This window comes from Drosophila virilis, chromosome 4 (assembly GCF_030788295.1).
Source record: "Drosophila virilis strain 15010-1051.87 chromosome 4, Dvir_AGI_RSII-ME, whole genome shotgun sequence".
NCBI lineage: Eukaryota > Metazoa > Arthropoda > Insecta > Diptera > Drosophilidae > Drosophila > Drosophila virilis.
The window spans coordinates 4,198,588-4,486,945 of NC_091546.1; the positions used below are offsets into that span (position 1 = coordinate 4,198,588).

General features: G+C 40.6%; 16 protein-coding genes across 30 annotated transcripts in view; 9 read left to right on the top strand and 7 right to left on the bottom strand.

Annotated features, from left to right (window-relative positions):
- Positions 1-1,236, bottom strand: part of Hsp60B (Heat shock protein 60B) — a 2,188-nt gene extending 952 nt beyond the window's left edge. Inside the window, exon 1 of the mRNA XM_002052786.4 lies at positions 1-1,236. This exon is cut by the window's left edge and continues 952 nt beyond it. Within this exon, the coding sequence (XP_002052822.1) occupies positions 1-1,079 (1,079 nt within the window). The 5' untranslated portion in view covers positions 1,080-1,236.
- Positions 1,237-14,238: 13,002 nt separating this feature from the next.
- LOC6627590 (uncharacterized) lies at positions 14,239-16,566 on the top strand. 3 transcript variants are annotated; one of them, XM_070209116.1, is made up of 4 exons: positions 14,247-15,009; positions 15,392-15,546; positions 15,619-15,769; positions 15,834-16,025. In XM_070209116.1, the coding sequence occupies exons 1-4, from the start codon at positions 14,354-14,356 to the stop codon at positions 15,880-15,882; spliced, it is 1,011 nt and encodes a 336-aa protein (XP_070065217.1). In that variant the 5' UTR covers positions 14,247-14,353; the 3' UTR covers positions 15,883-16,025. The 3 variants fall into 3 exon arrangements, 2 of the variants coding, with proteins under 2 accessions (XP_070065217.1, XP_002052821.1); XM_002052785.4 differs by adding an exon at positions 16,137-16,566 and having other exon boundaries at positions 14,249-15,009; positions 15,619-16,034; XR_011416665.1 differs by lacking the exons at positions 15,619-15,769; positions 15,834-16,025 and adding an exon at positions 15,082-15,306 and having other exon boundaries at positions 14,239-15,009; positions 15,392-15,513.
- A 376-nt stretch (positions 16,567-16,942) lies between these two features.
- LOC6627588 (coiled-coil domain-containing protein 170) lies at positions 16,943-22,420 on the top strand. 2 transcript variants are annotated; one of them, XM_032438461.2, is made up of 5 exons: positions 16,943-17,284; positions 19,471-19,596; positions 19,660-20,481; positions 20,546-21,436; positions 21,535-22,420. In XM_032438461.2, the coding sequence occupies exons 1-5, from the start codon at positions 17,108-17,110 to the stop codon at positions 22,054-22,056; spliced, it is 2,538 nt and encodes an 845-aa protein (XP_032294352.1). In that variant the 5' UTR covers positions 16,943-17,107; the 3' UTR covers positions 22,057-22,420. The 2 variants fall into 2 exon arrangements, with proteins under 2 accessions (XP_032294352.1, XP_070065218.1); XM_070209117.1 differs by lacking the exon at positions 16,943-17,284 and adding an exon at positions 18,928-19,062.
- A 7,687-nt stretch (positions 22,421-30,107) lies between these two features.
- MESR3 (misexpression suppressor of ras 3) lies at positions 30,108-84,777 on the bottom strand. The gene is made up of 4 exons (XM_002052782.4): positions 84,111-84,777; positions 65,566-65,614; positions 47,241-47,281; positions 30,108-31,337 (listed from the first exon to the last, which is right to left on the bottom strand). Exons 3-4 carry the CDS (start codon positions 47,241-47,243, stop codon positions 30,501-30,503), a joined length of 840 nt encoding a protein of 279 aa, XP_002052818.3. The 5' UTR covers positions 47,244-47,281; positions 65,566-65,614; positions 84,111-84,777; the 3' UTR covers positions 30,108-30,500.
- On the top strand, positions 42,667-45,124 carry Cyp310a1 (Cytochrome P450 310a1). Its single transcript, XM_032438053.2, has 6 exons — positions 42,667-43,303; positions 43,365-43,487; positions 43,545-43,732; positions 43,793-44,029; positions 44,429-44,686; positions 44,768-45,124. Exons 1-6 carry the CDS (start codon positions 42,819-42,821, stop codon positions 44,971-44,973), a joined length of 1,497 nt encoding a protein of 498 aa, XP_032293944.1. The 5' UTR covers positions 42,667-42,818; the 3' UTR covers positions 44,974-45,124.
- Positions 84,778-85,654: 877 nt separating the features above from the next.
- Positions 85,655-87,511, top strand: IFT46 (intraflagellar transport 46). Of its 2 annotated transcripts, none has more exons than XM_015173097.3 (2): positions 85,655-86,237; positions 86,301-87,511. In XM_015173097.3, the coding sequence occupies exons 1-2, from the start codon at positions 86,100-86,102 to the stop codon at positions 87,324-87,326; spliced, it is 1,164 nt and encodes a 387-aa protein (XP_015028583.1). In that variant the 5' UTR covers positions 85,655-86,099; the 3' UTR covers positions 87,327-87,511. The 2 variants fall into 2 exon arrangements, with proteins under 2 accessions (XP_015028583.1, XP_002052815.1); XM_002052779.4 differs by having other exon boundaries at positions 85,660-86,237; positions 86,298-87,511.
- A 2,458-nt stretch (positions 87,512-89,969) lies between these two features.
- On the top strand, positions 89,970-93,349 carry Atac2 (Ada2a-containing complex component 2). Its single transcript, XM_002052778.4, has 5 exons — positions 89,970-90,454; positions 90,519-90,670; positions 90,730-90,913; positions 90,972-92,209; positions 92,272-93,349. Exons 1-5 carry the CDS (start codon positions 90,054-90,056, stop codon positions 92,625-92,627), a joined length of 2,331 nt encoding a protein of 776 aa, XP_002052814.1. The 5' UTR covers positions 89,970-90,053; the 3' UTR covers positions 92,628-93,349.
- Positions 93,350-93,357: 8 nt separating this feature from the next.
- LOC6629036 (probable ATP-dependent RNA helicase DDX23) lies at positions 93,358-96,137 on the bottom strand. Of its 2 annotated transcripts, none has more exons than XM_070208742.1 (2): positions 95,740-96,137; positions 93,358-95,683 (listed from the first exon to the last, which is right to left on the bottom strand). In XM_070208742.1, the coding sequence occupies exons 1-2, from the start codon at positions 95,959-95,961 to the stop codon at positions 93,398-93,400; spliced, it is 2,508 nt and encodes an 835-aa protein (XP_070064843.1). In that variant the 5' UTR covers positions 95,962-96,137; the 3' UTR covers positions 93,358-93,397. The 2 variants fall into 2 exon arrangements, with proteins under 2 accessions (XP_070064843.1, XP_002052813.2); XM_002052777.4 differs by having other exon boundaries at positions 93,358-95,687; positions 95,744-96,135.
- A 266-nt stretch (positions 96,138-96,403) lies between these two features.
- LOC6629035 (solute carrier family 12 member 9) lies at positions 96,404-101,364 on the top strand. The gene is made up of 8 exons (XM_002052776.4): positions 96,404-96,941; positions 97,038-97,172; positions 97,232-97,578; positions 98,080-98,964; positions 99,029-99,411; positions 99,608-99,799; positions 99,864-100,043; positions 100,113-101,364. Exons 1-8 carry the CDS (start codon positions 96,671-96,673, stop codon positions 100,552-100,554), a joined length of 2,835 nt encoding a protein of 944 aa, XP_002052812.1. The 5' UTR covers positions 96,404-96,670; the 3' UTR covers positions 100,555-101,364.
- Positions 101,365-109,391: 8,027 nt separating this feature from the next.
- amos (absent MD neurons and olfactory sensilla) lies at positions 109,392-110,289 on the top strand. Its single transcript, XM_002052775.4, has one exon. The coding sequence runs from the start codon at positions 109,494-109,496 to the stop codon at positions 110,097-110,099; it is 606 nt and encodes a 201-aa protein (XP_002052811.1). The 5' UTR covers positions 109,392-109,493; the 3' UTR covers positions 110,100-110,289.
- Positions 110,290-113,868: 3,579 nt separating this feature from the next.
- On the bottom strand, positions 113,869-118,572 carry LOC6629033 (uncharacterized). 2 transcript variants are annotated; one of them, XM_002052774.4, is made up of 8 exons: positions 117,993-118,572; positions 117,799-117,925; positions 116,695-117,151; positions 116,465-116,629; positions 115,067-115,915; positions 114,744-114,906; positions 114,572-114,679; positions 113,869-114,494 (listed from the first exon to the last, which is right to left on the bottom strand). In XM_002052774.4, exons 1-8 carry the CDS (start codon positions 118,219-118,221, stop codon positions 113,947-113,949), a joined length of 2,646 nt encoding a protein of 881 aa, XP_002052810.2. In that variant the 5' UTR covers positions 118,222-118,572; the 3' UTR covers positions 113,869-113,946. The 2 variants fall into 2 exon arrangements, with proteins under 2 accessions (XP_002052810.2, XP_015028545.1); XM_015173059.3 differs by having other exon boundaries at positions 115,067-115,972.
- Positions 118,573-119,181: 609 nt separating this feature from the next.
- On the top strand, positions 119,182-210,630 carry Pde11 (Phosphodiesterase 11). 6 transcript variants are annotated; one of them, XM_070209407.1, is made up of 18 exons: positions 119,182-119,302; positions 120,262-120,521; positions 166,582-166,670; positions 196,296-196,791; positions 198,502-198,648; positions 198,718-199,144; positions 199,927-200,066; positions 201,129-201,279; positions 203,345-203,500; positions 204,138-204,659; positions 206,009-206,185; positions 207,588-207,674; positions 207,736-207,909; positions 207,974-208,083; positions 208,154-208,342; positions 208,397-208,613; positions 208,790-208,873; positions 208,945-210,630. In XM_070209407.1, exons 3-18 carry the CDS (start codon positions 166,610-166,612, stop codon positions 210,076-210,078), a joined length of 4,272 nt encoding a protein of 1,423 aa, XP_070065508.1. In that variant the 5' UTR covers positions 119,182-119,302; positions 120,262-120,521; positions 166,582-166,609; the 3' UTR covers positions 210,079-210,630. The 6 variants fall into 6 exon arrangements, with proteins under 6 accessions (XP_070065508.1, XP_032294538.1, XP_015028585.1 ...); XM_032438647.2 differs by lacking the exons at positions 119,182-119,302; positions 120,262-120,521 and adding an exon at positions 156,197-157,307; XM_015173099.3 differs by lacking the exons at positions 119,182-119,302; positions 120,262-120,521 and adding an exon at positions 156,197-157,307 and having other exon boundaries at positions 207,736-207,903.
- Positions 210,631-212,760: 2,130 nt separating this feature from the next.
- LOC6629031 (heme peroxidase 2) lies at positions 212,761-229,927 on the bottom strand. Of its 2 annotated transcripts, none has more exons than XM_002052772.4 (9): positions 229,199-229,927; positions 217,147-217,724; positions 216,341-217,079; positions 216,011-216,286; positions 215,741-215,958; positions 214,137-215,678; positions 213,665-214,073; positions 213,453-213,606; positions 212,761-213,377 (listed from the first exon to the last, which is right to left on the bottom strand). In XM_002052772.4, exons 1-9 carry the CDS (start codon positions 229,234-229,236, stop codon positions 213,138-213,140), a joined length of 4,194 nt encoding a protein of 1,397 aa, XP_002052808.1. In that variant the 5' UTR covers positions 229,237-229,927; the 3' UTR covers positions 212,761-213,137. The 2 variants fall into 2 exon arrangements, with proteins under 2 accessions (XP_002052808.1, XP_015028544.1); XM_015173058.3 differs by lacking the exon at positions 229,199-229,927 and adding an exon at positions 217,804-217,872.
- Positions 229,928-237,274: 7,347 nt separating this feature from the next.
- On the bottom strand, positions 237,275-280,804 carry Ugt301D1 (UDP-glycosyltransferase family 301 member D1). 2 transcript variants are annotated; one of them, XM_015173057.3, is made up of 4 exons: positions 280,613-280,804; positions 253,638-253,890; positions 238,291-238,737; positions 237,275-238,232 (listed from the first exon to the last, which is right to left on the bottom strand). In XM_015173057.3, exons 1-4 carry the CDS (start codon positions 280,799-280,801, stop codon positions 237,343-237,345), a joined length of 1,779 nt encoding a protein of 592 aa, XP_015028543.1. In that variant the 5' UTR covers positions 280,802-280,804; the 3' UTR covers positions 237,275-237,342. The 2 variants fall into 2 exon arrangements, with proteins under 2 accessions (XP_015028543.1, XP_002052807.1); XM_002052771.4 differs by lacking the exon at positions 280,613-280,804 and adding an exon at positions 256,903-257,042.
- On the top strand, positions 264,798-285,501 carry kon (chondroitin sulfate proteoglycan 4-like protein). Its single transcript, XM_002052770.4, has 12 exons — positions 264,798-264,975; positions 268,648-269,297; positions 275,646-275,842; positions 275,920-276,150; positions 276,232-276,413; positions 277,084-277,672; positions 277,732-278,760; positions 279,004-280,412; positions 281,416-281,569; positions 281,632-282,295; positions 282,349-283,252; positions 283,453-285,501. The coding sequence occupies exons 2-12, from the start codon at positions 269,204-269,206 to the stop codon at positions 285,179-285,181; spliced, it is 7,182 nt and encodes a 2,393-aa protein (XP_002052806.1). The 5' UTR covers positions 264,798-264,975; positions 268,648-269,203; the 3' UTR covers positions 285,182-285,501.
- Positions 285,502-285,742: 241 nt separating this feature from the next.
- Positions 285,743-288,358, bottom strand: part of grnd (grindelwald) — a 3,064-nt gene continuing 448 nt past the window's right edge. Inside the window, exons 1-3 of one of the 2 annotated variants that reach the window (XM_002052769.4) lie at positions 287,976-288,358; positions 286,140-286,433; positions 285,743-286,063 (exon numbers count right to left, since the gene is read on the bottom strand). The exon at positions 287,976-288,358 is cut by the window's right edge and continues 448 nt beyond it. In XM_002052769.4, coding sequence (XP_002052805.1) covers positions 285,885-286,063; positions 286,140-286,433; positions 287,976-288,231 — 729 coding nt within the window. In that variant the 5' untranslated portion in view covers positions 288,232-288,358 and the 3' untranslated portion in view covers positions 285,743-285,884. Of the gene's footprint in view, positions 286,067-286,139; positions 286,434-287,975 lie in introns of both variants that reach the window. The other variant, XM_015173055.3, reaches the window with a different exon arrangement.

The following is a 288,358-nucleotide window of genomic DNA, read 5'->3' on the forward strand; positions in this document are numbered from 1 at the left end:
AGCTCCGGCTTGCCCTGACTCTGCAGCAGCATGGTCGAGTCCTTGCTGACCACAAGCTCGCCCACTTGGCCAAAGTCCTCGATCTTGGCTTCCTCAATCTTGGCATAGTTGATATCATCCCCAAACACCGTTGCGCCCGTCGCGGCGGCAATGTCCCCCAGCATCTCCTTGCGGTACTCGCCATAGGCGGGCGCCTTCACGGCGCACACCTGCAGGCCTACCTTGAGCCGGTTGAGCACCAGAGCGTTGAGCGCCTCGCCATCAATGTCCTCGGCAATGATGAGCAGCGGGCGACGCTGGCGCAGCGATTGCTCCAATCCGCGCACAATTTGCTTAAGGGATTTAATCTTCTTGAGGGTGATCAGGACGTAGGCATTGGCATACTCTACCTTGGCGCCTTTGGGCGTGTTCACAAAGAACGGCGAGATGTAGCCCTTGTCGAACTGTAGGCCTTGGAGCACCTCCATCTCATCCTTGAGCCGTTTGCCCTCCTTGACGGTGATGGTGCCCGTCCGGCCCACCCGATCTGTTGCGTCCGCGATCAGGCGTCCGATCTCGGCATCGCCATTCGCCGATATTGTGGCGACCTGTTCGATCTCCTCGCGTGTCTCCACAGCACGCGACATTGCCTTCAGCTTCCGTTTGACATGGTCGACGGCCAGCATGATGCCGCGTCGTATCTCGACGGGATTGGCGCCCCGCGTAATATGCTGAAAGCCCTCCTTGGCAATGCAGCGCGCCAGCACCGTGGCCGTTGTGGTGCCATCTCCGGCCGCCTGATTCGTATTGTCCGCCACATCCTGCACCAGGCGAGCGCCCAGCTGCATGTGCTGATCCTTTAGCGAAATGGCGCGCGCCACCGAGACGCCATCCTTCGTAATCTTTGGCGACGTCCAGGGTCGCTCCAGTATCACGCTGCGTCCCTTGGGGCCCATCGTTACGGCCACCGCATCCGTCAGCATATCAACGCCCCGCAACATTCTCGCCCGAGCCTCTGCACCGAACGCCACATCCTTCGAGTAGGCACGGGCGAATGCCCGGCTGGAGCGCACCGCCTCACGCACGTACGAACGGAACATATTTCAGTTGGTTTCTATGTGTTTTTGTTTTTTGTTTTTGTTTTTGTGAATTGTTTCAATATATTTGTGAACGAGCAAAATAGATATATATATATGTGTGTATATATATTTATTTTTGAACTTATGCTAGCACCGACTCTCTCTCCTTGAACACGATAACTGAGAATGCGTGCGTGCCCGTCTCCATATGGAACATCGGGTACGTGCCAGGCTAAGCCTACTTGCAACTTGGAAAACTCGAAATATTTGAGAAATTCGAAAAGAGAAAAGAAACTTACGCACTTTTCCAATTAATTTCATTTCCGTTTCGTAGCTGGTGCCCAGGAACACATGTTCCAATCTTCAAAAGGTAGCGAAAACATAGAATCAATAATTAAGAAATGTCAAACATAAAACGAGAGGCCCGCCCCGCCATACGATAAGGCCGGGCAGCTGTGGGTTGGCCGGGGGAGGGCCAAGGTTGTGCGGGTGTTGTGTTATTTCCTATCGCTAACCTTTTTCTAGTTTTTTTTCTATTTTTTTTTTTGTTTTTGTGGAGCTCGCGTGACAAATCATAATTGATTGTTCGCTTAATTGAATTGGAGGCTGATAAGTGCCACTCTCCCGCTTCCCTCCCTCCCACTGAAAAGAGATGGGGAGAGAGCGGGAGCCAGACATGACTCACGTGATCCCATAACTAACTACAAATGGCTGACACAAGTTCGAACACGCTAATAAATTGTTAATGGTTTTATCACAGCTTTGGAGTTTACGATATCACCTAATTCCTACAGTCAACAACGATCGTCATAAACCGACCAAAAGAACCGAAAAGAACCACACACAAACAAAAAAAAAAAACGTATACCATCTACCGAAACATATGCTAGGAACCCAGAGATAAGCGGCGTTTGCCCCCGGCAGACGCTCAGTGCATTAGTCACACATAATGTGCTGACTGGGGAATGGGGCTGGCACTGGGTTTTTCAGCGGTTAGCCAAAAACATCTGCAAGTACAGTGATCGCTGCAAAATTAATGCCAGTATATCGTTCACAAAAATTTTAATTTTTGTTTGATTTTTTTACAAATTTAGTTGATTAATTCTATACTATCTACATTATAGTGTGCTCAGATTCTGATTATGTTCTGATCGTGGTAATTGTATCTGTTAAATTAAGCATATGTATTAATTTTCAAGAAGCAGGCTTCATTGGAGGCTTAGTTTGCATAGGAAGGATATATTAGTATATGTATACGGAAGGGGCTCGTCGTCCTGCCTAAGAATATATAGACTTTATGGTATCAGTGACATTTCTATCTGTCACGGCTCGTGATAAACTGACAGATTCAAGAAATTTAAGAATACATTTAAGATGATTGTAGATCGATTTGTATATAATTTTTTGTAATATTTAATGTTTGAATTTATTATAACAATTTTTCAAAAATGATAGAAAAGTCCAAATATTCAGTGGTTGCACTTTGCGAGCGCGCACTGTAACTGTTTGGGCTCCTGCATAAGGATCGGCTGTCAGCGACAGAATCAACTCATCAACGTTGACAGCGACTGCGGCAGCGGCCTTAATGGGGACTGGGCACTTGTGGCTGGCTACCTTAATAGTTAGCTGGCGATGGCCAGTGCAATTGACGCGTGATTGGCATGCAGGCCTGTCATCCATCCGTCGAACCGTTTCCACATGCAGCATCCATGCCAAAAATAGGCATTTTCCGCAACTGAACGAAACGAAACGAGTTGCCAACTCGCGTTTTCTGTCGAAGAAGAGTTCTCAGTTTTGTTAAGGTGTCAGCTACTTGGTATGGATCGTATGCCATGGCAGGGTATACTGTATGCCATGGCATGGCATGATATGGTCCGGCAGCGTACGGCACTCAATTTAGCAAATGCATATTTTAAATTAATACTATTAACAGTTTGACGCAAAGACTTGCCAACTGCAATTCCTAATTGGCTGCCAGTTGATTTAGTTGATTGCATTGGTTTTCCATTTCCACCGTCGGCTTTTCCAAGTCGCATCTCTCTCAGAGTGAGAGCCCAATCGTATCTTGGCATCTCATCTAATATCGAATTTCGTATTTGTTTAGAAGCAAATTGCAGTGGCAACACCTGCCGCTCTCTCACCTGCAGCCCTATCAACTTGCGCTCGCTTCCTCTCTCTCTCTCTCTCGCTCGGTCTCTCGCTCTGAAGCGCCGCCCACTTTGCGCCGCGCTGTTAGCCAATCAGCGCGACGCTTGCTCAGCGCAGCGAAGAGAGTCGTGTGAGTGTGTGTGTGAGAGTGTGTGTGTGTTTGAGCTGTGGTGTTGGTTTGGTGTTGTGTCGTCGACAGGTAATTTACATGAAATCAAAATGAAACGTAAATTTAATGAAGGCAGAAGGCTTACGGCATATGCGACTTACAAATGCACTATATGAGGTAAAATTTGAGGGGAGATAGAAAAAGAGAGACACAGAGAGAGAGAGGGAGAGGGAGAAATAGAGCGAGAGCAAGAGTGGAATTATAGTATTACGAGTACCTTGTATTCATCAGAACATTCCCAACACAATTTAGTTTTTTTTGTATTCACAAAAATTTATTTCACCATACAAATTAACATGTAATATTAAAAAGAATTTGGAAACCAAATAATTTTGCGATTCCGCGTTTGTTATAATTATATTATTCATAAATTGTTACTATAGTTTCGTTTGTCTTACAAAACAATTTAAGTGATTCCTTAAATCATAAAGTAATGATTTAACATTTCTCTCTTTACGTAATATTTTATTACATCTTTGAGATCATTGAGTTCGCATCAAATTATTAGCTCAGTCGTTTTCAAATACGATACTCGTGAATTATTATATAATTATAAACAAACAATATATTATATATATCTTATAATAAGCATACCGTATAGAGCGACAATTTATATATAGTTCAAGGGTTAGTAAAATCTCTCATTTTACACCACTAAACTTCCTTATTAGAATCGTATTTAACTAATTTATCTTATAGTTGACTTATTATTCGAATAACCCATCTTTTTTCACCTGCTCTCGGTTTTCATAAACTCTAAACAAACTCAAACTGTAGATCGATATGCTCAGGGTCTGGTTAGTGTAGTTTAGGGCATGGTTGGGTAGTGCTGTGCAGTGCCTGGCAGGGCAGGCGCGGGCTAAACCTTCGAGCGCGCCACTCAAGTTTTGTTTACTTAAACTTTTACCATTTGGGGCTAGTGTAAAGTGCCCAAAGCCGTTGTGTGTGTGTGTGTGTGTGTGTGTGGGTGCAGACCAACTGAAACGTAACTGCAAATGCACAGAAGTGCGGAGCTGTCTTTCTGGTAGAGGTCTCGGTCTCTGGTATTTTATGTTGCCATTGATGGTCGGTCGAAAGATTTTTTTTGTTTTTTTGATTGTTTTTTAAATTGTTTTTGCACGCGATTCGTGTTTGGCGGCTTTATTGCTGTAATTGCCATTACCAGTTGTTGTTGTTCTTGTTGCAGCTACATAATTTAATTTGAATGCATATGCAAGCCAAAGTGGGTAATTGAATAAGTTTTGTTTTTCTCCAGTTTGCATTTTCTTGCTGCTGCTGTTCTTCTTCTTGCCACTGTTTTGTATTTTATTTATTGCATTATTTTCTATAAATTTGATTAGTGAGCGCGCGAAATATTTTGCCACGTTGCATTGCATGTTGAAGCGTGGGCGTTTCAGTGGGCGGGGGCCAAGGCAACACCTTCGGCTGCCGTGTGTTGTTGTTACTTGTTTTGTTGTTGTTGGTGTGCACTTTTAATATATGTGCCAACAAGCGAACTATTATTTCTGCTGTTTGTCTAAGGCTTTTAAGAAAACATGAGTGAAGACAGCTCCACTTCGCAGAGCTTTACCCGGTTAGACATTTTATATCTCACTTACTCTCTATATTTGTTTGGGATTCCAGCTTTAAAGCATTTACTCTAATTTAATCTAATTCATTTCCAAATGTATACCTCTTTGAAAATGGTTAAAAAGGGTTTAATGTTTTTTTTGCAAAGGAGAGGAAGAATCTCCGACCCCATAAAGTGTATATATAGAACATATCAATACAAATAGCTGAGTCGATCTAGCCATGTCTGTCTCTATGTTTTTAATGGCTAGAATCACCAAATTTGACATGAAGCTTCTAGAATAATATATATAGATGAAATACATTTCATTTTATAGCTAATGAGCTGTATTTGGTGTTGGTTCTGGGTATCCCCTAGTCTGGCACTACCGACAAAAGGCTTCTTACTTGTTTCAACTTAGTCTTTAGCATTTATATACATTTTGAATTATTTATTATATAATTTTTGCGGATGAAGTCTTACATCCAAAGACTTTTGCTATAAAATTAAGCGTTGCCTTAAGCTTTTATGTATAAACCTTAAACTGAACTGATTTCCATGAGAAATTATTTGCTGATCAGCAATTTTTGCAGATTGATTTGGCATCTGATTTGCTTGAGCAGGCGCTGGCTTTACTAATGGAAGGATAGTAGTACGTAGCTAATCCTGGCGTTGGTTCGACAAATTGCTTTGCAGTTTTGCAAATTGATGCTTTAAATCAACGCCGGCGACGCCCTTGCGCCGCGCCGCGCCACTTGAGCAGCTTTCCAGATTTGATTGTAATTTTTGCGGTTGGGCTGAAAATTCGTTTCTTCAATTTCGCGCAACGAAATGTCTCTCGAAAAACGATCGAAAGCAATTTGGCCGGATATCAGAACCGATCACGTATGCAGGCCCAGAAAATTGCGCCTAATATGATTAAAAAATCATTCATTTTGCGCATTAACCAAAGTGGTTCGTTTCGATTTTTGAGGGTCAGACATTTGATTAGAGGTTTTCCTGCTGGGCGATTGTCGCTGTCATTGAACCGCGAAATCGCGCAAAACGGAAATCAAATCGCAAATTGTCTATAGACAACAAATTTGTTGTACTTTCAAAAGAGCTCTCGAGGCGTAATTAACCCATGACCTGTCAATTCGCAAACGAACGAACCTTCAGGCGGGCGTCTATTAATCATTTATGATCTGCCAGCTGCGGCTACTAATTAATTAATTTGATAAGCGTTCATTTTTAAATCTTGCGAATTATGAGTTAATTTATGGCTTGAATCAGTTTTTTCTCTTATGCTTGATTTTTGAGCACTTTGGCTATATAGTTGTGCGTCAGACAAGTTCGTTGCCTGAGTCTTTCGTTTTGGCTGCCTGCTTCTTGGCCATAATCATAAGCTATGACCATTTAGATGTGATCTCCCACCCCACATACACACACACACGCATATATACATATATATATAGCTAATCTGCATAATTTTAATTTCGGCCACGCCCACTCTAAGCAGCAGCCCCTGCCTTGCTCATTATGTTCCTCGCTTCGCAGCGCTTAACTGTCGGCTGCGTGGGTCGCCGCTTGTCTAGTTGGATCCCATTCAATGGCAAACATCAGGAAGGTATCATGAATATGCATTTTTGATATATATTAATTGGCTGTTTGGCAGATCGTTAGCTTCTTAAATATGGCATCATCTGGCGGTGGAGATGCGCGCGTCTTGTTGTTGCCATAAAATTTCATTAATATCATAACACTGTGCAACACATTTCAATTACCATTTAGACGGCGCTTTAAATGGATATTCATTAGCTCTTGTCTTGTATAGAATCTATTTATATTATGCAAATAAGTTAGGTGAGGGGGAGAGATGAAGAGAGGGCGAGTTTTTACAACAAACATTTCACAAACTTGAAAAGGCGCTTAACTTTGAAAGTAAGGCACACATTATATACATTTATATTAATATATGCAAAATAATTTAAATGTAAATAATAAATAATATACAAATATAATAATAATAATAATAATAAGCCCTGACTAGCAACTGAATTCATTTAATTTTTCCGCAATAGAAAATTTCTGTTCTCGACATAAAATTCACCTTCAGAGAACTATGTAGAATAATAATTAATTTATAGCTTTTCGGAGGATATTAAATCAAAGAGTATCTAGTGGAATTTGGCCTAGGTAAGGCTGTGTAATAATATAACATAATTCAATTCATGTTAGAGTTAAGCTGGTTGGTTAGTGCCATTTGGAACGCTGTTGGATGCGTTGTAAATGCGGCAAAGTTTGTATTAATAACAATCTATAAACATGAAGCAGCTCCTCCAAACACACACACACACACAGAGCATGTAGAGCGCCTGATCAGTGGGTATCCAGTGGGGGCATCGAGTGCTCCGTCATGCTGGCTCATTTATATGCATGTCCCATGCCACTCTCACGGGCTGTCTGATCCGGGCATCAGGTCGGAGACTGTCGGAGTCAAACAAATGTTTGCACAACACACAATAATGATGACAGCGCAAATTAGCTACTAATTTTCACATAAACTCTAAGCTCGTATACCATATATATAGAAAACATGATGAGAATGAGGGTCAGCGGAGCCGAGCCAGGACCTCACACAGCTGGCGCTGCTGCGCCGGAAGTGAAGTGCCACGTCTCGAGTCGACTGCAAATTGCCATAAATCAGCATTTGATTATCCTGGCTCGCTCTTCCTCTCCACCTCCGTCTCTCTCTCTCTCTCTGTCTGCGGCTAATTTGCTCGGCTCAGCCTCGGCTCATGTGCGTGTTACTTTGTTTTTTAATTTATTAATTATTAGGCGGTGTCCGCCGTGCCCCGCAACGCTTCCGCTATTAGCGAAAACTGGCATCCCGAGCGGAGCCCATCTCTTGAGTTATTTTTTTTCGGTGACTGGCATTTGGCTACCTCGCAAATGCCAAGCGGCTCGGGTGGCCACCGAACGTCACTCAAATTGAAGTCTCGCAAATGAGAATTGCTGAGCCACTGGCTCCGCTCTGCTCCAGGCGCACAGTTGTTGGATTTTTAATTAAGCCTGGCCTGGCCGGGTCGGGCCGGGCCTCAGCTGGGCCTGGGGCCGCATCTCAACTGCAGTTGGTAACTGGTCTTGTTAGTAATTTTTAATTTGAGCTCTTCTGACAGCTTGCTGTCATATAAATTTAATTGAATTTACATTTTTATTAATTGCCCAGCGACTCCAGAACTGAAGAGACTCTCTCGGCGTCTCGCCGGGCCAAGTGCTAGCCGCTTCGCACGGAGCGCATGAATGAAGCAGAGCCGAGCTGAGCCGAGCTGGGCAAAACCTGGCCCATCACTCGTCGAGCTGTGAGCTCTCTTCAATGAATTTAATTTGAGATGATTTGTTGATGGTTTCGTTACGCTGATTTCTTGCTGACTAATTTAATGTGATTTTTAAATTGCCACAGCGCGCTGTTTGTGTGGCCAAGACGGGCGACGGGGCGAAGGACGGGGCAGGGTAGCGCTGAGTGGAAGATGCTGAGCGAGGAGATTCATGTGTAGATTGATTTGGGGCCGCATTAGTCGGAGATGAACAACATGTATACAAGGTTCATTTAATACCCTAAAAGTGCTGCAAGCAAAGGGGTATAATAGATATACGATTAGGTATGCAACAGCCTGCGTCTGAGCGTCGGATTAACAAGCGAGAAGTCGCCGGCTCAAATTCAGCAGTAATTTCGCAAGACGAATCACAATTCGCAAAGTTCTTGACTAAGTTTGCGAGGAGGATAAAATTTACCAAGCGTTTTAGTCAGAGCTTAAATAGTTTCTTATTAATTGCTGATTGCAGGATATCTCACAGTCGAGCACGCAGCAACTTTTGTAGTTCTCAGTTATCTTCAGTGTTCTGTGCTTGTTGGAATTGATGAGCGACACGCCCACTTTAGCTTGTGACGCGAACGTATATGATTTTCGCCCTTACCAAATATTTACCCTCCTCCCCGCCATCGGATGGGTACTGTGTCTGTACCTCATTATAAACTAATCTAATTTGTGAAGTGATTTAGTCTATTTGACAATTGAGAGCTACGCCTGGCCGAGAAGCCACTTCGCCTTGCAACATGCCACATCCTCAGCGCGGCCCGTCTTGCTGTTGCAGCACTAACGAGCCGCATTTTGCTGCCTTTATTTTTTTTTGCACGCTGTTTAATTCGCAAATCAAACAACCGGAGGGCAGACGCGCAAATTCGCGCATACATAAGTAAATTAAAAATAAATTTATGTTTCAGGCCAGAGGCGTAAGATGGCCAAGCAAAGGGCTGAGAGGGCCAAGAGCTAGGTGTGTATGTGGAAACGGGTATCGAGCAGCGAACTGCGAATGCAAATCCAATTAAAATTGCCTAACTCTGGATGGATGCGTCCAGTGAGAAGCAACAACAAGAGAGAGGGAGAGGGAGAGAGATATGCGGATGCTGGCGCTAAGCCGTAAAGCGGCACTGCGCGCTGATTTAAAACACGGCGGGGCGTGCTTATTGATTAAATACAAATTGCATTCATTCATCATCGCGGGCAACGTTGTGGCTGCTGCTTTGGCAATTAAATTACACTTTGTTGTTGAGCCCTCGCTCAATTTTTATGCCATAAACTGCAATTAAGCGCAGCATGCACAGCAGCTGTGCACAACAGCGCATAATTTAAGCTGCGCGCCAACGTTTTCGAAACAAACTGGCAATGCCTTTCAAGAGTTTCGACAAGTGTGGCAGCACTGTTTCCCTTTCATTAAATGGCAACGCTGTAGCAGCAGCTTTTATTTATGCGCAAAGAAATGATTGTATTTTTGAAATGAAATATTTTTATTAAAATATGCTTAATTGCAATTATAAGTTTTGTTCCGTGTCCTTGTCCTGTGTGACTGCAAGTGAAAAATACCAAAAAAAATACCCAAAAATACCAAGAACTAGTACAATATTTATTACTGCTACAAAACGACAATTGACTTTATTGAAACAATGTCCCAAGCATTCATAATTAATATGGTTACATTATATTAATTATATTAATATTAGATTTCAATCTAAAAAACAAATTTTCGTTAATAATAAAAAGCTCAATTTTAAAACTCGCGGCAAACGAAACAGCGAAAAGCTCGCAGTAAAAGCCGAAGGCGTGCGAGCGGGACAGCTAGAGCGATATAGAGCGAGACGCGCATGAACGCAACTTCCAACGGCAACAAAAAACTGTACCTACGGAACGCTTGCAAAGCCACGCTGCGCGCCTGTTACTATTCCGGTCTAAATCTAAATGATGCTGCTCATTGCTCTAGTTTATTTACTGTTTTCTGTTTATTTTTTTCTTACTTGGAAGCGCAAGCAAATTGCGCGCAAATTGAATTGACGGGAACGTGGAGTCGACCCATAGACATGCCCAAGCCCAGCTCCAGCTCCAGCTCCAGAGCCAGACTGCGGCGCACTCAACTCTGAGTCGCACATGGATTTTAAGCGCCATTAGCGGCTGCACACACTCACGCAAGTAATTGAACTCTTGAACCGCCGCACCACCCAAATACATAACAACCGCCCATTCCCAAGCCACCATCTTTTTGTTTTGCTTATTTTTTTCGACATGCGGCCGCCGTCATCGTTGCACACAATTTCAATTCATGGACTCTAATGAACAGGCGTTCAGCGTGCGTGGCAAGCAGCTTTGAGAGATTTCTCGCCGTGACATTCACTCGACGGCCGTTCGCCGTTTCATTTCGTTGCGTTTAAATGAGTGTGAATTGCCCAAGTGTGTGTGTGTGTGCGTGTGTGTGTGTGAGTGTATAGCGTGTGTGCGCCTGTGTGGTAAGGCAAAAAGTTTGTTTACCGAAAGCTTCGCAGTTGGGAAATGGCGCCAAATGGTGGAGAGTGTCAGTTACACTCGCCAGCAATTTGAGAAGTCAAAGCCACTTGGCTTTAAAATGAGCTTTTCAATATACCCTAACGGAGGGTATTATAAATTTGTAAAGCAATCTGTTCGGCATAGAAGTAAGGACAGTTATTGTATAAAAGCGCTCTTAAGCCACATCCATTAAATAATAAATATTATCTACATACATACATATTTATTACTCAATGAGCCACTTGTCAATAAAGGGTATTTAGTGCTCGGCGTGCCGAAAATAGCTGTGACTTTTCGCTGAGTGATATGAAATTGGAGCTTTTGTTTGAGCAAGCTATAAATGACTTTGACTTTTCTGATTTGATATTGAGCTTTGTTTTAGAGCTAGATGAATTACAAGTGTCTGTGCATGTGTGTGTGTGTGTGTGTGTTTGGCTATGTATGTGTGTGCATGTTACTCGTTAAGCGCATTTTTTGTTACTCCTGCCGAGTTGGGGCCACAGGCTAGCAGCAAATGTAGCGCACATGCCCGAAATTGGCCAAAAATAAAAGATTTCCAACTCATAAAACCCGGCCAACCCCAAAAACCGAGAGGCACTCAAATACTCATGTGTTCGGCTCATGACTCTTCAAGTCAGCTGCCAAACTGAAGCCATTAACTCATGCACACACACACACACGCACGCACACAGCCACACGGACAGACCGACATGCCTGGAAGCACGAAAAAATCCTTGAACATATTGATAAACCAGGAGTGCAGTAGCCGGAGCTGGCGTTGCAGTCAATGCCTTCAAAATAACTGGAATGACTGCTATGCTATATAACCAAGGCGACATGAATCCTCCGCTCTACCTCTGCCCTTATACCATTACCCCTCCCCTTTGAGCGCTACATTTGATCTGTTCAGTGTTGAGCAGCGTGCAGGTTCACGGGCCATTAGAAGTGCACTCAAGGCCAAGGGAGTGGTGGCTATGCTTGCATAACCTCAAAGTTGACTGACATTTGTGAGTGACAGTGGGTTGATAAATATTTGGATTACTTTTATTAATGCACAATCAATCAAATGCCAAGACAAGTGCTTTGCTACGAGTCAGTTACATATATTTTAATTATTTTCAAGAGTGTTTAAAGTTTAATTTAATTAGTTTTTCAAAAGTGCTCGGACCACTGTGCCCAAAATTGCAACAGGAGGTCGTTCCCTCAGAAAGTTATGTGAAATTTAAAAAGGAACACGAACCAGTTGAAGTATGAAGAGTATGTAGGATAGAAATTATTAAGCATTTTAGCACATGATATGTTGATTTTTAGAACTTTTTATATGACATATTCGGTAGACTCGAGCCAATATTATGCCTCTCCTTAAAGTTCGGTTGCCCAACTATAAATCTAGGTTTGGATTTGAACCTTGATCAGCTGCATACATACATGCATATTTTTCTAATTTGAAAAGCTGCAATTATTATACATATGTATGTATGTATGTTTTTCTTCATTTAAATAAGTTTAAAACAAACGAATAATTTTAATATAGTTCCATAAAATCCGTTTTTAAAGATGTTCGTTTATGTAGGCTGGTTTAATGGTAATTCAAAACTAGGGATTCCAGAATGGAACCAGTTTAGTTCCAAGTCAGTTCGCATTTATGTTAGGAACATTATTTGTTTATTCAATTAGAAATTGTCAAGAGTTCTAAATGGAAATGTGTTATTAAAACATAATGAATGTATGTATGCAATTTAAATTTAAATTTACATACATACATATGCATCTGCGCTTGCATCCCTGTCGAAAAAAAAATGCGGCTCAAAGTAAAAAATGTCAAAACGAAATAACGAAACAATATACGCGCGTGTGTGTGTGTGTGTGTGTGCTTGTGTGTATGTGTGAAGAAGGAGACGAGCCGATTAGCGACCAGCGACCCTGGGACCACATTGAATGCAATAAAAAAAAAGTGCTGCTGTGTGCGTGTATCTGTGTTGTGTTCATGTGTGTGTGTGTGTGTGTGTGTTGTGTGCTGCTCTTGTCTGTCCCAATCGCCCGTATGTCGCTTTGTTGTTGAATTTCGCTTCCTCTTCTTCGCTTTGTGTGGGAAAATTCAGGCCGTGGGAATTACATGTGAAATTTCGATGGTGCGCTCGAACAGGCGACCAGCAGCAGCAACAGCAGCGGCGGCAGCAGCACAAATCACAAACAGAACCAGCAACAGAAAAGAACAGAACAGAATACGACACACGTACGTATGTATGTGAGGGACAGCAACATAGCCAGCCGCAGCATTAACATATATACATACATATATATGATTGCTTGCATGTTTGGGTGTGTGTGTGTGTGTGTGTGTATATCCCTCGCCCTAGCAGCTGGCAGCTGGCAGCTGGCATAGCAAAGTGTCGGGTTATGTTGAATCGTGGACGAGGGAGCAGGGACGAGAGGGTTGGTGCATGTTGGCCTGCACCAGGCAGAGTTTGTCTTTCGATACTCGTGCTTTCAAAGGGCTCGCGGGAGAGCGAGATAGCCATATGAAAACATACACAATGGTGCTTGATGCTGTTGCTGCTGCCGCCGCTGTTGCCGCTGCTGCTGCTGTGCAACATTTTGCGGCACTGTCAAAGCAGCGCACAGATTTTAACAGAACAAATTCGAACGGGCGAACAGCATTGTTAGTAGGCAAGAAATAAGCATGTTGCAAGCTGTGTGTTGCATGTGGCACGCTCACACACACACCACGTAAATAATCATAATTGCGAGCCCTGCACACACACACACATGCATATGTACATAAATGGATCATGATACGTTTTTAGCTAACAAAGGGCCGTCCCCAACTTAGCGGCCCGGCCGTAGGCAACATTTGGGTAAAAGGTTTCGATTCGATTAGAAACTGCAACAGGCCAGCAGCAATGTGCAGCAGGCAACCATCGCCAGACACTGCGGCAGCCCAGGCCCAGGCAACCAGCCCCCCAACCCCGCACAAACAAGCGAAAACCGGGTCGCCAGCCCTTTGCTCTCTCTATCTGCTGCGCTGAGGGACTTTTATTTATAGCCCTGGCATTGGGGCAACATGAGCGCTGGCCAGACGTTCTTTTCACCGGAAGTGTACAAAAACTATTCTTGGGTTATACGAAAAGAAACTCATTTTCTGGCAGCATTGCCCAACAGCGTTGCCAGACTATTTAGTTCTCTCAATTCTAGCTCAGTTCGTAGTCTTTGAAATTATCGTTTTTCACCTTTAAACATCTTTTTAGTTTTTAGTTTTCATTAGCTTATTCTCTCGATTTCGTATTGCTATTGATACTAGCTCAAAATCGAAACAAATCTATTTCGGAAGTTTATATAAGGAAGTCAAGGTCGAAGTCTTTCACAGCTGATATCCGACTTGATGAGGAAACATCTATGCATTAAATTACTCGCTTTACTTTGATTTTCATTTCCATACTCAGTAATCTAATTAGCTTTAAGACAAACATCAGACTTTATAACAGCACAGAGAGTTGTTTCTTAAACATAAAATGTACTAATTTTCAAACAAATTAACACAAACACTGAAAACACATATATCCAAATAAACAAAATGGATGTTGATGATTTAAGCAGTGATTCGGAGGAATTCGGTAAAAATCTAGCCGGCCATCCTATTCCGTTTCCCTTGCCACCGCATAAGGATCCGGCCATCTGTCGCGATCAATTTCTTAAGACACTACTGAAACCCTTTGAAAGTATTGAACACAGGGAATATGCGTCTCTCAGGAAGTCATCCGTTCAATATCATCACACGTCAGTAACGGCGGAGGGAATGGCCATAATGAGGATGCTGCAAGGACATCGAACTACCACTCTAATTGAGAATGTAACTGAATTCCGACCATTGCTTACATGGGAAGACTTACAGGTGCTGTACAAGGCGTGTCTCTATCAGTTTCAAAAGGCAGCCATCGAATTTCTCTCGGTTCGGCTGAGAAAACAAATTGACACGATCCTAAGTATATGGCCAGGTGAAGTCGACGAAATACCGCACAAGCTCTTCCACTGGTCTTTCGAGCATTTCTTGCCCCGCATCAAAATCAACCAACTATATCTGGAAGTGCTAGCCATGGAGAGGACAAAACATGATTTGGATTGTGCAAAATTTTGTATTGACATTAAGGAAATTATACGCCTTCTCGAAGCTATCAGGTTGGACTTTTGTACGGATAAAGATATTTGCACAAGCTCTCTAGAGCTATTGAAGTAAGTGGCCTGGGTTGATGGTTGGTTGTTGCTTGTAAATGACTGCAAATTCATCAAGAGTATTTCGAATAGATCTAGATATGCCGTATAGGTAGTTCGTTCATCTGTGCGCACGGGTAATCCCAGAGACTTAAGAAGTTTGAACGTAGGTCCGTTTATCAGAAATCGATATCGAATTCCTGGTTTTGGGCAAAGCGTCAATATTCTTTGAGGTAGAAACTCAAATGTTAAGTATTTTTGGGGTATCTTCGAGTCGGGCAATCATGATTAGATTACTCTTAGCATCCCGAATATTTGGTTAGTAGCAAACCTAGGTTTGAGTATTCCGTCTTACATTATCTAACTGATACATATATGTATTTCCAATTCCCTATGAATTTAGCCAATCGAACTATGAGGTGAACTCAAGCTGGGTAGCGGAACTGGAACAACTGCGCGCTACTCGTAGGAATTTGACTGCAATTTCTCATGGAAGCTCATTTCGCTTGGAGTCGCAGTTCGGTTCCCGAATGGTGGCCGAAAATGACAAAGCTGATGGTGAGTTGTGGACTATTTTATATTTGATATTAAAAATTACTGAAAATTACTAATATATCATTATTATTTCAGCTATAATGCTTATAGAGATGCGATATCGGGTGAATTGGCTGCGCAGCTGTGGGGATCAGCATCAGATGTGGTTGCAGTCCAAGGAGAACGTCTATCTGGATGAGATAAATGACCTGCTGAATGAAATAAAACATAATCAAGAGACATTTGGGTACGTCGATTTCGTATACCAATATCAGATAGACAGCTATAGGGCGGCAATTGCCACATGGCAGGAGAAGCTCGACACGGATTTGGAGGCGGCCGAGCTGGAGTGCAATATAACGCGTAATCTATGGATTAAGGCCAAGGATGATCTCAAGTTTTATAAGGAACAAGTGGAAATGTTCAAAGCCCGAGTCTTGGAGGTACTTGCGCTGGTTAGCGAAGAGGAAGGACTACAAGCTCGTTCCAAGACGCGCCGCTCCACAAGATCGGTAAGGGTTGCAACTGTTTATTCATTTAGCATACTATTTTATTAGTATACTCTTTGCATACTATTTTATAAGTAATTTATATTTGTCCCATTAATTAATTAGCTGGGCTCCCGAAAGAGTAAATTATCGACCGGAAGAGGTGTTTCGCCCGGCAAGAACAAGAAAAAGAAAAAGAAGTAATATTCATTCAAATTTCAAGTCTCTTAGCAATGACAAGAACAATAAGCTACAAAAAAAAACCCTGTGTTGGCAACCAAAACAAACCCATAACAGGAATAAAGTTCAAATTCTCAGGCCGCGGAACCCCCAAAAATAGAACTTCAACACAAATTGGCCAAAAAAAGGGATTCATCGTCGTTTACTCCCACATCAAAATCAAAGTCAAGCCAAAGAACTTTGTGCAAACATTTACCAAATGCATTTGTCAAAACAGCGAAATTGTTGTGCGTGCTTATACCCTGTACTCATTCGATTTGCAGAGGCAGGGGTATTATCAGGGGTATACAATAAAATCAACGATCGTTGGAAAGTATTAGATCGATTGTGAAAAGTGCTATATTGAATTATTTTATTCAGTTTGTCTCATTTTCAGAGACAGAGAGAGAGAGTGAAAGAGGGAGAGTGAGAGAAACGGAGAGAGAGAGAATTTAGTATGTAGGTGAACTTTAGCATTAAAGTTATTTAGGAAGGGCAACCACCCTTGACCGAATTGGTGTAGGATGTTGCAAAAAGAAGTCTAAAATGTTTAGAGGGTATCTGCCAGTCGGCCACTCTTGTCTAGAGCGCGCCTGTTATATTAGCTAGATTGCGCTTAGAAGCGCATAGACTCCACTTGATTCGGGCTGTGCATTGCCCTAGTAACGCCCACGTGTTTAGAGGCCCCGCCCATTTTTGGGGTCTTATGTATCGTTATTTATGCGCCTGGCAACTGGTAGGCGCATAGCCTTTCGAGCATTAGACTGTTGCCAGGCAAATAGAGAGAATAGTAGAAATTCTACACGGTCGAAAAGCAGCTAGAAACTCGGGCGTCGTTTTGAACATAAAATATTTCTTTAGCTTTTTTTGTAGTCGTAATGCCGGCGAATCTGCGGCCCGACACGGATGGCAATACACCCGAGGATTGGCATGTCTTTGAGCTTCTTTGTGAAAAGTCATCGTCTGAGTCTGGCTCATTGCCAATGTCGCCACCAGCTCCAGCTCCAGCTCCAGCTCCAACTCCATTGACAACCGTTGTACACTCCTGCGCTCTGGTAAGTTGTGGCGATATCTTTGCCTGACTTTAATGTGACGCTATTTGGCCATGTTATTTGCCTAAAATCATGTGACAAATTGCCATTATTCCACGAAAAACATAACTGAGTAATAAAACCATCTGATATATAAATGCATATGGCTATGCGTTTAATGTAATTTCCTTGCCAAATGCGAGCGAGGTATGCACATATTCGTAGTGCCGCCTTATCAACGAGCAAAACTTTTTGCTACCACTTTCTATACTCTCTACACAAAATTAAGAAGAGTATATTGATTTTGTTAAATATTTGTCTTGTGACTTGAAAGCTTAAAAACACGCTTTCGAGAAAACTGTAAGAAAATGGTTTAATTGGAAAAAATATCCATAGCTTTAAAATTGCTTAAAAATATGTTCTTCGATTTTAGGGTAATTTTTTCAAAGCAGATAAATTGTTTAAATTGTATTATTACAATTTCAAAAGATTTACATCTATTAGAAATTTTAAAGATTCTGAAAATATTAGGTTCACAAAGTACAATAAACGTCAGCTCCTTAAGTCACAGTTTTAAGGTCACTGAGAGTTACAGTTTTAAAGTCCCAAAATCAAATAATCAAGTAGCTTATTTTCTACTAATTACATATGTTTTAATGCTGTGAACAGAGTATAAAGCAGTCGGTTGCAACCAATTAGGAGCTTAATACCAGGCTTTTTTTTGGTTTTCTGTTCGTTTGTTGTTTTGGTGTGAAATTTATGCGGTTGTTAGGGCTGAAAAAGTTTTTTATTGTTGTTGTTGTGTTTTGGGCCTGGGCAACTATCGATGATTCAAAGCGATTTGCATAAAATATAGCTGCACAGTGGTTGGAAATCAAAACAATTTTTAGCTGTGGCTTACGAAATAGGTCGCTAATTAAATAAATCTTAAGTCTTAAATCTTAATTAACAAGAGCTGAGATTGGCAAATGTAGAATTCTCTCATTCTCAAAACGCTCTCTTTTTTATTTTAACAGCTTTCTCTCTAAACTTAAGCAAAATAAAAACCATTCGCAGCTAGAACTTAAATTTTATTTTATTCTCAAATCATTTTCTTTCTTAATATTTTTCTTCACCTACTGTTCTATCCAAAACGCAGACAAGTTTACAAAGTGCAAGCCAAGCCAAAACCTGCACACCTCAGTTTCCGTTTCCGCTTGGAAAAAAGTACCACAAAAAACTTTACAGAGCTAGAACCATTTTACACTGTGTTCCGAGCTCCCCCTCTCTCTCTTTCTCTCTATATATATAAGTATATAGGAAGGAGCTCTTCCCTATCTCAGCTTGCGTGCGTGCGTTGATTTGCTTGAATTGCATTTGCCATGTGAATGACCCAAATAATGGAAAATAAACTGAAAAAAGTTTGGAATGTGCAAAGGCTTTGGTTTGGTGGCCGTTCTACGAACTCCCTGGATTTGCCCCTCGCAATGCCATTGAGCTCGTTTTCACTTATGTCGCCACCCTGCTGAACCGTTCGACCTGGCTCGAGCATAAATCACAAGCCTTATAGTTATATATCTGGTGTGATGTTATGTTGAGGTAAATTCCCAGTTGTTAGGCTGTTGTCAATGCCGCATCGCTTGCACCAGGAAATCCTGTCAGCGGGTTTAGTTGCTGTCGAGCGCTTTCATTGAACGGTTCGCTTGGATTATAGCAAAAGGCATATCAATTTAGAAGTCGTGCAAAATATGCCCAGTGATAATCATCTGCATCACCATCATCTGGGTCTCAGTGGTGGACTGTCTCCGCATCATCATCATTTGGTACGATATCAGAGCAGAGCATATAAGGAAGTTTGAGCTATTCAGTTGAGAGTGAACTTTCATTTCCCAATTGTCTCTGGACAAAACTTAAAGTCTGCTAGTTAGCGAGATTAGCTTCGCTTCGTTTCTAGATAGGAATATTTGGAATTCGACGGATGAAATCAGAACAATGATTATTTCATTATTTCAACACAGTTTATATTAGCTGAAAACATTCCCATTAGTTGTCTTAGGAACAAGTCTTTAATAAATCTATGTGAAACCCTTTTATTACTTAACACTTAACAAATAAAAGAACCGGACACAAGTATGAAGCCAACCATTTGGGAAGAAAACGCGAGCCATCATTTGTCGGATGGGTAGCTGCTTCTTCCGAGTAAGACTCAAGCTGTGCTCTCTGTCTTTCAGCTGGACAGTTCGTGCGGCAATGCGGGGATCACAGTTACCGAGCATCATCATGGGATCGATTTGACGACGACGTTGCGCAGTGAATTGGCCGCCTTGTCATACAAAAAGGAGCGTCTCACTGGCGAGGTAAGCATTAAGATTTAGCAGAGGTTAGCCTACAGCCGGCTTTAATCTCATCAAATTCTTTAGCTGGCAGAGACACGCAGCGCCTTGTGTAGTCGCGAATCGGATGTGGAGAATCTGCGTGCGCAGGCGGCACGCCAGACGGCATTGATAGCCTCCCTACAGAGCCGCCTGCAGTCAGCCGAGCAGCGGGAGCAGTCGGTTCAGGCGCGCTGCGATGCCACCATACAGACTGTACAGCGTGAGAAGCGCAGCTCGGATGAGCGCAACAAGGAGCTGTTGTGCAAGCTGCAGCAGCTGGAGCAGCACGCCGCCAGCGAGCAGTCGCACAAGGAGCAGGCCAAGGCGCAGCTGCACGAGCTTCTGCGCCGCCTGAGCGCCTGCCTGGGCCTGGATGTGTGCGAGAGCCAGGACGGACATGCCACGCCTGAGTGTGTGGTGTCCCGAGTGGAGGAGCTGATGCTCGAGCTGCAGCGCGCTAAGGCCAAGGTGCAGTCCACCTGCGACACGCTCAGCTCCTGCGAGAACGAACTGCTCAACCTGAAGTCGCTGGCGAACATCGAGAAGCAGCGTCTGAGTGCCCAACTGGACGGCGCCGGCAATCACAATCACGAGCTGGAGGGGCGTTGCCGCCAGTACGAACGGGACTTGCAATTGCAGCGGGATCGTCTTACCGAGTCGGAGATCAGCGGCGAGAAGCTCAAGGAGGAGCTGCGCGGCTTCGAGTCGCGCTGTCATCGGTTGCAGAACAATTTGGATCGCATCCAGAGCGATCGGCTCCAGTTTCTGCGCGGTCTCAGCCATCTGGTGAATGTGTCCGAGCCCTGCGAGACGTTGATCAAGGACAAGCTGCGCGAGCTGCTCGACGAGAATCAGGGCCTGCAGGCGGTAAGTAACTATTCGAATTCCGCTTGGCTTACTCTCTAACTTTCTCGCTTCCTTTCCTCTGCAGCAACTGCACTCGCTGCGCGCTCAGCTGAGCAGCGAGCATGAGAAATTGAAGGAGGCACACGAGTCCAGCGAGTGCCGTCTCCGCTCTGGTGAAGCCCAAAAATGCGAGCTGGCCGAGCGCCTGGAGAAATGCCATGCAGAAATTCACACGCTGCGCAAGGATCACATGGGCCTGGCCGACTACCTGCAACGGCTGGCCAATGCGCTCAACTGGAGCGAGTGCACCGCGCCGCCCGCCCTGGGCACCGATACCAATCTCATGGCGGAGAGTCTGCTGGAGCGTGCCGAGCGTCTGGCCGCGCACTGTGAGCACGAGCTGGCTGTGGTTAGCCAGGAGAAGGGCTGCTGCGACCATCATCATCATCCGCATCATCATCATCATCACCATCAGCATGGGCAGGGCAAGCTGCGACGCGAGCGCTCCTGCCATGATCTGCCGCTCAAGGAGAGCAGCAGCGTGTACACTTTGCAGCGTCGAGTACGTGTTTTACGCGAGCAGGTGCAGCGCCGAGATCTGCATCTGGAGCTGCTGCGCCGCAAGCTGGCCATCATCGAGGATGGGGCTCGGGGTAAGTGCATGCTGCAGGGTGAGCGCGACGAGGCCGTTTGCCGTGCTAAAAAGGCAGCCAAGCAGGTCGACAAGCTGAGTGTTCAGCTCGCGGATGCACGCACCCAAATCGCCGAGGTCAAGGCCCAGCTCGCTGAGGCCGTGGAATATAAGATCACGGCGCTGGAGCGTGCCCGCAAGATCGATGAGTTGAGCACACAAATCTGCGATCTGGAAGATGAGAAGACCAGGCTGTTGTCCCAGCTGAATGCGATGAAGGAGCGCATGAAATCCGCCTGCGAGTCCAATCAAAATCGACGCTGTCGCGACGAGGCGCTAATCAATGTGAGTTGGTAATTGTGATACCCAATAATATCCAAGTGACTCACTTATATACCCATTTCTATAATTCATTTCTTAATCCTTCTTTGTGCCCCTGCTAGTCGCTGCGTGATGACGTCAGCCGCCTTAGCGCCCAGCTCTCCGACACTAATCAACGCCTCTCGCATTTGCAGTCCTTCCGCACTTCGGTTGCGCGCACCTTGCATTTGCGGGATCTGCCCGAAACGGATCTGCTGCATCGCCTGCAGGCTCTGTGCTCGGCCCATCAGGAGTTCACGCTGCTGTCCAAGCGCTATGAGACTGCCTCGCCCGTCGGCGATCATCCTTGCCCGCGTTACGATGATCCTGTGCCGCCCACCAGTCACTGCCGCCCGCCCCGTGAACTCAGCCCCACCACGGACAGCCATCTTCACAGCCATGCTCACGGGCACGCCTACTCGCACCAGCACCTCCATGGGCGACATCAGAGGCAGCGCAGCAAAAGTCGCGACAAACGCTTGCATGACGAGTGCTTTGACTCGGATGTGCATCGCTTGCATCACGGCTGCAAGGATCAGCTGCTGGCCAATAATTCCGGAGGCAGCTGCGACGAGGACTACGACTTTAAGAGCAAGTACTGTTAGTACTGGATGTGCTCGGTATTCCATATTCGGATATGTTCCAATCAACTTTTTGGTTTTCAATCAATCTTGGAGATATAAGTCGAATATACCATATTAATAATCCGGGTTTTCCCCTCATACATTAGATTCACGCACCCAAAAACAGTCAAAAGATGGCGATACAGCTAATGGCCTGTGTCTATGCTAAGTGCGCAAGGACCAAGTGACTCATGCAGCAGCTGCCAGCTATGAAACGCAGTCGTTGAATGCTGCATTTTACCTAAGCTACTCACCACCGCAGACGCTGGAATGCTGGAATGCGAATATCCTATCATATCTTATGTTCACACACCCAAAAACAGTTAATAGATGGCGCTACAGGTAATGAGTTGTGTCTGTGGTAAATGCGCGTGCAACAAGTGACTCATGCAACAGCTTCCAGCTATGGCACTCAGCCGTTAAATTCAAAAATGAATTTGTGCTGCATTTTAGCCAAGTTTCCCACCCACGCAGCTGCTGCGCTTATGCAAAGAGGAAACGCATTTTCATTGTCAATTTTCACAGCTGTCAAATGGGAAAATAAATCAACGGCGACACGCAACCAGTTTTTGGGTTCATCGAGACGGACAATTGCGATGGCGCTACCAAATCTGCAATTAATCAAAAGCGCAACAAAAGTGCAGGATTTTCATATTTTTTTCATATTTTTTTGAAATGAGCCGCCAATCAAGATGCATAATTTTGCATGTTAAACGTCGGAGTTGAACGTTTTGTACAGACAAACGACACGTGAGCGCGGAGTGCCGCACAGACATTGCCACCAGACGGCGGTGCAATGAACCTGACGCCCCGCAACGCGTTGTGGCAAGAGATCGACCCGCTTGACTGGCTGCTGGCAGACAGCCAAAGGGCAAGGGGGAACGCCAGATTCAATGCACTCGGTCAGAACCCAGTCGCAGTCGCGGTCGCGGTCGCCATGCTAGCAAAAAGCATGCCAGCCCCAGCCTGCCACAAGTCTGGCGGACACATATGTGGGCTCGTTTGCCGATCTTGCCACATACTCGTTGCAGCTCCCAAGCACAACACCCCTTCATAACAGGTTTTGCTCTTTGATCTGCGTCTCCTTTTCGCAAATGCGACTTATGATCTCTCGTGTGTGTGTGTGTGTGTTGTGTGTGCAACATGCGGAGATTCGCCCATTAGAGCTAAAGGCACTCAGGTGCGGCAAAATTCTTTGGGATAGCTGGCAAACGAGCTCTTGGCTTTGGCTCTTGGCTCTTGACTCTTGCCTGATCTGCTGTGAAATTAGTTTTCCAATTTAAAATCAACATATACAAAAGTATTTTTGTACATTTTGCTTGATTCCTAAAGACTTCTTAAATAATCTTTCGATATTCTCCATTTTAATTTTTTTATTGATCAATGTATATGTTTATATATACTTTAAAACAAAAATAATTTTGCCAGATTTAGATACCGCGTGAAAACGGATGAGTTTTGACCGATAAATATACATATATATATACATATACATATATATATATATGTACATATATATATATATATATATATATATATATATATGTGCTGCTTCCGTTGCCATACATATATAGATAGCCGAGAAAATATCTATAGGACGCTTGCCTTACGGCTGGGTGTTTGGGTGCGTGTGTGTTTGTATGTGTATGTATGTGTGTGTATGTGTGGGTGTATGTCACATATATATGCATATATATATATATATGCATTCATATTTGTTTTCTAATACCCAGACGCAGACCAAGTTTACTTGTCGCTGTGCTGTAAATTTAAATAAAACGAAATTCTACCAAGTGCTCTTCTCCTCGATTCTCAAGAATTTAAGTAGGCCCTGCAGTTTTTCATGCTTAGCTGGTAGTGTAGTGTTTTTTTTTTGGTGTTTTTTTTTGGTGATTTTTTTTTTGGTGTTTTTTTTTTGGTGTTTTTTTTTTGGTGTTTTTTTTTTGGTGTTTTTTTTTGGTGTTTTTTTTGGTGTTTTTTTTTTTGGTGTTTTTTTTTGGATTTTGTGTGTACGTATGTACGTGTGTCTGTATGTATGTATGTATGTATGTATGTATGTATGTATGTATGTATGTATGTATGTATGTATGTATGTATGTATGTATGTATGTATGTATGTATGTATGTATGTATGTATGTATGTATGTATGTATGTATGTATGTATGTATGTATGTATGTATGTATGTATGTATGTATGTATGTATGTATGTATGTATGTATGTATGTATGTATGTATGTATGTATGTATGTATGTATGTATGTATGTATGTATGTATGTATGTATGTATGTATGTATGTATGTATGTATGTATGTATGTATGTATGTATGTATGTATGTATGTATGTATGTATGTATGTATGTATGTATGTATGTATGTATGTATGTATGTATGTATGTATGTATGTATGTATGTATGTATGTATGTATGTATGTATGTATGTATGTATGTATGTATGTATGTATGTATGTATGTATGTATGTATGTATGTATGTATGTATGTATGTATGTATGTATGTATGTATGTATGTATGTATGTATGGCTTTACGCTTGGATTCTGTGAAAAGTGTTAAACATGCCTTAAATAATTTTTCGTACAGATCTTTGGAAATAAATTCAACCAAGTGATGCAATTTCCCGGATTCAATTTTCCGAAAACCCGTCTTTACTTGGACCATCATCATATAAGGTAAGTGAAAATTTAGGCTTCAAAGCTGTTAGTAGTTTTATATATAGAGAAGATGTAGAAGTATGATTTTATCTGTTTATGTAGATATGTAAGTAAGATATGAAACATATAAACAATAATTGTTCAACCGTAGTAGGAAGTGGATGAGATTTTGCTGATGGTGAAACTCATAAAAGCAAGATATATTGAAAAAAAAGGCACCTAATGTTTACCGACCTTTACTATGATAGCCTTAAGATATAGGAATCCGATCCGATCTAGAATTCGGTTCCTCCTCCTCCACATCCTCCTTCTCCTCCTCCTGCTACCTCTTCTTGCGGCTAACCAAACTGAAGTACAATAATTTTGGCAAATCAGTTAATATAATTAATTGAAAGGCCACTTTCAAAAATTGTGGATACTTTGATGGAGCTGCCGTTTGCCCGGAACGGGAATACGGATAATTGGCATTGCATGTCCGAATGCTTGTACAACAAGCACACGGATATAACATTTATTTAACATATATCAACATGTATGTATATACAAATAGAAATATGGACACGTTCTGTTCCAATCCGCCTAATTCCAGTTTAAATGTTGACAGTTTGCATATTTCAACATCTGCTCAAACTCATATGCAATTTCCAGTTCTCTGTGCTAGGTGCTCTGTTCTCTGACCCTTGGCTCCTGTCCCTGGCCAACCAGCTGTTGTGTCATGTTCAGGCTTTGGACGCCATTGAATCACTTTCGAACGTGTCAAAACTGACTGTTCAGAATGGGGCGTGGCATCTGGGATGTAGGCCAACCAACGTCAGTGTCAAATGGATTTGCCATAGAAATTTATATATGCGCATGTATGTGTATGCACAGATGCACATGTGTATGCATGTATGTACATGCATGCACACACCTCTTCCTACATGCACACACAAGTCCACATACATACATATATACATAAATACATACATAAGGTGTAATATTGGTGTTGAAAAGTTTTTCTCAGGCTTGGTTTTTTTACACCTTCCTCTAGCGCTTATACCCTGTAAATTGTGTGTAGAACATTTAATTGCTTAATTATGGCGCAAGTTTTGAAATGTATTCTCAAAACAGTTTAGCTTTGACTATGAATATTGTCTGATGTAAGGTTACTCTCCAGCTCTGTTGTTACCCATAAAAATATATATTAATATATATTGCGATATTATAGAATATAATACCTTTATATCGCTTCGGCCTCCTGCCTTGACGACAATTTAGCGATAGCACAACACTTTCTGTAGAAAAATAGCCTTGGTTTTTTAAAACAAAGAGTGCTCAATAAATCAATGTCGTTGATTTATCTTCATAGGTGATAACATTAATTTTTAGCATGCACATAAGGTCAGCTGAAGAAATTATCGTCTCGTGTTGCTTTTAATATATAAAACCAAATATGCTCCACTATCGCAAAGCTATCGCCCAGGCGACACAATTTTTTTTTTTTTTTTATTATTTGACTTTTGCTAACGATTCCCACACTTCACAATGTTTTCATTGGTATCTCGACCTTAGCTCCTCTTATCAACGTTTGCTTGTCGAGGACTTGGCAAATATGTGTGTGCACACATATGTGTGTTTGTATGTGTGTGTGTGTGTTTGTGTGCGTGCTGTTGCCTTTGGTGTCACATCAAATTGTTTACATGCTAAAAAAAACTAAAGCACACTCGCAGGCGCCTCACCTTGAAAGTGGGATATGTTTTCCTTTAGCTTTACTTTCGCTTTGCTTTTGCAGATTTAATGGTTTTTCAAAGAGCCTTCCCCCACTCAGAGAGCCACAGCATTACCAGCAGCAGTGCGTGTGGTGCGCCTGACTTGCATTTTGATTTCGCAAGATGTTGTTGATGCTGATGAGGCATGCGGCATGTGGCATGCGGCATGTGGCATGAGTCTATTTGGGTATGGACAGCAGCTTTGACATTTTGCTCGCAGATATTCGGTTACACGACTCGGCACAAATTCACTTACGACTACACACACGCACACACACACATACACACTCAACACACACGCACAACACACACCGCAAGCTTCCGCTTATTGTTTGGAGCAACAATTAAGCCGCAGTTTTACAGCAAGTCAACTAAAATCATGAAAAATGTTTGCGGCTTTGTTGGCAGCACACCCACACATACACTCACACACACTGCCACACACATACACATGGCAAATGCATGCATGCCACATTATGTGGCATCAACTGTAAACCAGATGCCAAACAGTAAGTTGAGTGCTGCAAATGGAAATAAATTTGATGCATTTGCAGCTCATCGGCAAATTCAAAGCGAACATGCAGGCAACGTATTCGGGCTTAACTGCTTGCCTGCTCCCCTCCCCTCCTGCCCCCTTATATTTTGGCGCATTCTCTGGCAAGCACTAAACTGATTTCGACTGGTGCAGCACCTGACGAATTATGTTTTTTGTCATTTTCGGTTAACTTTGTTGTCAGAATTTCGATTAAAAGTTGAATCTTGGAATTTTAAGTTGTGGAATGAGAAATGTTTTAGAGAGAGGTACATGGGGGAAGAGAGAGAGAGAGAGAGAGGCAGAGAGAGAGAGAGAGAGAGAGAGAGAGAGAGATAGAGAGCTAGAGACAGATATAGATAGGGAGATAGATTAAAAAGGAGATAGAGAGTGAAGAGCATTTTTTTTATATATATATATATAATTTCATACTTAACTGATGATGCCAGGCTTAGCCCGGACCAAGTTACCTGCATGTGAGAAGGCACAGACATGTATGTATATTTATGTTTTTAAGAAGGGATTTTATTTACTCGAATTCTTGCGATTTATGTTAAGGTATATTAATTATGATTTGGAAATGATATCGCCTTTATAAACCCGTGTGATTCAGGACTATCTCGAGTAAATCAAGTCCGAATTTGGAAAGGTCTACAATTTTGTAGCTCGTCCAAGCTCCTACTATCGATTGGAATTTAGAAAATCGAATTCGATATTTAGAAAAATTTGAATTAAAATGTCAAATAACCTTACAATATTTGTTAAGACGGGCTTGGTACTGTAATGAAATATTTTTGATTCTCAATTTTTTGATTAACGAGTCTAAGTAGCAATATTTTGGAAAATCGAAAATCGAAGCTTTGAAATATCATTCTAATTGGAGTATCTTTAATGTCTTAAGTCTGATTTTCGAATCATTAACCTTTTTCGATACGTGGGGATCGATGGCATTGTTTGGCTTGCGCAAATCTAGTAAGAGGTTTTTAAATATTTTTAATGTCATGCTGTTCTACACAGTTTTATCTTTCCAAAAACCGCAATTCATTAACCCCAGTTACACCGAGTTGTAGCTCGTCAGCCCTTTGATAGAAGCTTAAAATCAATTTACACTTTTTTTATTATTAACATTTTTTAATGTCTAGCCGCAAGCGCGAACAATTTTTAATTGCGTTGACATGAAATGTAAAAAATGTTGAAAACATTTAAATTGTTGAAATTGTCGCAACACGAAATATTCGTAATAAATGTGCAGAATAATGGCATTAATAATGGCAATCTACACGAAACCAGCAACAACAATAAAACGGCCATAAAATGCAAGCACATTCATAATGTGGAATACAGCCACAGACACTGTGGCTGACCGGCGCCCCCCCGTTCGCCTCACCTCGCCTCGCCTCTCGTGTCCCTCAGGTCGGTCCGGAGTGCCACTCGATGTGTCTTAATTAGCATAAATGCTCATTGCGGCCTGCCCTGGCACTTACATAACCTCCGTCTATTACCCTCACCCAGCATGCAATCACAGCTGCAGCCAACAACTCCCCAACAGCAACAGCAACAGCAGCAACATTTGGCTGTGCTGGTGTCACATGATTTAAATACATTTATTGCACTTGCGGCAATCAATCAGTAGCAGAAGTAACAGCAGCAGCAACAACAATTGTGGCTAAAGAAGCAGCAAGCGCAGAAGCAACACCAATAGTTACAGTAGCAGTTACAGCAACAATATGATATAACAACAACAGCAGCAGTAGCAGCAACAATAACAGGATCAACAATGACAACACCAACAGGAGTAGCAACAACTACAGCTGCAGGTAGCAGCAACAACAGTAAAAGTCACAACATCAGCAACAGGATCAACATATCAACCACAGCAACAACACCAGCATTAGCAGCAGCAGCAACAACCATAAAATGTGGCGCCAACCACAGCAACAATATTCGCAACAGCAACAGTAACATCAACAATACGAAGTAACAAGCACAGCAGCAAGAGCAACAACAACAGCATCTGCAACAGCAACAACAACAGTAGCAACAACAATAAAATGTCAACAGCCACGTCAGCAACATATTAGCAACAGCGGCAATAGCAGCAGGAAAAACATTTAAAAGTAAGAACAACAGCAGCTACGGTAGCAACAACAACAGAAATATCAGCAACAACAGCAGTAGCAACAATAAAAGTAACAACAAGAGCTCCAACAATTTTCATGTCCCTTGATTAATTATGCGGGCACTCTTCAATTTGCTCTCACCCTTTCTGCTATCACAACTGTAATTGTAATTGTTGCTATAATTGCTGACACAATTAAAGGGAAATGATTGGGAGCATGTGGGCAACGGGTGAATATTTAAAGTTGAGTTCTTCCAAAAAAGTGAAACCAAACTAAATTTCTGGCAGTGGCTAACAGAGATAAATATATTGTGAAGTCAATATATAATCGCAGAATTATGATTCATTCTTGCTTTACTCTACGAGGGAAGTTTCTTTTATGTTGATAATATAATGGAAATTGCGTTTAATTAATGACAGTCTAGTAAAATTTAACTTCGAAGGAAGTCGATTTAAACCAAATTTAGTTGAAAATTATGTAAGTTTTATAAAGCAGTTTACCATACAAAAGAAAAAAGACAATATTTTTGTATTCTTTTTTTGATCAGCTTTATTTGATTTTGACATTTGCGTATGCAATTTGACGATTAAGAAATACAAAGTTTTTGATTTTTGAATGTGTAATGCTTAGAGCTATGTACATACGATCAGTAATAGTCATAGATATATATATGTGTACCAAATGTGTTATATATATATATGTATTATATGTATGCATATGTAAAACAGTTAGTAAAATTTTGTTAAGAAAACAAGCTTAGTGACCATGTGGACTTATATGAATTTCTATGCAGCAAATGCAAAATACAAACATACACGCTATAGCTACAAACCATTTATCGTATATATATGTATATATATGTATGCATATATATTGTTTTATAGATAGATGCATGTTGACGCTATTAGAAAACTTTATAAAACTCGCCTATCGTTCGAATTGTCTTAAACTAATCGATTTCTCCTTTAGTTTAGTTTATTTATATATGTTGTTAATATTGTATGTTTTTTTTTGTGTTTTTATTTTTCTGTTTGATTTTGCCAATATTCCGAATGCTAATGTCTAGGAATATAGACGCCTAAATGGTATCACAGATAAATGCGCGATCCACACAGCTGTGCAGCACGCACATTGGCATATAACTTAGGCCTAACGGGCTATAACAAATATATATATTAGATACAAATAGAACTAGAAACTATACCATTATATATATATGGGGTGATTTTTTTGTTTGTTTATTTTTTTTTTTGGGGTACTGGAGCTTTGTTTTAATTTGTATAAATTGTTGTGTGGGGCTTTAATTCTGCCACCAGAGGGCGCTCGTGTTCCAGATCCACGCGCCCGACCCTGATCAACGATGCTGCTGCGGATTGACCGGCCCGAATGCCTGCATGCTGTAGTATCGCTCGCTATCCTCTTTGAGGACACTGGTCACATGATGGAACTGGCACGGATGCGATATCTGTGACTTGGGCGGCAGCGGAGCCGGCTTGACGCGCTTCTGTTTCTTCTGTTTGCGTCCGGGCGCCGACAGGGCAATGTTCTCGGGATCGCTGATCAAGCGCTCGACATGCTGCCAGAGTTCGCGTGCCGCATCCGTCGAATCGAAACTGAAGCCAATCATTTGCTGATGATTGCTCGACAGGCACATGGTGTGAAACGAGGGGCCCGCTATGCGATAATTGGACAGATTATCGACACGATCCGACCATAAAGCAAAGCATGACCCACGCTCGGCCAGCACCAGTGTGAGCCTGGGCATGGCTCTCGCCCGTGCATTGCCCTTGTCGTGGAGTATGACGGGTATGCCGGTGAATACCAGACGCCAGTCGCCATCGTTGCCAGTGCCCTCGTACAGATTGGCCAGAGCGCCGCTGACAAAGATCTCGGTGCCCAGACCGGCAAAGAAGCTCTCCACCTGGCCGCGCTCATACTCCGACAGATTCGTATTGCTGCTCGTGTCCGTGCTGATGGTGTCCGCATCGATATCGGATGCATTATACAGCGATGTGGTGCCATGGGCGCTGCTGCGCTGTGCTGATGATTGCGAGTGTGCCGACCAATCCGGATGCAGTATCAGCTCGTCCCGCTGCTCCGAGGAGGCGGTGCCCTCACTGGACTCCGACGGTGGCGCCGAGTCGCTAACCGAGCCCAAACGGCGACGTGTCTGCTGCAGCTGATGTGACATCTGCAAAGGCAACAAAACAAAACGGAAAATCCCTAATTAGATTTCGGGGCAAAGTGTAAAAGCTTTTCAATTGTATATGAGAGATATTAGGGATGCGGCTAGGGGCGTGGAGGGAGGGGGGGCTTAGAGTAGGTCTGGGGTTCACTTGGTCACTTGGCACATTACATGACGCTAATGCAATGGGGTATAAAATACCCTGTTGCCATTGACAATGTGTTTAAAGTGTGTATTCGCATTGTGCGGATGTATTTAACAGGAGAAAAAATTTGTATGTCAAACTCTTTAGGAGCTAGATACTGAAAATGTTTTAAATACATTTTCACGCAGAATGCGCTTATCTTTTTTTAACGATGCCTCTTCTCACTTTCTTAGAATCGATTTAAATCGATTTTGAAACAATATTTCGTAGTCAAGTTCTGTTGGTAATAAAATCTGGAGACTCTAGAATGGCTGAGCAGAATATGGCTTTGTTCTGTTGTATTAAAATAAGCTGAAGTCGATATCCAACCCCTCCTTCCACAATCGCTGATCTATATCGCTTAGATCGGGGATTTTAATAGCAAGAGGGAATATAAATTCATACATTTGTAGTTATGTAGTTTGTGTAATATTTCTACCTATTTCCTTGATTCCCGATAACTATCGATTCAATCGGGAATTATATTAGCTAGAGATAAAAAGTTGTTCATCTTCATTTTCTTAATTGTCGAATTACTAGGATATTTTATAAGGTAATGACATATAATTTAGCACAGTCGTTGTAGTTTGTGATCGACATTCCTTCACCTTTCCTTAACTCTCGATAAATATCGATTAGCTCGAGGATTAAATTAGGTGGAGACACAATTGTAGCATTTATGTGCTATAATCGTTACGCTGAGCTCGTTAATTGTTGATAAATATCGATTTTGGAATAAGGTTTAATAATCTTAAGCTCGGCGCTGAGTACAGGATATCTGCTAGTCGCGCACAAGCATATTGCTTGTGTTTGCAGTTGCGCTGCGCTCAAAGTTGGCTTACATAAATTCCCCGGCACGTGTTTTGGCTTTTTGGCTGCGTTTTCTGCACTTTAGTCTCAGCTTTTGCAGTTTGTTTACTTCTGTTTGGGACTTGTGGTCGCTCATCTGGTTAGCTCAACTGGAAATTATACACAATCAATTTCCGCTTGGAAAACCGTAAACAAGCTTTCTGTTAAATGTGCTCAGCAAACAGTTGGCAAAATTATTGAAGCCAATTGAAAATTGATTTATTAATACGTTTGGCAATCAGTGAGAATTTATTTAGGAGCATAAATCGAATTTCTTTGAGCATGAATGTTGTGTAAATTGGTTACATAAGATAATTTGGAATGCAAGGCATTTACTTTGGCTGCACAACGCTGCGTATGCGCAATATTTAAGCACAGCCAAGCCAAAGGCCATAAAAATGCAGCTATCAAGACTTTTGCTATTCAATAGAAACAATTTAAATTCTTGTTACACAGAAAAAGCACTCAAGTGTTTTATTAAAAGTACCTGATCAATAAAAACAAGTTAATTTTACAGCAAAATGCAACTGGGAAAAGTCACTTCAAGCTGAAACGAACAATTGTTGTACTAAAAATACGTGAATAAATTGATTTCGGTTAATCAAGAGTGCAATTTAAATTGCAAATTTTGTTGTAAAGTTTTCCCCTTTATTAGACCGTTGTATAATACTTATTATTGATCAAATGCATTCACAGCAGAGTTTAAATGGAATACAAAATTTAAAAAAAAAATAATATTAATAAAAACTATATAAAGACTTTTATTATACCCTTTAAAACATATCATATATCTGCAAAAGGCAAATGTCAACAAACGCGTTCTGAGGAATTCCTAACTTTCTGGTTAAGGCTGACAAAATAATTATGTCAATAGAACAATTTTTAATTATTATTATTAGCACCCAACATTTTTTTTATTTTCTATGTTTTTTTTTTTAATAATTTATTAAGAATTTTTGGTCTGGGGTTAACAAACTTATAAAGCAAACATTAATATTTAAAATTGCTGCTGAGTTTGAACCGGCGACCTAACGCCTGCTCGCATTACCTATTCTTGCTATTTGTTATTGCTCACAATTTTCCTTTAAGCTTGCGTTCTCAAGCCAGTGTTATTTTAAGCCCTGCCGCTCTATTTCATTTCAATAACATTATTTTACACACACATCAGATCAATTTTCAGCTGCAATGCAAACAAGATCGAATGAAATTGAATACCTGATGGCCGCATCAAATTGCCTACACTCAAAAGCCGAATTGCTAATGAATGAAAATTTAAAAATTTGCTGCAAATATGCAGCGAACCGCAAACCCGCAAGCCCCCGAGTCTGAGTGTGGCACGTGGACAGGGGCACGTTTTAATTAACGCCACAAATTGCTGGTCACGATGTAATTAAATTATTTAAATTGCTAATTTCGCACAGAAAGTGGCAAAATAAAACAAAAATTCATGCGCTAAAAAGGAAAGTGCGAAATAAAGTTGAAAACTTCAAGTTAAAGCCACGCTGAAGGCATAAATAATAATAATACCACAAATAAATAAACCAAAGAGAAGAAAGAAATACGCAACATTTCGACACATTTACAAAGAGAACTGGATAAAAGGGCGCCCGAGCAGGGACACGCCGGAAGTTGTGTATCTGGCATCCGGCGTGACGGCGAAGAGAGGCGCTCGGAGAGAGAGAAAAAGAGAGGGGGAGGGAGGGAGGACAATCGTAGCTGTGGCACACTTTTAGGCCAAGTTTTCGGCAAAGTTTGGCGTAAAGTTTACACGAGGAGCTGCAACATTAACGCGCTTATCTATAATTTACACGCACAACCAGTAGGAAGCGGGAAGGGAGCGGGGGGTGGCTGATTCTTGGATGCACATTGATGTTGCCATTACTTGTGTGTGGCAAGTTGAGTGCTGCCCAGCGTCCTCCCCCCCCCCCCCCCCCAAAAAAAAAAACAGACGACAAAAAAGAAGAGCGCAAAAAAAAATCCTTCGCCATCTAAGATTAATTGCCTCGCTTTGCCGGGCCTCGTTCCAGGCAAATATATTTAGTGGCGAGATTTATGTTGCTTCATTACATGCTGCCCCCGCCCCCGCTCACGTTCCCTTGTGGCAGTGACAGCGCCCTGGAGCCTGTCTAGCTGTGTCTTTGGCCAGTTGTACGAACATTTGGCCTAACAATTAAACAAGTTTGGACGCCCGGGAGCGTGGCTGACGTTTTTATTGTTGTGGCAGCCAGCGACCAAAATGAATATTTAATGCGCCGCAACAGTGTCTGAACCCCCAAATGGCCTTCGATGGCATCGATATAACAGCAAGTTCAATGTCAGGCCATCTAATGCCCCGCACTGCGCCACGCGGCGTATGCGCAACATTTTTGCTTTCTCTGATGTCGCCTTTATTTATAGCGCTCGTGCGTAGCCAATAATCGAAATTCAAGAACGATTGTTATTTATGCTCATTAGAACTGAATAGCTGCATATATAGTTCATATATTTCTTGATTAGCTACTCGTATAGCTGATTAATCAGCAGAGAGTTTCGCTGTAAGTAATGGGTTCTAATTGGAATTTATTAAGATTAAGTTTTGGCTATTGCTCAAACAACAAAGACAGGCCATTTTACAGGGTATATAGAAGTTTTTCTCATATTAAAATCAGATTAATCTGCCGAAAGTTTCAGGGCATATACAAGTTTGATTCATATTGAATCTGATTAATCATAAGAGAGTTTTGGTATAAGTATTGCATTCCAATTTGAGCCTGTTAAATTACAGGGTATATGGAAGTTTTATTCATATTGAAAACTTCACTCGAGGCTTAGTTAATTGTTCTCCCAAATGTGGTCTAAGCTTTTGCTCGCATTCGTAAAGGTTTTACGGGCTGTGCTACTTCGCAAGGTTCAAATTATAGTTTAATAAATAAACCTTTGTATTATCTAACATACTTAATTAAACAAATTTGTTTTATAATAGCATTTAAAGATATGTCACAAAGATTTCAAACAAATTCCGATAACAAAACCAGCAGCATTTCCATTATTTAGGTCTAACTGTCCAATCGTTGCTTTATCAGCATTTTGAGGAACCGTCAAGATTTCATATTTCATTTGACAAAACGCTTGAAATTGACAGCTCAAGAAGCAGCTACAATGCCAACAATTTAACAACAACAAGAAATTCAACAAATTGTGCTGTGAAAAGCAAAAGAGAAATTCTTTTATTTTGATTGTTGTGTGTTTGAGGCAGGTCAGTGAAATGTTGGGCATGTCAGAGCCAGAAAGACAAACAGAAAACAAAAATCAAACAAATTGAGTGGGCAGCGCACACACACACACACACACACATACACATACGCACGCACACAGCAAACACAATTTCCCAATTAGAAACCGTTGCAAAGGGCGTGTCATGGAAAACGTCATGGAACGTGGGTCAGCTGGACAGTTGGCCTTTATGTTAATTTTTGCCAGCTTTTCATAGCTGCACATTATGAAAAATTGTTCAAGTGCAACAGCAGCAACAACAACAACAACAACAACAACAACAACAAAAGTGGCAGCAAACAGCGTGGCAAAAAATACTTGAAACGTGCCGTGATTTAAATTTTTTGTGACGTTGGCAACGGCCAACTGCCAAAAAGGGGAAAATTCAATTAAAATGCACAAAGCCAACGTCTCGCCGAGTGCACACGGCCCCGGCCCCCTCTCCAACCCGCACAACATCACAAATGATTGTGTGCTCACGTATGTGTATCAAAAAATGCTTAAACTTAAATTGAATTTGTTATTAAACCAATTTCATTTGGCCATAAAGCAATTTGCATGCAAAGTTGCAGACGCTTGCTGCACTTGAAGCTGTGATAGCCATCTCCCCCGCCAGTCCAGCTCCTCATACTGTTTGTCTAGCTAACCTAGGTTGACATATCCATATCCATCTCACTCTCGCCCTCTCTTCAAAATATGCGCTGAGTTGGCAATCACAAATCGCGCAAATTCCTCTGACAGCGGCGACCGCGACTTGATGCTCAAGTTGCCAGTCGAAAAATTTGCCGCGTTGCGCATACGACGCGTTGTACGCGCCCCTCTCCAAACCCCTCGCCACATCACTCTACTTCTCATCCAATTTTCCCTCTCCACATGTCGCGCTGAACTCTCCGTCAACCGAAAATTTTTCATAACAGTCAAACGCAATGTTATTTCGCATAAACATGCAAATTTCGCACCATTGTCCCAACAGTTACCCCCCACCCTCTCTCGACCACCTGACTTGCGACCGCCCTCCTCTCTCTCTGCCACAACGCACTGAACTGCACTTGCCCCAATGAGTAATTTGCATGTAAATACTTTTTACCATTTCTGAATGCTCTTTCTCTGCGTTCGTGAATCGCTTTTGGACTGAGCGTTCCCAATGGTAACTTTGTTAAATATCGATGCATATATTTGAAAATAATGTACAAAAAATATACTTATGTATATTGGAGAATTTATTGTGATATATTTTAAGTATTGCAGGTCTAAGCTAAGATACTCTATTAGTAGTATATAAGGACTAGGACTTGAGAGAATAATGCAGTATCTATTCAGAACTCAACGGAACATAATTGTTCATCTTTCAATAAGGTTAAGTTATAGTATCTTGGTACATGCGAATGAAATGAAGGGATCAGAATCATGGTTTATTTCTGCAGAACCAATTTAAAGATCTATCAATTTCAAGGTCAAGATACTTCTTTTATTGGTAAAGAGATCTTTAAAGTGGATTACCTTTTAATGCGAAATGGGAAATTTATTAAACTAAGTATATAGTATTAAGAGTGTATAATAAGAAAGCTTGCACTGGCTTATATATCTATATTATCTACAGCATTTAAAAGAAAAAGCATTTAAATAACATCTTTTTACTATGTTATATTAAATATTTAGGGTATCTGCGCTCTGTCCTTTCTATATCTATCATATATTATAGTATTTTATTATTTTTGTTTTCCAGTTGCTGCTGTATTTTTTCATGCTCAGTTTTTGTTCATGAACTTCACAAACAAAAATTGTACACAAAGCGTTGGCATTGTTGAAGATGTTGACGCTGATGACGAGGCTGAAAAAAAGGGGGCTGGCTGTGGGGTATCCGGGGGTATCTGTTGGCTGACAGATGAAGGGGCAGAGGGGATGGTTAGAAACGTGGCTGTCAAGTAGCTGAGTAATATTTTTGTTAACTTGCAAATTGCTGGCAACCGAGTGGAACTCTCTGTACCCGCACAGCAGTCATTCATTCAGCTCGCTCGACGCTCAAATTGCATTCGAGCCTGTGCCACGTTCTGGTTTATGACAACATTTCTAAAAGCGAAATTTTAACGACATTTTCAAGTTTACGTAAGGCAATTCTTCAGAAACAGAACTTGCAAAAAATTGAAAACAAAATGACAAACACAAGCAAGACTATTCGCTTGCCCGACTAGGCGATACCCTGTGCGACAAGGTATAACTTTAATAAGAATTTGTATTGCTAACATCGATATTCATCGAATGTTTCTGAATGGAAGGTATAAGTGAATGTATATAGGATATAATAGCTCTAGCTTATTTAATCCTCTATGCTCAAAAATTCAAATGTCAAGATTATTTGTAAATAGGGGTTATTGGAGAAATGAATATATCATATGTATAGCTCTAGCTATAAGAATCCTGAAACTAATGGAAGAAAACAAGTATCAAAATCGATACTTATCGATAATTTGTGAATGGAAATCAAAGGAAAATGAATACGTATATTTTAAGACAGACATACTCTTGTGCAAAACCATCATGTCCTATTTGAACAATATTCAATGGGATTAGTGTATACAAAGCACATGTCGTGGTCTCTGGGAAATTTCCCATTGTAATTATTAACTTTGCATTTAGAATTTAGCATTTGTGAGAAATCGAACAGAACGCGCTGAAATTGAATTTGAATGGATATACATTAAATGGGACGTGCCTTCAGTATTGAATGCAAAACACACACAATAATCAGTTGTGGGTGTCTATGAATCACTTCGAGTGTTTCATTAATTACATTTCTCATGATACTATCATAAGCTGTCAGCTGTTACGAGCTCTGGATGAACAACATTCAGTTTGTGCTGCCGAATTGCGCAGAGTATAAGGCAAACTATTTATCGCAATTATTTAAAGTAATATTAAGTAATATGCGCAATTTGAATACTGATAAAAGATATTTGTTTTTAATTAATTTGACTGTAAGGCAATATGCGCAGTCCACAAAACGCAAATCGCACAGCTGCTGTTTATTAAGCGTGTCTAACAAAAAACCGAATTACATTTAAAGAACACAAATAATATCTGATGTTTAAGAATTGAAAATTTATCAAATTGATTTTTTATTTCTTTTAAATATTATATACTTTGTTCCTCTCATTTATGTAAAAGTCGATGAGTTAAAAATGTTGTAAGCTCAGCCCTTTTTGATGATTTTTTGGAATATCTCGGCCAAAGAAGGCAGCAAATCTGGCTGCGATCTGCAATTTCAATATTTATCTATTTAATTTGTTATTATTGTGACAAAGAAAATAGAAATTTCCTTTAGCTGAGAATAATTAAAGAGTCAACCCAGCAATTAACTAATTAATAAGGAAATGAATAACAAAAATCTTTATAATTTGTGTGCAAAGCATAAAAAAAGACTAGAAGATTTTTGAAGAGTTTATCTTGAAAGTGTTTCTTAAGGGCTGCGCAATTTTGAGTAATTGTTGGCACACACTGCCAAGTCATGGCGATTACATGACTGAATGGATAATGGCAAGTGGAGGCTGCCAGCGGAGAAGGGAGTAGGGAGAGTCAGGGCAGCATAAGGAGGCGATGAGTGGGCAAATGGCTGAGTGGATGAGCCACAGCAGCAGCTGTGTCTCTTGGCCATAAATTGAGACGCAGGCCAAGAAGAGTGCTGCCAAATGGCTTGCATAAAGCTGGTCAACTAAATTCAATTGCTGAATGGCCGTTTTGTGGCATGGCCAAATCGATTTGGCCATCCAGACACTGTGCCAAGTTCTTGTCACCCTTCAACCCAAGGCAGCTGCAACTGTTGCAGCTGTTGCACCTGCTTGGTTTTATTGTGGGAAATTCAGTGGCACATAACTTTTGATATTGGCCATGTAACCTGCTCTACTTAGCTTGTATTTAAATCAAATTCCCACTGGCTGCCACAATTATGTGGCAGCTCAACAAGTGGCAAAAGGGTGCTCCGCCGCCGCCGCCGCCTGCTGCCGGCTGAGCTAAATAATTCAGTGCTGTGGAAAATTGCCTCCGGTTGTTGCTGGCGTGTTGCAATGCATTTTTAGCATGTTTTTTTGTTTAGCTTTTTTTCTCTCTGGCTTTTAGCTTGTTTTCGCACACACAATTTGCATTTTTGTAGCTGCACATGCAATGGCCGTGATTAACTACTTCCCTTCGGGGAACAGGAATTGCCTTGTGCCACAGTTGGTTAGCTTCAAATTCAAATTGCAGTTGACACTTGAGCTGATTGCAATTGTTGTTGTTCTTTAATCGTTGTGTAATATGATACTCGTAATAACTCAACTTGTGCACGGTTAGTTATTAAATACGTTTGTAGTGATTAGCAAGAGACGAACTCCTTTTTCATTAAGAAAGAAACCCAGAAGCGACTGTGACTTTTCTCTCCCATGGGTTCTTGATTAACTGCGGTGTTTCTGGCCCGAACGATATGGAATTTTTAGGCAATAAATATGACAGCCAAATATATTTGTCAATATCAAAGCCGAAGGCTATAGCTTCACAATTGAGCATTTCACTAATTTTTGGAGGAATGAAAAAGGTATTCAAATATTTTTAATGTGTATTAACTGTTAGGGATACCTCTTATCTCTTAATACCTCTTCCAATAAAGTAAAAAATAAGTATTTATAATTAAAATTGTTTTTAGCAATTAACACCCTAAAGATTATTTTTACTTTAGCTCTGAAAATCAAGCAGAGCTCAAAAAAATAACAAGCTGAGTCACAGTTCAACCAATTCGTGAAGAATAACTTTGTGAATTGTCTCGCTCTTTATGATTTATTTGCATTCACGAATCATATAGATAAATATTAAGTGACTCGTCTATTGACTTGCACTTAACTCGCAAATCTGAATACCAGAGGCAATAATAAACACATTAGTTTGCAGCCAAAGCTGCTCTTCAGCTGCTCTTCACTTGAGCCTTCATCAACGACTCGGCGCATAAACATTTAATTAACGCTCTAAAAGCAACAATTTTGGCATCAATTCGAGTGCATTACCAATTTGAAGTGGACGTAATTGCTAACTGAATTGTGATTAAATGTTTTGCGCCTTTGGCTGCCAATTAAGAGCTAAACAACAATACAGAACATTAAATAGTCAGATGTGCGGGAATAGATACTGAGAAAGAGATCCTTAAAATAAAAGTTGATTCTCACATGAAAATATATTTCTTTATATAAGAATATTTGAATTAACGAATTAGCGAAAAGTTCGGGCTTACAAAAACTCAAACTATAAACCAAATCAGTTTTTGTTCTGGTTATAACAAAATTGTTACATGGTTTATATTTGTTTATTTAAGTAAATGAAATGTAAATATATGCAACAATAAATGTTTATTTAAGTTGAACTTTGGGCTAATAACTCAATACCCTATAAGCCTTAAAGGCTTTGAAGGGTATGACAAAACTGAAATTACGCTTATTCTTGAATATGTTCCTATTGAAAATCGACATGAATATATACAATATTTACTCTCTGCAATACAGGGCATTTGTTAGTCGAGCATATTGTATTGAAAACTGACTTGCTTGCCTCTTCTCAAATAAAATGATATTTAGTTCTAATCTAAAGAGTCTGCTGTATGGTAAGTTTTTCCGCTCGCAAATGTGGAAAATCATATATTGTCTACCTAGAAGTGCAAAAAATGTACCTGCAGTAAAATTGCATTGTAAATTTCATCAGTACCTAAATGAGCTTAGGCTCTACTTGGGTATTTAGGGGGAAATTTTGCTGATAAAGTAACAGACATGGAAATTGGCTGGAAATTATGAAAATTTTGTAACGTTCAAATACTGCAAGCAGGTAAAACCAAAAGAGCCTACTTTTACAATCGCTGATAATTTTTGAGTATGTTAATACTAGATTATGCCAAAGTACTTCTTAAGTTTTAGTCTAAGGCACTTTAGTTTGTTTCTATCGGACTTAAACGGCACTTAAGATATGGCTATAGATAAAGCTTATACTGTTTTAGAGCTTGCCTTGGCATGATCGTTGGAAGGTCTTTGAAGTTCTTCTTGAAAAAAACATTAAATTTATCAAAATATCCTGACTTAACCTAGTAATTACTAGTTTTATTCAGATACTCATATATACACACGTAGTTGTATTAATATTGAGAAAAGGAGCTTAGTCTCAAAATATATACTTAGCAATTGTGAGCTTCACAATCATATCTGCCAGCCCAGTTTTGAGCAGATAGAGGTTTGTTCTTATTTTCAGTTTCAGTAACCGATAAGCTAAGTATTTTCTTTTGTATAAAATATATTGTAATATGCCGCGATTTGGCCGCAAGGGCATTTAATCCTCGGTGTGCTGTACAGCTGTTTTATTGTAGTTATTTATCAGCAGTGCAATCAATTATATGTAGCTTCGTTTAGAGTGCCCCCATCCAGACATTGTCTCAGACAGTTGACATTAAACACTGCTCGGGATCACAGACAATTTTCGCAACAAGGTCAGTTTCCAGTTAGCCCTGATCGAAAAATGTAAAAAAAGTATTTATAAAAAAAGCCCTGCCAATTTAGACATAACTCAGGCACAACACGCCAGATCCAGTTTTTTTTTTTTTTTGAGGCATGTACAACTAATACCAAGTATTATATAGATAGATTGAGTATATACAAAGTGTATATGAGTGATGAAATAATTATATACTGCTTATCACCATGGAAGCTGCTGCAGTGTGTCGGAGCGAGAGGGAGATATGTAAACAAAAAACTGTTCTAACTGATACTGGCTACTGATAATGGCAAGAAGCAGAGGCGCCTGGTACAGCTGCTGCCGTATAAATTACTATCAGGACGCGGACAGAGACAGCGCTCATTATCAGCCAGGCAACAAGAGAGCGGGAGCGTGAGAGAGAGCGGGAGATGCAGAGAGAGATAGAGCGGGATTGAGGGAGAGAAAGGGAGAGAGAGAGGGAGAACTGGAAGGGCGATAGCAGCGCCGGGTTTTGGTTTCTTTTCAGATTTTTTTTTTTGTCTGCTCTCACATATTTTTGATATTTTTGGTCAGACAGAGCTGTCTGGTTGCCCCGAGGAGCAGAGCGAGCAACTGAGCCGAGCGACTGAGACGTGACTTTCGGATTGTGCCACAGGCAACCTGTCATAATTATCTGGGATACGCACTCAGCCAGTCAGTCCATCAACGTCTGTTTGTGCCTCAACATGTGGCTGCTGCTGCCGATACTCGTCTACTCGCTGATCTATCTATATGTTCGGCACATCTATAGCTACTGGCGGCGCAAGGGCTTCCCAAGCGAGGCGACCGCATTCTCCTTGCGCTACCTCAAGCGGTTCTATCACCGCGAGTTCCGGCACGTGCAGGCCATATGTGAGGCCTACCATGAGGGACGCGATCGTCTGCACGGCATCTACTGCTTCTTTCGGCCCGTGTTGCTGGTGCGCGATCCCGATCTGGCCGGCCACATTTTGCAGCAATCGTATGGACATTTCGGTGAAGGCAAATGGGAATATGTGAAAAGCTATCGGCGCTTCAATTTGCTGGAGAAGCTATCGCCCATGTTCAGCAAGAGGCGTTTGTCGCCGATGTTCAACAATGCCCAGCGCGTGGCGCAGCACATGATGCAACATTTGCTGGACAGGGAGCAGCAGGGCAGAGTGGAGCTGGATCTGCAGCAGCTGCTGCGAACGTGAGTAGCATGGCAGAAATCAAGTCCAACTCTGATTAAACTCCATAAAACCCCTAACCAGTTATGCTGTAAATATGATGGGCAATCTGGTGTACGGCCTGGATGTGAACAACTTTGAGCAAACGGATCACATACTCAACAGCTATGTTCAGCATCCCTCGCAATACGGCGTACTGCAGTCCTTGTAGGTATCCGTAATTCCGTCTCACTAATTCCGTATTAAATAAATTTCCATGCCTAGCACATTGAGGGGCACGCCACAGAACTCAGCGCTGAGCACTCGCCTTTTGGATCTCGTCAAGCAGAATGTGGAGCTGCGCGAACAGAGCGGCATCATGCGCAAGGACATGCTCCAGCTGATGGTCAAATTTCGTAATGGCAACGATCTCAGCGATGGCAACGACCAATGGCACATCGAGCATCCATTTCGTAAGTTACCCTCTCCCTCCATCTCTCGCTGCCATATACCATAGCTTTAGTCTTTTTCAGGCACAGAAGACTACAAGCTGATGTCCATCAAACACCTGGCCAAGGTAGCTGAGGATCTGCTGCACACCGGCTTGAACAGCATAGCATCGACCATAACGCTCACGCTCTATGAGATCGCGCAGCAGCCGCTAATTGTCGAGAAGCTGCAGACTGAGATTAAGGAGCTCAACTTTGTGGATGGTCAGCTGACGTTTGAGCAATTGGAGCAGCTCAAATATATGGAAATGTGTCTGAAAGGTAAATTTACAATATACTTTTGCTTCATCACATCCCTTACATTGCTTACATACGCTTCATCGCGACTCTCGAACATGTTGCAAGCATCGAGCAGTTCGAACTTCTTTCTTATAAACTTGTACGGGTTTGATGAGTCGTCTATTTGAACTCGAGAGTTCGAGTCCGAGTTTATTGCAAATTATTTACACGACGCTTGGGTCCAACTTAGACAATCGTACCGCATTTTGGAAAAGCGTGCTTAGCCCTCCTCCCAACACTTTAGTTGAACTTCACGCCTTTAACCCTTTAGCCCTTTATACAGCGTCCCTTAGCTTCACCACCGGCTTTATTGCGGCTGCCATCTCAATTTGAGTAACCTACATCAATCCCAACTAAATATCCCATTGTTCTGCTTTACAGAAACCCTTCGCAAGTATCCGCCAGTGCCCATTATAGAACGCATTTGTCGCAAGTCCTACACATTGCCCGGCACCAAATTCAGCATTGGGGAGGGCAAAACGTTGATGGTGCCGCTGCTGGCCATACAGCGGGATAGCAAATACTTTGTCGAGCCACTGAAATATAAGCCACTGCGTTTTCTACATGACAAGAGCCAGGATATCAGACAACGTCGCTCGGCCTTCGTGGGTTTCGGCATCGGCGGTGCACAATGTGCGGGTAAGTGGCGAGCAGAAAGGCATTTTTAAAGGTGAACAAAATTAAGCTGTGTTTTCCGCTTTTTCATTTTCCTTTCCGCAGCACAAAACTTTGCCAAAATGGTCATTAAACTGGCGCTTGTTAAGCTGCTGCAAAACTATCATCTGGAATTGGATGCGAGTGCTGCACTCGAGGTGTCACATCTGCCGGCGCCGTTCATAAGCTCCAAGGGTGGACTCAAAGTTCAATTAAAAGCGCGTGAAATTTTAACACAAAGCAATTATCTCAAAAGTTCAAAACATATTTAATTTATGCAACACGTGACGTATTTTCTTCTCTCTCTCTCTCTTTATATATTTTTTGTATGCTTTACCAACACTTTATTTGGGTATTCTGTTTTGCTAGCTATGAGCACCTAAAAATATGCCATAAATAAAATCAGTAAATAATGGCCTGAAATTGCGTTGTTCTCGATGGTATACCCTGTTACCAATGAGAATATGTAGAAAAGGACATTTAGTTTTGGCCGAATGTATGTAAAAGGTGGGAGAAAACGTCTCCGACTTTATAAAATATATATGTATAGTTATCTAAGCGATCAGGACGATAAACTAAGTCTGCCTGGAAGAACTCGTCGAATGCGAAAAATTATGTATATATCGATATTTATCGATTTAGAGATTAGTTATGTATAACTTGTGTATCGTAAGACATCAATTCGTCTAACTTCCTATGTAAGGACAAATGTTTATTTGAGCAATGTTTATTTGTAGAACAAATTTGTATGTCTAGGACTAGTTGAAGAAGGGGAAAGTCAGCTTGTCGCTGGCTGCAGGGTATCAATTAGTCGGGCACTCTAGAACTACAGCATTTGGACTTGTTGTCTTGTTGTCTGTTCATTTCGCCTCGTTAGCAACGTGCAAAATGCCAAAGGTCCTTGGTTCTTTTGACGCGCACACGAGGCGTATACGCAACGGCGTTAAATTAGACATTACATGTGTTTGTTGTTCGTATTGTTGTTGTTGTTATTGTTGTGATTGTTGTTATTGTTGTTGCTGTTTTGGCTGCGGAAAAACTCATCAGGCGTAAAAGACATGATCAAGCACATGAGCTTATCATTAAATTTGATTTGCTTTATTGTCAATTCACAGGACATGCGGTATTGTCTTATTGGCACTCATTGGAAATGGAAATCTGGAAAAGTCACAGCAGCCCCCCCAAACCCTAAGACCCACCAAGGCAAAGTTTCGAGCATCTCACTTAGTTGGCCATTAACGAGGCCACAATTAGGCCGCATTATGAACTCATTTATCAAGCTGCCAAGAGCAAGAGATACCATTATGTGGCACTAGGAAAAGCCATTGCAATCAGTGTAAAACATTTAGCAAAATTAAGAACCAGGCTAAGCAATCGCCGTCAACCCATTCCAAGTCTTATTACCGAGACATCACATTAATTGAGCTCTGTGGGTGACCAGAATCAAAGGCCAGACTTTGAAATTCGAGCATAGAAGCAGCGGGTAGCGAGCTGCTTGTAATGAGCCGGAAATTATGTGCCTTGCTTCTAATGGCAACCGAATTATTAATTGCGTATACGCCTTCATGGACACAGGCTGACTCGACTTATTGAATCGCTTTAAGCCAAAAGCAGACGCAGATGAACAGGTGGCTGGAAAAATTAAACAACTACGCAAAATTCTTTACACAGGAAAATTGGTAAGTTAAAGCAGACGAAAAGAGTCCCAAGGATTATGGAACTATGTCTGTTATATAATCTACATACACATTTAATATAGTATAATGCAACTTATTTGTTTTCTGTCTGCCTTTAGGGTTGCTTAACTCTAGATCTTTAATAGTTTAAGCTTAACAACTCAAAATATTTATCGATTTCGATTAAGTGATTTGAAATTTGAGACAGGCAATACGAATATCCCCTTCTTTTACTTTGTGAACAGCGTATAACAATTTAAAGAGTCCAACGAATACGTGAGTTTTCAGTTGCAACAACAACAACAACAAGAAGAAGCAGAAGAACAGAGCTCTTGACATGCACTGACCCAGTTGCCACATGTCGAGGCACCGAATATAAATTGCTTGGCAGATTCGCAGCAAGATTTCCTCGTAGATTTGCCCAGGCCCCCAGAGCCGAGGGGCTACAAAATAAAGCGCCGCCCTGGCATTGTCCCGATTACATTTAAATATAACACATTGCATATTAAGTGGTCAAAATGGCAGGACCTGCAGCCGTCCTCTCCCCCACCCATAAAACTCCCTGTCAACCCACTTGTTAAGCTTAAAGTGTGTGCTACAAAGCAGCCGACGCGGCATGAAATATGCGAGCGCATAAAAATTTCATTTAAATGAGAGAGAGACAGAACGAGTGAATGAGAAAGAGAGTGGCATAAATTAGGAAATATTTCTCTCTTGGCGACATTTGACATGGAGAAATTACTTAAGTGTTTGCTAATTTTTCATGTAAATTTTATTTTTTCTCTCCTTCTTTTTTTTGGCGCATAATTGCCATGTGAAAAAGGCGCTGAAAGAGAACCCCAATTAGCAGCGTATTTACTTACCATAATTTAAGATTTAAGCTTTGCTCGGCAACAAATTTCAACTGCAAAGAGGGAAGAGAAAGAAAATGTTGAAAGTTTTTACGATTTGTATTTCTAATGAGTTTGCTTTATTAAATATCAAGTGTTATTTTAAGATACTTGTTGTTTTTTTTTTTTTTTTTTTTTTGGCTGTAGACAAGTTCGTTACAAATAGTTTGTTATTGAATAACAATTTGTAAAAGTTCATTGCAGCAGTTTGTTATTGAACTTTTGGCATAACTTAAACAAAAAAAAAAAAAAGCTCAATGAAAACTTGAACTGCATTTGGTAAAAACAACAAGCGACAAAAGAGAAAGATACAAAAACAATCAAGTTAGTGTGCTTTAGAGCAGTATGTGCTCGACTGGGCAATACCCTGCACCATATTTTGGAGCTATAATATATATGTGTTATGTTCCAGAGTAGTCTATTTATTAAATTAGGACTATTTACCTATTAAGTTGAAACAAGGCGAGTTTTTAAAGGATCAATAATGTAAGCCCGAACTGTTCGCGCCTAAGAATAGCTTTAAGATTCAATAATTATAAAGTCTCTATTATTTCATGCCTCTATCGATAATTATAGATTTTGTGAACATCGACTCGTTGATACGAACAGCCAGACATTATCTCGGCTGTTTATCAGAGAGAGTCGTAGATTTTTAATTTTAACCGTAACATACGTGCGAACAAAACCATCATACCCATTCTCAATAGCTACAGGGTACACAAAAAATGTGACAACAAAAACTACACGATCCGACATAAAAGGTTATCAGCGACGTCTCTTTTAATTAACCAATTGACATATGACTTTTGTCTGGCAGATTGTTGTTGTTCTGCTTCTTCATTTTTATACAAAAAAAATGATGTCGTTGAACAAAAGTTATGCAAACTTTGAAAAGTTTTTCAAGCCAACAATAAGTAGACAAAGCGAATTCAATATTATATAATAAAAGAGATTAATAAGGGGCGGTTATTTTATAAAAATTTCTCTGCTTCAAATTTTAAGCAGTTCCCTAACTTTAATCTTAAGAAATATAATGTCATTTTTTAAAGAGGCGGCACCTAGCTAAAATACCTTCTTAAGCTTTACAAATGCGTTCTATTCACTTTTCCAAGTATTTGATGCGAACTTAATGAGCCAAGAACTCAGCTTTTGTTTATGTTCGGCTGAAAAGTCATTTTAGCTGGAGAACTGGGCGCTTGTGCATTCAACTTAAGAGTTTAAGGTGTGCGAAAAATTTGTGTGGTAACTGTATGCGTTTTCTATGGTAATTGACTTGGAGAGAAACAAACTGAATTTCTTATTATAACACGACAAAATATATCTTTGACTTTGCTATAAATTATTTTAAAAGCTTTTCTTCAAACGAATGCTATTAACTTTTTATTGAAATCTCAAAAAATTATATTAAAGTTATAGAAATAATATTCACAAGGCCCGGAACTATCTTGAATCAGTCTAAGCTTATATTACCCCCCTTTTCGTGTTTATTTGCTTAACATGGACACGCACGAGAAACAATTATCAAACACGAACACGATAATCGCTCCACACTAGCTGCATAAGTATATATTCTTTTTGGTTCCCACTCAACTTGAAGTCGTCTTAACCGGGAACTCTGAGCATATTTTCTGCATATTCATTTTACCACTTCTGTTAATTCGGCACTTAACTGTGCTCGGACTTCAAGAGCGCCCAAGCAACGACCCACGCGACCTCAGGGCGACACAGTAATAAAAATAAATAAGCGTCAACCATTATATACACACATACAACCCATATTATATTTTTTTTTCATTTTTTATTTGTTTAACAATTAAATTCTGTGTGTATTTTTATCATGATGATCTTGGTGAGTAAATGCTAAGCAGACAAACAGAATGACAAATTGTGAGGGACAATTGTTGTTGTCATTGTTGTTATTGCACTCCTACTTAAATAGAACTTACATGCAACATCATATACACTCGAAGAAATCTAAAAGCATTTGGGGGTTAAATCAAACATCAAGAGGCAAAAACTACTACCACTACTAATTTCAGTGCTGCTTTTAACTCTCTTCTTTTGATTTCTTTGAGAAAAAATATTTATAATTGAAATAGTCAACGAAAAATTATAGGAATTTTAATCTCAACATACTGAAATACTGGTATGTTTATAACATTTAAAAAATATATATATATAATATAGGAATTTTTCTCGAAGTGTATTTATGTGGTGAGCCCCATCATGGTCATGCATTTGTAAAACAATAACTTTTCTCCAAGTGTATTTACTTCATGCACTGGCTCTGTTTATTGCGTTGGATTTCTTGATTCTCGGTTAAGTTCGCTGGTTAAGTTAGCTCGTTGCTGGCTGTGGGGTTGACTTTTTCAATTTGTGTGCGGCGTTGCATACACACATATGTGTAATTGTCGCTGCAACGTGCAACGTGCAACATGCGGCATATGATGACGCGGCTGCTTCTTTTGATGCTGCTGCTGCTGCTTTTGCTGCTGCTGCTGCTGCTGATGTTGTGCGGCGTTGTGCGTGCAGCTGTTTTGCTGTTTGCTTTGTTTATATTATTTGTTTTGTTTGTTGGCCTGGTTCTTGATGTTGTTGCTGCGCTTGTCACAATTGTTGCTGCTGCTGTTGCCGGTGTCTGCGCACAGTTGCTTTAATTATTGTCGCAACACTCGCCTGCATGTGTGTTTGTCTGTTTGTCGCTGCGTTTACTTATTTATATTTATGTGTATATTTATATCTGTTTCCGACTTTTAATTAATTTATGTATATGTGTGCTTCTGCCTTGCATTCTCCGAGGCGCTTAAACAGTGCGTTGAATTCAGCCAACAGTCCGCAAAAGAACACTTCAATTACATTTATGTACAATGCACATCCAAACAAAAAAAAAAAAAGCGAATTAAGCAGTTAAAACCAAGTACAACCAGAAATTACTGCATCAAAGTAATTAGTAGGCAAAGTAAAATACATTAATATTGATTTTACGTGTGTGTTCTGGATTAAAGTGCTGAAAAACTAAGTTTTTGTATATGCATTTTGCTTTATGGATGTGTGAAAGCATATTGCTTACTTTAATTAATAATTGACAACAAAAAACGTTAAATATTTTGTGTAAATAAATATATTTTAGGTCTGAATATTATTGTCAAAGGGAAAGTAAGAGGGATGAATCTGCCAGGTGATACATATTCTCATTCATTGCAGCTGATACCTAAATATTGAAAATATTATTATTAGTATTAGCCTAAATGTATCTTCCATGCGATAGCGTAACGCCTTTATGTATCCCTAAAACGATCTTTCGCTTTGGAAGACAATAAGGCGAAACGTTTGCGATAGTTGTTATGAGCTGCTGTTCGAATTTGCATTCTTTTGGGCTGCTCAAATACAAACCAAAACATTCCCAACCGCAATTTAATATATGTGACCCATTTGGCAGGACTCCAGACACACTTCAATTGAGGTTATGTGAGCGGGGCGCAGCTGTACTTTTTATATAACATATATATGCCAAATCAGCGCAATTATGAAGCGTAATGCAATAAATTGTTACAAATTGTGATTTATTCGTGTCATAAATGCAGAAACTGTTGCCAAATGTGCGAAACTTTCATTTAAATTGTGCATTGGCCGTCCCACTGGCAGGAGCGTAGCGGCTGTGGGTGGGCGTGGCAAAGTTTAAATGCGATTATAATGATAATTAATTATGCATTTAAATTAATGAAATTAGCACGCACAGCGAATCGTGGACTTTGCATAATGCCAGCTAATGCTGCTGCAAATTCAATTGTATTTCCAGATGGCCAATAAAGCAGTCAGTGTCAATGTTGTTGTTGGTTGTTTGTTGTTGTTGTTGCTTGTTGGTTCTTGTAGCGCGTAAATTAATAAACATAATTTACACCTGTGTATGTTTGCCCATAGCATGCCACATAAATGTGCAAATGGTGTATTTCAATTTTGAACAGATTTACAAATTCACGCCCCTAACGAAAATTCGTGAATTCCTTTTTTTTTGCTGTTGCCAAAAATATATAACTCCCAAAATGGCATGCAGCATGTTGCTATTATTATTGTTGTTGTTGTTGTTGTTGTTTTTGTGGTTATGGTTTTAATTCTTATATGGTCTTTCATGTGACAAACTTGGGCAATTTCCGTTGCACGGAAATGTGCACAATTTAATTCCTTTTCCCCATTTATTTTTGTTGTACCCTAGCAACGGGGTATTATAATTATGACAGCAAATATGTAACATCTTGATGGAGACATTGTCGTCTTCAATAACTGAGTACGCTCTAGTTGCCTTAACTTCGAAACTATTTTAACGAAATGTGTAAATATAAATGGTTCCTTAATAAATTGGCATCCTTTTCCATGGCTAAATTGTTAAGGAATTGTAAGGAATATCTTTTTCGATGTTCCTAACATCGTTTGGTATGGATGATATTTTTTTTTAATTTTATGCATCACTCGAAAATTATATAAGCTAAGCACAGATAGATACAAATTGGTATGCAGATTTACTTATAGTATACACAGATTAAGAAGATATCACATTCCACCAAAATAGAAAATTCTCAAGCTAGAGCTTTGATAGATAGTTAGGTGCCATATTCATTCCCTGAAAAGCTTACAACAATCGTATAACACACATTGAAGTTAAGCCAGAGCCTATGTGCCAAACTTAATGCATGCAGAGTATAAAGCTAAAATTCGTGTAAAGGCAGCTAATCTCTGATTTTAGGGCATCTTCTAGTCGTTTACTTGACATGCTCTGACTTGCTATTCCTGCAAAAATTAAGTCATTTGCAGCAACATCTTTTGGTCCGCGGCCAAGCAGAAGCTGTTTAGATGTTATATTCGAGCACTTAGATCTCCCCACAGAGTTGATAATTTTCCGCTTGAGTTGGACTCTCGGTTGGCTCGGTTGTCTCGGTGCTAACAACTTCACTTGCTGTTGCTTTTAATTAGAATCAGAAAACTTGCCACAACATGAGAATCTCACTGAGAGTTTGTATGTTTCGTACGCGCTTTAAGATAATTTTTGCCGTGAAAACATAAATTCAACTTGTTTTTATGTACAAGCGGGGAGAGAGAAAGAGAGAGGCAAACGCACACACGCTTTTGGGCAGACCTTCCATTTTGGGTGCCACAGCCATGCCTACCTCGCTCCCGATACAGCCCCCAAACTCCTGGCACATTGAGATTTTCTTGGAAAATTAACAGCACTCGTGGCTTTGATTTATCGCGATAAGCGGATGTGTGTATGTTGTACATTGTTCTTGTTGTTGTCTCTGCTGTTATTGTTGCTTCTGTGTCTCACAGCGGGTATTTTAGCCAGGAGGGGGGTAAAACTGGGGACTTTGGGGCTTTGGGGCAAACCGATTTTGGCAGCACGTTGTCTGCCTCTCATAAACATGTGTATGCAGATTGACTTTGGCTTGAATTTGGTTATTTTTGCTTTCATCACAAAAGAGCTGACATAAAACGGAAATCCTGTCTGCAGATTTCCATCAACTTTCATAGCCTCGACGAAAGACAACTGATAACACAATTTTAGGCATTAAAATGGGTATTCATAGAAATATTAAGATCTATCTTGAATAATTCTGAGAGTGCTTATTTATTTAGCAATTTATTTAATGACAATAAATGTTGCTTTTAATAATCGGAAATCCCTAATAGGGAATCCGTTTTCAGATATTCAAGAAATTCTTATATATATAACCAATTGCAAAAAGTGCTAGCTTCTACAGGACTTTTTAGAGACTATTATGATTTCGCCATGAAGACATAGATATATGATATATAGCTGGCATAGGAAAGATCCATCGAAAAGTAATATTTTGTTGCCCTAGATATTATAGTAGCAAAAATAGTTTTAAATCTTCAAGAAGCCGATGATATTCTTACTTTCAAAAACTTTTCTCTTTTAATCAACAAATTGAATATCATAGAAACGTTCACTTTATCAATATTCCTTCTTAATTACTTTGTTTTCCTTTTAAGTAAAAACTAGGCGAAACTTTAAGGACAGTTGGCTTTGTTTTCAGGTAACTCACGAGCAATTCTAAACTTTACGATATTTGGAGCTTGCGCAACTTTTGTGCAACATTGTGGATATATGCAGCAGTTGCGTAATAAACTCAAGTTTTCACCTCTGACCGGGCAACTAAGAAACAACAACAACAAAAACAACAACAATAAGACGAAGACGAGCAGCAATTGTGCGATTTCTTTGCTCCTCTCCACTCACACACATCGCTGCACTTGAGATGCAGTCAAACTTCCAGTTTTGCCACACACAACCGGGCTTCTGTTTCTTCCCCTTGTTGCTGTTTTTATTGTTTTTGTTGCTGGTACAGTTAACATTGTCGTATATTAACCAAACTAACGATACGAGCTGCTGGCTGCGTTTGCAGTGCGTTTTGCGGTTATGCAAGTAATCCCCGAGCCAAGTTAACTTCAATATCTAATCGTCAAGCGGCCCGCCCTCCCATAAAGTGCACCCCACCAACCTAATGCCCCGTTGCCCGGTTAAACTTTTCCCCATTTTGCACAGGCCAGAAGGTAACTGGCAAGCGGCATTCATGCGCCTCTCCCTCCTCCTTCTCCTTCTCCTGCAACCTAATCAAATGTTACATGTTGCCAGCAATTTTTATTGTTGTTGCCGCTGGGCAAGAGCTACAAATATATTTATACTCTTGAAGCACATGTACATACTACATACTAACTAGAGGGAGGCGACGACATATGCTAAGATATACACTGAAAAAAGAGGGGATAAGCATTTCTGCCTGTCTTTTGGAATATGCTGCAACTTGATTGAAAAGGTGTATACAAATATTTTGTGGATAATTTTAGGGCTGCTATTAAGAATTAATGACTAAAAAATTCAAGTGCACGACAACATCGGATCGGATCGGATCGGAGTTCCACCTGCAAGCGTGGAAAATTGGCGGAATATAATTTATTTTGCAGCAAAATTTCTATATTATATATATTTTTCCATTTCTCGTCTAGTTCTCATTTCTTTTCACACTTCATTTCCCAGTTGTACTTGGAGTTTAATTTTAAGATAAGCCAAACTTTAGCAGTCCTCCATAGTCACATTTTGAGTTTTTTTCTTAGACTCATTCTTATGCATTTCAATATTAGCCAAACTCTTATCACATTTCCTCAACCTTCAACAGCTAACAGCTGTCTTCCATGGTCACATTACCCCATATATATAAGAAAGTACATGATGTTGTCTTAAATTAAAGTCTCTTCTTAACTGTTCAAGCTGATTAAGTATTCGTCATGCCTAGTCAGATATTTGTGAATGTTCTCCATAGTCACAAGGTCTAGCTGGCCTAACAGGCAAATAACTTTAGTTGGGCTTAAAAATAAAAAAAGTTCTCTCTGTGTGTATGGCGGGCACATGTGCTGTCGTTGTTGATGTTGTCATTTGGTCGCTTTTGTTGAGCCCCGCCCCCTGCAGCCCTTTGTAGGTGAGTTTGCCCCATTGATTTGATGTCGGCGCCGGAAGGCAATCGAGCTGCGGCAGGGGCTTTGGCGCTATTTGTGCACGGCTACATGGTATCAACTTTAACTTTATTTACGTGCTTGATTAAAAGCTGGCGGCAGGCAACAGCCGCAGGGCCTCGCGTTGTCTATGGGGCTATCAATCCAGCTGAAGAGCCGCCCCACATTTGACACCTCTAGCCTGAGGGGGGACTGGTGGTGTCTATTGTTATGACGAGGTAGCTGGCGATCCCAGGCGCTTATCATTGTGCAAGCGCAACTTAATTGAACGACATTTGACACAATTTAAGAGCTGACTTTGTCGCCAGTTTCTCAGTTTCTTTGCCTCGTCTCGAATTAGTTTCACTTGTCTTTCAGTCACAAATCCCACGCGAAATTGCGCATCATCTGTGAGAAAGGGGCAAATTGAGTTGGAGACAGTTACGAGTTGTGTGGAGCTTGTGACATGGAAACCCAAAAAAACGGAAACTAGAAAGAAACTAGATATGGAGCCCTCCAGATTAGTTGCATATGCTGGAAGAGGCGCGTGGTAGGCAAATGTCATGCCACAAGCCACCAGCTGCCGTCTTTGGGTGCTTTCCACTGATTGCAAAACCCCATGCCGACAGTGGCAAGTAGAGCTTTTCATTTGGCACTCGAGCAGCAGCTGCAACTGGAGTTGCCGTGTTGCAGCTGCAACTCGAATTCAGCAGCTCTTAAGCTTGCCATTTGCAACATGCAGCAGACGGCAGACGGCAAGCAGAAATGTTGTCAATGCAAGTTCACAGCTCAAAGGGTTTTAGAGTGGCGTCCAAAACTCTTCCTGCAGCTGGTCGGCGGATTGAGTTATGAGCACCGGCAGCAGCAGCAGCAGCAGGAGGGGCATGCTACATAAATGGGATGAAACTCAGGTGGCAACTGGGACAGCAACAGGAGTTGTATGTGCAAAAGCTATGCATTCTGCCTGGCATCAAATGCAATACTATATCATTGTTTCGACTGGATTTAGAAGCTTAGCAGCTTTCCCTTTAGTGCAAACGAAATACGTCTGAAAGATGAGAATAATTCAGAGAAATAACTAGTTTATAGGAAATATGGCAGAACTACTAAGGGTATCAGAATATTCTAATTCTGTGAGTACAAATGCCTATGCATTAGTTTTTTTTTTATATTATTGTATTTTATTGTTTGACAACGGTATAAAAAGCTAGGAGAGTTTTCACTGTATTCAAGTTTACCTAAAAAAACTTTTTTATCTTGTCAAAAGTTATCATCGCCAAATTACCAGCTGTGCCTTTTAGATGACTATTCCAATATCAATTTTATATTTTCTTTATATTTAAATCTATTATAACTTTAATATATGTTTACAGGCTGCGTTAGTAGAAAAACTTATTGCGCTTGTCGAAACTTGGCTTTGCCAACTTCTCTGCTTTATAACTCTATTCCAAAATCAATTTCTCAATCGATCCCACACATAACCCGCATCTTTCCACCAAAAATCCCCCACTCTCTCTGTCTTTTTCGCTCTCTCATTCCGCCCTCTTTCTCCTACCGCCTGTTTTAGTCATTTCTCATCACAGGCGGTTTAACTTTTCCACGTGAATAATGTCATCATAGGGAAAAGTTATTGTCTTACGCGCTGAACTGCGCTTCAGCTGGGCCCAGCCCCTGTCCCTGCCCCTGCCCCTGCCCCTGTTGACTACAACCCTTCCCTTGCAATAGAGTGCGCTGCATGTGCTGCTGTTGGCTGCTATTTTGAGCGCATCATCAGCGACAGCGTCGTCGAGTTTATTATGCAACGCCAAAAATTTAGTGCCATTTGTTGTCAACACGATGAATGCAACAAAAACAACAACAACAGCCGCAACAACAACAATAACAAAATAAGCAGCAAAGTTTTACGACAACAATGGATGAGTTGGGGTCTGTTTGGGGGGGCGTTGGGGGATTGTCAAGCGAATTGCGCTGCATTTGCGCAGTCATTGTAATGAGTTTCAAAGCAGCAGCAGCAGCAGCGGCAGCAGCAGAAGCAAAGGCAGCAACATCGTCTGCCGCATCGAATGTTGCAATATGTAAAATTAACGGCGCAGCTGCCACTGAAGAAGCTGCAGAATTTTCAGTTTCCCCCCAAAATAAAAGGAAACCCCAGAAAACAGTTGCCTTTGTTGGGAACTTGTAGAAAATTTGTTAGCAGCGAAAATGTTATACCCTTTGAAAATCAGGCAGAATGGGTATTATGAAGTTGAGAGAACAGGCAGCAGGAAAAGTATGTATAGCATATTCTCTATTAGAAAGATAAGCTTAGTCGATCTGGTCACATCTGTCTTTATGTCTGACTTATTAGTAATATCAGAAGCCTGGCAAGTAAAAAATTCAATCAAGTTTATTGCACAATATGTTTATCGTATATGTTAGGTATAGATTTTTTTTCTATATCGCTAGATATTTCTAATTTTATATATTCGTATATTTGCACTTATTTATTTATGGTAGATAATATTTTTATATAATTGATATATCTTTGGTTCGGCTATGTGTCACATCAATAAGCAGCTGTGCACAGGGCATATTCTAGTCGAGTACTCTCAAATGAAGCACGCTTAGTTGCTCATTTTGGTCAATTTGTATTTGTTGTAATTGACGTCCATTGAATTATGGCCCCTGTGCATGATAGATGCCATTGCACCTACCCACCTCTCCTTTACACAATAACTCCTGACATCGGACCGGTTGCAAATTTAGCCGTTAATTGCAGTTCGCACGAGCGTCAAAAAACTCATAAAAATAAACAGAAGTGCTCTAGTCGAAAGTGAACGACTAGGAGATGCCCTGTTAATGGGGAGAGATATCCAAAATGTGGGATATTCGGGATCTGTGAGCACTTTTAAAAGATTCTTCCAAATTTGACGATTCTTGCTTCCATAAGCTTCGGACTAAGGTCAACGAACAGTTTGTTCATATCGTATCGCATAAGAAGGACCTAAAACTCGCCCATAGATTACGAATATGAATATGTATTCTTTTTGGGGGTCAAAGAAGCCTCCTGCCGCCTGTTACATAAACACACACTTAATCGATATGCCCCATCAAACAAATTTCAATTGCTGTAGGGTATACAAGTTGACGTGAAACGCATGCGAATTTGTGTGACAATGCCAGCAAAATGATTGATTGATTGATTGATGAACTGACCAAATTGCCGTACAGACATTATTGTCGTCCAATTAATGCCATGATAACAATCAAATTTATGCTAATCGACGCCATCAACTGACATTCAAACTTTTACAAACATTCAAATCAAGCATAAAATTCGATACGAAAAAAAAAAACACGAAAATCAAAAACAAGAAAAAACTGAAATTCCATGTACGTTGGGGCACATGTATTGCGGTTTTTGCCTTTTTGGCTTCTGAGCGCCACCGCAGCATCCATCAAGCGCCGGAGCTGGACACGCCAAATGCTCTACGAGATCAATGCACGTGAAAATTAAAAATAAATAAATAAAAAATGAAAAATAAAAACTAAAAAAGAGTGAAAGTCTATTATGTGTGTGCTTGTTATGGGCAGGCGAGAGCCATAAGAAATGCCAGCGACATCTGCAACACATCGCAAAACTTTGGACATCAGCTCAAAAATCTCTGCTATGCATGTCAAATTATTTACCAGACTCAGTGTGTGGCAGCGGGCAATCGATTGACCACGCCCTTTCAATAAACTGACTCAGACTCATGTATGTCTATTTATAGTGCAGAAGACAATTGAATTGACTCCAGTGATTGATAATCAACTGACTGCTGAGATGCCCTACAAATGGGTTTGAGAGGCGCTGTAGTAAAGTTTTAAAATCGTGTCGCATTAGGTGAGTATTTTTATTGCATTGATTGATCGATTGACTGACTGATGAGACGTCCTGCAGAATGGTTTCAGAACAGGTGTAAATAAAACATTCATAGCAGTTGTTGTATAAGACACGTTAACAAAATAGTAATATTATTGATGTGATTGATTGATTGACTGATGGATAAAACACACTGAATAATAGTTTAAGAACAGCCTGCAGAATACAACAAGGTGAAGTGTAGCTACAACATTTAGTACAGCCAGTATATTAGTAAAACCGTGCCGAACAAATTAAGCGATTCGAGTGATTGACTGACTGACTGTACAGCCAGTGAACTAGTTAAGCTGATCAGAAATCTCTGTTACAGGCAGCCAATAATATACCCTATAAAGTAATTGTCTAGAGGGTACTTGAACTTTCTTTTGACGCCCCAACCTTAATAAGCGCATATTGTGTGGCCTTTTCTGTCACAGCAAAGGCCAGCAAAAGAAAAAATTTGTGTTAAATAAAAAGAAAAAATAATTAAAAACATACAAAAACACAATACGAATACCATAAGAAGGCAGTTATATGCTTCTTCTTGGTTGTTTTTCTTTTATTTTATTTGTATTTTTTTTTCGGACAAGACCTTCAAAAGCTGAAAGCGAAAACTTTGCAATTGCTGAAGATTTGGACTTCTTTTGGAAGACAATGGACAAACAGACGCAGTCATCGGTTGTGGGTGTGAATTATAAATGTAACGGCAACAATTGTAAGCCTCTTGAGCTGTCCATCAATCCAGCCATAAATCAATCAGTCAATCAATCAATCGCCCAAACACTAATTAGCATGCAATTCACTAAGCAATTGTAAAGTGCGACTTTGATGTCGGCGTATTATATATAACTGCTTGTTTTTGATACTTATATATGTATATATACTATAGATATGTATATATATATAGTATATATGCCTCGTAATGCCCACATTCAAGGGCTTTGCAAACGTGACGCGCTTTACAAATTGCAAACAATTTCTTGATGACTTGCAAAGGTCGCGCATTCACGTTGTCGGAATTAACGCGCTTTTGTTATAAATAATATATTTGTGCACAACAACTTTGATTTTTTGCTTTGCATTTAGCGAATCTGCGTTAATTTTCACACACACAAACACCGAGCCAGTGAAAGAGGGCGTCAGGTAAGAAGCGAAGGAACAAGTTCTGATGATCAGAGAAAAAATTACGCTTAACTGCCGGTAAAAGTCTCCCAAAATAAAACCGGCTTCAAATACGCATGTTTCCTGTTCATATGCAACCCGTTTTTGGTTATACATTTTTTCTCTCTTTGGAGCCTATCGCATAACTCAAAGGCATTTTACAGCGCCCAACTCTCTGCAGTCGCCCAAAAAACAAAAAAAACTAATTAAAAACTCTTGTTTCAATACACTATCGGGTGAAAAACCGAACCGACTACATTCCAATTTGATGTGCGCTTTGTGATAAGCAACAATTTGTGATACCCATTATAAATGGGTAGAAGGGGTATGGGATGTTTGATTAAGAGTATGTAACAGGCAGGTGGGATCCTATACAAATTTATATATATATACAAATTGGAAAAATATTCTTACAGGTGGAGCCTTGCCCTTGGTATGCACACACTTTTTTATGGCATGTTGAAGCACTGCACAATTTCTTAGATGCATATTTCTGTGTATATTTTCAATATTTATAATGGGTATCTTCTAGTCGTACACTGCCAACTAACAAAATGTTAGTTGCAAGTTTCCATTTTATTAATGTACTTCACAGATATTGTTGACAAATGTAGAGAACACACAAAACGAATATGCACGAACCAATAAAACACATGCCACACACACACATATTATACGCAAGTGTGTGTGTATATGCATATAGATATAGTCCAATTCACTTTGTGCCAACTGCAGATGAGACAAAAAGAATGGGCCAAAAAATTGAGTTGACTTTCAGCGTCACGTGACATATTGAATGCGAACAGCACAAAACACATGCAAAACAAATTTATTTTTGGCACATAAAAAATGCCAATCTATGCAAATAAGTGGCACACATCCATATTCCAGCCAGACCCCCCAGCCAATACTTCAATATTCTATGAGCTACGCACTCTCAACAGACCCATCACGATTTATGCGTGTTTTTCATATTGACAGCATTTAAACAATAAACAGCTTTATATATGGCATATATATTTGCGTTTGCCATGGCAACTGCTGTTTATTAAATGTGTCAGAAATTGTTATTAAATTTGAGATAGTGTGTTATTTGATTTGCTGCAAGCATATTGAGTTCCCGAAAGGAAATGCATTGCCTAAATATCAAAAATAAATTGAATAAAAAGAAATTGATGTGTTTGTGGTTCGAGACCTTGCTAAAAACATTGTATCAATATTTTTTGTTTCCCTCTTTTTTCTTTCCCTTAAGCCTTATTTATATTTACATTTATATGAACTCTTTTATAGCTCTATTTCCATTGTACGCATTTTAATCGTAATGAAAATCTGTGTCTTTTGATTGTTGCAACGGAGCCCGGCCTAATGATAGACCCGCTCAGCAAAACTGGCTCGAATGCGCCTTTTAGCTGGAAATCGAAATCGTGCCGGCGCGCCAGAGCTTTAATTAAAGTTGGTCTTAAAGTAACATGGCCTGCATTAGATCGCAGCGACTGGGACAACGCCTAAACCCAACTACAACAACTGTAATAAACATAATAAAAAAAAATCACCCAAATTAAGCCAACGACTTTCGCCTGGTCAACCGCAAAAATTGTTCAAGCAATTTGTATAGACTGAAATATAAAAAATTTAAGTTAAAAAAAAAGAAGTGAATATTGGCAATAAATCTGTGAAGAAAAGGAAAACTGGTTGGGGTAGAAAGCACGCACCGCGACTCGGAAGCTGTGCAGAAGCAATGCTGGGAAGCCTTGTGTTTGACCAGAAATAAAGAAAGAAAGAAGACGAAAAAAAACCCCTCAAACAGGTTAATCTTAATGTGCAGTAAAGCCCATAAACAAACATAGATCTGGTTGGTATGCGAGATACCACAACGCGTCATGTTAGCTTTTTCTTTCTGGGAGAAGGGGGCTGAACAACTATTGCGTGAATCGACGGCTTCCGACAGTTTGACATGCAAATCAGTTTTGGCCACAGACCATAAATAATCCTTAACAACATGGGCATAAGTGTTGCTGTTTCATAAACACCTGTTAATCGAGTCAAAAAATAAATAAATAGTAATGCTCGAAATAAAAACAACCAAAACTTTCTCAACGCAAAAATTGTTGGGTCTAGACAAATTGAACTCTCACTTACTCCCACGCTCACACCTCACCTGACACAGCTGTCCACTGAGAACCCAAAAACTGAGGCGTCAACACAACCTGACCATTAGATATACGTATATATATATACAAGATAATGAATGTGTAAAGCAAAGTAAACAAATTTGTTGTAATGAGCAGCGGCCAGTTTGTGTATGTCTGGCAATTGCAGCAAGACAGAAATTTTGTTTAAATACCCTGTAACCAGTTGAAGTTGGGCATATAAAAACATATATTCTCCATATCTCTGCTTCAATCGAAATGCTATTTTCTTCGATAACTTTTCTCAACATCTGCGTTCTATAGATATAAATCTATGCATATGTGTGGAATATAGACAAACAATATTGTACTTTCTTTTATGACATACACAGCTTAAGAATACATAATTTTTTCACACCTTTGCGCATACCTTTCTCTATTTATACCTTTTACTATTCATTCCCCAGATCTGTTTTGTTCTGTTTTTTTTTTAAGCTACAGGGTATATGTTTGTCTATCACTTATGACTAGACCTCACTTGTACAGTTTTCCAGTGGCTCAGTTTTCACTTTCACAGGCAGGCGAAAATCTTTGGCCCACATGGCAGCTGCGACAGACTTGTATTCTGATTTTAAGGCCTGCTTTCATTTTCATTGAACAAAAACTGAGACACCAAATGCGGCAATGTTGGCGTTGTGGCCAATTGCAACAGCAGCGGCTGCTCGTGGCCTGGCCAGTTGCTTAACCCAATTTTGATATCATTTGGCTCGTGGGCTACGCAACTGTTGGCAAAAAGCTGTCGATGCGGCTTGAGACGCATTTTTTTTCTCTGCTTAAGCCAGAGCTAAAATACATATATCATGAGCTGCACCTGTCCGTGGGCAGCGGCAGCAGCTGAAATATGAAAGGAATGCGTAGCTGGGCCAGCCTCAAGTTGGGAGCGCACAGTTCAATTGAACTGGTACAATATTTGCAGTTATTCGTGTATTTGCTAGGCAAATGGAATAAATATTTGGCCAGCTATTGGATTTGATTTTAATAATTATTAATTTCAGTTTATTTAAATTACAGCAAAATAAACAAATAATTCAATGCCCCACGCATAGAGCACACGCACACTAAAGCTTTGTACGCCAAAAGCTCTGTTTAAACAAGAATAAGCAGAACTTGTTTAAATCTCACTAATACACGCACATTAACCCAAGCACACAAATAATTGAATTGCTTGAACAAAAGCTATTTGTGTTATTTTGGCTACTGATTCGAATTAAATTGCTTGAACAAAACGTATTTGTGTTATTTTGGCTACTGATTGGAATGGTTAAATCTCTTAATTTCCTTGCCAGCACCTGAAAACCCAAATCTAAATGCTTGTGGCTCAAAACAGATGCCATCAAATGCAATTTCGTTGAACCACAATAAAAAATAAATGAAAATAAACAACATGCATTTCAAAGGCTTAAGCAAATAAATGTGTGTGCACTGAACGTAAACAATGTTTTGTGTTTGCTTAAAAATTAATGACTTTCAATTAAAATATGCATATTGAACAAATTGTGCGTATTTAAATTAAATCTCTCTAGCTTTAAAAATTGCAAAGAACAGAAATCCGTTCATTCATTCGCCAAACACTGCGGGGCCTTTGGGAACCAACCAAAATTGTAGCTCAATAAATCACAAATGAAATCTTTAATTAATCTTTGCAGCAAATATGAGAAAAAAAATCGTACAAAAAATTAAATAAATGGCATAGAGCTTAAATAAAACGCGCAAAACAGAGAGCGGAAAAACATAATAAATGATTTTTAATGTGGCTAATAAAAAAAGGGCATTGCATTTTGCTTTGATGAAGTCGATAAAAAGTGTGTATGCGAACATAGCTAAAAATATAATGTAACATCAGGAACAATAAAACATTTTGCTATAAAGCTCTATTCATAAAAACTGCAGGTACAGCATTATTATAGGCATTATGCATAATTATCTATAAGATTCTTTATATTTGTGTGGATTTATTTATATATATATTTTTTTTTGGTTCCCACCAGACGACGGCAGAGCTGCTCAGTTCAGGGTCACATGTGTGCGATCGCAAGTCGAGTTAGTCGCCAAGTTCCTAAGAATAACTCAGACCCGGTCGCAGTCTCAGACCCAGCTCTGCCCCTGCCCCTACCCCTGCTCTATACCCATTCCACATAATTCAATTTTCAATTCAACGTGACGCTAAAAGCTTCATTTACAGTTATTATTGTCTGTCTATAGAGTATTCATGTTATGCATATGCATTCATATGCATACACTCGCGAATACTCATTTAGTATTTGTATTTTTTTATAGAGATGTTCTCGCTTGTTGTGCAATGGCGGTGGGCAACAGTACTTATCTTTAATCTCTTACGTCAGACATAACCCTTAGAATATGACACGTCAATATGACTGTGAATGTGTTTTTTATTCACTTTATTCGCAATACGCAATATTACGAGAATTGCATGTGCAATGGGCCGCTTGAAATGGGCAGGCAACAATTTCATGTTCACGTTGCTTTGAGACGTGTTTTAGTACATGTTTTTATTATAAACTGACTTTAATGTCAGTGAACTGTAAATAATATATGTTTAAGAATTTTTTTCGCCCCATTTACCTTTAAGGTTGTCGTTTTGCGTAACGTATTTTGAATATATTTAAACTTATTCAGTTCTTTTTATTTCTTTGAAGAGAGTATTAGAATTTAGTTATGAATAAAATCTATATACATACATATCTGATAAAGTATGTACATAATACTTAAAGGTTGTTGAGCCCAGAATAATCATTATTAGATTCATTTCTTAACTTTACACACTTTATATGGAAACACAGAAATGTCAAAACTTAACAAACACGCCGAAGCTTTCAAATTAGCGAGTCACTACTGTATCAGCAAAAGGTATGCCTGATAAATTCTTATCAAATTCGACGAGATCTCAAGTTAAAAGAACTTTTTTGTTAATGGCGGGACACATAAATAACTTTCAAATAATTTCATTACCTCAAAAGAGCTGGCAAGCTTTTCAAATAATAAATCAATAGACTGAGCTGCTTCCACTTCTCTCATTTTTTGCGAATTCGCTATTCAGAATGCAATTTAAAGATTCTCAGAATTTTGAGTAAGCGAGAGGGCAACTTGCCAAGGTAGATAAAAAAAAAAAAAAACAACTCCTAAACAAAACCTTAACAAACTTCAAAGTTCGAAAAGCATCATAAATAATGTCTGAAAGTTAAACTACAATTAGAAGCCACACAAAGTGAGGAGCTGGGGGGGCTTCAGCAGGGTAGAGGGAGGGGTTTCCACGTGGGATTTACCCAACAAGTGCACATATTTCAAGATTTTAACGAGGTTTTCAACGTCGTGAAGACTAATTATTAGTGGAGCCCCGTGAAATGGAAGTTCACAAACTTGCAGATCATACTTTTATGCGATACGTGAGTAAATTAATGCAATAGTCAAGCGGAGTTGTCACATAAAATTACGAAATTTAGTGCGTCACGTAAAATGCGCCAACCCAATTAAATCGTTCCAAATGGATTTGGGTTAAATGAGAACAGTTAAATAAAGATTTGATGATGTGGGGGGAACTTACATTTCCGAAAGCGCACAAATTGCCAGACAAAGTCGAGAAGTCGTCAAATCTGGAAATAAGAGTAGAAAAAAAAACAAACACTTAGCATAAATTAAATACATATTACAATCTAAAACAATTTGCTAAAAATAAGAAGCGAAAAAAGACGAAGATTTATCTAAGAAAAACTGCGCATTGCGCGCGCAACGAACGGAAACGACTGCACACAGACAAAGTACATACATGCATACACATGTACATATATGTACTATATATACATCTTATAATATGTATAAATATATAAACAAATTAGTCGCGGCTTTTGTTATCTTTATTTTTTTTGTGTAGCCGCCATTTGAGGCGGAACACAAGTTCAAGGTGAGCTGGGGGAAATACTCAGAGTTCATTAAAATTCATTTAAAGCTGCGCTGAGAACTACGTATTATGAGTGCAAGTCAGACTAACTGGCTGATCAATCAGTCAGTCGATCAGAGCAAACTACGTAAGAGGAATGCTTGTTAGTCAATCAGTCTGTCAGCTGATCTGCTAATCATTCAGATTGTCCATCAATCAGTCAGTCAGAGAGAACTACGTTATATGACTGCTAGTCAGATAGTCAATCAGTGAGTTAATCAGTCTATCAATCAAAAGGAACTACGTCAGTCAGTCAATCAGTGAGAACTATTGCTAGTCAGTCACTCAGTCAATCAGTGTTGTTGAGTTTGTCTCTAGGCTTTTCTCATTAATCTTTCAATTATATGCAAATTTTTTAATTATTTAAGAACACACTGCAAATTGAATTGTGTGCGCCATGAAGCGAGACCTACCGCAGTTGTAGTCAGATACGAGTGAACTCTTTTATACCCCCCTCCCTCCCTCATACCCCACTCAGCAATCTGCTGGCTGTCTGTCCTGGTTGGTATTAAATTTCCAACTCATTAAAATTTTGCGCACTGTGTGCGAAAAACTGGCGTCCAAAACCAGCAGCAGCAAAAGTAGCATGAGAAATAATTATATGGTCGCAAAGTACCCTGTGGTGGGGATATCCCTCTCCCCCTCTCTCCCTGTCTCTATAGCGAGCGAACTTACAGAGTGTTTGCATTTGTGCTTTTGCCCTGGCAAATGGAAAAATGACGCGGCTTGTCACTCATAAATGAAGCGCATACAAGAAAAAATTGAGTAAGATTTAAGTTTGTGTAGTCAAAGCTTAAATTCCCTTCACAATTATTGAGCTTACAGTAAAGCTGACAATAATAGCTAATCCCTTCCCTCTTCCAATGTGTTACATGTCTCGTAAGAAACTGAGAATGCCTTATGCAAAGAGTATGAGCACTTGTGCGCAGTGCATGCCGCTGCTTGATAACTTAATGGAGTGCAATGTTCTTTGCGGCAGCTACACTCAATTATACGGCTCAATTATTCATGTAAGTTCAATAAAACCTTTGACTTGAACTTAATAAATGATTCACTTGAAATTCTGGCATATTATTGATAACAATTGTTTGCGAACGACCGGAAGTGCCCGCGCGACCGGAAGATAAAAATGTGTACGAAGCTCTAGAGCAATCTAATCGTAGCACACAAGCTGACGTCAGTTGGCTATCATATACATATAATACTCTATAATACACTATACTATATGTGTACATATATTTGCAGCAATAAAATTGGAAAGTAATATGTACACAAAATTGGAAGATTGCGTCAGTCAATCGACAACCCACACAAAAGACAGCTAAAAAACAATAAACGAAAACACAAAACAAATAATAAAAAATTGCGCCAAATTAAGCGTCAGGTTTCTTGTTCTCAGTCCGTCTCTTTCTATGCGCATATCGCGCTCTCGCTCAGCTGCAGCTTGTTGCTGGTCGAGAGTCACAATTAGAGAAGTGCTTACAAAAGGTCAGCCGCACACAATTTGCCCAAACACTCGAGACAAAAGCGAAGCAAAAACATAAAATAAAATAAAATAAAACTAATAACAAAACGTAGCAATAATACAAAATAGAAGCTTGTGTCTAAATTAAACGTTTCTTATGCCCTGTATTACATGACTGCCAAAAGGGGCATGCCCGACGCATCAGCCTAAGAATCCTAAATAGATTCCGTCGTATATGGTATTTGAGTTATAACTAAAAATTACAATGAAGCAGATTATCTTAGAGAAATTGAATAATTAAGCAATATTTAATAATACCCATATGATATTAATTGGTATATACAGGGTATGCTCAGGTTGATTAGCTATGAACTTAACACTGCCGTCTTGGCTGATTTCTTGTTATGCTTTTGGCAACTTGGACGACGACAAGCCCTTATTTGTGCCCCGTTGTCTGATGGAAAACAAATGCTGGCCAAAGAGTCGAAGACGTTGTCGACGCAACGTTTAGCTCCGCTCTAAAAGCTGGATTAGTGCCATGTTTGGGGCGTGTACCGCCAACATCGTAGTCGTCCTGGGGTAAAAGGCGGGCAATTAATTTTTTAATGGCTTAGACGAAACTGACTGCCTTTGGGTGTTATTAGAAAAGTTCGTTTTTATGGCGCAGAAAAACTGCTTGAAAATTGTCAATTAGCAAAGTGCTGAGGCAGGGCAAAGCGAGAAAAGAGGAAAAGAAACGGAAAGAATGTTGCAATTGATAACAAAAGCAACGACTGCGCAATGCTCTATATAATGGGTAATGAGAACTTGAGACTTGTCTTGATTATTTTGGTGAGCTGGGTATTGATTTTTGAAATTCGTGGACGCGTGGCAATAATATATTTGTCGCCAATTTTAGGGAAGGTCATTCGAAGTCTACCCAGCACTTAATCGATCTATATATCGATTTTTTCGTCCAACTTTGTTCATGCGAAATTCATAAGTCTCATGCATCAGAACTTGCCACGTAACCAATACACACTTTCTCACTTCGCGCACAGCGTATAAATACAACCGCAACAGCCGCTAAATGTAGCCAATTTGGCTATAGAAAAGCAGAGTTTTTGGCTGGAGAACAAACAGGCAACAGTTGCTTTCTTGACCATCCAATTGAGTACGACTCGCATTTTTATGATGTTTAATCTAAATTTTTACGAGCTAAATACATTTTACGGCACAGGCTCGGTCCGGCGACTGCCATTTGCCTGACGAGCGGACAGCTCGAAACTCGTTACAAATAAAAAAAAAATGTATATATAAATATTGCCCGGCGGTTGGGCATTTATTTATTTATTTAAAGCCTGCGTTGCCTGGCCAGCAATTTGTTTTGATTCAGTGAAATATCAAAAACGTGACCCAAGTGCACTTCCCTAAAAACAAAAAAAAAAGCCCAAAACAAGTTAGGGTGTTATTTCAGTCGGTAGTGCACGACTTGAAGATACGCTGCATAAAGTGTGCTGCTTCTTCTTCTCGCAGTCCTATACTAGGCAAACTATGCTTTTAATAACTTGGGAGTTTATCGACTTATCTTTCTGAAACTTGCAGGGCTTCAATATGGCAAACAAATCTGCGTGTAAGCCAAAGTTGAAAGCTCTACCTTTGAAAATTCTCGAGAAAATGAATACTTATTAGATAATTAAAGAGGTCCCCATCTATGCATACTGTACGTACCGAATTTTATTATATTTAGGTCTTACAATTCTCAAATTATGCTCAAGAAACCATGTCTCAAAATCAGCTAAAAGTCATTATACCCGTTTGCAACAAGTTCATGGCATAAAAACCGTAAAAAAACAAATGAATCCAGGCAATATTTTAGCATCTTCGTGTGCGGCTGGGCGTGAGGTAGGGTAGCATTGAGGTCTCTGCGCTGTGGGCACTTTGGACAATCAGCACTTAAATGTATGCAAATTGCATTTAGCCAAATTGAGCGTTAACTTTAACCCAAGCACGTGCGAATGATTGAGCCAGAGCAAGCCGAGTGGCAGCGCATCTGATACAGATACAAATACATAGATAGAGATAGCTTCTTATCTGCGAAACGCAACTGATTGATGGGGCATTCGCTGATAACTAATCATGATTAGAAGCGTCTGCAGCTGACTCAATTGATTAGCAACCAAATGCGGAAGAGTCAGCATATGCATTCGATGCCAGTCGCTTCACGAGTCCCTGAGAGAGCGAGAGAGGTCGAGTGGAAGCCAGCTACTTGACGCCCGCTTTAATCGTGTTCAAGTTGCCAGTTAATCCTGGCACTTCCGCTGTGGAAGGAAAAGCATCTGAATACTTCATCATATGCATTGCACTTCCGTGTGAATGTCCTTCAAGAGCTGCCTTAGACGAGGGCTATTCAAAAAGTACTAGAGAAGGTCTGACATTGCATTAAAACACTGTTCAACACTGCATATTAATATGCATATTTACACTACTCAACACTTTATAAATATGTGGATTTATATATTGGCTAACGAAAGAGTTTTATGATCGTGTGACAGTACCCGTTTTTAAAAACAATTTTTACTTTAATTAATTCAACCTTCCCTCTTTGATCCATCTGATCTTTTGATCAGCCATAATTTCACCAAGCCAGTCTAAAGATCTCTATCAAAGCAAAACTGTTAACTTCTCTCACCTTTCTGTTGATTTAATGACCTAATGAGCCCAATTAAGCTTTTCTAATGTCATTATCTAATCGACTCAAGATTTCTGTTATAATTTATGAACTGTCTAGCACACATATCTGCCGTTAACTACAATAAATAATGTGATCGCAGATTATGGCATATCGGCTATTTGATATGCTAAGCTCATCCGGCTACGAGCGCAATTCTTTACAACTTCCACGGCCGCCCGCACATGGCAGTCGATCTTGCCCCATTACATGCAACTCGGAATGGCTTTGCCAACACGCTCCATGGCGTCCCCCGGCAAAACTGTCTCCACTTTTATGCGCTAACCATAAAACACAATTTCAACTCAGGCAAAAGCAAAAAAAATCTACACCACAATTGGCAGATGGGTTGGTTTTTTTATTAGGATTTGGGCTTGGAGTCTGGGTAGAGGCCACTTGGTCGCGACCACAGAAGTGACTTAACTGGCTTTAAGCCTGACTTCGATGTGCTCCGGCGGCGTCGCATCTCTATTTCCACTACACATGCTATGTCTAGATGACACTTGACTGAATATTTATGGCCACAAATGGAGCGAAAATAAAATCGCCAAGTCACGGGCGGACGCGAATGCGAATGCGAACGCGAACGCGACCAGCAACAACAACTGCGGGCGGACACACATGGCGTTGTCTGCGATGGCGATGGCGATGGCCATGTCGATGGATGCCTTTGTCTGGACTTGGGGCCACATGGAAGACATGCCCTTTTCGGGCGTGCTCTAACTGCCCCAGCTGCGGCTCAGCGGCCGCATTTGTAGCTTTGTGGCACACACAAAGACAGAACCTCACACAATACCGTTAGCCTGACCGGGCCCAAAAAAAAAAAAAAAAATAAGAAAGAAAATGAATAAACGGAAGAAAAAAACCTGATGACTGCCCCATTGGGGCTTTGGGTTTTAGCTTGTAGTTTTAATATACCCTGTACGAATGTGGGCAACAGACTGAAGAATTCAGATCCAGATCTGGATGACAAATTGAGCCGATATAACCCTGTCTGTGTAAAGATTCGACCTACAAAGCTATAAGAGCTCTCCAGTTAGACTCAGTGTTTTCTAATATCAATTCTGAAGGAAGGTTTTAAGAGCATAACTCGACAATGACAAGCGCTACAGACATCAAATATAGTATGTAGGCTCTTTAATAGAATATTCATAGATAACTCACTTATTTTCCCAAGCAAACACTTAAAATCTAAGCAGTTTATAGAGTATCTGCCCGTAGAGCAATTTCGTTTTATTTCAATTTTTTCTGGCTGTTTCGTGATCTTTATCCATATCTGTGCACTTAGCTTTATGTGGGCACATGGAAATATTAACAAATATTTACGCTTATTTATGTGGCCTTTGTTTTATCAGTTTGTTTATACAATGATTATGCTGGGCAAGTCGGGCAAAGCAGGCCCCAAGCCAAACATATTCGGTCGCTTTCCAGCTTTAAGTCTGGGCACTCGGTACTTGACGCTGATTTGGCACCAACCCGGTACCAGCCAAGCCAAGCAAACCAAACCGAACCAAACCAGGCAAATATGTAATGAAGCATAAGCAATTATGATAATGTCGTTTGTGTTTACGTTCCGTTCCGTATTTTTTGTTGTTGTTATTTTTGCTGTTGAAGCTTATCAGCGACAAACGACTCGAGTGAGCAGAGAACAGCCTCCGAATTGTTGACTAAAGTGAAAAATATGAAAGCCAGTTGCCCACGAAGTTTTATGCTCTTTCCTGACAACTTTCTGTGTACTTGCCATAATAATAGAAAAATACTCTCTGAAGCATATTCTGTAAATAAACTGTGCTTCAGTTCAACTTTGCCAGACTTTAAAGCTAGACAAAACCAAAAACAACTGAAACTTGTTTTAACTTTTGTTTTTGCTTTTGGCAAGCTCAGCTTAATCAGCTAGCTGACAAAAACAAATGCTCACAAGAAAAAAAATATATATATTTATAGTTGATTATAATAACCTCTGAACCGCAGCTCAATCAGTTCGATTGCAAAAGTATTTTCACACAGAAATTGTACATTTTTCAATTTATTTTTTTTTATTTTCGGTCTCAACTTTTGCTGAATGTCACGTAAAACACGCGCCGCATGGCACAAAACTGTAACAAATTCTATTTTGTTACTTTATTTGTTACTGTGGCAAAATCCTATCGGGCCACGCCTCTAACAGGTAGCTGCAATTTCAGAGTTTTTCAACAAGTTTTGTGTTGGCTGCCAAAATACCGACGCCCATTGGCAATTTATGCAAATCAAAACTGAGAAACTCCAGCTCTATCGGTTTGAGTGGGGTCTCCTCTACTTTGGCATTTGACTTGGGCACCACTTGAATTAAGCCATTGGCCTGCAGGCGCAAGCGGCTCGAAGTAAATTAAAATTGACAAAAAGTAACACGTAGCTCTCTTTCTCCATGAAATTTCGCCTAGGGTGGTTCCTCCTCTCTCTGCCCAACTATCTCTCTGGCAATGGACCCCATCGAGACTTGAAAACTCGTCGGTGTCGACGAGTCAACCGTTTATCTAAAGTTCAACAACTTATGCAAATGTGTGTGTGTGTGTGTCGATGAGTGTGTGCTTCAATCAATGCTGTGCTTATAAAACACACTCACACTTGCATATCAACACTCAGATGTGCAGGAATGTTTTGTCGGGTTCATAAACTATGCACATGTCTTTCATATGTCTATACCCTTTCTAAAAGAGTTGTCGTTTTGTAAAAGCTCTAACCTATAGAGTACATATTTGTATAGCAATTGTACGTATTATTATTAAGGGAGTTCGATCGCTACCTCTTCGTGCTTAAATAAAGCGACTAAAACTGGGAGACATATATCTACTCATCTACTTTTTCCTATATTATTAAAATTTGCAGTTTACTAAAACTTGGATTAACATTTTATCATATCACAAAACTAATATTTATAATATAAAGAGTATTTAATCTTCGGCAATCCGTAAGATAGCTGTTTCTGCTTTTCCTTGGCACACACTACAATTGTATATCATTTTTTTTTTATAAGTTATCTTGAATCTTGTTATGAGTACACATACATAATCTTTATGCTGTGCTTGTTGTTCTCTTCATGATTAATGTAGTTATGTGTGTGAGCTGTGTGTGAGCTGTGTGTGTCCAGTGCATTTGGAAGCGATTAGTCATGAGTGTTTGTTGTTGTTGTTGGCGACGCTCTTGAAATTGTCGGAGGTTTCAATGTTGGCTGCCCGAATAAGCGGCTTAGGCACTGGCAAAAGCGCAAAGGTTAAGTCAATTGAAGTGGAAAAGCCAACAAAAGGGTTATAAAAAATGAGAAAGAAAAAAATGAACACATGAAAAACATTGACAATTGTTATCAATTGTCACCATGGAATTGGATTGATTGAGTGCAAGCAGAAAAGTTGACACAATGCAGTAGCAGTTGAGAGTTTTTAGGATTTTTGCTCGGAATGAGTATTTATTCAAACTCAAGAGTGGCTATAGAGAACAGAACCATGGACTAGACAATCTTGAGTAACTTTGATGTTTATAGAGCGATCTTTTTGAAAATTTCAGGGCCTTAATATAACACCCAAAGATGTGTGCATACCAAAGCGCCAGGCTGTCGCTTTAATCATTATTTATTTTTTTAATTTTGGCGAATGGCAGGTCTACAAAAAGTGAAATCTTCTCACTCTGTGAATACTATAGTGCTAAGTGGTGTATATGGCTGTTATAATCCTCGAGTTATGCTAATTAAAAAAAATGTCGTGATGTCTTTATAGCAGCTCTTACTAGACTAATCCGCAAGGTACACCTAGGTACTTATACCTATACGAAAAGGTGTCGAAATTGCACTATAAAACGGTTTCGTATCAACTGACAACTGATAAAAACAACTTGAATAACGAATGGCATATAAAATGCGCATTAACCTATAAAAATCGATCACAATTGCCAGTCGAATGAGCTTATTAAAAAACCACTTGTTCAAATACGTTAAATATAAAAACTATCTGTGAATAAATAAATGAACAGACACCATAAACAAGTAGCGACGAGTCTTGCTACGATTTGAATTACTTCAGCTGAAAATTGAATATAAACTAAGAGTATTTGACAAATAAAAGCGTTTGCTTGAATACCCTGTACAGATATGTTTGAGTAGGCATGGTTTATGTGAGTTATAGGCAGAGATATATTTAAAAGGCACAGCATCAATATCAATATATAGGGGGTATCATTAAGTCGAGCATACTTTACTTACAAAGCCTATATATACATTGAATAATTTCTATTCAAGTATTTCAGAAATATAGAATATCCATTTGGTTTAACATTCCCCCCTCTCTCTCTCTCTCTTCGGTTTCCCTCTCTTCCTTTTATTTGAATATGAGCTTAATTCGAAACTTTATGCAAGTGTTTCAAGTGCTGCTTAAAAACAATTATAAAGAGCTTAACTCGACAGAACGAGTACCAACTCTGGTGCTGAGTGCTGATCCGAGCTATTTGCGTTTGAACTTGACCTTTTTTTTTGCTTTTTTTGTTGTAGGCATGGTCGGAATGCACTTAACCACTGCGCACTGTGGCTTGGCAGTTGGCTGAAAGCCTCTGGCCTCTGCAGTAGCTGTTAATAGCATAAGCATCGTCGTCGTCGTCATTCGTCATTATATGCATTGGCCTGGCCCGCCCCAATGTCTGACGCTAAGTAGTTGAGTCTAAGCCGCTTACGAGAGACAAACGGACGGACGGACGGATAGATGGACGAACCGACGGATGGATGAATGTACGGACAGACGGACGAACGGAGGACAGTTGAGGAGCATTTGCAGTGACCAGAGAACCAAATGATTCGCATTGGCATCGCGGGTCTCGTGCATTGTTTGACCCAATTTGTTGGCTGCACGTTTTTCGCTGAATACCACTCAAACGAATACCCACACGAATACCCATACGTGTACCCAAACGAGTACCCATGCGAGTGTATTTGTTGTGCAATGCACAAGTGAGCACCTTGGCCCGCTGTGCCTGGCCTGGAGTGTGCCATGTTCTTTGCTGCTAATTGGATTAATAATGACAGAAACAATGGGGCAGCCGAGGCAGAGAGCTGCCAGAGAAATATCGGTTTATTATGTAAGCCAATCGACTGACATCTAAAAATGTGTCAGAGTCTAGTCTCTGCCAGCCAGTCCATGTAGATCGCACACAGCCGAGCTGTCAAAATATAAGGCAGTAATAAAGTTGAGTTGGGCAACAATCGTCTAAAAATGGAAATTGGAGCATTTTTAGAGTCCAGCTAAAGTTTGCTATTATTTTATATGCTTATAGGAAGTTATTGTGTAATTGATGCAACAACAAATGAACTAGTTCATTCGGTGAACTGCAAAGCACGCTAAAGGTATCGAATATATGTCAAGAGATAATTATTATTATAGATATAGCAAAGGTATAGAGAGATCTGATTCGCGAAGAGAGAATTAGTTCATATGAACTTTGGTGAACTTAGACATGTTGAAGCCATATTGAAAACCCAAAACTGGAACTAGTTAACGCAATGTAAATGATGAAAACATAAAACATGTTTATGTACATGTGATATTTGGTATTAATTTTTTTTATAACAAAAAATAGTATTTTAGAACCAGTTCAAGCATGTTCATATCAAATTTGATTTCCAATTAGTTACCACATATTTGCTCAAAGGTCTAGACTACTCGACACAAACTGCCGCTAAGTCTGGCCCCTAAGCAGTTGGCTCTAACAGTGACCCATTTTCTGCACTATTTTTCAATTACCAAATTACTGACCTCATAAACGAACAAACGTCTTATATCATATACTACTACATAATAAGTCGTAACAACGACGAATCGGTTAACTGCTTTATCAGCAGAAGAGAACAGTTAAAGAGCCAGCGAAAATGAAATACTCTATCGCGTGTGTGTTTGGGTCTCTGTTTGTCTTAGATACGCTATCAAAAGACACAGTACCCAATATTGTTATGAGCAATAGCAATTCACCCAAAAACCACTCGTCGTTAGATAAGCGTACTGAACGTGAAGTTTTTGGGCTTTACGGTACAATTCTAGAGCCGGAATTCGATTATTGCCGGACAAATGATGAGCTCACAATAATCAGGTGGTTAGCTATTTAAATATTTACCTGGATTATGCACGTTTTATTTATAAACTATGCATAAACAAAATTTTATTTATTATTTATCTATTGAGCAAGAAAAAATTCTTGACAATTTGTTGAGGCGCGGGTTCGAGTTCAGCTTTTTCTTTTTTGTTTATGTCTGTGCCACATGAGTCAGTTGTTTGTTTTGGCAGCTTCTTTTCTTTTGTAGCGTGTCTTTGCGTGGCATTGTTTGGCCCTCTGCCCGAGTTTTATCATGTTTTTTAGCAGAAAGCGGTAAAAAGAGTACGGTTCTTGGCCTTAAACATTTATTGTCTGTTGTTGTCGTTGTTGTTGTTGTTCTGATTTTGCAGCTAAAAGTTCTGAACGGCAGCTGTCCTCATAAATTTAATTAAAAATCGTTTAAAATCCTTTTGCAAGAATGGTCTAAGCACAACTTTTGCAGAGGTGACTGAGTGTCAACACGTGCCCAATTGTTGTTGTTGCTTGTTCAAAAGTTTTTTTATTTTGGGGCAACAACAATAAAAACTGCTGCTCCAACTTTTTGCTGCAAAGCGGCGGCAAGTGCAGCCCAAGTATCTGCAAGATAAAAAATCCTCTAGATACATAGATACAAGTGGAAGTTTTATGCAGATGTTTTTTATCATGCTGTTGTTCCACGCTGTTGTTGTGGTTCTTTGCGTGACAAACAAATAGAGACATATTCATAATTGGCCACGCACCAACCCCAAAGCAACCTGCAGGCAACCGGGGATTGGGCGTTGCGTTGTTGTTTCCAGGCTGCGTCACCATGGCGTATGATGAATATAACGCACGTGCATGTCACACGTTTCGGTTGTTGCTGCTGTTGTTGTTGTTGTTGTTATTGTTGTTGCTGTTGCTGTTCGTGTTATTTTCATGTAGCTGCTGTTTTTAAACTTCCTTTAGGTCTTATCCTTCAGCTGAGTTCTTTGACTTAGTCACGTTGTTTGCTCTTCTGCATACTTTATATATATAATTATCTATTAAGCTAACAACATTTATTTTTTCATTTAGCGCCTTATTGTCATTTTTTTGATATAAATGATAGTTTAATCTATTTAGGAGCTTGAAATAATTTTAATTGTACTCCTTTTTCTAGTCTCTTTGCTTTTCAATATTATTTAAATGCTCGTTAGTGTATTTGAAGGTTTTACGCCTCAGTAGTTTGCCATAATTTCAACTTGTTGTTGACATTTTGTTGCCGTATTTCAATCAATTTTATAAGCCATGTTTTCAGCATTGTCAACGCACACACAAATGCCAAATTCTCATACGCAACGTTGACCCACATATTTTTTTTTCTACACCCAACCCAAAAACACCCTTGAAACAGACAATCCCACATGCGGAGCACACCGAAGAAGAGGGAAAAAAAACCAGTCCAAATAATGGCAGAAACAAATAATAGAAAGAGATAGATAGCTAAAGTGCGAGGGTTTGTGGTTGAGTGGGGAGCGGGGGCAAAACGAAGACAGTAACAAGGAGGGTTGCAATTTATATATTCGGGGCGCGGTTTTTTTGGGGGGGGGGGGGGGGGGTGGGGGTCCTTGCCATTGTTATGCATCTGGAAAATTGGGTCAGAAACGGCACGTGCCTGCATCTAGCTCTATGCACTTGCCGCATATTCATATTCCATATTTATGCCATTATGCAAGGCCATTTGCAAGCAGTTAGTTTCATATTTTAATTTAAGCTGCGCCTCGGGCCATCGCAGGGCTCATTAAGTGAGATAAAATAAAATCGTGCCACATCCTGCGGCCCCTTTTCAGCTAATTATGCGACTGCAGCGCCTCCAGCTCAGGCGTTTGCCAACTGATGCAGCTTCTCAAAAACAGAAAGTGGCCGCACGCCTCGAGCTATTGTCCAAGTTTCGCACTCAGCTCTCTGTTGACCAAAGTGGCAAAGTGCTTTGTTTTGGCTTCCCTCTTAAATGTATTAAGCGTGGATTTCGTGACTATCTCCAGATAAAGTACTTAAAAGTTTATAAAACGCTGTACCAGCCATGTAGCTCAACAGCTACTTGTATGTTTATAGCGCAGCTTAAGTCCGACAATAATTTATCTACTCTAGAGGGTATCATCATTTGTTCTTGATATATTCCCTCCGTCTGTGTGTTACTAGACAAAAGCCGAAGAAAACTTAACTTGGCTTAAGCAAATGCTTAACCTGTTCAGGCCAAGTCAACACTCGGATTTACTCTATTATGACGGCAAAGCTCAGACTTTTCCCAGACTCACCGACACGCCCAACAACAACAAATGCTCAACAACAAAAGCAAAGAAGAAGAAAAAGACTCATCAGCGATCAGCCGCAGCGAAGAGAAAAATGTCTATATGTCATATCATTTATCAAAATTACCATGGCCCAGTATTGGGGAAAGGCAGAAAGGCAGGAAAAGTGAGAAATTTCAAATGAAATGTTATGCATATGACAAGAGCTGCCAATGAAGCTATCAAAGACAAGGGAGACCCAACAGCAACAACAACAACAACAACAACAATATTTTTCTTGGGGTTCGTTGTCAATGAGATTGATTGTTCCGTAAGCGTTAAAGGAAACAAATACTTTATCGTGGCCAAGTGGCGCCCCGTCTCAGGTGTTGGCCAAACAAATGTACATTAATGATGATGTTTTGCCCGAAGACTATGCGACAGTCAAGTTGTTGGATATATTGTGCTGATATCTTATAAGAAGACGTTGATGCCCTGAGCTTGGTCAGAGTGTGAAAAATTGAGCTGTGCTTACCTTATTTATTACGTTCGCACCTAATGGAACGTAAATTATTAAGCCCAGCGCTTAAAATCGTAGATACTGTAAGTATTAAGCTGACCACATTTAACTGGGGGCATAAACAATAACAAATAAGCAGGCTGACAGTAAGAATATCAGAGTTCTTATACCCTGATCCCATTAAAAATGAATATAAGGGTAGGAGGAAGAAGGAAGCATCTCCGACCCCATAAGGTATATATATTCTTGATCAGCATTAAAAGTCGATCTAGCCATGTCCGTCCGCCCGTCCGTCCGTCCGTCCGTCTGTCCGTATGTATGAACGCAAGGATCTCAGAGCCTATAAGAGCTATATACTTGAAAGGTGTAGGTGCCCCTAGTGCCTGCGCAGATCGAGTTTGTTTCCGATAATCGATAACTTACTCCGTTTACAAGCAATCGATAAAAATAGGAATCGAATTGAAATTCGGCACTAAAAAGTAAACTTTTCTGTTCTCACTTTTCCCTCTCATTTTCACGTAGAGTACTCTACTCCCCTTGTGACTGGCGACACTTGCGCAAATATGAAACTTATTTTGCCCTATTTTCTCATATTTTTATTTATATTTAAGGCGCAACACTTGCTAAAAACAATTATTTGCATTTTGCTTAGCAACAGCTCGCGCAGTAAATAGCAATAAGTAAATTATATTCAAATATTTTTGTAAACAGTTGGATTTTTGCTAGGCCAAGTGCTTGTAGGAACTGGTAACTCGTTTCGCTTGAAAATATTTAAAATAAAAAAAAAATAATAATAATAACAAATTCGAAAAAGCAAAAAGCCTTCAGAAACAATATTTTCATTTCCGAACAAGCGATTATTTGCAATTTGTCATCGATCGGGGCTCGGCGCTGAAATCTGAGTCTCAAAGTCGGCAACTGAAGCTGATTTTGCTTTTTTTCCTTGGCATATCAAATAACCGGCAAATTTCAAGGAACTTCATCTGAAGTAGCAGCTGAGGCAGCATAAATATATATTTAATTAAGAATAAATCTAATAAGAATTAAAACTGAAATCTATATCTAGTCTAGGCTAATTTTTACTGCATAAGCTATATGATTTTTCCGCAATATCTAAATGGAAATTTAATGGGCCAATATGAAGTCACAGTTCATTATAAAATACTTTATGTACCCTTTTATCTAAAACTTTTTTGCACATCTCAACAAAAAACTGAAAATCAATTTGTTTTGCTTATTTTCTTATACATTTTTTCCTAAACTTGTATTTACACTTCAGCGAGCACACAGGCAGCTTGTGTGGGCTGGGGGTGAGGGGGGCCGGGTAGCTGTATATTCTATGCCTACAACATGTATTCGAAACTAATTTAAATAAAAACCAATCTGGCTGAAAATGTCAAACATAATTCGAGCCTACTGCTCGGCATCTTATCGCTTTATGTGTTGTGACGGGTCTGGAAAACTTTGTCGTTGGCTTTGTTGTGCGTGTGTGAGTGTGTAAGAGTGTGTGCTACGTAGCGTGACTGTGACTGCAACTCAAATCAAATTGCCAAACGAACTTTCCACAAACAATTTTTATTTTTATGGCTCTGCCAGCAAGCCCCTCCACACCAGCCCCCCCCCCCCTGCCCATAACCTATGCAAAAGTCCCCCCAAACACTAAAACGAAAACCAAATACCCGACACGTTTCACTTTCGCTGAACTTGAAACGACGACGAACTTGAGAACATGGCCGCGCATGCTGATGATTATCCCGGACTCCTCCTCCAAGCACCAAGCAGAGCGCATCCTTAAGCCTACACACAGGCTTACCCAGAATCAAGTCGAGTATGCATGCCTGGGAGATGCCCTGTAATCAGCCCAGAGCTCAGAGGTCGCAAGCTGCGCTTTTTCAATCCCTTTATATAAAATCGAACTCATGTGTTTATGTTGCGGTTAGTATAACATTTTCAGATCTTCCAGTTGAGTGAGTAATATGTGCAGGTACTTAAAATCAAGGTTGAACTTCATTAAGTTCTCGACCAGTTTCAGGCAAAGTGTTTGGAAGGTATTTCGTGGCAATATCTCTCATAATATCCGAGTTATGCTGAGTTATGAGCTGCAGTGTATGTAAACCCTCCCTTCTTGATGCTGATCAAGCACATCTTTACTTTATAAAGTTGCTGAACCATTATACCCTATCTTAAGCATTCACCCTACGCACAGGGTACAAGCAAAAAAGAGGAGACAAAGCAAAACAGACATAAAAATGCTTAGGCGAGGGCAAACGACTGCGATAAGCGAACAGACAATGAAAAAGAAAGTGGACAGCAAGTACTGCTCACTTTTAGGCGCTATAAGCCCGCACCCTACCAGGATGGAAATTTCGTAAATAGGTCGGGCAAAGTTATGAGCATTGAGGCAAAAAACATTAGGCTGCACCATAAAAGATTACAATGAAACAGACCGCAAATACAAATAAAAACGTCCGCAAGCAATGGCATTTATATTGGCCAATATTAAAGAGACCAAGCCCCTGCCCAGCCGCCTTCTCTTCGCTCTCTATAAACATAGAGAGTATTTGGCAATGGAAATTAATTAGCTGCTCATCAAATGTGGCAGACCGACAAATCAAGCAGGAAGACGGCATGACCTCAACCATAAGGTCAGGAAATTCGATTTATTTTGTAATGAAACGCAGCTATCAATATCGCAGGTAAATAGATTGGTCAGAATCTGTTCGCAATTGATTGTGGCCAAGGTTGTAAATAAATAATCAAAATATATGTCTACAGAATGTTGAAGTTCACATTGACTGCAGGCAGCTAGATAACTTAATTAACTTTGAGGAATATTATTGAAAAATACGTTTAATTAAATTCAACATTTTAAAACGCAGGTGTACTCATAGTTCTTTATATAAATAAGACTGCTGAGTTGAGCATTTGATTTATTACTATTTAAAAATAAACTAGAAAGCGACATAAGACTTTTGGGATTCCCCTTTTCTTTCGACTTGTGAAAAAATAGTAAAAAAAACAAAGTACTAATGCATAAAAATTCAGGATGCTTAGAAACATTTACCCACGATAAATGCGATTGGGTAACATTTTATTTTGAATAAAAACAAGAAAGTAAGCATATTTAATACCCTTGTGAGAATAGTGAAGCTCGCAAAAGCTGAGTTAATGAAAATATCTGGGAGAACAGAATTTTTTGCCAGACATGAACCTACTTTTGAAGTCCTTATGGAACCTATATGATATAGCGGCTCGATGTTGATAACATTTTGCATATTATTAATAAATTAATTTATTAATATTCAGTTATTGCTATTCCTATAAATTTCGATAAATTAAGAAAACAAGCGTGAAGATAAAATTATGTTAATTCAATGCTTGCAAATCCCTCAGAAAAAATGAGAGCTAAGAACTAAGAAATAGAATAGAATATATTAAAAAACTCTTTCGCGTTAATAATTTAAGCGCAGAAATTTTTCGAACACTTTCGCTCCAAAAAAAAAAAAAACCTAAGGTAATAAATTAAAAACGTATAAGAAATTAGGAAAATATAAAAATATAAAATAAAAAAGAAATATAAATAAATTAGCTTGATAAGCTATCTCTATGTATGAGCAAGCAGAAAATGTTTATACTTTGTTCAAACATCTTCAATATCTTAAAATGTAAAAAACACTGTACTACCCAAGTTCGTATATTGTATTTGTTTAAGTGCACTGAACCCAGCGTCTGTTGATTTGCATTTACATAAGTGCATGGCCAAGCCCAGGCCATAAAAGCTGTTATCAAAACTCCAACTGACTAAACCGAAACTTTATATGTGACCATATAAATATACTATATGCATATATATATATATATGTATATGTGCAGCCCGTTGATAAGCTCTGCTCCAGACAATAAACTTTCTATAGCGCACCCAATTTTTCCAAACTGTTTTCCAATTCGCAGTGCATAAAAAGGGGCAACCACTTGGACCTTTTTATGTGCTGATAAAAAAAAAAAAGGAAAAGAGTTTTTCAGCAATCAAAAGACCGCAACATGTTAACTGTTAATGCCCCAGACACCTATTCGAGTCCTGAAACTCGCTCCATATGTGGCAGAGCCCAAGCGGAACCCAACCAACAATGAACACTGTCCGTTGGCCATAAATGCGCCAAATATAAATTATATTAAAAACAAGTAATTTGTAGGCGAGTCTGAACGACTGGGAGATACCCTGCATGGTTGAATTCAACTGCAAGCAACATAAATTAAACATTTGAAATCTGATGTTCTATCCCAAAGTTACTCAGACCTTATAAAAGTTTATCTTAAATAACTTCTGTATTCATGGACCAATTTTTATCATATTTTGGGGTTTTAATTTTAACAAATATGGGTAAATACGAAAAGTCAAGGGTATTACTCAATTAATTTAAATGTAAAATTTTGGGTAAGGTTTTGAAAAAACATGTATATACTGAATCTGTGTATATTACATATCAACCTATACCCTACATGTTTAAGTAGGTGTTTTCAGCCTTTATAATATGAGATATATGATAATATATGATATAGAGTTCGAGGCAGAAGGGAACATGAGCTGCGACCAAATTTCTAGATTAGACCAATTCTCAATGCGGATCAAGAATATATATACACTTTATAAAGTCAGAGATGCATACCTTAACTCAACTCAAATATACCCTATATTTAAATATTTTTCGGGGCAAAACGGAGGGCTCCCAAATTCTGGATCTCAATAATTCAAAACAATTTCATTTTATTACACAAGTTTTGGGGCAGGTTTCGGTTAATGACACAAAGCACAGTTTAAGCTAACAATACGGCCAACACTATGTTGACCCGGGCTCTAGAGTGGGTGATGCTGAGGGGGATGGGGGGGATAGGGTACTGAGGTGGCCCTTTTTAAATGTGCGCACATATAAAACATTTTGTTGAGGCAATCGCCAGCGGGTGCTGTGTCCAAGTGGGGAAATGGAAGAGGGGCGACGGTTGCATAAGGTAGGCGTGAAAGACAACACATAAAGCAGCGAAGCTGTCTGGGTTGCAAGGGGTGAGGAGGGGAAGGAGGCTGTGCAGAAGTGGGCTGGAGTGTTGGTTAAAGGGGCATCAACTTACCGTTTGCGGATGCTGGCAAATATTTGGCTGGGCTGCTGCTGCTGCTGCTGCTGCTCCTGCTCCTGATGAAGATGAACGGGCTCGTAATCCTTTTAGCGTCTGATAATGAAAATTCTGCCAGTCACAAGGCACAACACACACCTACACACACACGCACACACACAAGCACCAGATTCGCGGCTATTAATGAAGTCTAGTCGAACGAGCGTGGAGGGCAGGGGCGGGCAGGTGAAAGGCGCGCTATTAATTAACTTGGTTTTATAAAAAATATCTTTCGAGTTGCGCAAGATTTAATGCAAAATTAACCGCGTTATTAAAGCAATTGACCGGCTTAATTAGCGTTAATTACGTGTGTTGTTGTTTATGGATTTAACTACCTTTATTTTTAGAATCGCACCCGCTAAATCGCGCTCTCTCTCTCTCTCTCTCCCTCTCTCACTCACTTATTCACTCGAACTTCTTTTGCACTTTTATTTTTGGGTTTTTTGTATGACTTGTTGTTGCGCTTTGCACAACAATCAAGCACTCGTTTGTTATTTGATTGTCGTAAAAACACCGGAAAATGTTAGCGTATTTTTTGTTTATTTGAAATTGATTTAAAAGCCACGCAACAGCCGCAACGTAACGAACACCGCGAGAATCCAAAACCGAATGAAAGCAGCAAATATTTTATGTTGTGTTTTCATATTTGTTCGTTGCGGCTTGCACAGCGCATCAAACCGCTTCGAACCGCAACACGCTCGAGCGCCAGTTGCGTTCACGGGCGTCGCTGCTGTGGGGGGATACGCACTTGTATGAACGCACAGGTTGTCGTAACTGTAGGAAAGGAAGTGACAATATGAATATATGGAATATTAATATATAAATAATAAAGTAAATAAAAATAAATAAGTAATACAAAATATAGTAGTTTGTCATTGCTAATGTTGCCTCAAGATAGAATTCATCCATACAAAAAATAATTATTCAATCGTTTCTGCCTCTATTTTGTAGTAGTCCGATACTCGTATTTACGAGCTCAATCTTATACCGATCATTCCTAAGACATAATTATTCGAACCAGAATATAATAACATATATACAGAAAAGCCTATATACATTTTAAGATAAGATAGATAGATGATGGATTGAAAACTTAAACAGACAGAAGGGTATAAAATGTTTAATCTATTTATCTGGACTTGTGGTATTAAAAGTGCGGATTCTCTTGACTACAAAATCTCATATATTAGTAAATACGGATAAAATGATTATTTTGTCGGCAAAAAGTTCAGCATATCATTATTTTATTAAAAATAATATTAAGCAGATCAAATAATTGTGTGAACTACATAATTATGCCCTACATTCTAGATACATTCTAGACAAACCCCTATTAAGATCTCTTAACAGGCGCCGGCTGCCATAAACCCCTTTTAAAAACTCTGAAAATAGTATTCATTAATAAAAACACGACAAACTAAGCCTACAAAATTGGCCCGCAGACATACACCGGCTCATTCATTTGAATGAGCCACTAACTCAATTTCGAGTACACACAATATTCACAGGCAACAGCAAAAGGGCACAGACAATGTCCGGACTGAGCTGGCAGGGTATTTGCAAAATTCAGATTTTCATTTCATGTAATTAAAACCAAACAGCACCTCGGACAAACCGTAGAGTTTCGGTAGAAAAACATATCAGTAGGCCGGGCCAGCAGAGAGAAAACAACAAGAACTGGCGGGCAGGTTGGTTGCCTTGACAACGCCCGGGCCCAAGCAATCGACAGTTGTTGCAGGTAAAGCAGCTCAGTAGGAAAAAGGAAAAGAAAAGCGACGCACCTGCAAGGATAACAGCTAAATTCCCAGCAAGTGTATCTCGAATTCGGCGGAAAGCTGTGCGGAAGTGCGCAAAAAGAAGGTGCTGAAAAATCATTAAAAACCGACAACAACAGCAACAAGAAGCGGAGTGTAAGAGGCTGCGGTGCCACGCCCCAACGCCAGGACCATGAACTATTACGACGAGGAGATCACAATCAGCGGGCCATCGGATGGCAAACATCTCAGCAGCATGCAAATGGAGCGACAGTCTAGCAGGGGCGGAGCAGCGGCTGGACAGCGGGCCGGGGCCAGGCAACGTCATGTGGTAAGTAGCCAGCCGGAGCTAGAGATGGAAGCGTGAGTCGTGAGTTCGTTTAATCCACAGCAGATGCAGGGCAGCTCCGCGGACGATGATGGCCTGCTGCAGGATATCATAGATCACGACGACGAAGCCGATGACAGCGAAGACGACGACGACGACAGCGAGCTGCAGCTGGGCGGCATTGCTGGACCAGTGCCACGCCCACAAACACGACCGGGTAGCACACGAAATGCCAAAGGGGCGCAGCCATTGATCGCCGATGATCACCTGAGCTTTGGCAGCTCCGACGAAGCAGCCGGCGAGCACGCGGCCACGGGCGCCAAGCTGGCGCATCAAAAGCTGCCGCTGCCCACGCAACAGAAGCGCAACGCCGGGCAGGAGGTGTCCACATTCAATTTAACGCCGGACAAATGGGAGCAGCTGCCGCTGCAGCCGGAGCTCAAGGAGCTCTTTCCCTACATACTCAAGTATACGCCGCAGGCAATTGAGACGCCCTATCATCTGCAGCCCTTCATACCGGAGTATGTGCCCGCCGTGGGCGATGTGGATGCCATGCTGAAGGTGCAGGCACCGGCGCTGCTGCAGCCGCAACGCCAACGCGAGCTGGACGAGCAGCTGCAGCGCCTGGGCCTGATGCTGCTGGACGAGCCGTCGGGCGCACAGAGCGAACCCAGCCTGATGAACATGAAGATGCGCTCGGTGCTGAGCGGCAGTCGAGGCGGCAATGGCCGACATGGCGCTTGCTCCGCCACGCTGGTGCCCACGGCCAAGTCCGGCAAGGATATCGAAAAGTGGATTGGCGAGGTGGAGCAGGTGCACATGACGCAGGCCATGTACGATGCGCAGCCACGCAAGGATATCGATGCACTGCTGCTGGACTGGCCGCGCTCCTTTGGGGAACCGGCCACCAAGGATGCCCTGGACGAGGCCTATCGCGCCTGTCTGCAGCAGCAAATTTCGCTGACCGACTATGTGCGTGTGCTCTGCGAACGCTTCGGTGTGGAGGGACCACTGGAGACCCAATCGGATTACATACACAATATCCAGACGCTGTTTGCCCTCTACCTGGCCGCCAGTCAGGCCTGGGAGTAGGAGTGGGGCTAGGAGTAGGTGAAGGAGTGGAAGCAGAGTGTGAGTGGGGGGGGAGGAGCAGGAGCTGGTCACGATCCTGGCACTAATAACGCTAATGGCTTCGATTAAATGACAGCCAGACGCCGTTTGTTTGCCTTTGTGCGGGATGTGCCCGCTGTTTGGCCATTAAATCGGCTGGAAAGCTCGTTACTCTCGTTTGATTTGAGGATGGGCTGGGATGGGCAGTGGGACAGTGGACTGCGTCTGGTGCACTCTGTAGTGCGAATTCCTTTTCGTGGCAACTTGCGAAATTGTCGGCTTTATGTGCCGCATCGGCAGCTTCAAGCGACAAAAATGAAATTTGGTTTGCAATTTTTTATACGCGGCGTTTTTAAGCAAGCAAATAGGGTATATTGAAATGGGTTTCGATTGGTAACAGTCAATGATTAAGGACCCCAGCTCGTACTCCGGAACCCAGGCTACGGATATGGTATTTGATTCCATGGAGACGGTTATATAATATAATACGGTAATACAGTCTATAGCTAATAACAATGCTAACGACAATGATTAAACATACCAAACAATATATCTTATAGATCCTGATTAAGAATAAGTGCATTTTATGGGGTTGCCGATGCCTGATTCTTCACAAAATTATAATACCCTTTGTAAGCGTTTAAAAACGGAAAAAAAAATACCTAACTGTATTCTAGCTGACAAAAGAAATGAATATAAGAGCACAATTACCTGCTAATACACATTCCTCTCTTGCTCTCTCTCCAACTCTCATTGGCGCTCTCTTCAAGTCGAAAGCGCGCCAAAATGCATCACCAAATGGCGCGTAATTTACCGTCTGTCAAACATAATTTCAAGTGCGTAGAATAGCTGTAAGATACGTAAAAATGGCACTTCACAAATACACACAGCACGAACTAATCGCATTTAATATAATTAATCTATTAACTTGTTTATTAAACTTTTAAACGATTTTTTGCACGCGCGCAGTGAATACGGCCGATCAATTTGACAGACGCGCACAGACTGAATTGCGTCATTAGGCTGACGTCTACGCTAAGCCGGCATTTGCACACACACATTAACAACTAAGAGCACACAACTATGAAAGCTCCTGCGCTCACAGCATGTGCAATCCTCGCTGCGGCTGGATACTCAACTAAGATAACGGGATCAAAAGCATTACGACCAATGGCGTGAAGGCAGTAAGCATATCAATTACCTCTCTTCCCATTCATACCATCCACAATGCACGCTCTCTGGTGTAGCTGTGCAGTGCAAGCATATAACGGGGTCAAAAGCATAAAGCTGAATAATTGTTTTTATTTTTGTGCAAAACGAGGATCGCTTAGGCGCAAAAGATATCAATTACTCAATAGAAAACGACTTCATGAAGATTAAATAGTGTTCAAAAGGTGATCAAACTGTCAATGCGCGATATTTACTGTTATGCTCGCAATGGTGAGTATTGCTGCCAAAAATAATTGGATTATTTTGTATAGCACCTTTACTACAGGGTATATAGCCGTCAAGCAGCGTCGTCAAGCGCCTTATTCTCCTCTTTTGTTTTGTTGCTGTTCTTGTGTCTCGTTCAAGTGCCAAAAGGCATAACAAGGCACAATGGACACAGAGGCGTGCTGGGCTGTTGCATTGCGAATGAAATGAAAAACTGCTGAAAAGTTGTGCGGAAAAGTGCAACAAAACGAACAAACGGAAAAACAACAACAACAACAACAAGCAATAGAAATAGCAGCAGTTGCAAAATAAAAGTGACTGAAATAAATAGTGAAATGTGAAAATGAAAAGCGCAATGCAATTTTCACAGCATGCTTATTGGGGCAGCAGCATGAACCCCAACCCACCCCACTCCACTCCGCTGCTGCTGCATCAGTTAAACCAATCATCCACTTGACCAAATCGTCAACAACTGCAAATGGGTAATTAGAGCCGCTTAAGACAACATTAAGCACGCCCAAAGCCAACGATGACGTCGCTGCCGCCGCCGACAACACCGTTGACGACCTTAATTATGCGTAAAACTCCGCAGAAGACCCCATTAATGACATTTTGCGTTGAGCAACGGCTGCAGTAGACACGTCTGTTCCTGATGAGCATTGAGTACTCTATATGCACCCACACTATGTCCTGGTATGGTGGCGGGGGGGTAGCGGGGTTGCCGCTGGCTGTCAATCAAAGCCGCCGTCATATGCAAAATGCATATACAGTTAATTTTCGCCGCCTTTTGTGCTTGGCTGTTGCCTATGATTGACGTTGCAAGCGGCGTTCGGCTCATTTACAACGGGCGAGAAAACAAATAATGATCAAAATGCACTCCTTGCAACAATTCAAGAGATATACTATTATTGATCCATTAAAATATCATACTATAGCAACATTATATTTAAAATTTGCATGGGTTGGATAACAAAAAAAAATTTGAATTTTACAGTTAGCAACTTCTTATAACTTATAATACCACATACTAAATACTTAAAATACCAAGCAAACAAATTATTTAATGTTGTGGCTAGTACGCTGCGAACGCAAAATACCAAAACAGATACAAGTATTTACAGCATATTGTCAAGGACTGCGTACCTAGCACAACTTGTTGCCCACCAGCAGCATTTTTGGTATTTCGCACAGTGTGGCAACGCCGCGAGCGTTTCAAGAAAGCGGCGCAAGAAATTGTTATTATCAAAACAGTTACACATGTTTTAAGCGTGCACAATGCCCCGTTCCAATGCGGACGATGAAACTGAAACCGAAACGCGATGCGACTACTGCCAGGCTGCCATAGAAGATGACAACTATCTGGATTGCCAGAAGTGTGAGCAGAGCGTGCACATCAAATGCTTGCCACATGCGAGCACGCCGGGCGATCTGCTGGGCGATGTTTTCTTCGATTTCACGTGCATCAAATGCGTGCGACTGGAACCAACAGCGGACGAAGACGTGCCCAAGGAGCGTTTCGTACGCCAGCGCATACCCTGGCTGCTGGTGCTGACGCTGACGCTCTACAATTTGTCCATAAAGTCGAAGGGCCTGAGCCATCATGGCTATTTCCACTGGCGGACGCACATTATCAGCTTTGTGGACAAGAACTGGAACTACATATTCGAGCCACGTGTGTGAGTACGAGCAGCTGGAGCGAGTTAATCGACCGAGGCTAACAGATATTCTATTTACCAACAGACGCCGCCGCAAGCAATGGGCTGGTTCCGTTTCGGGCGCTCTGTCGCACAACAGCCCGGAATACTTTCAGTCTGGCGTGAACGTGTGCCTGGAGCATGGCTGGTGGCGACTAGCCAAGCCCAATTTAACGCCTCGTAGCGTGCGCGCAGAGTGTGAGTGTGCATTATGCTTGAAATCGGGGAAAGAGTTTATATAAAAATGCCTTTTGCAGATGAGCAGCGCCTGCTGGAGCGTCAGCAGCTGCGCACGGATCGTCGTGCGACAGCGCTGGACGAGAACAGCTGCGGCAGCGATTTGTCTGTCACAGATCATCTGAGCGATGCACAGGCATCCGTGACAACAGAGGAAACGGCAGAAGGCCTGTCGCCGCCCAGCGAGGGCTGTGCGCGTGCCATGTGAGCGCTCAGATCTTCAAATTATTTAACAAATTTTACTCAAGCATGTTTCTCACAGTCCCTACATGGGTCGCCTGCCCAAGCTGCAGCCGGAGTCGCAGCTGCAGCCTGAGGAACAGCTGCAGCAGTCGGAGGAAACATTGGAGGAGGCGGCACAGCAGCAGCCGCTGAGCAGCGTGCAGGCCAGTCTAATGGACTTTCTGGCCGAGAGCCTGGGTGGCGATGATCTGAGCATGTTTATGCCGCCGCCGCTAATTGGCGCCGGCGACAAAGGAGACTTCTTCATGTCCGACGCGCTGCTCGAGGCGCCCGGCAACAGCGCCAGCCTGTTTGAGCTGGAAAATAACTTTGGTTTGCCGCCAGTTGAGGAGACCGAGCCTGTGCCAAGGCTGGAGCAGCCAAAGCTGTCCTCGAGCAGCAGCTCCGAATGCGAGGAGGAGCCCATGGAAACAGAGCAGCCAGCAGACGAGGAGAGCAACAGCTACCAGCCGCGCATAGTGCAGGTGACAAATTTTCAGGCACAGGAGCAGCAACAGCGGCCGCCACAAGTCAAGGAGGAGCCGCCGGAGGTTAAAGAGGAGACGGAGGACGCGGAACTGGAGCCACCAGCAACGAGCAGCAATAAAGAGATTAGCCTGGAGCCCTGCAAGCCAAGTGGTTTTGTTCGACAGCCGCGTCGCAACTGGCCCTGGCTGCAGGAGACCGAGCAGGAGGAGCCTGAGACGCAACAGGATGAGGCGACGCAGCAACGGCAACTGCGTCTCATGAATGTCCAGGAGGAGGAACAACTGCAGCAGCAGCTGCACAAGATCTTCGCGCTGGAGCCGCACAAGCAGGGCAATGTGCCCGCCTACGTGCGGCGTCTCTTTCGCAAGCTGTGCGTGCGCCAATGGAAACGGGAGCACAATCGACCCATCTTCAATCTGGACGAGCATGTCGATCCCACGGCGCGTGCACGCCGGCAGCTGGCCAAGCAACAACAGGCACACATACTCGATCGATATCAGCTGCTGGAACAGGGTAATCCCAGTAATCGCAGTTCGTTCTATGCACGCATCGTGGGCCACACCGAATACGAGCTGTTCGAGTCGCCCTATACGCAGCGCGTGCTGCATCCCTTCATCTATCGCAACCAGAGCATGGGTCCGCCCTGGCTGCGGCTGATGTGTGAGCTCCAGTATCGCGTCAATAGGTGCTATCCCAACCGCTCCACCATCGACTTTTGCTATGTGCGCCCGCAGCACATACCGGCGGTCAATGCGCTGCTCCAGAGCGTCTTCTGGCCGGGCATTGATGGTGAGTAGGGCGTCCACACTAACTGCAACTACATAGCCTAATCCGTATGCCCTCTATTCCAGTGAGCGACTGCCTCAGCTATCCGGACTACAGCGTCGTGGCGCTCTACAAGAAACTGGTCATCGGCTGTGGCTTCCTCGTGCCGGACGTGGGCTACAATGAGGCGTACATCTCTTTTATGGCCGTGCGCCACAATTGGCAGCGCGCCGGCATCGCCAGCTTCATGCTCTATCATCTCATTCAGACCTGCATGTCCAAGGATATTACGCTCCACGTCTCGGCCAGCAATTCGGCGGTCATGTTGTATCAAAAGTTCGGCTTCAAGATCGAGGAGGTCATCCTCGATTTCTATGACAAGTATTTGCCGCCAGACTCGAAACAAAGTCGAAACGCGTTCTTCTTGCGGCTGATGAGATAGGGAATACCTCTAATGTGCGTGCCGACCAACAGCCTAAATGAGTTGCTAACTAAACTGTAGATTATTTTAGTTAAAATACGGCAGGGCTACGAAATAATAGTATCATATATGTTATAGGATAGACTTAAGATATAGGATAGAATTAAGATATAGGATCGAATATACATATAGGATAGAATATAGATATAGGAAAGGATAAAGTAATCGCATTATGTACAATATTTTGCCTAGCAGCAGAATGAAGACGAATTTCGTTAAATTATGTTTAAAATATCTGGAATTTTTACCCAATGTACCTTTTGATAAAGATATAGATAAAGATATGAGTAGGTATATGGATATGGATATTGATATTGATATTGATATTGATATTGATATTGATATTGATATTGATATTGATATTGATATTGATATTGATATTGATATTGATATTGATATTGATATTGATATTGATATTGATATTGATATCGATATTAAGATTGATATTGATATTGATGAATGTAGCTAAGATTTGTCTAACATAATAAAGTTTGTAATTTGTAAGTTTGAGCAAGACCTCTTGAAAAACAAATGTAATACCCTTTAACAATATTTATAATATCCCATTTAATACCCTACTTTAAGTTCCCAACAATTCTCGCTTCCTATAAATATCAACTTTAATGCTCCTGCCCACAAATCCTGCATAGAAATGGGTACTTTTTGTCGAAACTTGTTTTAAATTTTAATATTTTTTTTATTAATGCCGAACGATTAGGTTTTTAATGAACTTAAGCAAATATTTTCTCCTCCCGTCGCTTTTTGGTGACCACGGTGCCGGGCTTGTGCTGCGCCTCCGGATGATTGGTGAGCTCGGGCGGGCATACGGATACCGGGCTGGCTGTGACGCACTGCTTCAGATCGTAGAAGAGACTGCTGTCGTCCTTGGTGACAAAGGAGATGGCCACGCCCGTTTTGCCGGCACGACCCGTGCGTCCAATACGATGCGTATAGTCCTCAATGGACTTGGCCATGTCATAGTTGATGACCAGCGAGACGTCCTTGATGTCAATACCACGACCGGCCACATCGGTGGCCACCAGTATATCCTTGGCGCCGGATTTGAGCGCCGCCAAAGCATACTCACGCTGCTCCTGGCCCTTGCCGCCGTGCAGCGTGCAGGAATTGTAGCCGAGCTTCTCCAAGCCCTTGGCCAGAACATCGGCGCCCTTCTTCTGGTTGACGAATATGATGACCGGCGGCTCAATGCCAGCGGACAGGATCTGCATAAGCTTCTTGCGTTTGTCATTCTCGCCCATCATGTACACGATCTGGTTGGTGCGCTCTGTCGGCTTGCCCACGGAACCGATATAAACCGTGGCCGGACGTCGCAGATACGAGCGCGCCAAGCGCTCCACAGCCGGCGGCATCGTCGCCGTAAACATGACCGTTTGCCTGTACTTCTTCTTGGTGTAAAAGTTCTCCATCAGCTTCTTTTCGTCCTCGGCCTCCTCCGAGTCGGGCTTGAGATTTGTGACCGGCATATACTCGAGAATCTTCTGAACGTCCGGCTCGAAACCCATGTCAATCATGCGATCCGCCTCGTCGAGCACAATGTACGTGCACTGATTGAGCACCAGATAGCGATTCTCGAGCACATCGATCAGACGACCCGGCGTGGCGATGACTATCTCACAGCCCAGACGCAAACGGAAGCCCTGCTCCTCCCTGGACAGGCCGCCGACAACGACGACGGTACGTATGCCCAGAGGTTGGCCAAATTTGATGGTCTCCTCCTCGATTTGCTGGGCCAATTCGCGGGTGGGCGCCATTATGATGGCATACGGGCCCTGATCCACATCCTCCAGGCGCTCGATTTTGGGCAACGACTGAATCCACGAGAGCAGCGGTATAAGGAAGGCCAGCGTCTTGCCGGAGCCCGTCTCGGCGACACCAATAATATCGCGATTCTGCAGCCCAATGGGAATGGCCTGTCTCTGGATGGGCGTGGGCTCCTTGTAGCCGACCGTGTCGATAATCTCGATGATCTCGGGCGGAAAGCCGGACTCGTTCCAGCTGCGTATGGGATTGGGTATTTTGCCGCCCTTGATGGTAATGTTGTAGTCCTCGCGGAAGATGCGCCAGTCGCGTTCGGTCATCTCATCATTGTCCTTTTCGGACCAGTGTCGATCGTCCCACTTTTGTTTGTCCTCCTTGCGCTTCATCTTCTTCAGGCGCACCTTCTCCTGCTCCTTCTCGGCTTCGGTGCGCCGCTTCTCGAGCAAATCTCCATAGAATTTGCTCTGTGTGCGCTTCTGCTCCTTGATGTCAATGCCGGCGACGTTGCCCCGTCCAAAGAACTGCACATGATGCCGCTCCTTGTACAGATTATTGTAATCAATGGAGGTGTCCTCGCCAGCATCCCAGTCGAACACGAATTTGCGATCGTTAAGCCGTCGTACACGTCGCTTCTTCTTCACAATGCCCAGATAGCGTTCGCGTATGGCCTCCAGTTCCTTTTCCTTGTCCTTGTGCGTCAGATCCTCAACACGTTTGTTGTCCCTGTCGCGATCCCGTTCACCGCCGCCGCCGCCACCACCGCGATCTCCGCCACGTTCGCGTCGCTCGGACTTCATGGGCGCCGGCGGCGGCGCCATGGCAACGGGCAGCGATGCCGACGCTGTGGCTATGCCGCTGTTGCTCTTGCTGCTGCTGGCCGATTGCATTTGATCCCGGGCGGAATCGCGGGCGGCGCGCAAGCGCTCCACCTCCTCCTGGCGGCGTTTGATCGCCTCGGCGGCACGTTGCTCTTTGGTCAGAAAAACGGGCTTGCTGCGCGCCTCCTCCTCGCGCTTCTTCTTGTCCAGCAGCTCCTCTAGTGACAGCGGCTCCTTCTTTTGCTTGACATCGCTTTTCTGTTCGAGTTGCTCGTCTTCCGGCTTAACAGAAGTTCCGGAAGCCGAACTGTCCAATTTGGGCCTCTTTTCGGGCTCGCCGTTGCGTGCTCCACGTTCCCGCGAGCGTTCGCGCACCTGACGCTGACGCTCCGGCGAACGTCCGCCCCGCCTGGCGCGCTCCTCCCTGCGCAATGTTTTATATTATTAATTTGAATGTAATTAATTTAATTGTTTACTTGCCTGGAACGTGAACGTCGCTGCCGGCGCTCCTTCTCCCTGTCCGTTTGCCTGTCGCGCGGATCCCGCTCTCTGTGTCTCGTCGCATCTCTGTCCCGTTGTCGCTCCCGTTCCCGTTCGCGTTCTCGTTCGCGCTCCCGATCTCTGTCGGCTGTGGCTGCGCCACGTTCGTCCCTGTAACGTTCCCGGGAACGTGAACGCCGCTTTTTATCATTCACCATTTCGCAATTAACAGCGCAAGAGAAACAATTCTCCGCAGTTAAACGTTTAGCTGAAAACAAAACAGATGTGCGTGAATTAGAGATGAGCGCTGCCGGCGTAGCTGTAAATGAACGCAAGTCACAGTCACGGTCAAAATATGCAATTACTGCACTAATTATATAACACTAAATTGACAATTTATTAATTAAAACATAAGGCTAGGGCTTGGAATTGGATTGGATTGCATCAGATAGGCATTTATTTCGAAATTGGTCTATATCAATAATTTATACATTTTGCCACAGTCGCAGTTACTCAAATAGTGAAATGAGACCGTTCATTGGCGGCATAAAAATACTGATTTTGAATATTGTGCAAAATACCAAAAAAGGAAAAAGAGAAAAAAACCACCTAAACATAAATGGCGTCGGCCAGCTGTGTTGTAGTTTTTGGAGCCTCTGCCCTTGCGGGGCATTGGGGGGCTCAGTTTTGCGTGTTTTCTCTGTGCCAACGGACAAACGACGACTCAGCAAGTGACGCGTTGAACCAGAAACCCAGTGAAAAACAAAAAAAAAAAAGAGCAAACAAAAGAATCAAAAGCTGCGAAGTGCTCCAAATAGCATACATCAAGTAATTCCCTTGATTTGCGGCAATTGTGGGCGTATTATGCTTGCCAGTGCCTGTGTGCGTGTCAGTTAATTTCCAGCAGCTAGCAGCTGCACAGCTGCCATGAGCAACAGCAGGGATCAGGAGACGGCGCCGATTGCAGCGCCGCGCAATGGCAGCGCCTCGAATATGTTTCGCAGCTTTGGCTCGCTCTTTGGTGCCGGCGGCGGAGGTGCGGACACTGCACGTCCCGTAACGCCACAGTCGAGCGATGGCTACGTGGAGTTTGGCATGCAGGATCCGGAGCGCAGCGGACGCACACTGGGCACATTCGCAGGCGTTTTCAGTCCCGTAGCGCTCTCCATGTTCAGCGCCTTGGTCTTCATACGTGTGGGTGAGTGTGTGTGTGTGACGTCACAATATCGCACTTGTTTTAACGATGCCACCTTCCTTCCCTTCCCTTCCCACCCACCCTCTCTTTACCCCACAGGCTACATTGTCGGCAATGCGGGCTTATATGTAACATTTCTGCAGTTCCTCATCGCCTACGCGATTTTACTATTCACAGTCGCCTCCGTTTGCGCTATATCCACCAACGGTGCCGTGGAGGGCGGCGGCGTCTACTGTGAGTACCCACATAGTATGGAAAAACTGTGCGTACTCTTAATTTTGATTGTTTTTCAGTTATGATTAGCCGCACGTTGGGCCTCGAGTTTGGCGGCTCCATTGGCACGCTCTTCTTCTTTGCGAATGTTGTGGGCTGCGCCATGGCCATATCCGGCTGTACGGAGGGCGTTATGGATAACTTTGGTCCCGGCGGTCATTTCATACACGAGGCCAGCTCCCATCTGCCCGATGGGAAATGGTGGCGCTTTCTGGTCAGCAGCCTAATCAATACCTGCATGTTGCTGGTGTGCCTAGTGGGCGCCGCCCTCTTTGCCAAGACGTCAGTGCTTATTTTGGGAACGGTGACCGTTTGTCTTTTCGCAACGTATATTAGCTTTCTGGCGAAAGGCGCCACAAATGATACGGTAAGCGTCCGCCCGCATGCCTCAGTTGTAATCAATCATGCAGCTAAATCCCCGCCAGCCTTATCAATCTCAATGCTAGCGTGGTCTCAGCCCCAAGAGGGGAAAGTCCTTGTGTAATACTTTTAGAATGTGTCGAAAACTTACTTATGAAATTGTTATTTAATTTCATTAACTTATGATAATGTCGTATGGCATATAGATAAGATTCTGTTGCATTATTCTGCGCCTCGGTCAGTTTAATTTCCGCCGCTTTAATAATTCCATTGTGCTTAAGTACAGTGAACATTTCCTATGACTAACATTAGCCAGTTTTTACTGTAACAGCGCTTAGCATAGCCAACATTTGTAGTATAGAAATGACGCGGAATGTGAATCACCGGGCAGCTGCTGATAAAAAACTAACATGTCCGCAAATTCAATTAAATGTGTATCAACTAAGTGCAATAATCTTCCGCTATCTGTGATCTATACTATATTCATGTAATTGCATAATTCGTTTAGATTCCTGTGCCCGTGGAGAATACGAAAATGAATTGGACGAAATTTCTGAATTATACGGGACTCAGCAGCGACACGTTGAGGGAGAATCTGGATTCGCATTATGGCACGGATTATACGTCGAATGACAAGAATGTGGACTTCTCGACGACATTCGGTGTGCTTTTCGCGGGCGTTACGGGCATTATGGCCGGTGCGAATATGTCCGGTGAGCTGAAGAGTCCCTCGAAGAGCATACCCTGGGGCACACTCTCCGCGGTCTGCTTTACATTCGTCTCGTATATTATTCTCTCGTTCCTGATGAGCTGCACCACACCGTACCAGACAATGCAGAACAATTATCTGTTCCTGATGCCCGTCAACTTGTGGCCGCCATTTACCGCCATTGGCATTTTGACGGCCACCTTCTCGACGGGTCTGAGCAATCTGATTGGCTCCAGTCGCATTCTGGAAGCTCTCAGCAAGGACCAGGTGTTCGGTTCGCTGTTGAATTTTGTGCTCCACGGCACCTGGAAGGGCAATCCCATATGCGCCGTGTTTGTCAGCTGGGTACTGGTCGAGTGCATCCTGTTGATTGGCTCGTTTAATATCATCGCTCAGATTAATTCGGTGCTGTTTATGCTTTCCTATTTGGCTACGAATCTCGCTTGTTTGGGCATTGAGCTGACCGGTGCTCCAAATTTTCGGCCACTCTTCAAATACTTCACATGGCACACGTGCCTTGTTGGCCTGCTTGGCACGCTGATCATGATGTTTGTCATCAATCCGATTTATGCCTCCTCCTGCATCATTTTGTGCCTGATCTTGGTCATAGCACTGCATCTGTTCTCACCAGCCACACAGGCGGCGCAGTGGGGCTCCATTTCCCAGGCGCTGATGTTCCATCAGGTGAGTTTGTGAATTCAATTTGCTTGTATTTATAATTTAACACTCCCTCTCACACGCTTCGCAGGTGCGCAAGTATCTGCTGATGCTGGATCCACGCAAAGATCACGTCAAATTCTGGCGTCCACAAATTCTACTCTTGGTCTCCTCACCGCGCTCCTGCTGCCCGCTGGTCGATTTTGTCAACGATCTGAAGAAGAGCGGCCTCTACATCATTGGCCATGTCAAGCTGGGCGACTGCAATGCTGTTGAGGATGCCGTCGAGAACCAGCTGTGGTGGTCCTTCCTCGATCACATGCGTGTCAAGGCCTTCACCGAAGTGACCATCAGCCGCAGCATCCGTGAGGGCGTTCAGCATTTGATACGCTTGTCCGGCATTGGCGCCATGAAGCCAAATACCATTATTTTGGGATTCTATGACAATGAGGCGCCCAAGGATTTCTTTCAAAAGTGAGTAGTTGACAGTAGGTAATAAAATTTAAGAATTTTTTTTAAGTAAAGGGACTTTTTATCAAATTCCCTATTTAAAAATACATATTTCTACATACCTTCCCATATATGTTTAAATATTTCCCCATCTATAATCGAATAAAAGTCTTTTATATTTATATCGTTAATTCTGTAAAATAATTGCCTATAATTTCAGTGGCACCTCGCCCTATAAAACGGATGGCTTCAACGAGGGCGACATACAAAACTTTCCCATACGGCGCGACGGAGAATCCAAACACTTTGAGGTTCAGGAATATGTGCAAATCCTCTGCGATACGCTGCGCATGAAGAAGAATCTGTGTTTGTGCCGCAACTTTCAGCGCTTGGACAAGAACTTTATAACCATGTGCGTTGATAATGAACTTGTGCTAAACGTTTCATAAACAAATATCTAATTTCTCAACATACAGAAGCAAGCATGTTAAGTATATCGATGTGTGGCCCATTAACGTGTTCAATCCCACATCGGGTGATCCCTTTGACATGGTTTCGCTGTTCATGATGCAATTGGCGGTCATAATGTTGGCCAAGTGGAAACATTTGCGCGTACGCATCTTTCTGTGCGAAACAAATGAGGAGCGCACCGTGGGGTAAATATTAATTATAAATATTCCTTAAATTAAATTTTGAGTAACTATTAAACGCCTGCCTGCCCGCAGCACATTTGAGACGCAGGCACCACAAATGGATATATTCTCCAAGCTGAAGCTGGAGCAATCGCTGAAGGAGCTGCGCATCAATGCGGATATTATAGAGATTCAAGAATGGAGCCGAGACACGGAGTTCACACGCCATGCGCGCATACTTCGACAATTTACGGCTCAAGCGGATGAAGCTTTGCTGGATGATGGCGATGAGATAGCTGAGGATAAATTCAATCGCTCGCTGTTGTATATGCAGCGTGTGAATCAAGTAATACGAGATCGTTCCGATCAAACAGCTTTATCGTTTATATACTTGGCGGCGCCACCAAAGCCCACACTGCCGGACTTTAATGATCGCAGCGCCAGCTATGTGGAGCTACTGACCGAACTAACAGCCGAGCTGCCGCCCACAATACTGGTGCATGGCGTCAGCACGGTGACCTCGACAACGCTCTAAGCTAAATAAATCCCAGTCCCAGCCGCTTTCTCTGTTTCTCTGTTGTTGGAGATTGTAGGCGCACAGTGATATCAAATGCATTGCATATGCGGCACATAATCAAGTTTTAAAAAGCAAATTTATGCACGTTCGGTCTTTCCTTTCAATTGTAAGCCCATCTCTATCAATTAACATATATGTATGTATTTGTTTTTGTGTTGTGTGTAGGCTGTAAGCTGTAGCAAATTATAGCGTATAATAATATATTCATGTTCAGTTATAACTCGATTTTAAATTGTTTAGCACACACAACGACAGCAACAACAACAACAACCACTCTCTAATATCATCGAAACCCTTTGTACTAATTATCATATCAGCAATTCACAAATTAACAACTATATTTTATATGTATATTAAACAATATTTAACACATATGTGCGGACCATTTAAAGGAAACAACAACAAAAAAAAACATAACTATATCAATTTGTGCTCTGTTCGATATTAAAACGTTTTGTGATTTGAGAACCTGCTCTCTATGTAGCAAAAAGTATTATTAAAAACGGTTTGTTTCGCAAAAATAGATTTCATTTGTTTAGCATTTAGTTTTCAACATATTTACGGGCAATTCACAGTCAAGCGATTAACTGCTGCAACAATTTTTAAGCTAAACATATAAATTATAAATGATACATATATTTTTCTGATTAGGCTGAGTTAATTGTGCTTTGTGCCTGTGAATAGTCCAATTATATGATTATTTATATTTTTACTAGCAATGTATTCGGTTCTTTCCAATAACAAAATAAAGATAGCTATATTTCTTAATTTAAGACTACCTGTTTAATAATGTAAGTGAGTTTATGTATATGCTATAATTTTACTCCGTATATGAAACTTAATTGTCCTTACTGACTGACTGACTTAATGACGGCCTGACTTATTGACTGACTAATTGGTGATCAAACCTAAACTGTAAGAGCTACGAAGCTAAAATTTTCAATTCCACTCGTACGTGTGGAAAAATCGTGAAAAAATCGTGTATGTTACTTTTTTGATTACCATCCAATCGGCCTCAAACTCATATATATGTATATACATATATATATGTAAATATGCACATACATACACACATACATACATACACAAATGCATACATATGTACTTCCACGCATACATACATACTTACATATATATCTACATACATAGAAATGTACATACATACAAATAAGCTTGGTCTTCATTTGGCATTATGCATAAATGCATATATACATAAATGCATAAATACATGCATGCATATACTAACACACACACTCCCACACACAGACACACATACATACTCATACAAACACTCAGCCATAACTCGGTCAAAACTCAACCGATTTTCAAAAAGTTTGGCTTTTTGTTCATGGTTTGACTTGTAGATCAATTTGGCATCTTAATCTGGCAACATAATTCTGGGTCAAAATTCATGTGAAAATTGTACACCCAAATATCCTATTTAGATATAGGCCAAAATTTCCACCCCCATAACTCGGTCAAAACTCAACCGATTTTCAAAAAGTTTGTATTTTTTTTAATGGTTTGGCCTCTAGAATAATTTGGCATCTAAATTTGGCAACCCGATTCCTGGTCGAAATTCATGTGAAAACTGTTCCCTCAAATATCGTACATACACATAGGCCAAAATTGCCCACCCCCATAACTCGGTCAAAACTCAACCGCTTTTCAAAAAGTTTGTATTTTTTTTAATGGTTTGGCCTCTAGAATAATTTGGCATCTAAATTTGGCAACCCGATTCCTGGTCGAAATTCATGTGAAAATTGTACCCTCAAATATCCTATATAGACATAGATCAAAATTGCTTACCCCCATAACTCTTGCAAATTTCAACCGATTTTCAAAAAGTTTGGCTTTTTGTTCATGGTTTGACTTGTAGATCAATTTGGCATCTTAATCTGGCAACATAATTCTGGGTCAAAATTCATGTGAAAATTGTACACCCAAATATCCTATTTAGATATAGGCCAAAATTGCCCACCCCCATAACTCGGTCAAAACTCAACCGATTTTCAAAACGTTTGTATTTTTTTTAATGGTTTGGCCTCTAGAATAATTTGGCATCTAAATTTGGCAACCCGATTTCTGGTCGAAATTCATGTGAAAACTGTTCCCTCAAATATCGTATATACACATAGGCCAAAATTGCCCACCCCCATAACTCGGTCAAAACTCAACCGCTTTTCAAAAAGTTTGTATTTTTTTTAATGGTTTGGCCTCTAGAATAATTTGGCATCTAAATTTGGCAACCCGATTCCTGGTCGAAATTCATGTGAAAATTGTACCCTCAAATATCCTATATAGACATAGATCAAAATTGCTTACCCCCATAACTCTTGCAAATTTCAACCGATTTTCAAAAAGTTTGGCTTTTTGTTCGTGGTTTGACTTGTAGATCAATTTGGCATCTTAATCTGGCAACATAATTCTGGGTCAAAATTCATGTGAAAATTGTACACCCAAATATCCTATTTAGATATAGGCCAAAATTTCCACCCCCATAACTCGGTCAAAACTCAACCGATTTTCAAAAAGTTTGTCTTTTTTTTTAATGGTTTGGGCTCTAGAATAATTTGGCATCTAAATTTGGCAACCCGATTCCTGGTCGAAATTCATGTGAAAATAGTACCCTCAAATATCGTATATACACATAGGCCAAAATTGCCCACCCCCATAACTCGGTCAAAACTCAACCGATTTTCAAAAAGTTTGTATTTTTTTTAATGGTTTGGCCTCTAGAATAATTTGGCATCTAAATTTGGCAACCCGATTTCTGGTCGAAATTCATGTGAAAATTGTACCCTCAAATATCGTATATAGACATAGGCCAAAATTGCCCACCCCCATAACTCGGTCAAAACTCAACCGATTTTCAAAAAGTTTGTATTTTTTTTAATGGTTTGGCCTCTAGAATAATTTGGCATCTAAATTTGGCAACCCGATTTCTGGTCGAAATTCATGTGAAAATTGTACCCTCAAATATCGTATATAGACATAGGCCAAAATTGCCCACCCCCATAACTCGGTCAAAACTCAACCGATTATCAAAAAGTTTGTATTTTTTTTAATGGTTTGGCCTCTAGAATAATTTGGCATCTAAATTTGGCAACCCGATTTCTGGTCGAAATTCATGTGAAAATTGTACCCTCAAATATCGTATATAGACATAGGCCAAAATTGCCCACCCCCATAACTCGGTCAAAACTCAACCGATTTTCAAAAAGTTTGTATTTTTTTTAATGGTTTGGCCTCTAGAATAATTTGGCATCTAAATTTGGCAACCCGATTTCTGGTCGAAATTCATGTGAAAATTGTACCCTCAAATATCGTATATAGACATAGGCCAAAATTGCCCACCCCCATAACTCGGTCAAAACTCAACCGATTTTCAAAAAGTTTGTATTTTTTTTAATGGTTTGGCCTCTAGAATAATTTGGCATCTAAATTTGGCAACCCGATTCCTGGTCGAAATTCATGTGAAAATTGTACCCTCAAATATCGTATATAGACATAGATCAAAATTGCTTACCCCCATAACTCTTGCAAATTTCAACCGATTTTCAAAAAGTTTGGCTTTTTGTTCGTGGTTTGACTTGTAGATCAATTTGGCATCTTAATCTGGCAACATAATTCTGGGTCAAAATTCATGTGAAAATTGTACACCCAAATATCCTATTTAGATATAGGCCAAAATTTCCACCCCCATAACTCGGTTAAAACTCAACCGATTTTCAAAAAGTTTGTCTTTTTTTTAATGGTTTGGCCTCTAGAATAATTTGGCATCTAAATTTGGCAACCCGATTCCTGGTCGAAATTCATGTGAAAATTGTACCCTCAAATATCGTATATAGACATAGATCAAAATTGCTTACCCCCATAACTCTTGCAAATTTCAACCGATTTTCAAAAAGTTTGGCTTTTTGTTCGTGGTTTGACTTGTAGATCAATTTGGCATCTTAATCTGGCAACATAATTCTGGGTCAAAATTCATGTGAAAATTGTACACCCAAATATCCTATTTAGATATAGGCCAAAATTGCCCACCCCCATAACTCGGTCCAAACTCAACCGATTTTCAAAAAGTTTGTATTTTTTTTAATGGTTTGGCCTCTAGAATAATTTGACATCTAAATTTGGCAACCCGATTCCTGGTCGAAATTCATGTGAAAATTGTACCCTCAAATATCGTATATAGACATAGGCCAAAATTGCCCACCCCCATAGCTCGGTCAAAACTTAGCCGATTTTCAAAAAGTTTGGCTTTTTGTTCATGGTTTGACTTGTAGATCAATTTGGCATCTAAATATGGCAACACTGTTTTTAGTCAAATTCGTGTCCTATGTAGACATAGGCCAGGCCGGGACAGCGGACAACGCTTTATCGACTCGGCTGCTGATGGGGATCGGCTTCTATTAGTAAATAAATAGAAATTTAGTGGTATACACTATTTCTTGATAAACTTGGAATACCCTCTAAAAATCGAGTACATTTAAATGAAATGCCAGCTAATCCCTTGAGCGACACGCAGTCTGGATTTTGGGCACAGCTGGTTCGGAGAAACCAAAACTAATTTTCGCAGAAACAAACAAAAATATTAGATATATGTATATAATATTACGCTCATAATGCTGGAATATTACATGGTAATTTGGCTGAGATCTGCAGACTCAAACAATGCTCAGATTGGAACAAAAGAAAGGAGCAGCAGATCGGGCATTGTCTGGCTGCGGTTGGGTCAAGTGCGACTTTCCCAGGGACAAAAGAGATGCCAGCGATTGACATGGACAACAATCTCACGCAATACACGAAACAATACTTGACTTAACTAATCGCATTTTCGCAATTTAGCGCCAACCCATAATCCGCACAACCAAAACGATTAATCTAAATGCTGAGGACGAGGTAGAGGGAGAGGACGAGGGATTATCATCAGTTGGTGCTATTGTTATTGGAGAGGCTCGACTTTCAAGCGGAACCGCCCTCTGGCCTATTGTTCGCTATTTTGACAAGGACATGCAACTGGCCAAATGCCGGGCAGGTAAGCGACATGCTAATTGGAAACCTTCGCGTTGCGGGCGTGGTCGATCTTTAGCTGATCTCCGAGCCTGAGACGTCCTTTCGCTGGAAATTGTGGCCCTGATGATGTCGACCTCTTACTGCGGTCGCGTGGCACATCGATCAGCGGTTCATCAGGATCTTGATCGTGGGAGTGGGGGGGCTAGACAAGCAGAAGCCAGCGTCAAGATCAAACGTCATGTTACTGCCGCTGCTGCCTTTTGTCGGCAGGCTCAGCATCTGATCTTTGTTCTTGTCAATTTGTGTGAAATTTTCTTTGGACAACTCTTGACTCTTGCAACTTGACCGGACCGATCATTTGTACATTTTAGCCATGCCCGGCGCTCGACGCCTGCTTGTTTTGGAATTGTTTTGGCCGTCTTCTATAGAAATGCAGCCAAGTGTTTGAATTGATTTTTCTGCCCTACATTGAGTTAATTAACCTTTCGTTGCGGCTTCTCGAAAGTGGGCGGAAGCCACAGCCGGGCTCTGATGGCGGATCACTCAAATGTTGTGTGCATAATGGATGAGTCGAGTGGATCATGCCATACGGAAATTGCACCCAGAGCATGATATGCACTTCCAAGCTGACCTCAATCGCAGCTATATCTCGATCCAGATCTGATTGTCATTGTATACCTATTCTCCTAACTGAGACAACTTTTTCATTCATGACTGAAATGAAGAAGGTATTTACGGCATTCAGAAGATCTGATACCCTTTCAGATATGTTAACTGGAATGTTTTCAGGAAAATCCAAAGCTAAGCGACTTATTATTACTTTAGAAGCTTATATATAGTATACCGATCTGATGTGCTTGTTCGAGTAATTCGATTCTATCTAGAACATATATATGATTGCTATATTGACTCGATATTTCTTTCCCTGTCTTCCCTGTGACACGCCGTTCAGGCTGGATATTTTAGAAAATTCCACCCGCAAGTGTGGAAAAAAGGCGAAAAACGCGTGCATACAACTTTTTGGTTTTCCAGCCGTTCGGCAGCAAACTCATTTTCAAAGACCTTTTGCTCAAATTTATTTGAGGGGTTTTTCACATTTTTTGGAAAATTCTTTTCTCGTATATAATAAGCGTTGTTAGAACCTTTCTATAGCATATCATTTTATTATATTATATTATTATATGTGCAATATTGATAAGAATTTGTTTATATGTACGAATTTACATACACTGTAAAACTCGTGAATGACAAATTTAATTCATGATATCCTGAAAAATAAGAATGTTTTTCTACAAGGATTTTCGATTTTCTCTATGACAGCTATATGATATATTACTTCGATTTGAGACTTTTGGAGTTTTGATAAAAAGCATTATTTCATACATTTAATTATTATTTAATATATTTTTAAATGCCCCCCCCCCCCCCCTTATTTCATCAAATTAGAACTCTTTTTTAATATATATTCCATTCCCCTTTTCATATATAATTTAAATCAAGATTTCTAGAGCGTGCTCAAAGCGAGCGTCTGTTTCTAGGAAACGGCAGCAGCTTCTGCCATAACTTAAGACACACGTCAAGTCCTGCAGCTCTTTGGTAGCCCCCAACCCGGCCAGCATATCCGTTAGGGCCGAGGGTCTGCTGATAGCCGAAATGTGTCGCTCAATTGCAACGTTTTATGTGAATTTATTGACACTTAACCGTGATTTGGAAAACAAACAGAATAACGAGCTAAATACCCACTATTTGGCTGCTGGCAAGGACCTTTGACCCAGAGCAGCAGGTAGCCGGAGCCGCAGCCAGAGCCTGATCCTCAGCCGGAGCTCGAGCGGCGGCAGGCTCTCTTGATGGGTATCATAAATAGTCATCGCATAAATAGCGCGTCCTGTGACATTTATGACTCTATTGCGACTGCCGTTGGGTAATCTGAGTCCTTCTTTTACTGTACACAAAAACTTATCTTAATAAGCATTTAATGGTAGCGGTAAAAAGGCGCACAAACACAGTTCCAAGTGTTGCCGTGCCGAGACATGTTCCAATTCCCCGAGTCCGAGTCCGAGTCCGAGCGAGAAGTGTTAAGTGGGCGACCGATAAGTTCTACAAGCGGCAACAGCTAACCACGGGGGTGCCAAAGATAAAATACCTCCGCCATTTAGTTAGCTGTTATTCAGGCCAATTCATTCATCCAAATTCGAGCAATTGTTGCAATCGATTGACTCAAGCATTCGCTTCAGTTGGGCAAATAAAAAACAAGCAAGATAGGGGATGCCCTGAACCCTCTACTCCCAACATCAAATGCATATATATGGTGACTCCAGCTCTTATTATTAACCAATCAATATAATCATCGAAAAAGTTTGGAATTTCGCACCGACCTCTATTTTGAAAAATAGCGTGATGTTACCCCTTGCCATTTTGTCGATTTGGTTTAAGATTTTTATTTCCTTTTTTTTATGCTTCAATAACAAAATTCTCAGAAAAAGTATTGTTGCTAGATGTAAAAAATAAAATATAAAATTAAAAATATAATAAATAAGTAACAAAGTTTTGATCGTGTGACTTGCTTTCTTAACTGAACCGCAACTCTTTTTGGGCTAACCCAAAGAAAGCGCTCGTATAATTAGTTTGTGTTTGTGACCCAATAAAGCACAATGGCTAAAATCGAAAGTACAACAAAGTAAAACCGCACTTGGGCGAAATTCTTTTGTACGGAACCAAAAATGTGGTGCAGAGCACTTACCGAAGGACCGCTAGACCACAGACATGCAAACCAAATTGGCAACTGGCCAACAATGATGGCCCACACTGTGGTTATCATGAGAGCCAAACGAAAAGAAAAAACAACAATAAAGAATATAACAATTGCGATCGAATAAAATGCAAACATATTGGCGCAAGTATCAACAACAAAAGGTGTCTTTTCTTGCTGTTGTTTTTTTTTGATCCCTGATTGACCTTGGCAACAATAGTTTGACATATTGCATTAAATGTGAGAAGAGTCGGCTATGCTCGACTAGGAGATACCCAGCATCAAGCTGCTGCATCTAAAAGGCAGAGGACTCTGCTTCTGCTTCTTTTCGTAAGCCCATACTAGAATACTTGGGAAATGTTGCCTTGTGTAACTTCGTTTTTTATTGACAGATCTTTATGAAATTTTCAGAGTTTACATATTAAACTCAAAAGTGTGTAAATACCAAAGCGCGCGGCGCTGCCTTTATAATTATGTTTTCTTTTACATTTCAGGAAAATGGAAGGCAATATAAAAAAAGTGAAATGTGTTTAATCTATATATACTATACAAGTATCGACATACCAAGTGTGCTGTATCTAGCTCTTATAGTCTTCGAGTTATGCTTAAATAACACGTCTCAAAATTGAATATTATTTTAAGAATATAATTCTTATTCATAGGCTATGCAATATATATATATATTAAAAACTTCAAGTCTTTGGACAAGTCTTAGTCAGACAAATATTGCCATATATATACAATATGCCTCCTTCGGGCTGTTACATGCACTTGCGCAAAACGATTATATTTTTTAGGGCACAAAAGGAGCTTAAAGGGCCTTAAAGAAAAACTCACATATGTATTTATGACTAGGGAATGGCAGCAAATGGCAGGTCAGACAAAGCAAACGGATTTCTCAAGTGGCAATTAAACGTTTTGACCGCAAGCCAGCCAATTTAGGGCACGGGCTAGGGCCAGGTGAGCGTCAGGTAGACGAGCGTGTTAAAAACAGGATCAGTCCAGCGAATCAGGTAAGAGCAGGCCGCGCAGCCAATCAACATTGAGCGACGCCTGCTGTTGCCGGCTATTTAAGGGCCGGCTTGGGACTGCGTCTGCGTCAGTTATCCTTGGGCTAGCACACACAGCGAACATGTTGACGAACAGCGAGGAGCACTTTATCGAGCACTTCTACTACAGCGCCGAGAGTCTGGAGGCGGCAGCGGACTCGCTGGCCGTTGGCAATTTGCAGGATCAGCTGGAGCAGCTGATGAACCAGCAGCAGGATAGGGATTTTAGTGGCAGCGCGGACAGTCTGTCCGATGGCACCAATAGCTGCTCCCTGGAGCTGTACTATGACACGCCCGCGGTGCTGGAGCTGGAGCAAATGCTCAGCGCGCAGACCCAGCAGCAACAGCAAATGGGCGCCTCCAAGTTCCAGACAAAGGCCGCCAAATACTGGCACAAGACGGCGCGCAACAGACCCTACGATGCCAGCAGCAGCAGCGCCTATCCCAGCGCAGCTAGCGAGGATCAGGAGGAGCGCGACGATTGCGCGCCCGATGTCCTGCGCAAACGTCGGCTGGCGGCCAATGCACGCGAACGCCGCCGGATGAACAGCCTCAATGATGCCTTCGACAAGCTGCGGGATGTGGTGCCATCGCTGGGCCATGATCGACGGCTCTCCAAGTACGAGACATTGCAAATGGCGCAGGCGTACATTGGGGATTTGCTCACGCTGCTCTCCAGGGACTATTGAGTGGATGATGGTGGCTGGTGAGGGGTAGCTGCGGGAGGCAATGCAACCGGGACGTGTTGGAGCAACACTCGAACCTAGTGTCAACTTTAAAAGGCTGTTAGTTCTTAGGCTTAGCTGCTAAACTATTTAATTAAGATTTAATTTAAAGAGTGTTAATAAAAGTTAATTAAGATTCAAAAAACAAAACTAAGATATAAATTTTTATATTTGTAATTTTTTAAATATTTTTGCTCAGCTTTCCAAGCTGGATGGTATTTGCCTGTTTAAACAAATCAAAAACCTTTCAAAACAGTCAGAAAAATATTGTTAAATATTTTTGATGAAGTGGAATTAAATTTCCCAGGGATATTTTTTCCTATGACCATTTATATATTTAACGATAAAAGTGTTGCCAGATTTAATCTGGAGGGCATGAAAAAAAGGGAAAAAGTGAAAAAGAGTCAAACCTCGTGAAAATCGGATGAGATTGGACCAAGTTATGGAGGTGGGAAACTTCGACCCATTTCCACCAAGGAGCGATGGATTTTCCAAAGAGTGCGAAATATGCATCTGATGAAATTTGCCAAAGATCTTTGAAAATGAGTTTGATGCCGATCAGCTGGTAAACGAAAATGTTCATGTAAATAATTTTCGCGATTTTTCCACTCATGCGGCTGGAATTGCCCGAAACCCCGGCTTAACGTGCACGTTCATCACACAAGGTAAGCACATACATTGAAAATTTTATATATAGGGATGAATATATAAATATATATTTGTAAAAAGTATTTACCTGTTATTCCCACGCACGATTGCTTTTTCTTAGAATGATATCACTGATAGAACCGAAAACCCGAGATATTTAACATTAGCTTTAAAACGCAGCTTTTATTTAAAATATAAGATAATATTAAGTTTACAAATACGTACCAGTTTTTTCAATATTATTTTCATATTTAAAATTGATGCCGCCTCCTCTGCCAAAGCGATAGCCACCGTTTCCTTCAATATTAAAGCCGCAGCCTCCACCTCCTTTGCTCAGGTTGCCGTCTTCGCCAAAACTTAGATAGCCGCCTCCTTCACAGTTCAAGCCGTTTTCTTCCAATATTAAAGCCGCCCACTTCTTAGCTCAGTGGTGGGGCATAAGTTGAAGTTAGCTAGAGGTAGACTTGGTCTAGCATATAAACATACAAAATATATGCACACATTAATTGGCATATATAAATGCCTACATAAAATATACATGCATACATACACATGCATACAAACATACGTTAGTACATACAAAGCTGCACATATAGATGCAGACATACATAATACATATACATATGCAACACACAAACATATATGCATACATGCATACATAAATACATGCATGCATGCATACAAACATGTGTACATGTAAACATACTTATGCATACCTACATACATTCGCACGCATGCATACTTGCACACATTCACGTATATTATAAATACATTTCTATATATATATATATACCTTTTACATTTGTACAAACATATATGCAAGCATGCACATACATGCATACATACATTCTAATTTTGACTGTCAACTTTGGCTCAAAGCTTTTAATTTAAACAAATATGAATTTTCAAAAATTATTCACAAATTTTTTAGGCGCTGAGGCTGAAGTTTTGAGGAATAACCAGAACCTGATTGGTTCACCAAATCAATTTTAAATATAACTAAAAATTTTTGGTAATGTCTTTGGTTAAACTCCCATCTAAAGGATATTTAATCTTAATAGTTAGTATAACTAGTCAAATTTAGGGCCAACGATTTGGCTCATTAATTCACATTTGCCGCATCTCTGCGCATCAGTCTTGGCGTACCATATTTATTTCGAAAAAAAAGGTTATCCTTGAGAATATCCTTGGGAATATAACTAAGTAGCGGGCGTAACGCCCACAAGAGTCAAAACAAGCGTTTGCCGACACACGATTGATGAGTTCCGACTTCCGATGCCGACACAGAACCGAAAGCCGAAACAGAAACTGAAACCGGGCTCTTAACTGGAAGGTGATTAAGTGCCGCACACGTCAACAGGTAAACAACACGGCGATCCTTAGATCCTGCACTGAGCAGGACACGAAATTTGATTGAAACACAGAAGAATAAAAGACAACATTTTCGAAATTTTAAATATCACATTATGGTTTGTATTTATACAACTAAATACGCAACACGAAACTTAACTTAACTACGCTTAAGCATAATATATAGACTAAGATTTAGTATATATAACTAGCATACTATACAACTACACATATGACTTTGCCGCTCAACTGAGTCTTTCATATATAAATATTTATTTTTTTTAATTTCTTCACAAATAGTTTTAGTTTTCGCATTTGACGATATGATTTTTGTATTGCTTATGGTTTTGTACTTAGAGATTATAAGAGGTCGAGTTCGAGTTCGAGATTTGGACGTCAGATTTGTCTAAACGAAACTTAAGCTTCTGTTCGGCATAGCCCACCCAAAAAGTCAAGAGTCCTTGAATAGATCTAGTTTTCGGAAAGAAACTTGAATCAGTCTTGAAGTCAGTTTGGAATATGTCAAATTTCACGCTCCAAAATGGAGCTCAGTCATTCCAAATAGTTAAGTCGAAAAGATCTTTAAGGATCGTCCTTGTCTATGAGCTAGGCCCCCCTAACAGTCCTTTGTGTTGAGTAAATATTTAAAAGAAATCAATCTTTATTTAATTTGAAATTCTTTTAACGAGATTTTATGGTTTTGTTATTACCGAACAGAGGGTTATTATTTTAAATATTTCTTGTATGTGTAAACATTTAGTGAAGAGCATAAAACTTTGGCATGACCGAAGTTTATATAGTAGATACAATTTAGTTACTAATATAATTACATTTATATATATTTACAATATGCTTCGCTTACGTCTAGTGCTGAAAACTAAAAGCAATGTTTCAAGTTAACTAAATGTTAGGCATTTATATTTTAATAGTATATAAGATCTATGAGCTAAGGCAACTGTAAACTTAAAAACATTCTTTTTTTTATAATTTGTTACTAAACAAGTCTTGAAAAGTTTTCCTCTTTTTTTAGTGTGTTGTGAGAGCAATTTGAATAGAGAGAGAGAGAGATTTGGATCGTTGAGCTATTAATAGACTATAGGCCACATAGGAAATAAACAGAGTTGACTAAATTTCCACTTTGGCACATGGGTTGAAAGATTGTAAAAGACAAATCTTTTTATAATTTTTATCAATGCAACTTGATTTGATTCGGGGAAGACCCAAGGAAACCCAAAAATTCACGTACTGAAGACCGTAGATGCATTTTATTGAACGTGCCATAAAATAAACGCCTGAAGGCTTGACTCTGAATATTGCTTGATAGTTTAAATGTGCCCAACTAGTATTGCGTATAAGAATTTGCTTTACATTATATAAATATGTATATATATATTTTTGATATATATAATTAATACATAAGATCGAGACAATATTTTCGTTTTGGAAGGAAGGGAGACAAGGCGCTAGACTGTCATGAATATAATATATATAAAGTATATTGTGTTTATCAGGAAATTGTACAACTTTATGCTTATGCATACTGTTGCGTCCAAATCGGCTTCTATATAGTTTATTAAATAGCCAACGATCCGCAGTTTAAAGCATGTTAATTAAAACTAAGCGTGTATTTCTGTTGTGTTTTGTGTTGTGTGCGGTCTCTATACGCATCGTAAGGCTAACTCCAAATGAGATAAAGTCAACTAACAACTAAAAACTTTGCACTTGCATACGCGTATGTGTGTGTGTGTGTTTTGTGGGTGTGTGTGTGTAATTATATATGTGGTATGTTTTATATAGAAGCTATAATACGTAATTACATCCAAGGTTTACCACGCATGCGCCCACGTCCGCCGCCACCGCGCATGGGTCCACCGCCTCGAAAGAACGGTCGCGGTCCTGGCCCGCCATCAAAGGGTCCTGGCATGCGCTGATAATTGGGCCTATATGGTCCCGACCAGCCGCGACCGCGTCCACGACCGCGACTCATATTATCCGGACTATTGCCAAATGCCTGAAAGGGAAAGGGACCACCCGTAAATGGCGGCCTCGGCGGCGGCGGCGGCACACCGGCTGGCCCATTGTTGCTCTCATTGCCGTTCCAGGGTATGGGCGGTTGCATTTGATTCCACGACTGTTGCTGTGGCGGCAACGGTGGCTGCTGCTGCTGTTGTTGTTGTGCGTCGGCGGCCTGCATGTCCTGCATGTTGCCAGCTCCAGTTGCTCCAATAAAACTGTTGTTAGCATCCCATTGAAATTCCTGCGGCGTCTCCAGCAGCACGGGACGCGGCGTTAAAACGCCATTAGCATCCAATTCGCCATCGGTATTCTCCAGCTGCAGCTGCTCCGGATTGGCATTGAGTTCTGCATGGAAAATTGTTACATATAAACCTTGCGAACTAAAACTAAGCAATTAATTGAACGCCGGCTGCCACCATTACCTAGCTGCGACTCTTCCAGGTCCTCGTCGGACATGTCCATGTCAATAACCATATCTGCGGGATCATAACGTGCCGAACCATCCACGCGATCCGACTCTGAAGAGGAACCTGCATGCAATCATTGGGTGTTAACTTGATGTCTATCTATATTTATTTAACAATTAGCTCTTACTCGCATTGGATTTCTGCGGCGAGCTGGTCTTCTTCACATAGCTGCCCGGTGGCGCCATCATGGGTGAATTGTTGCCCAGACTGCGAATAGCACTGCCGGCCTCCTCGGCTTTCTTTGTTGGCGCTGTGCGATAATCGACATCTCCGCCGGCACCGCCAAAATCCTGCAAGACAATACATTTTAATCCGAAAATTTATAGACGTAAATTTGTTTAAGTTGTACAACAAAACAAGGATAAGCCTTTAAATATGTCGAAAGTAATTATTTAACTTTAACTAATCCTCGTGCTTTTTCTACTCTTCATATTTAAATACCATTCGCACCTTTTCTGCCCCACCGGGCGAGCCAGTCAACGATATTAAATTTCTATGATCAATGTCCACCAGTTGTCGCGTTTGCTCGTCGCTCAATGCTGACTTGGGCCGAAAATTGAATGCCGGCGGCAGCTGAACCGTGCGATGATCCACATCCTGTGCACCCAGGCCGGAGACATTGTGATGCTCACTGTACTCGATAGGCGCGCTGCTGCCTTTGCGCTCGAAATGCGGGGGCGAGTGCGGCGTCGATTGCGATGGCGTTGTGTAGCTGGAGCTTGCCCCACTGCTATTCAGGCTGTTGTCCAGCGGCGTCCACGTCATGCTCATGTCCCAGGTGCTGTTGAAATCATCCACGCTGCCCGTTGATGATATGGCCGGCGGCATCGGCGGCGGCGGCGCCATCGGATTACTGTTCAAAGGCGCAGGCGTATACTGACTCTCCGTCTGGCCATAGCCGAGATGCGGCGGCGGCGGCGGCGCATACTCCTGTGTCGTGCCACCGAATATTGGCGGCGCTGGCGGCGGCAGCACACCGCCATAGCCTGACTGCACCTGGCTTGGATTGTATTCATCGCTGGAGCCGTTACCCCCGCCGCCACCCAGACCCGGTATGGCACTGCCGCTGTTGCCATTAGCATTGTTGTTGCTGTAGCTGCTGCTGCTCAGCGGCTCGGGCTTATAGTAGCTGGCATTGGGCGTATAGCTCTCATCATCCGAACGCGAGCCAATCACCTCAATGGCACTGCCGCGATCCTTGCCGCTAGACTCGCGCTTAAAGTCGTTGATGTCGAACGGCAGCTGACCGCCATCCAGGTAACTGGCGAAGCCATTGAGACCGCTGCCGCTGAACAAGTTCTGAGGGACAGAAAAATCAGAAGAACTATATAGGAGTGTTCCCAATATCGCCTTATTCTGAATATTAGTAGTGAAAATAAATAAATTAGCAGGCGAAGTAACAAAGAAAGTCAATAAATAAAATAAAGTTAGGCTTGGTTCATAATTCAATAAGATTAAAGAAAGGTGATATAAACTAAGGAGAAATTGAACCTGCACGAAAAACCATTTTTATATTTTAATAAGAAAAATGTAATATTTAATCCGTGCGATGCTGGGTAATTTCTATTAGTTTTTGTTTAATGCATATTCTTTCTTTTCAGGAGTTTGAGCCGGCACTTTCACCTCATGAATCAAATATTACAATTGGATTTTTGTTTTTGTGAATATAAAAAAGATATAAACTTCAGTAAAAAAAGACTATAGAAACAATGAAACGTAATCGATAATAATCGATATTTCTGATCAAATTTAAATAAACTGAAAATAAGTTCCTAAATTTTCCAAATACAAATCCATATAAGTTGAATAAATTGTGCGTGTTGATGTGACAAGTTCCTAAAAGCTTACCACGCCCAGCGGTGAATTATTTTCATCCGGAAGTTGGAGATCCGCGTCGCGTTCCGGTGACGGCGCGTTTATATCCGGTGAGGGTATCGGGCTGGAGAGCGTGGGTATAACCTCGTCCAGCTTGCGTTTGACTATCTTAATGCGCGTGCCAAAGCTTTTGTAGGCCTAAAAATGCACATAAAATAAAATGAAAATAAATGCATGTGTAGAAAAGTACCGGCTGGACTTACACTTGCGACAACTTTGACTTCGCGTCCCTGATGCTCGTAGAACTTTTTGGCCGCCTCGATGGTCTCCACAACGGATTTGCGACTCTTGATCTCGTTCTGCAGATTCTTGTTGTACGCATTGATGAAGGCCACACAGCGTTCCAGCTCCTTCTCAATGTCGCCCGAGTGGCTTTTGTCCTTTAACTGCTGTTTGATGGCTTCGATTTCAAAGTTCGGTGGCTTTGGTAGCTTCTTCATGCTCTTGTCCGTCGCCTCGGCCAGCTCGACACATTCGCGCACCTGCGCTATGAGCGTGGCATTCTGATACTCATTGCTGGGATCGGTGCTGGCTGGCGCCTTCTTTGGCGGCGCTATGTTGAGCAGGCCGCTCAGATCGCTGAGGAATTCTTCGTTGTAGATTTCGCGCTGTTCCCAGATTTTAAAGATGCGCAAGATTTTGCCCTTGACACGTTCATCGCTAGCGAAAGAGAAATATAAATTAATATATAGAGCATTTTACGAGAATTCATTCAAAAAACCTTTTTATCACCTTTTTCTGATTTTTTATTACTTATTTAAAAAAAAACTAACAAAAGTTGTATATAAGCTAAAATATAGGGTATACACTGGTCGAGAAACTTTGTGTCAAGCTTATATTTCAATCATAACAAATAGAAACAATTAATTTAGGGTGACCATACAAAGTTTTGTAAAAACGAATACATTTTTCAAACATATGGTCACACTTTTAAATATATATAAAAGTTGATTGGGTTTTTCAAAAATATTACATATTATAAAAAATATTATAGGACACTTGTTAATTTTTAATCAGTATTATAGTTTCTACAGGGTATACTACAACCGACAAAATATATATATATATATATTTGTAGTCTTCACACTCCAAATTATCTATTGTTTAGAGTGACCATAAATGTTTAGTTAAAATAACAAGTGCATTCATATTAATTTGTTGCTTCCAATGCAAAATACGACTATCAAATATTTTGCTTGTTTTATGCATTGCAACGGTATGTTATCAACAGTATATTAAACATTTGTACAGTGTATCTGCTAGTCGACCAATGAAACAAATAATGCACAGCTAGTTCCGCTACTTACCGCACCATCGTGGTGGCTCTCTGCAGCGCCGTGGCCCAGCATTCGACGAACTCGTAGCGCTTGCGCTTGCTGTACTGTATGACATCGTTGGCCAGATAGAAGAGCACCAAGCGATGATCAACGCGAACTGCGAGGGGGAAGGATTATGTATTGATAATGTGGGCAGGGGCAGGGCATGGGCTTGGGCTACGCACCTCGCTTGAAGACATTCAGCCAGCATTGGATGATCTTCTTGTGATTGATACGATGCTGCAGACACCAGTTGGACATTTGCTGTATGCACTCCTGTGTGTCCTTGAGCGCCTCCAGGCGTGTCTCGAACAGCTCCTCGTCAAAGATTTCACTTGTTTTGGACATTTCGGTTTTTGTTGCTGCCGTTGATGTTGCTGTTGCTGTTGTTGTTGTTGTCGTTGTTTGGCTCATGTTGCAACGCTTAGCGCATTACACAGCGGCGCGCCAATTTATGTTTGCTCTATTTTTCTGTATTTTGCGCCCAGTTACCCTCGCAGCGGCAGCGGCGACGTTTTTTTCTTCACTCTTTCACAGGGCCACACAAACACGCGCACTTTTTTTTCCAGCCGCAATTAGACAGTCAAGCGGCGCTCTTGAGCTGTTTGCATGTTGTTTAAATGCTGCGGTGTAGCCGGGCTTAGGTTTTGTGTATAGTTATAGCACTGAATTGCACGCGGTTTTTGCTAATTTTGTTGTTTTTCCTGGGAGTTGTATCTCAAGTGAACATGCTACCAAAGTGAGCAAACAATGTTTTACTCAACACTAATAGCTACATATGGCAACTGTGGGCACCCCAGAATGTTAACATTTGCAGAAACGTTATTAACAGCGCGCACAAATTTGTTCACTAAGAAACTGGGGATGCCGCTTAGGTTAAAACGATGAAAGCAGTCCGGTAGAACTGGGTTTAAATAATGATTACAGGCAATTAAAATTTATTAAGATGTAGTTTTGACTAGGAAAGTGCACCTGCAAAAAGCTTCTATGAAATACACTAGTCTTTTATAACAGACTCATAACAGAGCAAAGACTGAGCAGCTGTTCTGTAGATGAATTCAGTTTTCAGCACTAGAACACACTAAGCATAATGTTAAACAGGCAGCAGCAGATATACGAGGGCTTTTCTGTTAGCATTTAATCGACGTTAAGGCATTCGAACTATCTTTAATTATCATAGTAACTTAGGTATTTCGGTTATTTAAATAACATACAGTTGGTAAATTCATAGCTCAATTTTATATTAGATGTTTTAAATAACCCGCGTACTTGACTGTTTGGCAACGCTGCTCAGGATGTACATTTGGTATTTTTGTTTTTTGGCATTTTTTGGAGCTTCTTTACAGGGAGCACGGTGCATTGCAGCAGGTGGCGCCGCTTTGGCGTCAGTTTCATTTGATAAACAGCTGCAGCAAGTAGGTCTCGCGCAAATTTTCCCAGTTATCGCGCGTAAAATTTCACGAGTGCGTTTGTAATATTCTCATTTGCCGGCAGTGTAAGTGATAACAGTAACGCATTGATAACGTGCGCGTGGGTGTTGAGTTCTCGCTGTCCTTGTCTTTTATACAGTCTGTTGTTCTTGTGGCGGCCGCACGCTCGTACTAGTGCTTCTTCTTCTTCTCCTTTGCCGGCATATGGCGTCTGCCTGGCTGTTGGTCTCTCTTGGTACTTGTTGTTGTTGTTGTTGCCAGACTGCCCCTGGCACGGCCAAAGAAGCTTAGGGAAAGATTAAAGCTTCAATTGAAAACATAATTAAGGCATAATTATGCTTAACTTGCATAAAATGCGCATTACAAGAATTTGTGTACCCTATAAAAATGGGCAAAATGAGCAGCATGAATTTGTGTAATTATGGATACGTATATATATTGTTGATCAGAATAGAATAGATCTGGCAACGTTCGACCGCCTAGAACTCAGGCAGTTTCTAGTCTGCTGGGCTGCACAAGCTCGCTTGCAATTATCGATAACTTTTTCGAATTCGATAAACATCGATTTATCGACTACGGCATATCTCGAAGATTACAAAAGCCAGAGTCACCAATTTTGTTATGTAGACTCTCGTGTAGCAGACATAATTTAATATATTTTCACTTCTTGGAAAGCGCTACCAATTCGCCATTACAGGGTAACTTCTAGTTGGGCGCTCTTTTAATTATTTGTCAAGTGCTTCTCGAACTGTAAGCTGCTTCAATTGTTTTGCATTCGACGCGTCCTTCGGCCCATTAGGGCCACGTAATTATTCTGATTACTTGGCATAGACCAAGTAAACAACAACAACAACAACATAAGCAGCAGCTGCAACAAAATCAACAACATCAAGAAATTCCCATGCTGCGCTACTGACCCAGTGCCGCCGCCAAGTTGTGCGCCATTTGATTGGCGACGTCACCGGGGAAATGCGCCGCAGCAAGCACAAAAATAATTACGCTTCAATTTGCTGCTCCCTTTCAGGATTTCGCTTGATTGAACCGCACATTAGAGAAAAATAGAGCAGCGTTTAAGTGATTTCTGCTTAAAGCGAGTGTGAGAAGCGCAGAGAACAACGTTGAAGCGATGTCTGCTTAAAGTGCGAAAGCAAAGCGCAAGAGACTAAAAAATAAATAAAAACAAATTAAAAACATTTAAAAGTTAAAGAGAGTTTAATGAATTAATGTGACAGATAAAATATTTATAAAAATTTGCTCAAAATAAAGTGAAGTTTTTCTTGACGGGTAAGTCTTAAGCCTTAATTTACTAGTTTTAAGTCTTACAATATTAATATTAAAAGCCAGCATTGAAACGAATCAAAAACTTACGATATATTAACTGAACGTACGTCATAAAAAATATTTGGCTTTCTTTATTGACAGTTGTCGTCTGAATTCAAGCTTGACTATTATCAAAATTAAACATTTGCATAGTGAGATCTCAGTAAAAAAATAAATATTTTACTTACTTTAAGTCCTTATGTTCTCCATTTAAGTAAGAAATCTCGTGACAATTTCAAATTTCCTAATTCCAAATCTTGGGCACTTTAATTATTTAGTTACTTGATTTAAGTAATAAATCTTAAGACCAGTTCAGCGTGAAATAATTAAACGAAGAAACTGATCTTAAGTATTTATATATTTCAAGAAGAATTCTTAAAACAAAAGCTACATGAAGTATTGAAATGAAGAGTTGAATGACTTGAGTAAAGTATTTAATGAAAACAAGTAAGAGGTAAAAGGAACTTAAATAGCATTACAGAAAAAAGTCGCAATAACATTTTTAATGGGTTCAGGGTATAAAAAGAGTTTAATAACTTAGTTAAGGTAAGAAATATTGAGATAAACTTAATTGCAATAATTATATAATCGATTCCAGATGCAGATTTTGGTTAGGAAAACTAGAAAAACCAGACTTGTTTCAGCTTTATATTATAGAGTACCAATATATTTGGGGTTTTGTAGAGTTTAGGATTGCTTTTAAAAGCATATTTTAAGCTCGAATGCCTTTAAACTCTTATATAAGACTTTCTCACTGGATTCTGCCAAAGTATCTGCAACTTTTGTGCGAATGACGTCAATAGTTTCTTGAATTACCAAACTTATGTTGATTGTTTTAACTGATCCCACGCACACACACTCCCACACACACACGCAAAACAATAAACTCTAATTAGCAACTAATTCAGCTGGCGACGCTGTTGTGCTGCGTTTTAACGTTCCGCTTGTAACTTGATTTCCAGCTGCCCTTTGGCAGGATGCGCGTTGTCCTTCCACGGCGACTGTTGTTGCTCATCCGCGCACACATTTGTCAATTAGCTGTCCATTTGCAGCGACAGCTTACCGCAGACCCCCCTCCGCCTTCTTTCATCCTTGTCAAATAAACCCCCTCTTACCACATAGTGTCCGCCCCAAGTCCTTAGCTCGAACTCCAAACACATTCAACTGCGTCGCAGTTTCATGAATAATCCCTTGGGTCCGGCACTTCCCGGAAAATTGTGTTTAGACTAGCGTTTAAATGGGCTACGCTGGGATTTTAGAGTTTTGATTTTCCTTTAATTTTCATTAATATCCCTCGGTCGCTTCGTTTGATAATATTATGATAAATAATCTATAAACATTCTCTGGCCGTTCTTGCAGTTGAATTGAATTGGAAATTCAGCTTTTGATTTGTCTGCGAGACAGTTCAAAAACAAACTGTAGCACACTTTTCAGCGCCCACACATGCAATAATGCCCATGCACATAAATAAATACATGTATCCAACGTCGACATATTGTCTGTTTGAAAGATGGATAAATATCATTACTAAACATGCCAATAGACCCGCCCTCGCGAGGGCTGTACGATAAGTTCGTCAGCTGGGAATAGATTTTGTTGTATATAATCGGGAAATTTCAATGATTTCTTATAATTTCGCCAAAAATGTCAAAACAAAAATGTATTTGTCAAAAATGCGAAATTTGTTTGAAAAAAATGACATCGATTATAAAACTCGGCTTAGTTTCGATTAAGAATAATTCATATTGAGCTAAAAAAAAGTGTTTTTAAAAAAAAAGCACATGAGGAACTCTATTGACTTCTGATAGATACTTGTTTTGATCTATATTTGAATTAATTTTCTTTAACAATGCTGAACTCTTTTATTTGATTTTTTATACTTCTGTTAATTTGTGTACTTTAGTAGCAGCCCTTGATTATGCAAGGCATCAACTGTCAGCGCGTATGTAGAACAGAATCAGGCAATAGACGTCATTCCAGCCGAGCGGAGTAAACAAGTTCATGTGGGTAGCGGAGTAGAAGCGGAAGGGGAAGGGTATGTTGCCTGTGCCTGGCATAAGTCGAGAATTGTTGTGGAAGGTTCATGCAATTGCAACCTGCAGCTCGTAAGCGGCGCTCAGCTAATGACAAATTGAAGGAGAGGCTGCCCTGATGGTTGCCAGAGCTGCAAAGAAGAAATGCAAACGCTAATCAAAATATTTGCTTGACATTTTTAATTTGCATATGTGAAAGGCAAATGTGCTGTGCTTTGACAAAAGACACGCGACTAAGTTAGCAGGGCCTTGCTATACCCTTCCATTAAAGGGGGGGAGTTCATAAGGTGTATAAATTATATATCAGCATGACTAGCTGAGTTGATATAGTCAGCTTAAACTCTCTATACGTCCAAGTAATTGGGCTTTCAGTTTTAAAACTATCTTCTTGAAACTTTGTACACTTGGGAACCTGTTTAATCGGATAGCTATAACTATATGACTGCCATAGGAACAATCGGTTGAAAAGTAGGTTGCCAAAATATTTTCTTTTGCAAAATATGTTCATCAAAATCGGCATTTATGAGTTTCACTGTTCTCAGATATCCTTAGTTTCTGGCCCACGATATATTCACCAAACTTAGCATTTAAAAATGGCAAATATCTGAAGAGCTATCAAATCTTCCTCTAAGATATCCTTAGTTTCTCGTTCATGATATTTTCCCTAAACTAAGCTTTTATCAGCTTCTCGCCAACATCTGCAAGTTTGTCAGTCATATAGGGTATTTAAAGTGCGCCTTCATCTTGCACTCTCTTTGGTTTTTTAATGATGCTGGCAAAAAAAACCGCAGGACGCTTGGCAATGCATGATATATTAATGGGACCCCCTTACCACTCTCAATGCCATTAAAGCCCGCTCGAAAAGCAGCTCATCATTCATCTAGCCAAGTCATTAATATTTTATTCCTGCCACAGTGGGGAAATGCTTCGCATAAGTTCCCAAAGTTCGCGCCTGCGAGTGCACACTGTACTTATCTAATGTCGCTTACTCTCCATTTTCTGTTAATTGAGCTAATGTTTCGTACCCTTGAAATATATCCCACATCCTATCCTATTCTATTATAAGCCAAAAAGCATTCCTCATTCCCACCCCCCACCATTTCTCGCTCTCTCACTCTTCTTCCACACTTGTGCTTTCTTTTCTTTTTTGTTTTTTTAGCTAATAAACGTTTTGCGTTCCATGCGGCGTATACGCAACTTGCAGCCAAATGTCTGCTACGTGATTTTTTGTTTGTGCCACACGCGACACTTTTGCGCGTCAAATGTTCATTTTTTTGCCAATTGTATTTGTTGTTGTCTTCGTTGTTTGCTTTGCCCGCTGCTGTTGCCCTTGCCGAACACTTGCTTATTGTTGACGCGCAGTTCACGAGCTCCAGAAATTGTATAGGGTATACCCAGCTGCAATGTCTGTACGTGTAAGGCAAGAGCTAGAGGCTTTCAATATGTTTACTATGTATCTTTAATAAATTTATTATTTAATATTATTGTTTAAGTAAAATACAAATATAATAGAAATATTTCCACTTCTACAGGGTATATCAAGTCATGCACCTCAACAACTAGCTTAACGTTGTTTTCCTTATTTTTTTTTGTATTTGTGTTGACTTTCGAGTGCGTAAATTTTGCTGCTCAGCTGCCTTCTCAGTCGCATTTTTTCTCGATTCCCACGCTTGCCACGCCCCCTCGCTAGACGCCCCTACCCTAACTGGTGGGTGGGGGGTAACACACGTCAGCACGTTTGAGCACGTTTTATTTTAATGGCACTTTTGTGGCGCATTTCCTTTCACTGCGGAAGAACTTATCGCTGGCTTCGAGTTGCTTGGAACGCGTCTTTCATTGTCAGTTTGGGGCAAGCACTTGGCAGGACATGTCGACATTCCTGCCATATAATATAACTCCGCGTGGAGATATGACGTTCCAAAACGATATAACTCCGCGTGGAGATATGACGTTCCAAAACGATATAACTCCGCGTGGAGATATGACGTTCCAAAACGACATAACTCCGCGCGGTGATATGACGTTCCAAAACGACATAACTCCGCGCGGTGATATGACGTTCCATGACGCTCCAAAACGACATAACTCTGCGCGGAGATATGACATTCCAAAACGACATAACTCCGCGTGGAGATATGACGTTCCAAAACGACATAACTCCGCGTGGAGATATGACGTTCCAAAACGACATAACTCCGCGCGGAGATATGACGTTCCACGACGATCCAAAACGATATAACTCCGCGCGGAGATATGACGTTCCAAAACGACATAACTCCGCGCGGAGATATGACGTTCCAAAACGACATAACTCCGCGTGGAGATATGACGTTCCAAAACGACATAACTCCGCGCGGAGATATGACGATCCAAAACGATATAACTCCGCGCGGAGATATGACGTTCCAAAACGACATAACTCCGCGCGGAGATATGACGTTCTAAAACGACATAACTCCGCGCGGTGATATGACGTTCCAAAACGACATAACTCCGCGCGGAGACATGACGTTCTAAAACGACATAACTCCGTGTGGAGATATGACGTTCCAAAACGACATAACTCCGCGCGGAGATATGACATTCCAAAACGACATAACTCCGCGCGGAGATATGACATTCCAAAACGACATAACTCCGCGTGGAGATATGACGTTTTAAAACGACATAGCTCAGCGTGGAGATATGACGTTCCAAAACGACATAACTCCGCGCGGTGATATGACGTTCCAAAACGACATAACTGCGCGCGGAGATATGACGTTCTAAAACGACATAACTCCGCGCGGAGATATGACGTTCCAAAACGACATAACTTCGCGCGGAGATATGACGTTCCAAAACGACATAACTCCGCGCGGTGATATGACGTTCCAAAACGACATAACTCCGCGTGGAGATATGACGTTCTACAACGACATAACTCCGCGTGGAGATATGACGTACCAAAACGACATAACTCCGCGCGGAGATATGACGTTCTAAAACGACATAACTCCGCGCGGAGATATGACATTCCAAAACGACATAACTCCGCGCGGAGATATGACATTCCAAAACGACATAACTCCGCGTGGAGATATGACGTTCCAAAACGACATAACTCCGCGCGGAGATATGACGTTCTAAAACGACATAACTCCGCGCGGTGATATGACGTTCCAAAACGACATAACTCCGCGTGGAGATATGACGTTCCAAAACGACATAACTCCGCGCGGTGATATGACGTTCCAAAACGACATAACTCCGCGCGGAGATATGACGTTCCAAAACGACATAACTCCGCGCGGAGATATGACGTTCTAAAACTCCGCGTGGAGATATGACGTTCCAAAACGACATAACTCCGCGCGGAGATATGACGTTCTAAAACGACATAACTCCGCGCGGTAATATGACGTTCCAAAACGACATAACTCCGCGTGGAGATATGACGTTCCAAAACGATATAACTCCGCGCGGTGATATGACGTTCCAAAACGACATAACTCCGCGTGGAGATATGACGTTCTAAAACGACATAACTCCGCGCGATGATATGACGTTCCAAAACGACATAATTCCGCGCGGTGATATGACGTTCCAAAACGACATAACTCCGCGCGGTGATATGACGTTCCAAAACGGCATAACTCCGCGCGGAGATATGACATTCCAAAACGACATACCTCCGCGTGGAGATATGACGTTCCAAAACGACATAACTCCGCGCGGAGATATGACGTTCCAAAACGACATAACTCCGCGCGGAGATATGACGTTCCAAAACGACATAACTCCGCGCGGAGACATGACGTTCTAAAACGACATAACTCCGCGTGGAGTTATGACGTTCCAAAACGACATAACTCCGCGCGGAGATATGACATTCCAAAACGACATAACTCCGCGTGGAGATATGACGTTTTAAAACGACATAACTCAGCGTGGAGATATGACGTTCCAAAACGACATAACTCCGCGCGGTGATATGACGTTCCAAAACGACATAACTCCGCGTGGAGATATGACGTTCTACAACGACATAACTCCGCGCGGTGATATGACGTTCCAAAACGACATAACTCCGCGCGGTGATATGACGTTCCAAAACGACATAACTCCGCGCGGTGATATGACGTTCCAAAACGACATAACTCCGCGTGGAGATATGACGTACCAAAACGACATAGCTCCGCGCGGAGATATGACGTTCTAAAACGACATAACTCCACGCGGAGATATGACGTTCCAAAACGACATAACTACGCGCGGTGATATGACGTTCCAAAACGACATAACTCCCCGCGGAGATATGACGTTCCAAAACGACATAACTCCGCGCGGAGGTATGATGTTCCAAAACCACATAACTCCGCGCGGTGATATGACGTTCCAAAACGACATAACTCCGCGCGGAGATATGACGTTCCAAAACGACATAACTCCGCGCGGTGATATGACGTTCCAAAAGGACATAACTCCGCGTGGAGATATGACATTCCAAAACGATATAACTCCGCGTGGAGATATGACGTTCCAAAACGACATAACTCCGCGCGGAGATATGACATTCCAAAAGGACAAAACTCCGCGTGGAGATATGACGTTTTAAAACGACATAACTCCGCGCGGAGATATGACGTTCCAAAACGACATAACTCCGCGTGGAGATATGACATTCCAAAACGATATAACTCCGCGTGGAGATATGACGTTCCAAAACGACATAACTCCGCGCGGAGATATGACGTTCCAAAACGACATAACTCCGCGTGGAGATATGACGTTCCAAAACGACATAACTCCGCGCGGTGATGTGACGTTCCAAAGCGACATAACTCCGCGTGGAGATATGACGTTCCAAAACGACATAACTCCGCGCGGAGATATGGCATTCCAAAACGACATAACTCCGCGTGGAGATATGACGTTTTAAAACGACATAACTCCGCGCGGAGATATGACGTTCCAAAACGACATAACTCCGCGCGGAGATATGACGTTCCAAAACGACATAACTCCGCGCGGAGATATGACATTCCAAAACGACATTACTCCGCGTGGAGATATGACGTTTTAAAACGACATAACTCAAAGTGGAGATATGACGTTCCAAAGCGACATAACTCCGCGCGGAGATATGACGTTCCAAAACGACATAACTCCGCGTGGAGATATGACATTCCAAAACGACATAGCTCAGCGTGGAGATATGACGTTCCAAAACGACATAACTCCGCGCGGTGATATGACGTTCCAAAAGGACATAACTCCGCGAGGAGACATGACTTTCTAAAACGACATAACTCCGCGTGGAGATATAACGTTCCAAAACGACATAACTCCGCGTGGAGATATGACGTTCCAAAACGACATAACTCCGCGCGGAGATATGACATTCCAAAAGGACATAACTCCGCGTGGAGATATGACGTTTTAAAACGACATAACTCCGCGCGGAGATATGGCATTCCAAAACGACATAACTCAGCGTGGAGATATGACGTTCTACAACGACATAACTCCGCGTGGAGATATGACGTACCAAAACGACATAACTCCGCGCGGAGATATGACGTTCCAAAACGACATAACTCCGCGCGGAGATATGACATTCCAAAACGACATAACTCCGCGTGGAGATATGACGTTTTAAAACGACATAACTCAGAGTGGAGATATGACGTTCCAAAGCGACATAACTCCGCGCGGAGATATGACGTTCCAAAACGACATAACTCCGCGTGGAGATATGACGTTCTACAACGACATAACTCCGCGTGGAGATATGACGTACCAAAACGACATAACTCCGCGCGGAGATATGACGTTCTAAAACGACATAACTCCGCGCGGAGATATGACGTTCCAAAACGACATAACTCCGCGCGGTGATATGACGTTCCAAAACGATATAACTCCGCGCGGAGATATGAAGTTCCAAAACGACATAACTCCGCGCGGAGATATGACGTTCTAAAACGATATAACTCCGCGCGGTGATATGACGTTCCAAAACGACATAACTCCGCGCGGAGATATGACGTTCCAAAACGACATAACTCCGCGCGGAGATATGACGTTCCATGACGCTCCAAAACGACATAACTCCGCGTGGAGATATGACGTTCTAAAACGACATAACTCCGCGCGGTGATATGACGTTCCAAAACGACATAACTCCGCGTGGAGATATGACGTTCCAAAACGACATAACTCCGCGCGGAGATATGACATTCCAAAACGACATAACTCCGCGTGGAGATATGACGTTTTAAAACGACATAGCTCAGCGTGGAGATATGACGTTCCAAAACGACATAACTCCGCGCGGTGATATGACGTTCCAAAACGACATAACTGCGCGCGGAGATATGACGTTCTAAAACGACATAACTCCGCGCGGAGATATGACGTTCTAAAACGACATAACTTCGCGCGGAGATATGACGTTCCAAAACGACATAACTCCGCGCGGTGATATGACGTTCCAAAACGACATAACTCCGCGCGGAGATATGAAGTTCTAAAACGACATAACTCCGCGCGGTAATATGACGTTCCAAAACGACATAACTCCGCGTGGAGATATGACGTTCCAAAACGACATAACTCCGCGCGGTGATATGACGTTCCAAAACGACATAACTCCGCGCGGAGATATGACGTTCCAAAACGACATAACTCCGCGCGGTGATATGACGTTCCAAAACGACATAACTCCGCGTGGAGATATGACGTTCTAAAACGACATAACTCCGCGCGGTGATATGACGTTCCAAAACGACATAACTCCGCGCGGTGATATGACGTTCCAAAACGACATAACTCCGCGCGGTGATATGACGTTCCAAAACGACATAACTCCGCGCGGAGATATGACATTCCAAAACGACATACCTCCGCTTGAGATATGACGTTCCAAAACGACATAACTCCGCGCGGAGATATGACGTTCCAAAACGACATAACTCCGCGCGGAGACATGACGTTCTAAAACGACATAACTCCGCGTGGAGATATGACGTTCCAAAACGACATAACTCCGCGCGGAGATATGACATTCCAAAACGACATAAGTCCGCGTGGAGATATGACGTTTTAAAACGACATAACTCAGCGTGGAGATATGACGTTCCAAAACGACATAACTCCGCGCGGTGATATGACGTTCCAAAACGACATAACTCCGCGTGGAGATATGACGTTCTACAACGACATAACTCCGCGCGGTGATATGACGTTCCAAAACGACATAACTCCGCGCGGTGATATGACGTTCCAAAACGACATAACTCCGCGCGGAGATATGACATTCCAAAACGACATACCTCCGCGTGGAGATACGACGTTCCAAAACGACATAACTCCGCGCGGAGATATGACGTTCCAAAACGACATAACTCCGCGCGGAGACATGACGTTCTAAAACGACATAACTCCGCGTGGAGATATGACGTTCCAAAACGACATAACTCCGCGCGGAGATATGACATTCCAAAACGACATAACTCCGCGTGGAGATATGACGTTTTAAAACGACATAACTCAGCGTGGAGATATGACGTTCCAAAACGACATAACTCCGCGCGGTGATATGACGTTCCAAAACGACATAACTCCGCGTGGAGATATGACGTTCTACAACGACATAACTCCGCGTGGAGATATGACGTACCAAAACGACATAGCTCCGCGCGGAGATATGACGTTCTAAAACGACATAACTCCACGCGGAGATATGACGTTCCAAAACGACATAACTACGCGCGGTGATATGACATTCCAAAACGACATAACTCCCCGCGGAGATATGACGTTCCAAAACGACATAACTCCGCGCGGAGGTATGATGTTCCAAAACCACATAACTCCGCGCGGTGATATGACGTTCCAAAACGACATAACTCCGCGCGGAGATATGACGTTCCAAAACGACATAACTCCGCGAGGAGACATGACTTTCTAAAACGACATAACTCCGCGTGGAGATATAACGTTCCAAAACGACATAACTCCGCGTGGAGATATGACGTTCCAAAACGACATAACTCCGCGCGGAGATATGACATTCCAAAAGGACATAACTCCGCGTGGAGATATGACGTTTTAAAACGACATAACTCCGCGCGGAGATATGACGTTCCAAAACGACATAACTCCGCGTGGAGATATGACATTCCAAAACGATATAACTCCGCGTGGAGATATGACGTTCCAAAACGACATAACTCCGCGCGGAGATATGACGTTCCAAAACGACATAACTCCGCGTGGAGATATGACGTTCCAAAACGACATAACTCAGCGCGGTGATATGACGTTCCAAAGCGACATAACTCCGCGTGTAGATATGACGTTCCAAAACGACATAACTCCGCGCGGAGATATGGCATTCCAAAACGACATAACTCAGCGTGGAGATATGACGTTCTACAACGACATAACTCCGCGTGGAGATATGACGTACCAAAACGACATAACTCCGCGCGGAGATATGACATTCCAAAACGACATAACTCCGCGTGGAGATATGACGTTTTAAAACGACATAACTCAGAGTGGAGATATGACGTTCCAAAGCGACATAACTCCGCGCGGTGATATGACGTTCCAAAACGACATAACTCCGCGTGGAGATATGACGTACCAAAACGACATAACTCCGCGTGGAGATATGACGTTTTAAAACGACATAACTCAGAGTGGAGATATGACGTTCCAAAGCGACATAACTCCGCGCGGTGATATGACGTTCTAAAACGACATAACTCCGCGCGGAGATATGACGTTCCAAAACGACATAACTCCGCGCGGTGATATGACGTTCCAAAACGACATAACTCCGCGCGGAGATATGACGTTCCAAAACGACATAACTCCGCGCGGAGGTATGATGTTCCAAAACGATATAACTCCGCGCGGTGATATGACGTTCCAAAACGACATAACTCCGCGCGGAGATATGACGTTCCAAAACGACATAACTCCGCGCGGAGATATGACGTTCCAAAACGATATAACTCCGCGCGGAGATATAACGTTCCAAAACGACATAACTCCGCGTGGAGATATGACGTTCTAAAACGACATAACTCCGCGTGGAGATATGACGTTCCAAAACGACATAACTCTGCGCGGAGATATGACATTCCAAAACGACATAACTCCGCGTGGAGATATGACGTTTTAAAACGACATAACTCAGAGTGGAGATATGACGTTCCAAAACGACATAACTCCGCGCGGTGATATGACGTTCCAAAACGACATAACTCCGCGTGGAGATATGACGTTCTACAACGACATAACTCCGCGCGGTGATATGACGTTCCAAAACGACATAACTCCGCGCGGAGATATGACGTTCTAAAACGACATAACTCCGCGCGGAGGTATGATGTTCCAAAACGATATAACTCCGCGCGGTGATATGACGTTCCAAAACGACATAACTCCGCGCGGAGATATGACGTTCGAAAACGACATAACTCCGCGCGGAGATATGACGTTCCAAAACGACATAACTCCGCGCGGAGGTATGATGTTCCAATCCACATAACTCCGCGCGGTGATATGACGTTCCAAAACGACATAACTCCGCGCGGAGATATTACGTTCCAAAACGACATAACTCCGCGCGGAGACATGACTTTCTAAAACGACATAACTCCGCGTGGAGATATAACGTTCTACAACGACATAATTCCGCGTGGAGATATGACGTTCCAAAACGACATAACTCCGCGTGGAGATATGACGTTCTAAAACGACATAACTCCGCGTGGAGATATGACATTCCAAAACGACATAACTCCGCGCGGTGATATGACGTTCCAAAGCGACATAACTCCGCGTGGAGATATGACGTTCCAAAACGACATAACTCCGCGCGGAGATATGGCATTCCAAAACGACATAACTCCGCTTGGAGATATGACGTTCTACAACGACATAACTCCGCGTGGAGATATGACGTTCCAAAACGACATAACTCCGCGTGGAGATATGACGTTCCAAAACGACATAACTCCGCGCGGAGATATGACGTTCCAAAACGACATAACTCCGCGTGGAAATATGACATTCTAAAACGACATAACTCCGCGTGGAGATATAACGTTCCAAAACGACATAACTCCGCGCGGAGATATGACGTTCCAAAACGACATAACTCCGCGCGGAGACATGACTTTCTAAAACGACATAACTCCGCGTGGAGATATAACGTTCCAAAACGACATAACTCCGCGTGCAGATATGACGTTCCAAAACGACATAACTCCGCGCGGAGATATGACGTTCCAAAACGACATAACTCCGCGTGGAGATATGACGTTCCAAAACGACATAACTCCGCACGGAGATATGACGTTCCAAAACGATATAACTCCGCGCGGAGATATAACGTTCCAAAACGACATAACTCCGCTTGGAGATATGACGTTCTAAAACGACATAACTCCACGCGGAGATATGACGTTCCAAAACGACATAACTCCGCGCGGAGATATGACGTTCCAAAACGACATAACTCCGCGTGGAAATATGACGTTCTAAAACGACGTAACTCCGCGCGGAGACATGACTTTTTAAAACGACATAACTCCGCGTGGAGATATAACGTTCCAAAACGACATAACTCCGCGTGGAGATATGACGTTCCAAAACGACATAACTCCGCGCGGAGATATGACGTTCCAAAACGACATAACTCCGCGCGGAGGTATGATGTTCCAAAACCACATAACTCCGCGCGGTGATCTGACGTTCAAAAACGACATAACTCCGCGCGGAGATATAACGTTCCAAAACGACATAACTCCGCGCGGAGACATGACGTTCTAAAACGACATAACTCCGCGTGGAGATATGACATTCCAAAACGATATAACTCCGCGTGGAGATATGACGTTCCAAAACGACATAACTCCGCGCGGAGATATGACGTTCCAAAACGACATAACTCCGCGTGGAAATATGACGTTCTAAAACGACATAACTCCGCGCGGTGATATGACGTTCCAAAGCGACATAACTCCGCGTGGAGATATGACGTTCCAAAACGACATAACTCCGCGCGGAGATATGGCATTCCAAAACGACATAACTCCGCGTGGAGATATGACGTTCTACAGCGACATAACTCCGCGTGGAGATATGACGTTCCAAAACGACATAACTCCGCGTGGAGATATGTCGTTCTAAAACGACATAACTCCGCGTGGAGATATGACATTCCAAAACGATATAACTCCGCGTGGAGATATGACGTTCCAAAACGACATAACTCCGCGCGGAGATATGACGTTCCAAAACGACATAACTCCGCGTGGAAATATGACGTTCTAAAACGACATAACTCCGCGTGGAGATATAACGTTCCAAAACGACATAACTCCGCGTGGAGATATGACGTTCCAAAACGACATAACTCCGCGCGGAGATATGACGTTCTAAAACGACATAACTCCGCGCGGAGATATGACGTTCCAAAACGACATAACTCCGCGCGGTGATATGACGTTCCAAAACGACATAACTCCGCGCGGAGATATGTCGTTTTGGAACGTCATATCTCCACGCGGAGGTATGATGTTCCAAAACGATATAACTCCGCGCGGTGATATGACGTTCCAAAACGACATAACTCCGCGCGGAGATATGACGTTCAAAAACGACATAACTCCGCGCGGAGATATGACGTTCCAAAACGACATAACTCCGCGTGGAGATATGACGTTCTAAAACGACATAACTCCGCGTGGAGATATGACATTCCAAAACGACATAACTCCGCGTGGAGATATGACGTTTTAAAACGACATAACTCAGAGTGGAGATATGACGTTCCAAAACGACATAACTCCGCGCGGTGATATGACGTTCCAAAACGACATAACTCCGCGTGGAGATATGACGTTCTACAACGACATAACTCCGCGCGGTGATATGACGTTCTACAACGACATAACTCCGCGTGGAGATATGACGTTCCAAAACGACATAACTCCGCGCGGAGATATGACATTCCAAAACTACATAACTCCGCGCGGAGACATGACGTTCTAAAACGACATAACTCCGCGTGGAGATATGACATGCCAAAACGACATAACTCCGCGTGGAGATATAACGTTTCAAAACGACATAGCTCCGCGCGGAGATATAACGTTTCAAAACTACATAACTCCGCGCGGAGATATGACGTTCCAAAACGACATAGCTCCGCGCGGAGATATGACGTTCCAAAACGACATAACTCCGCGCGGAGACATGACGTTCTATAACGACATAACTCCGCGCGGAGATATGACGTCCCAAAACGACATAACTCCGCGCGGAGATATGAAGTTCTAAAACGACATAACTCCGCGCGGAGATATGACGTTCCAAAACGACATAACTCCGCGCGGTGATATGACGTTCTAAAACGACATAACTCCGCGCGGTGATATGACATTCCAAAACGACATAACTCCGCGTGGAGATATGAAGTTCTAAAACGACATAACTCCGCGTGGAGATATGACGTCCCAAAACGACATAACTCCGCGCGGAGATATGACGTTCCAAAACGATATAACGACATATGTCGTTTTGGAACATCATACCTCCGCGCGGAGTTATGTCGTTTTGGAACGTCATATCTCCGCGCGGAGCTATGTCGTTTTGGGACGTCATATCTCCGCGCGGAGTTATGTCGTTTTGGGACGTCATATCACCGCGCGGAGTTATGTCGTTTTAGAACGTCATATCTCCACGCGGAGTTATGTCGTTTTGGAACGTCATATCTCCGCACGGAGTTATGTCGTTTTGGAACGTCATATCACCGCGCGGAGTTATGTCGTTTTGGAACATCATACCTCCGCGCGGAGTTATGTCGTTTTGGAACGTCATATCTCCGCGCGGAGTTATATATATGCAAATGCTGGTGAAAGTCAAATTTACGGATTTCGAGGAATTGTTATCTCCTATAACGAATTTAATATGCAGCTGGCAAACGGTTTTTAAGGAAAAATTAATTTGTTAGTATTTTTAAACAAACTTTAAGCTTTATTTTAATGTTAATTTACCTGAAACGATATGGAACTGAAACAACTTTGGCGTGTTTGGGAATTCAAACTATCTTAAAAGGGTATTTTTATTTTAAAATTTCGTTATCTTTAGAATATGCGCAAGAATAGGGAACGAATTGGAATTGAAACAGGCCTAATAAGTTAGTTTCTTTAAAATATATTATATGGGAATTGGAATTGGAACGGAGTGAGAAGGGAAAAGAAATTTTGATTCCACGATTTACAGTTTTTGATTTGTTGATTGGTTCCTTAAGAATATATTTTAGACTATGGAACGAAATGTAAATGAATTGGGCTTAAATGTGTATTTTTACCCCAGAATTTAGAACGAATAGGAATTGAAACGACCATTTGATTCTTCTGTATTCTGATTATGGAACGAATTGGAATTGAAACGGGCTTAAAAGCTAACTCCTCATATATAATTTATAATATATAAAATATGCATGGTTATGGAACGCAATGGTAAAATACTTTATGCTCAACAAAATATGGAACGAATTGGAATTGAAACGACATTACGATTGCATTTTTATTGTCCTGCTGCCAATTTCTTGATTCTTTTGTCTCTCAACATCGAAAAGATAATTCCTTAGTTATTTTCTTTTTCGATTATCTACTATGATATTTTTCACCCTACCTCGTTTATCTGTCAGTTGTCTTTTGCAGAATGTGGCTTAGTTTTGCTTGGCATAAAATATGCCCCGATTTGCATGAGAAATGCAGTCAACAAATTGCCAGAGATGGCAAATGTTTCTGCGTCCCGTCACACGCTCGGAATGCAAATGAAAAATGCCTTTCTGCTTCTGCTTCTACTGCTACTTGTTTTAAATTCAAATAATCATTAGTATATAATTCATATTTCATTGTCACATTTATTGCATAAGGGTGGGAAATGCATTTGAAAATTCCAAACACTTCAACACATTGAACAATGTCGGGTTACGGGGTCAATGCAGCTATTTGAACTGTTCGCTGACTCAAGGTGCTTCAGTTGACCAGCATCACACACACACACACTCGTGCACACGTCCACACTCACGCAGAGCAAGGACATTGGAGTGTCCCTGTTGGCATCGAACCTGATCCTTTTATTCGTATCAATTTCAATTGCTGTTGACTTGAATGTGCTCGCCGCAATTGGCAGCACTTTAACCAAAGCTATTTCCACCATAATTTCTCCATTTCTTTCGCCCTCTCTGCCCCCTCCCCCCACCCCTCTCTCTCTCTCTCTCTCCTCGACCTTGAGCTACTTTTATTTGGCAATCGTTGAGTTCTTGTCCACAAAAAAAAATCACTTCAGCCAATTAGAACTGTTAATCTTTTTTCGATTCTCCCACCTCTTGGGTTTGTTTTAGCTTTTTTTTTTATGGGCAACAAAAAAACTTTTTGCGTTTATTTGTTTTCCTGGCGATAAGCGCTAAAAGCGCACAATAATTGTATGAAGGGCGTGCCTGACTGGGAGATACCTTGCACAAAGCATCAAACTGTAACTTCGGTGCTTACATTTCGATAATGGATATTTTCAACTATTGTAATTGATATTCATCGATCGTAATTGATATTCATCGATCGTATTCAATAATTATCGATAAATATCTTTATCTGTCATAAGGCATTTTAATCTATAATTTTGTATATTGTCTATTTTTTACATCACATAAACTTGTGCAATATACCTTATACCTCACTTTCACAATGGAAACAGGGCATATATTAATATATATATAAGCAACAGCATTGGGCGTATACACGTGTGTGTGTGTGTGTGTGTGTGTGTGGTTGGGTTTTATTATCACATTTAACACTCCCCCTCCAGCTTCTGTTTCGGGTTTGGCTTTTTGCGACTATTCAGAGTGTGCAGCCCATTATAATTAATCATGACGCCGACAACAAAAGCAGGTGACAAACTGAAGAATTTCTGTTCATTATGCCGCATAATTTAACTTTATTGCATTTTGTGTTTCATACTTTTTGGGTGTACGAGTCTCGCCCAGCCATCATTTACATTGCTGACATATTCAATGTTCGAATCATTTGTGTTTTGTGCGTCGAGGCTTAATATTCCATTTTATGGCGCAACAGGACTGAATAAGCTGGCCTGACTTGACGGGAAATTGTCTGTGTTGGGGTTTCCTTCAACATCCTTAGATATCCCTCCGATTAAATTATTAAAAATATTAAGCCCTGTTTATCCTTTGCTAAACTCGAAAGAGTTTAATCTAAATACGATGGAAAACATAAATCCGTTTTGAAAGAGAAAAGTCTACTCAGGATTATCTTCTTGTTGTCTTACAGACGAAAAGCTTTCCTATTGCCCAGACGAAAAACCTTTGCTAGTTAGCGAAAGCTTGGAAAATGTTTTATGAAAAATAAAATGGCGAAAGAAGTGGGATGTGGGAGTAGATTCTGAAAGCTTTGAATCTTTTATCTAAGAGACAATATTTCAGTACGTCGCATCAATTTATTAGCGCTTGCTCATCTCAGAAGCCTTCCAAAAGTGATCTAAGTATTTTTGATGCTAGTTTAGAAATGAAAAAATTCTCAACAAGTTTTAAAAAGAACAAATCGCGTTGGTTCCTTGCAGTTGTCATTGGATTTCGCTTAATGATGCCTGGCGGGACGGCAACTCATTTGCAGGCAGTCGAAATGCAATTAGATAAAAATAATGCATGAGTATGACTTAAGGGGCGGGGCGGTGGGTTGGCACGTGCCCCGCCCACGAGCCAAATTTGAAGCTTTGTGTCATTAGAGAACTTTCTGGCATTGTCCTTGGGCGAGCTTGTGGCAAAAGTTATACAGAATAATGCCAAGTGTAATTAGTCGACAAATTCTTAATGCTAATTGGCATTTAATGCCGCACGGGCAAGAACTTTTGCGGCAACACATTTGAGCCGCAAGATCATTACACGCACGGGCACGCACGGCCACGCCCACACCAAAAGGCTGGCGGGAGGGGCTTGACGATGCCGAAAATAGACCCTCCGGAGGATTACTTGTAAATTACGCGAGCAATCCTTTTAAGCTGTCACTTTAATGTTGTGAATAATTTTGTGTTAAAATCAAAATTGCGCACACGCGCCGCAAGAGAGAAGAAGAATCAAAATGGAAATGGAAAAAACAGGGGAAAACGAATGGAAAAACTGCTTGAGACAATTGGTTTTGCATTTGTGCTAAGCCCAACCCAAGCCTAAGCCGAGGGTTTTACCCTTTCAAGCCTCAAATGCCATTCTCGAGATTTACATGCCATGCACACAACACACATCAGCACACACACACGTACACACACACACACAGTCAGCGACCTGTCGCTCTTGTCTTGTTCTCTAGAAGCCAAACACAAAGTTTGCCTCAGTTTGTTGCTCATAACAAATGGCTAAAAAAGCACTTGTATTTTGTTGCTGACTATGCAACGTACATAATTTTATTTACAAAAAGACTTAATCGTGGGTGCTCTATATCGCCAGGAAGATAACAAGGCGATACGCGAAAACTTGCCAATTAAGCAAAAGTATCTGCCAAAGTAAGAATTCGGCAACAGGGGAGCAGAGATAAAACAAGAGTCCAAAGAATGAAAGGGTTCAACAAAAAAGATTTTGTTGCTATCGCAAATATATCTTCCACGCGAAACGTATTCTACTCTACCTGTCGAAACTATGTTCTCTGTGAGACTAAATGACAATTCAAATGACAAGCAACTTATAAAGAGTTTGGCTATTTATCTTCCATTAATTCAAGTGGATTTCAAGAACGTCCCTTTGTAACTAAAAAATTAAAAGTCAAACAAAAGGGCTAAGAAAATATCAGAATGTTTTCATAATTTTATAACACATACCTTAACTCGAGCTCCACTTCTGCTGTTTATGCAATAGAAATACATTTACTTTGTGGTAAAGTTGTTTTCGTTATATAGCTCCTTATTATCGTAATCGTATCTTCCAGGCGAAACGTTATTTATCCAGCTATCCAGCGCTCATCTGAAAGGCTTTTCTGTAGGCCTCGCAGAAAGCTTTTCTCTTGTTCAAGTGGACACTTTTAGCCAGGCGAAACGCTTTGCTATCTTTCAAGCTTCTCTATCTACCAGGTGAAATGCTTATTTATCTTCCAGTCAAATCTAGTTGCTATGTTTCAAAGGAATATTCTTTTTAGACTTCTCTACGAAGGCAGACAAATAGGCGATAGAAAAGTGATATCCTTCGAAATTCCTTCCATAATGTACATTTTGAGTTTAGAAACTGTTTTTGCATTTGTCAATTTCCGCTAATGTGGAAAACTTGTGAAAATACCCAGGGCAAAAATAGAAAATGAAAACAAGAGAAAGGGCACATGCACTTCGCATTTTCCTTTCATTCATTTCCTTCAGTTGTTCTTCCGTTTATGCGCTGCCAGCAGCAGTTTTCAATTTTCATTGACGTGTGTGTGTGCGTGCGCGCGTGTGTGTGTGTGTGCGCGTGTGTGTGTGTGGGCATATCCTGGCACAGTGCCTGCCTCAATGTTCGCCCTGCCCGTGCTTTGGCTCTGGCATGTAATGAAATTGTGTTTCCATTTTTTTTTTTCACTCTCAAATATCCATAGGAAAGTGTGTGTATTGTGTGTGAGTGTGTGTGTGCATGTGTGTGTTCGGTCGGCGCGTGTATTTATTTATTTTGGTTTGAATTTCATTTTGTGGCTGCCATTTGCTTGTACGAGCCTCCGATTCACTCTCTTCGCTTTCCGCATAATTCTATTTATTTTGTCCGGCCCCAGTTTCCAGTTTTTTCCTCGCCATTTTGTTTGTTATTTTAACGCATTTTGAGGAACTTTGCATTACAAATTTTTACAAGCTGGCAAAATGACGTGCGAAAATTGCCGCCGCCTTTTGCTCTGAAGTGCCAAAAATTGACGTCGACTGGGCTTCCATTCTTTCGTATGCCCTGTAGCTATTATGCTAAACGGGTAGCAGGCACTTGCTTAAATATTTGCTGCCTGAAACTTAACTTCTGCTTTTCTGTTTTTAAAGTAGAAGAGGACAAATTCTAGATACTCTTGTACATAAACTTATTAAGTTTAAGCCTTGATTCTTGGCAAACTACCTTAATTTTATTTTGTTATTTAATCATTCCTGAAACTTTTGTCCCAATTGTATATTAAGTGCGATAGTTTTTGTAAAGTAATGTTATTCTCTTTATGCTAAATTCTTTCTTATGCTAGTATGCAGGGTAGCTGCTCGTCGAGTCTTTGACTTGTTGCTAGCGCATTTAGACTCGTTTGGCTATTTGCATGAGAAAACCATTAGAAGTGCGTGAAAAATGAATTCCGTTTTTGTATTTCGCAAACGTTTTGGCCATAAGTAACTCCGCTTGGAGAGAAGTGGCAAAAAAATGACAGAATAAAAGCTCATATGTTATGTCAAGTGTCAGGGTAGACACACGGGACAATGAAGTTAGTTGGAATCAGGATCAGGAGTTTTTCGAGAGCACAGCAGAGCCAAGCGAATAGGCAAAGAGACAGAACAAAGTGCTGAGATAAATCAAATTATAGTGATGGAAATGGAAATGAAAAGATACATTAAGACATATAGATAAGTTAAGAGTGAAGCTAAGCTTCAGTAAGAAGATCGAGCAAGTCTTATTCACCTAGGCAGACCTCTCGCTTTCGTGAGACTCTCTCTCCTCTATTGTGAGAGTCTCTTTCTCTCCTCTGTTGTGAGAATCTTTCTTCTCTGTTGTGAGACTCTCAATCGTCTTTTGTGAGATTCTCTCTCCCCTTTATTGTGAGTCTCTTACGCCTCTATTGTGACACGACCTCTCTCTCCTCTTCTCTTTTGTGAGAATCCCATCCCCTCTATTGTAAGAGTATCTCTATTCTTTCGATTTAAAGACAAAGCCTTGTCTTATTTAATTCCATACTGCTTATAATTCCCAACCGATTCAAACGCTGACTTGCAACAGCAACAGCTGCTGCTGTTGTTGGCGATTCCTGATAAGCTACGCCTGTTTACTTTAACCCGCCTCTGGCAATTGTGTCAACAGCAATAATTTTAATATATGACTGCGCAATAATTTCTGGATTAGCTAATCTAACTAAAATTGATTAACTTCTTGGGCCAGACAAATTGCCGCCGGCTGCAACAAAATGAAGTTAGCTAAGTAAATTTACACACACCTCGAGCATATGTTGCACTAACTACATAATTTGTGGCGCTCTTTTTGGAGGCGCATCAATTTTCTATGGTCAGGTCTGGCCGCCCACTCGTGATTTATGCGCACAGTCATGACTTTATCAACGCTGCATTTACATAACAATGTTTATTCTAATGTGTGCGTATGTGTGTATAAGTGTGTGTGTGTGTGTATAAGTGTGTGTGTGTGTGTGTGTGCCTGGCCTGGTAATTTATTGATAAGAGAGCCCCGGCTGCCACGTGTCGCTGCCGCCCTCTCAATATGTTTGCGATTAAGGTGCCTGGACATGCAAAAAAAAAAAATAATAATAATAATAATATTAATATGGGAAAATAGAAAAAAAGCGGCATTTTCATGGCCCAATGATGCCAAAATAATGTGCCCTGATAGGCGCACAAAAGCCACGCCAAACTCAACCTCAACCAGATGATGAGAGCGTAATAACAATAATGATGATGGCGATAATGATGACGATGATGATGATGATGATGATGATATGTTGGCCCTGAAAGCTGGCTTTAATTTATTGGTTCGGGCCTCGTGACAGGCTCGCTTTATATTTTTGCTCTCCTATTTATGAGCTACTCAATAAATTTCCACAGAATTTATGCGGTTTCTAAGTGTGTTTTTTTAAGTCACGCGAGCTAAAAGAAACTCCAAAAAATGGTCTCTAAATATTGACTAATTGCTGAACTTAACAAAAAAAAAAAAAAAAACCATCCATTTGTTGATTGTTCCGAGTAAATTTTCGTATCGATTGCCAACTCTTAAAACCCGCACCTGGCTTTGCCTGGCCGTAAAATTTCGTAATTCAATTGCGGCCTGAAAAGTTTTTACTTTTCGTGTGCACTGCAAATAATTTGAGTGTACATTAAATTTTTATATTTAGAAATATTTGTTGATAATAAATTCCATTTATGGCTTCAACTTAAATTTAAATATTTGTTTGACTTTTTAATTTTCTGTTCCTTAATAATAATTTAAAAATATTATTATATATAATATTGTATTTAATTTAAAGCAAATTAGGAATCCTTTTTATAAACAACAAAATGTTAAATTTGAAAAAGAATTTCCTACGGTGTACTCTTTTTTTATAGCACGGTCAAGTTTCCAACGAATTCTGTGAAAGCCACAAAGCGCAAGTTGCCGCAGCGTAAATTGAGTGAAACGAACAGTGTCCGGGTTGTGGGTGTGGGTGTGGGTGTGGGTGTGGGTGGGAGGGGTCATGCAACAGGACAAAGCAGAATAAAATGGAATGAAACGGAAGTCCCAATGGTCGAATTTATGATAGCCTTCGCCCGAAGGTCGCCTTTGACCAGATGACATTTTGTTTATTGGACTCGGCGCCACGTTCGACGCTTGAGCGATCAATTAATTTAAGCGCTTCTCTTGTCAGCTGGCCAAAAGGGGGTAGGCGGATGGGAGGGGACTGTGCAGTGGGTGCTGCTTTATTTGCCAAGGCTCTTGTGTTAAGGTTGAGTTAAGGCTCACTGTCGTTTGCATGCCTCACGAGTCTTTTTCCTTTCCTTTACATTTTTTTTTTCCAATTTATGAAAGTGAATGAATGGCTATTATTGTAATTGAAATGACATCATTTTACAATTAAGCCATTGAGCTGCTTAAGTGATGAGCATTGTTAATGTTCGAGCGAGCAGCAAGTATAGTTATACTCATTGGCAATTATATTATCGCGGAAATTACCCGGCGTCGCGCGGCTTAAATGCATCATGTTCGGCACCGAAAACTTTGTGCCAATATGTATTTTAACTAATCTATTTTAAATTCAAAATAATTCTTTACGGGGGGTTTCAACCCTAAACTTCAGGCTGACTGTGTCGACGCAAGTTTATTAATAAGTATCGATAACTTTATTCGTAATCGATAAATAATGATTTCTAGCATAGAAGAGTTTTTTGAGCATAAGAGACTATAGGTTTTAAAGTTGCAATGACTTCACCTTACATCGATAAATATCGAGCCTACATTTCTCGAGCATATATCGAATCGAAGACTCGATCTTTATGCCATACACGTATCAAGCTTGTGTTATATTATCGATAATTTCAGCCTGTTGTTCCTCAGCTATCTCGACCCGAAGACTATAATTAACGATTTTCAACCTGTATTTTTTGAGAATATCTCGTTATATCGATTAATTTATCGATAAATGTAGTTGTTTTCAAAATAACCTAACATATTCAGGTTTTTTTAAAGCATATTTCATAAGCAACAGGAGAAACAAACTTCAATTATTTTTACTACAGCTTTCAGCCCCGCGTCACGTTCAGTTTACGATAATGCGGGTCGTTGCTGACTTTGATCTCTGAATTATGCCAGATTTTCCGTTGTTAACGAAAGCAAATCACAAAATTAATTGCATTGCCTTAGCATCAATAAAGTACGCACATAAATTAGACATTACTTTTAATGTGACCCCGCTTGGCTCTCCCTCTGGCAAAATTTTAACAACTTGTTCAAAACTTTGTGGAGTCCACTTAAAAGAAAGAAGGGAGAACAAAAAATATGCTAACTCATAAGATGCCGAGCTGGCTGCCAAAATATTTTCCGATGACTCATGTCGATGAGTTTTTTGTTTGGCATTTTTTGATTTTGAATTGAACGGTCAATGAACCAGATGGGTTCAGATTTTTGTTGTTAACTTAAACATGTCCGTCGCTCATTAGATAATCATCGCACTATTGATGGCACTTATTTGATATGTCTAACAGCACAGGACATTGCCATTAAGATCCTTTATGCTCCATCTGCTTCAATTTGAAACGATGCGGCATGCAACACTTGCCCCCACTCACCTCCCTCTCGGTAACTGTGTGATTTATGACTCTTTGTCGAGTTCGCTTGTCATTTGTCGCCAACGTCTGTTGTCCGGGTTACGAGCTCATTGAAGCACAACCGAGTCCTGCTACCAAATTGAAGGCTCGCCTCATCGTTAGCCGTAAAAGTTTTCTGTTGTCCGCCGTTGTCGTCGGGCTGCCAACTGCCAAACAAATGCAATAACTTTTAATGAGAATTTATGCTTTTTATTTTATCAACCGGTTTCTATGAATTAATCATGTCCTTTACAGCGACTTTGATTCGACAACGATAAGGAAAGAGAATTGGAACAAGAACTTGATGAATTATACTATAGCCTAACCTAATCATAAAAAAAGGAAAATTATTTTCAAGTGGGTTGAAAAATACTTGGTAAAAAAATGTAAGAAATTCAATAAGTATATATATTTATTTTTATAGTCTCTCTTTGGACGAAACTCTGTTTGGTTTTGATGTTAACTTCTGTTTTTATACTCCGATTATTTTCTGTACAAGAAGTATTTAACCATTCATTCACTGCAGGATAATCCGTTTTCTTTGATATATTAGAGAATTTGTATTCGAATGCTAAAGGTCTTCAAAACCAGCTTCCGCTTGATTCTCCATTATATATATAACCCATATAAATACTGAACCTTAAAATTAGGCACTGAAAACCGAATTTTACTTCATTTATTTCACTTTGTCTTACTTTGTTGCTCACATAAAGTGTTTTTCGCAATTTGTTTTCATATTCGGCCACAGGTTATTATATTTTATGCTTAATCAAATTGTGCTACATTAGCGGCTTTTAGTGCCGGCCATAATTCTGTCATGCTTCGAAAAATTGCTTTTGTTCGCGTTTAAAATTGAGTTAAAAGGCGGCCGGGCCTTTGGTCGAAATGTTGTTTTCCTTCTTATACCTTAGACCCATTGAAAATGGGCAAAAGGAGGTTCATTTTCCGGTGAAAATGTAAAAGACGGAGTTGTTAAGAAAGAGCCACGTCCTTTGGTATGTACTCACTTTTCCATTCCGTCTTTATGCTCTGAAAATTTGATAATAATAGTTTCATAAGAACCAAAGTTATTTAAGAACATATTGCCTATAGCCTGTAGTTTAGGCCGTGCTTAGGGTATCTCCCAGTCGGGCACTCTCGACTAGAGCACTCTTGCCTGTATTTTTAGTTGTGGCCAAGTCAGAAGGACATTAAATTGAATTAGCTGCACGCTAATTGACTTGGCTTATTGGCAGCATAACAAATAACCGTAATGGAGCTGGCCCTAGGGCAAAACAACAGCAACAACAAAACACATTAAAGCTCTCTGGAAGTGCATCAAAAGCAGGAGCTACAATTGGGTAGGTTGGCGCAGGGAAGGGTCTAACAAAATTCCCATACAATATACATTTATGGTAGTTGAAAGCAAACATTGAGCATCATTTTTATGCATTGGTTGATGGAGCAAACACAACTTGCTCTGCAATCAAATTATTTTTTGAATAATTTATCCGTAGAGATGAATTTAAATGGGGTTTCGACATATAATGTTAGCTTAGGGAAAATGTTAAGGTTCCAACTAAAAGCGTTCGAATGTGTGAGAAAGTTCATGTTTCGGCAGATAAGGCGAATATCAACCGATCCACCTTTACGTGTGGAAAATGAGTGAAAAAGGAGGTTCGAATGAAAACGAGAAAGTAAAAATGATTTCGCCACCTCAAAGACTTTATATAATTGTAAGCAATAGACAAAATTTTGCTTAAACATGTTCAGAAAATTTCAGCCTGAAAACATAAATTCCAATTCAATTTAAATTTATTCAGCTCATATTGAAGTTCCGTCTAGGCAAATCATTTGTAATCACATTTATTAATTAAATTATTTGTTCAACAATTGCGGCATGGCCTAGGGAAAAACTTTGGCATTTCGGTAATTAATACTTTCGCTCTATTCATAAATGGAGCCAACCATTTAATAAAACCCTTTGTTGCGCATTTAAGTCCCAGAGCGTAAACCAGGCAAACAATTTGCGCTATAGCATACTTATAGGAGATGCCGGGTCGTCGAGAGGGGAGGGTGAGCTGGTGGTGCTGCTCAAAGGCTAAGCATAATTTAATTGTCTGCCAATCGAAGCGCTGTGGCAACAACAAATAACGAACTACTTAGAAGACGCCTGGCACAATTATCACTTGCCCGAACTTGGGTAATGAGGTTTTCCCAGCAGCAGCTGAGGGCAAAGATTTCAGGCGCTTAATTAGCCACACGTCGACGTGCAACTTGCGCAGCTTTAACATGGCCTAATTGAAATTATGTGTGTGCGGATGTGTGTGTGTGTGTGTGTGTGTGTGTGTGTGTGTGTGTGTGTGTGTGTGTGAGCGAGTTGGTTATTTGCTGATAGCATTAATATTGCGCCACATGCACAGACACGCCCGTTTAGAGGCTTTTGCCAGCTCTCTCACTCGCTCTCTCTACACTCAGCGAAAAGAAGCTCTATTATTTTCTAGTCAGACTATTTAAGAATTCATTTGATTTTGTTTTTGCAATGTTAAAATATTCCTAAATGAAGCCTTAAAATTAGCCTTTTCATTTTCTCAATTCGTTTTGTTCTTGAAATGTTAGAAAACAATTCTCCTTTTTTTTTCAAAAAGTTCTTCAAGCTCTTACATAAACGAATTTCAACTAGAATATATTTGAACAAAAAACTATCAAAAAACTAGAAAAAACTTCTTGAATTAATCATAAATAAGCATTTTATATACTTAAAAACAGTTAAAAACGTTCTCAATGATCGTTGAAGATTCTTGTTAGATTTATTTGCGTGCATTGGATCTTATATTCAGAAATTTTGAAATTCAATGTTTTTTTTTTTTGCTACAATTATTTGATATTTTTCGCTAAGTGTAGCTATCATCCATTCTATTCACTTGGCATATTCATGTGAAGCGGTCAACGGCTTTATTGGATCTGCTGCCGGAGGCTGCTTTTGCAGCTGTTGCCAGGGATATATTTCGACTCTTGTTCTTGTTCAAGCGTGTTGGCAACGCTTATTGTCTTAATATGTGAGTGTACGCGTGTGTGTGTGTGCGTGTGTGTGTGTGTACGTGTATGTGTGAGCTTGGGCAAGCTGCGATAAAGCGCAAAAAAGTTTTACTAAAACAAAAAGCAGCTTAAAGCATTTTAGTTGCTATTGTTGCAGTTGCCGCTGCTTCAGCTACTCCTGTTGGAAGGCCGCAGCTAAGTGGATAGACAAAAAAATTCTCGCCAGAGCTTGCTCGACTAAGTAAATACCCTGTCAAATTCACTTTTTGCTGGCAGTCATAAGAATATAAATATCAAAACATAATTTAAAGTATATTTGCACACAATATGCTCACCTGCAGCTTTAATGCACTTTGAAAGCTCTTTGAACAGCGGGAAAAGCTTGGTGTATTTGAGTTTAAGTTTGAGTTATGTAAGTTATGTGCCAGCATAATAATTATTACTTTAAGTTGTAATGTGCTTTATAAGGTTTTTAATAACTGAAAGTGTGTAAGTAAATTTCTTTGACCACAATTCTTCAGACGTTAATCATTTTATGCGCTCTTTACAACTGGCTAGAAACTTTAAAAGCAGCTAGAAGTATTTCAATGAAGCTTTCACTGAAACCCTATCAGTAAAAGCTCTTGAGCAATTAAAGCTTCTGTGTGGCTTATAAGTTATACAAAAAGCTTTAAAGTTTTATTTCCCTTTAAAGTTTTAATGCTGCACACACTTTCCACACCTCACCCTATCGATTTTAATTAGCAAGAGTACACTCTTACTAATAAAGTGCCGACTGTGCATACCCAGTTTATGAAGAGTTCTCAAAAGCGTGCACTATAGTTTCGCATTCAATTAAATTAATGTGCATTTGGGCAGCTAAACGTCGCAGCCAGCTGCTCGACCGTAGCCTTTTTTGCAGCCAGTTCTCAACTTTTAATGACTACTTAATTATCAAATAAGAAACTTTTCTCGCCGCACAAAATTTAAAAACAAGTTGAAGTTCGGTGCTTGCAGCAAGTGTTGTAAAACGCCAAATGATGCATTAAGCAAAATGGCGAATGCCACAGCATTAATGAATTATGCTAATTGCCGAAATGTTGTCATTAAAACAGTCGCTTCATCATTTTTTATGGGCAACATTCTTGACATTCTTAACATGCATAATCATTTTGAATTCGCAAGTGGCAAGCTTACAGAATGTGCCGAAAGATTGTTCGTTGCCAAGGAAATCTGGGATTCGTTTATAATGCTCTTAATGAAAGGTGCTATGCTTATTTTTTTAGCAAGTTTGCCACACATAAAAGAGCAAAGATCTATTTAAATATAATATTCCTCTCTGGGAGAAGCGAAGTATATTAAATCGAACTACTATGTGAGCAACAATATGGCTAGCCCGACTTCAATTTGAATTCAACTTTGCTTCACTTTTTATACATCTCATATGTGTTATACGTCTGCAAGGGTATACAATCTTCGGCTTAGTAAATGTCAATTGCCTTCTGTCTACACCGCAGACAGCTGAGTACAGTGTCCTCCGCGTCGTTTTGTGGCGCCTCGAAATCGAAATGCTTGAGTGCTGCTCGTTAAAGGTGCAAAATAATTGGCCATTTAGCATTTTACAGTAACAACATTTGACAACAACAATAAACCAAAAGCCGACAAAATTGAATTTTGCAACAGTTGTAGGTGCTTAAATTTTACATTTGTTCATTTTGGCTGGACTGGGACGACAGTGGGCGTGTGCGTGGCCGTGTCTGCCATGGGATTTGGCATTTCTGTTGCCACTTTTATGAGCATTATCTGTGGCAATGACTGGCCACAGGTGGTTTCGTGTTGCACGTGGTATGCTGTGCGGCCTGCCACTTCGGTCACTCGCCGGGGTCAATTTACAGTCACGTACGCAATGTACGCCCGGAGTTGAATGACACGCTGAGTAGTTCCAAGGTTCTGGGCGGCGGAGGGGAGCTGCCACCTAGCTAAATCTATACGAAATATGTGAGCAACATATTATATGTCGTAAATTTCATGTGAAGACAGGTCAGCATAATTTATGAAAAACAAGTAAGACTGCTTTAGTCGGCATGCCCGACTGAACTTTCTGTTAACCGCACCAAAAATGAAAGTTAATTGAATTGTATATACTCTTCTATTAGCTTTTTGTTGATTTTTCATATACTTTATTTGAACATCTTATAAAATCTTTTTTCTTAGTTTAAATATATATATTTGCATCTATATATATATAGATTCTCATCTTAGCCTGTCTTATTTTATTTCTTTTATGGTTATTTTACTTTATTTATATATTAAATTTATTTTACTACATTTTATTGAATAATTTATTACTTAATTATTTAACTTGTTGGCAATTTGCTTATCGTTTACGTTAAAAGCTTTTATCGTTTAGCCTGATTCGTTGCAGCGGTGGTTGGTGTCTTGGCTAAATAAAAGCTTTGTACGACTTAAGCGCTTGACGTAAGCGCGTTGAGTGAATTCCCTGTAAACGAAGCTTCAACGTTGCGTATGAGTAATTTCTTGCAAGTAAACTACAGAATTTACGATAAGCCGCGTTGGAAAAAGGGGAAAAAATGAAAAAAATGTACAAGCATATTATATTCGTTTTTGCTTTGTTAAGCATGTGTCATAAAAGATGCGTACTCAGAGAATCTTATAAAAAGGATTAATTAATTTATTAGAAATTTCTTCTATAGTATTTATTTGGATAGTTTGTTACTTTTAACTAACTTCCAGCTTTGATTTAAACATTTATTAAATCATTTTCAATTTCAGACTCAAACTCAATTTAGTCTCTAATTAGTTGAGACAGCTTTCCTGCCAAGTATGACATACAAGTTGATTACATTTAAGCACATTAAATACTTAACTTCAGTGAACAAATTCTATTTGAATGCCTCTTGTCAGGTAAATCACATAATTTATTCAACTAATAACTGAACACACATTTGTAGCATATTTCAATTTGACAAGCCTCCTTTTTGCTATGCAAAAACATTTTCAAATGCCGTCAATTTGTCTTGGAAGTTATTTTAATGACTTTGGCGAATGTTGTCAACAATTTCGAATTGTTGCGGTTACCTTTTACGGTAAAAAAAAAAACAACAAAAAAACAATGAGAATCGTTAGAGAATTGTATTTTTTGAATTTTTCATTTGGCTTTTCACATACAATTTCCGTCATTTATTGCTCAATTAAATTGTACGATTGCGGTTTGCATTTGCAATTTGCATCTTGGGACGGGGCGAGGTGCGGCTATTGAGTTAGTCAGAGGCAATCGGCCGATCTACGGTCATTCGCTGGGTTATATATGCATACACATATGCATATATATATATATATATATTAGCACTGTTATGTTTTATGCGGGTCTCAAGTGCAACTCATGACCCTGACGTTGCGTCAAGTTGTTGCCGTAAAGTCGTTGATTTGTTGACTTATCTGAATGTAACTGTGCTTGTAGGGTATCTGTAGGGTATATCGTGCGCATATTGCATATATAGGGCTTCCAAATGGATGCATCTGGAAGGGAGTCCAAAGGTGGAGAATTGTTTTCGCTTTTCTAAGCAAGATTAATTGCTTTGCCTGAGTTTGAGGTTTTAATAATAATTGGTATAATTGATTCTGGCATGCTTACAAGCATTTCGCACACTTGAAAACAGTGTGCAGCAACGATTGAATATCTAAAATTAAGCTGATCGTTAACTGTATTGAAAAGCTTACTGCCTAAACTCTGAAGTGTTCAAAAGATTGAAGACTCATTTACAGCTTCTCATCGTCGCTTATCTAGGATTAGGATTAGGACTTGGATAGAGGAGCTTTTTGAGTTGATCGGGTATTTATGAGAAAGCTTTAAGTAAAATGTAATACTTATAATATATTTAAGGGCGGAGCTTTCTTAGTTGCTTAAGTTTAAATCTGGGAGCTTTAAGTAACGTTTAACGTTTCTGAATTGTTTGGATAAATATCCCCAAGCTTAACGCTGGAGAGCTTTAAGTGCACTTTAAAGATTTTACTATATTTGTAGGGGGGAGCTTTCTGATTTGCTCGGGTATGTCAAAGTCGTGCTTAAGCGAACTTTTAGAACTTGTAGTTGCTTAATTTGTGTGCTTTGCTGTTGTTCCATCTTCAACTCCCCGTTTCCCCTGTCTCTGCCTTTGCCTGCTGTCTGTTGTCAACTTTGTTGCTCGTGCTTTTTTTTTGTCATGTCGCGTTCACCCGGTGCGCATTCGATTAGCACCTCGTTTTGTTTTGTTTTCTGTATTTGTTTTGCTGTTTGTTCTCTCTGTTGTCTTTTGCTGTTGTCCAGCTGATGTTTTGCATTGCGGTTCATCGCATTCTGGCGTCAGTTTTGCATTACAAATGTCCCGTTGCTGTTGCCCATTGTTGTTTTGATTATCTTGGCTTTAATTTGTGCAACTGTTTTCCGTTCTCTGTTTTCCCATCCCTCCCTTTCCCCACCTTTCTGTTTCTGTTTCGGTTTCGTTTTCTGTTTCTGTTTCCATTGTGACTTGGGCAATTGTCGGAGCTGTTGATATAACACTTAGATACCAGGCGCAACGACAATGCATTTGTTTGGTTCTCTTAAAACGTGACCGTTATTAGCACTGATTTGTTTTTGAATAACAGAAAACTTGTTTTAATTTCTGCTTTTTTTTTTGAGTATTTTTGCATTGCAAATAAAGCTGAATTGCTGCATGAAATGGGAACTGGGATCTGAGATATTGCAATACAGTTCTTCGTGAGAAATGTGTTAAAATTTGTCAAGCTTTTTTTAAATAAATGATAATGAAATACAATTAGTAAAAATGAAGATAACATTTGATTTTGCCATTCCTTACAGTACCTTATTCGTAAACGTTAAAAGTTTAAAAATATTTAATTATTCCATAATGAAGCATTTGTCTCTAACGAGAGACTTACGCAAGAACCTTTTAAGAACGAGATATATGAAAGAACCGCTTGCTTAATTATTTTTGAATTCCTCTTTAAGCTGCGTCCTTAAACGTTTTGAGGAAGACTTCAAAGGAAGACCGCATTTTAATTTTGCACTCTTTTTAGTGCTTTTAGCTTACTTTATTTTCAAGTCAAAGGGAAAGATTTCTTTCTTGTACTTCTTAGGACACATTTCTCTCTTATACTTTTTTAGATAGACATGGAGAAAACTGCTTAAAGACATACGTTAAATGAAGAGTTTCCCGAGAGTACATTGAATTTTTACAATTCTTGTCCTTATTCTTTAACTAATGAGGCTAAACTGAAGGAGGCATTTAAAACGCACTATTGCTGTCTGTTTCTCAACCCTTTCATTAAAAAAAAATTGCATTCGTCAACCGATTGATACAAGTTTGTTCACATAAGTTCATTGAGCTAAATCAATTCAGTTTCGTTTTCGCTTTGAGTAGGAACCCAGTCAACCCGCAGTTATCGTGTCTCTTTCTATCTATCTAAATATGCAAAGAGGGAAGCAAATTGCAGCCAAAAACCTAATTGAATCAAATATGAGCGCCAATCAAGAGCAAAAGATTTTCCCACATATAGCGAAAATTACACAGTCGCAGCTAACGATTGGCGCACGTTGCCTTTCAATGTGTATTTTATATTTAATGGACCAAAAAGACGATGATGTTGATGGGAATGGAAATGATGAAATATGATGGCAACAATTTGTAAAGCTATTTTCAAAATTAGAAATATGTACGCTTGCTAGTACAGAAGATATATACATATAAAGAAAAAGAGTGCATTCAGTTCTTCTCATTCTTTTTTGTGTCATTTCCTTAACCGACTGCAGGCATATGATGCATTGATTTTCATTAAAATAGGTGACGTATGCGTAATATTTGCTCAAGTCAAAGATATTTAGAATGTTTCTCTATATTTGCACACAATTTGTTTATGTTTCACGTGCCTGGTTTTTTTGAGCATGAGAAGTTCTGTTCTTTTGTTCTGTCTGGCTTCGTGTCTGGCCGCACACATCAGCTATGTCGTTAGTCTTTGTCTGTCATTATATAGAGCACACAGATATACATGGTGAATATTTATGTATTGTATACTTTCTGCATTCAATTGGTGTTGCGCGTGTGCTGCCCCAGCAACGTTCCACCTGGTAACATATTTAGCATGTTTACCTCTTGCTCTGTTAACTGTGGGTAAAACAACTTTATCAGAGAGTTAGTAAAAGCTAATGTTAAGCTGATGTTAATGTTAATGTACTGTTAATGTTAATGTTCATGTTCATGTTCATGTTAATGTTAATGTTAATGTTAATGTTAATGTTAATGTTAACACAATTATTTTATTAAAACTTGTTAGCTTGAGCTTCTAGGATATATTTGCTGGGCGCAAAAGTCTTGTCGTTAATTTTATTTTTAAAGACTACAAACATAACGATAGTTCGATTCTCGGATGTGTCATGTTGTGTTATTGGCGGCCAATTGCCAATTGTGTGTGACTAATGGCGAACGCTTTGGACCGGCGGCTGTGAAGCTGCTAATTGCTTAAATCAATCGGGCCAATTTTTCATAGAGCAACAGCCAAAGGCAGATACCCGATAGTAAGTGCCCGGGCATCGTAGCACACATTTTGAAACTGTAGTCTATACTCTATATATACATATATATATATATACTATATATGGCTTCAATGGGTGCCCCAGTGCCAACAACGTGCAAGCAGTTTCGTTTATTGTCCGATTCTCTGATGATTCGGTTCATGGCATTTAACACAGCTGCTTTTGTTTTGGGGCTCTAAAGATCTGTCGAAATCTGGCTGCAATTCGCAATTTGCAATATTTTCTGAAAAAGTACTGCAAACAAAGTAAAATCATATTACAAGAAGAGTGCTCTAGGCGGGCGTGCCCGACTGGGATATACCCTTAACCCAGCGACGAGTTGCCTTTGCCAAAATAAGAAATAAATCAATATATTAATGGAAAGAGATATAAAAATTAATACAAAATTCGTTCTTCGCATGGTATACAAGAATTTATACACATGTGGTTAGACTTACCCCCAGAAATCCATATAGACTTGTGCTCAAATTTCCCATACTCATAACTCGTTCACAACACAGCCAATTTTCACGAGGTTTGACCCTTTCTTCACGGTGATATCTGGGATTTAATCAAATTTGTACCCTCGAATATAGCTGTGAGTCCATATTTCTTATTCTCCTACATTTTCTGACTGTTGCATACATTTGCACAAAACCCATCTACCCCATTTAGCCTGGTTTTAGGGAAGCAGTGCCGCGATATTTGAACACACCTTCGACAAGTTGAAACAATTGAATTCTGGGAATTACCAAATATTGCATTTATTTATGATTGTTTTTATAGGCACATTAAAAATGTGGAAATTCCTATTTGGATTTGCCACTTTGTTAATTTACAAATATTATCTTATATATGAGAAATGGGATACAAAGGGAAATTGTGGAATTTTCAACATTTTTTCCAAGTTCTTCTCCTCTGTCAAGCAACTTTTTCTTATTGGAAATGCATTTTCAGTGGGAAATTGTTTAACCAGTCTGTCGATAAAACATTGCACTTACTCACAATATTTCCGGGTTCGATGCCAGCTTATGACAGCTGGGCTTAGTTGAATGTCTTAAGAATAAATAAATATTGAATACTTAAGTAAAACATGCATGCATATGATTATAAATCCATTTGGTGCTTTACTCAGATTCCAGTTAAGAGCTTATTTCCAATATGCTTCGAAATAGCCTCAAATAGGGCGAGAGTATACAAGGGCATTACATGGGGGGCGGGGTGGGGAGCTAAGCACGGCGAGAATAGGTTTTAATTAGCACCTCAGCGTCGGCGGCGGGGCCAAGTGTGAAGGCAAACAGCAAGAACAAGAAGAAGATGAAGCAGAACAAGAAAAAGCAAAGACAAAAACAAAGCAACTGCAAGCTGTTTACAAACAACTGTTTATACCCTGTACACCTATACCAGGCAACGGGCATTATAGTTTTGAGCAAATGCATGTGACAGGCAAGAGGAAGCAGCTCCGACTCCATAAATGAGATCTTTATGCACAAGCGACTCGCATTAGTCATAAATGTCTGTATAAACTTAATCTAGTTTTATTTTATTATATATTATATAGAGATCTGCGCGCAGTACAGGGTATCTTCTTGGCGGTCACTCATTAATAAAACACTTCTCTTTTTTGGCCTATGGGCATTGGGCAATTGAAAAGCGCAGACGTTGCGGCTGGGAGATTGCAAATTTGCCTTCCCCTTCAATTTAGACTTTGGACCCGTTAGCTGCCAAAAAGACAGCCCACAGAGTTCAGCAAGAGAAGGGGAATTTATCTGGTACAGGAGGGCGGGGGCGGGAGGGCAATATGCAAGAAAGAACCATATTACAACGTTTGAGCAAAGCTGGAACAGCGCACGCCATGCTGGGAGAGCGCTCTCCCACATTGACTCTCCCCACACTAAACTCTCAGGGCATAGAGCAGCAGCAGCAGCATTAGTAACGTCGACGGCAGCAGCTGTGCTGGCAGAGACAGCGTCGATCAGTCAACGCTGAGAGCTCGTCGCGTGCAGTTCGTTTCCGCAGTGTGTCTGTACGCTTTTGCCGAAAGTTAAAACGAAAGCAACCGTCGTCGCCCTCGCGCACGCTGGGAACATCATAATCATGCTGATAATGATGATCTGATCCAGCGGCTGATCGTGTGTCGAGCGTGTGTATGTGTGTCTGTGTTAACTGCGGCAAAGGCAGTCAGCAAATATCAAAAGCAGCAACAACAAAGAAATTCAAAAATTGTGAAACGAACTTTTGTACCTGCCAGCCCAAAAGGTAAACCCACAAAAAAATATAAAGAAGAAAAAGAGCAAAGTGCAAAAAAGAAGCAGCAGAATTTACCAATACCCCCTCCCTCACCCACACGCTGCTCAGTTTACGCGCGCGCCTCTATGTGTGTGAAGCAAGTAAAAAAAAAAAGTATTTCTTTTTATGGGTTATTGTAGAAATGTTGTTGTTCAAGTGCTTTGGCGGCTGAAACAAAACAAAAAAACGCGCAGCAGCAGCAGCAGCAGCGGCGACCGCTGAGTTTGCTTAATAAATGTTGTTGTTTTTTAAATTTCCACTAAAAATAATAATGGAATAAAACGCTAACTTGGCCGTTTCGTGATTAATATTCATAATTTTCTAAGGCATGCGAAAAGAGCAGCAAAAGAAGTCAAGAAATTAAATATATGTACGTGTGTGTGTGTGTGCGCTTCGTCTTCTACTACTTCTGCTATTGCCGTCTCTGTCTCAAGCACGCTTTAATTTATTATAGCAGCGACAGTTTTTTGTTTGTGTTTGAGTTCCCCTCTCCCACCAATCCGAAAAAACAAAAACAAAACGCACAAAACAAAACGCGAAATTTTCAAACGAAAGTCGCGACGCGTCGAGTCGGTCAAATATAACTGAAATATCAATACATATATGCACACATATACATACACACATATATATATGATTATACTTGTATTAATACCGAGTCTCTAAGCACTCGCATCTGTGTATTTAAATGTGATTTCAATCGGCGCTAAAACAAAGGCAACAAATATCAAATATTATTAATATTTTCTAACCGAGTTTGTGTGTGTAAAAGCAAGCTTAACTAACTAATTAATCTTCAATGTAAGTATAATCAGTTTTGAATGAATCTAATTGCAAAGCAAATCAAAGTCAATTGAAACTTTAAACAATTTTCACCTTATGGAAATAAGTAGAAAAAGAAAACAGCTCTGGATTATATGAACAACTGTTTCTTAACAATGTTGTTCAGCATAATTTTTATGCTGGTGCATTTTTTTTCATTCTTCATTTTTGCTTTTACACATTTTCTTAGTTCATTTTGCGTCTGCCAAAAGTTTTGTTTATATTTTGACGTCTCTTTTTGCTCCAATTTCTTACCCTTCGCTTTCGGTCTTTTCTGCTTTGTGGTATATGCGAGTGACCGCTTGAGACTGTTCAAAGTTTTGCACTCTTCTTCTGCTTCGTCGTCGTCTGCTTCTTCTTCTTTTTCTGCCGTTGGTCGCATAACGGTGCATGTGGGCAGTTAGCTTGAGGCTTATACGAGTTTATTCCAGTTGAATATGGGGCTACATACGCTCAATGAGATAAGACATTCAGATACAGATACTTCAGACAGCAGCAGAGCGGCAGCAGCACTTGAAGTTTATGGCCAACCCCTCTTCTAACCTCTCCTCCTCTTGTCCAACCCGCTCATCCATTACCTTTGCTACGTGTCTCAGCTAAATTGTAAAATCAGCTTTTATGGCCTGTTTTTTGTTTTTGTGCTCCACACAAAACTGAATGACACGTTGTTGCCTTGGCGCATCAGCTTAGTTTACAGTTAGTTCATGTTAACGGTACCCCCAAGGAAATTGGCCTGTCATCGGTGTGTGTTAACCGGATACACCGTAAAAAAAAAAGTATTGGCTTGCCTTTAATTAAGAATAAAATCATTTTTGCTTTCTATAAGAACAATTTAGAAGCATTAACTCGACATTTTGAGACCCTTGACAGGCACTCAATTACTTTTTTTATTCCATTTTAAAATGGATTTTTTTGAACAGTGTAAACCCACCAAAAGAAAAAAAAAAAAAAAACTTCTAAAGTACTGAGAAACTTACGTTAACGAATTGCAACCGTAAAAAATAAAGCTGCTCAAAGCTAAAATGCAGTGCAAACACACACAGTTACAGCCATAAGTATGCACCCCAAATACAAATAACTCGTGCATTGACTTCCCCATTTTGAACATATCGACAAATACTTAGGTGTTACGAGTGTGGCACTACATAGAGTCTCTGTCGCACTTCCTGCTCGATATCGATCACGCAAAAGGTTCTCCGGTTTGACATTTACTTTTCAGCACTTGATCAAATTCCAGGTGCTTAAAACGTGACTCGCCTGCTAACTGGCTAATTAAATTAACTGTATTATCAAGCGAGTTTATTTTTTATCCGTTTGCACATAGAATTTTTATGTTTATTAATATTATTATTGTTGTTGGTAGCACAAGTTGCCGCTAATTAGCTAGCTTTGGCCGTTTTTATGGAACTACTCGAGTGCTCGTCTTATTATGTGGGCGGAGTGCGAACAGATATCATCTAAGTGCCTGCCTACCTGTTCGTCTATCCACCTGCCTGTCTTTCTGTTTGGCCTTTGTTTTTTTTTTTTTTTTGCCTGCCTGCCAGCTGAGGTTAGATAATTTTGACATTTTATGTGGCACAGCCACAGATAAGTGAAGGGTTTTTACGCCTTTGACATTTATTTCGGTAGTAAAAACTCAAGTCTTACTCTCCAAGACCCAAAAACAATTATGTTTAAGATAAGAAAGTGTGACTTGTAGCAAAATATAGCTTACAATTCTATTAAGTTAAGTATTTGAAAGAACTAAAAACTTAAAAATATGCAACTTGTTTGCGAGTGTAAACTAATTCAGTTGCTTGCCAAAAGCACTCTTGAACTGGCTCAGAAATAACATTCGATGCTTGTTCAAAGAACCAGTTCTATGCAGAAATAACTCTCTATGTTTGCTCAATGAATCAGTTCCTTTCTACACACTTTCTAGCCCAGGAACTAGTTTAAAACAACGACCGCAAACTCGTTCTACTAATCCAATGTCAAAGCAGCTAAATGAGCTTTCAAATTAAAGAATGGCATGAAATTCAACGTTGTTAAAGGAACTAGTTTCAGTTCTTAGTGCAATTTTGTAAACATAAGAACGGAACCAGTTCAGTTTTCTTCCGAAAACACTTAGAGAATGGTAAAATTTAAGAGTGGAACCATTACTGGTTCATTTGTTCAGAAAGTCTATACGCTTCAGAATCAGTTCCTTATTAGGAATGAACTAGATGATATTAGCAGTACAATCAGTTTGATTGTAGATTGGCTTGCGAACTGGTTTAAATTCTTAATAATAAAATGCTTTATTAACTCTCAATTATGTAGCTCTCCCTTAAGTATTGGAACCAGCTCTCGATTTGCTTTTACAAATCAAAAATAAGTGTATTCAATAGAATTTCAGCATTGAACTAGTTCACAGGCAGCGCAAACTTGTTGAGAATTAGTATACACCGGCATTTTCAGGCTTTGATTGGATCTAATTATGACACTTTGAGTTAAGTTCTGCAAATGCCACAAAAACTGTGTCCGAAACTAGTTTTAAGTCAGCTTCAATAAATTGGAGAGTTAATCAGTTCCGCTTGCAACGTTTACGGCTCAAATGAATCAAGGCGACAGGTGCAAAGCATTTCTTATCGGCAGGTACGCGTTTCCTGCATTTAGCGGAAATAACCAGAAATAACTTTGAATTTTGCAATAACTTCTGACGTCAGACGAAAAGGTTGCCAGATGTTAAGACGTCAGACTTTTAAAGGGGAACAACTGCGTCAGCCGAACGCCGACGTCATGAACGCATACATTAACATTTGCGTGGCACTGTTAATGAAGCGTTACCAATTGAGACTCCGGCCAGAGATATCGCTAAGTGAAGTTGGCCAACTGATCCGGCCATGAATCATGCGCATCATTAACAGGTGTGCCAACAGCTTGGCGTTGACAATTTAGGGAAAACACTTGAACGCGAATGCGAACGCGAACTGGCAGTCGAAGTCGAAGCCCAACAATTGATCCAGTCAATCAGCATATTTGTGTTAATTCGTGATACGCGTGGCTTTTAACACACAGTCTACGGAACCTCACCTGGAAACTGATGACTGGCAGCCTTTTATTTGCTGTTGCCACTGAAAGTGTGTAAAAAGTAAGGGTATATTGCCCTTATATAAATATATATTAGGCGTGGGGAATCACCTTCGAATAATAGAGACTCATTGAGTTAAAGACTGAGAATTGTGCGATTCGCAAACATCGATTAGTCTTTCAGATTTTCCCAAAATCCATAAATATCGCTTGTAGGATAAGCGTATCTTTGGGCATGGATCATATTGAGCAGATGGTTGTATCTTCTTCTTCTTCTGTAAGATTGAATGTCTTTTAAGTTGTAAGAAATCTTCTGCTATTTACAAACAAAGTCGATAGATATCCCTCCGGCTCTTTTGGCGTAGATTAAAAGAGTTTCACTTATTCGATTCATTTCCTTTTATAACCTGAAAATCTGTAAAGAGAAAAGGTATATTGCTGTTGCTGTTATTGCGAATCTTAAATACGATAAGATTTATAGTCTTTAAATATGGAATGAAGTTTTTGCTATATCCCAATATCGATAACTCTTGCAGTCTTCTAAAAATCGATCAATTTCGATAAGCTTCTATTGTTACAATCGTATATTTTGGGCATGAATCAAGAATATTTCGCCTATTCCATACCCTTCCCCTTCTCTTGAGGTATACTCTCGATATTATAAAAATCTTATAACTATATAGGAATAAACACAAAAGCCATTTAAGACTGCAAGCTATAGGGGGCATCATCCAGTCGAGCAGTATCTACCATAGCACTTCTCTTTGTTGGCCTTTCCCATCTCTCGCAGACACAAACACACTCACACAGGCATTTTATCAGCGCCAGCAAATCTGCGCAAACAACAAATATTTACCAAGCTTATAGATATAATATTGTATATAAAGCAGAGTATATGCCCACTCGTATATCTTATCTATTGTGACATGCATGTCAGCATTTTGAACGACGCACTAACCGCAATACCACACAATTTATACACAATCCCATTCACATTCACATTCACATTCACAATCCCATTCACATTCACATTTAGTCGCTCCCGTGGACTCCCAAATATGAGTTTTCGCTCGACCAGGGTTGCCATTAGGCATGCAGCAAGTGTTGCCAACGCCGCCCACATCAAGGCGACAATAACTGAAAACAATATTTATTATACATGCTCAACTTTAAATTTTATGTGCCAAATAATTACCAAAAGCGAATATTATTTGGTGCTAGGCAAAACGAATCGTGTATGCTCTGCACTGTGTATACTCTATATGCTCTGTAAATTTTAAAATTATATACTTATATACAGATTGTGTTTGTGAAAAACAAACTAATCGAGCTTTTCACGCATATTCCACATTTCTGGGTGGAATTTTCAAATATGGGAAAATTTAAATATCGGAAATTAACAAAATTTAAGTATGTCTTAAATGGCTTTCTTTTTATTGTGTTGAAGTGTGAAAATGAGTTTCAACTGCAACAAAAGTCTCGTACAATATATTTTCACTCAAATTCCACCTTTTAAGGCGTATTTCATTTGATTTTTACCCTTTGTGTTTGCCTGATTTTGCTTTTAAAACATTCATCCCAACACTTTTCAGCACGTGACAAGCTCGACGTCCATTTCACAACATCTTTCCCATTTTTATAGGGTATATATATCGAGCATTAAAATGCCAGTCATGAAATGCGCATATTTCGGCTGATTGATTTGTTGTGCTCGACTGTCGCCTTGGCCAAGCGACTCTTCTCCGTGCTTCTCACTTCCCTCTCCACAACCTCCCCCGCTGTCTTCTACGCCCACTAGCCAGGTCTCACCTATATTTTGTGTGTCGAAGCCGAGTGTTTATCCATCGTCAGCTGCTGTTTGACTTGTGCGTTCACAAGTTGCGAATCGCAACAATTGCAACAATCATATTTATTTTTTTTTTTTCCAATCTCGTGGTCTTTTCTCTGTACGTGTTTAGCTATTGTTGTGTTGATTATTATTGTTATGATTACGCATTTTATTGCCGCTCTTCTATTTTTTTTTTTAATAATTTTTTTTATTTTTTTGGCCTTTTAGCATGTACAAAATGATCAACATTGCGTGATACGCATCGCGCCTGTTATAAATTATTAATTTGTTGTAGCTTAAAAAAATGTTTATTTTTTATTGTTAATGTGAAATTGAAATTGTGGCTGCGATAATGTGCTTGCGTTTTTTTCCCCTTCATGTGGTTATCTTTGTCGCATTTCATCAACTTTTTGACATTTTTAATTGACTGAGTTTTTTGTTTTTATCAAAATGATTGAAAGGCGCAAAAGTTGCTTGATTTGTTATGAAGTATCCGATTAAAGAGATTGATTATTGGGTAGAAATATCAATCGAAATATATATAAGAACTAGACAGATTGTTGATCAACGGAAGCGGAAACTTGTAGAAACTTTTGACCTAAAAGTGGCCAAAAATTTTTGTCAGCGTCAGGATGCATGCCGACATGATGTCATGGGCCCTCTGCGAGCGAGAGGTTGCTGGTTCAAATCATGAGTTGGCATCTGCCTGTTGCAGCTGATGCAGTTTTTCACGTGCATTTTTAACATACACTTAAACCAGACAATGCCGGGTAATATGCTTTAGAAATCTGTCTGGACACAGTATATTAAATTATATTAATTATATATATGTTTTATGTTACCTTTTTATTATCTAAGAGCTTAAGAGCCAAATTATTTTTATGTTTGTTTACACAATTGGCAAGAAATATATACCTCAATGTGGGCCTTATGAATAGAGAGCATTATTTGCATTTATTTTATTAATTAAGTCTAGCTTAAATAGAAATCGTTATTAATTAAATCAAATCTATCTATCTAGAAATTAATATTCATTAAATCAAATCTGATTTAAACAAAGTTCCAGTTAGCATTAATTGAAACAAACACACACACACACATTTACGCTCAAACCTGTTGCATGTGTGTAAGTGTGTGTGTTTATCTACTATCTGTTCACTATCTACCAATTATACACTCGACAATATGCAGTTATCTAATGTACACGATTTGCGGTTAAGAATCTAATTCCTCTCAGCCCCTTTTCTTTCCACTGTGGCATTTTCCTACCTCTTTCTATAACCTGAATCCATACAAAAGGGGTACAAAGGGTATGATGATTGTTTGCGAATGTATGTAACAGGCGGAAGCAGGCATCTTCCTAAAGTATATATATATTCTTGATCAGCGTCAATAGCCGAGTCCATCTAGACATGTCCGTCTGTCTATCCGTCCTTCTGATCTCTCCGTCTCTCAATCTCTCCTTATGTACGTACGCTTGGATCTGAGAACCTTTAAAAGCCAGAGACTTGAGAAGCTTTTGAACGTATGTTCTTCGAATGGTCGCCCAGTACGAGTTTATCGATAATCGATAACTTGTTCTCGTTTCAAAGCAAACGATAAAAATCGTTATCGAAATCCTGTTTTTTTAGTCTTTAAGTATCTTTCATTTGATGGCTACCGTCTTAACCCTTTAGTAAGAAAAGAAGGTGCAGGGTATCGCTAGTTGGGCACTCCCCACTCGAGTCCTCTTGTTTCGTTTTTTTTTTAATTTAAATGTTATTGCTTATCGTTTTCCTTTACTCGCATCTGCCAATTGCAATTTGTTTGTTATTGTCTTGGGGCATTGTGCAGCAACTAATTGCATTCAATGTGCGCAGTTTTAATAATCATTGTCCGACCGATTCCCCACATATATGCACACACACTCATATATATTTATATGCATATATATATATATGTATACATATATAGGGTAGATTTAGCCAGGCCCAACTCGCCTGCCCTCTGGCTATGATAATAGTCGACATTTTGATCGACACATTCGACATTTTGGCGCCGCAATAAATAATTTCTGAAAAGAAACAATTACAACAACAACAACAACAACAATAACAATAATAATAATATTAATAATAGTAATAATTAGACTGCAAAGGCGACACATGTGTCGACTTTTTGCACAGTTTCGTATTTATTTAATTACAAACTAGTTTTTGTTGCATTTGTTTTTCGCCTTATCAAAAAATTGCAATCAAAACGTGCAGCAAAAGGGCAATTAACAGGTTGAACTCTTTTTGCTTATATACACTCACAGAGAGTACATTAATATTGTTGGGCAATGTGTGAGCTCTCTATATGGACATATTTATACACTTGTTTGGCCTGAGTCCATTGAAATATATCTTTTGTTGATATTAATAGCAAAGAGACTGCGGGAGATTGAGAAAGAAAGGGAGAGATAGACGATAGAGAAAGAGAGAGAGAGAGGGACGGCAGACAGGCAATGATATAAAGAGAGTGACAGAGAGAGAGAGAGAGAAAGAACATAATATTTTTTCCTGATTTTTTCCTCAATCTTTTCTTCGCTTTTAATTAGTTTCTTTTGATCATGTTTAATAGAATGAGTATTAATTTACATTTTAAGTAAATTAAAAAGATTTAAAATTATAAAAATATGTAAAATAATATTAATTCTCCTTGTCGTTTGCCAGCAAGTGTATACAAAGTGCGGCATATTTGAGCAATAGTTTTTCTTGATTTTTTTTTGCTTCTATTTTTTTTCCTTTGCTTCTAATTAGTTTCTTTGAATTAAGTTTAATTGAATTCGGCTGCGTTGCTTTGTTGTAAGTGTTTCTTCATGTTTACTCTTGCGCCTGCTTCGTGTCTCTTTCCTCTCTTTTTTATTAATATTATTTTTTTGTTGTTGTTTTTGCAAGCGCCGCCGCCGGCAACAACAAAATCTAAGCGCAATCTGTGCCCCTCGCCAAGTTGGCCCAGTTCATTGACTTTTCCGCGCGTTTGAGGGGCACAATTTGACTTTGAGTGGACATCGATTGAAATGCGCGCGCAACAAATGTCAGATAAAAAAACTCAAATAAAAAAAAGTATATATATATATATATGTATTTGTTGTCAAGGTCGTTGGCGCGCCTGATAAGGGGCGGCCAATGAAGAAGAGGAAGCAGCGCGTCGCTGATAAGAAAGGCAGCTGCAAGAGAGCGCGTTTTTCCTACAAATTCTTGCACAGAATCAACTCTATATATTGCGCTGCCATATCGGCAGATACACACATATATATATATATATATCACTCTCGCACTCTATCTATATATTGTCTCGATTCGCCTTTCATTTGTAGTTTTCATTCAATAAAACATTTCATTCAACAATGCGCCGTACAAATATTTATTCTGGCATTTTATTGTATTGTTTTTGCTTTTTAATCATGACGCATGCCACCGAAAGACGCATGTCGTAGAGATTGTTAGATTGACATACCCATATATATATATATATATACAAAATATCATTCTAGAAGTCTGCTATGTGAATCATGACATTTGTGAGAAACTCTTAGCTGTGAATAGGTTTTTCTCCAGAAAGAGCCTCAAGTGTTTTTGATGAATGAAATGAACAGGAAGTTTTCCGTTTTGATAGTGTAATGTCTCAGTCGGCGCTATGCATGAGAATTTTTTAATGAATAAAGTAATCTGGGCAATATTTAGCTTAAGACAAATTTGAAGATAATATTAAGGAGCTATTATTATGTAGTCTAAGCTAAATCTGGGTTTAAAGATGCACAAGTGGAACGTTATTATTACTTTCAATTGAAATTTGTTGCAGTATTTGAACCAGCGACCTCTCGCTAGCCAGTTCAACGCTCAGACATATACTAACTTTGACCAACTGTTTTGAACTAGATGAAGCTCGCAGCTCTTTTAAATTTAAAATCAATTCGGACAAATTCTTTTGCAAACATATGTATTTCAATCTCCAAAAGTATTTTTCAATATTATATACACTAACTAAAATAATAAGCTCAAAATGAAAGCAAACTTTTCACAAAAACGAAAAAAAAGGAACCATCCCAGACTTTGGATTCAAAGTTCGTTAAAGCCAACTCTGCACATTGGCCTAATGATGTTTTGTCTGGCTTCATTAATCAGCGCTGTCATTCATGATTTTGCATTTGGATATTTTGTTGTTGTTTTTTGCTGACGGTTGTGCTTTGGCATTTTTGGCGGATATGAACACAAAAGATTTGGCCAAGTTTTCTAAAAACCCATTGCATAAGGCCAAATATGAGGGCGATCGAGCAGTTAATTAAGCAATCTTTATTAATGTGATTAATAATTTGTTAATAATTATTATTTATTTAACAACATTTTGTAGATATCGGCTTTAAGGAAACTATATAGAAATGGCCTCTTCGCCCAACCAAGCTGCGCCTCCGGTTCTATGGCGCGCTCGCCGCAAGATTGGTAAGTTCCAGTTCCAGTTCCAGTTCACGTTCTATTACTAGTTCCAGTTACAGTTCCAGTTCAAATCTAGGCATATTTAAGTAGTTTTTAAGCGACAATTTATCAATTTGACATTTATCCATTTGACATTATTCATGAGCTGCCAATTTAATGACTGGCTCGCAACAACAGCTCGTCCTGCGTCCTGCGTTCTGCGTCCTGCGTGTTCGGTCAAAGTTCACTGGCATCCGACATGTTTTGTTCTCTAATTCGCAGCACGCTTAGGCGTTCATTATCCCAGCATTGTTTCAGTTTAGTGCACAAGCTGGTTATCAGCGACGATTGACTCTTAAACGGCGCCCTTTTTCGATACCCTCTAGCCATAAAGGATGCCCGAAAGGGGTAACTGATGGAAGCTTGGCAGCAAATAGAGAAAATAGAGAAAGAAGATTCCAAAAGGAGGTCAAAAATAAACAGAAAATAAAAAATGGGGGCATCAAAAAGTGGTTTTTGAAGAAAAGCTTCGCAGAAAAGCGGTTTTTAGAAAAGAGGGTTTAAAGATATTTATTAGAAAAGTTATTGGCTAAAGTAATAAAATGAAAAAAAGTGCTTTAGTCGGGCGTGTTCAACTAGCAGATACCCTAAATCTTGCTCTACCAACACAAATTGTAGCACGCACTGGGGATATGGAGGGTAGGCATAAAATGAAGAATAATTGATTTGTTAATAATATTTTAAAATCTACATGTCAAATTTGGCGACTTTAGCTATTAAAACGTACGAGATTTGCTCAAAAAATAAGTTTTAGATATCGATTCTAATCGATTGCCTAGAAACGGGATAAATTATCGATTATCGAAAGCAAACTCGTGCTGCGCGGGCACTAGAAGGATCTGCGTTCCAAAGCTCAAGTCTCTGGCTCTTATAGGTTCTGAGATCCTTGCATTTAAACAAACAGGGGGGGCAGACGGATGGACGGACGGACACGACTAGATCGACTCGGCTAATAACAGGGTATCGGCCAGTCGATAATGCCAAACGCACAAATTTCTGATTGTTATTTCTTGCTGTCATTTGCGTGACCAGATAAAATATTAATGAGCACTCGCTGAATTTTAATGTCGCTTAACTTGAATAAAGATGGGCTTAAGTTAGTGGGTTGATTTAGTGCTTGGCCCACAGCAAAGTGGCCAAAAGAATACATTTTGCTGTCATGTAAAGTTGGCAATAAATTGTTGAATTTAACGCGCGTAAAAGGTGCCCAGTTCTTGGCCAACAAAAGGGCTAAAAACCTGTTGCCTGGGCTTTAATAATGTAAGACTATTTCAAGAGAGTTTTTGTTTTTGGTGTCTTGTGTGCGGCAACAATGCCTGCTGCTTGCCATAAATTGTGGCCAAAACTTGACTGCATTTTAATTAGATAGATTTTTGTGCGTCGGGCCATAAAATGTGCATAAAACGTCTGAAAAGTTGCGAAAACTGTGAAAATGCTTTTGGGCCAATCAATAGAGAAATGAAGCTGCCTTAAAAAAGCAATTGGGCCAACAGAAGCAGCGGCAGCAAGTCAAGTGATTTGCTGCAGCCCCCTCAAACTATAAGCCAAAGTGGAAGGGAAGGGGTGTAGTGGGGAGGGGGTGGGGGGGACACTCAAAAGTTGTGCGCAACAATCACATAAAGTTTTAATTAATTTCAAACAAGCGTAAACAAAACCGAAACAAACACAACTAAAACATGGCTAAAACCGAACTTTATGGCCAATTTGTGTGGCCATGGAAAGCGTGAAGAGTACAGTGAAGCGCGGCTCAAGTGGCCAAATGCGTGCCGCACGCTCTGTCAACACGCCTGGCCGCTCTGCCAGCGGAAGCGGCGCTGTCACGTTTCTTCAAGCTGTTGCCAGCATTTCCGTTTCCGACTCACGCACACACGCACACACGCACACAAAGCGTCGAGAGTGAGACCAGCCAAAACAAATGTTGCCGGCAAATTGGCATTGAGCAAAAGCAGCAGCAGCAAAAATAAAAAAAAAAGCGAAATAAATAAATACAAAACTGGCGGGCACTCAATAAATAAACTTCACTCAAAGCGCATATCGTAAGCTTGCCAAGCTTTTCGTGCTTGCTTTTGCAAACACACAGAAAGCTATCGAAAAGCTTGCAACAGCTGGCTGCGTTTTTTTTTTTTTTTTTTTTTTTTGAGCGCTTTTTATTGCTTTTGCACTCAAACTCAAAAGCCGGTTTTTGTTTTGCGCTCAGTTTTTGTTGTTGCTTGCATACAACAAATTTCTTTGGCGTTCATTTTCCAAGCCAAAGCTGCTGCCGCTGCTGCTGCTGTTGTTGTTGTTGTTGGCTGGCTTACTAACGGTGCATTGGTGCGCTTTGAGTCATGTTTGACAAAATAAATACACATATAAATGAAATAACATGACAACACACAATAACAACTAAAACAGCTGCTCAGCTGTTGTCTGTTCTTTGAGAACATGTTTGATATTGAATTATAAGCAAACTCTATGCTGGTCCTTTAAAAGTTCAAAGAAAACTTGCTAGGTGAATATGAATATTCGTAAAGATAAGTTGGGTTATTTTATAGGTAGTCACTCGTATTCCGCTTAACTTATCAAATAAAAGAGAATTTGATTTCTCATAATCGAATGCGTCAGTCGTCCATTTTATAGTGCAAATACATTCAATATTCTATTATTAATTTATGTATATATTAATTTCCACATATTTTCCGTATTCGTTTTTTTTTTTTGACTTTCTGGCAACTTGTTGGCCATTGTCCAGGCTCACCGTTAGTTCATAAAGCTGCCAGATTGCAGGCAGACAAAAATGTGCTTATTTACGATTCACAATTTACGATTTACGAAGACTTATTGGCCTCTCTATCTGCAGTCAGAGAGCGGCAATCAATTACGGCCATGGCCACAACAACAACAACAACAACAGCAACTGTTGCCCATTTCCCAGGTCACACACACACACAGATACAATTTAGCGACTGATAAGAAATCTGGAAACACCAAAGCAGAATTAACGCTATCAACTGTAAATTGTGAATGCGAATGCAATTGAAAAGGCGAGCAAATCTACAAAAGACAACAAACTACACACACACACACACGCGCGCTTGAGGAATGCGATTAAGCTAAAGAGAGCGCACGCGATAGACGCTAAGAGAGCGCTGCGTGGCAACTGAGCGGAGCGCAGCTGAAGTTCATTAATCGCTCGCACGAATGTAAATAATACGCAAAGTCACAAAGCCAGCCAACAACAGCAAAAAAGCGCTCAATGTTCTTTTGAGCGTTTTGCTTTGTTTATTTTAGGCGAATTCGCCGCGCCGCGTCGAGTCGCGTCGCGTCGAGCAGCGCAGCTCTGCCGTCGCCTTTGCCTTTGCCGTTGCCGTTGCCGTTGCTTTGACTCTGCGGCTGGCACCGCAATTTTGAGCGCAACTCGTTTTTAGTATCTCACAGATATTCGACGTGTTTGGTTGGCGCGACAGCAAAAGCGGCCCGAAAAATAAAAGTGAATTGAAATAATATTAAAACAAAATAAAAATAAAAAAAAGGCAACAATTGAGAACGCAACTAAATTCAATTAAAAACAACACATAAATTCAATCAAATCTCTTTCGGGCAGAGTTTTGCAGTGTAGCTGCTAAATAAAATACAAGATATATTATCAAAAAGTATCTGCAAGATGCGCGCGTCGTTTTCAGTTTTGTCTGCCTTCTCGTTTCGTTCTGCGCTGAAGCGAATCAAAAATAAATAAAAAATAAAAAAAAAAAACGCAAACTAAAACGTAAGCGATCAACGGTCGCGTGCTCATTCTGCTTCTTTCCCCAATCATTCTGTGTGTGCGTGTGTGTATGTGTGTGTAAAGAGGTGTGAAAATATCTACAAATCTATGTATCTTCGCAGCGGCAAGTAATCAAATAATAGGCGCAAAATTATGCACAACGAAGAAAAGAAGAAAATATTCGGCAAGCCGCTAAAAATAAATGCAAATAGCGAATAGAGTGAGAGCAAGTGCAAAAAATAAAACAAAAAAAATAAAAATAAAAGAGAGTGTCCAAAGCAGAATGCAATAGTGAGTTTGAGTTGAAGTCGGAGTGCAATTGTTGCGAGTCGCAAGCTCGGCTCTGCGCGCTCTTCTACGCCTTTTTTTTTTACAGCTGATCAGCAGCTGCCAATTGAATTCGCCGTCTTTTGTATCATCCTCGCGCAGCGTTGCCAGCTAGTTTTTTTAATTGTCGCTCACTCAAAGACTTATCTCGCATTCTTTTATGTTTTTATTATTAATTGTGTCTTTTATTTTGCGTGCCCAAAAAAAAAACAAAAAAAAAACAAGTGTCGTAACTCAATTGCGTGCAATATTATTTAATGCATTATATATAATTTATAAGTCTGCTGCCGATTAACACAAAATTGTTGCCTTTCCAATTGTTGTTGTTTATGTTTATTTGTGGTGCGGCGCATAACATAATTTAGTACCAAGTGCGTCGTTTTTTAAGGTATCTTTTTGATGTTGTATGCGAGAGAGAGAGAGAGAGAGAGAGGGGCAGAGAGAGAGAGAGCGCGCGCAAGGTTGACAAAGAGTGGGTGTGCTTAGCAGTGACAGAGAGAGAGCGAGAGAGGGCGCTGCTTGAGGGCGAGAGAGTGCGCAACACGCAAACGATAAGCTGCCAACGCACTGCTGCCCCCGCCCCCCCCCCTCCCTCTCTTGGCTCAACACTTCCGCCCACAAAATGCTAGCAGAGACAGGTGTGCGCGGGGGGGTGCGGCTCGGTGCGTTGTTCAGTTTCGCTTTGTTGTTCTTCATGTTGCTGCTCTTTTATCCAAAGAGCCCAACACACACACACACACACACACACACACGCACACACGCACACACTCGCACACTTTGGCAGCGTTGTGTGGGCGCGTGCGTGTCTGTGTGTGTATTTTACATGCTTGTAACGGAAATGATTTTGTCGCACCTTTGCACGCTCCTTGGCTGCCGCTGCTGCTGCTGCGCCCTCTTCTTCTACCTCTTCATCTTCTGCTGCTTCCAAATTTCCGTTGTTTCGCCTCCTCTGGCAGGAGCTTATTTTTTTTGAGAGCGTCTCTTTGGAATGAAATTGTATAAGATTGTCTTGGCGTATAAGTGTGAATACTTACGGGTAGAAGATACCTTTAGTATGCTAAATATTTAAAAGAAATGCAGTTAGTTTTCTCTCTCTCTCTCTCTCTCTCTCTCTCTCTCTCTCTCTCTTTCCCTTTTTCTCAGTTTTGAAAATAAAATAAATAGCAATTAACATCTAATTATCAGATATTAAATTGAAAATAATAATATCCAGCAGGTACTCAAAATTCTGAAAATGTATAAGAGTCAATGAAATAAAGAGAGAGAGATAGAGAGAGAGAGCGCGCAGAAAGAGCTTTAAGATACTTGATCTAAAACTAAGTTAGAACTGGTGTAAATATATTGAAAAACCTTTAAAAATAGAAAACTGGTAGAAAATATTAAAAGTCATCATTTGGAGTATTAAATATCACGGAATTACATTTTCCCAAACAGTTTTTGTTAGCTATTCACGGCAATTATCGGACAAGTTGACACCTCTATGCATATTCCGTCTAGCCCTGTGTATCGAACCAGTTAGCGTTTGGCCAGTCTGAAACCCAGATAGACCCAAGTAGTGGCTGGCCTTTAGGTAAGGCTGGGCGATAAGGTATATTTCTAACTGTCATTTCTGGCTGGCGCACACGACTTGCTGTTTGTGATTGTCATTATCTCGAGGAATTACCATTGTTATCCAGCTAAATCTAGACATTACTCACGGAACAGGCACTATCAGCCTATTATAATATGTATGTATGTTTCTTTATAGATGCTGATAAGTTTTGCGTTTTCTTTATGTTAGTTTTAGTCAAATCATACAAAAAAAATATATATATATACATGAAAAGAATTTAATGCCGTCACTTGGCCAAAATAGCCATTGGCCATGGGTGGGTTATAGCCAAGATAAAGGCGTGGTGAAATTTCTGCTCGGGTCAGTCAGGTGAGCAAAAGTCAAGTTTTTTGATAGCTAAATCCATGACAAAATATCATTTTATGGGCTGTTTGAAACTCGTGTATTATAATTTTTAAAAGTTAGCAGAGATTAGATTTAGTTTGTGGCTGTCTGGCTCGATTTGACAGTTTAAACAGGTGGCAACTCTTTAATAATGGGATTAAAGAGGTGGAAAATTTATTATAAAATAAAATACAAAGAGAAAAGGTTTATTTTCCCTAACGATTTAGCTTAGTTCAAAGTTCTTTTTGATTAACGATTTACTCGAAATTCGGCTCCAAAAGTTTCCAACTGAGTTTATTTTACAAATTTTTATCCAAGACTATTTTTCGGTTCTTCGATTATTATTTTCTTTATTGATTTAGTGGAAATGTTGCTCCAGCTTAGTTAAAAGTAGCTCATATTGAATCTCTCTATTATTTTTCTTCAAGAATTTGTAACTTGTTTTTTTTTTTTTGATGTAGCTAGTATATTTTTTATCAATTTAGTCGAAATGAGACCCTTTTTAGTTTTAAGCTTAGTTTCTATGGAGATGGATGAGATAGATGGAAAGATGACTGCGGAACTAGTTCTTTTTTTTCTTACCTTCCAGTTCCTTCTGTTGATTTTGCAGTGCGAATAACTATTGGACTTAAAGCACTCTCCTACTCTCTCTTTCTCGCTCGCTCCCTCTCTTTGTATCTTATTCCCGCTCTGTTCTTCTCTTATTCCCGCTCTCTTCTCTTATTCTAGTTTTTAAGTGCCTTTATGGCCCCATTGGGGCCATAGACCCAGACCCGGCCGTACCATTTCAGAGACAAACTCACACCGTAAAAGTGCAGCTGTAATAGTCGCGGGGCAGGTGATCAAGGTGTGAAGAGGTGAGGCGGTGTGTCTTTAATATGCCACACAATACAAAGATATTGCAAAAGATCTGCGAGTTGATTGCCTGGCAACATACATATATGGTAATTACAGCTGGATTATTATTGTGCGCCTTAAACAGAAGGTGCTTCGAGCCAGCGGCTACCTGTGGACAGGTGGCGGAGAGGGGAGCGGGCAGTGGCAGGGGCAGCTGAGATGGAACTGTGAGGTATTCTTCCTGTTTTTGAGTGGGTTTTTTTTTTTTTTTTGTTTTGTTTTAGCTTTGACACAACTTGTTTGGCTCGTTTATGTGGGTTAACAGTTCTTGGGCAAATACCCAAAGTTGAGCTAACCCAGCTCCAGCCTCTCTTCCTCTCTCTCTCTCTATCTCGCTCTCTCTTCAAATTTCTCTTGACGTCAAAGCTCTTTTTATTTTGTTTTTGAATGGGTTGGGAATCTTTGCCATTATCATTATGATAACCAAGTATCATATGATTATTTCTATTTTCTATTATTTGTTTACTATTTTTGTGAATTGAGGTTTCTGCGTTCTATGTTTAGAATTTTGTCCAAATCTTTGAACTTTACTTTGATGCGGTTGTCAACATTGTTTGACACCTTTTGTTTGTGTTATTTGTGCCATTTTTTTTGTTTTGTTTTGTTTTGTTTCCTTAACATTGGCCGAACGAACAGCTGTTGGCTTTTTTCGGCTGGCACGTGTCAACATTTCATTTATTTATTGTTTTTGCTTTTAATTTGCATTTTGTTTATGGTACAAAGCGTTCACGAGTTGCGAACAAAGACATCTTGTTGCAAAAACTTGTTCCATCAGCCAAAACAAATGCATTGCAAACAAATTATTTATTTAAATTAAAAGCAGCTTAAATATCTCACAAAATTCTGTCGTCGATCATAAAAGGCGATTTGATGTGCACAAAAAATTCATTAGAACATCATAAATTGTTTGGAATTTATGCGCTGCGCACATAAAATTCACATTAATGTTGCCTAATTAACTTTTCGAAAGTATGATTTATGGCACGACTCTTGAAATTGATATATCTCAGGATCTTCAAGAGCTAGCACTACGAAAATTGGTATATGCCTTTAAAGGGCTTTAAGATTTGAGTAAAACTAGGGAAGTTTAATGAGCGATCGACAGAAATGCTAGGAAACCAATCTCTTGGAGCTCCTGTATCATATAGAATCATGTTCTTAAGTTTCCAAATGAAGTGGTTGCTAATATTGAAGGGTCAACCGCTTACAACTATAAAGATTTATATCTTAGGTTCAAAATTCATTAAATAATCATAAGCCACTAAAAGTCTCAGGATCTTTACCAATTATTTAGCTTAAATTTAGTACCTAGCTTATGAGAGCCCTCTTTGGGCAGAAAAATAACAAAGATTAGTTTAGCGATCACAGTTTAAGCTTAGAACCCTATATTTTAAGAACGAAACCTTCCAAAATCCATGCTAATTGGCGCATTTACTTTTATTGTGTAGACAAATGTTGTTTCAAAGTGGAGAAAGTCAGCATATATGTTTATATGGGATATATTGAAAACCCAAATCTTTTGCTATATTCCTATAGATCTATCTATATATATATATATATATATATATATATATAAAAATCCACACGAATGCTAAAAAAGCCAAATTTCTTAAGTAAATCAATTTGAATGAAATTTTCTTTCAGGTACAAATACACAAATTCTATTTTATTTATGTCTCTCATCTGATACAATCATATGATGTGTGCCCCCCCTTCCCCTCCAACTCTCGACCAAAATTTTATCCCAGCCTCAGTCAGCTGCTGGCAAAATTTCAACATTGCTTTTTATCTTACACAATTATTAGCATATAAAATATATAAAATATTGCCCGACTTTTGAGCTACATACACACACACACACACACACACACACATGTATGTATTATATATCTGGATAGACAGTTCGATGGCCCAAGGTTGGCCCGTTAAGTAAACAGCTACAATAAAACATATGTAAACATATGTAGAATTTCAAGAAATATTTATATATGCACGTAATTTATATATTTTCCACTGATCTCTGGCATCAGCCGTCTATTAATTGTTCTGAGTCAGATTTAGTTCACTTAATGACTTTAGCTTTGCATATTATAAAGTTTATTATTTGTAGTGCATGCCAAATGCAGTGCAAAAGTCAGCACAGTGGGGCCATTTCGCATGTTCTGGGGGGGGGCTCGATTTGTGAATCATTCGAAAGGCATTTCTTGCGTCATAAATCGAACTACCAGAAAGAAAAAAAAAAAAATGTGTGCCAAATGAAACATAAAAATAAAATCGAGAAAAATGTGGGAAAAGCTAAGAATTTCAGACGACTTGCAGTTGCCCTGCAAACAAATTTTATTTTGTTACAAATTTAAATTGTATTTACCTCTATCTTCATTCAGCAGCATTGCGTCCACTCTTAACTAAGCTCTCTTCAAGCACGCTCTCTTTAGTTAATGTAACGGCATCAGCATTGTTTAACCAATAGCTTGGCTACAGGGTATTAGGCAAACGAGTGCATGCAGTGCATGGAGGAAATGCGCTGCCCACGCGACCAGCGACGACAGCGACAACGGCAACGGCGACAGCGACGCCCGCACGCTGCTTTTTTGGGGCCGCCGTCGCTGCCGCCGCTGCTGCTGTTGTCGTCATACCTACGCCGCCTCTCTCCCACTCTCCCACTCTCTCTCTCTCCTACTTGCGCTCTCTGTGCTCGTCGCTCCAATTCGCCGCAAGTGACGCGCGCAATTAGCTGTTGCGTTTTCTTGCTTATCAGACGCCAGGCAGCGTGGGCTGCCCTCGCACTCATTTATGCAGCCAGCTGTTCGTCTCGCTCGCACGCACTTGAGCGCAACAAAGCAAATAAAAATTCGCATTAATAAATCTGCATTCATGAAATTTATATTGTTTAGCCGGTCATGCAATATATCTAAAATTTTGGCAGTCATGCAAACAAATTCCATTAATTGCCACTCAAATCGAGAAGCATAAATAAGCATATGCATATATGTATATGTAAATATATATTATTAATATATATGTATATGTGTGTGATATATTCTCCTGTGTACAAAGCCCCCACATTATCAGCAAATGTGACAAGTCGCTCGCTCGCTCGCTCTCTCTCTCTCTCTCTTGAGTCTAGTCTCTGTTTATTTATGTTTTTCCGTTTGGCTCTTGTTTTGCGCTTTGTTTTAGTTGATTATTATTTTCTTGGCTTTTCTGTTTTTGTACCCATTTTTGCTTTGCTCGCGTGCACAGCTGGTGGAAAATTTTCCAGGCGCTTAATATAAAAGTGTATAGAATTAAAATTGATGCTTAAATCCCAAACGGCAGCCCCTTATAGAGAGAGAGAAAGAGAGGGAGAGAGAGGGAGAGCTGACGAGCAACGTGCGCTGTGGCGCCTGCATAAACGATTTTGTTATTGTTCTAGGCAAAGTGCAGTTTTTTTTTCTTGCTATACACTCACTTAGGGTACTTCCACTATGTCACGAATTGTGTAAAAAAGCTATAGATATATAATAAGAGAATCGCTCGAAACGAAACACTATATCATATATTTGCCATAGAAAGTATACGAAAAAAAACTCACAAATCTTCTCTAGGAACTACCAAGAATAGATTTCCCCAAATAAAGTCGTATATATCTTAAATATAACCAAGATAGAGCATTCGCTCTTCGCCATCTAATAGAGAACTTTTCTATCTTGCAGTTTTTTGTCTGCATTAGTTAATTGCCCTGTGGGCCCGCGTCTAAAACGTGATCTCAAGTAGTCGGGGGAAATACGCGTGGCTATAGCTGAGCTACTTGTCGGAGACCCTTAACAAATGACACGTCTGCCTCTGGAAGCAGTTGCAAATTATTGGAATTACTTATTGCGACTTGTGAAATGGGGCAATGGAGCGTTAAAACTTGTTCAATTGTGATTAGCTAAATGTTTTTTTTTTTTTTTTAATTGCAATTAAAATTCGAAATGTTGCCTGCATATCCCAGAGCAAAGCGGTTCTTTTGCCATGAAAATTTCCCAAGATTATAAAAAATATATATTTTGTAGATGGGGAACTTTTGCATAATATTAATATGTGCATATGTATTTTATTGTTAGTGTAGATTTCCTTGGCGACATAAAATAAATCTTAAATTAAGTTGAGACTAAAACAAAAACCGAAACCAAGGAATATCCCAATATCTTAACCCATTTTGTCTTAACAAATTGTCATTTGCTTTTCATAATGTTTACGTTGGACTCTTTTTTTTAACGTTTCGAATTTCAGTTTCCCAGAAAACGCAAGCAGGAAACCCTTTTCGCGTCTTTTACTTCATCTTCTTCTTCTTGTTGCTTATTAATGTGCAACGTCTTGCAATAATTTGATTATTGTAAACATAGCCGAGCCCGGCTCGAGCGGCCGCCCTCGAGGCATCGTCTTACAATTTATGCTGTGCTCGGCACCCGGCAAAACCGACAAACAAAACCCAAACCAAAACCAAACCCAAACCCAAACCAGGCCAGGCCAGGCCAGACCAGACCAGACCCCGTTCCAGACACAAGCCAAAGAACCAATACGAGAACTCACGCGCGTTGACTGTTGTCTGCCTTTTGAGAAATGAAATTAATATACAGAATAAACATTTGGCCCTCTTGTTTATTCTGCTCGAAAAGGAATTTTAAATTCAATTAAATGAAATTTTGATGCGTTTTCTGATTCGTTTTATTGCCCGGCGTGTGGCAAAGCGTCTGAACCGAAAGGGGTTTGACTTAAGTGCACAAATGTGAAATACAAGCTCAGGGATTATCAGATGTCGATTTACGATTTGACGAGCAGAAATTAAAGGAGGTCAAGTAAATGTTTGTTGAAGACGCAAAAACTTTGGAGAGACACCAAGTCGTTTGAATTGCCAAACATATATGAAAATAAGAAAATAGTTGGGTTTGAACCAGCGATTAGCCGCATATTGGTCCGACGCTCGGATAACTAAGCTAAGCACTAAGCCAAATTGACAATTAAAAAAACATATAAAAATGAACAATTCTCACCGGGTTCGAACCAGCGACTTGCCGCATGTTGGTCGACGCTCGGATAAATAAGCTAAGCAGGCAGTTGGATATATATAGATTATATAGTTTATATGCTATCGTTTTTATTATTGTCGCTGACTTCAAGTGCACTTCTCTTGAAGTTTCTCCCGATGCCAGTTGATCTATTTTCCCCGTGAAAATGCGGCACACTTAGAATGTGTTTTCCAGCTAATGAGTGCGCGCAGCGGCAAAAAAAATAAACAAAAAAACAAGGCAATCACAAGTGCCAATTTTTCCAATCTCGAAATTCTGCTGAAAACCCAAATACCCGGCTCGGTCCAGCCAAATGCCTGGAGGTGTATGCATAAATAAACAAGAGAAAGAAACAAAATTTCCGAGATAGATATATTATGCATATTATTAATATTATATGGAGCTATATTTGCGCACTTGGTTCATGGTAATGCGCTCAAATAAAAGCCGAAATGGATGCCCAATTCGAAATTGTCTTGTTATTTATTTATATAGTTAATTCTGTTGATTAACTTCAATGACATTTGCGTTTCAATTCAAATTTCGCATGTAAAAAAGTTTCCGTTTGCGACGGGTGCTTCTCTGTGTGTAAACATTATAGATATTTGATATTCAGATATTATTATTGTGATTATGTTATATATATATGTTCATATTTACGCAGAATGTGTTTATGCCTGGAAAAGTTCAGATCTTGTCTCGTTTTCTACATAGTTTGCGCTCTGTCGACGACACGTAACGTCTGCGTGAGTTCAATTCATCAACAGCTAATTAACACTCGACTCGGGACACATGAGTGTATCGCCAAAAAAAATAAAATAAATATCTTTGTGGACTTGGAAACAAAGCACCGGAAAAAAACTGGCCACAACAAGTTGGCCAGCAGCAAATATTTCTTGTTAGCGGCTTTTAAAGCCTTGCCTAATTGATTTGCTCATAGGGATAGGTAAGGGTTGCCAAGAAGAAAGAAAAACCACAACAACAACAGATACAGATCAAATAATACAACAATTGATAAGCTTAATTCTGCGAATTGTTTTGTTTTCCCCTCGCTTGCTGTGATAGCGAGAAGCATAGATAAGCTTGGCATGATAAATGTGCGTGCAGAGATAAGGGCATGATTAATGCGATTTCTATATGGTGCTTGGGGCTTAACAAAACATAAACAGGGCGAGAGCTTGAGGCGAACTTAAGCTAATGGAGGTAGGGAGAAGAGCGAGGGATAAGTAAGGCTAGAGTTAGAGAAGTAGTTGGAAGCAGAGCATACGATAAGTTAAGCTTGATTTTGAGAAGTAGCAGGAAGAAGTGTTTAATATTTTTAAGAGAGGTAGCAAGAAGGAGAGTATAAGATAAGCAGGGAGAAGAGTATTAGATAAGTTAAACTTGAGCTACAGTAGCGGTGGAAAGACTAAGCGATTAGTTAAGCTTGAGAGTTAGAGAAGTAAAAGGAAAGAGAGTATAAGAGAAGTAGTTGAGAGAAGAGTGTAAGATAAGTTGAGCTTAAGTTGGAGAAGTAGCACAACATTTCTCTTCTCAACTATTCCAATTGAAGTTCGCATATGCGAGTAATTACTGTGCCTAACTAAACTGTCAGCATTTCGTAGTTTTTCTATTTTTCGACGTCTTTTTCCCATTCAAAGTCCGTGGCACTTACCTTTCCCACGCGATTATCTGCGGACTGCGCCAACTGGCAGTTGTTCAAATATATATTTCAATATTTGTTTTTGCAAAAAGAAATGTCAAATTTTCATTTGAAAAAATTTAATTACTTAGCAGATAAAAAATAATGTAAATAAAAAAGTTGCAAAAAAATAACAAATTATATGAAAATGTTGGCTGCAAAAGTTTTTCAATTTCAATTGCGACTTTTGTGTGTGTGACTGCGTATGTGTGTGTGTGTGTGTGTGCGTGTGATTAAATTTTTGATTAGATTTTCACACATTTAAGTTAAAACGCGCGTCATGCGAGATTTTTTGCGTAGCGCTAATTATTAAATTCAAAATTTTGGCAATTGACATGAACTAAAAAGAATAAAGTCAGAATGTCTACGGCACGCTGAAGATAAAATACCCTTGCAGACATTTTCCTATAGCAAATATTTGTGGAAATATTGATGCTGAGTTTCAGCTATATAAAGTATACTCATCTAGAATATATATACTTTATGGGTTTAAGGATGTCTTCTTCTATGCGTTGCACATTCTATGAAAGAATCCGAATGCCCTTTAAAAGCGCTTAAAACTGGAACAGTTTGCCAAATGTTGACTGAGGTTCGATTTGGCTTGCGCCGGAAATTGTTGCTAACTGTACTCATGGCATTTTCCCCAGCTTTTCTTGACTGCAGCCACAATCATTGCTGTGGAATTTCAAATAAAATTAAAACAAACAAAATAATTGTATTCATCATTTTTCAAGGTACAAAAATTTCCATTCTTTGCGGTGGCGTATGAGTAATATTTCTGTGACATATTTGCTGCGAGTGGTAAATTTTTGTTGCTTGTTTATTTGCTATTTGTCACAGATTTCTTTGAACTGAACCCTGAACGCATTTTACTAAGAATATTTGACAGATTTTTATTGACAGTTTCTTTTTTTTCCTCAGGGTTTTATTATTTCTATGGGATTTTTCCTTTCGTTTTTTTTTTGTTTTTGTCTATTTTTACTGGGCATATTTGATGCCCATTTGGGTTTTGCTTGAGTTGATTGCACGCCTCAATGCAAAGGACTTGAGCGAATGTCAGGCAGGTGGTCAAGGTTGATTTTTCCTCAGGTTGGTGTCCGGCGAAGCAAAACCCAAGGAAAATGTGCATTAAATGTGACAGTTGCCAATGAAAGGCGGCAAATCATATAAAACTCTTTGATCGAGAAAAGTTTTTAAAGCTTTAACTTAAAGAGAGTTTTTGGCTATATTTTCTGATTTTAATTTGCCTCAATTTATTTTACTTTACAACATATTAAATATGTTTCAATAAAGCAAAATTAATTACATATTTTGTCGCTGACAATCACACACAAGCACAAAAACTCAGCTCTTCCCCCCTACATCCAGCTTTCATATATATATTGCGCATACGCCGCGTGTTGCGCTAATTTGATGCAATTATAAATGTCAGATTAAAAAACATAATATTTTTACCGTAAAATACATTTAAGCGACAGCAGATTTTACACATTTCGCATTATTTATGATTGATAATCGCATATTGAAATTGCATTTAAAAGGAAATTTTTTGCATATGCTGTGGCAGCTATCTAAATGCTCGAATGCATTTTGCCAATATCGCAATTAACGTGACATATTAATTAAAATCTTAAATAGTTTGGGGGTGTGTTTGGGTGTGGGTGTGAGTGTATGTGTGTGTAGATTGGTCAGGGAGTGTGTGCGCAATCAGCCGATTAATTGAACTGCACCCAGCGCAACACTCACGCACACTCATTCATACACTCACACAGACACTCATTCATTCGCCCACACTCACAAGTCAATTGCAATCACTTGGCGAATGATGCTTCGAGTGGGTCATTTCAAATCTGAGCAGTCTATCCGAATATATAATTAAGCTATGCATAGTTTGCATTATCCGTTCGTCCTGCTATTGGAGAGCGAAAAGCCAGTTGTCGTTCGAAGAGCGAAAGTCCAGATGAAAAGCCAGGCCAGGTTTATATTTTCTTTGGCTCAACTATTGTCTTAGGTCATTTCTATTTAAAAGAGTTAGCTACAGTCTTTGCTTATAATAACAATAAAACGAATCGTTTAGCACATTTTCTGCAAGCTCAAAGATGCGAGCTTTAAAACAACTTTTATAGCATATTTAACGTATTATACTCTCTATGCTGTTGCCAGGCCAGGGTATATACACTTAAAGCAGCCAAGTTGGCTCCCTGTTGTCGGGCACCCCAATCATTTGGGGCGTGTTGGGTTCTGGTGGGTGTGGCAGGCAGGCAGCCATTCACAGAAATTGCAGTACTCCACGCTGAAGCTGGCGTCATTTTGTTGCTGCTGTTGTTGTTGTTGTAGTTGTAACTGGACAATTATACAGAGTCGCGCGCGAGCACTTGCAACTGGCAGCAACAACAACTCGTATCATTTACTTATTATTGTCTTTGAGCTGGCGCGCGCGCGCTCCATTGAACGAGTGAGTGACTGAATAAATGAATGAATGAATACGCAAAAGAAATGACACGATAATCAAACGGCAACAACAACAACAACAACAACAATAACGGCACTCGCACTCTCTGTTATTAAGCTTACGAACTTGCGTTGCCCAGCCCCCGCTAACGCCCCCACCCCCCTGGCTGCCACACAAGCATTGACTATTTCTTTTTATTTCTTATTTTTTCCTTTTGCTGCGTTTAGTTTCTGCTGTTGTTGTTGTTGTTGTTGTCTCCCTCTCTGCTCAGGGGTTCATTGACTGTTGTTGATTTTTATGCTTGACTTCAAATGCATGCGAATGTGTGCGCTTGTGTGTGTGTGTGTGTGTGTGCGCATGTAAATACTATTGTAAATACGAGTATTTCGTGCTTTTAATTGCTTTAAATGCTGCCAGCTTTAACTTGTGACTGGGCAACTAACAAGTGTGCGTGTGTGTGTGTGTGTGTGTGTGTGTGTGTGTGTGCGCGTGTGTTTGTGCTGCAAAGTATGCAATGCATTTGCTTGCGGCAAAGTGGCTGCCACTTGTGTGTGCCAACTAGAAAGCCTTTCAACTGCCACAAGTGCAGCAGCCTTGAAGCACACCCGCCCAACGCCCACCTGCCAGCGGCCACCTGGCAGCAACGAACGCCCACCCACCCGCTGCCCGCCTGTCATGTCTTTCTTTTTTTTTGTTTGGGTTTTTTGACTGTTTGCTGCAGCTAAATAAATAACTACTTTGTCTTCATTAGTGCGTGGCGCTGGCTTTGACGTCAGGACCAAGGTGCAAGTCAGTAACATTTAGCGGTTCTTTGTTTCAAGCTATTTTTGGCCACAGCGACAAACAAGCCAAAAATATTTCCTGCCCTTCTTTGTTGTCATTCAGCTAATTGCTGGAGCATAAGAAAAGTGCACTTTATTATATATATATATATATAGGCATATATGCACTCTATAATATTTATCTAGATAACTTGATTCCAACTTGCCAAATTAATTGCTTGAACTTTGATTTGTTTTCGTTATTTATTTATTTAATTCATTTTTAATATTTTGAGCTTCGGCTCGGGGGATTCCTGTCTTGCAATCATAAACGCCACGGCGCTAATTAATATATAAAATATAATATATATATGTATATATATTTTATTGTGGGCTGATTTATCGGCTCACGTTCGCGGATTTTTTATTGTCACATAATTTAATTAATGATTTGTGTATCGAAGTTTACAGCGTTTGCGCCCTAATAAAATCCGTTTTTATGGCACATCACGAAATTGTATAATTATTATTTTGATTAACTTGTGTTTTATTTTGTGGCAACGCATTTCAATTGTGGCTCTTGCAAAAGTGTTATTTCAATTGCAGTTTTTAATTACTGAATAAATACAAAAAAAAAAGCACGAATTAACAAGCGAAAATAACCGAATTATGTATCTGTTAAATGTATCTGTATCTATATCTATTTCTAAATCAATATCCCCCAACCCAAATAGTTAAAGCACCTTGATTACATAATAAATTTCTTGAAATTGTATTAGTTGGCCAAGTAAATTAGTTTGTAGAGATATTTGATACATTATAGAAATACGATTCGTTGCAACTTTGCCTTTTTCGCTGGAGTTCGCTTGGAAAGGGCTTGATTTCAGCAAATATCAAAGTTACGAAGCTGTAATTTGGCCCGACAGCTGTTGATATCAATAGTATTTACGCTCGAATGCGCACATTTCGTAATGAAATTATAATACGCCCGGTGAAAGCACAAACTGTAATTGAAATACATATTCAAGAAATATATTATAAACAGAATTTAATAGAACGCCTTAAGCAGAAGCATTTATATATAATTGCCCAGTCGAGTAGTCTGTGTATGAGAGAATTTAATAAACTACTCGAACAGCTGACAATAATTTGTGCGCTGCTCTCAGGACATAAGCAAAAGTGGCCACAGAATAACACACCCACTCGGCTTAGATAATATATATACCAGCCACAGTTCACGGAGCGTATGCGTAATGTGATGTGCGTGTGTGTGTGTCACAGCTGTACTGCAGCAATCGTGCTTTTGCCGCACATAAAATGATTTAATCAAAATCTTAAATGTGCCATTTAAATTCTTGGCAATGGCCAAATGCTTCCTGCCAAACACAGCCACGCCCCTTTCCAGCAGTTCGAAACGAAGTCGGATTCGAAGCCTCTAGACAAACAAACTAATTTTGCTTTAGCTGCTGCGGTCTGACATGTTTGCCTGGCCGAGTCGGGCAAAACGTTGAGTGGGCGCAATCAGTAGTGCCACGCCCATAAAACGACAGTACCCCCCTCCCCCCAGGCCACTGTATGTTGACCTCAACTGCGGAGGAGCCGGCCTGGCCTGTTTGTTTGGCAGTCAAAGCACGTTTGTCATTGGTAATTTTGAGCATGTCATAATGATAACTCAAACGCAAGACAAGCACAGCGGGACGTCTGTCACTCAGGACATGTGAGCAGACATCAGGGCTGCGCTCTCTATACACACACACATACACAGACATCAACATATATATATATATATACAGCTTTGATTCCCATTGACAAATTTGCGTACCGCACTTATTAAATTAGCCAAGCACAAATATTTCGCTCGTAATTATTCATTTCTTTGAATACTCTCTTGGCTGAGCTCTGAGCTAAAAAAGAAATATCCTTCAGACAAAATTGCCTTTTTTCAAGCATTCTTCACACACGCGACATCAAGAACAGTGTATTAAATTGTTGCCAGCCTTTTGCTTTATGCATACCCTGTACACGAGACAATTGCAAAAAAGGGCATATTTAATATGTTAATATGTTTATCGCTTCCGTATCTGCCTAGATGAGGGTTTGGAAAGGATGAAAAGTATTTCATGTTATAGCTTAATTGACAAAAAAAAGCTTATATTAACACACAGTTTGTCATTATCGCAAATGTATCTTCCAGGCGATAGGTTTTCGCCTGCAATAACAACGCTTCCTTCTTTTGACCATGCGACATGTTTTTCATTTGCTTTAAAATAGAGATCAAAGTTTGACATTGTTATTAAAAACAACAATTATCTGTAACTATCGCTAATGTATCGCCCAGGCGAGAGTTAAAACTATATATACATTCTATTCACAGGATATCTGCCCGTGAAGCACATTTATCTTCTGCAACTCGACTTGTTTCTTGCTGAAATGCGATAGTTATTCATATATATCCGGTTTACAGGATATCAGCTCGTTTAGCAGTCTTGACTTCTGCTTCTCGCTGCTGTTAGTTCTGCATAAAGCGTGGCAACAGGAGCCGGGATAACTGGCGGCTCCCTGGAGTCGGGGTGGCCTGGATGGCTGGGGAGTTGAATAAGTTTGCGACAAAAGAGATTTATGATAAGAAACTAGCTGGAAACGCCTTCAGCTCCTTTACATATACGCCGCTTCTCTCTGCTGTCGGTGGCTGTCTGGTGCTTGCTGCTTGCTGCTGCGCTCTGGCGCATACAATTTCAATATTTCTTCATCTAACATAAGATGCCGGGCAAAATGCAAACGCGAGCGAGTATAAATTGAAAATCTTACTCAAGTTGCGTTCTGCGCTCTGACAGCATTTTCTCGGGGTTTTCTATTAAATTGGAAATGTGATAGGCCAAGCAGGCGAGCGAGAAAGTTGCTGCTTAAAATGCCAAAGAAATTTTTGAGAAATCTTTTGCAAAAATACAAACAACAACAAGAGCAACAACAATAAGTAAACGAAATTATTGCGCATACGACGCGTGGCCGTTCGACTGAATTGTGGGGGTTTCCTACCCGCCCCACCCCCCCCTTCCTCCCTCCCCACTGTCCAGCCCGCATATAAACATTGCATACAAGCCATTAAAATTAGCTATATAATTAAAGTCGCTCGCATGAAAATAGCAATTAAATTTTGTTTTTTATGCGTGCCGTATGCGAAATTACACATACGCCGCATGGGCCTGCCCATGTGTGTGTGCGTGCGTGTGTGTGTGTGTGTGTGTGTGGCATATGCGGGCATTGCGATAGGCAATCGAGAGTTGTAAAATAAGCAAAGCATCTCTGCCTAATATCTGCTCGTTAAATGGTTAAAATGCTGCCCTTGTTATGTAGTAAGTCTTTTGAAAATTAGGAAAAATATAAAGCAAAACTATTTATGCTAAAATAAGATATGCGAGGGTTTTTCATTTATTAATTAAACAATTAAAAAAGAAAATATCTAATGATGCGTACCTCACAAAAAGCTTATTACAAACGTTTTTCAGCATTAAGCTTGATTTGAAAATATCAACATTATTTGTGTTTGAAGAGTTTTTTTTTATTGTTTTTGAGTAAGTTAGTAAAGTTAAAGTTGTTCTAAGTACTGTGTGGGCTATTGTTTTATTATTTGAAGCAATTTCCTTTTTGTGAAGTTGCATTTTCATTGCCAGATAAATGGCAAATACGTTTATGAGCCGCTCGTGACCTTCAAATAGCGCCTGACTAGCCGGCACTACACATATGCATATAAAATATTTGAATTGCCAGCGGCATAACAATAAAAGCTACTACATAAATACACATACATGTGTGTGTGTGTGTGTGTAGTTATATATATTTAAGTTTTGATAGTTAAATGTCAAAGCAGCCGGCATTAGCTCCATTTGCAGTTGCCGCCGGTTGGAGCAGACACGCGCACTGTGTGCCCCACTCCACGTCTGTCCGTCTGTCTGTCGCTCTGTCGGTCGGTTTTTCTGTTTTTATGACAACCATAAAGCTGTAGTTGCCACGCCCACAACTGCTGTGCAGCCCATAAAAAAAAAGTGCACATTTAAAGCCAACGCAAATGGTCAGCGAGAAGCGTTCTTCCAATGCAAAATTGTCTCTATATATATTTAATAACTGCGACGCATTCGACCATTTGTTTGTGCAAAAAATATCGCACATTTAATAATGATAATAACCGTGCAAAATGTTAAAGGAATGAGAATGAGGCGTGGCAGCGCGGGAGTGGGGCAGGAGGGGAGGGAGACAAGCACACGCTGTCTGCTGTTGCAGCGTTGATAAGAGCCTTTTTATCAAGATGTTTAACCGACGTTTCGGCGTCTGCCTTTGATTGTCTGCCTTTTGGCTTTGTGTTTTTCCCATGGCCCTTAACGTGTCTATATACACTTGCCGTGGATATGATGAATATGCCAAGGCTTGTGTAACACATACAAGAAGAAAACCTGCCAAACTCTAAGCAAAACAAAACGAAAAGTCGATTAAAAGAGGAGCAATAATTTATTATTATTATTATTACCATATTGTATACAATAGACAGTTTTAAGAATTCAATTTGTTTAAAGATATCTTAACGAGTCGATCGAAAATAAGTTAGAGTATGTGAACTTCGTTTCGCTCTCTCTCTCTCTCTCTCTCTCTCTCTCTCTCTCTTCCTCGCTCTCTCTCTCTGTCTTCCTTAATTGTTTTCCTTTTATTTTGATTATTTACAAGTATTATTATATCGCATTGTCATTTGCCAGACAGTCTTGCTCTCGTGTTGAGAATGAGAATCTGTTTTGTGGCTTTGCTTGTTGTGCGATAATAATTGAATGCACGAGCAGCCAATGTGATAATGAGATTTATTGTTTATTTACACAATTATTAATATTAAAGGCAGCAGCTCAATTTGGCTGCTGCTTAAACAGACTCCTCCGTCGATTGGCGCTCTGTCTGCCAGCTGGTTAATATAATTCTTACTCCCCTTCTATTTTCATCGCTCCATTTTCTGATGTGTTACATGCGCACAATGGCAGCAACGCGTGCTGCGTTTAATATTTTAATGTACATATTTATTTTTTAAATTTATTATGCTGCGCTTCGAATTGATATTTCACAAGTTGGCGCTAAAAAACATCCACGCAATGGCTCGCTGATGTGTATCACGCATACGCCGCGTTGCCGCCGCTCAATAGAAATATGTTTAAGCTAGAAAAAAAAAAACAAGAAACGAGCGTTATTTTAGCCAACTGTACAACTGGGCAACAGGTTATTGATCCAACAATCTAGCATTTCAAATGCAAATGCTTATGGCCCGTGTCCGCCAGGTTCTGCCTCTAATGTTCGCTCTGTCCAGCGGCTGGCTTCTTGTCCGTCCTTCACTAATCGATGCTCAAGTTCGTGACGCGTTTGTCGCCGCCGCCTAATGACACTTATGCCCACACACACACACACATACGCACACACGTACACATTTTTGCACAGTGTACGTGTGTAGACACTGTTGTCTGTTTGCATTACCGCAGAAAAACGAGTAGAAAAATGAAGTGAAATGAATGAATAAAGAAAATGAAAAGGTCGACCCATTGAATGGCATGTACAAGCTCTAGTTACTATGTATACACTGCGAGAAATTACAGCTAAGCTAGTCTAAGCTTGGAATCTACCAAATAATTGCCAACTTAATGAGCATAATATAAAGATTTATCAAATATTTGCTTTCTTTACTTACTTTATATATATTCGATATTAGATATTTGTATTTTTTTTTTAATTTGTTCTCCGTTTTGGTGCTCCATCATTTTGTTTAGCTCAACTTTTCGCTCAGTGTAGCTTTTGTTATCTGTTATCTTAGCTTGACGCTTGCAAAACTCTGGCGTGCGCCATTAATGAACATCGTTTGCTTAGCCAGACATGGACGGTCGGACAGTCGGATGGTTTGACGTAGTCCTCAGACCCGCAGTGCTCCCTTGACTGCCCACTATTATTTTTACCTATGCTATTGACATAATGTAAGCGACCGCCAACCGCCTACCCCTACCTCGAAAACTAAGACCCTCCCTTCTATTCTCAGTATTTGTTGTGTATGCGTGTGTTTTTATGTGTCTGTGTGAGGTTCTGCGGTTGTCGCCATTGGCATAAAAATAGTTTTTGTGGTTTGCTTTTTTATTTTTTTTCTGTTGTACATTCGTAGTTGTCGCTGCTGTAGTTATCCACCGGTTGCTAGGGGTAGATACGAGTACCTAGAATACAGAATACAGAGTAAAGAGCAACGAGCAGCAACAGCAACAGCAACAAACTTGATGCAAATCATTTAGGACTGAGCACATTTTTAATAGTCTGCGACTGCGGTGCGTATGAGCAATGTGGCAACAAATTGCAAACTGCAAATTGCAAATTTCTAGGAAAACACTCACTAATGATATGTACTCATGGTAAGCCGAGAGACCTCGCCCACATATAGAGCACAGCTTGGGTTTGTTTAGCTCTTCTGCTTTACTTAATTTACAACCTTTTACTGCAAAAATATATGTTTGCCTTTGCACTTGATAGCCTCTAGTGGCTGCGTGGGCCACATAAAATAGTTTTCAAGTTTCTTCGTTCGCTGCAAAACTTGCTGCAGCCTAAAGCTATTTAGCGCATCTGAAAACTATTTTGTAAAATTTGTTGAACGCTTTTCTCTCTCCTTTTTTTCTCATGACTTCAAGAACTTTGAAAGAAAGGCACGCTGCGAAATTGAGCAAATTGAAATTTGAAAACATTAAATAAAATATATTCTAATTGTTTTCCAACTTTAACTGCCCTTGTTCGTGTCGAGGTGCACGATTTCTCGTTGCTTTTCTACTCGTTATGTAAACACCTTTTTTATAATTTAATTCTTACTTTCTGTCGTCCAATGAGAAGATACTTGTTAACTCGTTGCTATTTTACACGTTATTTATATAGATATATATTTTGATTTATTTTGTTTTAATGACGCGATTCATGTTAGTTTCATGGTGCACTGTACTCGAGACTGTGAAGCTCGCTATCTAAAAAGCTCGCTGCTTTTTAACTCCTTATAAAGCAACTTGTCCTGTAAAAAGCTCGCTGCTTTTCTACTCGAAACATATCCTACTCGCTCGTTGACTACTCGTTATTGTTGAGCTGCCTTTTATCCTACTCGTTATCGCTGATTTACTCGTTACCTTCATTAAGTCGCTCGTGCTCACACGTTGCCAAATAAGAAACTCTTATATGAAATGGCTTTAAATATTCTGCCAAATTTGATTTCCTAAACAGAATTAAATTAAAACTATTTACTCTTGTGCTGATGGTGTGTCAGCAGCTCGCAGCTTGCAGGCAGCATCAGCAGCATTTCGAACCGCATTTCAAATTCTGACAATCAACTCGGATTACAGAATAAAGCAATGTGCTGCTCATTGCAATTTAGCAATCAGCCAGAATCAACATCAATACTTTGGCCAATGCGGCTGACAATGGCGAAATGCAGTTGCAACAATCCTTTTGCCTGCCTGCCTGCCACTTGCCACATGCCACATGCCACATGCCTGATTTCTATTGTTGTTCACTGCTGATGCTGCTGCTGCTGCAAAACGGAAATTAAATCATTTCCGCTGTCAACGTGCAACGGGCTGCCAACAAGTGATGCAACAGCTGGCAACAGCTGAAATGAAATCACAGCACTGAAGATCACTTCACTTGAAGTGTGCCAGCCAATGCTGGCCGTTAATTCAATACACAATTGTCAATATACACACGGCCATATTGACTAACTGGCTGACTAACTGACTGACTGACTGACAGACTGACTGACTGATTGACTGAGTGCTAAAGTGCGACTAAATGCGAGAGTATGTTTGCCCTTCCGAGTGGCTGCTGCCTTGCTTTAGTTTTTTTTCCCACCTGTCAAATGCAAACAGTTTCCAAACCGAACCAGAACAAACCCAACCAAACCGAACTCAGAGCGCAACAATTTTCACCTCTGTCCATCTGTAAGAAGGAAATTTGAATACAAGTTTAACATATTTCTGTCTGTTGATCAGCATAACTCGAGAACGATAAGAGCTAGATATACCCAATTGATATATGGGTTCTTTTCTGGTATATAGAGATTCAGATAGTATCACATTTCTCCCAAATTGTAAATCAAACGCAACATTTTAACAGATCGGCTAATATCTGCATACGGCGTGCTTGTGTATGTGTGTGTGTGTTTTTATGGTTGTAGAAGCAAGCTAAAATCTTGATTAGGCCAGCTTAGTGCTGGGCACAGGGTATCATCTAGTTGGGTATACCTGACTCTTATTTGTTTTTTTTTTAATGATATTTTGTTATTCCCTTTGTGCTCTTCTCAAAAATCGGAGATGGATCTTCTTTGTTACTGAGCTGCTTTCATTTTCTAATCTGCTAACATTTGTGCACTGGGTATCTTCTAGTCGTGCCCTTGTTCTCTTCTCTGTTTGCTTGCTGGCTTACATATGTGTGCACGTGTATCTGGTCGTTTTGGCCCGAGCCATTTGTTGGCCATGTTGATTTTATTTAACTGACATTTCGGTGCCTGCCGACGTGGGCGGCTGCATTGTCTGCCGGTCGTGTGGCCGCCCACGCTAACTAGCTACAACCCCTCACCCCTCGCCCAACCACTCCTCAACCTCGCCCCTTTTGTCGCCCACTTTTAGCTGGTTGTATGGGACCTTTTTGGCTTTTGTTTGTTTATCAATTGGCGTCTGTCTGCAATGCATTTGGGCTGCGGCTTAAGTGTTAATTGAATTGCCCCGTGGCAAATGCCGCAGCTTAAAGCTGCAAAATGGAAAATGCAGCCAGAAAATGTGCACAAAAAAAAAAGAATAAAATACAACAAAAAATATAGTTGCATAGAAAACGAAGTAGAAAGTGTTTTTCCATAACGAATATTACCCAACAGGTCGTGAGAGTGTTCGCAAAAGCAAGCAACAGCTCAAACTCTGAACTCAGATACTTGTAAAAACTAAAATAAATATAATTTAAACAATTGACAAGCTGTAGAAAATTCAACAACAGTTATTATGCAAATGCAAAAAAGTGCTATTAGGCCAAACAACAACAATAAACAATACCAAAGTCAACGAGATACAGCGAAACTCTGCAAGACTTTGTTGTTGTCATTCGGCGGCCATTTGGCCAAAATAAAGCCAACAAAATTGAGTCCTCAACAAAGACAACAACTGCAACAACTAACAACAACAACACCAAATACAACTTACGTTACGCGGCGGAACTGCTCAAAGTTGACAAAATTAAATTCATTAAGACGGAGGGTCTAACATTCGCATTGCTGGCGGGCCCCATGGGCCAAGCGGCAAGTATGTGTCGATTTCGTGGTTGTCGCTACAAAAACAAGAACAAGAACAGCAAACAACAGCAACAACAACAACAACAACAACAGCAGCAGCAGCAACAACAACAACATACGCCAACTCATAGTCCGCAACTGGAGACAACAGGTGAGAAAAGTCATCTCAAGATGACTTGGCAAAAAACTTGACTGCGTTACAATTTCCACAAAATATTTTGTCACACACAAGAAAACCAGCAACAACAAAAATGACAACAAAAGCAACAGCAGCCGTGGCAAAACTTGTCTCTCAAGTTCTAACCCCAACAATCCATTGCCCTGCCAGCCATCTAACATCTAGAATGCAGCGAGCGGCAGGACGGTTGAGGGTGGGTGGGGGGGTTGGGGCGGTACTTGCAAAGAGGAAGCAACAAAAAATGCTTCTCTTTTGCACATTTGCCAACTTTCAATTTGCATTTGGCTTCAACTACAAAAACCAACACTTAACATGTGTATATTTGTCCGTATATCACATATACCCTACAATCTATGCATAACACAGAGGGTATTCAAAGCTCAATACCTTATTCTGATTAAATACTACAAATTTTACATAGCTAAAAAGAGTTTAAAAATCTAATGCAAAACGAAAACTATTGATATCATTGTGATATATATATATGTATATATTTGAGATCTGGTGCCAAAAAAATATTTATAATATGGAAAGGTCGCCAAATCCAGCATTATATATAATATATTCTATGCTAACAACAGCATATTTAGTTTCTGATTTAAAGCTAAGATATGAATATAACTTACACCAAGTTTCTTGACATACATTTAGTATTCGTAGCAGAATTGAGGCTAATTAAAAATTACATTGCCACATGTATCCGCGAGTCGAGTAACTCCCAGAAATAAATACCTAGAGATATATATATTTTTTGCTGCTGCTAAAAGTGAAATTCCCTTGCAATGCTGTGTAAAAATTTGCCAATGCAAGACGCTGGGCGGAATGGGGCCCGAGAAGACATGGGGATATGGGAACATGGGGTCTGGGATGGATGTGTCTTACATAAAGCTGACGCATCGTCAAACCGCAGCAAAGAGTGCCAATGCCAGGGGAGTGCTGGTGTTTGTGTTGCCTCTGCTACTGCTGCTGCTTTGGCTGGGGGCGTGGTAGCGCCCACTCGTGCACCATGACGCTGTCATTTGACTTTGAGTGGGCAAAGATGTAGCAAAAGTGACGGGGGCGAGACACGTGGGGTTCGGTTCGAGTGTTGCTGCTGCCAAATGTTTTGCAGCAGCTTAAGCATGTTGCATGTTGCCTGTGCAAGGCAAATGCAGCTTAAAAGATTAAATGTGGCATGAGATGAGGAGCAGCAGCAGCAGCAGCAGCAGCAACAGCAACAGCAGCAATGGCAGGGGTGCGCTCATGTGGCATGTAAGTGCAGCACTTGCTCTCGTGTCTCTTTATCCGCACCCCCCCCCCCCCCCCCCCCTCTCAACCTACAGTGGCTGCTCATAAATTTCTCAACATTAAGTGGCCGACTTTAAGCTTCTTTATGTAGCTTAAGCTGCAGGAATCAGAAGAAAAAAAAGAAGCGAAAAAGAGAAATTTACTAAAGAAACAAAAGAAAATTAAATGGCAAAGGAAATTCATCAGATAAGCTTCAATTTCAAGCATTCACAAAAGACAAAATATCCTTTGAAGTGCATTCGAGTGCAGCAGCAGCAAAATAAGTAAAATTCACAATTTACATGCTCTCCAAAATTAAATGTTCTGAAAATTTCATATTTTTGCTTAAATTATGGAAAAATGCAAATATATACAATATTTTACTTGTGTGAAAAAATCAAAACGATTTCATTCCCAGAAATACTGTAAAAACAAACAACATAAGAAATTGTTGATACAATAAATACAAATAATATATATATTGGGAATATGCAAATAAAGTCTGTATTGAAGAAAAGTCTGTATTAAAATATGAACTTTATGCTAAATTATTTTTTTGCACATACAAAATGTAAATGCTAACAGCAACATGTTGTGCACAGCAACAGAGTATGTTAATGTAAACTCAACAGCAATAGAGTATGTTAATGTACAGGCTAACAGCTTTATGTTGTTAGCAGCAAAAGACTCTGTTAATTGGTGTAAAAGCAGCATTGCTTAACTTCTAATTAAGATTAATATAATTATTCCTAATTATTGTTATCAGCCTTTAATTTATTATTACAGCAGACAGCTTTTAGTTGGTTTTGCAAGTCTTCAAAGACAATTCAAGTGCACAGCTGGCGTTGCGTGACCTATTTTGGCTGCAATTGAATGAAAATCGTCAAGCTCATAAATCTAACCAGACTGTTTGCCCAGGCAACGTCAACAATTTGTAAATGCTACAGTTTGTCAGCTTATCCGAGAGTCAAATTATCAGTTGACAGGAGCAACTCGTTTTATATTGGATTGTGTGTGTAGAGGGGAGTTGTGGGCTGTGTTGTTTGACTTATTTTGTTGCTAAGCGTCAAAAAGTAGATCATAAATCAAATTTATACACCCAGCCACACACACACACGCATACACACACACTCCAAGTTGTTGGGAAGTCACAATTTCCAGTTGAATGGAAAACTCGAGGGCTGATATCCTTAGACATCCATCACAGCGATACAAGTATTTATATCTATTTTTAGCACTTAATCAGGCGGCATACAAATGGGCGCCAGACTAACAGAAGTGGGCGTGGCAGGAGAGGGGGGGGGTGGGGTGTGCGCTGCCTTGAGCACTGTGTCAATATTTCACAGAAAATTGCCAATATTTCCGGTAAATGTGAGCTCTTGGCACAGTTTGTATCGCGACTTGAAGGCACACTTGAACCGTGTGAGCCGCAGAGATATTTATGGCCATTACGTATACGCAGCATGTGGCAAGCGCATTAAATGCTCTTAATTGTCGCACAGACGTGCCAGACAGACAGTCAGCCAAAATTGATGAGCTGGAAAAGCAATTTAACCGGAATTTATGTGCAAAAAGAATATTTTCTTAAACAATTTTTTTCTCATTTTGCTCTACTAAAATTATAAATTTTCAACAGAAAGCAACAGCGAATTTGCATACTGTCTATGGGGAAAAGGGGTTGTAGCTGTGTACAGAGCGTTTGGGGGGAGGGGATGGTTGTGACCATACCAACCCGCCCCCTCCCCTCTGGCGAGGGGGTCGCGTGCGGCGCGTGACTTTGCAGTGGGTTTAAAGGATATGTTGGCCATTTGCAATGCAAATGTCGTGCAATCGAATTGGGACGCGCGCACATAAAAGCTGTCAGCACGGGCAAAAGTTTAAATATGGTATAAAAAAAAAAAAAAAAAATTGAAATGAAAAAACAAATACAATTTAAAACGTAATATTTAAAGCTGGATATTAAATGTTGATTGTGTGCTTTATTTTCTGTGTTCGTTTTGCAGGGCTGCATTTGCGCAGCATTGAGGAGCCAGCATCGACGCCGCTGCAGCTAGCGGCACGACAGCCCGCGGAGCAGGGGGGCACAGGGTACGGTATGGGCGAGCATAGCCTGCTGATTGCCACACAACGCACCGGTGTCCCCCTGCCGCTATCACAGCAACAGCCACAACCCGCCCACTATCAGTACAACAACAGCAGCAGCAGCAGCGGCAGCGGCAGCGGCAACAATTGCAACAGCAACAGCAACATCAACGGCAGCAGCAACATCAACGGCGGCGCCGGCGGCAGCTATGTTGCCAGCACAGCGGCTGTCTATCAGCCGCAGCAACAACATCAGCAATCGTTTTACCATCAGCAACAGCAACTATATCAGAGCTATTCGCATCCCTATCATCAGACGTCGTCGCCACAGCATAGCCGGCCCTATGATCCGGAGCATGCGCGCATGGAGGCATGGCTGGATGAGAATCAGGAGTTTGTACAGGATTATTTCATAAGGTAAGCTATGATGATTCAGCATTAAGCATGATAAAATACTCAAGTTATCGATAACTGATAGATATATATATATATATATATATGTGCATATTACTGCTTATAAATGTCAAAAGCTTATAGATTAAATGGGTCGTCCAATTTATATTGTTTAAATTGAAATTGAGTAGATAAAAACGTGTTTAACCAACAAACTGATCGATATTATTCAGTTGATATCGATAAGCCAATGCTGCAAAAGTTTTAATTAAGCACGAATAATGTTTATCGATAAATGCGCTTAACGCTTTTGCGCTTTTAATCCGCCTAATCGATTTCGTGCTATAATTCTGGTTAAGCGACAACTTTATTATAACTAATATAATATGAAAATCTAAAGCTATGATACTTTGTTTGGCTTAGGACCCTCACAAAGGATTGTTTAAATTGCATTGTCATGTGCCTGTGCGTTGATGCCAATGTCATACTTAGTGCCGTATTTGTGAGCAGCCATGCGGCTGGCCGGCCTTTTCCGCCGTAAACCGGAAATTGACTTTCACACACACACTCACACACACACATGGACCGGAAGGAAGGGCGGTGGAGCTCTTGTCCTAGACAAATGGTTGTGTGTGCGTGTGTGTGTGTGGCAGGCACATTCTGTTTGTCGGCCTTTGGCTATGACACATAATAAAAATCACTAACAACTAAAAACATAAATTGGGCTTTATTTTCATGGCCAACAGACGTGGCTCGCCTCGGTCACAGTTTGTTGGCCGCCGACGCCGTTGGGCGTGTGGCCAGCATTAAACGAGGCAGAAAAAGGCTTCATTTTGTGTACTTTGCATAAGAATATGTCAGGCACATGGACCCCAGCTGCCCCTTTTCCCAACTAGTTTTCTAGTTTTCTGAACGTCCGCCTACTGGACCTACTATGGGATAAAGAGATAGTTTTTCGAACAGACATTCATTTCTTAAAATTACATTAAACAATAAATTGTCAACAACAGCTGTTAAGATAACATCAGAAGGGGGTGTTAAGATAACATAAACAGCAACCGATATACTAAGTATAAGATAAAAAAAATGGTTTTTCTGATAGAACTCATTTCTTAATAGTATTTTTAATAATAAATTGTTATGTTAACCTTAACAATAGTTGTTTAGATAGCATCGGAAGCAGCTGTTAAGATAACATTAACAGCGACTGTTAAGTTAATAACTGTTAAATATAGGACTTATTTGACTTGTGATATATTCGAGCTCCTATAAATCTTTAACTGAATAATCAAAATGTTTCTGAATAAGATGCATGATTATTATCTGATCCTTTTGCAAATATTTAGAATTTACCATGGAGAGTGTTCTATTTAATTAAGCCCAAATCAATTTCAATCGAACCCATAGTGCAGTCTTTCAGTTGAGTTCATGCTCTAAAGAGTTGTGGAGCTGTGATTGCTCGAATTTTTATGCCGCCAGCGCGTGTTGCCCGCCGCATGTGTCCTTGCGGGGCAGTCAGCTAGTGCAGGAGAGTTGCCGGCCGCATGACGCAAAAATATTTCGCATTCTGAATATTTATGAGCTGGCATTTTATTAGACAATCTCGCGCATGTGGCGGTAAAGTCTCTTAATTCTTAATAGCATTTTAATATGTTTGCACTGTGACAGCAAAACTCACTCACTCTCCCCCTTCCCCTCCTCCTCTCTCTATATTTTTCTCTCTCTCTTGGATAGGAAGGCGACGCGTCAGACAGTGGACGCCTGGCTGGTCTCGCATGCCACTAGCGCGGGCAACGATGTCATCAGCAGCAGCTCCCCCACGCATCCCAATGGCCAGGCGAGCAGCTCACGTGGCGGGTCCGGCGCCACAACGCCCGTGCGGTAAGTGCAACAGAAAGTCCTGCAAAAGACCAGATTTCGCTTAATCCAGCTATTCGTTGACCTTTGCAGCAAAATTTCAGCGCACGAATTTGAACGCGGCGGCCTGCTCAAGCCCATTGTGAACACGATTGATGGGACGCTCACATTTCTGAGCATTGGACCGCAGCTGGATAATACGAGCGGCAGTTGCAGCAATTTGCAGAACGTTGGCGGCGTTATGTCCGGACAATATCAGTATCAGCCGCAGCATCATCATAATCACAATCATCATCATCATCACAACAATCATCAGCATTATCAGCACAGTCATTATCAGGCTGGCGGCGCTGTCGGCAGCAGCAGCAGCAATTGCAATCCGACAACAGCAACAATTGGTGGCACAAGTCCCGGCGGCAATCCCCAATGGTATCCCTATCATCATTGCCATCAACGGCCGCAGCGTCTCTCCCGCAACGAGCTGAAGCAGCTGGACGAGAAGGAGCTGATTTTCGAGCTGGTTTGTATTGTTTAATCAAATTGTTAACACTCATTTCTCAATTCTCAATTATTATTAATAGTATTAATGTGATTGTTATTGTTAATCAGACATGCATCAAATTCTGTAAATTTCTCAATTAACATGCGTCATACGCTCCGTTGTACCGCGAATTTTTCTTTATGACCGACGCCTCGCCTAATGCAATTTTCTTACGAATTTCAATTTCGAGTCGTTAAAACGCCTGTGCGTCATTTCCCTATAAACATCTACAATACGCTGCACGTAGTTTGATACCCTGTACTTGTGCTTGACGACTATTGACCTATTTAACGTGCACGACTTCTAATACCCTGTGCACTTTATATGCCTGTACTACTACTGCCTGTAGGGCAACTGCTAGTCAGTCAATTGCTGTTCGATAATTTCTTCATGTTGTTCCAATTGATTTTGCACACATGCGCATATTTGCCACAGCTGCTGACGTTTTTATCAGCAAACAGTTAAGAGGCATAGAGGCATGGCTTCCCATACAAACATCGCTGTGCTAAATTGTCGCAGGCGTCATTCACGCCATTCAGTCAGTCAATCGCTCAGTCAATCAATCACCCACTCATTCATTTGCTGGGGCTATTGTGTGCGGCTGATTGGCTTGTTTGTTTAACCAGAAACCACATTAAGTGCACTCGTAATAGCCCCCACTTATTGAGAACTTTAACTTTAATGCGACACTTTGCTCATAATTCCGTCAATTTGTTGAAAACGTTTTGTGACTATTTTTTGAATTGCCAACAATGTTGCAGGTAAAGGACATTTGCAACGAGCTGGAGGTGCGCACTTTGTGCCACAAGATCCTGCAGAACGTGTCCATATTGTTGAATGCGGATCGCGGCTCACTCTTTCTGGTGCAGGGACGCTGCAATGGCGCCGATGGACTCAAAAAGTGAGTACTCAACAAATAAAAAATAAATAATCCAGAATATAATGAGATATTTAGTTGCAGTACAAATAATTTATACAATTCAAATACCCATTTTCCAAATTTTAAATGCACAGAAATATTGCAAAAGGGTTTTATATATTTTCAAAACATTTGATATTTTATAAATATTTTAAATATTTTTATAAGATTTATCTATGTATGTCTTATACTCTTTCGCTTTCTATTCGACTTCAGCAAATGTTTGCATTCAGCGTTAGACAGTATCGTAAATAGACTAATTATAGCACTATCCTATAACAAGCACAAAGAACACAAATGCAAAAGCACAATTGCTTATAATTCGCAAACAGTTTAAGCATTTGCTTGTTCAAGTACAAGTTGCAGACCAAGCTTGCCGATTAATTATGTTTGAGCTTAACTGGCCCACTAACTGAGCTAGTTTAAAATAATATGAAGCAAATTTTCAAACAAGAAAACTAAAGTCACAAAATGAAGCGTCTATAAAAACTTGTTTTACTCGCAGTTAGACTACAATTTAGCCCCATTGCGTCTGCGTCTAAGGGCTACACGAAATTTAACACTAATAGCTGTGCAAATTGAATTTGGTAATCAGGCAAGTGCTTTGGCCCGTGCTGCTACTGCTACGGTTACTGCTACTGCTACGGTTACTGCTACTGCTACTGCTACTGCTGTCGGCTACTGCCAAAGCGGCGATGACTTCATTGGCCCAGAGCCATTTAGCTGCCAACTTTTTGCGCAGCGGCAGCTTCAACTTTGTCTGTGCAACATTTTTGATGGCATTTATTTTTGGCATTTTATGATTTCTCTGCTGCAGTTTTGGCTTCATAACTGTAATACACACACACACACACACACACACGCACAGTCCGCAGGGGGCCATTTTGTGTTGTGTGGCGCCATTTTGTAGTCTCAACTAATTGCAACCTTTTTCGGTGAATTGACGCTAGGAGCAAGCCCTTTGTGTTTATGTATAAAATAAATATATTTTATAATTATTGAATTATCTAAAAATGTATTAAATAGCTCTTTAAATATTCGCAGATGCCTCGTATCGAAGCTGTTCGATGTCTGCCCACGCAGCACAGTCGAGGAAATGGAACAGCAGGAGGAAGTCCGCGTTGCATGGGGCACAGGCATTGCCGGTCACGTGGCTGAGAGCGGCGAGCCGGTCAATATACCAGATGCTTACCAGGTCGGTTCAATGCAAGCAAACCAAATGGAAAGTTTTCAGCACAGTCTCTCATCGTCAGCTAGCATCGAATTGACAAATTTGAATGCCATTTTCTCGTTGACCATAAATCAAGCGCAACAAACACTCGAGAGCAATGGCAAATTCGAGACTCGCAAGATTTATGGTGCCAGGCGGTCGCAGGATTCAGACCAAAAACCTATACACATGCCACACTGAAGATAGTGTTTCAAGTGCCGGATATTGGTTTTGTAAATACCCTGCAATCCAGCTCGAATGATGAGCAGCATATTGGGCAGAAGAAGTTTTCCTATATCTACGCATAGATAAATTCCTTGTCAATACTTATATATTCTCATCAAGTATATATTCCGAAAGTTGCATAAGTTTCCATTGATACACACCAAAGTTATTCAAGGCACTTTCTGCAGACTGCAGCAGAGAGAAACTTGATGTGGGCACTTGACAGCCTTAGGCCTTGTACATTTTTAATATATGTCTTCACCTTTGCTACATTCATGTTAAAGTTAACTTAAAAGTTATTAAGGAACCTGTTTTATTGGAGAGAGAAACTTGAAGTGCGCACCTCCCAGCAAAAGACCTTGTATATTTCTAATATATGTATACATCTTTGGCAAATCTGTAAAATAATTCTTATTTAGCTTACAACTTCCTTGTGAAACTTTTCTTATGGAGAGAGAAACTTAAAGCGCACACTTGATATTGTATTTAAATGAACATGTAGATGACTTGAATTTATAAACATTTCTTCTATTTCCCTCTCAAAATCAATAAGTATTACATACTAAGCATAACATTTACTTGAAATAACGCTCTGCTATAGCTAGCAGAGAGAAACTTGAAGCGCAGTCTATCACCTGAGCTAAAGCGTATCTCCTAGTCAGACACACCCTATAAAAAGCTTTATACATTTTTTTGAGAAGTTTCAAATATTGCTCACTGAAAGAAAAACGAATTGTGTGTGCATTTTTCTCAGCCGCTCAGCCAATTGGGCCGTAATTAATCTTGCAGCCAACGACTAGTTGAAGGCAACATTTTTAGCCAAGGCTATGTGTGTTGGGCAATGTTTTATTATATCATTGCTGATAGAAGTGAGCGCCCCCCTTTTTTAAGGCTTTAAGCTGCGGGGCCAAACAATAAAAAATAAAAACTGCCCCCTGAGTTGGCTCGTGTCGTTTATCTGTGCTGTTAAAGTCAACTTAAGGCCGGGCCAACAATCATCTACAACAAACAGTTGGCACCTAAATATGACGCACGCACCAACTCCCCTCCTGGGCGGTTGGGGAGGCGGGGTGTGTTAGTTCTTTTATCAAAACATTTTAGCACAATTAAGTGAATTTGGCAGACAGATAGACAGACAGCAGAAGCTGATAACTCTGCGCAATTTGGTGTGAATAGAGGGGGCACAGATTTCCGAACAGGGGCAGGGCGAAACTATGGCAGAGAGAAGTTAGCACGAGTTATTTGGACTGGGCATGACACCATTTGTACGAGCACGAATAAAAGATCACACAAATATGCAAGTCAGCGACAATAACATGACCAGAAACATGATGACCTACACAAATACCAGAATTAACAGCTCAAAATGGGAGTAGCCGAAAGCAGAGAGAAGCATGCGTAGAACACTTCCCAGACTGACAGCGGAATGTCTCTTATGACTAGTCTAGACGTGTGTATAAATAAAGACATTTGTCCAAATAAAGCTATATTTAGAAAGGCGTCTTCTTCTGTTACGCTTACCTTTCAAAGGTGTCTGTAAAAAGAATTTTAAAAGCAAACTTCTTTATTTGGGAAGCATTCGCTTCCAAAATTCTTTACTTTCATAACTGGAAACTTTGATTTTAAATGGACATGTTTTGCATTCTGGTCTAAACTTTTCTCGAATATTTAGGATTATCTTTTTAAAACTTGTTCCTTAAATATTTTATTTTGTTCTAACACTTAACCCTTTCGCTGCAGTTCCTTTCAACTCATCAGCTCATTCTATTCCATAAAAGGCACATCACTCAGATCCTACATATATTAAACATGAATTTTCTTTTAGGATGAGCGTTTCAATTGTGAGATTGATTCGCAGACCGGCTATCGGACCAAGGCGCTCCTGTGTATGCCCATCAAGGATTCGGGTGGCGATGTGATTGGCGTGGCGCAGGTGATTAATAAAATGAATGGCGAATGCTTTTCGGAAATCGATGAAAAGGTGAGTTGGCTGCCAAATGCAGCAGTTCCTTTGTTTCAGCACAGCAAAATGGCAAAAGTGCAAAAGTGTGGCAGCCAAGTGGCTGCTGTCACAGTGCCTGACGTATGTAAATTGCATTTATTATTTAACAAAGAGCAAAAGTTGTTGTACAAAAGCTTTGCGAAATGTCAGCACATGGGATTATCCCGGGCAGCCACGCGGCGTGCTCGTGTTTCTATACCCATTATCAAATTGTTAAAAGGGGTATACAAATTTCGGGCAACTTTTTGCACAATAATTACAGCAAGAGTTTATTACGATACTTCGAAATCTCTTGCAATCACAGATTTAAGAAATTTTATTTTATTTTGATACCTTCCCCATATACCCCTAAATGAAATTAAAAGCTAGAAACTTGCCCTTTGATATTCACTCAAACTTAAATGTAATTTGTATTGCCTAATAATTTCATAAAGATCGGACTATGAACATCAAAGTTATTTCAGAATTTCTCATAGAAAGGTATCTCCTAGTCTGGCACGCCCGTCAACGCACCCATGTCTTTTATTGCCATGTGGTGTGCTGACAGCATGATGAATTTCTGCTTATAATAATCCTTGATGCCCGAAAATACTAATTCGTTTCTTTACACACACAGGTCTTCGCCTCGTATCTGCAGTTCTGTGGCATTGGCCTGCGCAATGCGCAATTATTTGAGAAATCTCAGCTGGAAATTAAACGGAATCAGGTGCTGCTCGATTTGGCGCGCATGATCTTCGAGGAGCAGAGCACCATTGAGCACATGGTCTTCCGCATACTCACCCACATGCAGAGTCTCATTCAGTGCCAACGCGTTCAGATCCTGCTCGTTCACGAGGCGGACAAGGGCAGCTTCTCGCGTGTCTTTGACTTTGAGGCGAACGATTTGAGCGAGGAGGAGGCCAACTCACGCACCAGCCCCTACGAGTCCCGTTTCCCGATCAACATTGGCATCACCGGCCATGTGGCCACCACCGGCGAAACGGTCAATGTGCCCAACGCTTACGAGGATGATCGCTTCGATGCGAGCGTCGATGAGAATTCCAGCTTCAAGCATCGCTCCATACTCTGCATGGCCATTAAGAACTCGCTCGGTCAGATCATTGGCGTCATACAGCTAATAAATAAGTTTAATGAGCTGGTAGGTTTTTTTAAGATGGCACTGAAAAAAAAGTTCTATTGTTGCCCATGAACATGGTTATAAATTAAAGAAGAACTTGAGCTTGTTAAGTAGAAATGACTTCTAGTTATAAGTTATATATATATATATAGAATTTGTCCTGACTGTTTGGCTTACTGAAAAGTTCAACTTCCAAGTCGGCTCAAAAGTTGTGGTCAAAGTGTCCATCAAAAGCATCAACACAGCCATAAAAGTGGCCTGCATAGCATCGCACTAGCAAGCGTGAGAACGCTAGTTCGAACGTTTTTCAACTTTATATTTGTTTATTTAGTTAATTGATTTTATTGTTAATTTCGATAATTATTGCTCTACTCTCTCTTGTATTTTTGTGTGTGCGTGTATGTGTGTGTGTGTGGACGTGCGTTTGTCAGTGTATGCATGTATGTATGTATATATATGTAAATAAGTCCAAACGCAGACCAAAATTATTTTTTCGCTAAGCTGCAAATTAAAAAAAAAGGAATTTTTACCAAGTGCTCTCCTCCTCGATTCTCAAGAATTCAAGTAGGGTCTGCGATTTTTCATGCCTAGCTGGTAAAGTAGTGTTTTTTTTTCGTGTTTTTTTTGTCGTGTTTTTGTATGTATGTATGTATGTATGAATGTATGAATGTATGTATGTATGTATGTATGTATGTATGTATGTATGTATGTATGTATGTATGTATGTATGTATGTATGTATGTATGTATGTATGTATGTATGCATGTATGCATGCATGCATGCATGCATGCATGTATGTGTGCATGTATGTATGTATGTATGTATGTGTGCATGTATGTACGTTTGTACATAGGTATGCATGCATGCATGCATGCATACATGCATGTTTGCAGATATACAAACAAACATGCAAACATGTATGCATGTATACACGTATGTACATAGGTATACATGCATGCATGCATACAAGCATGCTTGCAGATATACAAACAAACATGCATACATGTATGTACAAACAAGCATACAAATATATGCAAACTTAAAAGAAATGGATTTTTCGATGTGAAACACCCCTCAACTGAATTTGAACAAAGATCTTAGCAAATGAGTTTGAGGCTAATCGCGTGGTAAGCAATAAAGTTTCATACAAACGTTTTCCAACACCGTAAACCCTTCATTACACAAGGTAACTAGGTAAATTTCAGCTAAAGCAAAAAGTCAGTCAGGACAAACACTTTTATATAAAGAGGCGAAAAAATGCATTGAATATTTAAAATTTATTCAGAATAATAATTTAATTTCACTACTTGATGCACTTAGAGTATATGTGGAATATATTTTTAATACATCATTTATTTTTGTTTGTTTAGGACTTCACCAAGAACGACGAGAACTTCGTGGAGGCATTTGCCATATTCTGCGGCATGGGCATACACAATACGCACATGTACGAGAAGGCGATTGTGGCAATGGCCAAGCAGAGCGTGACCCTGGAGGTGCTCAGCTATCATGCATCCGCCACCATGGATGAGGCACATCGTCTGCGGGTAAGTTAAATGCTGACAATTCAAATGGCACCCTCGGGTGTCGTACGCTTTATCCTGGTGATGGGGTGTGCGAAGGGCAGAGTTGGGGTGGGGCGGTATTGCATTTAAATGCTTAATTTTATTTGCGTGCACGCTTAATTTGTATGGTAGAAATGGTTGGGGCCATAGCCTAGGACTCTCGGCTCCATTTATTGGACTCATTTTTATGCCAGTCCATAAATTCTTGTTGCTTGGCCCGTCTGTTTTTCTGTTTCCATGTTTTTATTATTTCTGCGTGACAGCAGCAGAAACAGCAGCAACAGCAGCAACAACCTGTCCCCGCAGTCGCTCACTTAGTCGTCCCTACTCCTCCTGCCCTCTCCACCTCTCGCACTCAACCCTTGGCGTACCCGTTTGGGGCCCAACGTGTTGACAGTTGTAATTAGTTTGTTCGCACAAGTATGACAAAAAGAAACTTTCGCACACTGGCTAAGAGCATTTGTTATACTAGTCCCTACTTTAACACCCGCTACCCGTGCTGCCCCCACCCCCTCGCCCCCTTTTCCTCCCCACCTCCATTCTTCTTTATCTATAAGCCCATAGACTTTGGGGCTGGTTCAAGTTTTCGCATCTGTCTCTCTGTTTGTCTTTGTGTATTGTCTCTTGTCGCTTGCCTGTTGCCGCCGACCTCCCCTCTTCCCCGCTCCCCTTGCCTCACACTCTTCCTCCTCGCCCTGCAAACACACACTTTCTGTAATTATGTTGGCTAAAATTATGGCCGTCTGTCGCCTTGTCAACCGTCGACGTCGACGTCGACGTGAACGTGAACGACGCTGATGCTGGGGGTTATTAATTTTAATTAAAATTATGCCATTCTTTGCGCATTGCTTTTACCGAAGAGACCCGGCGATTATGCCATTGCGCAAGAAGCAAAAGCGCAAAAAAAACCCTTTTCTGCAGCTTCTTTGCCAGTTCCGGCAGCGTGTTTGCCGAACCGGGAGTATATCATGAGCTGCTGTGTGGACATCAATTAACATTTCCTGACAGCAGCTGGGTGGACAGTGCCGTGTGTGTTTTATTTCCTTCAGCTTCCGTTTGGGCTGTTCCAACTAAAAGTTAGGGTTTTAAGGATTAAAGCGCACTTAAAATAAAATTAAGTATCTTGATAAAAAAATTTACAAATTTGTAAATTTTAAATTCAATTCTTCCCGCTAACTAAAGTAAAAGCTGAATATTTACTTAATTTCACCAAAAAGACTTCATACTCTACATCAGATTTGAGGCTAGAGTAAAACTCGAAAAGCAGCCTACTTACCATTTTCCAGGGTATCAACTAAACCTTATTACTGAAAGACAAACCTATCGATAACTGCTAAATAGAAATTTAATCATTTCCATTGTCACCTTTCACATCTCTTTACAGCGCCTGCGTGTGCCCTCTGCTGTACATTTTCGTCTGCATGATTTCAAATTTGATGACATTCACTTCGAGGACGATGATACGCTAAAGGTAAAACTTGTAGCACACTCAAAAGTCTATGCACTTATCTAATGCCCTCTCCAATTTGTAGGCCTGTTTGCGCATGTTTCTGGATCTCGATTTCGTGGAGCGTTTTCATATCGATTACGAGGTGCTCTGCCGTTGGCTGCTGAGCGTAAAGAAGAACTATCGCAATGTGACCTATCACAATTGGCGACACGCCTTCAATGTGGCCCAAATGATGTTTGCCATTTTAACCGTGAGTGTGAGAATCGCAAAGAGAGACTGTTCCTTATGAATTCAATTAATCAATTGTTAATTATATCTAGACCACGCAGTGGTGGAAGATCTTTGGCGAAATCGAATGCCTGGCCTTGATTATTGGCTGCCTGTGCCACGATCTCGATCATCGGGGGACCAACAACTCCTTCCAGATCAAGTGTGTTGCCCACATTAAATGCATTACAATGTGATTGCATTTGTAATGCTCTTCATTTGTTCTATTGCAGAGCCTCCTCGCCGCTGGCGCAGCTCTACTCCACATCCACCATGGAGCATCATCATTTCGATCAGTGCTTGATGATACTCAACAGTCCCGGCAATCAGATTCTGGCCAATCTGTCGTCTGATGACTATTGTCGAGTTATACGCGTGCTCGAGGATGCTATTCTGTCCACGGATCTGGCTGTCTATTTCAAGTGAGTTCAACCCAATTCAGATTCCTATCTCTTTACTAATACCATCTTGAACAGGAAACGTGGCCCGTTCCTGGAGAGCGTGCAGGAGCCATTGAGCTATTGGGTTGACGAGGAGCCGCGCGCCTTGCTGCGTGCCATGAGCATGACTGTCTGTGATTTGTCGGCCATAACCAAGCCGTGGGAGATTGAGAAGCGTGTCGCCGATTTGGTTAGCTCGGAGTTCTTCGAACAGGGCGACATGGAGAAACAGGAGCTAAACATAACGCCCATTGTGAGTGCTATTTTAGAAACGATTAGAACTGGAAAACTTCTTTAAGATTCTCGAGTCGGTTCGGCGACTTTTCGCCTGATAGGCTTCAGCTTTCGCTTCCAGTTTGCAATCTTAAAATTCAGTCAACACAAATTGAGATATTTTCTAAATATTAATATGCTCTCCATCTTCAACAGGATATCATGAATCGCGAGAAGGAAGATGAGCTGCCCATGATGCAGGTGAACTTTATTGATTCCATATGCCTGCCCATCTATGAGGTGAGTTGTCAGCCTTACATTTAATCGGCATTTAATTGCAAATTATTAATAAATTAATAACAAATCTTCAGGCCTTTGCAAAGCTCTCGGAAAAGCTGGAACCGCTCGTTGAGGGCGTGCGTGATAATCGCGGCCATTGGATTGACATGGCCGACGATGTAAAAACCAAAACTAGTCAGGATCAAGAGCAGCAGCGGGAACAGCAGCAAATTGTGATAGCGAATGGTGACAGCCAGCTGGCATTAACTGAGGATAAGTTGGCCGATGAATATGCGGATGTGGCCGATGAAGCAAGCGTAAATGGGCTGAATGTGGCCAAAAGCAGCGCAACTACTAACGACATTGCCATCGCTTCTCGTCCCAGCAGCAACCCGCCCAGTGATGCAGATAATGCAGACGAAGCAGATGATGATGATGATGATGATGATGATGATGATGATGATGGCACTGCAACGAATGCTGATGCGGCACAGACGGATAATGGCTATGTCGCTGCCAACAGCAGCAGCAGCTGCAGCAGCAGTCGCAGCAGCAGCTGCCTGTCCTCGAGCAGCTCCTCCACCGTCTCGAGCCGCCTGTCCACGCCGCCACCAACTGGCGAGGATGACAGCACGCCCGTTTCGCCTTCCAAGACGCTGCAGGCACAGCTGGTCGCCGCCAATCTGCAGGCGCTCAGCCAGGGCAAGACAACGGCAAAGCCACGCTGCCGGAGCTGCGACCAGGCACGCACCGTCCGCAAGACGAGCTCGCTGAAGGGCGCACAGGAGCTGAACGGCGGCAGTTGCAACAGGGATGTGGCGCTATGCAAAAGCACGCCGGCCATCAGCCATCAGCATAATCACAATCATCACCAACATCATCACCATCAACATCAACATCAACATCACCATCATCATCATCATCAGAATCATCAGCAGCACATTATTGGCGGTGGCATTGGCAGCGCCAGCATTGGCGGCAGCGGCCTAATTGGCCTAATTGGCACGGGCACGGACAGTGATAAAATACCAAAAATTGTGGGCAAACTTGGCCAACTCGATGGGCTGCCGTTCAGCAATGGTCACGGGCTGCCCTACAGCTATCCACAGAAGCAACAGTTGCCATCCCAGCAGCAGCAGCAGCAGCAGCAGCAACCATTGCTGACGCGTCGCCACTCGGAGACGCAGAATTGTGGATTGCCCGCCGCTTTGGCAGCGGATAAATAAGCGCAAACTTTGACTGTCATTCAAAGAATTATTATTTGTACATAGGAGACGACATTTCTCACGCCCATTTTCTGTATATATCAACAAATTGTAATCGCAACATTTGAGCAACAGTATCTATCGTAAACCTAACAATAATAATACAATTAATAGAAAGATTAAAACATATAAAACCACATACCATACGCATAAGCAAATTGTGGCACAGGCAATTTGAACATAAAACGTAAATTAGCCAGATTCCGATTCCTATAAACTATATAAACAACTATATATATATACATAAAGATATACAAATATACGAGTGTGTAAACGTTATGCTTACGTATAATTTTGACACTCTACGCTGTGTGTTTAACTTCAATTTTAGTTTAGTGCAAACATATGCTATATGCTATACTATATATATATAAATATGATAAATATGAAAAGAAACTAAAAGCAAAGAAGTCAAATTCTCTAGAAACTTAAGCACAATGTTTACCAAAAAAAAAAAAAAAAAAATTACAAAAAGATTTAACAAAGGCAAAGGCAAATTAGTTAATTGTTCTAGGTGCTGTTCGCTGTTGTTGTTGTTATTGTTGTTATTGTTGTTTTTACGACAACAACTGCAACAACAACAGCAGCAACAACACATGAAAAGTATTGTATTTTGCATGCCTATTTGTCAGATGCAGTTCGCGGCAATTAGTTGAATTATCTGTGGTTAGCACAAGTAGCACAACAGCTTAAACCTATTAAACAATAAACAAGCAACAACATTTAAAAGCTTAAACATCAACCCAAACAAGAACTTAAAACAAATACTAAGCGCTATGTATTTTTTGTGTCTGTGCGCTCTATTCGAATTTAAATAAATGTAATTAAACTATTTTAAACGATATGCGATAATAATATATATATATAATATATACGATACACACATGTGTGTATATGTTTCTGACTAAAGACCACAAAATGGCAAAAGTTAAATCAATTTAAAGTTTTGTTCATTTTCGCTTAATAAAAGCATTAAACACCTGCGTTAAACTTAGAGCACGTCTAACGGTCTGTGTCTAACGTAGCTATGTGTTAAATTAAAGATATATACATATATATATTATAAAGTACATACATATATGCATAGTAAACCCCTCGGTAGATTTAATCGTACTTTGTGAGTTTTGTTATTTATTGTCGGCATTATAGAGATCTTATCTAAAATACACAAATTACATTTGCTATAATGGAACCACGTTCAAAAGGCAAAACTAAATAAAGTAAACAATTATTTAAACAATTTACGACAACGTTAAAAACATAACAAGAGACTTCACTTAAAAGTTTATTTAACAAAATCCAACTAGAAAATTTGTATAATATTGTATGGCTGTGACTATGAATTGAAACAATTATTAAATTTTTGCTTCTATTTCAGTTCGTGACAGTGCTCAAACAAAAGTCGGTATGTCTATGACAAGGGACGCCACTGTACGCTAATTCCCAACTTCATGGAACGGCACATTAATTATGGCTGCTCTGCACACACAACATGCCAAATATATTTTGATAACTGCATTTACGCGTTCTCTTTCTAAAAGTGGACCCAACTGCAGCGGGAACGAGACAAAACATGCTTTTGCTTACCTTCGTTTACTCAAGTAGTTCGGGTACCTGCTTTTCATTCTGTTCACTTGTTGACTTGCCTTGCTTTCGCGTGCGATTCCTCCAACCGCAGTCGATGAGGAACAACAACAACAATAATGCCAGCTTTAATCAACTTTTATCAGCTGCCTTAGAATTTTGTTTGCCTGGTATTTCGTCTGCCTGCGTGTCTGGTGCGGCTGGTGCTCAAACAGATGATACTTTTCCGTTTCATCATTAACTACAATAGAACATTATTTATGACTTTACATAAGTGTTAACTAAAAAAACAGAATTAACACAAATTTAAACATATGTATGTGAAATTATTGTTTCTATTTTGTCCAGCTGACAGTGCTCAAGTAGAACGTCGACATGACTAACACAACGGACGCTACTGTCTCCCTCCACATTTTTGTTACGGCACATTAATGATGGCTGCTGCTCTGCACACGCAGCTTGCCAAATATACTTTGATAACTGCATTTACGCGATCTCATTCTGATGAGTGGCAGAACTGCAGTGTGAGGGAGACAGACGCTAATAAGGGCATCGTCCAATAGCATTCGACTGTTGACAGCAACAACATTGCCAGCTTAAATTCACTTCTGTCGGCTGCCTTAAAATTCTGTTCGCCTGGTATTTCGTCTGTTTACATATTGCGATTTGCTACCTGCTCATCTGCGGCGGCCTACTCAAACAGTGCCCGACGTTTGTCCCCGCAGCCCCCGCTGCCATAACTATTATTTTTAACATGTCAACTTGCTTTACATTCTGTTCGCCTATTACTTCGTCTGTATACATATTGCATTGTGTAGATTTGTGAATTCGCTGCTTGCTTGAAGAAAAAATGTCGCTGCTTGCTTGAAGAAAAAATGTCGCTGCTTAAAATCAAATAGACACCTACTGTGATTTCTGTTCGCCTGGTAATATGGCTGTTTACCTTTTTCGTTGAAATTTATATTTGTTCCCAGCCATTTTCAGTTGTAATTCGTTGTTGCTAAACTAACAGGAAAGCAACGAATAGAGACGGTTGAAATTGATAGTCATTTAAATATATTGTTTTAATTGTTTGTTTATTAGGTACATATAATTGACATTCATAGGGTTTTAGGTAAAAAATACATTACATACATATATAAAAATGCTAATTAATTAGTTGTCGCTTAACTAACAATAGAATCACTTATTTTGGTGGTGCCGAAACAAGAATTTTCATCCGCGAAGATACGCGAGTAATGCAATTTGTTGGTTTCTTCCTAGTTTGATGGGCACTACGAGTTAATGCCGCATAGAACAGTTAGAGTAAGTATAGTTTAGGGGTAGATGCATTGGAAAAGTCTTCAGATAAGCGAACAAAAAAAGTTACTAATGTAAAGAACGCAATAGTTATTTACAAAACATGTACGAAAGCCTGCTTTCTCGGGTTGCCCTTTCTACAGGGATGCGATGAACGGCGTCAAGTCAGGAAACTTGAATAGGTTCTGATTGCGCGAGCGAGTGACACGCGAGGGAGCATGACCCTGACGCTGCTGTGGACTGAAACCTGCTGCCTGCTGGCCGGTCAAATAGATGCCGCACTGCGAGTTGCACACCTCATCCCGCAAAATGGCCTCCTTGGGCCACTGGCGAATCAGCTGGCCGCAGTCGGTGATGCGCAATGAAGCGCACTGGGGCTGTAATCGAGAGAGAGAGAGAGAGGGCTAATATTTAGCTGATACTCTGTTGTGTAGGTTATTTGTATAACTTACGCCTTCGGCGGAGCACACGCAACTGGTGCAGGGCGACGGGAAGGCAGATTCGCCAACGCGCACATTGCGATTGCCAATTTGGCAGCCCTGAACATTCTCGCGCCAGGCATTCAAATCGATTTGTGGCATGGACTGGCAGGGCACACGAGGATTACTGTGGGAACAATGGAATTAGCATTGGCTATCAAAGGAGTATTTACTGTGCGGCTTACAGGAAGTTGCTGGGCAAATCGAAGGCAGCACGCTGCATATCACCCTGAATCTCCAGATTCTCACAGACAATCTTGGCGAGTGTTACCTTGCGCAACTCAGCCAGCTGAGCCTCGGTGAATTTAACCTCGGGATTCTGATTTTCATACCAGAAGCGATCGCATTTACGCAGCTGCCTGAACTGAATGCCAATGATGCAGGCCAGCGTTGGTCCGACGAGGCCACCCTGTAGCGGACGCTCCGTCATGGCGCCGGGGAATAGATCAATGTCGTCAACGCTGGCATAGACCTTTTGGAAGCGATTAATTACTTCGGTGGGTATTTCGCGGCTCAGATCGCTCCAGGTGCTGGCACGCTTTAGGTTGCACAGAGCGCGGTAGTTGTTGTACGAAGGAATGCCATGATCACGAGCTGTAAACGATAAGCAGGACATTAGAGGCGGACATCTAAGTGGGTTAAAAGCCATTAACTTACCACGCTGGATGTTAAGAGCAATCAGATCAATGCCGGAGAAGGGTATCTTACGATCCTCAAACAAATGATTCGTCACCTCGCCCGTGATGAACTGATCTAGAGTTTCCATGGGCGTAGCCACCAGACCACGAAGTATCTCATCAATAATACCAGGCTGGAGCAGCACATCCATGCGGAAGAAGCCATCGCGCAGCAGCAGTGGAGGATCCACGGGCTGATGCTGAATGCTCAGCCGTGGAATATGTGGACGCAGCAGCGAGTGACCAATGCGGAAGGCAGCGGCAGCGAATTCATTGAACACAATTGGACTGCAGGACGGATTGTAGTCCTTGTAGTAGCCCTGTGGCAGCAACTTCAGGCCATACAAATTGACAGCGTTCCAGCTGAGAATGCGGGGCAGGAACTCATTGAAGACGGTATGCTGCACCTGGGCGCTGACAATGCGACGGGCATGATGATACAGCTGCTCGCCATTCCAGTGGGGATTGACACCGCGCAGACCCTCAACCAAACGATTGTGTTCGCGCAGGAAGGCCGTGTGAATAGCAGTCAAGCCTGGCTGCTCGGAGGCGCGATCATCGCCAGCAATAAAGCAGAGTCCGTTGCGAGATTTGCACTCGGGATGGGTAGCACTCAACGGCAGCAGCTCCTTGCCGCGCACAGGATGCACAGTGCTGTTCATACGGCCCGAGAAGCCACGGAGCTTATTCGACAGGCAGACGTTCTCGCCGTACACCATCGAGGCATCCAGGAAGTGAGTGTTCTGATTGATCTGGTCACGCGGGCCAAGCGACTGCTGGCCTGGCAGCGATCTCATCGAGGGGAAGCACAAACGATCGCCGCTCGTGACATTCACCTCGGGATAGAAGAAATCGCCCGCGGGCACCGGGAACGGGTTGCACTCGGGATGCACGGTCTGGCGTGAGTTGCAGGGCCGACAGCTGGGTATGGACTCATGGAAACCCTTGTGAATGGGCGTCAATGTCAAATCGTGATCCACAAACTGTGCAAACTGCATCACCATCAGCGAGTAGCGTGTGTGCAAATTGGATATATCCGGATGAATTGTAGTCGAAATGGTGCGCGGATTGGGCAGCGGTGTTCCAGTGACGCCAGTTACCCTCGGTGCCGAGATACCGTCCTCATACTGGGCGGGCAATAGACGCGAGAAGGTGGTCAACGATTTGCCCCAGTTCGGATTGCGCAGATTATTGCAACGTCCGGAGAGCGTGCGGAATGGCGAATTGGCATCACATTGCTGTGTTGGCTCCGGGCATTGCTCCAGCGGCTGCTGATTGCCACCAATCAAAGCGCTAATGTCCACGGTTTGCAGCGTATCAGTCAGCTCGTTGCGATTGAAGGCATTCTGATTGGGATTGAAGATCTGACGCTTGCGACGCGTAATGCTATTGAGCGACTTGACAATCTCATTGGAAGCTAGCTCAAAAATAAGCGACGAATTGGCCAGGCTCAGCGCAGCCAAGTTGGCCTTGCTGAAGGAAGCAGCGGTGCCATCGGGCGAGCGTGCGCTAATGCCGCCCTCTGCAAAGATGGAGAAATGTTAAGAAACGTTCTTATAACTGGCATATGTCGACTCTACTTACGTGCACGCCACACTTCGTATTCGAAACGCTTGCGCTCTTCCAGTTCCTGCTTGGCACGCTCTACAGCCGCCTCGATCAGCTCGGGGCTAAGCTCTTTAATGGCCTCCTTGGTGTCGGGCTCCACTTCGACGTGCTCCAAGTGTATCTCCTCCTCGGCATTCACTTTCCAGGGTCGCAAATCAAACTTGGGCAGCTGTGTGCAGTCCAAAACGGAGTTTCTAGGGAGGATGTGTTAGAGCTGAAGCTGAAGCATATGTTGCATGCACTTACAGATAGTTATCTTCGCGTATGAAAGCCTTGGACTGGGCTGTGTTGACCTGATGCGAGCCGCAAAGCAGACCCGACAGCGTTGTTTGGCGTATGCTCTTCAGCTGTTCCAGACTGAAGGATGAGGGCGGTATCTCGTTCTCATACCAGAAGCGATCGGTTTGCTTCAGCAACTCAAACTGTGTGGTTAGCAGACAGGTGATGGTGGGTCCAAAAAGAGCGCCCACCGCGGGATCCTCCAGCATGGCGCCCACCAGCAAATCAATATCCTCAGCGTTTCTGTAAGAGCAAGGATTAGCTGCGCGATTCGCTAATTATGAAAGGAAAACTCACTGATAGATGTCACGCAAACTGGTCACATGCTCGTCGGGAATGTTGGTGAGCTGTGCCAGATTATCGAAGGTCACATTGGCTGCAGCGCCGTTCTGGTCGAAACGACGTGCGCAAATGTCCAGGGCATGCACGTAGGAGGCAATGCCGTGATCGCGTCCACGATGCACGGCCAGCGCCAGCTCGGACCAGCCCTCATCGTTTGTCTGACTGGGCACCAGAGACTTTTGCAGCGCTGCAATCGAGAGCAGCTCATGGGCGGAACTCTTTTGGGAAAGCATCTCAGGTGGATACATGCTCCAGAAGGCGGGCATGGCGCTGGTCGCAAACTCATTGTAAATGCCAGCGCGTATGGAGCTGGAGTAGTTGGAGGAATGCTTCTCGGCGGTCAGTCTTAGCGATTCCTTTGCCGTTGTCTCTTGACCCAATACCAATGGCAAGAATTCGTTGTAGGTAATATGCTGTATGGTCGCGGTTATAATGCGCCTAGACTCCAGGAAGACATCCTCCTCGGACCAGTCCGGATTGATGTGCGCCAACTGCTCACCAATGTTGTTGTGCTGCTGCAGCAGGGCACGATGCAATGCACCCGTCGCACCAGACACTTGACAATAGCGACAGGACTCAACCTTGACACCGCCGCTGATATATGTACGCAGCTGGTCGAATTCATGGCGGGTTGAGCCATACAAGCCGGAACCATCAATATAAGCAGATGCAATGTTCATCTGCTCGCGCACATCTGTTGAATGAGACGAAAAATGTGGGTTATCAAATGGTAAAGGATGTGTTTAGTGGAAGGCACTTACGTTTCTGGCACACCTCCGCATCAAAACCGGGAGCAGAGCGTTTGTACTCCTTGCAGTCGGCACCGGCGCGCACAAAGCACTGCTGCAGCTCGCTGGGATCCTTGATGCCGCCGGCCTCACGCTGACAGCACTTGCCGCTGATGGGCAGCTGGCCCACCTCGTACAGATCGTTGGCCAGCAGCTGGCCCCAGGCTGGTAGCATGGCAGTAATGTGATCGTGGCGCAGCTCGCTCTCCACATGACGCTGCAACTGCTCGATCACCAGCTCGGCGTCGGGCAGGGCGTGTGTGCCACGCGAGCTGCGTGGCTGGCTAACGCCATCGGCATAGTCCGTTTGAAGTAGACGCTGGAAGACATCGCCACGTGCGCCCCACTTGCGATGCGACACATTGTTACACTCGGCGGTGGGCTGGCGGTACTTGCTCGGCGGGCAAACATCATAATCATCGGCGGCGCTGGCTTCACCAACCTGGCCGCAGGGCTGTACAGATCGTGCACGTTCCGAGCGCAGCGCATTGATGGCGCTATTCTCGAGATCCTCCGGTATGCGTAGCGAGAAGCTGGGAGCGCAAAGGCACCTGTAAGTGCAAGAGAATTAAGGCTGATTAGTTACATTGTTTTTAATTGGAAAGCATTCAAATTCACTTTTACGCTAACTTTTCTTCCTATTGGAAAGCCTCGCTTTGCAAAGACGCCATTTTCTTTGTAAGTGTGGCCAAACTTGACTACCTGAAATTTCTTTTAATCGACCAGCGATAACATAACTATTGAATGTACGAAAGGAGTTGCCAATACAAACAAAATAATTGGTGCTCGCTGTAATTAACATGTAAGCTCAATGTTAAGTTAACAGGTTTGCAGGAAATGTATTTTAATGAACCATCTTAAGAAATTTCGGAGGGAATTACGCTTCTAAAATTTATTCGACTTTCTGCAATATATGCAACACGTTTGAGTCATTCAATTTTAATCGAACATCTGCTGCCACACGAGCTATTAATTTCAGGCTAGCCCCGTTATGATGCCTTCACATCGCTAAACTGGCATTTTCCAACTGTATTTCCCAGCTTTTTTAATTGAGCGCAGCTTTTCACATCGACACCGTTTGCTCACATGGCCAATTAGCCAAGCAGCATGCATGAAGCGAATAACTAAAGATTGAACATCTCAGCCCAACCGGATGCAGTTTAGCCCTCAATCTCATCAATTTCAAATTATGAATGAATGCTGCGACTCTGGGACTGCCCCAAAGAATAAGGCTGATCAGTCAACGAGAAACGAGTAAACGAGCATTTGCCATGGTAGCTATTATTATTATTTTATTTATTTTTATTGTGTATGTCATTAGGTTATTCTCAATAGTTTCTTTTTTTTTCGGCTGCCTCACGTGTTGCGGTTTCTGTTGTTGTCTTTGACATTAATATTGAAGCTTTTGTTTTAATTTTTTTCTTGGCATTTTGCTGGTCTTTTGTTGTGACAAACATCAATTTGGCAATTCGACATGCTTGAGCGGATTTCTACGCTAAATTGTGCAATGTTCAAAATTGCAACCTATTGTGGGCGTCCCACTCAACCGAGGAGCTGTCAATCGTAGCGCCTAATGAGCTCATTCATATGCCCATCTATCCATTGTTAAATGACGCACTTCCTCTACAATCTACTTATCCGGCACATTAACAATAATGAGCATTATGACGTTTACCGCTCGATACGTGGCTCCGTATAATAAGATTAGGCATTATAATTATTATATTCGTATTCGTTATCGTTTTCGTTTGTTTTCTGGTTTTCCTCAAGTATGCCGTGCGCTTTAATTAGTTTTTGTGTACACATTTTTGTTATTGTTGCTTTTGTTTTCGTTAAATCTGTTGTACATTTAGACAGTGTATTCAAGGTTGATTTCTTTAGAGTTAATCTCGTTTGCGGCTAAGAGTGCTGGCTTGTGTGTACACAGAGCAAGTTTGTTTCCTCAGTCTTTCGTTTTGCGGCACTCCAAATAATTAGCGAAATTTTGGTGCATATTTGAGCAGAAGTGCTATTATTCGACTGCAGGCTATGTGTGTTTTATTTCATTAAAATATTATTCATCCAAAAATTTAAATACTCGCTGGCATTTCGGTGACTAACTTGTTTGTTTTTACACTTAGCGCCTTTCATGATTCAACAGATACTTCTAAGATCCGCGATTGCTGTTCATGTATTTATTAAAAAGTTTCGTTAGGCTGCAATACGCAACACAATTCTTGTTAAAAGAAATGCCAGAAATCGAATGAAGCCAATTGCCACGAAAATGTTGCTTTATGTAATTCCTACGCCAATTTCGATGGCTGAATCAGCTGCCTGAGCCAATGCAATTGGCACAAAATATTTTGCACAGCACGAACAGCACTTTATTTTTTGTTTATTTCTTTATACTTATGTATATATATGTATATATGTATATGTATACTTGCTGCATTGGCGCAGAACATGAGCAAACAAATGGATAACAACGTAAAGGCAGTCACGTCGCATTAGCTGAAAGCGAAAGCTACAGTAAAAACAAACAGACAGCGACAGGGCGACAGACGTGTCGCTGAACATTTGTTTTATGCTTGTATTTATTTGTTTTATCTGTGTGTGTGTGTGTGTGTGTGTGTGTGTGTGTGTGTGTGTGTGCAGCGGGTGATGGGGTATTTGAAATTTAAGTATGCCAAAAACTGTGTCACACCTGACTTTGATGGCTCCAATCAACTACAACAACTACAACAACCACAACAACTACAACAACAACTACTACAACTACAACAACAACAAAGAGCAGTCGCAGCAGCTGTGCTTAGGCAAATAGAAATGCGCATCATACGCGGCGTATGCGTTATTTAACATTTTGCTGGCGCTTATGACACCGTTGTTAGTTTTTTTTTTTTTTTATAAATTGTGAGCACAACTTATTTGATAATTAAATAAACCGATTGAGAGCTGCGCCATAAATTGTTGAAAAATGAAAGTATTTTGTGTGTTTGTTTTGCCATCGCTAGGCAAACGGAACCCAAGCTATGTATTATCAGCTAAACTTGGGTTTTTTTTTGCATCTTGCAACATTTTATATTTATAGCGGGAATTTCTGTTAAAGGATTTCGTCATCGGGCCACAGTGAAGGCGCTTGAACTTTTTAAACTACAGCTCGTATTACTTATCATATTTTATATTTATTTAAAAAGTTAAATATATTGATGACTTTTGAATACATCATGTGACCGGATTGCCAAGCGGATGCAGTGCTCAAATTTCAATTGAAATGTTAAGAAAAAAATCGAGCTCATTGAAAGAAATATGATACAGCTCCAAATGGCCGATGATAACGAGTTAACTGATCCAAAAACCGAGTTCAGTTTGGGACATATTTTAATAAATTGCACACATTTTTAATATTGAACACATTTCTTTAATTGACATTTCTGCAAGTGTATTGACTTGAAGTTCAAATGAGCAGCATATTTGCATTTTGTTTTTGCATTTTTACAAAAGCTCAGTTCGTCTTTCAATCACGCAGTCGCGCTGGCAATTAGAAAAACACGTGAGTTTCTCAAATACCAAATGGCCCGCGTAACAAGTCAAACAAGTCAAGTGATTCTTTATTGCACCCAACTCCTACGGAAGATTATCCCCAACGAGTACTCAAGTTCTATTTACAATGTGTTTGAACGCGTGCCTTGTTCTTCCACACAATATAAGTTGAGTTGTGAATAATATTAATTGCATGCGGATAGTCAACAATTGCATAAGCAGCACACAGCATCAGCATCAGCTTCAGCAGCGTCATCATTTGTTTGGATTGAGTTAATAATATATTATGGCTAATTGCGTTATTGTTAGCACACTTAACGAATGTTGTGCAATCTTAACGTATTGTGTCTGGGCCAACTATGTTTGCATCTCACATATACATAAACAAAATTAATTAAATTCAGTTAGACAATTTATGCTTCATTTGCAAGTGTTGATAGTTCGGTAGCCGCAAATTTAATCACGAATTAATTGCGAATATTTATAAGAAAATAATAAATATATAAATATCATGAGCCAAGCGGGAACAACGGAACTTGTGTAAGGCAATGGTGGCAGCTAACAGTTGTTCGTTTCCCTAGCGAACCTTTTGCGCAACACATACAAAAGACTTAGGCAACAAACTTGGCGCCAGTTGGCAACTATCATGCAACAGCAACAGCAATAACCCAAAACAAAAACAATGGCAATACCTTTAAAGCGGGCATAAACAATTGCAAAAAATAGGCACAACTGCAAAAACGCAGGCCCTAACAAAATGATAAATGGGCGTGGCAAATGTTTTGCAAATGTGTAAATGGACTAAAGCTATAAAAACTATAGAAATGAAAAATAATTAATGGTCATGTTGAAACCCAAATGTTAACTGAATATGGTGCCAATAACTAAAAGGTTTTACGAGGCTAGCAATTGCATGTTTGCTGAGCTGGACAGGCATCGAAAGCTGTAAGAAGCCGCAGCAGTAATATTAATTGTAAGAAAACTTGTCTGTATTTATGCACAGCTGCTATGTATATATATATGTATAACACTATTAAGTTTTGACATATGGCCCAATAAGAACATAATTCAAGCAAACAACCCTCTAAGCCGATACCTGCTTTCTTTGATTAATAATTCTCAAGCAGTTCAAGTGCACACCCGTTTCATTTTCCCTGAGCACTGTAACTGCTGTGAGATTTATAGATTTTTGTTATCCTGCTGTAAGCCATACAGATTATTTCTTATGTCTGCTGAAGTTTTGAATCGCTCAAATGCTCTCGAATGAAGCTGGCTGAGTGCGCTATTTAAACGGCTAGCAGCCACAGCGTGCTCTTGTAATTCTCAAGCAGTTTTTACTCTGCAGCAGCAGGCTTATAGCTAATTAGCGATTACGTTATGCGCGCCCTAGGGGCGCCGCTATTAAACTTAACGTAAGCGGAAGCGGTTCGCTTCAGGTCTGTCTAAGTTTGTGAGTGGGCGCATTGGTATTCACATTAGTCATGCAAACAGTTGGGAGTTTTGAGGCGTGCAGGCCGCTGGCCTGGCTAACTAGAGGCGTCGTTTTCATTATCAACAGCAAATGCTGCCTGGCCAAATATGCGGGAATGCGCTTGCATCAGCCTGTAGCCACATGACTGCCAGCAACAACAACAGCAACAACAACAACAACAACAACTACAACAGCGGAGCACACACACCCAAACATGGCCAACACTCTCTCATTGGCATCCATAAGCCATGACTCGCTGCAATTACTCCAAAGCACGTAGCCGGAGCGTCATATGACTTTGCACATGATTTCCTACCACCAACACAGGCAGCAAACAACAACCACAACAACGACAACAACAAAATACAAACATGTTTTCTTTACAGCATAAAAAACAACATACACACACACAGACACACAGCAAGTCACAAGACTCTTTTCACGACTTGTTGTTGTTGTTGTTGTTTTTTATTGTTTTTTGTGTTACAAGTGAGTTTCTTGGCTGCCATTACACAATAAGCCAGCTTAAGAAACAAAACAACAAAACAACAAAAATACAGATGCAACACCAACAACAACAAGCTGTACCTGTACTTTAAGGCTGTGCCTGATTATGGTCATGTGCTCAGCAGACGCTTCTAGTTGCTGTAGGAAACTCAACGCAAACCGCAAAGAAAACAAGACAGAATGGCTTTCTTTAGCACGCCGATACTTTAAATACTCTTTTGTAAGTATAGCTAGATATGTGATACCGATACTTTCTATATAGTTATATAGGACAAAAAAAATGGTGATGTTTGCTTAGTTTTATAAGATCGGCTCTAAAGCTAAGATGGAAGTAGAAACATGGACAACAGGAAAAGGCTATATCGTAGCCTTGTCCTCCTTATACTGTGATCACCTGCTATTGGTTACACACGTCATGACATAACTATTGTACCCCCTGTAAGGGTATACAACGGTAAAGTTTCAAGTGCGCCTCATTAACATGCAAATGAAATGGAAAACAAATTATGACAGTGGCCTGCATACACATGATTATAATGCATATCCACATGTGATGCAATTCGAGTGCCCGTTCATCGAATGCGGTTTCAAACTATTTGTTACATTGCCAAGAGTTGCAAATGTTGTTTTATTTGTATTATTTTTATTGCTGATCCGCTCAAATGCAAAGCGAAGCCAACTGGCGTGAAGATCATAATTCTATGCACACAAGTGTGTGCTCATTTGGCCAGAGACTGTGAATCTGTTGGCAAAGTCACGCGCCTGCCTTACGCACACACACACACACACACACACACATAGACGCACACACAGACGACGTCACATATAACTTTCGTTTTCATTGCGAAAGTGCATACAGCTTGGATATTGGTAGGCAACAGGCGGCCGCCACAGCAATAGCTCTCAACTTGGCCCGTCCACTTTGTTGGCCTGTTTCTGTTTCGGTTTCGGTTTTGTATTTTTTGTTTTTTTTTTTTTTGGCCTAAACACTGTGCTGCATGCTAATGGCACTGCGAGCACTACAATTTTATGTGAAATTTATGGATACCACAGAGAAGTGCTCAATATGCCACAGCTGATTGCTGTCTGCCGCGCATCAAGGTCGCCTCTTCACCATTTCGCTGTTGTGCAAGTGGCCCGAGTGGCCCGAGTGGCCCAAGTGCTGCTCAGCATTGAAATTTGTTGTCTGCTCCAAAAACTGGCGCACTCGAGTGACAACATTTAAGTACTTGTAATCGCTGAGTTTATTCGAAAACATGCGCACATTCGTAAAAACAAAGTGTCTTCAATTATTGACGCACCTTTTGTGAAAACTCAGTTCGAGGCTGAGCAGTTTTGACAAATTTTTTTTTTTGGTGGTGAAATGTGAAAAAGAGAAAAGAGTTGCGCATTAAAGCTGACAGATCATATTTTGTTATGCTGGAATGCAGCTGTCATAAGCTTAATACGTATATATATATATGTATATATATATTTAAATGTAAATATAAGTTTAAATAAATATGCATGAATAATTTTAAGAAACTTTAGCACCTAAGGCACACCCTATAATTGATTTATTTGTTTACTCAATACTTTAAAGTACAAATAGATCTAGGAGACGCCAAGGGATCTACCAATATGCGGGATGGTCGCAATTCTTGCATGATCTCGACATATCCATTGATCCCAATATTATTTCCTGGTACGAAAATAACTGCCTGGTACACAACTATTTTAATTTTATATAATTTAGATTTTAATACAAGAAAAATAAATATCATAATTGTGGACCTCGCGGTCCAGCCAAACAAATAATTATAATATGGAAAGGTCGCCAAATACTGCGCTTTATGGATATATTCTTAAGAGTTTTGAGTCTTACATATTTCTGTAATTGCTTATGTTAATTTATTTACTGTAAATAATACTTATATTTGAAGCGGGAGAATTGAACGTTATTGAATGGGACGTTATGATAAATGTCTGCCACAGGACAAGCGGAACAGGATTGAGTTTTCCTACTCAGCTCTAACCAAAGACTCACTTCAACTGCGCATAGGCTATATGCCTCGCTGCATATTTTCATGCAACAAGGCTGTCTGTCTCACATATTAGGAGCATAGTAAAGCTGTTACATATTTAGCAGCAACTCAAAAACCACTTAATTTACGCGCCAGCCGAAGTTAAACGAAAGCCAAACATTTAAATACAACATTTCCACTTTGGGGCAACAGCTTCCCGATGCTGGCATCTTCAGCAGACAGTTTCATTTTTCGTTAATTGACGTTCCAAGGTGGCTTTAAAATGACGGAAGCCTAGTTGCACAGACTGCCAAAACAAAAAGAAGAAGTAAAACACTACAAATCAACTCAAAGAAATACCAAAAACCAAAATAACAACAAATTTGTAAAATAAACTTGGCGTTTTTATGAAGAGCTAGGCAAACCTTTGCCACCATTTGGTGCTGTTTGTTGTTAAACAACAGCAGCAGCTACAACAACAACAACAACAACAACAGCAACAAAAAATGCCCAGTCAAGCCTGTTGGGGGGGTCCACTTCATCCTGAAGTTGATTACGTCTTTGTCGCTGTCGCTGCTGCCATATTTTGTGTATTTTTTGGTATTTTTTTTGTTTTTACTATAGAGCAAACAATTTCACTTTCATCTTTACAGAGGCCTGGTACCGTTATCTCTGACCAGGCAACAGCTGCAAAAGTCGCATCGCAGTTAAATTTCTTTTTAACCCAAATAAACCAGTTGCCAGTTGGGCGAAACAAGATTTTTGTGTCTCGATAAAGATTGTCTGTATTTATGTTTTTACTGTTGATCTTTTTTTTCGGGTGGCTGATTGTGTCAGAGACCCAGTCCAAGTGCCATGCAAACACTCTAAACTGCATGTAGCGAGAGATCGGCAGCAGAAAACACACACACACACAGCTCAACATAACACACATTTTTTGGGGCGTCAACTCGGCAGCGGCCTGTTTTCTGTGTGCGTGTGTGTATATGTGCGAGTGTGTGCGTGTGTTGGGTGTGTGCGCATATTTTATGCTATTTGGGTTAGACCCGACAGACTGAATAGTGGTCGGACCAGCGTGTTGGATCTATATACCATATGCATATACTATATCAATGTGTGCTCGAGCACAATAATAACATATATTCTGTTTTGAAAACTGGTTGGTCGCCTTTAACGAAAGACTTAGGCAACGAACTTGCTGGCTTCTTGATTTATTTTCATAACCTGTGCCCAGTTTCAGTTGGCTCAGGGTCAGCTACTTGATAACGCCTTTCACTTTGCACCAGGAAACGCATTCAGGAACAATACGTCTTTTGACAATTGTTCAGCTTTACAGTTTTCTTCCCAGCCTATACCCTACACAAAAGTCCATTCAACTTTCTGTTCAATTCTTGAGATTCTTGAAATTTGTAGAATTAATTATGATGATTATGATTATCTTCACAAAAATATCACGCTAAATTGATTAATGGACAGCGATTGAGAAATAAGCAAACGAGCTGCAAATTAAATTACCAAGTATAATTATCCCATTTCGACTGGCAGATCAGTCCATATAATATTTCTTTATAAGCTCACATTTCAAATAAACATAAAACTGAACAACAACAAATTTGTGGCAAACTTCTTTTCCAGTTAGCCGGCGAGGGGGCATTCAAGTATTTTAACCTTGAACTCGCTTTGCTGTTTGTTCGCTTAATTGAGTTAATTTTATTTTATTTTTTTATGCGTTTGTGAATTGATTTTAAAGCCGTTCTTGGCGCAGCCTCTTCGGCTTTCGATTTATTTTGGTGTTTTGAGTTTTTATTAGTTGTTTGCTTTACTTGCGCTGTTTGCAACTAATTATTGACTTCATTTGATTGCTAATCAATTCCTAGTCGATAGCAAACTAGATATGAGAGAGCTTCCTGACTTAAGTGGAAGTTTAATTCATTTTTAACAGCAAGAATTTTAAGTTGAGGTTATTGTAGCAGACATTTTTTCTAAGCATATTTGGCAGTTCTTGATAAAGTAGATTCTTTGGTTCTTCCTGCATTTTATACCCTGAACCCATTAAAAATCAATGGAAGGGTATATTGTATTTTTTGTGCAAAATCCAAATGTATGTAACAGGCAGAAGGAAGCATATCCGACCCCATAAAGTATATATATATATTATATTCTTGATCAGCATCAATAGCCGAGTCGATCGGTTCGTATGTATGAACGCAAGGATCTCAGAACATTTACATATTCCGATTTGATATTTTTTAGCTTTCTTTAAAAACGACTGAAACAATTGTTTATTTGAATATAAATTAATTTATATTTAATACTTTAGTAATTTATTGATTTATTTAATAAATCATTATTAGCATAAACGACTACTAAACAATCCACAAGTAGACAAATCGAATAATATTCCCATTTCTGTTTTGCCTTGCATTGACTTTTTTTTGTAAATAATGTTAAATGTTAAACATAAAAATAAATGGAGAAAAATGATAAATATAATAATAACATAATATATAACTAATTTATTTATTTATTTTATAGCAATAATTATATTATATTTGTACCCTTTTTACCTTCTGCTAGAAAAATGTTGTCTTAACCGTTAATTTAGCTAATCTCGAATTCCTCATCTATGTAGCTGACCTTACACGCACGCAGATTTTGCTTAGGCAATTTTCGAGTGCGTTTCAGATTCGTGGGCATTAGCATAACATGGCATCTGAGCTGTCTGCAAGTAGCCAAGCGCTCATCATTAATCATAGTTATTTGTTTTTTGTGCAGTGCTTTTAAAAGAGACTCTGAAAACGTGCCAACGGAAGCGCAAATCCGCTGCCTATCAGCCATGTCAACTAGCCCAGCAGCTGTCCAACTGCTGCTCGGCTCGACAATCCTTGAGACGGCATGCATAATTATGCAAAGCATTAGAATTTGCATTGAGACAGAGCTGGAATTCCTCTCAGCTCATTCGCTTACCTGTTTGTTTTTTCTTTAACCTTTTTTTTTTTCTTAATATTCATGAGCATGCTAATTGAATCACATTTATTTATAGGCTATTGGAAAAGAGCAGCATGCGATCATATAATCGAGCTCAATTTGAATTTCTTTGTGATGAAAACTCAATTTTCGAGCGTCTGACAAAACTGAAGAAATAAAAGTTTCACTTTCATTTCGCGCTGCACGCGTTTGTCGAAGATGCCCAAGAGAAAAAGTTGTTAACACAACGAAAGACCTTTTAGAGGTTGTTGCTGTTGTTGTTGTTCATTTGTTGTTGTTGTTGTTGTTGTTGTACTGGTGCTATTTGATGTTTGTGTGTCGTGCCAGGTAGTTTTTGGAACGATTACCTAATCATGACTTGATTTTTTGTTTCTGTGTGCCTCGATTTGGTTTTCTTTTTATGTTAATGTTAACACAAAGCGGCAACCGCATTGACATAATTTGATTGCCATGGTTTACATAATTTTGCCCGAGAGAGTGCAGCTAATTTATAGATCTTCGGCCTAAATTTAATTAACGGCTCAATTCACAGCCAGCTGCAAACATTAGAAAGTTTTTCGCGATTTGCTGTTAATCAATGCTGAAATCTATGCAAATCGCAGCACAATTTGCACGGCTCTTACGCAACTCTTATCTCAATGAAATATATGCAGGTGCACAACATATTGATAAATATATATATATATGCTAGATCTGCACGACATTGTGGGGTGGCCTATGCAGCCTTGGCCGGCTGCATGTAACTTCTTTGGCTTAGTCATCCGGCGGCGTACAGAATGCAGCCAAGCAACTTGTAAAACGCTGGCAAATTAAGCACAAGTTGTACTGCCGCTGCCGCTGTTAGCGTCGACGTCGCTGCCGAGCCACTGACATTGTCTAGTTGACACACTTAAGTCACTTATTACGACGACGCGTTGTTGTAGAATTCTTGCTAAAAGTTTTGTCGAGTGCTTTACAGCCCAAAATACATAAAATTCAACAAAATTTTTAAACATTTTTCGTTGTTGTTTTTGTTGTTGTTGCTGCTGCTTGACATTTGTTTATTGACTTTGTCAAGGCTTAGCCGGCGCACAGATGAGCTTTAAATGTGATATTTTATGTAAATTTTGCATATTGCATGCAAAATGGAGCAGTTGCGTAGGAGCTAAACGAAAGACTTAGGCAACGAACTTGGTCCGCAACAAGGCCAGGCCGCATATGCGGCTGCATTTGTGGAATGCCTGAGGAATTTCTGCCCAAGGTGAATTATGTGTACGATGCCAGGGTAGTAGATGAGTGTATATAGAAGATATTGGTTGGATTAAATGATGCTGATAGGCAGTAAGATATTTGTGCATAGATATGTGGATGGATGTTTATCAGATACTTTTTTGTCAGTTTTGTTTTTGTAAAATGAGTTTTTATAGAGAAATAGAAATCATACAAGCATTTGCTCTGAGATGTTGTTTATGCAAAGCTAAGCTGTTTTAAAATTAGATTTATTTATTTATTTATATTTCCTTTAAAAAATCATTTAAACAATTTTTGAACTCACCATAATATTAAGCTAAGTAGCAGTCGTTGCTTGTTCATTTTTAAGCAATCTACTGCTCTCTCTCTCTCTCTTTCTGTTTCTCTCTCTCTCTCTCTAGTTGGATCTCCCTGTCTTTTGCGATAGACACAACGCGTTTGTTTGTATTTAATATTACGACTTAATAATTTATAAATAAACTTATTAGCTCTTTGTTAATCAGAATAAATATATTAGGTATATTAAATTATATTTGGCACGTTTTGCAAATTGATAAACAATAAATATGATGTGTGTATGTTTGTGTGTTTGTTGTGTGTGTGTGTGTGAAGGCGCGTTTAATTTGAATTTGAATTTTTGTTATATTAACACTTGTGCGCTGAGGATAAATTTCGAGTAGTTGAAGTTGAAGAAAATTCAACAAACGTCAGACGTTGTCTTGCCAAAGAGATTGTAACCGATAATGTACGCAACGATTTGAATCCTTTCGGTAATTAGCATAACGCAGGCAATACGGAGCACAACATTGAGAGAACCAAAGCGAGAACGAGCCTATTTTGGGATCGATTTCAATATGAGCTTCAAACGGAACCGAACGCGGCGCAACTCTGGGGCGACGGCGCCAACGAACTAACCGAAATGCCGAAAACCCGATACCGATACCAAAGACCTTATATGTTAGACTTAAACACACTGCTTATAGGATAGCTGGGCCAGACGGAGCCCACAATTGCACGCTGGCACAGCAAAAACGTATCTGAAAGCTGGCTGAGCTGGTGCTCGGGCTTAAAAGGCAAAGCACACGAGCCCAAAACGGATGCGCGTCTCTGAGCTTCCACACATAAACCGGTAGACGTAGATAGAGCAGCAGAGAGAAGACAACAGAGAGTGAGAGAGAGAGAGAAGCGTTCAGAGAGTGCAGCTGGCTGAGAGACGTGAGCTTTTGCTGCTGCCGGCACAGCCTAGACAGCTCTCACGCACACAACAGACAGCTGTTCGCATGTGTGTGCGTGTGTGTGTGTGAGTGTGTGTTGTGCTATGGAGAAAGTAAAAAATGATGCGCCCAACACTCGACAACACAGCATGCGGACCCAAACGAAAGCAAAATCAGGCCAATTCACAAAATCACATGGGGCGCGCTTTTGTTTTCGTTTCCATTTCATTTTTTTGCGGTCAATTTTTGGCCAATTTTTAGTCATATTGTCGGCACACATATTTTCCGTCTATATACATATATATATATATATATATACACATACACATATATATGTCTGCAGTTTAATGCCCATATACATGCACAGATTTTAACACCTTTTGTGTGCACTTTTTCGGGCTTGTGAAAGGAGTCACGCGCTTTGTGTCGCTTATTATTATTTTTTTGTAATTTGCACAAGAAAAAAAAAGAAGAAGAAGATGAAACAACAACAACAACAACAACAACAACAACAACAACAGCAGCAGCAACAAAAAACCTGAGTGAAGAGGCAAATATTTATTGCTGTCAAACGAGTTATTCGCCAACGTCTAAGCTTGGGTTTTGTAGCTGGAGCTGAAGCTGAAGCTGAAGCTGGAGCTGGGGTTGGACTTGGTAACTACTCCTGCTGTGTGATGTAAGCTTGGCAAAGGTCTCGCTCGCCAGTGTTGGGCAATGTCTGGCTGGTATTTACATATACATATTTCTCATCATATGGCTTTTGATGGGCGTTAGCCAGCCAATCCAATTTGAATGTCTTTATAAAGTCTGCAGCTGGACATCCCCCAACAGCTGTGGCTGTGGCATAATTGAGAGTGCGCCTCATAGACATCTGCTAATCGGCAGCTCAAACACTTCGCTTAGTGATCGAATGCTAACGTCTTGGGCAAACAATTGGCGGCAAGTGGCAAGAGTTAATCATAAAATTGATTAGGGTTTGTCCAGGTGTCATCAAAGTAAATTTGGCTAATTAAAATCAGCCGAATTCGTTTAGAGCTTTGACGTGTTTGTGCATTTTACAACATTCGGCAAAGGCACAGCCCAACTCCGTCAGGCAATTACATTAAGCTCCACTCCTCTATGAATAGCAAACAAATTTCTGAGAAAAAGCCTATCTAGCCGCAGCACATCTACATATATTATTCTATAGCTCAACTCGTATCTTAAATATTTATCTGGTTTTCAAAAAGTGCACAGAACTTGCTGTTCATTTAGAAACAAATCAACAGCTTGTTTTGGCCACAACTTGAATTCATCGTTTTAATATTCACATAGATAAACAAAATACCTTTTAAATATTTAAAATAAAAAAAATAAAATAAGACTGCATTTATAGTTTAGCCTTGGCACAGTTCAGCTTTAATTTAAAGTCAGGAAACTCTGTAGAAATCCAAGCTATTTATTTTTTTTGCGTTTTAGTTAAACTTAAAAGAAACAGTTCCTCATGTGTTTTGGAAGAGCTTGTCACAGAATATTTGGTCTGCGGGCTCTGATATGGCATATTTTATTGAATACGTTTCCCAATCTAATTAATATTTATGTTTATTATTATTATAATTTTGGAAAGTTAACATTTAAATAGTATTATAATTATTTATCAGTGCTAGCTAGTGTTTTAATATTGTTATTACTAATTGTATACAATTATATAGAGATCCCCAAGACTTAATTTGTATGCAAGAAAATTTGTTAAATATAAACTGAAATCGGAACTTATTTTGTGAACTAGTTCCACAAATTTATCAAGGCAGTTCAAAAGTAGTTCAAATCGTCATAATGTTAAGCAGGCTTGTCGTAAAGATCGACTTAACATTTTAAACTGATAAAAACTTACAACTACCCGAACAAAAAGGTGAACATATTTTAATATTTGTATTGTCAACATAGGCAAATATTTGGCATCAATGCAGGTCAATGTATTTATGATAATTTTGCATAATGCCGCATTTTGTTCAAATTATGTTTTGCATCATTTTATGCATTTTTTTAAGAGCGCTCAGCAAGTCTCATAAAACCTCAACTTTCCAATCAAATAACAAATAAACAAACAGAGAGACAGCCGGACAGACAGTCAGACACAGAGTCTGAAAATGAGACAAGATGTGCACAATGTGAAGAGGCGCCTGCTTCATGGCTAATGGACGCCCCTCACATGACCTTGCCGGGGCCTTAATTTGTCACCTCAGCTGGCCGAAAATAAAGAAAAAACACGACAGATTTCAAATTACATTTAAATGAGCTGCCGCTCGCTTAATTACAGACGTTACAGTCAAATAGATACACATACAAATATTAAAAAAATGTAAAAAATATTAAAATAAAAACAACTTAGAGTACACAAGGCGCAGAAAACCGAACAGGAGATACCCTTACAAGCAATCTAACTAGCAGCCGCAAGCTGCATACTCTATACTCCGGCTCTGGTTTTTCTACTCTGCTTTCTGATTAACTCGGTGCACAAAGTGCGATCTTTATCAAATTTAGAAGCTTAAAAGTTATGTATACAATTGTGCATTAACCAAAGCGCGAGGATCTGCTTTATGAAATGAGTTGTGGATATAATAGGGAAAGGTATTGAAAAAATACAGTTACTTCTTTGGGTTCAAAGAGATGGACAGCTGTCGCTTGCTGGCTGTTGCATACTTTTGCAGAAAACTAATATACCCTTTCAGGTATGGGGCATAGAAATACCAACATGAGCTGTGGCAGTTCATCACGTGCTCTCGACACTCGTCTTCATTTTGTGTGTGCTTTTTGTTTCTGATTGTCTTTGTTTTTTTGGTGTTTGGCTTAAAGCGTCGCGGCTTTAGTAGCAGGAACCCAACAAAATTGTGGCTCTAAGCCATAAAAAACATAAGAAGCAGCATCAGCATCAGCAGCAGCAGCAGCAGCCACAAAAGCTGTTCGTTTGCTTTTTGTTATTGTTTATGGCTTTTATTGGACTCATGTGACCAACTGGCAACTTGTTTCTCTTTTTTTGTTGTTTGTTGGTTGTCCCCCAATTTATATTATTATTTTTTTTTTCTGTTACCAAATTCATCTACGTAAATATTATAAATGCACTGAATTGTCATAAATTATTTGAGCACTTGCTAATTATCAATACGGATATGAAGACGTCCGTATTTGGGCTTACAGATCTGGCTACGCGTTTTGCCAAATATATCAAATGGAAATGCCTTGATTCGATTTCATTTCATTTGCCAACTAATTTTATTCGCAGCGCTAAAATATTTTATGGCCCAGCGCCCAGCGACATCTCGTCATCTAGTTGAAATTTACATATTTCAAGAATAGTTTTGCCGGTTTAGCGGCCTGGCGCCCAAGATTATATAATTTGAACTTGATGGCGGTTCTTTTTCTATTTTTGCACAGCTTGTACCCATTAAAAAATGCTAACAAGCGGGTATATTCAACTAGGGTATACGTACGATACAGGCATTTCCTTGCGCTACCCTTGGGTGTTTATTGTTAATTTAATTATTATTTATTGCATATTTTATATTATCTTCAGATGGTTATCTTCATCCAGTTATCTTACTTTAACCCTTTTTTATTGTTTCTTCTACTATTTCATTTATTTCATTATAAATTTTCAGAAACATCTTTGGCTATGTGTTGGAAACTCAAACTACGTGCGCCTAATTCTTAGTAAGTTCCTGATCCCAATTTCAAAAACAAAGAGTTGGACTGGCCAAAGTCGAAGAACAGGAAAGAGCTTGTGCATAGTATTTATAGCTAAGCAGTTCGAAGAGTATGTTGCCCAGCTAAATACAGGGTATTCGTAGTCGCGCTCAGTTTGTTGCGTTCACCGTTTTCGTGGCCAGTTCTTCGTAACTGTGAAGTGGCCCATCAAGAATTGAATTTGGCGACTGAAGTATTCGCGTGCCTGGCACTGATACCATCATTCAGCGGCGCTCTCGGAACTGCGGTGGTTTGTGCCTGCCACGTCGTGTAGTCGGAGAGGTCCGGTTTGTGTGTTGATTACGTAAATATTCAAATAACAATTTTTAAATGATATTTGAAGCAAATATGTGCGCACACACGCACTCACAAGTGATTAAACACCGTTAGATGCCAAAAATGAATTCGTAAATAACAAAAAGCTGCCTCCGAAAAGTCAGTCAATTGTTCAATATTCAATATTTTGCATTTGACAGTCTTTTGAGCTATTATGTCAAAAGCTTGGCAAACTCTTGACTAGAGGGGGGTGGCTGTTAAAAAATAAATCATATGCATAATTAAATTTTCAATTTATAAGCGGACAGCATAAATCTCATTAAGACAATCACGAAAAATACTAAAAAGATGCGCCAAATATGCGTCAAGTTTCGTCTCTTGTTATACCCGCAAATGAACTGAAGCTGAGTAAAAGGGGGTATATTGGTTATGGATTATTCTTTGTTACAGACAGAAGCAGGCATATCCAAAGTCACAAAAGCCAAGGTCGATTGACCCAGTCTGTCGATAATGGGAACATTTGGAGCTGTAGATTTGACATTATGAAAGTAGCTTTCTTTGCCCCACAGCCCATTCGATAAGAATCGAAATCATTTTTCAATTACTAAATAATTTCTCGTAGCTTTAAAATGCCAGCGTGACTTCATTTATTATGTTGACTCTCGTATAGTAGTATATACAGGCTCAGCACGTTTTTGGTTTTGCACATGTAACACCTGGTTGCGCACAGGCAGTTAAAGCCTTGAGCTTCGGTATTTACACACATTTCAAAAGGGTGATAGGGTGATAGAGCTAAGGAAGAAAGAAGCAAAGCATTTGTCTACATATGCATAGACTTTCGACTAATTGTAATGTCAGCTCGGCGATTGGTGCAGAGTATCTCCCTGTCGGGCACTCCGTTCCTAGAGCCCACTTACTTGTTTTAATTTTTGTTGTTGTCCGTTTTGTTGCCACTCAGCTCAACCCGTGCGGCCGGTATAGGGCCCACAGACAGAGTGGACAGTTCGTAACAGCAACAACAATAACAACAACATCAGCAGCAGCAACAACAGCAACAACAAAGACGACGAGGCGAACAACAATGGAGTCGCACTTGAACCTTCACAAGGTGACCGCAGTGAAAGTGGATGAGATGCATGTGACATAAATCCAAAGCCACAGCGAATTTTTGTGAGTGGCTGACATAAGGAAGGGGGCTCGGGGCGGGGGGTGGCTGAAAACGGTGGCCTTAACATATATAAAGTATAGAATCAGTTAAAAATATATAAGAAATGTCTGACTGGAACTGAAGAAATAGTTGCGAAACTGTATCGAGTAATTTGGAAATGGTTGATGGATTGATGGAGGTTGCCAAAAAAGAGAAGATAAGGCAGAGAAAGTCTCGTGCCAAGCAGCGACTGTTACTGAGCAAAATGAGAGATCGAGAGAGAGAGAGAGAGAGAGAGAGAGAGAGAGAGAGAGAGAGAGAGAGAGAGAGAGAGAGAGAGAGAGATGGAGTCCAGGCATGAAGAACTGCAATATCAATAAAACAAAAGTCCGAAACTTTCCACTTGGTAGGCGGCCACAAGGACATGCGTTCAGAAGTCGTAGTGAGAAGCCAAGGTAAGAAAACGAAGCTTAAGATAAGAAAATGCAGTTTAATTGTATGTTCATGTTAATTAAATTCCAATATAAATATTCACAGATGCGGTTGATAAGTTATTGCGACGAACGTGCCTCTTCTGTCCTTACAGATGCAAGGGATAAAGCTATGCTCTTAAGAGTTTCGAGATGTGGTCAGATAGCAGGATATCTGATGGAAACTCGGACTTAACGGACATGGCTAGACAGATTCAACTCTTGATGCTGATCAAGAATATATATACGTTCTATATGAGCTAAATATTGTTCAACATTAAAATGCTTAATATGCTCATTAAATTATGTTGGCATTCTCTTCCGGTTACTCTTTAAGCTCCCACCCGGGAATCAGCCCTTTATTTTCATGGTTAGTCAAGTCAGTTGCCTTGTAGTTCCGTTTAAAGCATAGCTCAAGATTTTCTATAGGCTGTGCGCGACAATTCGCAACAGTCTTGACTGGCAGAAAAGAACGTGCAGTGCGGGGGCGTTTTATGAGCTTCACATTGTCTGGCAGTTCGTGACAACAAAAACAACTCAGAAACAGAAAAAAAAAAACGAAACGAAAAAAAAAACACCACACAAAATATGCCATGTGATTTGGATATATTTTCTTTAAGTTTTTCTGTTTGCCTATTTCGATTTAATTAATTGGGACATAAATTATTCATAGAAATAGAAAAACAAAAATAAATATAGATAATGCTGGGCAACAGCTTTGCCACTTACCTTTAAATGTTGAAGTGCCGGTGCGTGTGTGTGTTTGTGTGTGTGTATGAGTGAGAACTCCAAGCGACTGCACAAGTACAGTAGACAATCGTTAAGATGTACCACTTGCCAAGTTGATAATTGTGTTTATTTCAATTTATGTATTTTATTGAAATTTTTAGTTCAGCTTAAAGCCTGAAAAACTGTTTGTTTTTTAATTATCTACTTATTTCACATTTTTTTAAATTGTTTATAACATGTTCTTTATTTGCTGCCGCACAAAACTATGCAACAGTATGTAACATATTTGCTTTTTCGTTTATATTCCCTTTTATTGCTGCCTAAGAGTAGGCAACACATGATTGCAATCGAAATTGCCTTTCTTTAGTATAACAGACTGAAAATCACGCTAAGTGTCAGCATATGCATGCGAGTGCAATAAAAACTTTGTGTGCGCAACTTAAGAGAGCGAATCACGGCAACCACAACTTTCGCGCTCTGCATATGTGCATATCTTATAGAACATACAGTCATTTACTCTTATAGTCAATGTTCGCTTGCTGGGAGATCCTCATCAAAAATGTCTTATTATAATCATAATAATCATATATAGGGAAATTTGGTAAATTAAGGTAATATATCTTTTGAAACGAGATACCCCACAATTAATTTAGTTTCATGCTCCTATAAACTCTATCCACACACCATCTACATACATACTGACATTCTTTTGTATTATAAGATCCATTAAATGCATACACACTCTCAATCTCTGTTCAGGTACCATCTTTCGGGGAAATTAATTGTTCGTAAAGAAATTGATACTGCTTGCAAAAAAGGTCTAAAATTATATCACCATTTATTGCTTGTGACTGTAACACACACAGATTTAAAAACAACATTTAACTACTCACAAACCTTTTTTGATCTGTTGCGCCTGGGCAGTCGCTGCTGACGCTGCCCACCATTTGTTTAGCTTGCGGAGTAGGCGCCAAGGCAGCCAGATAGTCAGCCACAGGGCGATCAGCACACAGCCAATCACATCGAGCAGCAGATACTGATAGAGCGGCATGAAGGCACCCTGTGATTTCAAATGACGCGCGCCACGATGCCGGATGATGTACTCAATCCAGTAGCTGGCCTCCTCCAGCGGATGTATTGGATTATCACGGAAACGTTGTGATACCTCCAAGGCACTGCGCTTGTACTGCGGCTCATAGATCAGAGCCTCAATATTATGCACCAGGTCGTCGACTGTCAACTGGGAGAAGACTAGGCTACGGGCATAGCCCTCACGCACGGACTTTATTGTATTCCTGTGCTGATCGCCATACAGTGGAATGCACAGCATGGGCACGCCCCAATAGATACCCTCCTGGGTGCCAAAGATGCCACCGTGAGTGATAAAAACCTTGACATTCGGATGGGCCAAAATGTCATTCTGTGGCATCCACTTGCGTATCATCACATTGTCAGGCAACTGACCAATCGAGGCGTTCTCATATTTCCACAGCACCTGCTGCTTGAGCTTGCCAAAGGCCTGCAGTAACTGGGCCGTTTTCTCCGGCGGCATATCCGTGCTTTTCATATACGAGCCCAGACTGAAGTAGACCACACCATGTGTGGCATTGTCCATAAAGCTTTGCATTTCGGTTGGCAGCTTCTTGGCGGGCTGAATATGCGCGCCGCCCACATTGACAAGACCCGGCATGCTGGGGCGTGGCAGATCGATGCTGCGATGGCTGTTGATGAGCATCAGCGAGATGTTGCGCTCCAAATCATGCACATGGGGCAGTTCACCTGAAAGATTAACCAGCCGTGAGTAGCTGCAAAGGAGTCCAAGATATCTCGCACCCACCTTTGATGGCTGCTCCAAAATACTTTTCCGCCAGCTGCTGCATGCGTGGCAAGTAGTACCAACGCCTCATGATTGCATCGTACAGGGACAAGTACGTGTTGTAGGCTCGTTGCACGAATGTCATCTGATCCGTATGCGGCAGCAGCAGGTGGGGTATGACCGACCAGGGCGTCAGTATGCCCATGGCATGGTCCATGTTGTCCGCGTAGCCCATGGTGCCAATGGTGATCACCGGACACTTGAACTTGTGGCCAAACATGAGGAATGCTTCGTGGAAGAACTGCTCCAATATGACCACATCGAAGTGTTCGTCTTGGCTATCGATCAGTCGCCTCACCTGCGCATCCTGCAGAGCATGCTCCGTGGTCATCTGCCCAATTTGCCACCACAATTCCAGATTCTGAAAATCGCTGGCGAAGCGCATGCTGAAGATGTTCTTCTTGGGAACTGTAAAAGGGAGAAAACATTATTCAAATGGATGAGCAACTTTTGGCCGAGAAAAAAGCATTTAGAAAGTTTCGATTTTCGAACCGACCCCTATTTTGAACAAAAACCCCTTGCCATTTTATCGATTTGGGTCAAAATTTTGAATTCCCCTTTTTAATTGCCAATCGACAGTACTGATCCTAACGAGTCCAAAATGGTATAAAATTCCAAAATCGGACATTATTTGGCAGAAATATACAAAAAAAAAAAAATCATCAGAAAAGGTTAACTTTACAAACGAATCGGGTTTTTGTCAACAATATCTTGTAACCCATCGATGTTTAATTTGTTTGATACCAATTGATGGTAGGAATACATACGCATTCAAAAAGGGTATAACAATTTAAAATCAAACATTATTTACCCGAGATATTCAAATAAAACAATGAAAAAAGTTTCAAACCGACCCCGAATTTGAAAAAAAATTGATGTAACCCCATGCCATTTTGTCGATTTGGGTCAAAATTTCGAAATTTCCCCTTTTTTAATGCCAATCAAGAGTACTGATCCTTACGAGTCGAAAATGGTATAAAACTCCAAAATCGGACAGTCTTTGGCAGAAATATTCCAAAAAATCATCAAAAAAGGTTGACTTTACAAACGAGTTAGATTTTTGTCAACAATAGTTTGTAACCCATCGATGTTTAATTTGTTTGAATGCCAATTGATGGTAGGGATCCATACGCATTCAAAAAGGTATAACGTTTTAAAATCAGACATTATTTGCTGAAATATTAAAAAAAAAGTCATCGAAAAAGTGTCGATTTTCGCACCGACCTCGATTTTGAAAAAACAGAAATAAAAGAATAAATAAAAGAATAATAATATAGAGCTATTACCCGAGATATTAATAAAATCATCGAAAAATGATGGTAGGGATCCGTACGCATTCAAAAATGTATAACATTTTAAAATCAGACATTATTTACCCGAGATATTAAGAAAATCATCGAAAAAGTTTCGATTATCGCAAAAACCTCGATTTTGAAAAACAACGTGATGATTTTATGGAAGGTCATATCGCGGGAGTTATGTCGTTTTGGAACGTCATATCTCCGCGCGGAGTTATGTCGTTTTGGAACGTCATATCTCCGCGCGGAGCTATTACCCGAGATATTAAAAAAATCATCGAAAAAGTTTCGATTATCGCAAAACCTCGATTTTGAAAAACAACGTGATGACTTTATGGAAGGTCATATCGCGGGAGTTATGTCGTTTTGGAACGTCATATCTCCACGCGGAGTTATGTCGTTTTGGAACGTTCCCGCGATATGACCTTCCACGCGGAGTTGATTTTCGAGCCGAACTCGATTTTGAAGAAAAACGTGATGTAGCCCCTTGCTTTTTTGTCGATTCGGGTCAAAATTAAATTTTTATTCTGTTGATGCCAATCGATAGTACTGATCTGTACGAGTCCAAAATGGTATAAAATTCCAAAATCTGACTTTATTTGGCCGAAATATTTCCAAAAATCTTGAAAAAATCATCGAAAAAGTTTCGATTATCGCATATACCTCGATTTATAAAAACAACGTGATGATTTTATGGAAGGTCATATCGCGGGAGTTATGTCGTTAGGAACGTCATATCTCCGCGCGGAGTTATGTCGTTTTGGAACGTCATATCTCAACGCGGAATTATGTCGTTTTGGAACGTCATATCTCCGCGCGGAGTTATGTCATTTTGGAACGTCATATCTCCGCGCGGAGTTATGTCGTTTTGGAACGTCATATCTCCGCGCGGAGCTATTACCCGAGATATTAAAAATATCATCGAAAAAGTTTCGATTATCGCAAAACCTCGATTTTGAAAAACAACGTGATGATTTTATGGAAGGTCATATCGCTGGAGTTATGTCGTTTTGGAACGTCATATCTCCACGCGGAGTTATGTCGTTTTGGAGCGTCATATCTCCACGCGGAGTTATGTCGTTTTGGAACGTTATATCTCCGCGCGGAGCTATTACGCGAGATATTAAAAATATCATCGAAAAAGTTTCGATTATCGCAAAAACCTCGATTTTGAAAAACAACGTGATGATTTTATGGAAGGTCATATCGCGGGAGTTATGTCGTTTTGGAACGTCATATCTCCGCGCGGAGTTATGTCGTTTTGGAACGTCATATCTCCACGCGGAGTTGATTTTCGAGCCGAACTCGATTTTGAAGAAAAACGTGATGTAACCCCTTATCATTTTGTCGATTTGGGTCAAAGTTTAGATTTTCATTCTGTTGATGCCAATCGATAGTACTGATCCTTACGAGTCCAAAATGGTATTAAATTCCAAAATCTGACTTTATTTGGCCGAGATATTTAAAATAATCATGAGAAAAGGTCGAATTTAGAAACGAGTCATTTTTTGATCAATAAATTTTTTGAGCCCATCGATTTTAAGTTTCTTTGAATGTCAATTAATAGTAGGGATCCGTACGAATACAAAAAGGTATAAAATATAAAAATCAGACAATGTTTACCCGAGATATTCTCAAAAAATCATCAAGAAAGTTTGGATTTTCGAGCCGAACCCGATTTTGAAGAAATAACCCCTTGCTTTTTTGTCGATTTGGGTCAAAATTTAGATTTTTATTCGGTTGAATACGAATACAAAAAGGTATAAAATGTAAAAATCAGACAATGTTAACTCGAGAAACTTAACAAAAAATCATCAATAAAGTTTTGATTTTCGAGCCGAACCCGATTTTGAAGAAAAACGTGATGAAACCCCTTGCTTTTTTGTCGATTTGGGTAAAAATTTAGATTTTTATTCTGTTGATGCCAATCGATAGTACTGATCTGTACGAGTCCAAAATGGTATAAAATTCCAAAATCTGACTTTATTTGGCCGAAATATTTCCAAAAATCATGAAAAAATCATCGAAAAAGTTTCGATTATCGCAAAACCTCGATTTTGAAAAACAACGTGATGATTTTATGGAAGGTCATATCGCTGGAGTTATGTCGTTTTGGAACGTCATATCTCCACGCGGAGTTATGTCGTTTTGGAACGTCATATCTCCGCGCGGAGTTATGTCGTTTTGGAACGCCATATCTCCGCGCGGAGTTATGTCGTTAGGAACGTCATATCTCCGCGCGGAGTTATGTCGTTTTGGAACGTCATATCTCCGCGCGGAATTATGTCGTTTTGGAACGTCATATCTCCACGCGGACTTATGTCGTTTTGGAACGTCATATCCCCGCGCGGAATTATGTCGTTTTGGAACGTCATATCTCCGCGCGGAGTTATGTCGTTAGGAACGTCATATCTCCGCGCGGAGTTATGTCGTTTTGGAATGTCATATCTCAGCGCGGAGTTATGTCGTTTTGGAACGTCATATCTCCGCGCGGAGTTATGTCGTTAGGAACGTCATATCTCCGCGCGGAGCTATTACCCGAGATATTAAAAATATCATCGAAAAAGTTTCGATTATCGCAAAAACCTCGATTTTGAAAAACAACGTGATGGTTTTATGGAAGGTCATATCGCTGGAATTATGTCGTTTTGGAACGTCATATCTCCGCGCGGAGCTGTGTCGTTTTGGAACGTCATATCTCCGCGCGGAGTTATGTCGTTTTGGAACGTCATAACACAACATTAAAAATTAAAAAAAAAATAGGTTGACTTTACGAACGAATCGGTTTTTTGTCTACAACATTTTTCTTAACAAAACGATGTTAAATTTGCCTTGAATGCCAATTGATAGGGATTCGTACGCATTCAAAAATGTATAACATTTTAAAATCAGACATTATTTACCCGAGATATTAAAAAAATCATCGAAAAAGTTTCGATTATCGCAAAAACCCAGATTTTGAAAAACAACGTGATGATTTTATGAAAGGTCATATCGCGGGAGTTATGTCGTTTTGAAACGTCATATCTCCGCGCGGAGTTATGTCGTTTTGGAACGTCATATCTCCACGCGGAATTATGTCGTTTTGGAACGTCATATCTCCGCGCGGAGTTATGTCGTTTTGGAACGTCATATCTCCGCGCGGAGTTATGTGGTTTTGGAACGTCATAACACAACATTGAAAATTAAAAAAAAAAAAAAAGATTGACTTTACGAGCGAATCGGTTTTTTGTCTACAACATTTTTTTTAACAAAACGATGTTTAATTTGACTTGAATGCCAATTGATGGTAGGGATCCGTACGCATTCAAAAATGTATAACATTTTAAAATCAGACATTATTTAGCCGAGATATTAAAAAGATCATCGAAAAAGTTTCGATTATCGCAAAAACCCCGATTTTGAAAAGGAACGTGATAATTTTATGGAATGTCATATCGCTGGAATTATGTTGTTTTGGAACGTCATATCTCCGCGCGGAGTTATGTCGTTTTGGAACATCATATCTCCGCGCGGAGTTATGTCGTTAGGAACGTCATATCTCCACGCGGAATTATGTCGTTTTGGAACGTCATATCTCCGCGCGGAGTTATGTCGTTTTGGAACGTCATAACACAACTTAAAAATTAAAAAAAAAAGGTTGACTTTACGAACGAATCGGTTTTTTGTCTACAACATTTTTCTTAACACACCGACGTTAAATTTGCCTTGAATGCCAATTGATGGTAGGGATCCGTACGCATTCAAAAATGTATAACATTTTAAAATCAGACATTATTTACCCGAGATATTAAAAAAATCATCGAAAAAGTTTCGATTATCGCAAAACCTCGATTTTGAAAAACAACGTGATGATTTTATGGAAGGTCATATCGTTGGAGTTATGTCGTTTTGGAACGTCATATCTCCGCGCAGAGCTATTACCCGAGATATTATAAAAATCATCGAAAAATTTTCGATTATCGCAAAAACCTCGATTTTGAAAAACAACGTGCTGATTTTATGGAAGGTCATATCGCAAGAGCTATGTCGTTTTGGAACGTCATATCTCCACGCGGAGTTATGTCGTTTTGGAACGTCATATCTCCGCGCGGAATTATGTCGTTTTGGAACGTCATATCTGCGCGCGGAGTTATGTCGTTAGGAACGTCATATCTCCGCGCGGAGTTATGTCGTTTTGGAACGTCATATCTCCGCGCGGAGTTACGTCGTTTTGGATCGTCATATCTCCACGCGGAGTTGATTTTCGAGCCGAACTCGATTTTGAAGAAAAACGTGATGTAGCCCCTTATCATTTTGTCGATTTGGGTCAAAGTTTAGATTTTCATTCTGTTGATGCCAATCGATAGTACTGATCCTTACGAGTCCAAAATGATATTAAATTCTAAAATCTGACTTTATTTGGCCGAGATATTTAAAATAATCATGAGAAAAGGTCGAATTTAGAAACGAGTCATTTTTTGCTCAACAAATTCTTTGAACCCATTGATATAAAGTTTGTTTAAATGTCAATTAATAGTAGGGATCCGTACGAATACAAAAAGGCATCAAATTTAAAAATCAGACAATGTTTACCCGAGATATTCCAAAAAAATCATCAAGAAAGTTTTGATTTTCGAGCCGAACCCGATTTTGAAGAAAAACGTGATGTAACCCCTTGCTTTTTTGTCGATTTGGGTCAAAATTTTGATTTTTATTCTGTTGATGCCAGTCGATAGTACTGATCTGTACGAGTCCAAAATGGTATAAAATTCCAAAATCTGACTTTATTTGGCCGAGATATTTCCAAAAATCATGAAAACATCATCGAAACAGTTTCGATTATCGCAAAAACCTCGATTTTGAAAAACAACGTGATGATTTTATGGGAGGTCATATCGCGGGAGTTATGTCGTTTTGGAACGTCATATCTCCTCGCGGAGTTATGTCGTTTTGGAACGTCATATCTCCGCGCGGAGGTATGTCCTTTTGGAACGTCATATCTCCGCGCGGAGTTATGTCGTTTTGGAACGTCATATCTCCGCGCGTGGTTATGTGGTTAGTCACGTCATATCTCCACGCGGGGTTATGTCCTTTTGGAACGTCATATCTCAACGCGGAATTATGTCGTTTTGGAACGTCATATCTCCGCGCGGAGTTATGTCGTTTTGGAACGTCATATCTCCGCGCGGAGTTATGTCGTTTTGGAACGTCATATCTCCACGCGGAGTTGATTTTCGAGCCGAACCCGATTTTGAAGAAAAACGTGATGTAACCCCTTGCTTTTTTGTCGATTTGGGTCAAAATTTAGATTTTTATTCTGTTGATGCCAGTCGATAGTACTGATCTGTACGAGTCCAAAATGGTATAAAATTCCAAAATCTGACTTTATTTGGACGAGATATTTCCAAAAATCATGAAAAAATCATCGAATAAGTTTCGATTATCGCAAAACCTCGATTTTGAAAAACAACGTGATGATTTTATGGAAGGTCATATCGCGGGAGTAATGTCGTTTTGGAACGTTATATCTCCACGCGGAATTATGTCCTTTGGGAACGTCATATCTCCGCGCGGAGTTATGTCGTTTTGGAACGTCATATCTCCGCGCGGAGTTATGTCGTTTTGGAACGTCATATCTCCACGCGGAGTTGATTTTCGAGCCGAACCCGATTTTGAAGAAAAACGTGATGTAACCCCTTGCTTTTTTGTCGATTTGGGTCAAAATTTAGATTTTTATTCTGTTGATGCCAGTCGATAGTACTGATCTGTACGAGTCCAAAATGGTATAAAATTCCAAAATCTGACTTTATTTGGACGAGATATTTCCAAAAATCATGAAAAAATCATCGAATAAGTTTCGATTATCGCAAAACCTCGATTTTGAAAAACAACGTGATGATTTTATGGAAGGTCATATCGCGGGAGTAATGTCGTTTTGGAACGTTATATCTCCACGCGGAATTATGTCCTTTGGGAACGTCATATCTCCGCGCGGAGTTATGTCGTTTTGGAACGTCATATCTCCGCGCGGAGTTATGTCGTTTTGGAACGTCATAACACAACATTAAAAATTAAAAAAAAAAGGTTGACTTTACGAACGAATCGGTTTTTTGTCGACAACATTTTTCTTAACAAAACGATGTTTAATTTGACTTGAATGCCAATTGATGGTAGGGATCCGTACGCATTCAAAAATGTATAACATTTTAAAATCAGACATTATTTACCCGAGATATTAAAAAAATCATCAAAACAGTTTTGATTATCGCAAAACCTTGATTTTGAAAAACAACGTGATGATTTTATGAAAGGTCATATCGCGGGAGTTATGTCGTTTTGAAACGTCATATCTCCACGCGGAGTTATGTCGTTTTGGAACGTCATATCTCCGCGCGGAGCTATTACCCGAGATATTAAAAAAATCATCGAAAAAGTTTCAATTATCGCAAAAACCTCGATTTTGAAAAACAACGTGATGATTTTATGGAAGGTCATATCGCGGGAGTTATGTCGTTTTGGAACGTCATATCTCCGCGCGGAGTTATGTCGTTTTGGAACGTCATATCTCCGCGCGGAGCTATTACCCGAGATATTAAAAAAATCATCGAAAAAGTTTCGATTATCGCAAAAACCTCGATTTTGAAAAACAACGTGATGATTTGGAATGTCATATCGCGGGAGTTATTTCGTTTTGGAACGTCATATCTCCGCGCGGAGTTATGTCGTTTTGGAACGCGCGGAGCTATTCCCCGAGATATAAAAATTATATTATATGAAAGGTCATATCGCTGGAGTTATGTCGTTTTGGAATGTCATATCTCCGCGCGGAGCTATTACCCGAGATATTAAAAAAATCATCGAAACAGTTTTGATTATCGCAAAAACCTCGATTTTGAAAAACAACGTGATGATTTTATGGAAGGTCATATCGCGGGAGTTATGTCGTTTTTGGAACGTCATATCTCCACGCGGAGTTATGTTGTTTTGGAACGTCATATCTCCGCGCGGAGTTATGTCGTTTTGGAACGTCATATCTCCGCGCGGAGTTATGTCGTTTTTGGAACGTCATATCTCCACGCGGAGTTATGTTGTTTTGGAACGTCATATCTCCGCGCGGAGTTATGTCGTTTTGGAACGTCATATCTCCGCGCGGAGTTATGTCGTTTTGGAACGTCATATCTCCGCGCGGAGTTATGTCGTTTTTGGAACGTCATATCTCCACGCGGAGTTATGTTGTTTTGGAACGTCATATCTCCGCGCGGAGTTATGTCGTTTTGGAACGTCATATCTCCGCGCGGAGTTATGTCGTTTTGGAACGTCATATCTCCGCGCGGAGTTATGTCGTTTTGGAACGTCATATCTCCGCGCGGAGTTATGTCGTTTTGGAACGTCATATCTCCGCGCGGAGTTATGTCGTTTTGGAACGTCATATCTCCGCGCGGAGTTATGTCGTTTTGGAACGTCATATCTCCGCGCGGAGTTATGTCGTTTTGGAACGTCATAACTCCACGCGGAGTTATGTCGTTTTGGAACGTCATATCTCCGCGCGGAGTTATGTCGTTTTGGAACGTCATATCTCCACGCGGAGTTGATTTTCGAGCCGAACTCGATTTTGAAGAAAAACGTGATGTAACCCCTTATCATTTTGTCGATTTGGGTCAAAGTTTAGATTTTCACTCTGTTGATGCCAATCGATAGTACTGATCCTTACGAGTCCAAAATGGTATTAAATTCCAAAATCTGACTTTATTTGGCCGAGATATTTAAAATAATCATGAGAAAAGGTCGAATTTAGAAACGAGTCATTTTTTGATCAACAAATTCTTTGAACCCATCGATTTTAATTTTGTTTGAATGTCAATTAATAGTAGGGATCCGTACGAATACAAAAAGGTATAAAATATAAAAATCAGACAATGTTTACCCGAGATATTCCAAAAAAATCATCAAGAAAGTTTTGATTTTCGAGCCGAACCCGATTTTGAAGAAAAACGTGATGTAACCCCTTGCTTTTTTGTCGATTTGGGTCAAAATTTAGATTTTTATTCTGTTGATGCCAGTCGATAGTACTGATCTGTACGAGTCCAAAATGGTATAAAATTCCAAAATCTGACTTTATTTGGACGAGATATTTCCAAAAATCATGAAAAAATCATCGAATAAGTTTCGATTATCGCAAAACCTCGATTTTGAAAAACAACGTGATGATTTTATGGAAGGTCATATCGCGGGAGTAATGTCGTTTTGGAACGTTATATCTCCACGCGGAATTATGTCCTTTGGGAACGTCATATCTCCGCGCGGAGTTATGTCGTTTTGGAACGTCATATCTCCGCGCGGAGTTATGTCGTTTTGGAACGTCATATCTCCGCGCGGAGTTATGTCGTTTTGGAACGTCATATCTCCGCGCGGAGTTATGTCGTTTTGGAACGTCATATCTCCGCGCGGAGTTATGTCGTTTTGGAACGTCATATCTCCGCGCGGAGTTATGTCGTTTTGGAACGTCATAACACAACATTAAAAATTAAAAAAAAAAGGTTGACTTTACGAACGAATCGGTTTTTTGTCTACAACATTTTTCTTAACAAAACGATGTTAAATTTGCCTTGAATGCCAATTGATGGTAGGGATCCGTACGCATTCAAAAATGTATAACATTTTAAAATCAGACATTATTTACCCGAGATATTAAAAAAATCATCAAAACAGTTTTGATTATCGCAAAACCTTGATTTTGAAAAACAACGTGATGATTTTATGAAAGGTCATATCGCTGGAGTTATGTCGTTTTGGAACGTCATATCTCCACGCGGAGTTATGTCGTTTTGGAACGTCATATCTCCGCGCGGAGCTATTACCCGAGATATTAAAAAAATCATCGAAAAAGTTTCGATTATCGCAAAAACCTCGATTTTGAAAAACAACGTGATGATTTTATGGAAGGTCATATCGCGGGAGTTATGTCGTTTTGGAACGTCATATCTCCGCGCGGAGTTATGTCGTTTTGGAACGTCATATCTCCGCGCGGAGCTATTACCCGAGATATTAAAAAAATCACCGAAAAAGTTTCGATTATCGCAAAAACCTCGATTTTGAAAAACAACGTGATGATTTGGAATGTCATATCGCGGGAGGTATGTCGTTTTGGAACGTCATATCTCCGCGCGGAGTTATGTCGTTTTGGAACGCGCGGAGCTATTCCCCGAGATATAAAAATTATATTATATGAAAGGTCATATCGCTGGAGTTATGTCGTTTTGGAACGTCATATCTCCGCGCGGAGTTATGTCGTTTTGGAACGTCATATCTCCGCGCGGAGTTATGTCGTTTTGGAACGTCATATCTCCGCGCGGAGTTATGTCGTTTTGGAACGTCATATCTCCGCGCGGAGCTATTACCCGAGATATTAAAAAAATCATCGAAACAGTTTCGATTATCGCAAAAACCTCGATTTTGAAAAACAACGTGATGATTTTATGGAAGGTCATATCGCGGGAGTTATGTCGTTTTTGGAACGTCATATCTCCACGCGGAGTTATGTTGTTTTGGAACGTCATATCTCCGCGCGGAGTTATGTCGTTTTGGAACGTCATATCTCCGCGCGGAGTTATGTCGTTTTTGGAACGTCATATCTCCACGCGGAGTTATGTTGTTTTGGAACGTCATATCTCCGCGCGGAGATATGTCGTTAGGAACGTCATATCTCCGCGCGGAGTTATGTCGTTTTGGAACGTCATATCTCCGCGCGGAGTTATGTCGTTTTGGAACGTCATATCTCCGCGCGGAGCTATGTCGTTTTGGAACGTCATATCTCCGCGCGGAGTTATGTCGTTAGCAACGTCATATCTCCGCGCGGAGTTATGTCGTTTTGGAACTTCATATCTCCGCGCGGAGTTATGTCGTTTTGGAACGCGCGGAGCTATTCCCCGAGATATAAAAATTATATTATATGGAAGGTCATATCGCTGGAGTTATGTCGTTTTGGAACGTCATATCTCCACGCGGAGTTATGTCGTTTTGGAACGTCATATCTCCGCGCGGAGTTATGTCGTTTTAGAACGTCATATCTCCGCGCGGAGTTATGTCGTTTTGGAACGTCATATCTCCGCGCGGAGTTATGTCGTTTTGGAACGTCATATTTCCGCGCGGAGCTATTACCCGAGATATTAAAAATATCATCGAAAAAGTTTCGATTATCGCCAAAAACCTCGATATTGAAAAACAACGTGATGATTTTATGGAAGGTCATATCGCGGGAGTTATGTCGTTTTTGGAACGTCATATCTCCACGCGGAGTTATGTTGTTTTGGAACGTCATATCTCCGCGCGGAGCTATGTCGTTTTGGAACGTCATATCTCCGCGCGGAGTTATGTCGTTTTTGGAACGTCATATCTCCACGCGGAGTTATGTTGTTTTGGAACGTCATATCTCCACGCGGAGTTATGTTGTTTTGGAACGTCATATCTCCGCGCGGAGATATGTCGTTAGGAACGTCATATCTCCGCGCGGAGTTATGTCGTTAGGAACGTCATATCTCCGCGCGGAGTTATGTCGTTTTGGAACGTCATATCTCCGTGCGGAGTTATGTCGTTTTGGAACGTCATATCTCCGCGCGGAGTTATGTCGTTAGGAACGTCATATCTCCGCGCGGAGTTATGTCGTTAGGAACGTCATATCTCCGCGCGGAGTTATGTCGTTTTGGAACGTCATATCTCCGCGCGGAGTTATGTCGTTTCGGAACGTCATATCTCCGCGCGGAGTTATGTCGTTTTGGAACGTCATATCTCCGCGCGGAGTTATGTCGTTTTGGAACGTCATATCTCCACGCGGAGTTGATTTTCGAGCCGAACTCGATTTTGAAGAAAAACGTGATGTAACCCCTTATCATTTTGTCGATTTGGGTCAAAATTTAAATTTTCATTCTGTTGATGCCAATCGATAGTACTGATCCTTACGAGTCCAAAATGGTATTAAATTCCAAAATCTGACTTTATTTGGCCAAGATATTTAAAATAATCATGAGAAAAGGTCGAATTTAGAAACGAGTCATATTTTGATCAATAAATTTTTTGAACCCATCGATTTTAAGTTTGTTTGAATGTCAATTAAAAGTAGGGATCCGTACGAATACAAAAAGGCATCAAATTTAAAAATCAGACAATGTTCACCCGAGAAATTAAAAAAAAAAATCATCAATAAATTTTTGATTTCGAGTCGAAAAAAGGTTGACTTTACGAGCGAATCGGTGTTTTGTCTACAACATTTTTTTTAACAAAACGATGTTTAATATGCCAATTGATGGAAGGGATCCGTACGCATTCAAAAATGGATAACATTTTAAAATCAGACATTATTTACCCGAGATATTAAAAAATCATCGAAACAGTTTCGATTATCGCAAAAACCTCGATTTTGAAAAACAACGTGATGATTTTATGGAAGTTCATATCGCTGGAGTTATGTCGTTTTGGAACGTAATATCTCCACGCGGAGTTATGTCGTTTTGGAACGCGCGGAGCTATTCCCCGAGATATTAAAATTATATTATATGGAAGGTCATATCGCTGGAGTTATGTCGTTTTGGAACGTCATATCTCCACGCGGAGTTATGTCGTTTTGGAACGTCATATCTCCGCGCGGAGTTATGTCGTTTTAGAACGTCATATCTCCGCGCGGAGTTATGTCGTTTTGGAACGTCATATTTCCGCGCGGAGCTATTACCCGAGATATTAAAAAAATCATCGAAAAAGTTTCGATTATCGCCAAAAGCCTCGATATTGAAAAACAACGTGATGATTTTATGGAAGGTCATATCGCGGGAGTTATGTCGTTTTGGAACGTCATATCTCCGCGCGGAGTTATGTCGTTAGGAACGTCATATCTTTGCGCGGAGTTATGTCGTTTTGGAACGTCATATCTCCACGCGGAGTTATGTCGTTTTGGGACGTCATATCTCCGCGCGGAGCTATGTCGTTTTGGAACGTCATATCTCCGCGCGGAGTTATGTCGTTTCGGAACGTCATATCTCCGCGCGGAGTTATGTCGTTTTGGAACGTCATATCTCCGCGCGGAGTTATGTCGATTTGGAACGTCATATCTCCGCGCGGAGCTATTACCCGAGATATTAATAAAATCATCGAAAAAGTTTCGATTATCGCAAAACCTCGATTTTGAAAAACAACGTGATGATTTTATGGAAGGTCATATCGCGGGAGTTATGTCGTTTCGGAACGTCATATCTCCGCGCGGAGTTATGTCGTTTTGGAAAGTCATATCTCCGCGCGGAGTTATGTCGATTTGGAACGTCATATCTCCGCGCGGAGCTATTACCCGAGATATTAATAAAATCATCGAAAGAGTTTCGATTATCGCAAAACCTCGATTTTGAAAAACAACGTGATGATTTTATGGAAGGTTATATCGCTGGAGTTATGTCGTTTTGGAACGTCATATCTCTGCGCGGAGCTATTACCCGAGATATTAAAAAAATCATCGAAAAAGTTTCGATTTTCGCAAAAACCTCGATTTTGAAAAACAACGTGAGGATTTTATGGAAGTTCATATCGCTGGAGTTATGTCGTTTTGGAACGTCATATCTCCACGCGGAGTTATGTCGTTTTGGAACGTCATATCTCCACGCGGAGTTATGTCGTTTTGGAACGTCATATCTCCACGCGGAGTTATGTCGTTTTGGAACGTCATATCTCCGCGCGGAGCTATTACCCGAGATATTAATAATATCATCGAAAAAGTTTCGATTATCGCAAAAGCCTCGATTTTGAAAAACAACGTGATGATTTTATGGAAGGTCATATCGCTGGAGTTATGTCGTTTTAGAACGTCATATCTCCGCGCGGAGTTATGTCGTTTTGGAACGTCATAACACAACATTAAAAATTAAAAAAAAAAAGTTGACTTTACGAGCGAATCGGTTTTTTGTCTACAACATTTTTTTTTAACAAAACGATGTTTAATTTGCCTTGAATGCCAATTGATGGTAGGGATCCGTACGCATTCAAAAATGTATAACATTTTAAAATCAGACATTATTTACCCGAGATATTTAAAAAATCATCGAAAAAGTTTCGATTATCGCAAAACCTCGATTTTGAAAAACAACGTGATGATTTTATGGAAGGTCATATCGCTGGAGTTATGTCGTTTTGGAACGTCATATCTCTGCGCGGAGCTATTACCCGAGATATTAAAAAAATCATCGAAAAAGTTTCGATTTTCGCAAAAACCTCGATTTTGAAAAACAACGTGATGATTTTATGGAAGGTCCTATCGCGGGAGTTATGTCGTTTTGGAACGTCATATCTCCACGCGGAGTTATATCGTTTTGGAACGTCACATCTCCGCGCGGAGTTATGTCGTTTTGGAACGTCATATCTCCACGCGGAGTTGATTTTCGAGCCGAACTCGATTTTGAAGAAAAACGTGATGTAACCCCTTATCATTTTGTCGATTTGGGTCAAAATTTAGATTTTCATTCTGTTGATGCCAATCGATAGTACTGATCCTTACAAGTCGAAAATGGTATAAAACTCCAAAATCGGACATTATTTGGCAGAAATATTCCAAAAAATCAAAAAAGGTTGACTTTACAAATTTGTTCGTTTTTTGTCAACAATAGTTTGTAACCCATCGATGTTTAATTTGTTTGAATGCCAATTGATGGTAGGGATCCATACGCATTCAAAAAGGTATAAAAGTTTGAAATCATACATTATTTACCAGAGATATTCAAAAATATATTCAAAAATGTTTCGAATTTCGAACCGACCCTGATTTTGAAAAAAAAACGTGATGGGTCAATATTTCGAATTCCCCTTTTTTAATGCCAATTAGGCTACTCTCTTAGATCTGAATACAGATCTTAGATCTGAGAATATAGAAGTTTTGTGCATTAAAAAAGTGCTTCACATGGAAACTTCGTGATCAGATTTTGACAGAATTCTGGCTTAATAAAAGCTAAAAATTCGTAGATTTTTTACTAAGCTTTACTTTAGTTGGTTTATACTCACAGTGCTTGGGTATGTCGAAGATGGGATTGAGTATTATCTCAGTTAGATTCTCATGCGGCGTCTTTGTGGGATGATTATTGAGACTTGTCACCTGATGTCCACGTTGAAGCAGGTTGCGCTGGAAATGCTCCAGCCACATCCAGTGACTGGGCGCCGGAAAGGGCCCCATAAATAGTATACGATATGCATTGGCGCTCAGTCCACATACGGCCAGTACTCCGAACCAGAGTAAAGAGCTCGATTGCAGCTGCATCTGCAACGGCAATTAAAATGTCAGTTATGAGTGCCAGATTATCATTAATTCCGTTTCATTTGCTGTACTTAGTTGCATTTGTATATTTGCATAAACGAGCCACATTTGCATGTGGATTAATGTTATTTGATTAAACATGCGATACGCAAAATGACAAACATGATATTGTGTTTCCTTATTGCCATAATTTTACTGTACATGTAATCAAGTAATATTCTTTACAACCTCAGTTAGGGTATTCGATTTAAGCAGGAAATGTACAACACACATTTAAGGAGACCTACCCTATCAATATGCTTCTGCTACAAACAAGTAACTGACTGCATTAACATCTATCTGTTTCTTTGAGAACTAGTCTCCCATTAATTTTGCTAATGCGACTTGTTATACAATATTTTTTGTATTCATTTTTAATTTAAGTCATTAAAATCACATAAAGTGTCTATTTTTCTTTGTATAGCTAAAAAATGGTTATTATAATTCTAACATCATGTTCGCAAGCTAATTACGAAATCTTCTTCGATTCCATTAGGCAAATAACATATATTACATACGATCAGAATTATCTGCCTGTCAAATATTGTAAATTCTTTCTTTGCTTTTTGTCAAAACTTGAAGATTCTTATTTCTTTTGAACAAGTTTATAATTTAGGTATAGACATATATTTAAAAGTTAATATAAACATTAATTTACTGACAAATATTTCTCGAAAGTATCTATAATAAATCCCTAGAAGCATTCGTTTTGCTAACGTAGCCTTACAAAATATTTCAATATAACACATAATATTTTTCTTAGGATATTTTCATGGAAAATTTTTTGTCATACTTAATTCCATATTCAACAGTGTTGAAAAGCGGTTAATAAAATATTTAAATACAGCAAACCACAACTTGAACTTTAAGAAATCGTTTCTTTTTAATTTGCATGTTCTATCTGTCGAGTGGTCACTGTGCCATCTTGATAAAGACCAGCATCCACGATCCATTAATATGAATATAATTTAAATATATTTTTAATAATTTCCCATTTTCACAGTAAAAGTCGACTACTTAATTTGAATGTTCTTTATCTGTCATACTTTGGCAAGGGTATTTGATTGTTCGGATCTATTCTATATGTTCATATTTGATCTGTCTTGTTTCTGTTCTTGAGCAAGTGTTCGATTTAAACGTTTGATTGAAATGCAACAAGTAAATTTCATCATTTTAATATTATTCATTTGATTTATGAATTGTGCATAAAAAAGCGAACTAGGCGGGACTGCATTCTTATTGGCACTCTACTTATATGGCTGGACACTAATTGGGTGTGCTGCTACTTCGCATTGCCAGAGCAGATTACAAACGAATGCCAATTGACAATAAATAGTTTAACTTTTAACTATTAGATAAACCAATTGGATAAACAATTAACTTGCTTTCGTTTGAAATATTACAAAAACACAAACAAGAGCTGACACAACACTCTGGAATTTATTAGCTCAAATTAAATTCGGGCTGCGCCACAAATAAATATATAAATATATCAACTTGTATTGTTTATTTAGGTGTCGCTCGAGAAAAACAAAAGTAAATAAAAAAAACATTGTACTTTGGTCGAAAGGTGGCTAAGCTAAAACATAAATTAAATGAAGCGCTAGTCTCGCAATGTACTCAAATGTACAAATACACATACAAATGCATATAGCTTATATATCATGTAGAGTCATAAAAGGTATATATTACGTTTCGAATGACTTTCTTCCTTAAACCCCGCAACAGATTTGTTTGCATTAGTGTTAAGCCTAATAACAGTAATTTATTATTCGCAACGGCCTCTAAGCACCTGTTCAGATCTCTAGACTCTGCCAAGGTTTTCTGTTCTAAGCCGGGCTGAAGCTTCACACATAAATGCCTCTATTAGCCTCTAATTGGCTAATTAGTTAACAATCTGTTGCAGCTTGGAAAAATCTTTATTCAAAAAGTACAATTAAAAAGGGCTAAAGAAGAGGCATATCTTTTATATATTTTGCTCGGGGGTAACAAATTGAAAAAACATAAACAAATTTATTTGCAATTTAAACTCAGCTCCTGATTGATTTTTTTTTTTAAGTCTGAAAATGAAAAACATTGTTAAAATATGAGACAATCAATTAACACACTTAAATACATATATTTTACTTGTCTTTAATATATTAAAATTCTTTTAATCAATAATTGCGGCTCAAACTAGTTCAGTTGGAATATTCAAATGAAATGTTGGAATGTTCGATGCATATTTTCAAAAATTAGTGTCAGTTTTTATTTTTTAATTTTAGAGTTTATTTCGTTTAATTATTTAAAAATAATTGTAAATTTATTTGATTAAAGCAAAGTATATATTTTAATAATGATTTATTTTTAGTTGCCGCTTATAAAATTATTTAAGTATAGCTTACAAAGCTAACTTTGTATTTTTTTTCTAATTAATTTGAATTTTATTCTTGTCGTTGTTTAAATTTATTCAATTAAAGCTGCTTCAAAGAGCGAACTTTTTTTTTTCATTTAAAATTATTTAATTAAATCAGTAATAAACCAATGATTATATTTGTTTTAAGATTCATTCTAGTTTTTTTGATATAATTGGTTAAATTTATTTAATTGAAGCTTCTTTACAAAGCGAAAATGTGTTAAGTGTTGAACCATATAAAAAAAATAGAATTTTTGAAACTTTTAATACGTCTTCCCTTCCGAAAAAAAAAACACTTCAGGAAGTCTGTTCAATTTATTTCACAATATTTTAAATATTAAATTTAATGGTATTAAATTATTTTATATCAGCAAAATTTCATTGCAATTCTTTTGGGGTTTTTTATATAAAATGTTTGTTAATATTTTGAAATATCTTTCTCTTGAAACTTGATTTTAATCCATTTTGATATATGCATTTATTGTTGCCTTAATAAAAAAGCAAAATAATTGTTTGTTTCATATATCTAAATTATTATTAGTATTATCGTTTTAATTAGCACATTTTTTTTTTGTTATCACCTTTGTTTTTGTGTACTAAAAGCTTGAGATAGACGAAATTTTGTTGAAAATAATAAATGTTTGTATTTAATTTGATTAGCCGCAATACGCGTCCGCTGCTCAGCAAGTTGCGGTTATCACTGACCGAGCACAACGCGAGCACCTTAACTTTTGCTTGAGTAATCAGCGCAGTCGACGTCAGCGTCGGCATCGGAGTCGGCGTCGACGACGACAGTAGCGGCGGCATAAAGCAAAACGCAATTCAAGACGTTTGGCGTGCGCGCGAGCAAAGTCAAAATAGGCACAATAAATAACTGTTTCTGTGTGTTTGTCTATGCTTTGTGCTTTTGCGCTGATCGAGAAACCGAATGCAGCCCTGGCGCGCTGCGACGTGCGAATATGTATTTGAAGCGTATTTGTTGTACTTGTTATTGTTTATTTGTTTTGCTCAGTGATTCTCCAATTATACATATGCATGAACATGCATACAATGCATTATTGTCGCAATTGATTGGCATGCACACACACACACACACACACACACGCGAAATCACAGCTTGCCAAATAATTGCAGTCGAACTGATCTCAAATTGTGCGAATGATCGATTGATTGAACACATGTGATTGATGCACGTGTCAGACGGATGATATTGCATTTAAATATACATTTCAAAATTCGGTTAGGTGGTTAACTTTTTAAGTAATAAAAGGTATTGTTAACCAGTTATGTGTCATGCCATTGAACTTTTTTCACAAAGATGAATGGACTTGTTTCGCCTTTCAGTTTATTTAATGATTTGTGAGCTCTTTAGCAATGCATTTAATGGGCCAATATCTGGCTTACGAATACTCTGTCGTTATACTTAATGTTTTTTGAATGTTACTAAGTCCCATTTCAAAAAGCAATTATTTTTTTGACAGCTAATTAAACAATGTTTCCTTAAGATAATAAAAATTGATATTTCCTTAAGATAATACGAATTTATTATATATATTTTTTAGGTATTATTAATTGCCACATAAGGTATTATTAATCGCCTGACATAAATATTTATGCTTAAGTTATAATTATATTCTTACAAATATGCGTATTGGTAAATTTAAGTGAATGCTAAGCTATTTACCAACACTGTAAACGCCGACACGCATTCACTTGACTCTTGCTGAGGTCACGCTTTGCATACAGCTCAAAATATGCAAAAATAACGAAACTGCATGCAATAAAAACTTGTTGAACGAGAAGTAAATGCATGTAAAGTAAATTAGAGTGTTTGTTAATTGAAAAAAAAAAATAAAATAAAATAACAATCAAGCAAATTTTGTAAGTGATAATTTAGGCTTTGGATTACACCAAGTAACACAGCTGCATATTTTTTTTTTAGCAAAATAGGAAAAACCTGTTTCACGTTACGGAATCGGGATTTTCCTCGAAACATTAACGTTAGCATTTCCTTTTCGGTGGAAAACGCTATTGAAAATCACTTGAGCCAAACAATTGAATTGAAAATCGTGCGCTGATTTGATGAACGTCAACGCAATTAAAAAGTTTTAAATATAATTCCGACTATTTTAGCTTAGGCTTGCGACATTTTTGAGTACAAACAAAATGCAATCTGTTGATAAGCTGAAAGCTGTTTAAATTAGGCAAACATAGACAGCAGATAAAACAAGTCATAAAAAAAAAACAATTTATAGAAAAGTCTAGCTGGGAGTGCACGACTCGGAGATACCCTGCAACTAAGCTAATGTGAAGGGCATTTCTGATTTCTGCTATAGGAAAAGATATACTTAGATAGATCGACAGCTTGTCCCGTGGTCGGAGATGCTTTCTCCTGCCAGTTACAAATATCCGCACAAGAACAGTATACCCTTTTTCACATATTTTCAATGGGTTCACGGTTTAACAAATATGAATTATGATTTAATGCATTGAGATGCGCACCGAGAGGGGCAGTAAAAAGCATTGCCGACAACTGCTGTGTCGCCACCAAAAATACCATAAAAAGTCACATGTAACACAAGGAAACAAATTAAAGATAAATGTAAAACAAGACCCCCAGAGCACAACAGAAGACGCCGAAACATTTCAATGAAAATTGGCACGCTTCAATGAAGCGAGCCAGAAGGAAACTGCAGTGCGACGATAGGTTTTCTCGGGGGCCGGGACGGCGCAAGGGGAGGCGTGGGCGATGATGGACTGCCCAGCCCAAAGCTATAGAGAGCAGACCAGCCCAGCCCAGGCCAGGCCAGGCCAGTCCAGACCTGATTCCGACTCTGACTCTGCCAGCGAAAAGTTCATTCATAAGCAGCCAAGACACAAAATGTTGCCACGGTGCAATGAAATTGAATTGCGTGCAACGAAATGTGTCCGAACAACCGAAGAGAACGGTCCAAAGAGCGCGTCCCGCCAAACGGTGGCATACAGATACTTTGTAGCCAAGATAAATTGGCCACCGAATACCAAGAGATCTGCGATGTGTAAAAAGAGAGCGCATCCAGAAGCGGATGCTTTAAATTTACAACTCATTTGCAACTGAATACATATTGATTGGGAATGTCAAAATTGCCCTTACCATAACTCGAACTCTCAAATTTAGTTAAAACTTAAACAATATTCATGACTAATAACATAATTGCCATGATTTCATCTCTATATAAATTGTTTTTAAGGTAATCAATTCTTCTGTCAAGAAACATAGCAAAAATATAAGGAAATAAAGTTAACAAGTCCGTGGTAAATGCCTCTACTATTCCGAACATTTTAATATTATGTATAGTAGAAAATATTTTCCGTTTTTGTTTATTTATAAGTAAAAATATGATCTAAGCCTTATAGTGATTATATAATATTACACTGTAAAGAAATCGGTTGAAAAATAAATTGTTATACAGCAAAAATCTTTGTTTTCTATGATATTTTCTTCAATCTGGAAAACCGTAAGCCAAGGGAATAATATCTTCGGTGTGCCTAATATATCCTTACTCTCTCGTTTGACTTCAGACTTCCAAAACTCTCCCAAATCCAAACAGATTTTTTTCTGGATTAAACTGAAATTTTCCTAAGCTCAAAACAAGATTCCATCATATTTCGCTTGCTTCTCCAATTTTATGTACGAATGAAATGTGGCCCCAAAATACTAGATAAATTCCTCTCTAGCACTTCAAACTCTTATGAGGTGCAAACTACAAGTTTTTAAAATATTTATTATCAATTGATGTTCAATTCGAGCCCACGCACCTAGCTGGATACATCTGGTTGAGCCCAACCCAAATCCAATAAAGCTCACCCAAAAAAAATCGAACAATTTGTTAGTTTGCGCCAATTTAATGTTTACTTTGCACTTCGAGCCCAACGACCAATTTGGGCAAATCAAACAGATACGCATTGAGCTATTAAAAATAAGAACCTTTGTCCGATGCCATTTGTATCTATTTGTACGTGTTGCCATTCAGGGAACCAACCAACCAACCAACCAACCAACCATCCATCCATCCATCTATCTAACTATCAATTAAGCCAGCTCGCGTTTTCCCAGGCGCGCTTTAGATAAAGGGAAACTCAGCACACACACTCAACGCACACCACGCACACACAACACACACCCCAACAGAACCCAATCCCAAAATGATGACACTGCCGATTTCCACGGAAGCAAAGCGCATGGTTCCCATTTGTTCTGTGGCGTTTCGAGCGGCAATTAAAAATTTTTACCGAAAGTAAACGTTGCGCATGATTAGCGCACGAATTCGAGAATTTGAAGCAAATATTTTTTATTTTAATACCCTGTATTCTGTGGAAGGGAGTAGGAGAGGTATATGGAAGATGCGACTTCATAAAATATACATATGTATTATATATTCTTGAATCATAATTAAGCATATTAAGCCAAAAAACTGGTTTTTTTCGATAACGCCGCTCTTTTTCCCAAAAACGATAAATATCGAGTTGCAGCAAGGTTTTGAAGCATATTTTTAAAAAGTGCAAGAATAAATCATATTTTAGTTCTTGATGTTCTTCACCCACTCTTCCAATATATTGTTCTGATTTTAAAAATAGATACATTATATAAATTATATACACATTTGAGTGTCTTTTTCAAGATCGGACAATAAGCAACGAAGTTATTTAGGAATACATTTGTCATAATGTGCAAGAACAAGCCCATTCATGAATGTGGATTGCTTAGCATTTACAGGGTATACGCTCTACTTGTTTTGTTTTCAGTTTCGATCGGCGCCCGCATCGTTTGATCGGGGCACAGAACACTGTCAGCGGGTGGTCGGCGACGACAGCCGCTCGTCCAGACTCAGACTCAGAGTTCGAGACGTGGACATGGACGTAGATAGTTTTGTAATGGGTTGTTAGAGCGGGGCGGGTGGGAGAGTTTGTTTTGGCAGGCCGTAGACAAAGTTGACGTACAGGCAGCTGTCAATGTGTCAATATTAATTTAATATGTCAAAAATATAATCATACGCAATTTTAAATTGAGTTATAAGGGGACACACGAGACGCCTCCTAATAGAGCTGTAACGGGGTGGAAAACTGAAGTGCTTCGAGAACAGAATTTGAGAAGGATACGAATCGACAGCATGTTCGTACAATCTGCGCCACTTTAACTATCTACACAGACTAGATAAAACCCAGCTTAAATGAAAATCAGCCATGACAATGGCCCAGAGCATTTTCCGAAGCCCAAGCTATAACAATTTGTTAATGAGCAAATTACATGGTATTTGTGTATAAATGCCAAGTTCATTACCTACGCGAGTGCATAAATTACAGAGTGAGGCACACACACACACACACATAGGCACACACTTTAGTTACACGCCCTAAAAGTGATTCACTGAAGAACGCCCCCTAATTTCTAAAGAATTTCGAGCGTATAAACCAAGTGATAGGCCAAACAAAAAAAAAAAACCAACTATAAAAACTGTTGATGCGTAAAAGGATGTGCCCTTTGCGTAGGTAAGTGTAAGTGTGTACTTATCATTTCCTTTCGAGATATGTCGCAGGGTTGTCAGGTTTAAAAAATAAATTACATTTTAGATTTGAAAGAAAACTATCTCTAAAATAGAATTGGAGAATACCACGTTCATAATACAGGCAGCTTAAGGGCTTAACTACTTTGACAACATTTATGTTGAATTTTTGAATTTTTAAATGATTTTGTTCTAAGTGTTGCTGAAGCTTTCTTTTGGGTCACATGTGAGCACTACGACGGGGTCTTGGAAAATTCGACCTGCAAGTATGGAAAAACGGTGCTCAAGCTTATCTAAAAAAAAACATCAACAATGACAGAGTCATATAATTGTGCTATGCAAACGTGACGACACGAGCCTGCATGGCTTAGGTGTCTGAGCGTCTGACTAACAAACGCGAGGTCGCCGGTTCAAACTCAGCAGCAATTGTGAATTTTCATATTTGTTTAAAGGGCAAAGACACGTGGTGGGAGTTTCAGAGGCTTTGTATCTGGCTGGGATCAGGTAATTTCTTGTAGTATAGTAATATATTATTCTTATGCAACTCTGGTTTCAGCAACTCTCTCGCTGGCACATAGTTGAACGTGGAAACCCTGTCTGCACATGCAACTCTCGACAACTCTGTCCCGACTGCAATTAGAGTGGCACACGTGTGCTCGTTCTTACCCCCGGCTCCTCATATGGGTGCTTCGTTCGTGTACATCTGAGTATATATTCTAAACAGTTGACTTGTGCATGCGGCTTTATCGCCGATTTGGTTTTTGAATATTGCTCGACGCATTGGGAAGCAGTTTTTGGATGGCACTCGCGGGCGGAGACTCCCTTGTGCAATTAGGAAAAGTGCAGTTTTATGTGTTTATTTTTACATGCCACACAATATGACACAGGCAGGCAGGCATAGCGCACAGCTGTGTGGCCTAACCCAGATACATGCATATTCGATACGAGCATATATGTTTATATATGTATATATATGCATATCGTTCAAGTAGTCGCCCCTCCGGGTGCCACTCCTGGAGCCGTTCCAAATTGTGCGTGCAAGCAAGTCGTTCGACTTATCACACCCCGAACTATGCTCTAAGGGTTGCGCAGATGAGTCCAAGAGCAGGGTGCGGGGGCGTGTAAGCGATATCGAACACAAACACACACACACTCGGACACACACACACAGCTGGCGTGTGTGTTGCACTATCTTTTATTACCGACTTTTCCATAGGTATATTTTTGATTTTCTGCATTTATTGTAATTTATTAATGAGCGAATGCCTTTGGCCGCCACACTGATTTATGGGGCATGTGCTGTCAGTGGCATGTTTTTGATGCATGTGGCATGGTAGCACGGTTGCATGGTGGCATGGTGGATATGGCTGTTGGTGGTGTCAAAGGGTTCATTAGCACGCCAAAAGGATATTCACACGATGCGCCCCTGTGACTTATGTAACTTAATAGGCTGCTAAAAAATGTCTGCTAGATTTTTATCACTCAACAAACACAGACACACACACACACACACTCACGCGGATATGACATGCACACTCACTGGCAAAGGAGTTGACGACGTCGCAGAGGCAAACAACATGTGGCAATGGCCACAGCCAAATTGTAGCCACATGTGTGCGACTTGCACTCGCCCCACAATGTTGATGATCATCAACAGCAGCAGCAGCAGCATCGGCAGCAAGTAGGGAGACTCAGTCTGAGGCTAAACAAATTGAAATATTTCAAGTCCTCAGCCTCTTGGCGCTCGCAATTGCTCAATCGCGCGTTGTTTTTCTTTTCTTTTTATTTTCGTTTACTTTTTTTTCGCGTGCTCGCTGCCAGCCACAAAGTTTGCAAAGGGAACCAAACGACAAGATCACAAGATGATCATCATGTTGCGCAGAGCACAAGTACAGAGTACGTACTACAGTGAACTCGGCGCTCATCAGTGCCAGAGATGCGCAATTGGCTCATTACTGGCTGAATATTCATAGGTTTTCCACTCTTCACATGCCAAATAGGCATTATTTTACCTTGAATTTGTACCTTTCTTAAAGATTCAAGTTTGTTCTCGATACAGTAGCATGAAGCAAGGGAAACTTAGCCGAGAATACGTAAGACCAAAGAAAAATAACTAAAGAGTTGGAACCCGCGGGAAGACGGAAGCTAAAAAAACGAATCAGGGTTCGAGTACCTCAGACGACAGTCAAGAAAAGAGTTACTTGTTTTAAGATTAAAGTTTGTATTCGATTGAGTAGTATAGTTAACTAAGAGTATAAACACCATAGGGCTCAAATCTCTGGGAAGAAGTCAGACTGAAGTTTATTCTTCAATAAATTTTCTAAAATAAATTTGAATTCTTTTCATCGTTATTCAGCTTCCCGAAGAAGGACATAATTTGAACAACTTAACATTAACATAAAACTACTCATAAAGCTAATAAAAATAGAATAGTTATATGGCAAAGGAAAAAGGCTATAATTTCATGTTTGATCCAAGCTTGGTTGCAATGTAGCACAGTTATTAAATTGATATAATACTCTACTACACTGTACTATACTATACCATGTTATTCCATACTATACACTACTATACTATAGTAATTCATACTATACTTTCCCACACTATACTCATTTATAATATGCTATACAACACTATATATACTACACAGCTATGCAACACTATATTACTTTAGCGATTGGGAGTAGAGCTCATCACTGTTGCTGTATCTAGATAAAAATCATACTTATTGGATTGCTCGCCTTCGCCTTCGCCCCGAGATCGACTGAGAGCGCGGCGGAGAGTGAACCGCGTAAAAGTGACTCGCGGGTGCGCCGTGGCCTGTCGGGGTCGGTCGGCGGGGACCGCTGTCTGTCTGTTTGTCTCACTGCGCATTGCGCACTGCGTGCGGAATTTTCTTTTTCGAGTTCGGTTCGGTTCGGTTTTGGGTGCCAGTCAGTTAGTCTGTGAGAAAACGTCGGGCCGTTTGGTTGTTTTTGGGTTGTTCGCTTGATTTTCGGTTGTTTTCAGTTGTTCGGCACGCATTGCCTCCGCTTTGCCTGGGCGGCCTTTGGCTTATCGAACGAATTCGAATTCGTTTCTTGCGGGCGGAAAACTCTGCGCACCCCGAATGTGAGTGTGCGAGCGTGTCTCTTTCTATGTGTGTGTGTGTCTGTGCACTAAGTGGAAAAGCCGCACATTTAAAAATTTTAATTTATTTTTAAGTTATTTATTTTCTTTCCTTTCGTTCGGTTTGGTTTGCTTCTGTCGGCGCTTTTTGTCATTTTTATCAAGAATTCTGGATAAAAAAAATGTACTGAATGAAAGCGTTTGTTGTTGCACAGAAGCAAATGCATCTCAATGTGTTGAAATGTGCTCAACATGCACACACACTCACACACACACACACATCCTACCAACCAGTGCAAATTGACCGTGAATATGGATGCTGTTCTTGGTGTTTAGGGCTTTTCGAGAGATATATGTAGATATAGATGCATATATGGCACAAATATAAAATCCGAAACAGAATATGTCGTATAACGGAAATATGCATGTGGAACAGTGTTGAAAAATAGCTAAAAATATGATTTTAAATAAAGCGTGTATCGAATCGAAAGTTAACTAATTATTTAAAAATGTTAAATGTGATATTGAGAGATAAATGAAGTTTAAAAATATAAAAAGTTTATAAACTTAACACAACACTTAAAATCAAAGCAGCGTGAGCCTGTAAACTGCCAAAAGTTATTGACAATTAAAAAAAATATAATAATGAATATTATAAAAAAAAAAACACACAGAATATATGATTCTGACTGGAAAATAAGCATAACTATAATATAAGTATACCAAAAAATAATAAAATCAAAACTAAGCAAAGTTTAAAAATGTGTTCATGTTTAAAAAAGTGTTCTTAATATATTTGACATATTAAATATTAATCAAATTAAAGGTGTTAAACAATAAAACATATATGAAAATGTTGAATAAATAAATAAAACTCATACAATCAATAAAAAAAAAAACTTTTACTTATTGGATAAACAAATACCCTCTTAAATAAACGCCAAACAATAAATACAAAGAGCTTGACCAGACATTAAAGTGATTTTAATATGCACATCGAAAATGTTTTTCCTTTTGCCTAACCATATGCCAATATATGTGGATATATTTTTTTGGTATTCTACTCCCACGCAAAACTAAACACTAAGTGAGACTAAACATTAAGCATGCATTTTGCATATTCAATTATGAATCAATAGTCAATGCAGTCAACTTCATCTGCATCCGTTCGCTGCGAGAGTCGTTGAGGAAAGTGTCGAAAATCGGTGTGGGAAGGCGACGCCTACAAAAGACCTCGACACAAGATTACAAAAAAAAGGCATCTTTTAAATAGCCGCAGCTCGCAGCATTTTGGCTTATCAAATTGATTTTGACTACTAAAAGAGCGGCAAGCGCTGGTGTTTTGTTTGGATGCCACTAATTTTTTAATTACCTTAAAATATATCTGACTAAAGTATCTAACAAGTTGGGTAGAACTTTCCAAACGAAATGCAGCTGCAGCGAGTCAGCGTCGGGTGCATCTCTCAGATACAGATACATTTATGAATTTTTATGTAAATGCGTTCGCAACACGCGCCCGTCATAAAACCAGACCAACGATTGTCACATTTGGGTGCACTGCGTCGCCAAAGTCTGGACGGGGCATCTCGAATTGTATTTTGACTGCGCGAAGGGCCATAAAACTAATGACAAGCCCAGGTCCGGACGGATGCGCAGCCCAGAAATTAACTAGTAAAATTAGCTAACAAGCCGGCGGCAGCCTGCAATTGACCCCGCCAGGATGTCGAATCTCTGGCGTGTATTGCATTCGCATTCACGAGTGCTTCGCCCCCTTTTTCATATCGAATATAAACATACTCCATATACTGAACATATTCATAATGCTTGGGCACCGATCTCGTTGCCCCCCTCTCTCACCCTGCCCCTCTGCGGGCTGCCAGCTTTCCCGACTTCTGTGTCTGCGTATTTTTAGCTGCCCAAGGCGTAAATAATTCATTTTCCAGTCACAGTTGTTGACGTTCGTCGCACGAATATTCCACCAACTGACGCCAAAGCGGGGCGGGTGGCAGCAGCGGCAGCATAACGGGAAATGCCTCCTTGTCAGCCTCCTGACATCCCCCCCCCATCACAAATGTAGGCTGTAGGTGCATTTTTTCTGATTTCCACCCAAGGGATTTGCGTTCGCGTCGCCGTTGATTTGCATCTAAACTTGAAAGTGTTTGTGCGCCCTATTTGGCCTTTTGATATCTTTTCATACACTGTTCGCCAAATGGAGAACGAGCATATTGGTCGGTCTGGGAAAGTAAAAGGCGAGAGACTTTAAATCGGAGATATGCTTATATATCATATGAAGGTTTGTTTATCCAGTTTTATCGATATCTTCTACGATTCTGCGATAAATATCAATTTTGAGACATGGTTTTGCAAGCGTAACAAAGCTAATCTTTCAGGTAAAACCTTGTGTTTATATTAATATCAGACCAAGAAACATTGAAATAATCAAGATAGATTTTCACCCAGCATGGGGCAAATGTTGTGTGTAAGCGTACAAAGGCAATGATAGGCCGAAGCTAGACTGCTAACAAAGTCAGTTCAGGGTAGGTCCTAGCTAGGTATTCCCTATAGCCCTCTTGTTTTTAAATTTTCAAAAAAATGTTTAAATAGGCTGGCGCATTGCATTGAACTTTGACTGCAATTGCGCTGCCTGGCAAAATCATGAACTAGAAATTCCACTTTGTCAATTTGCTGGCATCAAATAAATACAAAAAAAAATAAGAAAATGAGGGTGAAAAAACGTATATACCACATACAATGTTAAGCTGCGTGGCATGCCACTTAAGTTGCTTTTTATGGGCGTCTCTTACTTGGCCCAAAATACAATAAATTTTACTCAGCGCCGGCGACGCCGCTGCCGCTGCGCAGTTTGAAGTAAAGTGGCAGCGGGGCTTTGGGGGGGTGTGCGCTGCATTGGCCCAGCAACTCAATTAAGTGTCCATAAAATATCCAGATACGCTAATCAATGATATATATACATATGTGGGGCTTGTACAAATTGCTTTGAGATGTACCAAGCGAATAACTTGAAGCAATGGCGGATTTCTTTTCAATTACAAAAGATTTGTTCGCAACAAATGTTTGGCAATTGAGATAAACTCCAGAAAAAATTGTACATACAGTATTTTAGACATAAAAGGATGTCAAGAAAGTTTAGAGAGTACAGTAAGAAATTTAAATAAATAATTAAAATCTATAAATGAAAATAGGGAATATTAATAAGCCTATAAAAGTTCATTTAATAATCAAACAATTTTTTTAAAATATTGGAATATAAAAAGAAGAAGAGCTTTCACACCTACAACAATCACAGACATAACGCACACAATTCATCCTGCAAGTTTAAGTGTAGAGCTTTTGAAAGCTCACTAATACTAAAGCAAACCATTTGAAAGCGTTCAACCAAAATTTTGATTCCTTATGAAAAGCAAACAAATTTTGTTAAAATTAAAAGTAATTCCGAAAACAAAAACCAATAAAATTTCAATTGAGTTCAGCTATCAAACGACAGCTGTTGATAAATGTGTGTCTATTAAAATATTTTACTGTGCATTTAAAAATTGATTATAAAAAACTAATTAAGTGCCGCCCCAGCATTAAATGAGTCTCACGAGTGAAATAAAATTCAAAATAAATCAAAATAAAACAAAAAAAAAATCGAATATGTTTTGTTTTTTTCAGTGCGCATCAACCAAAAACGTAAAGAAAAACCAAATTGTGATCAAACTGTGTTCAAAATGAAAACGCTTCAACAGCAAATTGAAACGTAATCAAGCAAACAGTGGAAGAGTTGGCGATATTGAAAGGCTGTCCGGAGCACAATTCTATATAGATAGCTTCAAAGGCAGCCCCCAAAACGGCCTGTCTGTCTATAAGTGTGGGCTGTCCGACTTTCCGTCTTTCTGTCTTGCCGTCTGCTGCCCCCCTGGTGCAAACGCATGAGTTCTGTCAACGAAATGACATGCAGCATCTGTCTATGTAGCCGTAGACCAGGACGTGCTGCTGTGTCTCAGTTGTTGCTATTTTTATGAGCACACTGCTCTCTCCAATCTAAAGAGGGACGGCCCCGACGACGACGGATGCGTGGCCCCATGAAAAATCAATTAACACGCAGAATTATTAAAAACGACCAACAAACCAAAAAAACAGAAAAGAAAAACGAATAACGAAACCCAGCTCCTGGCTGCAACGATCTTGGGCTGTGTAATTTTTATAACTTCAAAGCAGCTGCAGCGCTATGTTGCGCCTCTGTGGATTTCGGATTGGATTTGGATGGCTGCTGGCCGTGCTGCAAGTACTGCAAGTGCTGCAAACGGCTAGCACTATGAAAGGTAAGTCGGGCTGCAGAACAGTTAATTAAATGTTACGCTCTTGAAATCGCAGTCGGTAGCTGCTGCTGCGACACAGAACTTAATACCGCACGGGCATAAACATGCGATTTATCATGGCAAATGATCAACGCACGATTTATGCTCATTACAAATATGGCCAGACACGAATTGGCCGCAAAGGCGACACTCGAGCAGAAGCAGCAGCTGCTGCTGCTCCAACGTGGGCCATGTCCAAATTGCATTTACTTAGCTGCCAACAAATAAATAAAAGTCAAAATAAAGAGTTGCAAATGGTGCAGTCAAGATACGTTTCTTTTTCTTTTTTTTTGCGAGTGTTGCATGTTAGTTAAATGGCAGGCACTGTGGGCAGCAGAAAAAAAGTAGCTGCGCAACAACTTAGACAGCAGAAAGTTTCAAAAAGCTTTCACGAAGATGCAACTCACGGACGTAGAGCAGCCAGACAGCCGCGAACGTGATGCGTGCAGCATTTAAAAGCTCACCAATACTTGTGCATATTATGGTAGTATAACATCTCGGGCAGCAGGACCTTATAGAGAGCTTTCACACAGATGCAACTCACGTACGCAACGCAGACAAACATTAGCGAACAAAATGAGAGCAGCTTTTTAAAACTCACCAATACTTGTACGTAAATTGATACAAATACAAAAAAAAATTATTAAGAGAGCTCACACACACATGACAGCCAGGCAGCATGCATAAATTAATTTGTTATTCCAGTAAATTGCAAAATATCTCAGCTGTTAGCAACTAATAAATTAAATACATTTAAATGTGATTATGGCCCACCATAAAGCTCAAAATAGAAAGTGTAAATAAATATTTGCTAGGGAAATTCCATTTTACTATAATAGCTTTGGCCATGTATCTGGCCTTGAATACTGGAAATTGGATTGTAACCAGCCCGATTTTGGTTTTAATATGCACAAATTTAGATATTCAATGTTTGCCAATTTTTATGTAATTTCCTGGACATAACTGCGGCCAATTTGACTTGGTCTTGTGCCAGTATCTTATTTTCTTCTTCGTGTTTTTTTTTTTGGGTTGTTTAGGGCGCAACTTTCTCAAGTTGTGTCTGCGCCATGGTAACCGCTTGGTCGTAAAATCCAACTAGTTAAGTAAAATGCGCCGTCGCCGTGCACTTAACGCATTTTTCACGCTTGACATTTGACTTGGGGCGCACTTTTGTCGTTGTTGTCGCTCGATATCTCCACTTCGTTTGCCAGCAACTACGTTGTGGCATGCCACAAAACGTTGCAAGTCGCCACACAGACAGCTACAGCGAGCATGCTCTTAATTCTCATCACCACAAATACGTATATATCTATATATATATACATATATTTCGATATTGTTTGTATCTATATAGTATATACACGCTTATTTTTGGCCGCTTGGTCTTGGGCGCAAATGTTTTTCTATATTTTATTTTCTGATATTTTTAGTTGGCACGTGACGTCACTTTGCAAGACGCATGATTCATGCAGCGGCAACAGTCAACGCGAATTTTCCTCTATTTTCTTGTTATTGTTTCGCGCTTTATTTGCGATTTTCACTGAATTTGTATTTATACAACACGAAATGTAAATGATTTACACGCGCAACGCATTGTGCCAATTTTAACACAACGCCACGGCAACAGATACAGATACAAATTTATCTGTGACTCTGCAGCTGAATATCTGGCGCACCATGTGCTTTGCTGCTCTTGCTGTCTCTTGACTATTCATTATTTTGATACCCTGCACACAGTGCACATGAATGGAAAAGGGTATTTTGTAGTTGTGCGATTTTTTGTGAGAGGCAGAGGCGGGCCAGGATGATGAGATTTGTCGATCTATCTATGTAGGTCTGTACGTTCGCGTGGATCTCAGAGTCTACAATCTTCGATAATTATTTTCTTATCGATATGAAGATCTAGTTTTACAGCATATTTCAAATACTATTAAGGCTAGAACTATTAAATTCGACAACTAGATTCTAGAGAGTTAATGCAGAAAGAGATTTAATTTTTACCTTACTATCTCCTCCCATTTCCCCTTTAATAATGTTAAAATAACAATGTTAAAAATTGATTTTGAGACTTGGTTTTTTAACTAAACTCGAAGTTTATTAAAGCCAGGTACACAATTCTCGTTTATATATACTAATTAAATATGTTTCAATGCTTCGTTTATCTCCTATTTCGACTCTCTCCAAAATGGACAAAGTCCTAAATATGTTGAAAAGATCGGACTATAAACACCGAGGATCATCAAGGAGGTATTACCTTATACAGACGGATGTTCATTTTCTTTCAGAGTATGCCTTAGTCAGGCATCCTTCTGAATTACTTGTTACATACTTGCTTACTTGATAAATATCAATATGTGTTCCGCTAACTGCCTGCTTAAGTCACGTAGATGTGCAGATGCATTTATACTTATTCCCCAAATTAAAAATTCTTATTTATTTTCGCGGCATTCTCAACAGCATTGTCATCGCTTCCGGAACATTTTATGACTTGTCGATTGCCGTTGCTCGATTATTGTTTGTCAGTTGTTGATAGGCAAAAATAAAAACAATAATACAAAGGAAAAAGGCCAAATGCATACTTATAATTGAATTTTATGTGGCCCCGGGGTCTAATTAGGCTGCGATGCGCCGCTCCGCAGCCACATTCCACATGTTTATCTGCTGCGGCTTGGCATGTAATAAACTGGTGAAGCGCCTAACCAAATGGATTCTTAAATGTATTTCGCTATATGTTCATGTTGGTTTTATTTGATTTAAATTGATCTCTTCAGTTGTCGAATGAAGCCATAAAATGTTTTGAGAATCAAGCACACGAGGGGGCAAATGGCTTTCTGCCTGTGAAAGTGTTGTTCCAGCAACCATCTTTCAGTTATATAAAGATCAACTTGGATCGCAGATATGACAGAGACCAATAATGAGCCAAGGAATTGACCGGAATGGAAAGCATGTGTTAACTATTGTAATTAACATACTTATGATTTTATGTCACATTAGACTCAAGCTGTTAATGATAGAATTCCCCCATTATATTCTCAATAACTGAGTCTATTAAAGATATCTTTTAAGCGTTTCGACGGTAATTTCATTAAAAATTCTTCAAATTGCTTTCGAAAAAACTCAGCATTATGGATAATATTTGAAGGGTTTAAAAGATCTTCTATAAACTTTAAGCTCTGGCTGTGCTTCTTCCCGCCTTTGCCCACATTATGGAAAAAATTATCTTGGGTAACTAAGGTGCTTAAAGTCAGATCTTAACTAAACTTTCTAGGATTAAATGGGGCATTTTAATGTGTGTACATACCAAGGCTCTAACTTTATAATTGAGTTCTTTCCAGTCTCTTAGAGGGAATGCGCCGAGATATCCCAAAAATGACATATTTTTAATCTATATAACTATCCAAGAACCCACATACCAAGTTTAATGTATCTAGCTCCCAAGGTTTTCGAATTATGCTTAAGAAACTAAGTCTCAAAATCGATATTTATTGATATTTTGAAAACGCAAGAAAATATCGATAGCATGATAAACTTCTGATAAACTTCTGCTTCTGCTGTTGATATCCATTAAAACTTATCATTCGGCTGCAAACCTAAGTCAGAAATAGCATAAAAAAAATATGTATCTATATCTCTGCTGCGCTTCACCAATTAGTTCAGGTTCATAAAAACTGTAGCTAGATCCATAAATTTCGAGTGCAATTCGCCGAAGAACACGCAACAAGCGCACAAATCACATATGCCAGCAATAAACTGTGACATTATTAGTAAAAATAACTAAGAAGGAAAATGCATCATCAGAAAATTATAAATTGTCAATGTCGGAATAAAAATGTTGTAATGAATGCGCTCCGCCAAACATGAAATACAAGCGAGATCCAAATACCTGAGAGCCCAGCAAAGGCGTATTAATTAAATTAAGAGAGAGAGAGAGAGAAGCAAATGCCGCTGTGTGGCCATCAAAGCGAATGCATAAAAAGCATATAAAGTCGGGCAACTGAACGACCAAATGCGACATATAACTCAAATCAAATAAACATTGGCCATAACATAAATACCGATTCGCTTGCCACGCACGGTGCGATTGGAGAGTTGCCCCACAGCAGCGGCAGCTAAGATAAACATAAATTTCACAATTTGGATGGCAGCGAGCGGGGGTGGTGTCTGGTGTGCAGCATGTCACATGCCGCCTGGCCAAGTTGCCACGCATCTGTTGCCATAATTCTTGCAACGCGCTACTTGCCACACGTTATGAATGTGCATGCCGACTGCGTTGGTGTTGGCCTGATGATGACGTCTCATTTGTTGCGGCGCCGACATCTGAGTTGCAGCCGTTGACTGCGGATGCAAATTGCTTGCAACTTCCGGATATACTCGCTTTATGCCCCAAACATCCAACATGCCGCCCGCCCGCGCAACTACTTGGGTTTCTAAACAGAAATTCGTAATGGGTAAAGGGTTTCAAAGTAGGATATATGCTGTAGAGAGACTGTTCCAAAAGAAGGAACCCAACTTTTCTTCAATACCGATAAATATCGATTGTCTGTCCCCATTGTTTGAGCTAACTTAGAAGATTATTAAATTTACAGCCAACAAAGCTCGTACTTTTACAGAAATATCCCAGCATTTCATTAAAATCGATGCATATCGAATAATATATATTTTCTGTCCCTATTAATTAGCTTGTTTCGAATATTATAAAAGCTAGTCTTCATAGTTGACAAACACATTCTGAAAGATCGTTAAATAGCGCTTATCATTTCCTATTATTTGAGCTTATTTCGGAGATTTTAGGAACTAGAAACACCAGAGCTTGTATATCTTTGTATCGATTTTCTATAAGCGTATTCAGATCAAGTATTTTTCACTCTTTTGATACTCTTCTCACTCTTTTTCTAAAGTAAATATATATCGGTAGATAATATTTTCATTCCTGACTAATAATTTGCAAAAATGGAACCTATTTTCTTTAAAGTCGATAAATATCGATCTAGCCGTAAACACAATAAATGCTCAAGAACAAACCTTTATAAGTGTGAACCGAAGAAGCCCCGTCGAATATGAATATCTAGAGTATCAACCGATCAGGCACGTCCGACTAGAGCGCTCTGCCAGTTAGATTTGGCAGCAATAACAGCAACAAGAAGAAGAGCAGCTCTTAACAATATCTTAATGTAGGTCAATGCATTGAGTTGGGAAAGTGTTTTAGGTTTTCCGACAGTTTTTGACGCCTAATGGCTGCTAATTGGCGTCAAAATGGCTCTGCCAACGCAGGCGACGCCGACGCTGACTCCGAAGCTGATCGCAGCAACAAAAGCAACAACAACAACAACAACAACAAACAAATTATTTGTTTCTCATTTGGCGTTGTTTATCTTGTTGACTGTCGTCGATTGTGCGTGTGTGCGTGCGTGCAACTGTTTCATGTTTATTCAAGCAGCTCAAAAATATATCCAGATACATTTCTAAATGTGGGTTAGGTCAATACGTGCATGTCCCAAAAAGATTTTGGAACCAAATGCTTGTGCTACAAATTGATGCCAAAGTTGAGGCATTCGAATATTTTGTAAAACTACCAAAATAAATCCGAAATAGAGCCCCGAAATGTGACAACTACATCTTCTATATAAACAAAAGCTCGTTCATAAACCAAGCAAATGGCTTGCAATTGGATATTGAAAAAAAAGGAGAGCATATCTGTTCATTTTCTTGGAAATCAAAGGCAACCTAAAGGCAAAAATCGCTCAAAATAAATTAAATAAATTATTCTTTTTAGAAAATATGCTAATTATAGTTACGATAATTTATTATTCCAAGCTAAATAGTTATAAAAACAATGACAGCAATAAGAGCATCATTGATTTCCATGAGATCTTATATGACCTTAAGGTAATCTAAATCTGAAAGCTAAAACTTACGAAACTTACATTGTCTACCTATTGAAGCACATGCTCAGATCTTTGAAATGAAATTGTGCTGCTCTGTCAAAGAGTATAACAAGGCTAGAAGAGCAAAATGGGGCCACAAGATATTACGAGCAGAGGGCAAACTTGGCGGCACGGCTAATTAAGCAAATCAAGTACAAGATGGATCTATAGATAGATGGATTGATATGTAGATAGTTGAATAGATAGCTAGATAGATTGACAGAGTGCACAGACATTGACTGACAGGCTGACAGCTGGCCAAATGATGTGTGCACAATTCGAGCCAATCAAGTGGAGCTTGTATAGATTGCAACAGATGCCACATGCCACATGTGGCAGGCGTATCTGATGAAATGCCCATTCAAATTTGTTTATTTGCCCGTTACAGTTTCGCTATACGGCGATGGCTATGTATCGATGCCGCTGCAGGAGGCCAAAATGTCAACGAATATACGCGTCAAGTTTCGCACCAGGCAGGCGGATGCATTGCTCTTTCTGGCGGCGGGTCGCACCGACTACTGCCTGCTGCGACTGGAGAGCGGCCAGATCAGTTTCAGCTATAAAATCGAACGGGATGTGGTCCAGGTGAGCGTCGAACCTGTTGCATATTTTAGTTAAATGCCACAACACCGATTCCTGTTTGACTGTTTTGTCTGTTGCAGCTGCGTTCGCCCAAGAAGCAGCCACTTAACGACCTGGAGTGGCACGATGTGGCCGTGCAGCGTTTCGAGAACAATGTCACCTTGCAGGTGGACGGTCACATAATGCGCAAACAGCTGCCAAACGATTCGCAAGCTTTGAATGTGCATTTTGGCACCTTTCTCGGCGGCGTTGGCGATTTTACGGCCGAGTTTCTCAACGATGTCATCGGCTTTCGCGGCTGCATATCGGACGTGAGTGGCGGCGCCTCCAGCCATAGCAATCGCTTGATCAGTTAATCTAATCGAGTTCTTTCCGCTTTAATTGTGTGGCAGGTCTTTTACAACAACATCAACATCATAAAGCGTGCCAAAGATCGCACCGGCCACACGACCAGCACCGGAGTCGCCTGGACCTGCAGCAATGAGTTCGATGGCGGTGTTCAGGATAGCATCAGTTTCCTGAGCAATGATTCCTTTGCGCTTATGCTCAAGGAATCCCATGCCACGGGCGAAAGGTAAGTGGTATGAGGAAAAATCACAATTAATATACATCGTTTTAATCCAGACAAACGACTTGAGTCGATTGTCCGTCTCTTGGCACTCCTCGATCTCATAAGCTACTAAAGCTGAACTTTAGGAATTTTAAATATATATTTTTCTATGCCATACGCAGAATAAGCTCATAAATTTATGCCAATATCTCTTTCAATACTTACACAAGCGATAAATATTGATTTGACGATATACTTTGTTAAGTTAGTTAGTTAGAACAAGCTTGTTATATAGGTTCTCGATTTCAAATATTTCATATTTCGAATACCTCCCTCTTTGAGCATGAAATTGGAAAACGTGGCATTCTTTAATGTAGAGTCACGCCTGGTTATATACACACATTTTGATGCCATATTTAGACCTTGAAAGTTTCATAAAGAAGTTAATCAAGGAAGCATTCCTTATAGAGTTGGGTAAAGAGAACATGATTTGTATAGCTGGAATGTCCTAATCACGTTGTTTTCAGCTTAGGGTATCTCCTGGTCAAGCACTCCCAACTCAATAGCTCTTGCTTGCAGCTCCTTTTTGCAGACATTAATTAAAGATTATTATTAAATCGAAGATCTAACACTTTTAGCAGAAAGTCGCAAAGATCTGCCTAGCCACTTTTTAAGCATCCGATTACCATTTCAGTCTCTCGTTTCAATTTCGCACCATGACGGAGTCGGGCACGGTGTTCTTCAATGGCGGCTACGACTTTCTGCTGCTGGAGATTGAGGATGAGAAACTAAAGCTGACGTTTAACAAGGCCGGCAGCCTGGTGCAGTTCATGACAAATGAGACAATCGCCGATGGCAAATGGCATCGTGTGGTGTTGCGCTATAATGCCGTCATGGCGGAGCTGCAGCTGGACGATGGGGCAGCGGCATATCGAGGAGAGCACGCTAATGAGACCAAGGCAAGCATAAATCTTGAGAAGAGCGTCTTCTTTGGCGGCGTGCAGGAGGAGATGCGCCGCCGGCTGATCAACAAAGGGCTGCGCATCAATGAGCTCAGCTTCAAGGGCTGCATGCGAAATCTTCAAGTTAACAGCCTGGCATTGGGTTTCGCCGAGATGAGCATCTCCCGCCACTTGGCCCTCAACTGTGTGTGGAAGTATCCGTGTGTGGAGCACAGTCCCTGCCTCAAGAGCGGCATATGCAGCCAGCATGGCGTGGATGAGTTCATATGCTATTGCGATCAGTCCTACTGCATTAAGGCCGATTTTCAGGGTCCATTCAAAGTGAGCTGTTCACTGTTCTCTGCTCGTTTACCATTTTGATTATTGGTTATTTCTTGCAGATCTTCACGGAGACCAGTCCGGAACTGGAGCTGCTGTATGTGTCGCCCATGCAGCTGCTGGAGGGCGGCACCGCCTTCCTCTCGCCCCAGCACATCGATGTGCTGCTCGACACACGGCGCTATCCCAGCCTCAACGAGCAGTCGATTGCCTTCCATGTGGTGCAACCGCCCAAATATGGCCAATTGCTGCAGTATTCGCCGGAGAAGGCCAACTTTGTGCCCTGCCGCAGCTTCAATCTCGTCGACTTGGCCACAGACAAGCTCAAGTATGTGCACAATGGATTGGAGAACTTTAACGACCACGCCACACTAGATATGCAAATCTATGGGGATCCGCACAAGATACCCGAGAACATACTTGGCAAGCATCGTTTCCTGCTCCATGCGAACATCACGGCTGTCAACGATCCGCCCCAGCTGCAGCTGAACTCGCACAAAATTCTGCGCGTCATTGAGGGCATCGAGCGGGTGCTGGACGTGGATCTGTTCAATATCGCCGATCCGGATAGTGAGCCCAGCGATTTGATCTATACCATAATGCCGTCGGCCAATTCCCAGGAGGCCTTTGGCCGCTTTATGGTTGGGGGCATACACACGATGACCTTCTCGCAGGCGGACGTGAATGTGGGCAAGGTCTCCTATTTGTACAATTCGACCACAACGGAAGCATTTAGCTATCAGCTGCTGCTGCAGGTCTCCGATGGCATCGAGACCAGCGACACAGTCTATTTACCCGTCTCGGTGCATCCCTTGGAGCTGCGTGTGGTCAACAACACGGGCCTCATCATGATACACAAGAGTTCCCTGCTGCTGTCCCCGGCCAATCTCTCCATTGGCACCAACGCGGTCGACGAGCACATCGATATACGCTACGACATTGTGAAGCCTCCACAGCATGGCGCACTGCAGCGTCTGCGACAGATCGATGGCACCTGGATCAACGTGGAATGGTTCACCGATAGCCAGCTGCTGCTGGGACACATACGGTATCTGCACAGCAGCGATTTCCCTTGGCAAGACGAATTCAAGGTGCGTAAGAAGTGGAAAGAGTTTTGTTTTGGGGGAAAATGAGTGGAATAAGAGAAAAAGACCCTTCAAACTTTAGTCTACAACCTAGCTAAGCCTGTTCGAATTTCATTAAGAGCCCGATGTAATCTGTAGATCCTAGGCGAACCTCTTCGGATCTCCTTGAGAACCCAAAATAATCTGTAGAGATCCGAAAACGCAATCACACTCTCTCACCCACTGATAATATTTCTATAACCCTTACAGTTCATTGCCTCATTTGGTTTTGTGACAACGCAAACCTTTGACTTTCGGATAACCTTCACCCGGCTGCGCATTGCCAGCAGTTCGCCAGCGGTGATCGCAATCAATGGAACGCGTGAATTTCTGCTGACCAACAATCTGCTGAACTATGAGACGGTGCCCATTGGCAGCTTCTCGCGCAATGTCATCTATAAGATCAGCAAGCCGACCAAATATGGCGGCATCTATGTGGAGGGATCACGCAAAGCGGCCAAGCAGATGGACTCGTTCACGCAACAGGACATAGACAAGCGGCGCATACACTATAAGACGCATCACAGCTGCTACTCAAGCTTTACGGATCATCTGGAGTTTGTGGTGTCTGTCGCCGAGTGCGACGATGTCGTCGGCAAGCTGCAGATCATATTCAATCCGTTGACCGAGCTGACACACAAGCTGCACTATCAGAAGTTCGAGACGGTGCAGGTGCAGGAGGGCGAACGGGCGTTGATTACGAAAAATCACTTCGAGATACGCTTCAATATCTATGAGAGTCTGCAGTTCCAGGTGTCTGTGCCGCCGGCTCATGGTCTGGTGTGCAAGTACGATGAGCAAACGGGCCTGACCACGCCCATCGAGCTGTTTACGCTGGAGCAGCTGTTCCGCAACGATATCTACTATTGTCACGACGATACGGAGTCCACGCTCGACGGCTTCGAGCTGCTCATACTGTCCAGCGATGAGACGGATCTACAGTTTGTGGCCAAAATGGAGGTGCACATCAAGCTGGTCAACGACAATGAACCCTATCGCAGTGCTGTCGAGCGTGTCTTCCACGTGGTGCGCAACGGCATACGCACACTGAATCCCACTGCGCTGCAGTATCTCGATGCGGATGTGAATACGAATCACACCGATATACATTATATACACGTGTCCAGCACCAATGGCGCCTTCTATAAGTCTGGCCATTTTATAGACAGCTTCAGTCAGGATGACATTGCCAATCGGCGCATTATGTTCCAGCACAGCGGTCCGGATGTGGGCACTGCCTCGTTCATTGTCACGGATCGGGAGCATGAGGTGAATGGACAGCTGGAGATACGCGCCTCGGATCCGTTTGTGTCCATGCTGCCCGCCAACGCGTCCATCGTACAGGAGGGCAAATTCGTAATACTCAAGAATACGGACTTTGTGCTGGAAACCAATTTGGACATGAAGCTGGATAGCATCTACTATGAGGTGATCAAACCGCCCGCCTATGGCATACTCATGTATCTGAGCGGTCAGCGGGGTGGAGCGGACCGGGAGAACGGCACAGTCATGCATAAGGCCACGAATTTTACATCCCTGGGCAACTTTACGCATTTGGATATCGAACGCGAACGTTTGGTCTATTGGAATACGGAAATTGCATCGATGGATAAAGTGAGGTAGGTCTTATCCGTCTTTTATCCGTAAACGATCATCATCCACGCGAAATTTCATTTAGTTGCGCAAATAAAACACCTTCGCAAGGGTATTCAAAGGGAAATGAATTCATAATTCTTGAAATAGCATAAAATATAAGAGCACGATTACCATCAACTATATTATAATTCCCCAAGTAATAATAAATATAAGAGCACGATACCTGCACAATGCTCTCTTGCTTTCGCTTGACCCTCTCGTTCTCTCTCTCTCTCTCTCCCTCGCTGGCTGTGGATTCAGTTAGAATGCGCGCCAATTTTTTGCTGGTGAAAAAGCTGTGCACCAACAAATACGCACTTTGCCGCTGGTTTAATATCACTTGGAGGACGGATATAGGCATACACATACGCATACATATATAAGCACATGATATATGGCAGTTAACAAACACACGCGGCACAAATAACTCGCGTTTTAGTTGATTTTACTTTGTGAGCAAACGTTTTTATACACACACGCAAAAAAAAAAACACGACCGGTTTACAGGACAGACGCGCACAGACTAAATCGCCTTATTAAGCTCGCGCCTACGCTTAGCCAGCACTCACACCAATACAATAACAACAAAGAGCACACAAATATTGCAAGCTCCTGCGCTCACACTTTTGATAACGGGATCAAAAGCAGTGCGACCAATGGCGTGCACGCAGTGCGCATATAAATACTGACTCTCATATGATGCAGCATGCTCTCTCTCTGCTGCCTGCGGTCCAAACATGTAGCGGTATTTAAGGCATTTACAGTTAACGGATCAATTACCTCCCACGCTCACGCGAGTCACAATGATGGAGAGGGGTAAATGCTCTCTGCAGAATGTTCCTGTAGGAGCTACAATATAATGTAGATCGATATTAATCCATTTTTACTTAAATTTGTCGGCTAAATAATATTTTACCATGAATGATTCCTATGATTTTAAGAAAAGATGCCTTGGTTTTCTGATCGTAAAAAATGATCTCTTTACAGATATCGTGTGCACATTAAGAACATAACAGCTGAGGGCGAGGTCATCTTTCGGATCTATCCGTCGGCCTATTGGGAGCCGCTGCATGTGAAACAGAATCACACGCTCTATGTGGAGGAGTCAACGAGTGTCCTAATCTCACGTGACATTCTGGAGGTAAGTGAAGAAGAAGCAGATATTTCGAACATAATACCTAAACGAATCCAATCTGATCTCAGGTCGTGCATCCCAACATTTCGCCGGGTGACATAACCTTCCTGGTAACTTCGTCGCCAATGCACGGATATCTGGAAATGCAGTCAATGTCCTTTGACGATGAATACAACTGCAAGGTCTTTGATCAGTCTTCGGTGAATACGGAAAAGATGTTCTATATTCAAGCGGGCGTTAATCAGTCCTCGGATTACTTTGTGTTCGATGTGACCAACGGGATTACCTGGCTGCGTCAGCTGATGCTGAAGATCGTCATCATACCGGAGAAGCTGTACATGCACGCGAACATCATCTCCGTGGTGGAGGGCAAGACGGTGCAGCTGAGCGCCACGGATATACAGCCCTATTCGGAGTATTATCGGGGCAAGATACTGGAGTATATAGTCACCATAACGCCCAGTTCGGGTCATATATTGGCGGGCAGTTCAAAGGTCAAGCGCTTTACCCAGAAACAACTCGAACAGGGCAGCATACAGTATGTGCACAATGGCAGCGAGAATAGCACGGATAGCCTCACCATGGTTGCCATGGCCAGGAACAAGGAGAGCGTGCCCTTTGAACTGGAGCTGGCGGTGGTGCCGGTCAACGACGAGGAGCCCATGATGGTCACCAACACGGGTCTACAGGTGTGGAACGGCGGTCGCTATGTCATCCGGAATACAGATCTATGTAAGTTGACTGACTGATTGATTGATTGACCGATTGACTAACTCACCTTTTAGTGGCCCAAGACTATGACACGCCGCCGGAGAATCTCACGTACATTGTGCATCACATTTACGGCGGTTACCTGGCCGAGAAATCCTCCACTCTGCACAAGATCGAACAGTTTACGCAGGCGCAGATCAATGCCGAGAAGATCTATTTCATGCACGATGCGAACTCCCGAAGGAACGAGCTCTCCTTTGTCGTCACGGATGGACTCTTCAATACCAGCACCCAATTGCTGAACATAGAGATCAAACCTATTGAGATTCTGGTCGAGCGAAATGAGAATCTGCATGTCTTTCCGCTCACGAAGAAGCAAGTCCTGCGCGATCATTTGCACTACAAGTGCTCGGACGAGGAGCGCGAGATACGCTACAATGTGACAGTTCCGCCCAGTTTGGGCCGGATCGTCAACGAGTATCTGGGCAATGGCTATGCGAAGGAGATCAGCGAGTTTACCCAGAACGATGTGGACAACGGGCACATCTTCTATGAGCACACGGCGGTCATTATGGAGTTCCGCATCAATGATTCCTTCTACTTTGACGTGGTGGCCGAGCGCAGCGATCGCCTGTTGGACCAGAAGTTCAATATTGAAATATCGGTATCATCGGGTGGCCTATTGCGATTTCTGCCCGTTTCCAAGCTAACCGTGGACGAGGGCGGCTCGGTGCCCATCAAGCTGGATTTCTCCAAAATCTTGGAATATCTGAAGACACGTGCGGGCATCAACAATCCGGAACTGTTTATAGAGGCCGCACAGAAGCCCTCGCACGGCAGCATTGGTCTTGGCCACGAGTTAAAGTCCATGCAACGATATCATCCCAGCGACTTCTTCACCAAGAAGGTGTACTACATACATGACCACACGGATACCCTGGAGGACACCATACTCATGGGCGTGTATCTCACGCAGGGGTAAGTTGAACGAGAATTAAATTCTAGAGATTGCAAAAAAATGTATATTTAATTAAAAGTTTTTTATGTTTCATTGATCTACTTACTGTTGGAAATAATCTTGGTTCTAGGTTCACAGATCCTTTTCAGCATACAGAAACATCTAGAAAAGAGATAGTATTATTGAAAATAATTAATTTATTATATTTTTACTTTTGCAGGAATATATTTTTGTGCAATTTGACAATACCCGTGTCCATAAATCCGATCAACGATCAGCCCTTCCAGCTGGTCACCCATCTGCCGCAAATGACGGTGGTTGAGGGCGAGAATCGAACGATAACACGCAATGTGCTGCTCACAGAGGATAAGGATACGCCGCCGGAGGAGATTATTTACGATGTGATGAGCGGCCCGACGCTGGGCGTGCTCAAGAAGTTGAACAACGATGGCCAGCCGGAGGAGCTGCTAGCGTTCTCCAATCAGTTTACGCAGGCGGACATTAACAATGATCGCATTATCTACGTGCACTTTGGCATGCCGCAGTCGACGACCTTCTGCTTCACCGTGACCGATGGCCAGTTTAATCCAGCCTATGAGATATTCACGATTAGAGTGGCGCCCATAAGTCTGCTGCCGGCGGGCACACAGACGCCCGTGAGTCTGCAGCAGGGCGCGACCAGTGCGCCGATGAGGCTGGAGCAGATTGGCCTGAGCACGAACGTGCAGCTGGAGCGCCTCTCCTATAACATAACCAATTCGCCGCTGTATGGCATCATCTTGTTTAAGCATCAGCCGACCCTGAGATTCAATCAGCAGCAGCTGGAGACATCGCAGATTAGCTACATGCAAACGGATCTCAATCGCTCCAACGACACGTTCCAGGTGAGCGCCTATGTGCCGGGCAGCAACTATGCCGCCCAGGTGGACGTGCTGGTCCATGTGGAGCCGGTTATCAAGATCAACGACATTGCCATGCGTGAGGCGGAGGCCGGCACGGGTGCGACGGCTGGCAAGATCCGGCTGACCAGCTATCTGGTGAATGACAATCCGCTCTCGCTGAAGCTGAACAAATTCAATCCCAAGTTTGTCATAACGCGCATGCCGACCACGGGTCAGCTGCGGAAGATCATACGCAGCAGCACGACGGGCTTCAATGGCGGCGATGCCCAGAACGAACGCTCCACCAACATCTTCTCGTACAAGGAACTGCGCAGCGGTGTCGTCTACTTTGTGCCGCACGCTTCCGTGGATGAAACGGAGCCGGACACCGATAGCTTTGACTATCAGCTGCTCATCAAAACCGTGCAGCCGGCACAGGCCACAGTCGCCATTGAGTATCGCGCCCAGTTGCAGGAAACGGAAACGGTGCATCTGGGCAATGCGGATATATCCATTAACTACCTGGCCGTGGGCTGTGCCCTGTTCATACTGCTCATTTGTCTGCTGCTTGTGCTGCTCTTGCTGAAGATGCGGCATATGCGCAAGCGTAAGGCGGACATATCCAAGGATCAGCCGCCGCCGCTGCCCTGTCCGCCGGACCTGACATCGGTCAGTCCACAGCATCACCATCATCATCATCATCATTATGCCAGCTCCGAAGCGGACTCGGTGCCGGCAACTGGAAATTCCACGCCGCTGCCGGGCTTTAGCAATATACCGCACTGCAAGATCATACCCGTGGAATCGTACAAGCACGAGTATCCCGACTACGATCCCGATGAGGATGAAACGGACGATCAGTGTGATCCGCAGCAGATGATGCTGCCGCAACGCTACAATCCCTATCACGTCGATCACGATGCCTGGAGCTCGTCCTGCGACATGGCCAACGATTTTGCCGGCTATGCATCCGTGCCGCAGAGCATATCGATTTCCGGCTCGGTTAGCTCGCCGACCTCGGCGCCGCCCACAAATCCGTTGCTGCGCAGAAATCAGTATTGGGTCTGAGGAGCAGAACACAATTACGACACAATTAGTCTTAGCTTATTTATTTAGCAATAGATTTTAGATATGTTTAAGGCTGATTTATGAGATTCGCACGTTCTAGTTGTAAGCAAACGGACTTTGTTAGTTTCTAAAGAGCATTTGATAGCACGTAAATTTGCTACCGAAAAACCATACACATATTTGCCATATATATACATATATATATGTATGATTTATAGTCGTAAGAGTTTGCCAACTTTCAATATTATACAATGTTGAGTCTTTTGTGTTAGAAAACGATTTGAATTACGAATTTTTAAAATAAATGACAATACTTTTAAGCTAAAACACGGCCTTTTTATTTGGATTTAAAAACGCGATCAACATATAACTGCATTTACCAACACTGATAAGTGCATCAACCAGCCGCCACAATTTATCGCACATAACAGTTTATGTGTTGATTAACTGCTCTCAATAAAAATCGCCCGGCCGCCACAATTTATCGAAAATCGAACTGCTTAACGATCTAGCAATTTTTGAATGTTATAAAAGTATGTGTATTTATATTCAAGGCCATAATATTCTTAAAGTAATGTATTTCAGCGTTCTTCAATATCAATGGAAAACATGTTTTTCAAAATATACAAAATATCACTAGTTTCAATCTGATGCACATTGTTGCTCGTAATGTTTGTGATGACAATTCCGGATGAGAAATTCATTAAAAGGCAGCCATTGCTGTCGGTCCGGGCTTCTCGGTAACGGGCGTGACAACCATTGCCTGATTATCATAAACATACCCGATTTCAGTTACCACCGTTGTTGGTGTCGTGCTATTCTCCGCCGGATAGCGTGTGCTCACCGGCGTCGCCGTGGTCAGCACGGAGCCCTCGCCAGCGCCTGCTTGTGAATATAAAACGATTGCAATATGAATGATTGCTCAAAATGCAGGTAGTCAAATTAATCTGTAGCCTACCTGCCACACTGTTAATCTGCGAAGGCGCCCGCTCAATGTCACGGTAAAAGGCATTCGGATTCTGCATTGTCGTGGCATTGAGATCCTTGCCATTGGCATTGCTCTGCTGCGGCTTGGGCAGCAGCCGGCTCTTCAAGCGCTGCACGCAGCTGCTGTGCCGGCACCAACTGAGAAACTTCATCGCATAACGTAGGGCAATCAGTATACAGATGATGCTCAGCAGCAGCATCATCACCTGCTGATTGCTCTGGATGTTGTGTATATCGGCCTTGAGAGGCTCATAGCTGTTGTAGGCTGGAAATGAGATCAAGAGAAATTTGTTAGGCTGATATAAGGCTAGCTTTTGGCAGCTCTCAATGGAAGCCTATGAGACGTAATCGTTTAGACAGGAAAAAGAATGCTGGTTCGAATCTCTGATGGTTGAGCGACAGCTGGCTCGAATGATTCCGGCCGAAAGCCATCTAAGCCAGAAATATTTAAAGGTCTGATTAATATTTTTAGCATTTTTGCTCACGAGTACTAATTAAATGTTAATGAAAGGGAATCCTTATAAAGAAGAAGAAAAATATATATTTGTTTAATAATCGCATTAAATACGCCCAATTATATGCTTGAGCCCAAGCCTGAAGCAAAGGCTTAAGAAAAGGGCTTTTGAATTATTTATAAATGATTTCTTTTTTAATTGAATATTGCTATTAATTTATATAACAATTATTTTAGTTGAAATAAAAAATCATAAACTTAAGCGAGAGGCATGTTAAATTATTCCAGCCACAAGACGAACCCTGGAAATTTTAGTTTTGTGTTTGCAGTCCATTTTATGATTAGGTAACCAATAAAAAACTCCGGCTCAATACAAATATTAAACAAAAACCCGTGAACCTGTTAATACCAACAGTTACTTGTCGAGTACCCAATAGAATTTGCATAGTCAAGCAACAATGAGCTAATCAATTGTTTCGGAAACTACAATTAACTGCTGTGAGCTCGAGCTCGAGAGATGTTCAATGGAGAAATACAAAAAAAAAACAAGTAAGAGGTTCTAGTCGGCAGACCCCGACTAGGGAATACCCTGAACCCTCTTCTTCCAACATAGAATGCATATATATTCTATTTTAGCAGCTATATGTCAAGTTTGGTGACCCTAGCTCTTATTATTTACCAAAATTGCCCAAAAAACAGCATATCGATATCGATCGATTGCTCTGAAACGGAGTAATTTATCGATTATCGGAAAAAATTCGATATCTAGCTCTTATAGTTTCTGAGATCCTTGCGTTCATACATACGGATGGACAGACAGACGCACATGGCTAGATCGACTCGGCTATTGATGCTGATCAAGAATATATATACTTTATGGGATTGGAGATGCTTCCTTCTGCCTGTAACATACATTTGAATTTTGCACAAATACAATATACCCTTGTACCCAATTTTAATGGGTTCAGGGTATAAAAAAAAAAGCCGGGTGCAACCGACTGCGCAATACACTGTCACTTCCTCGCGTCTAGCTGGTCAGGTGACTCTAAAACTTTCAGTGCTCCCTAAACTGTGAAAAGGAGAAACTACGTTGAGCTAGTCTTGACTCTGTCCGATCCCGCTGGGCGTGGTTGCAACATATACTTGACAAGGCCCACACTCTGCAAAATTAACAACAAGCAAATGTTTTTGTAAATATTTCAACTATTAAATTCTCTATTTAGTCACTTTATTTACGTTATTCCTGTGTTTATTTATTCATGTATTTTTCATTTATTTACTTTCATTCTGCCTGACTTTTTTTCCAACCTCAACTTCAATTTAATTATAGAGCGATGTAATCAGTCGACTCACCTGAGCATTCCTTGATGCAGGTGTCCGCATGATAGTTGTGCGAGCTGTCGTCACAGATGCTCGCGCAGGGCATGCAGCTCTCGGCGAACATGGAACAGTACTCATCCACGGGATGACACAGTTTGCCATAGCAATCCCGGCCAGAATTGCCGCTGTCGCCGCCGCCATTATTCGAGGCGGCGGTGGCCAGCGAGAAGCTGGGCAGCAGCGAGGCGCCAATGGAGAGCGAGAGCGGACGCATTTCCCGGCCAGACATGGAACGTTCTTTTAAATACTCCTTACTGCGTGCTTTAAGTTGTCCGCTTGTTGTTAAGATTTTGTCTTTGATTTGGCTTACATAGCGCGCACAGGCGCTGAGGTGGGCTCTGCTGAAGTTGTTGGCT

What these genes read in the sequence shown, in the direction of transcription:
- LOC6627590 (XM_002052785.4), top strand. Translation starts at nt 14,354, where the DNA reads ATGGATGTTGATGATTTAAGCAGTGATTCGGAGGAATTCGGTAAAAAT. An exon ending in AGCTCTCTAGAGCTATTGAA is followed by an intron (nt 15,010 to 15,391) that starts GTAAGTGGCCTG and finishes CTATGAATTTAG; the next exon opens with CCAATCGAACTATGAGGTGA. An exon ending in CGAAAATGACAAAGCTGATG is followed by an intron (nt 15,547 to 15,618) that starts GTGAGTTGTGGA and finishes TTATTATTTCAG; the next exon opens with CTATAATGCTTATAGAGATG.
- LOC6627588 (XM_032438461.2), top strand. Translation starts at nt 17,108, where the DNA reads ATGCCGGCGAATCTGCGGCCCGACACGGATGGCAATACACCCGAGGAT. An exon ending in AGGAGCGTCTCACTGGCGAG is followed by an intron (nt 19,597 to 19,659) that starts GTAAGCATTAAG and finishes CAAATTCTTTAG; the next exon opens with CTGGCAGAGACACGCAGCGC. An exon ending in AGAATCAGGGCCTGCAGGCG is followed by an intron (nt 20,482 to 20,545) that starts GTAAGTAACTAT and finishes TTTCCTCTGCAG; the next exon opens with CAACTGCACTCGCTGCGCGC.
- Cyp310a1 (XM_032438053.2), top strand. Translation starts at nt 42,819, where the DNA reads ATGTGGCTGCTGCTGCCGATACTCGTCTACTCGCTGATCTATCTATAT. An exon ending in CTGCAGCAGCTGCTGCGAAC is followed by an intron (nt 43,304 to 43,364) that starts GTGAGTAGCATG and finishes ACCCCTAACCAG; the next exon opens with TTATGCTGTAAATATGATGG. An exon ending in TACGGCGTACTGCAGTCCTT is followed by an intron (nt 43,488 to 43,544) that starts GTAGGTATCCGT and finishes TTCCATGCCTAG; the next exon opens with CACATTGAGGGGCACGCCAC.
- IFT46 (XM_002052779.4), top strand. Translation starts at nt 86,100, where the DNA reads ATGAACTATTACGACGAGGAGATCACAATCAGCGGGCCATCGGATGGC. An exon ending in GGGCCAGGCAACGTCATGTG is followed by an intron (nt 86,238 to 86,297) that starts GTAAGTAGCCAG and finishes TTTAATCCACAG; the next exon opens with CAGATGCAGGGCAGCTCCGC.
- Atac2 (XM_002052778.4), top strand. Translation starts at nt 90,054, where the DNA reads ATGCCCCGTTCCAATGCGGACGATGAAACTGAAACCGAAACGCGATGC. An exon ending in TCGTAGCGTGCGCGCAGAGT is followed by an intron (nt 90,671 to 90,729) that starts GTGAGTGTGCAT and finishes TGCCTTTTGCAG; the next exon opens with ATGAGCAGCGCCTGCTGGAG. An exon ending in CTTCTGGCCGGGCATTGATG is followed by an intron (nt 92,210 to 92,271) that starts GTGAGTAGGGCG and finishes CCTCTATTCCAG; the next exon opens with TGAGCGACTGCCTCAGCTAT.
- LOC6629036 (XM_070208742.1), bottom strand. Translation starts at nt 95,961, where the DNA reads ATGGTGAATGATAAAAAGCGGCGTTCACGTTCCCGGGAACGTTACAGG. An exon ending in GACGTTCACGTTCCAGGCAA is followed by an intron (nt 95,684 to 95,739) that starts GTAAACAATTAA and finishes TTGCGCAGGGAG; the next exon opens with GAGCGCGCCAGGCGGGGCGG.
- LOC6629035 (XM_002052776.4), top strand. Translation starts at nt 96,671, where the DNA reads ATGAGCAACAGCAGGGATCAGGAGACGGCGCCGATTGCAGCGCCGCGC. An exon ending in AAGGCGCCACAAATGATACG is followed by an intron (nt 97,579 to 98,079) that starts GTAAGCGTCCGC and finishes TAATTCGTTTAG; the next exon opens with ATTCCTGTGCCCGTGGAGAA. An exon ending in CCCAAGGATTTCTTTCAAAA is followed by an intron (nt 99,412 to 99,607) that starts GTGAGTAGTTGA and finishes CTATAATTTCAG; the next exon opens with TGGCACCTCGCCCTATAAAA.
- amos (XM_002052775.4), top strand. Translation starts at nt 109,494, where the DNA reads ATGTTGACGAACAGCGAGGAGCACTTTATCGAGCACTTCTACTACAGC.
- LOC6629033 (XM_015173059.3), bottom strand. Translation starts at nt 118,221, where the DNA reads ATGAGCCAAACAACGACAACAACAACAACAGCAACAGCAACATCAACG. An exon ending in GCTGAATGTCTTCAAGCGAG is followed by an intron (nt 117,926 to 117,992) that starts GTGCGTAGCCCA and finishes TCCCCCTCGCAG; the next exon opens with TTCGCGTTGATCATCGCTTG. An exon ending in AGAGCCACCACGATGGTGCG is followed by an intron (nt 117,152 to 117,798) that starts GTAAGTAGCGGA and finishes CTCTTTCGCTAG; the next exon opens with CGATGAACGTGTCAAGGGCA.
- Pde11 (XM_032438648.2), top strand. Translation starts at nt 192,843, where the DNA reads ATGGGCCAAGCGGCAAGTATGTGTCGATTTCGTGGTTGTCGCTACAAA. An exon ending in GTACAGGATTATTTCATAAG is followed by an intron (nt 196,792 to 198,501) that starts GTAAGCTATGAT and finishes TCTCTTGGATAG; the next exon opens with GAAGGCGACGCGTCAGACAG. An exon ending in GATCTGGCTGTCTATTTCAA is followed by an intron (nt 208,343 to 208,396) that starts GTGAGTTCAACC and finishes CATCTTGAACAG; the next exon opens with GAAACGTGGCCCGTTCCTGG.
- LOC6629031 (XM_002052772.4), bottom strand. Translation starts at nt 229,236, where the DNA reads ATGAACAAGCAACGACTGCTACTTAGCTTAATATTATG. An exon ending in CTACTTAGCTTAATATTATG is followed by an intron (nt 217,725 to 229,198) that starts GTGAGTTCAAAA and finishes TTGCACTTACAG; the next exon opens with GTGCCTTTGCGCTCCCAGCT. An exon ending in AGTTTGCGTGACATCTATCA is followed by an intron (nt 216,287 to 216,340) that starts GTGAGTTTTCCT and finishes TTGCTCTTACAG; the next exon opens with AAACGCTGAGGATATTGATT.
- kon (XM_002052770.4), top strand. Translation starts at nt 269,204, where the DNA reads ATGTTGCGCCTCTGTGGATTTCGGATTGGATTTGGATGGCTGCTGGCC. An exon ending in GCATCGATGGATAAAGTGAG is followed by an intron (nt 280,413 to 281,415) that starts GTAGGTCTTATC and finishes ATCTCTTTACAG; the next exon opens with ATATCGTGTGCACATTAAGA. An exon ending in TCTCACGTGACATTCTGGAG is followed by an intron (nt 281,570 to 281,631) that starts GTAAGTGAAGAA and finishes ATCTGATCTCAG; the next exon opens with GTCGTGCATCCCAACATTTC.
- Ugt301D1 (XM_015173057.3), bottom strand. Translation starts at nt 280,801, where the DNA reads ATGCGTATGTGTATGCCTATATCCGTCCTCCAAGTGATATTAAACCAG. An exon ending in CTTCGACATACCCAAGCACT is followed by an intron (nt 238,738 to 253,637) that starts GTGAGTATAAAC and finishes TCCCTTTTACAG; the next exon opens with TTCCCAAGAAGAACATCTTC. An exon ending in TTTTGGAGCAGCCATCAAAG is followed by an intron (nt 238,233 to 238,290) that starts GTGGGTGCGAGA and finishes TTAATCTTTCAG; the next exon opens with GTGAACTGCCCCATGTGCAT.